The following is a 288,358-nucleotide window of genomic DNA, read 5'->3' on the forward strand; positions in this document are numbered from 1 at the left end:
GGCTCTGCGGGTGGCTACTCCAGACTTCGTCTCTCTTCGGCCACTGCGGTCATCAGGTGAGGTTGGGGTGGGCTCCCAGCTCACTTTCGCTCTTCCGCTTTTCCCGCGCCGATAGACTGCTAAACCTCACGCATCGGGCGTGAGGTTTTCCGATTCAGGACAGCGTCCTGATTGAAATCGGGGCGCACTTGGCAGCGCTTGAAAGCTGCACGTCGCGGACGACGTCCGCGGTCTTGGGGCACTTCTCTCTTGCTTTTTGGGCATGTAGCAGGGTCGGAGTGGGCTCCCGATCCCTGCGGGCAGGCAGCTCACCCAGGACTCACGCTTCTGGCGAGGTCGCGTGTCGGCGCGCTCCGCTTCTTCTTTCTTCGAGCCTTTCAGCGCTCGGGTGCGCAGCCCCTCACAGCTCACTCACGAGGGGGGGGGGGCGCAGATTGCCTGCTGCTGGCTTCTTCTCCGAGTGCATCAGCAGTTCGCAATTTTCGACAGCGTCTTCTTTTCTTTTGCACTGCCGGGGACAGGGTGTCTCTCTAGACTTCTACAGGCGGTGGGTTTAACTATATCCCACCCTCGTCGCCAGTTGTAGCATCCTGCTACAATAACCACAGACACAGATATGCATTATCACTGGAGCTTTATTATCATGCTCCCTGCCTGTCTCCTGTCCCTACTCTAACTGCCTCTTCCTCGTGGGTTCCCTCCTCTTCCTGTCCACCCCCTAAGCTCCACCCACAACCACTAGCCTGCTAACTTCACTACATCCGTCACCACACTTGCACTCATCAAACGGCTTTTTCTCTTTAAAAGATCTACGTGAAAGAGACCCTTCGGGGGCCCGTCAGGCATTGCAGCGCCGGCCTGACGAGGAGCAAAAAAAGCCCAATGATGAAGCATGACATCCTTCTGGGTGTGTGAGGGCGAATGAGAGGCAAGACTTGGCCCTCCCCTTTGGGATAGGAACCTTGAATCAGGATATACATCTGCCTCTTTTCCTTTCTTTCACCATTTTTTCCTACCTTTTCTCTACTTCAGTCTTTTTTTTCCCTTCCAATTTGGGTGACATACATGCACCCATTATCACGGAACGGTGTCCCTATTGATCTTGCTATATAGATTTATACACATACATATATATGTAAACATATACATTATTCATTGATGGACAATCAAACTATAATAAAGTTAATGTACACTTAGCACTCAGAGACATGATTATATAAAATGCAATGGGGCTACATAAGCAGAATATGTAAAGCTGAAGTCATCCTGATGAAGTTATTAGAAATGGTATTCCAAAAGGTATAAAGATAAAATATGCTGAGTTTTATTAAGTCAAAAAGTAGAAAGAGTTTCTTGCATCAGTTGGAAAATGGTACAAAAATGCCTGAATTTATTAAATAAAATAATTTGTTTAAAAAACTATTTTTGGAAGCAGGTTGGACCTCCTCTAAATATTGGTTGCAGATACTATTCAGCCATAAGTGGCGTATAATCTGTGAAGTCATTATTTCCTCTTCAGCCACAATGTGGCAGTGATGCGGCATGAGGGTAAAAAACCTTGCAAGAGTTGTAAGACAGCGCTAGTGGGCGTATGCCTTCGTTTTACCCAAGTGACACAGTTCTCTTAGTTAGAGTTTGTAGTGTATTTAAAACAGAAACATCTAGCTGGTGTAAAGCCACAGGGTAAGGTCACACAACCTACCTAAAGGAATCTTGGAAAAAGCAGGATGATTAGGACTAGGGAACTGGGCGTCACTTCACCTCAGGAACAGTTTCAAGATCCTTAATGAAACAACCTAAAGATATAAAGAGACTATCATAGAGTGAAATATCCACTGTGCCTTCTTTTGATAAGATACATCCAGTCCTAAAGCATCTCCACGCGAGAAACCACCATCGGACCTTCAACAAGGGATTTCACACCCGTTGTTGGAGAGTTCAGGACTAGGTGAACTTCTTGGCGCGTACACTGGAAGCAGCCATCTTGTCAGGAGCCATCTTGGTCACTGATTCTTTGCCATCTGGACATTGTGCTATAGAAATCAAAAAACGTCTGATAACTCTGTAAAACCCATGTGTGTTTTTCAAGTCATGCGTAGGCCATTATTTGTTTACGTCTTGCATTAAGCTAATTCTCTCGGCTTAGCAAGATAATTACACGTTTCTGAGATTCGGTGGTTGTATAGTTTGGAAAAGAAGAGTATAAAAAAACAGGGTCATTGGTCACGCTGGTCACAGGCTGTAGTGGCCACAGGCCAGGCTCATGCCTGGAGCTCAGATATCTTCTATAAACAAAGACGTAGTTAAATGTTTCAGTTGCGTCTCGCTCATTCATTCATTACTGCCCTCACTCATGATAGTGGTGTCTCACTCACCATCCACTATTGCACTCATACATATATATGGTCTTACTCATTGCTAATCACTGGCTCCATACACTAGACTGAAGCTCCCCTTCTGCCCTCGTCCCTGTCCTAGGCACTGCAGTAGGGTAACACTCGCTCCATGTCACTGCCCTCTTGCACATTAGTAGAGTCTCACTGGTTACCCATTGCTGCCTCTTACCTTAAAATGGAGTCTCTCCATCCTCTCATCACTGACTTCTTACATTACAATAGGGTCCCACTTATATCTGTATCTATGGCATCACACACTACAAGTGGGTTCCTTCACCGTTCTTCAGTGCCCGTGTACACTACAAAGGAGTCTCGCTTATATCCGTATGAGTGGCATCACACACTAAAAGTGAGTCTCTTTCACCCCTCTTCAGCAGGCCCGAACTGGCCGTTGCGGGCACCGGGCAATCCCCCGGTGCGCCGCAAGGGTGGGGGCCGGTTTTGGGCCCCTGGGGGCCGTTTTTGTTACAGGGCCGTTTTTGCAGCATAGCTGCAAAATCGGCCCTGTAACAAAATCAGCCGCAAACCGACCCCGGCAAAGAGCTCGGCGGCACCCCCAACCCCAGGGGGTGGCCGGCCGAGCATTTTGCCAGGGCCGGTTTTGCTTCCCAGTACGGCCCTGCTCTTCAGTACCCGCGTACCCTACAACTGACTCTCTCTTATATCTGTATGAGTGGCATCACACACTACAAGTGAGTCTCTTTCACCCCTCTTCGTGCCCGTGTACCCTACAAAGGAGTCTCGCTTATATCCGTATGAGTGGCATCACACACTACAAGGGAGTCTCTTTCACCCCTCTTCAGTGCCCGCGTACCCTACAAAGGAGTCTCGCTTATATCCGTATGAGTGGCATCACACACTACAAGGGAGTCTCTTTCACCCCTCTTCAGTGACCGCTTACCCTACAAAGGAGTCGCGCTTATATCCCTATGAGTGACATTGCACACTACATGGAGTCTCTCACTACTCTTCAGTGCCCGCGTACCCTACAAAGAGTCTCACTTATATCCGTATGAGTGCATTACACACTACAAGGGAGTATCTTTCACACCTCTTCAGTGCCCGCACACCCTACAATGAAGTCTCGCTTATATCTGTATGAGTGGCATCGCACACTACAAGTGGGTCTTTTCACCCCTCTTCAGTGCCCGAGTAAAGGAGACTCGCTTATATCCGTATGAGTGGCAACACACACCAAGGGAGTTTCTTTCACCCCTCTTCAGTGCCTGCGTACCCTACGAAGGAGTATCGCTTATATCCGTATGAGTGGCATCACACACTACAAGGGAGTCTCTTTCACCCCTCTTCAGTGCCCGCGTACCCTACAATGGAGTCTCGTTTATATCCGTATGAGTGGCATCACACACTACAAGCAGGTCTCTTTCACCCCTCTGCAGTGCCCCCTTACCCTACAAAGGATTCTCGCTTATATCCGTCTGAGTGGCATGACGCACTACAAGGGAGTCTATTTCACACCTCTTCAGTGCCCGCACACCCTACAATGAAGTCTCGCTTATATCCGTATGAGTGGCATCACACACTACAAGTGGGCCTATTCACCCCTCTTCAGTCCCCACGTACCCTACAAAGGAGTCTCACTTATATCCTTATGAGTGGCATCACACACTACAAGGGAGTCTCTTTCACCCCTCTTCAGTGCCAGCAGTCCCTACAATGCAGTCTCACTTATATCCATATGAGTGGCATCACACACTACAAGTGGGTCTCTTCACCCCTCTTCAGTGCCCGCGTACACTACAAAGGAGTCTCGCTTATATCTGTTTGAGTGGCATCACACACTACAAGTTAGTCTCTTACACCCCTCTTCAGTGCCCACGTACCCTAAAAAGGAGTCTCGCTTATATCCGTATCAGTGGCACTACACACTACAAGGGAGTCTCTCACCCCTCTTCAGTGCCTGCGTACCCTACAAAGGAGTCTTGCTTATATCCGTATGAGTGGCATCACACACTACAAGTGAGTCTCTTTCATCCCTCTTCAGTGCCTGCACACCCTCCAACGGAGTCTCACCTATATCCGTATAAGTGACATTCCATACTACATGGAGTCTCTTTCACTACTCTTCAGTGCCCGCACACCCTACAACGGAGTCTTGCTTATATCCGTATGAGTGGCATCACACACTACAAGCGGGTCTCTTTCACCCCTCTTCAGTGCCCGCGTACCTTACAAAGGAGTCTCGCTTATATCCGTATGAGTGGCATCACACACTACAAGGGAGTCTCTTTCACTCCTCTTCAGTGCCCACATACCCTACAAAGGAGTCTCGCTTATATCTGTATGAGTGGCATCACACCACAAGGGAGTCTCTTTCACCCCTCTTCAGTGCCCGCGTACCCTACAACGGAGTCTCGCTTATATCTGTATGAGTGGCATCACACACTACAAGTGAGTCTCTTCCACCCCTCTTCAGTGCCCGTATACCTTACAACGAAGTCTCACTTATATTGATGTGTGTGGCATCACACACTACAAGTGAGTCTCTTTCACCCCTCTTCAGTGCCCGCGTACCCATCAAAGGAATCTTGCTTATATCTGTATTAGTGCATCACACACTACAAGTGAGTCTCTTTCACACATCTTCAGTCCCCGCGCACCCTACAACGGAGTCTCTCCTATATCCGTATGAGTGGCATCACACACTACATGCGGGTCTCTTCACCCCTCCTCAGTGCACTCACACCCTACAATGGAGTCAGGCTTAAATCCGTATGAGTGTCATCACACACTACAAGTAAGTCTCTCACCCCTCTTCAGTGCCTGCACACCCTACAAGGGAGTCTCACTTATATCCATGTAAGTGGCATCACACACTACAAGGGAGTCTCTCACCCCTCTTCAGTGCCCGCATACCCTACAACAGAGTCTCACTTATATCCGTATGAGGGACATTGCATACTACATGGAGTCTCTTTCACTACTCTTCAGTGCCCGCACACCCTACAATGGAGTCTCGCTTATATCCATATGAGTGGCATCACACACTACAAGGGAGTCTCTTTCACACCTCCTCAGTGCCCGCACACCCTACAATGAAGTCTCGCTTATATCCGTATGAGTGGCCTCACACACTTCAAGTGGGTCTCTTCACCCTTCTTCAGTGCCCGCGTACCCTGCAAAGGAGTCTCGCTTATATCCGTATGAGTGGCATCACACACTACAAGGGAGTCTCTTTCACCCCTCTTCAGTGCCAATGTACCTTACAAAGGAGTCTCGCTTATATCCATATGAGTGGCATCACACACTACAAGGGAGTCTCTTTCACTCCTCTTCAGTGCCCGCGTACCCTACAAAGGAGTCTCGCTTATAATCATGAGTGGCATCACACACTACAAGGGAGTCTCTTTCACCCCTCTTCAGTGCCTGCATACCCTACAATGGAGTCTCGCTTATATCTGTATGAGTGGCATCACACACTACAAGTGATTCTCTTTCACACCTCTTCAGTGCCCGCACACCCTACTACGAGGACTCACTTATATTGATGTGTGTGGCATCACACACTAAAAGTGAGTCTCTCACCCCTCTTCAGTGGCCGCACACTCTATAACGAAGTCTCCCTTATATCTGTATAAGTTTCATCACACACTACAAGGGAGTCTCTTTCACTCATCTTCAGTGCCCACGTACCCTACAAAGGAGTCTCACTTATATCTGTATGAGTGGCATCACACACTACAAGTGGGTTTCTTCACCCCTCTTCAGTGCCTGCATACCCTACAATGGAGTCTCGCTTATATCCGTATGAGTGACATCGCACACTACATGGAGTCTCTTTCACTTCTCTTCAGTGCCCTCACACCCTACAACAGAGTCTCACTGATATCCGTATGAGTAGCATCACACACTACAAGTGGGTCTCTTCACCCCTCTTCAGTGCACGCACTCCTACAAAGGAATCTCGCTTATATCCGTATGAGTGGCATCACACACTACAAGTGAGTCTCTTTCACCCCTCTTCAGTACCCGCGTACCCTACAACGGAATCTCGTTTATATCCGTATGAGTGGCATCACACACTAAAACTGAGTCTCTCACCCCTCTTCAGTGCCCGCACACTCTACAACGAAGTCTCCCTTATATCTGTATAAGTTTCATCACACACTACAAGGGAGTCTCTTTCACCCGTCTTCAGTGCCCGCACACTCTACAACGAAGTTATGTTATGTTATGTTATTGCTTTTTATTGTGCGCACAGCTACTCCAGCTAAGGAGAGTCCTGGCGCATTTGACAAGGAAGTGCATAAAAGGAACATAACACAGCAAAAAGGGAGGCTAGGAGGGACCACTCTAATTGAAAGTAATTTAAACGGGCTGGGGCTAAGGAAGGGAACTAGAACAGAAATGTTTTCAAGGCTTTCCGAAAAGCCATGAGATCCTCCAGCAGGCGAATTTCCACCGGGAGAGAGTTCCAAGCTGAAGCCGCTTTTACACCAAAGGAACGTCCCCCCATACGGCAAAGCCTGTATCTAGGGACTACAGCCAAGGCCTGGCCCTGGGAGCGAAGAGTACGAGTAGGGACATATAAAGAGAGAGAGCAAGCCAAAATTTCAGGGCCCATGCCTCGCAGGATCTTAAAGGCCAGGCAAAGAACCTTGAAAAGAATACGCTTCCTCACTGGAAGCCAGTGTAGGGAGCGAAGGACATTTGCCACCGGGCAAAATCTAGGCAGGCCGACAATCGCCCTGGCTGCGGCATTTTGTACCCGCTGTAGTCGAGTAAGCTCAGCCTGATTCGCCCCAGCGAGAAGCGAGCTCGCGTAGTCCAGGCGAGAGATGACAGTGGCCTGGATTACTAACTGTCTGGTTGGGGCGTCGAAGTACCTGAGGACAGGTCTTAAGCCTCTCAACAGACCAAAGCAACATGCAGCTGTTCTTTTAGTGTGTCCTACAAAGGTAAGACCCGAGTCTAACCAGACTCCTAGATTTTTCAGCTCCAACTCCGGCGTCGGGGATGGTCCCAGCTCAGATGGCCACCATTGGTCACCCCAAAGTCTCCCTTATATCTGTATAAGTTTCATCACACACTACAAGGGAGTCTCTTTCACCCGTCTTCAGTGCCCGCGTACCCTACAAAGGAGTCTCACTTATATCTGTATGAGTGGCATCACACACTACAAGTGGGTCTCTTCACCCCTCTTCAGTGCCTGCATACCCTACAATGGAGTCTCGCTTATATCCGTATGAGTGACATCGCACACTACATGGAGTCTCTTTCACTACTCTTCAGGGCCCGCACACCCTACAACAGAGTCTCTCCGATATCCGTATGAGTGGCATCACACACTACAAGTGGGTCTCTTCACCCCTCTTCAGTGCCCGCGTACCCTACAAAGGAGTCTCACCTATCCCCCATCTCTCCCTTTATACAGTACAATGCAGACTCACTACTCCCCCATATCTGCCCCTATATTCTGCAACAGTCTCACTTCTTCCCATCCCTCCCCTTTTACACTACAGTGAAGCGTCACTTGCCCTGACACTCTAGAATGGAGCCTCTCTTATGAAGCCCTCTCAGACTAGGAGTCCAGAGGCTTCACAAGAACTCCTTACACCAGCCTGTGTGATGAGGTCACTGCTGAGGGAGTGATGTCATCACTAGTGACAGCCTGACAGTGTCACTTAAAGACTCTCCATTGAGTGAGAAACCCCAAGCCCAGGCCAGGCCCCACCACTTGGCAGAGCACTTCCTCTCTCGAAATCACAAACATAACCGAATCTACTCAATTTAGCGTGAGAAACACTTCACCCACAGGCCTCTGGCCCTTTTAGGGAAGCTGGAAAGAACAAGGGAGGGTTCCACAGTCTGTCGCAATAATGCAGACACTTAGGGGCGTATTTACAAGGGGATAACGCCATCGGAACATCACTGCTCTGCACCACATTTATAAAGTGGCAGTAAGCCACCTTTTGGGGCTAACACCACTTTGTAAATATGCTCCCCTTTCACGCTGGTATCTACATGAAAGGGACATGCCATGGGTGTCACTGTGGGCGTTCCCTGCAACACTTGCTGCTTTTGACAGTGCCCCAGATTTACAAGGAGGTGTAAAGTGGAGGCAGCGCCTAAAGCAAATGCCATGCAAGAGCAGGCGTTAGAATGGCGCACGGCAAGAAATGCTTTTATTTCTCCTCATTTTTGCTTTTTTCTAAGTGTGCTGCATTCTACAGCCAACATAGAAAGAGCAAAATGCCTTTAATGATTGTTTATATGCATGAAGGGGTCCCTTGCTGCATATAAACAATCATCAAATAATAATCATCTAAGAATGGTGATTTGCTACCTCAATGTGTGCTGCATAATGCAGCACACATAGAAGTAGCGAATCGCCATTATTTATTGTTCATGTGCAGGAATGTGTTTGTTCAAAACAATCATTCCCTACCAACACGGGCACCCTTGCACTATGGCACAAAGGTGCTTGCATTGGCACTAGGCAGCTAGTTTTAGCACCAGCACTAGGGGAAACACAGGAGGGTGCCTATTGTTGTAAATACATTGCATCCCCGTGTTTTGGAAACATCGGTGCGTGATCCTGCCAATTTTGGCGCAGCTCAGCGCTCCGACATTTTCTTGTACATAGACTCCTTACATTTGCCTCACTGACTCCACTCATCACTGGCCTCTTACACTCACTGCAGTCTCACTTATTCCTGTGTAACCTGCTTCATTGCATAATCACCTTTTCCAGTATCATACACTTCAATGGTGAGTCACTCATTCCTAATCATATTTATTTATTTACCATATTTCTAGAGGACAGACACTCATTGTAAGAAATGGGGTTACCAAATCTCCAGGGGGGTAGCACGGAACCAAGCGGGCAGGCCAAACTTCGGAGGACATGTGAAGCACTCACGCAGTACCCACAGACGACACACCAGGCACACCACAAAAGAGGCAGGACACCAGCTTGAGTTGGAAAATTAGTAAGTAGTTTAGTATATCTCCAACCTGCAAGGCAAAAATGCATCAACAGTGGTATCACAACACGGCGCCAACTGGCACCAGAGCCAAGTGTATCAGGGGGGATTATTTACATGAGAAGTAAGGGCTGAGTCTGTAAGTCCATGGCTGAAATAGAGAAGGTGATTACATTTGTCATTAAACCTGGGGCCAATATGGCGGGGCCAACTCAGGCTCTCATCCTTAGCAGTATAACTCCAACCCGACCCCTGTAAAGGAAAACTTCATGGCATCACAGCAAATCCCAACAGACAGGAACACCTGTAATAAATCAGCAATGGGATATAACCAGGGGCCTGGAATGACACGTCAGGCCAGCACAGGGGCAGGACACCTGCAGTAAAAGGGCACATCAACATTAGATATCGGTCTCATCACCTTAGGCCAGGGAGATGACCATCTCATCAGGGTAGTAGGCACCTTGTATGCAATAGAACCTTAGGCATACACATTACGCTGTGACATTAGGCATTTAACCATAAGCATATCAACACTGGCGCATTATTCCTGAGCAATACCCTGGGCATCCAACACATTGCGCACCTCACCAGTGCATACATTAGGCTCACTTAGGCAGGTAAATAACATCCGCAGGGGCCCACAACCTTATTTGTATAAGAGCCTGGAATCAGCGTAGGATCACCTAACAGGCGTGAAACATCAATATACATTAGTAACAGGTCACAACCATTCATGGGCAGGGATAATCAAGCATTTCCTCTAACCCGGTCACTTGTGCAGGAATAAACATTTCAGTATGGCAACCCTAAATACCTCTTCAGGCGACTAACACTTCCCTAGAGGGGCAGTCGGCCTCAGCAGCATAACGCATGGGGATGCCCACCACTAACAGGGGCATTAACACTAGGCCATCAACACACTGGGCGCGAAACCATCGGCCTGAACCTCAACCCAGCATTAGCATAAGTCCTGGCCCTAGCTCTTGGGGCTTTAATAATTCCTTGGGGGACCCAGGGGCACAGCATTGACCTCCAGCCTACCCCAGTTCACACTTCAGGCTGTCGTCCAGTTCAGGGTATGTTTACCATCCAAGGTCTCTAATATTCCAAGTCATGGGGGGGGGCGGACACCGACCCTGTGCCCCGTTGCCCTCTCCACCCCCTCACACAGTCTGAATAAGGCCCCACTCACCGGGCTACTCCGGGGCTCCTCCCTTTGCGGTAGGCCAGGCACCGACAATGTGCCTCGAGGCCCCTCCCTCCTTGTCTTCCAAGCTGGCCCGGGCTCCGCTGTTCCACACGGGGCTCCCTCGACTCCACGGGGGCCCCGCTACACAACCTCTCGACTCCGGCTCATGGGGGTCCTCTGGGACTCTCTGATAGGCCGCAGGACTCTTTTCCGTGGAGGGGGCAGGCACCGACTACGTGCCTCGATGCCCCCTCCTCTCTCACGACGACAGCCGGGCCCTTCCTTCCTCACGGGGGCCCGGGACTTAAAGGCAGCCTCCGCGAGGCTTCAGGCACAAACGGGGCTCTCTCCAGAGCACAGGGGGCCCCCGCACCGGTGCCTCCTCAGCTTCACCCGGGCCCCTCCCCTTCCACACGGGGACCCGGGGCTTCCGTCGGCCTCCTCCTGCGGGGGCACTCACCGGCGGGGTGGGCACCCGCTCCGGTTCACGGCCACAATCGGGGCTCCCCCTCGACCACGGGGGCCTCGCACCGGCGCTTCACCCGGGTCCCCCTCCCTCACCCAGGGCTTCGAGTCGGCTCCTCTTCTCTGGCTGCCGGCCGGCAGCCAATCCCTGCGCAGCCTTCCAGGGCACGGCCGCGCCGGCCAATCCGTGCGCGGCATTGGCGGGGGCGGGCCGATGACGTGGCCGGGCCCCCGTCACGTGATGCGGGAGACGGCGGCCTCAGGGCCTAACGCGGCCCTTTCTTCACTTCGGCGGCCCTCTCCTGGTACCGGGGGCCACCGCGACGATAACCACAGCAGTTGCGGGGGGTCCCTCAAACGCCGGGCCGCGGCGGTGAGATCGGCGGCAACGAGGCGCAATCTTCAAGCAGCGCCACAGTCTCCTCGGCAGCAGTAAGGGGTAGGCTCCCTTTTAATTAATTATTTATGTGGCACTATTCTCCTCAGAAAAAGGGCGCTTTTCACGGAGCACAGCTCCTCCCTCGGCCCACACAGTTTCGGCGCTTCCAACACACAGCGCTATGCAGGGCACAGTTCAAGTTTCTAGCGCTTCACAGGCAGTGCCTCACAGCGTCAGAGCTTCCACAGGGGGCCACAGCTTCCTTGGGGGCATCAACCTCCCCAAAACAGCGCTATTGCAGCACAGCACCTGGCAGAACACCTCACAGGGGGCGAACAGTTCCACAGCCAGCCTCAGGGGCACACTCCTCACCTCCTGGGCGCTTCTTCACGCAGTGCTGGCGTGGTACACGGTCCAAACAGCGTCAGTGACCTGGGTAGGGGCCCTCCCTTGTCAGGGGCGCGGGGGACATCCGAGTAGGGGGTTTTAGGGGTGCAGGGCCCAGCTCACAGGCCCATGTGGCGGTAGCACCTCGCAGCAGGTCCCCTCTCTTTCTTGTCCCAGCTCTGACTGACTCTCTGGTGGCACATCCCCCTTACTTATACCCTCCTCCCAGGCATTGCCAGAACCTTCTAGAATGTTGGCAAAGCTGGCCTAAACTGGCTCAAGGGGAGGGGTTGAGCACCCTGGGTGCCAGGCTTTCCCTCCAAAAGCTAGGGGTGGCTGGGTAATATTATCTAGACCGCTGACCTATGGCAGTCCGGAGGCAAAACGCATGGCCATGGCATCCATTTTAAACACAGAACATTTTAGTCAGGTGCATTTCTAAAATGGGGGAAATTTACAAGTGCTCACACTATTAGATGACATTACACTTTTAAAACAGGGCAACTCCTACCACACATGGCCTATACAGGTTTATTACCATGGGGGACACATCCTAGACAAGGGGGTCAAAAGCGAAAAATTTTGGGGGAAAGGCCAAGTCCAACACTCATCCTCAGAGGGATATCACGGTGCTGGATCGCTGCAGGCTCTAAGAAAATGCGGCACTTGTTTTAATCAAAGAAATGCAAAGTTCTTAGGTTCTTTCTATGCCTGGTGTGGTCTGAGGTCACACGGGGACCAGTGAGCCTTAGGTCCCAGTGAGCAGCTGCCAAGTGGGTGAATGGACGGCCACCCATCCTAGCTCTTTTCATGCTTTTAGCTTTAGCCAGTGCTAAATTTGATGAACACAGGTTTTGTGCATGTTTGTAAAATTCCTCTTCACTGCATAGAATGTTGGGGCCAGTGTTGTTGAGAGCCTAGTGGACATGGCATAAAAGTTTACATTTGGCTCTCTTGCCGATTGGCAGGCTATAGAGAGCATTTTGGATAATGTGTAGTCTCATGAAATCCACTTGGCAGTTCGGGCTGGACTGTTCCCACAAAGAACATGGTCAAGACTGATTTGCATATGACTGGGTCCAAACTGGGGAGGTGTGGTGAGCAAAAGAATGATGGATTTAACCCAGATCCTTGTGACTGTGGGTGAAGGTTTGCATTGTCCAGCATTCCATCCATCAATTGTTTCTTCTGAATACGTTGCCCTAAGTGGGAAGGGTATACCCAGATGTGGGTCCCGTGCTCACTACCACTGGATTCAAGCTAGCCTGGCTGATGAAGTGTGATGCCCTGAAACCGGTCCCAGGATGCTTGTTTCTGGTCCAAGGAGGACCTTGCTTGGCAGTTCGGGCTGGACTGTTCCCACAAGGAACAGGGTCAAGTCTGATTTGCATATGGCTGGATCCAAACTGGGATGGTGTGGTGAGAAAAAGAATGATATATTTAACCCAGATTCTTGTGACTAGGGGTGAAGGTTTGCATTGTCCAGCATTCTGTCCATCAAATGTTTCTTTTGCATAAATCCAATTAAAGGGCATTTCCATAGTCCAGTCTACTTGTAATCAATGCCTGGACTACAGTTCTATGCCTGTCCACAGGGACCCAAATGAAAGGTTTCCATAGGGTCCTAAGTAGGCCAAAACATTTGCAGCATGTCGCGTTAACCTGCTCCTGCTTAGAGAAAGAATCGTCTATCGTAAAGCTGAGGTTCTTTGCTACTTTCTTAGGTTCTGACACAGAACCCAGTGACGAAGGCCACCAGGAGGAGCCCCTGATGTGATGGGCACCTCCTTGAGTAGAATCTCTGTATTCAGCTTTAAGCAATGTGTTTTCATCCCGGTTGCCCCCTCTGATAGACAACAGGTGAGATTTTTCCAAGTCTTGTCGTCTCTCATTGATGGAGATAACCAACTGGGTGTTTGGATTAGACAGAAACATCTAACCCTATTTTCTTAGTCAAAGGAAGAATTAAGCCCTGTGAGGGTATTCAGCATTCGCCATTTCATTAGGGACTCCCTCATTCCTTTATCATACACTTCAATGGTGCCTCACTCATTCATGTATCATACACTTCAGTGGAGCCTCACTGATTTAACCAATCACAGGCCACTTACACTTCAATGGTGTCCCATTCATTCTGGTATCGTACACTTCTTTGGAGACTCAGCGAATCCTCTGTCGTCCATTCGAAGGATGATTCACTCATTCCTTTATCATATCCCTCAATGAAGTATCACTCATTGCACTGCACTTCAAAGGGGGCCCACATTGCACGTCACTGCCCTCACACACCTCAAGAGTATCACTCAGTCCTCCACCATACACTTTAAGTGAGAATCATTCAAACCTCTATTATACCCTTCAGTGGAGTGTTACTCATTCCTCAATCATACATTTCAATGGAGACTCACTCATTCCTACTCACTGACCACATGGACCTCAAATGATTCAATTTCTCACTCATTCCCCCTCATCACTGTACACTTCAGTGGAGCCTCACTCATTTCCCCTCACTGGCCTCATGAACTTCAGTGGAGTCTTACTCTTTTCTCATCACTAGTTACCATGGAGTCTCACACATTCCACATATCCTGTGCCCATTGGGTATCCTTCCCTATCTGGGGTGTCATTTATGAAGTTGTGATGTTCCAACCGCTTTCTACTGTTTAAAGTGTCCAACGTCAAATCCTTCCCTTTATGTACAGTCATATGATGCAAAAATGTACAAGCATCAAACACAGGTAATCCAACATCAGTATCTGCAACCTTATATTGTACAGTTATTTAATGTAAAAATGTATAAGCATCACACAAACAACACCATATTACTATCCGCATCCTTTTGTGTACCCGTACCTGATGCCAAGGCACACCCGCGAAACACAACCTAACCCTCATCACTGCCTGCACCCTTGTATGTACAGGTGCCTGATGCCAAGGCACATCCGTGAAACACGACTGATCCCTCATCGCTGCCCATATCCTCGTGCTCACAGGTGCCTGATGCCAAGGCACACCCGCGAAACACAACCGAACCCTCATCACTGCTCGCACCCTTGTGTGTACAGGTGCCTGAGGCCAAGGCACACCCGTGAAACACGACTGATCCCTCATAACTGCCCGCACCCTTGTATGTACAGGTGCCTGATGCCAAGGCACATCCGTGAAACACGACTGATCCCTCATCGCTGCCCATATCCTCGTGCTCACAGGTGCCTGATGCCAAGGCACACCCGCGAAACACAACCGAACCCTCATCACTGCTCGCACCCTTGTGTGTACAGGTGCCTGAGGCCAAGGCACACCCGTGAAACACGACTGATCCCTCATCACTGCCTGCATCCTCGAGTGCACAGGTGCCTGATTTCAAGGCACACCCGTGAAACACACCTGATCCCTCATCGCTGCCTGCATCCTTGTCTTTGCAGGAGCCTGATGCCAAGGCACACCCGTGAAACACGACTGATCCCTCATCACTGCCTGCATCCTCGTGTGCACAGGTGCCTGATGCCAAGGCACACCCGTGAAACACACCTGATCCCTCATCACTGCCTGCATCGTTCTATGTACAGGTGCCTGATGGCAAGGCTCACCCATGAAACACAAATGATCCCTCATCTCTGCCTGCATCCTCTTGTGTACAGATGCCTGAAGCCAGGGCACACCCATGAAACACACCTGATCCCTAATCGCTGCCTGCATCCTTGTGTACACAGGTGCCTGAGGCCAAGGCACACCCGTGAAACACACCTGATCCCTCATCGCTGCCTGCATCATTGTCTGTGCATGTGCTTGAAGCAAAGGCACACCCGTGAAACACGACTGATCCCTCATCGCTGCTCTCATCCTTGTGCGCACAGGAGCCTGATGCCAAGGCACACCCGTGAAATACGACTGATCCGTCATTGCTGCCTGCATCCTTGTGCGCACACGTGCCTGATGACAAGGCACACTCATGAAACACACCTGATCCCTCATCGCTGCCCGCATCCTTGTATGTACAGGTGCCTGAGGCCAAGGCACACCCGTGAAACACACCTGATCCCTCATTGCTGCCTGCATCATTGTCTGTGCAGGTGCTTGAAGCAATGGCACACCCGTGAAACACGACTGATCCCTCATCACTGCCTGCATCATTCTATGTACAGGTGCCTGGTGCCAAGGCACACCCGTGAAACACGACTGATCCCTCATCACTGCCTACATCCTTGTATGTACAGGTGCCTGGTGCCAAGGCACACCCGTGAAAGACGACTGATCCCTCATCACTGCCTGCATCGTTCTATGTACAGGTGCCTGGTGCCAAGGCACACCCGTGAAACACGACTGATCCCTCATCACTGCCTGCATCCTCGAGTGCACAGGTGCCTGATGCCAAGGCACACCCGTGAAACACACCTGATCCCTCATCGCTGCCTGCATCCTTGTCTTTGCAGGAGCCTGATGCCAAGGCACACCCGTGAAACACGACTGATCCCTCATCACTGCCTGCATCCTCGTGTGCACAGGTGCCTGAGGCCAAGGCACACCCGTGAAACACGACTGATCCCTCATCACTGCCTGCATCGTTCTATGTACAGGTGCCTGATGGCAAGGCTCACCCGTGAAACACAAATGATCCCTCATCTCTGCCTGCATCCTCGTGTGTACAGGTGCCTGAAGCCAGGGCACACCCATGAAACACACCTGATCCCGCATCGCTGCCTGCATCCTTGTGCACACAGGTGCCTGAGGCCAAGGCACACCCGTGAAACACAAATGATCCCTCATCTCTGCCTGCATCCTCGTGTGTACAGGTGCCTGAAGCCAGGGCACACCCATGAAACACGACTGATCCCTCATCGCTGCCTGCATTATTGTCTGTGCAGGTGCTTGAAGCAAAGGCACACCCGTGAAACACGACTGATCCCTCATCGCTGCTCTCATCCTTGTGCGCACAGGAGCCTAATGCCAAGGCACACCCGTGAAATACGACTGATCCGTCATTGCTGCCTGCATCCTTGTGCGCACACGTGCCTGATGACAAGGCACACTCATGAAACACACCTGATCCCTCATCGCTGCCCGCATCCTTGTATGTACAGGTGCCTGAGGCCAAGGCACACCCGTGAAACACACCTGATCCCTCATTGCTGCCTGCATCATTGTCTGTGCAGGTGCTTGAAGCAAAGGCACACCCGTGAAACACGACTGATCCCTCATCACTGCCTGCATCGTTCTATGTACAGGTGCCTGGTGCCAAGGCACACCCGTGAAACACGACGGATCCCTCATCACTGCCTGCATCCTTGTATGTACAGGTGCCTGGTGCCCAGGCACACCCGTGAAACACGACTGATCCCTCATCACTGCCTGCATCCTTGTATGTACAGGTGCCTGATGCCAAGGCTCACCCATGAAACACACCTGATCCCTCGTCGCTGCCTGCATCATTGTCTGTGCAGGTGCTTGAAGCAAAGGCACACCCGTGAAACACGACTGATCCCTCATCACTGCCTGCATCCTTGTATGTACAGGTGCCTGATGCCAAGGCACACCCGTGAAACACACATGATCCCTCATCGCTGCCTGCATCATTGTCTGTGCTGGTGCTTGAAGCAAAGGCACACCCGTGAAACACGACTGATCCCTCATCGCTGCTCTCATCCTTGTGCGCACAGATGCCAAGGCACACCTGTGAAAACCAACTGATCCCTCGTCGCTGCCTGCATCCTTGTGCACACACGTGCCTGATGCCAAGGCACACCCATGAAACACAACTGATTCCTCATCGCTGCCCACAATTTCGTGTGTACAGGAGCCTGATGCCAAGGCACACACGTGAAACACGACCGATCCCTCATCGCTGCCTGCATCCTCATGTGTATAGGTGCCTGAGGCCAAGGCACACACGTGAAACACGACCGATCCCTCATCGCTGCCTGCATCCTCATGTGTACAGGTGCCTGATGCCAAGGCACACCCGTGAAACACGACTGATCCCTCATCACTGCCTGCATCCTCGTGCGCACAGGTGCCTGAGGCCAAGGCACACCCGTGAAACACGACCGATCCCTCATCGCTGCCTGCATCCTCGTGCGCACAGGTGCCTGAGGCCAAGGCACACCCGTGAAACACGACCGATCCCTCATCGCTGCCTGCATCCTCGTGCGCACAGGTGCCTGAGGCCAAGGCACACCCGTGAAACACGACCGATCCCTCATCGCTGCCTGCATCCTCGTGCGCACAGGTGCCTGATGCCAAGGCACACCCATGAAGTACGACTGATCCCTCATTGCTGCCTGCATCCTCGTGTGCACAGGTGCCTGAGGCCAAAGCACACCCGTGAAACACGACCGATCCCTCATCCCTGCCCTCATCCTCGTGCGCACAGGTGCCTGAGGCCAAGGCACACCCGTGAACAACGACTGATCCTTCGTCACTGCCTCCATCCTTGTCTGTGCAGGTGTCTGATGCAGAGGTGTGCCCATGAAACACGACCAGTCCCACACCACAGTCTGCATCGTTGTGTGTGCAGGTGCTTGAAGCAAAGGCACACCCGTGAAACACGACCAGTCCCACATCACTGCCTGCATCGTTGTGTGTGCAGGTGTCTGCTACAGATGTACAACCATCAAACACAACGAATTCCACATCTCTGTGAGTTCAAGTGTCTGAAACACAACAGAAGCTTGCCAGTGTCCTGCATTCTTCTGTGCACGTGCCTGGTGCACAGGTGTGCCTAATCAACACAAAACAACCAACCCCACACCACAGGAGTCTGATGCAGCATTAATATCTAACAAATACGACCAGTCTATGGGTAAGTGATCAAAGTTTTGCACAACCATCTATTCTTGACACATATTGGCGGCTGCAGCCTGGGCATGGCTCTCCAAGGAGCGGCCATGGTCTTAGAACATAAAACCACTCACTGCCACCGCACTGACCCAAGGCTTCTGAGAAACTTCCACAAACAACAAATGCAAGAAGGCAGGAAATGCAGGCAATAAGGCTTGCCAGAGATGTCATTTGCATTCCTGTCTTCACCGCTGGCACAAGCTCTCTTGAGGGTTGAACCAGTGTGCACCGCAAGTGAAGTGTGGGTGCTGTGCTGGCAAGGAGTGCCATCCACCACCAGTAAATCTAAATGTTGGCCATGATGCCAAGGCAATACACAATAGTTGGAGACTGTGGGAAGGGTTGTACAGGACTTATTGTATTGCCAAAGCCTTATAAAAAAATTTGAGACAAATTGCAGGAGTCATACCTTTTCACAATGGCCGCTTTGTAAATAATGGTTCCTTCCTGATAGGCAGGACAGTTCCAGGAACAATGAGAACAGGATCCGTCATACACCCGGCGAGAGGCGGAACTGCCAGGACTGGGCAGGAGTTTATTAGTTTTGGCTCCTGCGGCCAAGGCAGCCACACCACTGGGCAGCCTTGTCTCCAGAGCGGACAGGCTAGCTGGGGCCGTGAGGCTGTGAAGCCAGTAGGATCATTAGCACCGGCAGGTCCAAAATGGCGACGTCAAAAAATCCAGTAAGCTCCCAGAGACAGGTTGGCCCATAGTGGCAAAAGTAGATGAGTAGGTCCAGGTAAGGAAAGAAAGGAAAACAAAAGTGTTGGAGGAGAGAAGCTTTGAGAGGAGGGTGGAAAGAGGACCTGGAAGGAAACAGGGTTGTTTGGAAGTTACATTCTAGAAGTTGGCCATGAAACGAAGAGTGGGAGACGCCTACAGGTGCGCAGGAAAGTGAATACCGTTTCTCATCCGATTGATCTTTAAGTTTACTGAGAGGTTAAGGGAGACAACATTAAAGAAATACTTTCATGTAGCCCATGTGGCCACACAAAGAGGACCAGGAATCAGTAAATGAACTTAAGTGGGTTTATTACAAGTTAACAATCAATCCACCAGGAATCAGTAAATGAACTTAAGTGGGTTTATTACAAGTTAACAATCAATCCACCAGGAATCAGTAAATGAACGTAAGTGGGTTTATTACAAGTTAACAATCAATCCACTAGGAATCAGTAAATGAACTTAAGTGGGTTTATTACACGTTAACAATCAATCCACCAGGAATCAGTAAATGAACTTAAGTGGGTTTATTACAAGTTAACAATCAATCCACCAGGAATCAGTAAATGAACTTAAGTGGGTTTATTACACGTTAACAGTCAATCCATCAGGAATCAGTAAATGAACTTAAGTGGGTTTATTACACGTTAACAGTCAATCCATCAGGAATCAGTACATGAACTTAAGTGGGTTTATTACAAGTTAACAATCAATCCACCAGGAATCAGTAAATGAACTTAAGTGGGTTTATTACAAGTTAACAATCAATCCACCAGGAATCAGTAAATGAACTTAAGTGGGTTTATTACAAGTTAACAATCAATCCAATATATGTGCAAATCAAAAACATATTATTAAGGTACAGAACTACAATGGGCAAGATGAAACATAGGAAGGGATTCAGATTCAATAGCATAAGGCATGCAATGAACGCAGTCACAGCAATACCGATACTGAGAAATGGAAATGGGTGTTCCTTAGAGAAACTCCGATCCTCCTTCCAAAACATGAACAGATTCTAAAATCATCAATCCCAAATTGTATATATAAGAAGCAAAGAGTCATTTGGCTAAAGGCCTCAGACAAATTCAGAAGTGCTGTAAGGTGTCAGCATAGTGAAAACACCAATATAAGTCTTCTTAAGAGAATAATGCCCACATGCATCAAACTGAATTGCATTCGCAAACGGTGCGAATCGCAAAATTCGGCCGTTTGCGAATGCAATTCATTGTTTTGGGATGCATTAACCTTTTTGGCTTTTTCGCAATTTAAGAAATCGCAATTTATTTGCGATTTCTTAAATTGCGATTGCATTTAAGAAATCGCAATTTTGCGATTTCTTAAATGCAATGCATGATTTTTTTTAAATTGCGAATTCGCAAATTGGAAGTGGTAAATTACCATGAAGTTAACCTTCATGGTAATTTTCGAAAACTTTCAAAAATGCACTAAAGTGCATTTTTGAAAGTTTCATTTTAAACACACACATGCCCTTTGGACATGTGTGTGTGAAAAAAGCACTTTAAGGTACATTTCAGGGGTGCAGGGGGGGGTCCATAGGACCCCCCCCACCCCCTTGAAATTGCATTCTCATTTTGCGATTCCTTATTTGCGAATCGCAAAATGAGAATGACTTCACATTCATTCCAATGAAAAGGGATTCCTTAATTGCGATTCGCACATTGTGAATCGCTATTAAGGAAAATTAAGGAATCGCAAAATAAATTGCGATTTTTTAATGCATAGCCGTTTGCGAATTCTTAATTGCGATTCCTTAATTTTCGCAATTAAGAATTCGCAAACGGGAACATTGATGCATGTGGCCGTAAGTGCTTAGCATAAAGCTATACACCAGCAAGGGAAATAGAGAGGCCTGTGCCCCTGAGAGTCGGAAAGAATCTGAACTGAACTCTAACGGTGAGACTAATCAAATCAAGAAGTTTTAGGAACAAACATCTCTTTCCCCAAGTCACCAGAAACCCAATTATTTCTCCTCCCCACAGTAGGTATCAGCAACATCCTTCAACTTTCCAAAACCAGGAAGTTAGAGAGTCTCTGCAACCGTAAGCATGTTCTTCCTGATGCGTGATGAATAGGAGGCCTCTTCTGCTCGTTATTTCTTCACCTCCTTGCCAAGATTTCTCTTCTCAGGCCTCTCTATCAATAATACAACAATACTCCTTTCTGTAATGATGAAATCATGAGAACACACCTGCTATAGAAAGAGCACGCAAAGCAAGCAAAACACATTTCAAAGTTAAGGTGTTTAGTCAAACTAACTTTAGCTAAGTATTTCAATGTGAATTTTGATTATATGAGTGTATGTGCACATATAACTTATGATTAAATGCAAACATGATTAAATGAGTTCATGGTTACATATGCAACACATGTATGCATTATAACTTGAAACAAGGTGTACATGCAAATGAGGCTTACATATCTTCACAAACGAAAACGTAACCTACACACATTTATGGGTCTCCATTTTCAGGAGAGAACCCATATCAATAATGCATTTAAAAGACACATTTTGTGTTAATAAAGTTAATGCATAGAAAGTATATAGTGTCAGGTATACATGAACATTGCGCTTCTGTGACGTGTAGGGGTGGAGCCTAAATTGCGTTGCTCCACCTCTTAGGTAGAAGCGGTTGGCTCTCCAGGAAAGGGGTGAAGTTGCGAATGTCCTTGTGTTAGTTTGCCTGCTGTGGCTGCTTTGTAATACGGTATGCCAAGGGTAACAATCATTGTGAGCTGGCACCCACTGCCTTTTACACACTCCCAATAACTGTCAGCCTAAAAAACATGTTTTCAGAAAGGAACTCCAAACTCCTTGTTCCGGAAACTGCATTTGCACGCGCTCCCTTTCCAATCAGGAAGCGCCTTGAGGCAGTTCCACTCCGGGAGCTTCAGTCTACAGGTGATGTCAGTCATTTTCCTACCAGCGGTGCACATACCCTGGCAGATGTGCTTGCACCTCATTCACACTAAGAGCCAGTGCTTCCTTTACTGGGAAACATCCTTTACAACGCAACTATAACAACGCACTACCATTACAACAAAACCATTACAACGCAGGATCCATTACAACGCATGCCATTACAACACATGCCATTACAACGCAGCTGCTATTACAACGCATGCCATTACAACGTAAGTATGGGTAAGTATTTAATTTAATTTTAACCCCTACACCATCCAACACTTACCCTACAATTACGCCCCCCTGGAGTTAGAATAGTAATTTTAACCCCTACACTATCCAACACTTACACTACTATTACATTCCCATTAATTAAAAAAATATATACTTACCCATACTTGCGTTGTAAAGGCATGCGTTGTAATAGCAGCTATGTTGTATGGCATGCGTTGTAATGGCATGCGTTGTAATGGATCCTGCGTTGTAAAAGTTTCGTTGTAATGGTATGCGTTGTGAAAGCATGCGTTGTAACGTCATACATCCTCCTTTACTTCTGTTCCAAGCCCACTCCTACAGCCACAGCCCCCTTGCTTGTGTGCTCCTCATCCTCCTAGGAACAGGGCACCTTTGATCCTGGTTAAGTGTTCCATGGAATATATGATGACTCAGCTGGGCTGAGTGCACATCACCCTGTGGGAAGGGCTGAATCATTGCACATCCGTGGTCCTGCCTGCATACCTACAACATCTGGCCACCAGTGTGACGCCTGCAGATGAATGTGCGGGGTTACACTCAGCGAGCCCTCCTTACAGGGTGGGTGCTGTGCACACACATGAGGTAGAGAGGAGAGCCATCCTAGGTCAGTGCCCCTCCCCCCCACAGATGCCCTGTGCGTGGTATACCACACACACGGCATGCACTCTTCTGCAGGGTCTGGCCAATGCGTTATTCACTATTAGTGCAATAGAAAATGGAGCACAATTAGTTGTAATGAGCCCTTTGGTGGCAGGTAAGGTAAGTAGAAATGCTTTTAAATGTATGTTGTATACATACTTGTTGGAGAGAGTGGGGCAGATTTACAAGAAAGTGACTCAGTGCATTCCGCAAGCCATTTGGCTGCGCCGCACTGAGTTACTTTCAGAGCACAGGAATGCGACATAGATATTTTCCATAATATGTTGCATTCCTGTGCTCTCCCCTGGGCTGGCGCACAAACAGCTGCCATGCTCCTGCGCAGGTCCCCCTGCATCATGGTGTGAGGATGCCTGCGGCATGGGGAGATTGTTTTCTTGCAGGAAGGGGCACCTTCCTGCACAAAGCACTAACTACAGGCATTTTCCTCTCTCAATGCGTGCTGTAAAAAGCAACATGCATTGAAAGAGGAAAAAACGAGGAGAAATGAAAACATTTCTCCTCGCTACGCTACCCCGGCGTAGCATACTGAGGCATTTCCAGATTTACGATTCCTTGTAAATCTGGAACTGTGTCTGGTTCCATGGGTGTCGCGTGGGAACACCCACAGTAACACCCATGGAACGCCCCTTTCACGCAAAGTGCTGTGTGTGAAGGGGCCATGTTTACAAGGACAGGAAAATCCACGCAGGGTGGCTTTTCCTGTCCTTGTAAATTTGGTGCAGTGAAATACACCACCAGTACATCACAAGAAGTGACGTACTGGTGGAGCAGGGGGTTGTAAATCTGCCCACTGTGTTTATGTGAGGTGGGTGAATCTATGCGCAATTGTGAATGCATGTGTAAGCACGTGTGTCTGAGAAAGATTCAGTGACTGAGTGAGATTGAGGGTAGGTAAGTATGAGGGAGTCATAATGAATGAAATTGAGTGACTGTAAGTGAGTGAGAATGCATGAGAATCAGTAATGGAGTGTTAGAGAGTGTGAGTACGAATGAATGACTGAGCGTGAGTTAGAGAATGTAAGTGAGTGTGAGTGAGAATGGGGTGTTATGCTTGCAAGTCTGTCGTTGGCCCTGGCATACTTACGGTCAGTCTTGTTTTACAGAGACACCAAAGGTAAAATGCTGGTGCTGGCCTTTTTGAGGCAATTATTAGCCTGACTGACACCAGTGACAAAATACTGGCACACCAGAGGTCATTATTAACATAATGGACACCCGTGGTGAGATACAGGTAATGGTGTGCTAGAGGTAATTCTTAGCAAATGGGGCAACCTGTGCACAAATACACTAACTAGGGGTGGGCGAAATGTTTTATTTCACCGGCAGGTTTGGAGGAATTTAGTCATTCTGTGTTACTCTTGTAAGGCGAAATCGCTAATAAATTCCACTGCTCCGCCGGCAGAATTAATCAGCACTGTTTGGTTTTTAAACAGGGCTGGAAGAGGGAGGGAGCAGTTCCTCTTTGTTTTTTTTTTGAGAGGCAGTGCCCCCAAAGGTTAGCCCCGTACATTACAACACCCCTTGTTTGCATTTTATAAATCTCCAGAACTGGACCTACGGGCTTATGAAAAGAGTTCCTAACCTCTTGGGTGCCCATGACGAGCTCAGCTCGTCATGCAGCACGGTAGCGCTGTGCTGATGACGAGCTGAGCTCGTCATGACCGTTACGGAACGCCCACGCGGGGATAATTCCGCCGCTGTGCTGGGCGTTCCATTGGAACGGGCGTGGTCATGACGAGCTCAGCTCGTCATCAGCACAGCGCCACCGTGCTGCATGACGAGCCGAGCTCGTCATGAGCACCACGGCACCGCGCGCGGCTCCCCTCCCCCGCGTCATGGGGAAATTAGCCCTCCGGCGATGGGGCTAAATAGCTTAGCCAGCCCTCCTGCTGTCTGCGATAACTTGAGGCTTGATTTAACTATTTGTGACCCCCAATCCATTTTTTCTGTTAAGATGAGACCTAAATATTCAAACACTGATACCCTCACTGGCAGGATGCCATACACAAGAGGATTGGGACGTGTTGTGCTAGTTGGGTTAAAGCCCATATATTTCATCTTCTGGATGCCGATTTCCAGACCCTGCTTCTACAAAAAGCACCAAAGCCATCAAGGATCCTCTGAATGTCTATCGGTGACTTGGAGAGCAAGAGAGTATCGTCGGCAAACATCATTGCCGACACTTTACTGTGCACTTACTTCGGGGCATCTGTGTCCTTCAACTCATTCATTATCTCAACCAATGCATTAATGTATAAGCAGAACATGGTAGGTGCTAGCACGCAACCTTGCCTGACTCCTCTGTTAACTGCAAGTGGTGCGGTGAATTCCCCATATTTCTCATACCTGATAAATAAAATAGCGCCAAATGACCACTCCGCTCTGCTGAAGGATCTCACAGAAGTTAATTTAATTTCACAGAATTCCCCAGAATCAAATTCCAGCCACCCCTAGTACTAACACATTGGAGGTAATTCTTGATATAAAGGAGGAAAATCTGACACATGGAAGAGGGACAAACACGAGAAGATGCCGGCCCTGAAATACTGAGGTCATTTTACACATAGGACTCATCCATGGTATATGGATGGCATCAAGGGAAAATATAAAAATCTGATACAGGAACATTAGGACACTCATGATAAAATGCTAGCCATGGCACAATGGAGGTCATGTTTTACAAATGGTGGAATCCATAGAACATTTCGAAAAAATGGAGTGTCAGGTTGGCACATCATGAAATGATTTGACCATTTAATCCCTTTCCTTTCAGAGCCCATGGCTTGCTAGCAAATTTATGTGAAAATTGTGTTTTAAAATGCACTATTTTACCACATTCTTTTTTATAAGAAATCTCTTGGGGGAGCAACCCCCCTCTAGTAGGGGCCTGGCTATCTCACTTCAGTCCCTCACTACATTTCAGAGCAAGTGCTACATCCCAGAACTTTCAAAGATCGTCAGCACCATAATGTAGACGGAATTTGAACGTTCAACGTGTCATTGTTGTGTTGTATTAATCATGCATGGAACTTTAGCAGTGTAATTATTGTGATGTCACCGGGAATAAGATCATGTGACATGACTTCCTGGAAAAATTCAGGGTCAAGGGTCATAGGAGATCACTTCCTGTGATGTCATTAAGATTAAACAGTATGTAATGTCACTTATGCCCCCCCCCCTGACATTTTGTTGAATCAACGCCCCCGCACGTGTCCTCCCCCGTTCAGTATAGAACGTATGCACGATTCACGTGTGTCTGTCTCTGCATTGTCATTTATCTTTGTTACAAATCTCACCTCTCTCATTTTCCCCTCCATGTTTTGGAATTATTTGATTTTCTCCACCTTTCCCTCCCCTCTGCCTAATAGCTGACCCTAGGAGTGGCTGAGGCCATAAGAGCCCTGTTAACTGTCCCAATCTGCCTGCATTAGACTCCTCTCCCCACAATCGCGATCTGCCCCACCTCTAGTGAGTATAAGGGCGGAGATGGTAATTTGCGAACACAGTAACCCGCTCCCCAGAGTGCGCTGCTGAGGCATAAATTGTGCATATATCTGAACTGTGTGCACTACGCCCCGCCCACCTGCTTACTTATGATTGGCAGTGACGTCTCCTGCTGAAACTCTCCCCCCCCCATGGCGATCAGCCTTATTGTCCATGTAAAGTGCAGGGCGGTGAAGGATGTCTTCCCTTGAGTCTGTTTGGGCGTAGAAAAGCCAAAACCCAGACACCTCTCACCACTAACTCCCCCCCCTTACTGCTTCATGGAGAACCTCCATCATTTTAAGCCTCATTTCTACCTCCATCATTCTAAGCCTCATTTCTACCTCCTTCATTTAAAGCCTCCTTTCTACCTCCATCAATTTAAGCATCATTTCTACCTCCATCATTTTAAGCCTCATTTCTACCTCCATCATTTTAAGCCTCATTTCTACCTCCATCATTTTAAGCCTCATTTCTACCTCCATCATTTAAAGCCTCATTTCTACCTCCTTCATTTAAAGCCTCATTTCTACCTCCATCATTCTAAGCCTCATTTCTACCTCCATCATTCTAAGCCTCATTTCTACCTCCTTCATTTAAAGCCTCATTTCTACCTCCATCATTCTAAGCCTCATTTCTACCACCATCATTCTAAGCCTCATTTCTACCTCCATCATTTTAAGCCTCATTTCTACCTCCATCATTCTAAGCCTCATTTCTACCTCCATCATTTAAAGCCTCATTTCTACCTCCATCATTCTAAGCCTCATTTCTACCTCCTTCATTTAAAGCCTCACTTCTACCTCCATCATTTAAAGCCTCATTTCTACCTCCATCATTTAAAGCCTAATTTCTACCTCCATCATTTAAAGCCTCATTTCTACCTCCTTCATTTAAAGCCTCATTTCTACCTCCATCATTCTAAGCCTCATTTCTACCTCCATCATTCTAAGCCTCATTTCTACCTCCTTCATTTAAAGCCTCATTTCTACCCCATCATTCTAAGCCTCATTTCTACCTCCTTCATTTAAAGCCTCATTTCTAGCTCCATCATTTAAACTCCATCATTTAAAGCCTCACTTCTACCTCCCATCATTTAAAGCCTCATTTCTACCTCCATCATTTAAAGCCTCATTTCTACCTCCTTCATTTAAAGCCTCATTTCTACCTCCTTCATTTAAAGCCTCATTTCTAGCTCCATCATTTAAACTCCATCATTTAAAGCCTCACTTCTACCTCCTTCATTTAAAGCCTCATTTCTACCTCCATCATTCTAAGCCTCATTTCTACCTCCATCATTCTAAGCCTCATTTCTACCTCCTTCATTTAAAGCCTCATTTCTACCTCCATAATTCTAAGCCTCATTTCTACCTCCAGCATGTAAAGCCTCATTTCTACCTCCATCATTTAAAGCCTCATTTCTACCTCCATCATTTAAAGCCTCATTTCTACCTCCATCATTTAAAGCCTCATTTCCATCTCCTTCATTTAAAGCCTCATTTCTACCTCCATCATTCTATGCCTCATTTCTACCTCCTTCATTCTAAGCCTCATTTCTACCTCCTTTCAGAATCACTATTTGTTACCAACTCTCCTGAGCTCCCTGGCAGCGCCCACTCTTGCATCTCTATGCTTCAAGGGTATGTATGGTATCCCTTGGTTCTCTCAATGCTTCTGCGTGGACACCGTACACCAGGGGTTCCCACTCAGGGGTGCCCGCACTCCCAGGGGGTGTGAGGTGGGAGTTCAGAGTGTGCAGCATTTTATGCACTGTGTTAGAAGCTTATTGTTTTTAGTTCAATTTGTTCACCTGCAGCAGTGTATGTGGTTCAATCTGTGGTTTAAAAAAAAATATTTGACTTTCAACTTCATATGTGATATTACTTTTGTAGGGGGTGCGAGCATTCAGCAAACATTTCTTAGGGGTATGTGGTATGGAAAAGGTTGGGAACCCTTCTCATACACCAACTAATCTTGGTGTATCTGGTAATCTTTGCTTCCTCGATTGCTGGAGGGTGGACCACACACATTATTTCTGAGGTGTACGTGGTATTCATTGGACGCCTCATCACTTCTAAGTGGACCCCAAACACCAGCTATTGAGGTGCACATGGTATTCATTGGACCCCTCATCACTTCTAGGACCCACAGTTTTATGGTATTTATTTTTTGGGCATTTCAGCCTGTATTTATCCATATTGTTTTCTGCAAATTTTATCGGTCTTTATTCACATTTATTTTGTGCTTTTTGGCTTTAAAAGCCAAAGAAGCGGAGATAAAAAATATCACCCTATCAACAACAGGGTGCTAACATGCAAAATCGCATGTTAGCACCCTTTTCCACTACCCTTTTCTCTAATGAGATGCAAAGTGGGTGTTCCAGAGCAAAATAATAGGAGAAATATCACTAAGCAACGTTTCTCCTATTATCAAGCTTCACACTAACCCTGCTAGAGACAAAAAAAGTGGCACTAACCACGGTAAATGCTGCTTTTGTACATCTGCTAATTTTCAGACCTAGCCATGTAATCCAATATTTCATGCATATTTTCTCTGTACCACATTTAGCTTATCTGTATTAAAAAATCCACTTGTTGCCTTGTTTTTGGCCTAGAACTCAATTCTTTATGGCTTGAATATTCGTTTCTGTTTAACTCCGCAAAATGGTGTTATTCTGATGAGGAGGGCATTCTCCAACTGCTAGTCTGGAGGCGCAGCAGACGATTTATTTAGGTAGAATTTCGGGGTGATCAAATATTGGGGATTGGATCTCACAATATATGTAAAAACAAGTAGAAAACAAAAACCTGGGACTCTTAGCTATAAGGTTCGTTCAGCAACCTCTGCTGTTGACAGAGCACCATGTGTGCGGTAGAAAAAGGGGTGGGTTTGTGGCCTGGACAGGCGAGGAGTGTCCCTGTGGCATGTCGGAGAATGCTTGGTTAGGGCTGTTGCAATAATCGAGGTTGCGCATAACAAGCCTATTTGTGAGTAATTTGTGGTTTGAGTGAAGGTGGGGCGGGTTTTCCTTCTGTGGAGCAGCTGTGGCTCTGTGGGTGTCGAGAGCCCAACCTCAGGCGGAATGCAAAGAGAACTCCAATGTTTCCGGCTGTGGAGGGGACGGGCGGTGTCTGGGCGCAAGATGTAAGAGAGATAGTTGGGAGAGGTTTCTGGCTGGTGGTTAACTTAAGTGGAGAAACTTGAGGGTCAGACGACCTGAGCAAGCGAGCGGGCAGCACTATCTAGTGGTCGGTAGTTGTATGGCAACAAGCTATCGGTTTATTTTTGGATGCTGTCAGCGTAGAGATTGTAAGAGAAGCAGACCTAATTTTCAAAAAGTGTGCATTGCGGCGTAGCTTGGAGGAGGGAGAAGGGGTGGACGGGGCTGGGGGGTGGTGGGGGGTGCATGGGTTAACACAACCTCCAATATTTTCTTAGCTCCATAGCCGGATCTGGTGGTGGGACTAAAGCTCCCACTGTAGGGGCCTGTGTTCGACGGCGGGTCCACTCAGCCTTTCATCCTTCTGAGGTCGATAAAAATGAGTACCATTGAGTTGGTTAACAATAACTATCTGTTATTCAGGGCCAAGAAACCCTTGAGGGAACGTGTGCTTTACAAATACTTATGTTACTGACCCTCAGTGCCAATAGGGTCCTAATGCCTGTTATAACCAGTGTCACTCACTCCACTTCGGTGTACTGCCTGACTATCCCAGGCATGCACAGTGTCTAAGCTTCATGCCCTTGTGAGGCCTTAGGTCGGATGCTCAGGCACAATGATCTAGCAGTTAAAATGGTGTCTTCAATTCTGTGTACTGTGCAGCCCCATGCTGTGAATCATAGTGGACACATGTACAGGTACTCACAGTTCCTAAGCATACAATGACTAGTTCATATCCTTTATTTTCAATGCTACACATGTTATACCTCATTCTGAGATGGATCATTCTTTGGAATGCTTCTGTCACTCCATTTGTTACCAGTGCTATCACATGTTTTACCAGATTCTGAGAGGGCTCGCTTCCTGGAATGTGCATGTAACCCCCTTTGTTTCCAGTGCTATGTTATACCTCATTCTGAGACGCCTTACTTCTTGGAAAGTGCATGTCACCACCTTGTTGGCAGTGCTACTGCATGTTATACCTCATTCTGAGATCTCTTCCTGGAATGCTCATGTCAACCCCTTTGTTACCAGTCCAACCAGTTGTTATACCTCATTCTCAGATGTCTCACTTCTTGGAATGTGCATGTCAGTCCCTTTGTTACCAGTGCTACTGCAGGTTATACCTCATTCTATAAGGCTGACTTCTTGGAATGTGTATGATTTCCCCTTTGGTACCAGTCCTACCACATGTTGCACCTCCGTCTGAGACAGATCACTTTTTGGAACGTTCAGGTCACCCTTTAATTCAATGCCACCACAGGTTAGTCCTCATTCTAGGATGGCTTCCTTCTTGGATTGTGCAACCAACACCTTTTACCAGTGCTGCCACATGCTAAACCTCCTTCTGAGAAAGCTCACTTCTTGCAACGTGTGTGTCACCTCCTTTGTTACCAGCGCTACCTCAAGTTGTACCTCGTTCTGAGATGGCTCATTTCTTGAAATGTGCACATCACCCCTTTATTTCAGTATTACCGCATGTTATACCTCATTCCAAGATGGCTTCCTTCTATTCTTTAAGTTATTAACTTTTCTGGAATGGCTCTGTCTTATTGCCAGAGTCACAGCTTCATATGAAAGACATCATGTTTGCTGCATTCTAACACTGGAGAATGACAAGTAAATGCACAAAAGCCAGCACCAAAGTCCTTTTTATCATCAGGATTCGCAAAGGGATTAGATGGAGGCGCCGTCCCATCACAGTGATCCACAGTGCTTGATGGCCCAGCTGGCAGATGGAAGTGCCCTGCAAGGTCACAAGCCATGGTTTACAGCTCACTGTGTGCCAAGCAGAGTAGATCTAAGCACAGCATCATGTAGGTACATGTGTCCAGCTGCACACATGATCTGGCCACACACCATAGACATACACATAAACCTAATACACAAAGTGGCAGTTAATCCACCCATAAACACACAAACTGACCATCACTCCCCTCTGCACAAATACCTATCAATCCACAGACATCTTTTAACATACATTCTTCACCCAAAGACATATACTTCTCCATCTCTCCATACACACAAATTCAACAAATAAAAATTCATGAACCATCACACCTCTAACTCCCTCGACTGCCCACCAACTCACTCCACCATCCTACCACCCACTCCTCCATCCTGTCACAGATCGACACAGCCAATCACTCCCCTTACCCGTCAATATTCAAGCGTTTACCCACTCAGCCATCCACACACTTACCAATCCACACATCAATACTACAGCACACACATCAAATAGGTAAGGTTGTTTGCACTGTTGAGGCAGTCTGTGCTGTACCTATTCTGTATAGGAAGCTTGTTTTGTCGATGTAGTGCTAGGACTTTTCTGACAGGGAGAAAATATTGGACTGCTGTTATCATGATGTACCTGTTCATGAGAGAGAGAGAAGCTTGCACTGCTGAGGGCTGCTTGCAGGCATGATAGTGTCCTGTACCTGTTCTGTGAGGATAAGGCTTGCACTTATGCTAAATTGCTATAGCTATTTGATGAGGATTGAATGCAAAATATGCGGATTGTGTGCTGTACCTTTTTTCTGAGAAGACCGAAGCTTGCACTCAAGCTGGTGTGTTGTACTTGTTCTGTGAAGCTAGGAAACGTGCACTGTTTTTGCCTGGCTGTAACCGTTACTGCGCAGATGGTGTGTTGTGTTCATGAAGTCCAATAGAGAAACTTTCACTTGCCCATCCACTGTCTCAGAATCATTAAGCACATATGCTACGGTGTACCCGTGTTGGACTTGGCCTTTTCTGCAGGGTCAGCCCCAAACCTTTTGCTTTTACTCCTCCTATTCTTGCTGAATTCATTTGTGTTGGCCTTAGGATGCTGTACTATACCACTACTAATGTGCTTGTGCTCTCTCCTTGAAAGATTATAAAACTGGCTTATACCCAATTGGCATATTTAATTAATTTGTAAGTCCTCCGTAAAGTGGCACAACCTGTGGCCCGGGTCTGTAAATTAATTCTACCAGTGGGCCTGCAGCACTAATTGTGCGTCCCACTTAAGTAACCCTTTAAACTGAGTGTGCCACCCACATAACTAGCCCCAGGTCGGCCATTGCAGCCACGGTGGGCAGTTTTAAACTGCCATTTAAACATGGCAAAAATAAACTTTCCACCTGGCCCAAACCTTTCTTTTAATACATATACCACGCCTAGGACAGGCCCTAGACAGCCCAATGTGTGGGCAGTGTATTTAAAATTAGGACATGTATGTTTAAGTTTTACCTGCCCTTGTACTGAAGGCCTACTAATCCCATAGGATACAATTGGAGTTAACTTAATAAACTGTAATTTCCAAATGGGACCAAGTAACAACGTTCATGTTTGGTGTCTTTAGAATAGTAATAAAAGGTTCTAATGTATGTTGAAGTCAGATTTTGAATTACAATTTTGAAAATGCAACTTTCAGAAAATTGGCATTTTCCTGCCTTAGCCATTTGAGGCCACAGCCTGTCTCTGGGTAACATGATTCAGTGCAGTTGACAGGCTTTGTATATTCCTCCCAGGCAGCCATACAGAATAGCGAGCTTCGGTGTGCCTGGATGGCCATCACTAAAGAACAAAACAATTGCCAATACTGATATATACTCAAATAATGCTTGCCACACAACCTTATGAATCAAACACTAAGGTCCACGTTCTTACACCACCAACACTTGGTTTATTTCACAAGTAATGAAGAAATTATTTTTTCATTGCAACACAATCTTTTTTGCATGTGTATCAAATATATACAAAAATTACACACTATGTACAAATAATTAGATCATATAAATCACAATGTCAAAAAACACCTACATCCAATGCACACCAGCAACCATACCCCGAACAATTTGGCCAAGAACTCTACCACTCACTCTCACCTCATTCATACTACACACCAGCACAAGTCAGAATTCAGTCTTCAATGACCTGCAACCTGGTAATGAAAAAATCTTAATCCCACCAGCAAAAAATGAACTAACTTCAAAACATTATGTAGAGTCATGAAACCAAATGTACATTATCTTAATATGACGAAGTGAGTCAATTCACTCTACAGAAGAAAAATTTTGTTTGCCGTGGGATAAGAAAGGTTAAGGACTAGTTAGCTGACCTCCTGATCAGAAGCCTCTGAAAACTACCTGCTACTGACAACCTTGAACTCAGCACCTCGACTGACACCCGTGAGTCCTTCCCTCCAAAGTAGTGCCACCCCAGGTCTAATCTCTTGGAAGTGGGCCCGAAGGTGCTTTGCTAAGCCCAGCTATGGTCCCCATCAGAACCAAAACGAAGCCCTGCAAAAACCCGCTTCACAGCTGCCAGCTTCATTACAATCGATGGATAGTGACAAAAGCCTCGCAAAGCCTTGCTGCACAGCTCCCCAGAACCAACACAAAGCCTTTCCACACAGCTTCACTGGAACCAACGCCGGATAATGTGCACTCTCGCTAAGCAACGCCACGCAGACCGCACACCAGGATTTAAGATACTGTTTTCAGCAGACCTAAAGGGGTCCCTTTAGCTGGCCCATGCTCCATTGCGGTCACCCTGAACTTGTGACTTTTTCCCGGAATTGCGGGACTGGATAACCAGAGTAGGCGCTTTGTGGTTTTTGCCACTATTTTTCACAAAAATTTCATATCTCCGATTTTACAGGTTGGAGTTTTGTGTCCTATGGTCCTGAATTGTTATTAAACTTTACTCTATTTTTCTAAATTAGTGTGGGATTATCCTTGTGTTGTGTTTTCCCTTTATTGCTGTTTGAAGTGGTGCACAAATACTTTACACATTGTCTCTGAATTAAGCATGACTGTTCCGTGCCAAGCTACCAGAGGGCGGAGCACAGGTTAATTTAGGCTTGGCTTATTTTTCACCCCGACAAAGATTGTGGTTGCTGCTTGACAAGGGCTCACAGCCCACTCAACCAACAGTCCAATTTCTTACAGCCCGCCTGTTGGTGCCCACGGTGTGTATCTGGGTTTGGGTTAGAAGAAGGTGACCTTGATTGTGAGCATCCAGTGTGTGTCCCCATCTTTGAAAATTTGTAGGACTGGACTCATTGGCTACCAGAAGGCCATCTCTCACTGCCTACCCAAACCTAGCCTGCTCATGTTAGGCTTGGGCTTCTTCCAGGCCTGGTCTCCTTGGCCTCCTTCCTCTACACAGCTGTCCCAAGGAACTGGACTGAAGCAAGCCAAGAATTGTAGACCATCTCACCATGGCCCTGTGGTGACTCTGGTTTCCTGTTCTTCTCCGCTCTAAACGAATGTTCCTAACCCCATCCATTAACCCAGCCAGAGGTCCCAGCCTGACCTACTTTAGTTGGGTACACCACATATCTTGTTGGAAAATCTCAGACTCTCTCCCCCTTAACATTATTGACTAAGCTACACCCCTGACTGTGCGGCAGTGACCATGAATGATCAATAAAATATAAATACACCATTGAAAGAGCAAAAGGAATTTTAAGCAGGATTTCAAAGGCCAGGTAACCCACAAAGGAACTTCACAAAACACTAGCAGAAGCCTGCAATCCAGATTACATCCCAGAGTCAACACCACAAACACAAGAGTTACGTGACCTCATTGCCGATCACTCTATCAACTGTGCACAAATCTTAGAACTCTCCCTGGTAAGCTACACAACCAGAGTACAAAGTTAGAACACAAAAACAAAGGCATCACTGCAAAGAGAAGAGGCCACACCTTTACCTCGTTTTAACACTAGACCCCAGTGGAATTCCATGATCTGGTGACATCCTGTGGACCAGCCGACTCACCATTGGATCAATGCCGCCCAGACATTTTCAGGAGCATACCATCAAGTTTGACTGTAGCACTTACAATGGCCATAATCAACAAGTCATTAGCCACAGGCACATTTCTAGTGGAATCAAACAAATGACCACTCAGTAAAAAGACCAACCATGACTTCACAGAGCCCAGCAGCTACAGATCAGCCTCTAATGGACCATTCACTGGAATGCTAATAGAGGAAGTGTGTCTCCCAATATCAAATCTCCTTGAAGGAAACTTGCTAATCTGTGTCCAAAAATGTCTGTCCTTCTGGGGGGAGGTACTGAATCGCCTGAACTTCGACATGGGATCGTCTGAAAATCACAGTCGATCAAAACAACGAAGCTGCATTACTGATGCTTAACCTAAATTAGCCATGACGACATCACAACATGAACTCTTAATTCTCAGACTAAAAGAAGGAATTTTCCTAGATGAGTTCTCCACCACTGAGGGACTATTCAAGCATTAACTCAGTACTTCCTTTCACCTCCACACCTCACAGCATCAAGGCAGGAGTGCCAGAAGGCTCACTGATCTCCTCATCTTGCTTTAAAGTACACTTTAGAGCACTCTTGGAACGTATCAAATCCATTAACTTCACGTTAGTACTATGCGGATACACCTAGATTATCCTAAAACTTTAAAAATCTAGGAGCATATTTACCATTATGTGATGCAGCGCAGCAAGCCACCTAGCTGCGTTGCGCTGTGTGAGAGGGAAAGGGCAGGAATGTGCCATATTTAACAATGTCTTTCCTCAGCGCTGGCGCACAATGTGTTGCTTAGTGCCAACACAGGCACTCTTGCACCATGGTGCACAGGTGCCTACCAGGCCTGGCTCCAGGAATTCTCATCTGGATGGGCCAAGAGTGCCCTTGGGTGGGCCATGGAGGGTCCAATTTTTAGTCCTTCCAGAGGTAGCCTACAAGCCCTAGATTATATCATATCTACTTCCAAGCAGGGACCAAAATACAAACTGTACATTCTGTGTATATACAGAGCACATAAAGGATAGAGTAGTGGTAAATAAAGTAGTGGTAAATTGTGCAAAGGGGAGAGGAGTTGGCCTAACTGCTAGGACGGTCGTCCTCGAATCTGGGGAACCGGGTTCGAGTCTCAGCAACTGCGCTGAACATCCTGTGATTCTGGGCTAATCACTTAATCTCCCCTGCCTAACAAAAAATGCATGTGTCCTCATGTAACGCAACTGGTGTTACATAAACACTCCGATACCCAACACCTTCGGGTCAAGTTTGCACTATATAAAAATCTGTAAAATAAAGGTTTATTTTAGGGTTCAGAGATTTAAGCATTTTGTGTGTTGTAGTCTTAGTTTGCCTCTATCAATTTAATTGAATAAAACACTGAATATCAATGCTCTGATAAAAGAGGGAAGATGACCTTTTGTCGGCCAAAGGGGTCTAGTAGGATTGATTACCTATTAGTGGATTTGTCCTTATGGTCATTGGTAGAGGACATGGCCATCAATCCTACCTGTGAAAGTGGTCATAATCCCCTGAGCCTGACCATTTTGCACCCTTGGGGGGAAGGGAGCGGGATACCTCGACACCATTGTTTACTAAGGAGGTAGTCCCCACAAATGATACACACCGGCTTAAATGGCCCACTATCCTGGCAGATGAATCAAAAAACAATTCTATCAGAAATGATCTGGGAAAGCATTTGGAGATTATTGCTGCAGACACTAGTATTACTACAAATCAGTTTAGCTGCAGTACCCGGCATAGTGATTTCTTTAAACATCTGGCCAGTTATTTCTATGTCCAACAGAATAAGATCAGGGAAAAAACGAGAAGACTATTAGGATCAAACTTGTGGTTTAACACAGAGTGCAGGGTGCTGAGAACGACGCTCTCGGCAGCCATAAGAAATAGGGATGTCCAAAGGACACGAGGAGTTAGGAAGGAATACAAACAGGCTCAAATCAAAGCTAAGAATGACTGGGAAGAAAAGAGATTGGAAGATCTTGGGGAGGCAATCTTGCATCCAGATGGAAGGCTATTCTGTGCCCTCTTGTAAAAGGTCATATTTGAGAGATCACCCCCTTTGGCCAATAATATCCCTGAGGTTGAATGGCATAAGCACTTTAGCAATCTATATACTGTAGCTAACCAACATGCTAGCCCCCAGCTGCCTTGTGATATTGGCCACCCTATACGCAACCTCTCCTTCACTAAAGAGGAAATGATATTCTCTATAAACACCACTATGCCTGCAAAAGCCCCAGGCCCGGATGGTGTCCCTGGTGATCTCTTCCACGAGGATAGGGATAACTGGGCACTATACTTTATGGCATTGGCTAATTACATTGCTGGTGGGGGGAGGATCCCTGATTCATGGAGAGAGGCCGAAGTAATACCAATCTTTAAGAAAGCGGATAGGTCAATGCCCTCCAACTACCGACCAATCAGCCTGATCGATTGTGCCCAAAAAGTATTCTGCCACTTGCTCCTGGTTAAAATCCAGGATGGATGAGAAGATTCTCTCTCCTCTCCAGGCAGGCTTTCGGAGGAGGACTGACACAATCTGTCAGCTGTTTTGGCTTCTCACACTATATTGGAAAGTTGTTGTGTTGGGCAAAGTTAGTTTATATCTTGCATTTATTGACCTAAAAACAGCCTTCGACCTCGTCCCCAGGGATTTGCTCTGGCGGGTACTCAGGGATATGGGAATGCCTCTAGCAATTGTGTAGATATTTTAACTATGTTGCACGAGGGAAACTTTGCCCGTGTAAGATGGGGGGACCAGGGACAGACTACTGAGCCTTTCATGATCCAGCGGGGGGTTCAACAGGGTTGTGTTTTAGCCCCCACACTCTATTCACTTTATGTCAACCAGGTAGCTGACCTTCTGTGCTCCACCCCTGCTGATGCCCCAACCTTGCGAATAGCAAGGTTACAACTTTGTTATTAGCCGATTACACTTTATTGATATCTAAAACGCCCATGAGTCTTCAGAGACTGTTAAACCAATTCAAGGCCTTCTGTGATGAGAGGGGCTTGGTTATCCACACCACCAAAACCAAGTTAATGATGCTGAACCCTCACAAATCCTTCAAGGGCATTTTAACGCTGGACAACGCCCAGCTTGAGAGGGTCAGCTCATTTGACTACTTGGGCACCAAGCTGTCCGAGGGCATGGCTTGGAAGAACCATTTAGGAAGGGTACTGTTGAAACTCACACAGCTTACGGTGGCACTGAAGCGAGAGCACAGTCAATCTTACACCAAACTAATGGCTCCTGTACTATACAGCAGCAAGGCCGTGAGCAGTGCCCTGTAAGGGGCTGGACTGTGGGGCACCGTATCAGGTCCGTCCCATAGACACTTCTCGAAAGTGCAAAATGAAAACATATGCCAATCGGTGACGAACAGCTCAGGAAACAGTTTTCGATGTACGCGACTGGGTCCTGGTCAGGCAGAAACAAAGGCGGAAAATAGACACTTTTTACATATTGAAGAAATAGGATTGTACTTTTTATTTAACAATGAGGGAGATGTAGTGTTGTGCGCTAGGACCCCAACAGAGGAATTACGCAACTTGCTGGGAGGTGTTAAGGTGTGGTTATTAACTGTTATGGCATGATGAGTGTGCAGTGTGTGATCGTATGCTGAGGAATATAGACGTCTGTTACAGAGCTCCGTGTGTGGTGTAATCATTTGCATGCTCCTGGGCTGGTGAGGACGCTACAGTTCTGATATGCTAGCAGAAGTCTGGTTGGTCCTGGCTCAGGGATGTTTCCAAACAAGAGGTCTGGGAATTTCTGGGAATTTCGTATTTGGTCACATGCCTTTTAATGCAAGCACATAAGCAATGAACTATAACACACACACAAAACAAAACGATCAGGCTGAATCCCTTCACTTAAACAGTACAGTATTTTTTTTTTGTTTGGTGCGGACTCGACCCGAAGGCATCAGAGAGCTTTGCATGAGCACCAGTTACATTACATAAAGGCTCGGGAAGATCACTTGATTTACCCAGAATCCCAAGATTTTGAGCCAACATCAAGGCTCCAAAATTGCCAGCTTTGGCCTTTCCCATCAACAATTCATGGTTAAAACCTGGTTTGCCGAACACCGAGTGGCCAGAAATGAAGCGTATTAAGAACTGTTAAGTATTGATACTATATGTCCATGGATTACCACATCATTACATGTTCAACTAACGAGTTTCACAATGTGACAGGAACTTGTGTACTGTTTTGTAACGCGACCTGTGGTTGGCTGACACCATACGGGCGGTTATTACGTAACTAGGGCAGGTCTCTGCAACATGGTGATGAGTATGGGTGGTATTTACATCTTGTCAATGAGCAGGACCACCTTACTAGCACTAAATGTGAAACTACTTCCAGAAGTAGGAATGTTGCTGCAGAAGGAAACTGAAAGAGGAAAGGGGAAAACATGAGTATGTGGTTGCAGGATAAAGAGGCTGCAGGAGGGGGTATGATCATGAGCACAAGCTCCTCCTACCAAGCGAGCTGTGCCACTCAGGTGTGGCACGTGAGCACAGATGTGGAGGTTTGGGCCGGACACTGCTTGGTAGGGATCTTGCAAATGCGTGTGTGAAGAGAGTCCTCTGCTTGTCTGGGGAGACCTTGGACAGAAGTAAAAGGTTGGGGCCTTGGCAGCGTCTGACCTAGGTGGTTGCAGCATCAGTTTGGCTGCCGCTTTCAATGACGATCTGGGCTCCGAGGAAGGATGATCAAGGCTTCAGGTTGGAGGTGCGCGGTCTGTGACGTGGCTCAGTGATTGGGGGCAGCCTGATGGGTGTCGACGCTTGGTTCAAAGATCAGCTGACACTGGGTGATGGGTGATGGTGCTGGACTCGAAAGACTTTGCCTTTTATGACTCGGCTCGATGCCCGACTCTACGGGGAGTGGTGCTGTGCCCCAGCCTGGGCACACTTTTTAGGATGACACCTCCTTACCTGCCCTTTGGGTGTTAGAGCTGCAGACCTTGGTGTGGTCTCGGGGTTTGGTGCCCTGCACTGTCAAAACACCAGCGAGGAGTCTCAGGCAAGCGTAGCGGCTTCAACTTGTGATGCTTCCAGTGTCCCTCCCTCCAGTACCCAAGGGTGCTCTTGCAGCAGAATGCAGCACAGAAGTTGCTGGAGGTGCTGTTGTGGTCAAGATAGAGGGAAAGGTTGCACACCGTGTGCTGATTCAACAACAGGTGTATGTTATTGCTCTAGGGCAGAATTGGAAGGGTGTAATCTCCATACCCTCCCCTAGGCATTCTCCAATGATACAACCTTTGTAAAATCGAAGGTTATTGGCCAGTAGTCACCAAAGAGCTTCAACAGGTGCCCGGTACGGGATTAGGAGTTGCAGTTCGCCAAAGGATTTTGCCTGCAAGTCGCCAAGGAAATGGTTGGGCAGAGACGTTTTAGTGGCAGCCTCTTCCTAATCACAGGTGTCGAAGTGTCAAACTCCTGGGCCTGGAAAGGCAGCACAAGAGTGTCAGTTTGGGTTTTTTTTTTCTTCTGCCGTCGGTTTCGGGTGTTTTGAGCACAATCTGAAGTGGAGCCAGGAGCCTGTCTCCTCGTGCATTGTGGACTATAGGAGGAGTCACAAGCGGTCTCGTGACTCTGCGTTCTTCTTAAAAAAATCTATCTGCAACACCAGAGCTCAACACTAGATGGCAGGAGTGTGCAGAGCCTATGTATCTACTGCCACAGCGAGCACACACATTTTCCTAGGGCTGCTTTTGGTTTATACCCCAGCTGTAGCAATAATTGATGGAAAAGTGGGCACTTATATATTAAACACAACACCTTTCTTTAAAAACAAAAACAAAAAACTATAGATTTAATACATTCTCTCTGTGAGTGCAGAGACGGAAAACTACACATACCCATAAACATTTAAATATAATAAATTACTTTATTTCTGTAACAAGTGTCCAAGTGTGCCAGTGTTTGCTGAAAGTGCCAGCTACAGAAAAAACAGCATAGCAGACGCTGCTTCGGAATGAAAACATTTCTTTAAAGTATCTTTCTCCAAGGCGCTTCAAACGATATCTGTGCAGGGCATTGACGAAGCGCCTGGAAAAAACTGATCTCTACATATACATATATATCACTGTACATACGTTAAGGCAAGCGTCCAGCTTGGTTGCAGAGTGTCAGTTTCCACCGAAGATAGCAGATGAGCATAAGATAAAAACAAGTAGGGCCATCATAAAGGGTCAGTACAACTTGGAGTAGTGACCAATCAGAATGCAATCATCTTTGAAATGGACCAATCAGAGATATTCAACAGTGTTTTTGTTACTGCCCATGACCGAATACCCAATTAATCCTTGGCCAACCATTGATAACTCTGGGGCACTTATCACCCTGGAAGAAAGCCAATTCGGATTAGAGGGAAACATTTAAACGTGGCTGTCGCTAGGACCACTCAGGAGAGAAGCAGATACCAAAAATGCATCTGCCATTAGAGTGGCTGTTCAAGAGTCCTTGAGTGCCAGTATGAGCTGAGCGATGTCCTCCAGAAAGGGGCAAATCATTTTATTCTTGGAGATGAGAGTATGCACCCAAAGTCCACCTCATGGTAATTGGTGGCTCTGTCAGAGCAGCCGGCACACAATCTCTTAACCGAGCTCCCACTTGCACCCCACCAACTCTGGCAGTGTATGTGGGTATGAAGGAAACTGACCATGACTATTCTTAGCAGCAAAAGTCCTGAATTAAGGCAAAGCTACGTGTTGGAGCGGTGCCGATACCTGCGAGATTGGCACCAGCCCTTGTGACTACAAGTCTTTGTCTTGCATTGCAGAAGCCACTGAGGCTCTGTCCTCATTAGCAGACTACTAAGAGCCACAGGGGCCCTTGTGGCTGGGTCCTTAGATGCCCATGGTCACTCGGCCGGTCACGAGTACCTCGGTCACGACAGAGGATCAACTGTGGTTTTGTCCTCCGTAGTCGACATTTTCCAAGCAGTTGTGGGTGACCGGGTCTTGATTGTCTAAGCAGCTGTAGCTATGTCAGTAGTACCACATGTCCTTCAAAGAATGAATTCCTGAATTTTCAGGCTCCCATGGCATGTATCTTGGTAATTGATATACTCTGGGGCCATAAAGTCCAGCTTATATTTGTGATGAAGGTCCAGCTCAATAGCGAGAGTTCTCCTCGGCCGCTGTGACTATCACATCCATCCAGATGCGCAGGGCTTCAGCAGTGGGAGCCACCATGCAGAAGAGACGCTCATAGGTTTTCACGCAGAAGGTCAGCTTCGGGTGGGGGCTCTAGAGAGACAAGAGGATAAGGAGAATTAGTTATGCATTCAGCGTGGAGCAGGCAGAAACATCTCACACACTTCTAAAAATGAAAAGCACACAAGTCTCTGAGCTACAAGCCTCCCTCTCCAGCCTTGCCCAGACCTGCATTATCTTTCTTCAGTCGACAAGGGCAGAGCGTGCAAATCCTCGAGTTGCCCACTTCCCTTTTTATTATTCAGTCCTAAAGGACAGTGCGGGTATCCTAAAGTTCAACTCTTGCTTTTTATTATCACACAGTCCTAAAGGACAACAGTGGTATCTCTAGATCCAGACCCCCATTATCTTTGTTCAGTTCAGAAGGACAGTGTGTGCGTGTGTGTGAATCTTGTGAATCCTCTAGTTACGCACTTCCATTTTTTTTCCTCAGTCTTAAGGGCGGCATGGGTATCCTCAAGTTCCACTCTTCCTTTCTCATCACAGTCCTAAAGACAACAATGGTATCTCCAGATCAGAGGTCTTCAAACTTTGGGATGCCGAGACCCCACTGTCAACATTTTGAGGTGTAAGGACCCCCCTTCTGACAAAACTTTCTAAACCTGTGGGGAGGGCTACTGAAATTATGAGGGAGGTGAGGATCAAATTATGCGACCGGCTTGACTAAATTGTGTGGGGAAAAAATGTAAATTATGTTATGTGATGCCGCATATTTTGGGATAGCATTGCTTCATTATTTTGAATACATTTTTCACACACAGTAACACTTAGGAAAGATTTCACCTCATCAGTACCTATTTATAACCAAAATACAGCAATTAACATCAGAAAGATTATTGGTCAACCTTCATGAAGGGCCTTCCACTCCGCAGGAATACGTGCTGCCACATTAGAAGCTCACGTGGCCATGGCCAGGAGAAGCAGGGGTCCCTTAAAACCCTGGCTGTTTTGTGCAGAGTTAAGCAGCTTACCCATGCAGCTTTCCTCTCACCCCCTCCCTTCCATCCCTCTCTCCTCTCCCAACCCCGGATCCCTCTCTAACTTTGCAGGCCATTTTCTTTCACCCCTTTTTACAACTTCTGAAGTCTCCCCATTCAACCTCTCACTTCACCTTTAATCACCTCTTGCCATTCTGTCTTTTCACTGCCCTGATCTCTAACAGTCTCTCGCATTTCTCTCAGGGCCTCTCTGGCCCCATCACCTCCCGTGCCCCTCAGCCCTTCTCATTCACCTCGTCTTTCCATTCAAATTTTTGCCTATTTGTATCTTACACCTCTCCACTCCCCCATTCTTCTTTCACATTTCCTCTTTGTTCATTTCCCCTTTGTTCTAACAGAAGCCCTCACCTTTGGCTCACACTCACTTCTTGCGTGTCCACACTTCTCTTTGGCAATTTACATTTATCCTCATCCCTGACCTCTTCAATCAAATTCTCTCACTCCCTTGCTGTCCTCTCATATCCTCTCATCTCTCCTCACCAAGCATGCGGGTTGGACCAGTATGCTCCTCTCAGCCTGTGCCACTCTGCTTATTGTAGACCCTAATTAAAGAAGCCATGAGTTGTCTGTCTCGCTGTTTTGGTGCAGGTCGTGAAGTTATGCGACTTGCACCCTCCTTTGCTCCACCAAGAATCTATTATCCTTTAGGAAGAAATAAAAACCTTTCTCTATGCTCTGTAGGTTACCCCATTTGGCTGGTTCTCCTTCTCCTTCTGTGTGTTTCTCATTTGCCTTCAGGCAGCAGATGGTTATTAGCCCTAGGACATCTTTTGGTAACAGTAGCGCACTACCAATGTAAATAATAATAATCGGCAGAAGCAGGGAAGCCACTAGACCAGAACTTCGGGGGGTGGGCTAACAATCCCAACTAGGGCTGGTCCTAACACTGGTCGCACACGGTGCCACAGTCTTTTTTGATGCCCCACCCCGTTTCCTTCTTCGCCATGAATTCCCTCGCTACCACTCACCAACAACGCACCTCATCTCTCTAAAGCACCTTTCTGACAAACATTTCAATTTTTTATAGCATTACTCATTGTTTACTCACACTCATTTCTGTGATCTGCATGGTACATATTCTTTGTAGCAGGCACATTAATCCTCTGCACTGTGTGGGTGACAAGAGTGCCCTTGTAAGTGCACGGTGAGCGATGCAACAGTGGGAGAGTAGGGTGAGCGGAGTGACTGCAGGGTGAGTGAGGTGGCCGTACGAATTTGGGTGCGGATGCAAGTTCAGAATAGGACCAATGAATGTATGATTACTGCTGGACTTGTTTGAGTGAGTTGCATATTCAGCAGTGAGGGGGACAGGTGAGTGATGTGTCACATGGGTGCAGGATGAGTAGGGTGCTTGTGTGACTGCAAGGTGAGGTATAGGGTGAACAGAGCAAGTGCATTGTGAGTGCAGAGTGATCACTGTGAAGGCAGGGTGAGCGGGTGGATGATGGGAGTGTATGGTGATCAGTGTGAGTCCCATTGTGATTGCTGTGAGTGCAGGGTGAGCATGAAAGTGAAGGGCGAGAATGAGGAGTGAATTGTCTGAATGCAGGGTGCATTCCCAGACACTTGAAGTAACTCCGCATGTTATTGACGGCGGCGTAGGGTTTACGATCCAAGTTAAACTATTGCTATTATGGCATTAATTGGGCTTTGAGGGTGGAGGAAATAAACAATGTGCTGATCCTGCAACAAACTGAAGAAACTATAACTCCTGCCATTAAGTAACTTAAGGCAGTGAGTCATAGTTTCTTACCATAAGTATAACTATAATTATAACTATAAATGCTGAATTTCTTTAGTTTTGTGTTAGTAAAAAGTCAGCGTAACTAGAATGACCCTGTAACCTTTGGCTTTATCAGTTAATTTCAATGTTTCTTTTCCCTGCTGGTACCAAAGTTCATGGAGATGCACGGACAATAAACTTCAGTGATTTAAAAAAAAAAGCAATTTTAAGGTCACAAGTGTCCCTCAGGGACCCCTCTATGCGACCTCTATGGTCAAGATACCTGTATCCTGCCCCTTTCTATCTGTTTTACAGTGTATTTTCACCGCACCAAACAGATAAGAGGAAATAAAATGGTGACGGCTACTTTTCTTTCAAGCTGCGGCCAGCCAATCAGGGCCATCCTTTCACCTCCAGAATTGCGCCGAATTAGCGGGTAGTTCCGTGTATTATCTGAACCCCCAGATATACAAATTTGTTGTCCACTTAATATCTCCAAAGCTACTGAACAGATGTACAACAAATCACAACAAGCATTTACAATGCAATGGTTTTGCCTTTGTTAAAGTTAGAGCTATTGGCATTGCTCTTGACATTATTTTTATTTATGTTTTTTAACATAAATAAATGGCATTGTCATTTACAATGCCAATAGCTTAATCTCTCGCAAATGCCACACACAAACACCCACACAGAGCCCTCCACACACACACCCACAGATCCCCCCACACACACAGCCACACAGAGCCCCCCCAGACACACTGCGAGCCCCCCCCACACACTGCGAGCCCCCCCGCACACACTGCGAGCCCCCCCGCACACTGCGAGCCCCCCCCCGCACACTGCGAGCCCCCCCCGCACACTGCGAGCCCCCCCCCCCCACACTGCGAGCCCCCCCCCCCCCCCCCACAGGAATGACTGGAGAAGGCCAGGCGGTGCGGCAAGTAAGGATGGTGGGGAGGGGCTTTTCTGCGTGGCCAGAGTCCAGTGGCAGTACATTTCTGGTCATGGGCCATTGAGCACAGCTCCCAGGGATCCAGCGACCGGACAGTCTCCACTGTGTAGGTAGGCAACAAGGCGCAGAGCAGGCACCAGGAAGGGCAGTCGGAAATAGCCAGTGCCCGCTTTGTCTGAGAAGGCCGCCTAGGAGCAAGATAGCAACGCAGCCCACGGCCAGCAGAGCAGGTAGGCCCCAGCAGAGCTGTAGGGGTCTCCCCCTAGACTACAGGGTTTCAATGATTTTTGCAGAAAGCACGTCCCAGAGTTCAGCAATTTTAACAGAAAGAAATACCACCTAAATATTTTTTTTCTGATGTGATCCTAGTGATTGTGAAACCAGTCTGTATCACTGTGGGATCTCCTGCTGCAGACATATGAGCTTTACTTGTAGGAGCCTGGGCTCATGATGATTGCCTTATGTGCAATACATACGACTTACACTACCTTATTATAATTGATTCCAGTGGATATGTGATTAATAAAAAGAAATGGTGTGTATTTCAGACTATTTAGTAAGGGCTTTTGACGTCAGTCGAACATGTTACATCTCCTTTGCCATTGGATCCTCAAGTGCAGCAGTCAAGAAGCAGCGCTTCTGCTACCCAGTATATCGATATTTCATGTGTAGCGCGGCCTTCACGTGTTGACGTTAATCGAATAATTGAGCTTTGTGATAACCGGGATGGATGCTGAAAGATGAAACGTGTTTATCTGCTAGCGTGACACCGAGCAAATGTTTAACATCGCCAACTATCAAAGGAAAATGTTCACTTTGAAGCTGTAGTGCTAAGCAAGCAGTTGGTTTCACGCTGCTGATCCACTCGAGGGGGGCGACATTGGGCGGGAACCCCCTGAAGCCCCATTTTGTGCATGTGTAAAGTGATCGACGCGGGCCGCGCTTCCAAAGCACGCCGTCCTTACCGAGAAGGGGACAAGCGCGTGTGCCGTCATGTCTAGCTCCCGGTGTGCCAGTCAAGTCATCAGTCGCACTCCGTTAAGGGCTGTGCGACGCTTATGCGCATCTCAGTCCGATTTTTCCGAGCAAGGGTGTCTACTTGGCCCCACAGTGAAAAGGCTGAAGTTTGGCATTTACAAGTTCTTACCCCTGCGCTGTGCAAATCTCTCAAGCTGCACGACTTCTGAAGAGCGGGGTCAGTGTGATTTACGTCAGCTTTACACCCGAGAATGTTGTCGAGCTTTACGTTAATAGGTGATCACAACTTTCAAGTATTTTTGATTTTTATTTCTGTTTACAAACATAATACCAGTGGGTGTGCCCAACATTATGATTTTCCCTGACAGCCCCTCATCGTACCCACGGTTTGATTTCCCCATCCTCCATTCACTTCGTATACAAACGGCGGCCTTCCTCCACCTCCCCTCTCTCTGCCCCTCCTCAGCCCCCTGCCTGCTGCACCCCGTCCCCAACTGAGGCCCCGGCTGGAGGGGCACAAAGGCCGGAACAGGCCGCAGCCGGGGCCTCGAGTAGGCCACTCTGCCGCTTCCCCGCCTCCCTCCCGGGGTGCCGTTCTTACCTGCTGGACGGGGGTGTTGTGCCCTGGAAACCTGCTGGAGCCGTTTCGGTAGGGTGAGGGGGCCAGGAGCCGGAGCCGGAGCCGGAGGCGGGTCCGGGTGGAGTGCGGCCGCCGCGCTGTGTCTGTGTCCGGGCTCCGGGGGCGGGGAAGGAGTGGGGAGGAGCCGTAGGAGGAGTGGAAGGCGGGCACCCCCGACAGAGCCAGGCAAAACCTAATGAGCAGCCTGGAGTTTTACGCTTATTGTGAGGGTGAAGTCTACCGACCAGAAGAACCGGTGTACGATGCGACATGGCAACGTGTAGATAGATGTTCATTGGAAATTGGATATTTGATGTATGCATTACGAAATTGTCAAGAAGGCTCTGACCCTCCCACGCCCAAAGGATTTAGACTGTGAATAGTAACGTGTAGCGTTTTCCATAGAGCTACAAAAAACAAAGCTGCACGTGAGGGCTTTAACTCGCACCTGGGAAAATACCCCGGTTTTGTGAGCCACGCCAAGACCGAAACGACTGTCCCAAGACAAGGAGAGATACCCCAAGCCGTTTAGCTTTGCGATCTTAGCAGGTGAGGCCAAGGATGGGCTTCAGAGAGAGCTAAGTGGCCACAAAGGGAAAGTGGGGGTGTGGGAGAGCCCCGCAACCCATTCTTTGGGAGTGAGGTGTTTTCTGAGCGTCAGGCGCCTCCTTGCCTTGTAAATACGATCAACCTCCCCCTCTTGCACAATGAGGTCATTTCCACCCGACGATCTAAATCATGAGCATATCATAAGCATGTCATGTGCATGTCATGAGCATGTCATGAGCATGTCAGAGCCCATAACCTGCACTGCCCCCCCCTTCCATGACCCCACCTCAAACGAATTGGGGATCTAGACAAGTCCGATGTTTCATGCCATAAGCACACCAGTGCCCTCAGCCTACCCTGTCCCTCACAATACTCCACTTCCATCCACCTGCGAGCTTGCCCCTCCCGCGCCTTCACCTTGCACGATGCAGCACCTCCACCCCTCCATACCCTGAACCTGACGACACTACGTAGACATCTGTGCCCGAATCTCACCTTCCTCAGCACATAACCTTGCACAACGTGCGCACGCCCCTTCCAGCGCCTCGGTCTTCCTAGGAGGTGTGCTCTAATCCCCTCACACTGCCAGGGTACACATGCTACCCTCCCACCTACAAGCACTTCCTCCCCCGAGACTGCGCGCATCCTCATCTCACTGCCGGAACGGGCACCATCCACCCCGCCTCTTGCGACAATGTGCACGCTATCCCAACCCCATTAGAAATACCCTTCTGTCGGATAGATGACGTGCCAGCAGAGCCCCGCCCGGGTGCCATCATCAGCTCCCCTCAAACACAGGCATATCAGCCCCACAGAACGCAAGCACGCCCATCTTTCCCTTCCACTGCCGTAGCCTTCCTTTTCACAAATCGCCGGAGCCGGAGGCGGGTCCGGGTGGAGTGCGGCCGCCGCGCTGTGTCTGTGTCCGGGCTCCGGGGGCGGGGAAGGAGTGGGGAAGAGCCATAGGAGGAGTGGAAGGCGGGCACCCCCGACAGAGCCACCCCCAGCCGCGCCACCCACCAGGGAGTACGTTTTCATACAGGGTGGAAGCAGGGGGCGGGAGGGGGCGGGAAGGGGTAGAATCGGCAGGGGCGGGAGGGGGCGGGAAGGGGTAGAATCGGCTGTGTGGAGGAGGGGGCGGCAGGGGAATTCGGAGGAGGGGAGTGAGTGGGTGTGAAGAGGAGTGGAGGGGAGGGATAATTATTCCCGTCCGAGCCTGAGGGAAGAAACTGAGAAGGTCAGAAAGGCGGGTGCCGGCTCAATGCCGGACCAGACTCGGGGGCGTTCCCGGCTTTCGGCTGACGTCGCGTGACGTCGGCAAAAGCCAAAGAATCGCGGGAACGCCCCCGAATCTGGTCCGGCATTGACGGACAGGCCCCTCGTCCAATGGCTAGGCTCCATTTATGGAGCCAGCCAATAAATGACGAGGGCCGACCCAAACCCCACTACAGTTCTCATCAGGTTTTCGCCTGCGCGAAAAAGATGCGCAGAGCGCATCTTTTCGCCAGGCAAAACCTAAAAAGCACGATCTATGTGCCAAGATCTAGCTACCTGCAAAATTTGCTGTAATTCCGTCCAGCGGTTCGGGCTGTAGGCTTCTTCAAAGGCCCTATGGGAATTGACATGGGGAAAATGCGCTTTGGGACCCCTCTTTTTCTCAGTCACCTCTTGATGAACCACACCAAAACTTTCCACAGAGCTGCTGAAGTACCAGGCAAATTTCATGAAGATGCATCAACCGGCGCCAAAGATAAAGGCAACTGAAAATCACCTTTTTGATAGAAACTAAATTGTAACTATAACTACCTACTGGCAACCACCAGTAGGACATATATATATATATATATATATATACACACACCTACATATAAAAGGTATGTATGTATGTATATAACACCGCTAGATGTGCCTTCTTCAACTTAAAACTATTAAACTAAATCAAACCCTTAATCCTTCCAAAAGACCTCAAGCAAGTCACGCAAACCCTTGTGCTATCCAGATTAGACTATGGGAACGCTACCCTCCCAGGCACGGCTAAGCTACATCTTGCTCCCCTTAGAGCTACCCTAAATGCAGCAGCCAGTATGGTGACGGGAGTGAAGAAACATGAACACATCTCCCCCGCTCTCAAAGAGCTCAACTGGCTCCCAATTGAATTGTGTGCTAACTTCAGAACTGCCTGTCTCGCCCACAAAGCTCTGCACACTGGCAAACCCACCTATCTAGCCGCCAAACTCAACAAAGCAGGACAGACAAGAAATCTTAAGTGCACCAACACTATGCTTCACATGCCCTCGAAAAACCGTAAACAGAAGACCTTATCTCTGTCTTTCTCTGGAAATGCACCCAGAATTTGGAATGCCATCCTCATTCATGTCAGGACGAACCCCTCCTTCAAAGAATTCAAAAGCCAGCTCAAAGTGCTCTTCCTCAATCGAGCTCTCACGAAATGAAAATGGTCATACAACGGCTGATCCGCCACCATCTGAGGATCTATTCACTACCATAAGACCAACTTCTTACAGCATCTTACTCTTGCCCGCACTATTACCACCTCCACAACTACTCTGCATTCATTTGCAACGAGACTTATACTGATCTACGACCCATCTTTGAACAATGTGTTTACTATCCCACTCTTTGCTTACTCAACTGTTATTCCACAAATGCTGTAAAGCGCTCCGATACCCTCGGGTCTGGCCAGCGCTATATAAAACTCCAAAATATTTTTTTTTTTAAATAGATATACACATACACAACTGGGGATAGATCTGTGTCCGATGCATAACTGTGCCCCTTAGGTATGACCTGTATGGCCCATGTAATCCGAGGTGCCTGGGGCCGGCGCATACAAAACCTGTGACTTCAGGAATAGCTCTGCTGCCTTTGGCATGAGCCTAAAATACTGGCTGAGTGCATAACCTTTTTCATAAACCCAATTAATTCCATCTTCCAATACTCATGACACCAAGGGATTTTGAACACCCATGACCCCAAGACTGTCACAACAAAAAAAAAATTATTCTGCCCACATTCAGCCTATGTAGGAAACGATCCGTGCGCGGCCAGTCAGTGAACTGGTGCAAAGACAGTAAGAAGCATCATCATCTCTGTCAAAGTCGTTAACCACAAAACAGAACCATGAGCATCCAATAACTTTTCCTGGTCCACTTATCTAATCCTGATGAAGGCCCATCCAATAACAGAAGAATCAGATCAGGATTCTCACACCAATAGGGCAAATCAATGAATACCTTTTAAAGAAATAAGAGCAGTGGGCCCGATTCACAGAACTAAATTATGACAAAATCCTAAACTTACTACTTTTGGTATTCACAGAAGGCATTTAGTTGTCCTAAATTGGGATGTTGTCCTAAATTGGGATGTTGTCCTAAATTGGGATGTTGCCTTAAGTTAAACTTAAGTTTAACTTAAGTTTGTCTTAAGTGAAACTTAGGACAACATCCTAACTTAGGACAACATCCTAACTTAGGACAAAATCCAAACTTAGGACAAAATCCAAACTTAGGACAAAATCCAAACTTAGGACAAAATCCAAACTTAGGACAAAATCCAAATTTAGGACAAAATCCAAACTTAGGACAAAATCCAAACTTAGGACAAAATCCAAACTTAGGACAAAATCCAAACTTAGGACAAAATCCAAACTTAGGACAAAATCCAAACTTAGGACAAAATCCAAACTTAGGACAAAATCCAAACTTAGGACAAAATCCAAACTTAGGACAAAATCCAAACTTAGGACAAAATCCAAACTTAGGACAAAATCCAAACTTAGGACAAAATCCAAACTTAGGACAAAATCCAAACTTAGGACAAAATCCAAATTTAGGACAAAATCCAAACTTAGGACAAAATCCAAACTTAGGACAAAATCCAAACTTAGGACAAAATCCAAACTTAGGACAAAATCCAAACTTAGGACAAAATCCAAACTTAGGACAAAATCCAAACTTAGGACAAAATCCAAACTTAGGACAAAATCCAAACTTAGGACAAAATCCAAACTTAGGACAAAATCCAAACTTAGGACAAAATCCAAACGTAGGACAAAATCCAAACGTAGGACAAAATCCAAACTAACTTAGGACAAAATACTAACTTAGGACAAAATACTAACTTAGGACAAAATACTAACTGAAGACTACTAAATGCCTTCTGTGAATACCAAAAGTAGTAAGTTTAGGATTTTGTCATACATTAGTTCTGTGAATCGGCCCCTCTGATTTTATGATCAAATTGGAGCAGACTAATTTTCAGCTGGAATTGTGCCGCCCTAGACAGGAATTGACAAACCAAATGAAAGACATAGGTGCTCCTTGTCACATTTTGACAGAATTATGATAAGGCCTGTTATTTCCTTTCCGGCCACATTTTGTCTCGCTGTATTCTGATGCTTTTTCTGTCTAGGCTTGAAACCATGAAGTTCACTTAGGTGTTTAAAGTTATCTTTTCTTTCATTTTTGTAAATTTACCAATGGCTGTTCAAATAAATTACTCATCTCCAAACCTCACACTTTTCCGAGCAGGCAGTAAAACTCCCTGGCGTACCTTGTAGGCGCTCCGCAGGTGGTCATAGTACACCTCTTCTATTGCCTGGAAGTAGATCACCCCCTTCAGCTTCTGTTCCTCCTTATCTGCAGAGAGAGCAGTGAGTCATCATTAGAAAGAGGACCAGGGGAGAAGGTTGATGCTCTATGGATGACTCTGGACACCCTGGTGGCTCTGAACTCTAGCAAAAGATAGGGGGACAATTACCTACAAAGTAGGCCAGTCGGCGCTTCTGGCGGTCGAAGACGAACCAGCGCTTCTTCCAGGTCTTGATCCTGCCTCCCATCTTCACCAGGAAACCCTTGCAAGAGGTGATTGAGATGGTCACATGGCTGCAGGTCTCCACACTGTGACCCGAAGCCTCTAGGTGGGTTTTAAGGTCCAGGAGTGGTCTGCGGCCAGTGGCTGGCTGCACAGGGGTCTTCGTCTGCTAGGAAGGGAAGAGGAGCACATGACAGGTGTTTTATGGCATACATAGGCTCGGAACAGTAGTGTGCTGGTGTGCAGTGGATCCTGGAATAAACAATTGTGCATTTTCAAGAATGTCCAAAGGTACAGGCTTAGATGGAAAAATTTGAAGTCTGGTACTTTTGAAAGGACATGGCTGAACAGAGTGAGATGCTTGTCAGATGCTAGCCATCTGACAATCAGGAAAGCTTCCAGTCACCCCCCAAATGCCAATTCAACGCAGCCACTGTATCTCAGGGTATTATTTCACTATCTCAGAATAAATAAAAAATGAGTGTGGAAAAATTAGTCTGAAATAGGGTAAATTTGGAAGAGATATCACACACATTCTGAAACGCTTAGAAATGCTAAACATTAGCTCATAGGTGAGGTATACAGAAAGTTTCAGTATCTGTGTTTGCTGATATATGTAGAACCCAACCCAGCAGAGGGGGCTGTGTGAATGTATTACTGGGAGGGGTCTATTACCGACTCTTTGGGGACACTATGCCTCCCGTACAGTACCTGAGAAGTGGTAAGCACTGGCAGCGGGGCCAACGCGGGCGCTGGGCCAGTAGACGGGAGCTCTGTGGTCTGGCGCGGCTCCATCGCCTCCTTCCGTTTGGCTTCCTCTACAGCTGCTCGTTTGGTTTCCTGAATGGAGTGAATCAATGAAAAAACACAGAAGGTGAGAACAGGGATGGAAAGTGTACTCTGATACACAGGAGAAGGACAAAGACAAGCAAGATGTCCTGTGTGCCACCCTCAACTCAGTGCCCATAAACAGGATCAGCCAAGAGCTTTGTACATGATCTCAACTTAAACTGTTTGTAGGCTTTCTAAAAATTGCAAAGAAGATCTGTTATCTAGACTAATGTAACAGCCTGTTTGTGGGTCTCCAAGGGTCCTTTCTTGGCATTCTGCGGCTTAGTCAAAACCAAGCTATTCGTATTGTGTGCATGTTGTGTTGATTTGACCGCGTCTCAGAAGCAGCAGGACCCCTTTATTGGCAAGTTGACTAAAGAGTTTAGTTTAAGGCTCTTTACATCTCACACACACGTACACTCATCTTCTACAGACTGCAAGGATCTGATTTTAAAAAGGGCCTCCAGCCCTATATGTTCAGTCTCCCCTAAGCTCAGCAGACCATGTCCTGTTCTAACTTCCAATCAAAAGGGAAGCCTGAAGCAGCAGGTGCTCCTTTCTGCATCTGGCACTTAAACTCTGGAATCCTCTCCACATCAGGATTAGGACCTTGGACATTTATTCTGCTTTAGACATACCATAAAAACCTTTTTGGTATGCTCCCTCTACCCCTTTCCCTGTCCTTCTGTCGAGTGCCTGTCTTATGCAGATGCAGGGTGTAAAGTGAATTCATTTAACCTGATAGTTCAGAGTTCATGATTTATGTTCAGATAATACAGCTCGATAGTAGTGAGTAAGGTTGGTCTCTTTTTGTTTCTGAGCTGTGCAGTCTGAAAATAAAGCATTAACCTACAGAAATATTTGATTAAAGGAATCTACTTCACGCCCTGAAGGAACATAATAAAGGCGCTTAGCTCAGCTCCAGAAAAGTCCATCATGAAACGACCCATGAAGTTTTATAAATAATAAAATTAATTAATGTGATAAGCATTGGCAATGTCAATAGGTCTGGCTTATACCAAAGTGCCTCTTTAGTCACTGATGACTTTAGTCATCATACATGCACTGTCATTCATTCTAGCACTCATACATCCATTCATCCACCCACTGACTCATTCTTGCAATCACCCAGTGACAAAATCAACAAGCATATGAAAGATAATGTAAAAGAACAAAAGTAGAAAAAAGAAAACACACCATCACCTAAACTTAGCCTTGGTGGGCATATGCTTGAAATATAAAATTGAATTGAAATTTAGCAGCTGGCAGCCATTTTGCAAAGGTACTGTATATAGTACATTGGTATTGCTTTCCAACGCAGCTGTCACATTTAGAAGCAACGTTTTGGCCATGGTGCAGAGGTAAAATCAATGATACTCTATGCACAATACCATTTCACGATGGACGCTCAGTAAACATTGTAGCAGGTAAGTGTATATCAGTGTTGTACTGAGTCAAGCTGGCCCACAATGTTTCTGGCGGCCATATTGGAACTGTTAAACAATGATAGACTATTGACAATATCAACACAAGATGTCTACCGAGTTTAGAAATAGCAGCCACACAGAAAGGAGCACCCAGTAGACAAACTAAGTGGCAAGTGAGAAGCCCATTAGGATTGTCTGGGCAGCTGCAGGAAGCTCTCAAAGGAGACGAGGGAAAGAAATGAAAGGGAAATTAAAAAATTAAAAACTGGAAATCTAAAAGACTGGAGATATGGAATTACGCTCATTTTCAAGCGGATGCGCATGTGTGATCAGGCCAAATGCCGTTAACCATGAGGCAAAAGAGGCAATGGCAGAAATAAGGCTAACACAGTGCCAGAAGCAGTAGGTTATAACGAGAAACAGAATGTGCAGTGCCGTAACAAAGGCCCTTGCAGCCCCCGCAGGGCAGGGGGGCCCGAGCTCCAGGGGCCCCCTCCAGCACTTGCAGGCCCATGGCCTGAGCGCTTTGGATTGGAGCCAGAGTCTGAGGGGGCCCGTGCGTGTACTTTGTCAGGGGGGGCCTTCAGGTTTTGTTACGCAACTGAGAATGTGAAGGAAATTCAGATAGAAAAAGAATGATCCATCGGTCTTCCATATTTGCATATAGAGTGTTTTTATTACAAGAGCCTGAATAATGAGTAGACCACCTAAGAGGGAGTTTCCAAGGATTACAAAAATGCAACTCTTACACCCACAGCTCCTGCCAGAGGGAATAACCAATTCCAAAATCCTTGATTGCTACAGTAATCTGTGAGATTCCATATACAATATACCTGTCCGCAGTCATTAACACAGATTAGAACATTGGAATTTTGGGAGCTCCATTGTAGACGGAGTGCTCCCTAGTTCTACGGGCCGGTAAAGGCCCGCAGAGCAACATTCCAATGTTTTACAAAGGCCTCTCGGAGCTCGAGGGGATTTAAATCCCCTCGAGCTTCGAGAGGCCTTTGTTTTATTTGTTATAACATTCTGCCCTCTAGTGGCAGAATGTTCTAATAGCCTTATAGCCCTTCGTACCAGGGCTATACCGGCTATTGAAGTCCCGCTCCCTTGTTAAAGTCCCTCACCTTCGGCTCAGGCCTTTAACGCAGGAGCGGGCCTTTAATAGCTGGTATAGCCGCTACGGCGGGCTGTAAGGCTATAGTAATATAAATCCATCCTTACAGGCCTGCTTCCAGTAACACATATTAAAAATAAATAAGGCTGATCTACTGCCGCTGTTGTAATCTGTCATAATAAGCAGATCGGACCTATAGCATTATTGCTTCATTAAAGTAACCAGCTAAAATCTACTATAACGATCATAAGCTTTCCTACAACAGTAACCATTAAGTATGCAGACATACATTTAGAAATATGTGCACAATTAAAGCCGCCAACACAATATACAACCTGCCTAAGAGGGCCAAACAAAGATTCTCACGGTGCAAATCTTCAACCCCAGACCCCTTTGTCTGTTACATCAATCTACGAGAATCCATGTAACGCAATATCACCTTACACAACTACACACAGTTTTACAGCAATCCACCGTTCGACGCCTATTGGCTTTAGAACATGATTTTCACCATTCGTATGTCAGGCTGATTGCTCTTGTCATAACCTTTCACAACCATAAACTTCCCCAATGAAACAATGAGGCCTACAGCCTTTATCACTGGGTTGCCCCATTATAGCAATCTGTGAGAACGCATGTACCGCAACACAGGTAATCAGAATTTCACCGTTTAATAAGAATCCAACCTTAAATACCTATTGACTTTATCATATGATGTTCACAATAAATGTGTCCGGCCTACTGCCTTTATTGCAAATTTTTCATAAAAAAAACAGATCAGGCATTGGTCATTGGCTTACTACCATAATCAACCAAGGCTTGCTGTAGTGAGCAGGAGCTTTTCCAGAAGTAAAAAAAATGTGAAGGAAGCACTCTTTTTCAGTGGAAGCACAAAATCTGTCCTAACACATGCTTTCATCAAGAATAGAGGGTGGCTCTAAGCCCTTATTTATTTCATTTATAAAGTTTTATACAGCGTGAACAAGATCCCGGAGGATATCAGAGCGCTTTACAATAAGTCAGTAGTACTTCTGAAAGCTCACTTTCTGTTGAGCACATAAGGTCATGCGATAGCACAGTCAAGCAAAACTTTAAAAAGCTGTACAGGAAGCGCTCTCAGGACTGATGTCCTCTCAACCAAGAAAATAATAGCACAAACAGTAAAGAAGGACAACAACTATGAAGTTGTTAAGACTAACACATCTGAACTTCTTCTCCCAGGACCACTGGAATTATATACCATTGATGAAGCAAAGCTTCGCATATTTTGCGACTTGCTGAAGTCATGAACCTCATGTATGTGTAACAAGGTAACAAGTGTACGTCTTACTAACGTTTATATTAAGTTTGAATAAGGATTTAGAAGCTTGCACATGTGTTTTACTAAAATAATTTACTCGAGTCACTTAAAATGGCCGCCGCTTGTATTTAGTTACTGCGCATGCGTCAGCCACACTCACGTGTCCTGACGTGTCTGCAGAAGTGGAGGGAAATTCATGCGCATGCGTAATACATAGCTTATACTGCTCGTGCGGTTCGCTCTTGTCAATCGTTTTATGTAGCTAACATTTAGACTGCATAAGTATATTTTTGGTGATAAGTTTAAAGTACAAACCATGTGATGTGTTTTCATAATGACATTATTATGTATTAATTTGTTTTCGCTTACTTTTCATGTACCGCGGGGAATGGGGGTCTGAGAGAAGAGAGAGCCATCTTGGAGGTTCTTTCTGCGCCTGCGCAACTTTCTGAGGCACAGTGGACCTTGACTGATGGAACACAGCCAGTTGGCAGTGATGGGCAAGATGTTCCTGAGAAAGTCACCTCTGCCCTGCAAGAACAGCGAATGTGGCTCCTTATATGTTACATTGTAATATTGCGCTACTGTTTGCCGTGTAGTTTCTCATGGGAACCCCAATCTAGCTAGGCGGTACCCAAGTATGCAAATACAGGCTTGAAATGTTGTATTATGATTGGTGTGTTACCCAAATCCTACCTTAGGACCAATCCAAATTTAGGGATTCTGACACTTTGCAACATTGGGGGGTGGTACACTGCCCCAAACAGTATATCTACCCTAGGGTTCACCTAGGGAAGTCGTCCGACTTGTCTGGTTTAGCTGACCTGTCACTGACCCATCGTACTCAATAGGTGACTGAAGATACAGAGAGCTGCGGAGCACTCTGTCCGAAATTGACCATAGACTAAGGTTTTACTGAACCTTAAAGTGCTGGCGAAGCACTTTGCTGGGAGTTCGCTGAACCAATCGGGGTCTTGATCGATAGCTGCAGAGAGGGTGGAGCGCAGGCGTTGCTTCCAAACTGCGGGTGCGGTCCTGTCCTGAGCGGTCCTGTCCTGAGGGTTTGCTGTCCTGTCCTGAGGGTCCTGTCCTGATTCCTATTCCGAGGGTATCCTGTCCTGTCTTGGGTGTCCATCCTGCACCTGCTGTCCTTTGAGGGGTATCCTTCCTTGAGGGTTTCCTGTCTTTAACTGACCCGTGGCCAGGGTTTGGTTTCCACACCAGTCTAGGTAAATATTGCTCTGAAATTCTTAAATCTTGCACCTCCTGAATTTCTGACTTTTGCTTCAATAAAGTTACCCTTTGCATATGTTATTTTTCCATGTCTTTCCGCAACTATTGAAAGTCATTTGCAAATCTTTCTCATAAACGTGTTCCCATGTCATCTCACCTGTTAGAAATTATATTTTGCATTGCAGTTTGTCATTTTCTGATATGGTCTAGAACCTCCTTACCTAGACTGTTTAAAGGTCCCTTCACCTTAAGCTTAGCGTGTTACTCTTTATAGGCCCTTCTATAGTTACACATGCATAGTTTGTCCATGCTTAAAACTTTACTGAATTGCATAGTATTTTCCCATTGCATTTCATGTCAGTATTTCAATGGTTACCCTGTCTTTATTTCTCTATAGTTATATCATTTACATTATTTTAGTTATTGAATGCCTTATTCTTGTATATCTCATGTATAACGAGAACGAACTTTAGATAAACATTTTAAAAACTTCCAGTTGTCCGTGGTCATTATATACAGTATTTGAATATTATTGGTAGGGTTCGTATTTTTGTTGCCTTTCCTTTACAGCTAGCTCCCTGATTCATTGTGGTCTTTAGGTACCTGTGTTGGTGGATGGTAAGTCGGGTACACTGAGAAACAAATAGTAGAGAACACACACAAATTGGTAGAGCTCGTGAAGTCACCTGGTCAATGTATATGGTGAATTGAAGTATATGGGCCCGAAGCCGGAAAACGGCGAAATTATTGGTCGGGTGACCTTGCGCGCTCTATCAGTTTTTCTGGTAAGCAGAGGATGGTTAGGGACTAGTTGAAATTAAGGCAGGGACTAGTTAGTCTAGTCAAGTCGGTAGCTGCTAGTACATTGATGCTGCTATAAGAGCGGCCATTCCAGGGGATCTGATCAGTCTCTTGAAGTGTGTTGCCTTTGAATTCATGAACTGTTTTTTCATTATTATTCTTGTTCTGATATTGTTATATGTATTAATCCATGCGTTTGTCAACCGTTTAGTTTCATGTTGTCCGAACTCCCCGGGGAATTGAAAGGGCAAGTGGTGAATAGAATCCATTGTCCTGAGGTCACAGGCTTGAGGAAAGTTAAGTGCAGGTTAGGATAACCGGGAAGCACTAACTAGGGTTTTTTCTGAATACATGTGTGAATAAATGTTAGTAACGAGGTTCATTGGCAAAATTCCCATAGTGGCGTACCCTAGTAAGGGTCACATCGGAAGAGTAGCAGGTTCCTTGGAGCTTGGGTGAAAGCAAAGGGGTCCGCTGAGAAACCTTAGACTCAGATATATCCCGGAGAAGTGGATGAGTTTAGGGGAATAACAGGTTCACCGATGCTAGAGTGAAGGGTAGGCGGAAGAGATCTACCCGCAGCGTGTGAAAAGTAAATGGAAGTAGTTTACTTGCAGTAAAATAAATCTTCCTATCTAGACACTTGAGCACTGTGGCGAATGTGTATTCGTTGTAAAATAACCAAGCACTGAGCACTTTTAAAGGAAAGAAAGTTTCCGTTACCTTGTGAAGGGAGGGAGTCAGTCGCGAAGCGCCTCTGACGTCACTCCGTGCCGCGCTGGGATTGGTAGAAACAGCGGGCGGGTAGCGGGACTGGAATTGTAAAGGAAGGGTGAAGCGCCGAGGAGTGAGAACTGTCTCACGAAGAGGCCGCGCACCCATTGGCGGAGATTATTTAGAGTCGCGCACCCATTGGTCGCACGGATTTCTGAAGCGCGTTCTGATTGGAGGTAGGTTGTAAACAAAGTCAAGCGTAGAAGTCGTATGTGGCACTCGCAGACTACAGGAACTAGACCTGATCCAAGGCACCTAGGGTTTGAAAGGGATCAGTGGAAGACTAATAGATACGATATTATGTACGGAACTAAGAGAAAATAGTCCCTTGTAAGTAAGGTGAAAAATTATTTCAAAGTGGACAAACCAATTAAGTCTAGAGAAGGTGTTCTTGTCCCACCACCCAATACTCCCGCCTCATTCATGATGTTTGACCGAGGGTACAACACCTGTGTGTGGTTGGAGAATTGGGTGAAGTACACAAAAGATGACGGAGTATTGGCTTTTCCGTTAGAAGGTACTTTCAATGGTAGGATCTTATTTAATTTAAGAACCCGAATGAATGAATTGCATCCCAGACCGAGACTAACGCAGTATGAGGCATTAGAGGAATGGGAGATTGAGGCTTTTGAAAGAGAAAGACCCCGAATGGACAAGGGTTTGACCAAGTGGTACCCAAGGCTGAAACAGGAGTCCAGGGACAAAAGGATGAAACAGTGGAGGCAGAGCATGATCGTTGAGGGTCTGTTTCCCATGATGCCAGCATGTCATAACCCTGCAGCGGGTGAGAAAAGTACCGAAAAGTGTAAGCATTGGGGGGCCCCTGGGGAATCAGATGATGAATTGATAGATGACATCTGTACCAGAAGTCCGCCACCTTATAATGAGGGAGCCCGACCTTCCAGTGTAGGAGATGCTCCCCGACGCCACTTCCTCAAGGAGGAGGACAGATCCCTAGGACTGGGAGGGGGTGGTCAAGTATTGCCCTATTTTGAGAAACCGGAACCGGTGGAGGTAAGGGAGCTATATCCCAGGGTGCCCACAAGCCAGGAAGAAAAATATTCACGTACAAAAATGTTCCTTCCCAGACCTATGTATGAGAAAGAAGAGAAACCATCAAGTTCAGGACTGCCCTTTGTACAGCCTCCATATGAGGAAGAGCGCAGGCCTCTTAACACCGGAACTTTATTCCCGAAACCAAATTATGGTGGGGGACCGAGTGAAACGCATCCTATTGCCCCGGGTTTTACTCCTCCATTGACCCCACAGATATTGCATGACACGACTTTAAGAAGGATACTAGTGGAAAAGGAGCAAGAGGCTCTAGCTAGACAAAGAACAGAAATAATTCAGAAAATCTCCCAGTTAAATACCAGTCCTGAGGCATTGACTATTCCAGTAACTATTGGACCAGTGGTTCCGTTATACGGAAATAGTCAGGGAAATCCGATTACTCCAGTTATTACCCCAGTCATGGCACCCCCGAGACAGGAACCGATAATCATAGATGATCAGTCCAGTGAGTGCGAGTCTGAAGTAGCGTTTTTGGACTTGCCAAACAAACCAACAGGGAAAGAAAGGCAGATAAGGCACAATCCTTTTAATACGAAAGAAATTAAATTAGAATCAGCAACAGGTACTAGGAGTGTCTCTCTGGTAACTCCGGATGAAATAGAGAGTTGGAGTCGCGAATTAGAGAAACAGACTCCGCAAACGAAACCTTTAGACCTCTACAAGCTGAGGGTAGAAATAGAAGAACTAATGGCAGGAAATGTGGGATTGGATCGATTAAATACCTACTCTGAAGAAGAGTTGTCGTTCATGTGTAAAAGCTTTACAAGAAACACCAGAGTGCTCCACGAAAAGCTGACAGACACCGCAGCTAGTATGGGGGTAGATATTTCAAAATCCAAGCCCTTGCAGAAACTGTACAGAGCAGACTTCTCAGACAAAGATATAGAGCACCTGAATGTGGCAGGGAAAAAGTTGCAGATTAAAGAATTATTGGGGGTACAGCAAAAATGGGGAGATGTGGAAAGATGGAGAAGCAGGTGGGCGAGAAAGAAAGAAGAGGCTCGCTCCCGACAAGCGACTCCTGAGTTTGCTTTAAGGGAGGTAGAAAGACCTGAGCAGTTATGCCCCATGCGCGAAGTTCCAGGAGGGAAATATGTGCATGTCCCCTGGTCCAGACAGGATATTGTGTCCTTTACGAACGATTTTCCAAAATTGCGCGAGAAACCAGTTGAATGGTACAGGCAAGTGGAAAGGTTCGTAAAGGTGCAGAAATGCCTGTGGAAAGACCTGGATGGGTTTTTCGACATTGTGGTCCCAGTCGATCTATGGACCGAGTGTAAAATAGCCATAGCCTGGCCTAGTGAGGAATACCCGAGAGATGAGAAAACCGGGGAACCATCGAAAGAAGTCATGAGAAAATATGAGCAGGTAATTCAGTACTTGAAAGAAAAGGTGCCAGCAAAGGAAACAGATTGGACCAAAATAGATAGAACAACGCAGGAAAGAGATGAGACAGTGCACTCCTATTATGAAAGGCTGTTGCAGGTGTTTAAAACATACAGTGGTATAGACAACATCGAGATGAAGGATATGACGCATTTTATTTACAGGTTTGTAAATGGTTTAAGACCCGAAATTTGTCAGTGGATAAAAGATAATAAAATTTGTTGGCACTCCAAAAAGGTAGATGAGGTCCTGCGGTACGCAAAGTACTGCGAGGACGAGATGGCAGAAAAGAAGAAGGCCCTCAAGGAGAAAGTGATGTGGGCTCAGGTGAAGCTCGCAGAACAGCAAGAAAAGCAGTTGAGTAATCTGGTTAAAAATACTGAGAACAAAGGTCCTGGAGGTGGGGGTGGAGGAAAACCCCGGCCCAAATTTAGCTGGGAAGAGGCTATGAAGAAATTTCCCTGCCATCAGTGCGGCGAAATTGGACACTGGCGTAACGAGTGTCCCTATTTGATAGATGATAACGCCAAAACACCTGATTTAACTCCACAGACGCAGAAAGAAAGACCAAGAAAGACTCAACCACAGGTAAAAACAGTTCAGGTGCCCTGAGCACCAAAGCAAGTATACAGGGGAAAACAGGCAGAGGGTGATGAGATAGAAGTTTGGGAAAGCGGTGAGAACAGAAATGCAGCAACTTCGCAGTATCTGCTGAATGATACCTTCCTTTGTGATGACCAGTACTGACGGGGCCTGAGAGGGGAGGACGAGGAGTGCGTGCTTGGCGCTTCCTTGCCGGTGGACCAGTCCGGACCATACATTGAAGGAAAGGTTGATGGAAATGATGTCACCTTTCTGTTGGACACTGGTGCTACCCGTTCTACTGTGAGAACAGTGGACGTTCCAAACCTACCCCTCTCGGGAGAAAATATCCAAGTAGTGGGTGTATCTAATCAATTGATTAGTACTCCTGTTACCGAGCCAATGGAGATTTCAATTGGAAATTTTAAACAAATGCATAGATTTGTCGTCTGTGACACCAGTCCAGTGAATCTACTGGGTCGTGATTTGTTGTGCAAAATGAACTGTACCATCTTTTGCACACCAAAGGGTGTTGAAATTCAGACACCGGATGAAGATGGCATTTATAAACTATTGTTGCTTAGACCTGACTCAGAAATTAAACGATTGACCCTGCAGGACTTGCCCAAAGAACTCCAAGAAGCAGTAAAGCCAGAAGTGTGGGACTTTACTGGTAAAGATGTAGGATTAATGAAGGATGTAGACCCCATACAGATAGCTATCAAGGACAATGCAGTATACCCTAACACCAAGCCCTACCGAATGAATGCTGAAGTGAGAGCCGGTGTTACACTGGAAATACAGAAATTGCTAGAAGGAAACATCATACAGGAAGTAATGAGTAGCCCATGCAACTCACCGATTATGGGCATCAAGAAGCCTAGTGGCAAGTACAGAGTAGTGCAGGACCTGAGAAAGGTAAACAAAATTGTAGTTCCCTGCTGCCCTATTGTCCCGAACCCTGCAGTGATACTGTACCAGATTCCATGGGATGCTGAGTGGTTCACTGTGATTGATTTGTGTCATGCATTCTTTTCGATACCCTTGCACCCCGACAGCAAATTTCTTTTCTCATTTGCCTTCAATGGTCACGTGTACTGCTGGAACCGGGTCCCTCAAGGGTATACAGAGAGCCCCTCTATCTTTAATCAGATCTTGAAAAAATGTCTAGAAACTTTGATCTTACCAGGGAACTCTGTCCTAGTGCAGTACATAGACGACCTTCTACTGGCGTCTAAAAGTCATAGGGACTGTGTAGTTGACACCATTGCCCTACTAAATCACCTGTGCGAGAAAGGACATAAAGTGGCCCCTGACAAACTACAGTTTTGTGCAAAATCAGTGAAATATCTAGGACACCAGATAGAAAAGGGCGTCAGAAAAGTAACATCAGAAAGAGTGAGAATAATTCAAAAGATGCAGTTGCCCCGTACTCAAAAAGAGATCAGAATGTTCCTGGGCGTACTAGGATACTGCAGGCAGTGGATTCTGGGATTTGCAGTCCTAGCCAGGCCTTTGATAAAAATGACCAAGAGAGGAATGCCAGATATTGTAGAATGGGATGATGAAAGCCTAATGGCCTTCACAAAACTGAAAAACTGTCTGTGTACAGCCCCTGCATTGGGAATGCCAGATTATTCCAAAGAGTTTGCCCTATTCTGTGACACTCGCGATAATTGCGCATTGTCAGTCCTGACTCAAGAACATGGCACGACCAGAAGGCCTGTGGCCTATTTCTCTGCCACCTTGGATCCAGTAGCTGCTGGGTTACCAGGTTGTCTGAAAGCAGTAGCTGCTACCTGTGCAAGTTTGGAACAAGGTGAGTCCATTGTCATGGGACATCCTGTGACTGTGTATGTTTCACATGGAGTGGTAATTTTATTGACCAGAACAAAAACTCAGTATCTCACCCCTAGTCGGCTGACTAAATACGAGAGGATTCTTGTGGGTGCTGCAAATGTAAGCATTGTTAGGTGCGGTATTTTGAATCCTGCCACTTTACTCCCCGACCCCATGGATATGGAAGGTGGGGATGATGATGAACATGACTGCATTGATCTGACAGAGTTCAGCACCAAGCCACGCCCAGACATTAAAGAAACTCCATTGCCCGTGCATGACATGGAATTATTTGTGGATGGTTCCTGTCTAAGACATGAACTAGGAGGCCTGAGTGCTGCCTATGCTGTAGTCTCCTTAACCAAAATTGAAGAAGCAGGTTATCTATATAACATAAAGTCTGCACAAGTAGCCGAATTGATCGCTATGATAAAAGCATGCCAAATTGGGAAAAACATACGCATAGCAGTGTATACTGACAGTCAGTACTGTTATGGGGTTGTGCATTACTTTGGCCAATTGTGGCTACAGAGGGAATTCCTGACTTCCTCAGGTACCCCCATTCGAAATGGAAAAGTTGTTCATGACCTTTTAGAGGCCATCCAGTTACCAAAGGAACTGGCAGTGGTAAAGTGCGTTGCTCATAAGAAGAGCATGGACAAAGTATCACTGGGAAATGATTTTGCTGATCGAGTGGCCCAATGGTGCGCCAGAGATCACTATATCATTAATCCTAAACGAGGGGGAATCGGAGCCAGCTGCCAACTTCAAGTGTTTGAAGAAGTGCCTACATGGGATGAAGTGAGAGAGTGGCAGGAGTCGGCCCCATGGCAAGAAAGAGAGAAATGGAAGGAGGATGGGTGTAGACCGAGACGTGTGGATGGTGTCATCTTGGGCCCAACTGGTATGCCTGTATTACCCAGACACTTGCTTGGCACAATGGCAAGATTAATACACGAGGGATCACACATTGGTAGGGATGCCATGATTCTGGTATTTCAACAGACTTGGTACAGTAAAAAGTTCAGGAAAGTAGCAGAGTCCCTCTGCCAGAGGTGCCTGTCATGTCAACAAATGAACCCAGGAAAGAGGACAATGGTAGAACTGAGCAAAATTGGGAGATCAGGGGGGTCCCTTTATAAGGATACAAATTGATTTCATCACCATGCCACGTTGTGAGGGGAAGCGATATGTCCTTGTCATTGTTTGCGTATTCTCAAAATGGGTAGAAGCTTACCCTACTTCCCAAAGTGACGCACTGACAGTAGCCAAGTGCTTACTAAAAGAACTGATACCTAGATTCGGGGTTCCATTCATTATTGAATCAGATAAGGGCGGACATTTTCAGAATGAAGTAATGGCTGAACTCTGTAAGGCCTTTGGAATAAGGCAGAAACTTCACTGTGCATATCATCCAGAGGCTTCTGGAGTAGTGGAGCAAATAAATGGAACTATCAAAAACAGACTAGCAAAGCTGTGCGATGCATCTGGCATGAATTGGGTGAAGGCCCTGCCTCTGGTCCTAATGGGACTGAGAAGTGTTCCTGACCGCAAGACAGGCCTAAGTCCCCATGAAATCATTATGGGAAGAGTGATGAGACAAGCATGGGTGCCAGGAAGCAAACTGTTGAGTATTACTGATGATTTGGTGCTTGAGTACTGCAGAAGATTGGGTGACCAAGTGCGTTCTATCTCTCGCCAGATCGGAGACGACGGCATCCTCAATCCAACGACTCCTCTCCACAACCTGGTTCCAGGAGACTGGGTCAAAATAAAGAAGCACACTCGGTCAAGCTGTCTGGCACCAAGGTGGGGAAAGAAACGCCAAGTAATCCTGGTAACAACCACTGCAGTGAAGTGTGCAGGTGTTCCCCAGTGGATCCACGCCGGACACACCCAGAAGGTATTACCAGACCAGGAACCTGAAGAAGAAGGGCGTCCAGCAGAGGACTCTGCAGGAGCCAGACCAGAAGTAGCTGACAACGTACAGCCCAGTACCAGTCAAGCTGCAGGAACAGCAGACGTTTGCCCAGGAGTAGTTGACTATGAACTGCCAAGAATCCAGCCTGCTGAAGGGGTCCAAGAAACTGAGCCAGAAGTAGCTGATGACGAGCTGCCAAGTATATGGCCAGAAGAGTGGATACCATTGATTGATCTGACCGAAGATCCCATCCGAACAAGAGAGCGACTTTGCGAAGGTAGAGAGTGGACTAGTCAGGAAAAGCAAGGCACAGGCGAAGAACCTCAGCCTCTTGAGATTCACATCAAAACTGAGGAAGGAGAAGGTCAGACAGGGACAGAACAGGTGTTCGATACGCCTCCGCTAACTCCTGATGTGGATAAGGGACAGACTAGACATAGAATAATAGTTCGAGCAGAAGAAAATCAAGAGATCGAAGTGCTTGAACAGGATCAGATAGAGTTAGAAGAACGGGTTCAAGAAACAGAAACAGAGACAATCGAAAGCCAAAAACAAAATATTCCTGAACAAGGCCAGATTAGTAACCAGGCAGAAGAACTAGATGCTAGCCCTGGAACTAGCCAGATAGGGGAAGAAGAAGAAAGTGAAGCGGAATTGCCACATGTTGAAGAGAAAAAGAGGATAAGGGAAGAAAGCGAAGTCCAAGTGCCAACTAAAAGACTTAAGAAAAGAAAACACATTGAGCCTAGGTTCGTAAAGAAATTGAGGCTAAGGATAAAGACTGTGGAAGAAAAGCGTGCAGAAGCAAGGAGAAGTGCGCGAATAGCAGAACAAGAGGAAAACACTTCCAAAAGAAGGAGTGATCGAATAAAAAGGCAAAACAAAAAGTACAAGTAACGCTTGCTGGAAGAGATAGAATTATATAAAGTGTGAAAGAAAGTTGGCATCTGGTTCCATTTATTTTGTGATGATAGTAAATATCATCAAAGAGGGGATTGATGAAGCAAAGCTTCGCATATTTTGCGACTTGCTGAAGTCATGAACCTCATGTATGTGTAACAAGGTAACAAGTGTACGTCTTACTAACGTTTATATTAAGTTTGAATAAGGATTTAGAAGCTTGCACATGTGTTTTACTAAAATAATTTACTCGAGTCACTTAAAATGGCCGCCGCTTGTATTTAGTTACTGCGCATGCGTCAGCCACACTCACGTGTCCTGACGTGTCTGCAGAAGTGGAGGGAAATTCATGCGCATGCGTAATACATAGCTTATACTGCTCGTGCGGTTCGCTCTTGTCAATCGTTTTATGTAGCTAACATTTAGACTGCATAAGTATATTTTTGGTGATAAGTTTAAAGTACAAACCATGTGATGTGTTTTCATAATGACATTATTATGTATTAATTTGTTTTCGCTTACTTTTCATGTACCGCGGGGAATGGGGGTCTGAGAGAAAAGAGAGCCATCTTGGAGGTTCTTTCTGCGCCTGCGCAACTTTCTGAGGCACAGTGGACCTTGACTGATGGAACACAGCCAGTTGGCAGTGATGGGCAAGATGTTCCTGAGAAAGTCACCTCTGCCCTGCAAGAACAGCGAATGTGGCTCCTTATATGTTACATTGTAATATTGCGCTACTGTTTGCCGTGTAGTTTCTCATGGGAACCCCAATCTAGCTAGGCGGTACCCAAGTATGCAAATACAGGCTTGAAATGTTGTATTATGATTGGTGTGTTACCCAAATCCTACCTTAGGACCAATCCAAATTTAGGGATTCTGACACTTTGCAACATTGGTGGGTGGTACACTGCCCCAAACAGTATATCTACCCTAGGGTTCACCTAGGGAAGTCGTCCGACTTGTCTGGTTTAGCTGACCTGTCACTGACCCATCGTACTCAATAGGTGACTGAAGATACAGAGAGCTGCGGAGCACTCTGTCCGAAATTGACCATAGACTAAGGTTTTACTGAACCTTAAAGTGCTGGCGAAGCACTTTGCTGGGAGTTCGCTGACCCAATCGGGGTCTTGATCGATAGCTGCAGAGAGGGTGGAGCGCAGGCGTTGCTTCCAAACTGCGGGTGCGGTTCTGTCCTGAGCGGTCCTGTCCTGAGGGTTTGCTGTCCTGTCCTGAGGGTCCTGTCCTGATTCCTATTCCGAGGGTATCCTGTCCTGTCTTGGGTGTCCATCCTGCACCTGCTGTCCTTTGAGGGGTATCCTTCCTTGAGGGTTTCCTGTCTTTAACTGACCCGTGGCCAGGGTTTGGTTTCCACACCAGTCTAGGTAAATATTGCTCTGAAATTCTTAAATCTTGCACCTCCTGAATTTCTGACTTTTGCTTCAATAAAGTTACCCTTTGCATATGTTATTTTTCCATGTCTTTCCGCAACTATTGAAAGTCATTTGCAAATCTTTCTCATAAACGTGTTCCCATGTCATCTCACCTGTTAGAAATTATATTTTGCATTGCAGTTTGTCATTTTCTGATATGGTCTAGAACCTCCTTACCTAGACTGTTTAAAGGTCCCTTCACCTTAAGCTTAGCGTGTTACTCTTTATAGGCCCTTCTATAGTTACACATGCATAGTTTGTCCATGCTTAAAACTTTACTGAATTGCATAGTATTTTCCCATTGCATTTCATGTCAGTATTTCAATGGTTACCCTGTCTTTATTTCTCTATAGTTATATCATTTACATTATTTTAGTTATTGAATGCCTTATTCTTGTATATCTCATGTATAACGAGAACGAACTTTAGATAAACATTTTAAAAACTTCCAGTTGTCCGTGGTCATTATATACAGTATTTGAATATTATTGGTTGGGTTCGTATTTTTGTTGCCTTTCCTTTACAGCTAGCTCCCTGATTCATTGTGGTCTTTAGGTACCTGTGTTGGTGGATGGTAAGTCGGGTACACTGAGAAACAAATAGTAGAGAACACACACAAATTGGTAGAGCTCGTGAAGTCACCTGGTCAATGTATATGGTGAATTGAAGTATATGGGCCCGAAGCCGGAAACGGCGAAATTATTGGTCGGGTGACCTCGCGCGCTCTATCACCAATACATGGCTGCTTTATGTGGAACAGGAGAGGTCTGTTGTATGGCATGCTATGAAAGAGAAGTACATTGAAGAGCTCAAAATGTTTGTGTTTCACAGCCTGATAAGAGCGCCATGGACCCTGATGAAAGAGGTACTTAGCCTTGGTAACGATGTATCTGGTAGAGACGTAGTCTAGCCACAAATTCCTTAACTTAGAATATCCCCAGGCGTCAGACTGGATCATCCGGAAAACGCTTCCGCAGAAGAACCTCTGCGCGCCGGGGGGGAGGGGGGGGGGGGGGAAGGGTTGCGCCGCCCGGCTCTGACCTGGCGTCATCCACGGACATGACGTCAGTGGAGCCATATATGCCTGACGTCAGTTTTCTTCAGCAGTTCCTTGGCATTGATGATTACAGCGGGAACGGATTGTTTGAAAGGCCTGCTCAATGTAATGCTGTTTGTATTCCATCAATGTACTGCCGTGTGTTCTCGGTCTGTGACAACCACGGCATCCTCCCAACTTCTGGTTGCCTGTGACAATTGCTGTTGTAGCCACTCCTGAAGTCGTCAGATATGAAGGGGCATTAAGGCTATGCAAGATGCCTTCATGCCCATTAGTTTCTCCACAGTCCTCACTGTCAAAATCTGATCCTTCTAATAGGGGCGAGCTTGTTCGGTCCCTTCCTGGGCTCCTTGTTACTGGGAAGGCTTTGGCCTCCAGCAAATTTAGTCTTGCTCCTAGGAAGGTCTTCTCCCTTTCTGGATTTCTAGGTGACTTTTCGAAGTAAAGGGAGAAGCATAGTTTGTGAACAGTCTTTAAGACTACCTGTATGTTGCCCTGACACTGTTTGAATGGTGTTGCCATTACCAGCCAATCGTCTAAGTACGGGTATACATTTATTACCTGCCTCCGCAGATCAGCGAGGCTCTTTCTGAAAATCCTTACAGCGGGTTTTATCCCAAGGGTTAGAGCCCGGAATTGCTTAATGTACCTGATCTACGACAAATCGTGTGAACTTCCGGTGTCTGCTGTTCATTGGTACTTACAGGTACACATCCTTGAGTTCTATAATTGCCATACAGTCCCCTCAGACATGGAATGACCTGCTGTACTGTTAGCATCTTTAAACTTTGTATCTTTACAAAGTTGTTCAAGACACGTAGCATGGGTCTGGGTATCTTTTTCAATTTCGCTACGAGAAAGTAAAGGGAGTAGAGTCCTTGGTTAGTTTCTTTTGTTGGTACGTTTTCTATTGCACTCCTGTTTAAGAGGTCCTTGACCACTTTGCGTAGATGCAGCTGTTAAATTGCTACTGGTTTTTGGTTGAGTGTAGGGGGTTTTCTAAAGAGTTCTATATAGTACCCATGTTGGATTTTCTTTATCTGTGGGAGGCGATGTTCTTCTGCTCTTGGGTGAAACCTCTGAGCCCGCCTCCTCCAGATGTTTTGTGGAGGAGGGCCCCTTTTGGTAAGTGACTTCTGGGCAGTGTGATTCCTCTTCCTCTGGTTCTCCCACAGTGGGTGTGTATTGGTAGCGAGGAGTACTCACATGCGATGGTGTGACTCACTGAGGTGTGAAGACACAGTGTGATCTGGTTGTCTATGAGAACTTCGCCATGAGGGCATTCTTTTCCTGGATGTAAGGAACATCTGAATTTGAGGCCCAATTGCCTTAGTGGCCTTGTTGTCCATCATGAGATGTTGTGCAGCATCTACTGTAGCACCCAAGAGGCTCTCCTCTGTAAATGGCACATTTATGGCAGATGCTAGAACCTCCAATTTAAAACAGACCCCTGTAGCAAGGCTTGCCTTTTTAGACTGGAGGCCGCACACCTCTCTCCGCCGGTCCAGTCCACAGCATCGCGTGCCGACGTTAGGCAAGTTTTGGTAATGGCTTGGGCTTTGAAAGTCATTGCTCTCTTCCTGAATTGCTGCAGTAGATCTTGAGTTTCGTCCCACAGTTGACGGCCACATCAGTTTAGCTCAAGCTAGAGTCGGCAGCGTGGCCCTCTATTGCCTCTGATCCTTCAATCTTGTGGCCCACCATGTCCCCACCTTCACTCTCTTTCACAGGAGTGGGCCCCATGGTGGTTGGTGCTCTTTACATGTGGTGGTGACTATGACTAACTCTGTCACATTTCACCTGATGTAAGGTGGTTCCTGTGTTGAGTGCCTCTATTCGTTTTCTACCCTTGGTGTTACCGCATTGGCTGCCGCTGAGTTTCTGATGGCCTCCCGTCCATGGTCCAGGACACTGAGCAGTATGGACAGGTGTGGATTCTTTTTCATCACATAGTCTTGTTTCAAGGAAGAAACACGAATCACTCTGTTCCGCTCTCCTCTGCACCCTATAAATCTCTGCTATCCTTTTTATTAGGACATTATTTAGAGATGTCATCGGAGGATGATGGTTTGGCTGGGTGGGAGTCATTACCTTCCTCGGGGGATCCGTACAGAGATATTGCCACTCTAGCTTCCACTCCCTAGAGATTTGTATAAGGCTGGGTCCAAACTGGGGTGGCGCAGTGGGCAAAAAAACGATGGATTTAACCCAGATCTCTTGACTGGGGAGAATGTTTGCATTTTTAACATTCTGTCCATCATTTGTGTGCTGTAAGACTTTTCGCCCTAAGTACGCCAGGTATGCCCAGACATGGGTCCCTTGCTCACTGTGCAATTGGATTCAAGGTAGCCTGGCTGAAGAAATGCTCATTTCTGGTCCAGGGAGGACCTGACCTGGCAGTTCGGTCTGGACTGTTCCCATGAGGAACAGGGTCAAGACTGATTTGCATATGGCTGGGTCCAAACTGGGGTGGCATGGTGAGCAAAAGAACGATGGATTTATCCCAGATCTTTTGCCTGGGAGAGAATGTTTGAATCATTTAGCATTCCGTCCATCATTTGTTGCAGTTACACAATTGTCCTTTTTATTAGGGCATTATTAAGTGTTGTCATCTGATGATGATGGTTTGGCTGGGTGGGAGTCATTACCTTCCTCAGGGGGGATCCATACAGAGGTCTTACCACTCTAGCTTCCACTCCCTAGAGAGATGCCTGCTCGAGGTGCCCCTCCTCTGGTTACCCTTCGCACTTTAAGAGCTCCTCCTTTGGAATCTCTGGTGCGGCTGGAGACTCCAGGTCGGTGGGTTCTTCTGCACTAGTTTTTACCCTCTTTGGTTTGTGAGGGATTCAGTCATTGAAGTCCTTCTTCCTTCTCAGTAGGGTCACCATGTTGGCCTTTCTGGTGCAATTTCTTTCATCAAGATCTCTTATTTGTTTGGGGGTGCCCATCACAGACTTTCTTTTTTGCATAGTAGTCTACTTGCCTCTCCAGGGATCTTGATTACTTTTTGGAGTAGAAGACACTTTTAGGAACTTGTCTCGACCCAAGGGGCTCTTTACGTCTTTGCCTTCCTTCAACTGCTGGTGTTTTCGTGTGGAGGATGACTTTAGGAGCTTACTGCTAGATTCATCAAAGACCCGTTTTGCGAGTCTTTAATAGCGATTCATAAGGAATCGCTATTAAGGACTTGCAAAACGGGATTCATGTAGGAATTGCAATAAATATTGCGATTCCCACATCTTCCTTATTTGCGATTAGCAAATTGCTAATCACAAATAAGGAATAACTCCCCATTCAGGCCCATAGGAATGAATGGGGAGTTATTCCTTATTTGCGATTAGCAATTTGCTAATCGCAAATAAGGATGCGATTTCAAGGGTGCCAGGGGTGTCCAAAGGACACCCTGTAGCACCCCTGAAATGCAACATTACACAGGTGTTGCGCACACACATGTCCACAGGACATGTGTGTGTGTGTGTAACATGCAACAGAGAATAATGCACTAAAGTGCTTTTTTCTATTTTTTTCCGCTATTTACTACGAAGTCTGACTTCGTGGTAAATAGCGGCCAAATATTGCGAATTCGCAATTTAAAATTGGTTGATGAATTGCATTTAAGGAATCTCAAATAGAGATTCCTTAAATGCAATTCCTCGCTAAAATGTGAATTCTGTAATAGCGATTTTTGCATTTGGGATGATGAATCCCAAATCCAAAAATTGCGCTCGCAAAGTGCCAGATTCTGAGAATCTGGCCCTTTGCGAGCCGATTTTCGTTTCATGAATCTGGCCGTTAGAGGTCTTAAGCTTTAGCTCGGCAGCAATGTACTCCTGTGGCATTACCTGGTTTTTCTTGGTATCGCCCTCTTTCAATGATCTCTTCAGTTTCTTTTCTCGCTTGCAAACTTCTTTGGTATTAGCCTTTGTGCCAGTTCCGTTTCATCAGTGTATTCTTTGTTACTTGCCAACCTCAGATCTTTAAGCACACCAGTTTTCATCTTAGACTGCACCATAGTGTAGTGTGCCCACCTCTGTTTCTCTCTTGCCTTTAGGGTCTTGGGCTGGATTTCAGCATACACATCACACCCATCTGACATGTTGGAGACAAAGGTTGCATTCGTCAAGGTTGTTCTATTGTGCCAACCTGTAGTGGTACTTAGGGCAAAACCTAAATGGGTGTGCTCCTTACCCCTTGCTCATTCTCCTACCATAGGGTCGAGCTACTGATGGGGTAGGACAGGGGGGGGGGGGGGGAGGTAGTGGGTGCAGGCCAACCCGGGTGACATCACTGATGGGGGGGAGACAAAATGGCAAAAAAAAGTTTACCCATTTTTGTCATTTTGTCACCCCCCCCCCCCCAACCCCCTCAACCCCCTCCTCTTTGATGACACTTGTCACCCCCGGCTTGCCAAAATGAGAAAAATGTGTGTTTTAAACATGTCTTTTTGCCATTTTGTCAAGCCGGGGGTGACAAGAAATGTTGTGCACCGGGTACCACCTGACCTTGCTACCCCACTGAAGCTGCTTCCTTCATAAAAAGGGGAATACATGTGGACTGCGGACAGTTGAGTTGCTCTCTTTGGTGACTCTTTGGATTTCTCTGTGAAAACAAAATGTCGTCTCTCAGAGCTCTTGGCCATGCATCCAGGCCGAACGGCAGAAAAAAGAATCTGAAGATTGCGACCACGACAAGGTGTTTCTGAGGGATACCCAGGGCACAAGTCTTAAAAAAAGAAGTGGGGGGACGCTGACGTCACGACAGGAAGTGACGTCACGAAAGGTGGCTTGCACCATCAGACTCATTGCCACCCCTCGCTCACCCCTTAGATGCGATTGCATCAGAGAAGCCAGCGCATGAGCAGCGTTCTGAAAGTGCTCCAATCTCGCCCCAGAGAGGCCAAAGAGTGAATGTGTGGCTCCATTTGCTCCAGTTATCGAGCTCCCGGTAAAATAAGTGGGGGCACGCCGTCCACCCGCGTGGTACCCCGACTCAAGCCCTGGGGATACCTATGACTTCATACAAGGCAGGACAGTGCACTAAATGTTTGGAGACACCAACAAGAAAAATAAATAAAAAGAGAGAAGGGACTACAAGTGACCATTCCAAACCCAACCACTAGAACGCGGAACAATGCACACCATTTGAAGCCAGAAAATATTCACAATTTCAAAACGTAAAGCTGCGGTTTCCACAGCGTGCCCAAGACAAGCTGGACACAAGTCCACAATGAATGCTGCCTTCTAGGAGCGCTTCATTCAACATGCTGCACACCAGTGTACAGTTTAATGTTCCTGCTTTTTTGTGAAGGCCCAGACAACATGCTGGGTAGGAGAGCACAGTTTAATGCAGCTGCTTTCTGGGAGTGCAACAGACAACAAGCTGGACACAAGTCCACAATGCAATGCGGCTGCTGCTTCTTGGAAGCACTAATAGACAAGCTGGACAAAAACAATGTGAGGCTGCGGTTTTGGGGAAAGCTCAGAGACAACCGGCTGAACGAGAGAGAGGCGCCACCATGCTGCTGCTTTCAAAGCAGGACTTGATTACACTGCACTGAAAAGGGAGCTGGAAGTACGGAAAGAGTGGGCTCTTTGCTACTGCAAATGTCCTTCCAGTGCCCCGAAGCATTTATGTACATTAATGTAAGCAAACTTGGAAAATGTAAAGCTCTGCCCACCAAAATATTCAAAAGAATGCCTTATGTACCCAGACTAATCCTCAAGCAGCAAGAAGCAGCTCCTTTGCGTCCATCAACTGTGCAGCACTCTGCTCTACTCGTGCACATTCGTTCTGAGGCACCCTCTGCTGAGATGATTAACAGTGAAGCAAATTTATGCAGATCTTTATTTAGGCTTTTGGGGAAGTGGATTCATGACTAATAGACTTTGTTTTGAATTTGAACGAGTGAGCAAGCGGCAAAGGGCTCCGTGATCTCTCTCCATGCCAGTGAGTCTTCGGGCCCTTAGCTCAGTGCGCATGCAGTGGGCGTCTTGGTTAAAGTGCGACAGCGTGCATTCATCTGTCCAGAAATAATTTTAAACTCTGATGACCTTCATAGTGCTGCATTTGTGTAACCAGGAGGCAAACACCTAACAGGCTGGGGAAACCGAGTCCGGGGATATTTTGGGAAAGGAAAATGAGAAACACTGGGCCAGATGTAGGTAGCTAAATACCGGTCGGTAACGGCCGAAGATCGGTGATTTCCCCGTTACCGACCGGTATTTAGCCCTTTCTAACGTAGGAGGCTGGAAATAAGGATTCAGTAATTTACCGATTCCTTATTTTAAGGATTTGGTAATTTACCAAATCCTTAAACCCTATGTAGGTAGCACTCAAGTGAGTGCATTTTTTCTTTGAAGATTCTTTATTTACCACCAACTTCAAGTTGGTGGTAAATACCGAATACCTTTAAAAAAGCAATAGTTTGCTTTTTTCAAGGTGCCATGTGGCAGACAAACATGCCCTTAGGGCATGTATGTGCGCCAGATGTGCACCCATGCACGATTCAGGGGTGCAACAGGGTGTCAATGTGAAACCCTGCCACCCTTTAATATGCTCCCGCTATTACCGAATCGGTAATAATGACTGGCTTCCCATTCATTCCTATGCGCCTCCAGGCCCATAGGAATGAATGGGAAGGTATTTCTTATTACCGAATCGGTATTACCGAATCAGTAATAAGAAATATTACCAAATCGGTAAATTTTTTCATATTTACCGATTCCTAAATACCGAATCTGTAAAATTCGGTATTTAAAAATCAGTAAAATGAGATTACCTACATCTAGCCCTCAGTATTGTAACAGTCAATGACGACATGCACCTGAGAAATAATTGGGGAGATCACATTTGTCCCAGTGATGGATGCAACATTGTACGATAGTCACTGAACGCATCCGCAGCAGGGTCAAGGGGGGCCAGCAGGGTCACACGCTCGAACCCTGGACACTGCACTCAGACTTTCAAAATCAAAGGGCTGATGGAAGGTGTGAGTACCAGCCCAGGCGAGCAATGGTGGTTCTGTAAACAGACCAGATGGGCGCAGCTGTATCGAGCCACAGAACAATTTCACTCAAAGAATGTTTACAACGAAAGAATCAACACCATCAGGAAAAGAGTCAAGGGGTCAGTAAAACACAGGGAAGGGTTCAGGTATGAGGTTGACTTTCAACTGTAATCCTTCGGTCCATCTTTTGTCAAAGTTTAGTGGCCGAGTACCAGTTGGTTGAAGCGGTGTCCCTCCCTTGGGGACCGCTCACCTGATCACACTGGCCAGTTGTGCGCGCACCCACAATCCACAGGTGTGGGGACACTTTTATCTGGTGTGGGTGTGAACCCGGTGAAACCAATGCTGAACAGAGGGGGGGGGGCTACAGGCACCAGCACAGGCCAGGCCTCAGCACATGCCTGGTCTGTGAAACGTCCTATCCAGCCTTCAAACACCCTACACCAGACCTGGATATCCTGACCGACCACCGCCTCCCGGCCCAAACCAATCCACTCACTCACATTCACTACTAACTATAGGCAGGTGGTGAACGGGGGGTAGGAAAGGAACCACTGCTCAGCCAGGAAAGGTATTTTGAGTCAGCATGTTATTCCCCATTCTAGCCAAATAAAGCCAGATTTAGTTGTGGGGACTGTACCAGAAAAGTCAGGTAGAGGTGTGGCGCAGCGGCCAGAGCGACTGACTCCGGAGTGAGGGGCTCCCTGTTCGATGCGAGGCAACAGTTCAGCTCCGCAACATGTGACTCTAGGCAATAGCTCACTTAATCTCCACGACGGCTCCCAGCGCCTCGAAACCCTGTTTGTGCTCTACAAATAGGAATTATTATTCTGGCTGAACCTAAATTTGTATTTGAAAAAGGAGAGAGGAACCCCTTGGAACTTTCAAGGGAAGTGAGGTTATCCAACCAGTGAAAAAGAGATAATTCCCTTGAAGATGATTATAACAAAACCACCGAAACGCGTCGACGCACCTGTATAGTACAATTAAAACCTGCACCATTAACGTTTATATCTAACAATTTCTAGTGATAAAACAGTGGTGTATACAACTGGGATTTCTTTTAATGTACAATCTGTATTTTACCATTTATGTGTTTTACAAAATTTTTGTCTGTCCTTTGTTTTGTGCAGGTCACAATACAAGTGTTATTGTTGTTCCATATTTTTTTAGGTACCACAATTTGTAATAAATGTGTTAATGAATTGTTTTTAATCATACTTTGAGTTTAATAAATCTGTTAATCCTTACACTTCTGTGCCTATATGAGTTCTTATAGATAGAATGTTCCTTAAGGCTAAGTTTTAGCTTGTGTTGTAATCATCTTCAAGGGAATTATCTCTTTTTCACTGGTTGAACCTAAATTTGGCCAACTCTTCGGCGTCAGGGTGCAGTGGGATGCGCTCACGTGAAGGACTCCATTTTAGGGCGAGGGAGGGTCCTGCCAGATGTGATCCATCCCTTAGCCAATGGTAGAACTGGACGCACATGGCTGAAGAGTGGCGCCCATCACCCCAGGGCTAGCCGCAGAGTAGTGCAAAGTGGCCAGTGCTCAAAATGGAGCCCGGAGCACTAAATTGTGGCCTCTCCACTCCCCAATCCAGAACAACTTACGTCATCGTCCTGTGCATCAGTGCACTGAATACACCCAGTATCCACCAGGGCTTGCTCCAGGAGCCAACACTGAAACCTTTACATTCCACACAAGCCACGCACAGCCTTGGTGGGGTTTTAACGCATATGGCACAACAAAGAAAGTCCACATTGGGTGGATGGAGAAATAAGGTGGAATAAAAATTTATTAGTGCTTAATGTGAGCCAGTGGCAACACCGATGCTTGTGACACTCTGCCACAAGTCGGTGCTGTCTAGCTAAATTAGAGATGACCACATAGTTAATTTTCTATTCAATATACTTTAAACATGACTATTACCAGCTGCCCAAGCCATTCTTACAGCTTTGGGGGCCTGAAATAGTCTGTATTGTCACATTTGCAGGAATTATGGTTAGTAGTTGTGTTGTTACTATCATTGGCAGCATGGCAGGGGTAATGTATGGTGCAAGCTGCAGTCCCCACCTAATGAGATCCTTGGCACTTAGTTTTTTTGTACAAATTAAGCACTGAACACACTACACTACACTCCCTCGTCAACCAAAATTAGAAGCACTTAGATGAGGAAAATTCACACCAGTGCTAAAAGCTGCATAAAAAGTGGAGTTATTTATATTTACCTTCAGTGGTCGTCGGGAGCACGGCAACCCACTGCGTCAGCACCCCAAGGCTGCAGTTGTTGAATGACACCAATGCTCTCCAATCAGGAAAGCTTTCGGTCACCAGCCTCCCTATGGCTTCTGGCTGCAGCAGTCCCACCTCTCTTGTGGTGCAAATCATCCGAAGTGGACTCTGGCGGGTCTTTTCTTCCTGTCGCCATTTGCCACGAAGGCGTATCCTACCCCACGGACACTTTTTTTCCCTTCAGGAGGGAGTAAATGTAGATGTTCCCGCATTTGATCACATGGCAGAAATGCTGAGATCTGAAAAAAAGCTTGGCAGCGAGAGGCATGGATTGCAAAAGAGGAAGCCGCCGCCGCCTGTGTGGCAAGAAGTTGCTGGAGACGACGCAGGGGAAGTCTGGCGAGGGAGTGCCGCGAGCGTTCCAACAGTTGCAGGGAGTGAGACTGCTCTGTAGTCTGCTTTCTGCTTCTGACTGCAAGATAGCAGAGGCTACATTTATTTCAAATTATACACAAGAAGCCGTGCAAAACTGCATTGAAAATGAGATGGATCGCCACTGCAGTAGTATACCTTCTCACTGAAGGTCCTTTGCATTGTGTCTCACTGTAGAATTTAAATCAATCAACTTGGATTTACAAAGTGTGGCTACTCACCCATGAGGGTATCCAGGTGCTGGGTTCTTGCTGGGATCAGTCGAAGAGCCATGTCTTGAGTCCCTCTCTGAATTCCCGGGAAAGAGGATGATGTTTGGAGGTGAAGGGGAAGGCCATTATATGATTTGGTGGCGAGGTAGGAGAAGGAACGTCCTCCACCATAGCTCCAGCGAATGAGGACCATGTGTACGAAGGAAGCAGAGTGCAAGTGTCAGCAAGATTTGTGAAGTTCAGGTGGTGATTGGTGTATGCTGCTCCTTGTGGGGGTGACCTTGTAGGCGTGTATCAGTATCTTGAATTGGCATCTTTTCTGGATGGGGAGCCAGTGGAGGTTCCAAAGGTGGGGGGTGATGTAGGTCCGTATGGGGAGGTCAAGGATGAGTCTGGCAGCTGAGCTATGAATCATCTGGAGTCTCTCCAGGTGTTGGGTGGTGATTCTTGCATAGAGTGTGTTGCCGTAGTCCGGCTGGCTAGGCACTGGTACTTTAGTTTTATCTACACACAATTGTCAGAGGGTCTAGACAAGGAACAGCTACGCTACAATGGTGAACACCCAAACAAACACTACATATAACCCATGTGTCAAAGTGTCAACCTAAATCTCCGGAATGGTCGATTCAGGGTACCCATCAAGTCACCACACGGAACCGCCCTTCATCATTTGGGCTTCCTTTAATTTGCTGAAACATGTCGACCTCGGATTATATCTAGACAGCTATTTGTGAAGGCTGTCTCTGACCATTTTTTAACGTTGGCGGAGGGAGTGACACCAGAATAAAACTCTTTAGCATTCCCTCATCCAATTTTAACACACCTCTTTTTTTCACTACAATTTTTTGCACTGCAACATCAGTCACTCTGTTCCACCTACATATTCTAGACACAGAATTACAAGACCTAACTAAGGGCTGTCTGAGCAGTTGAGAACTTTTACCATCTTTGTTCTCTCCTGCGTAAGGCAGAGCCTTTCCGTGTTTGGTCTTAAAGGAAGCCCAAATGATGAAGGGCGGTTCCGTGTGGTGACGGATGGGTATCCTGAATCGACCATTCCGGAGATTTAGGTTGACACTTTGACACATGGGTTATATGTAGTGTTTGTTTGGGTGTTCACCATTGTAGCGTAGTTGTTCCTTGTCTAGACCCTCTGACACTTGTGTGTAGATAAATGTAAGTAGGGAATGTGTCATAGTTTGGTCTTAAAATAATTCCCTTGAGCCCCAATTTGACCGTTGTTGTTATTACTGGTACTTTAGTGACAGTTTTCCTAGTGCTGACAGGGAGCCATCTGAAGATCTTCCGGAGCATGAGAAGGGTGTGGAAGCAGGTAGAAGAGTTTGTTGTCCAGGATGATGCCATGGTCATGGGCGTGGTCTGTCAGTGTGGGTCCGAGTTCGGACGGTCACTTGGTGGCAGGAGGATTTCCCAAAAATCAACACTTCAGTCTTGTCCGTGTTGAGCTTCAGGCAGTTTATCTAAATCCAGTTTGTGACACTCGTCATGAAGTTGGTCATAGAGGTGGACAGGTCTTTGGAGAGCAAGAGGATGAGCTAGGGGTCATCTGCATAGGATATGATGTTAAAGCTATGGGTTCGGCAAGGGTGTCGCAGAATTCCTGGGAAGGGAAGATCGTGTTCAGTGACTGACAGGCTTTGGAACTCGGATGATGCTAGAGAGATCCTTGCTGTGGTTTGCACTTGCTTTGATGCAGTCCAACAGGGCACTTTTTTGTTTCTTTTAGGCGTTGGTGGTATTTGTTGAGAGTTGACTTGAAGGTGGCTCAGTCTGTGGGTCTTTGCTGGTGCACCATCTTCTTTCTAGCTCTTTGCAGTTGCTTTTCATAGTCCTGAGTTCTGGTGTATACAAACTGGCTTGTTTGGTGGATCTGCTGGTCTTGGCTGGCTTAATGAGGGAGACTGTCAGCACTATCAGAGAACCAGGCGGAGAAAATCTGGATGTCCTGTTCAAGGTTGGCTGGGGGGTAGGGGGGGGGGTCGGGCTGGGTGGTGTTGAGGACACCTCTACATTGGGTCTCAGTCACTTTTTTCCAGCTGTGGTCGAAAAAGCTGGTGGCCCTGGTGATGGTGATTTTGTGCTGGTGAAGTGGACGATGCTGTGGTTGGTCCAAGTGAGTTCGATTATGACTGGACTTGGTTGCTGGCAGTGAAGATCGGGTCAAGCATATATCCTGCTCTGTAAGTGGGGTTAGTGACCAGCTGGGTGAGGCCAATGTTGCTCATGCTTTCCAGGAGGTTGGCTGAGTTTGCGTCTTTAGGGTCATCGAGATCTAAGTTGAGGTCACCGAGGAAGATTTAGTTCTTGGATTCAATGCGGAGTGCGGCGATGAATTCGGGGATGGCGTTGCAGAATCCGTGGCATGGTCAAGGTGCCTCTGATGACCAGGCCCTTCTACATCGGTGGGCATAAGGTCTATCCATTGGCTCCCTGTCCAGCAACGAGTGGAATTCAAGACCCTTTGTCTGATGCACAAAGCCCTTTATGGTGGAGGGGTGGTGGAGATCCAGAAGATGTTCTCACGGTACTCTCCATCCAGAATCCTCAGATCCACAAATATAGGCCCCATCCACACCCCTAGAATCCGTAGAGCAAGATGGGGTGTCGGAGTCTATCAATCTGTGCAGCCAAGCTATGGAATCAAATGCCTCATGCCATGCGACTCCAAACGAATCGGTTGCGGTTCAGGAAAATGCTGAAGACCTGGCTATTCCCTCGAGATTAAAACTAAATTCTCCAGTTCCATAACCTAAACTCCATCTGGTCAAACTCAGCGCCAAGACGCAGCAGCATTCGAGCGCTCTATAAATAACTATCCTATCCTATGATAGTTTTGAAGTTGGTCTCAAGTTGGAAGTTGAGGTGTTCCATGATCGATGTGGTGTCGTTTTCGGTGGTGGTGCACTGGATGGTTTCTTTGTGGATAATGGCAACGCTTCCTCTGCATTTGTTGGAGTGGTCCCGGTGTATCATCGTGTAACTTTTCAGCATCACAGTGGCAATGTTAGGGGTGGAAGGGGTGTTGAGGCAGGTCTCGGTGATGTTTGGGGTGAGGGGGGTGAGGGTGTCCCAGATTTTGGTGACATGTTTACAGAGTGATTGGGCATTGAGCAGGAGGCAGTGGAGTAATTCTGGAGTGGTTGTGGCGGGTGAGGTGGGTATGGTGAGGGTTTACAGGAGGGCAGGAAGTCCTGAGTTTTAGGAGAAGCAGCAATGACGGCAGGTAAAAGGTCCTACCATAGGTCGAGGAGAAGTGATAGAGCAGTTGCTGTTGCAACTTCTGGGGACCAGGGCTCGGAGCTCTGCGGTGGAAAGGCCAGGGTTCCTGACAGATGAGCGCCGTCCAGGCACAGATAGGCTTGCATTTGGCGCGGCCACTCTGTGGCTTTCGTTAAGTAGGTCCTGAGAAGTGCGAGGGTCAATGGAAGATGGTGGGCGGGGCCAGCTCGAGGGAGAGAAAACAGCAGGAATCGAGTGGGCGGCAGGGTAAACAAAGCAATACAGAACAATTATGGAAAGTAAGCACAAAAACAGATTACAAGTAGAGCGCTGTGAGGGCAAAACGATTAACATAACACCAGGGAACAATCGACGCAAAGCAATAGAGGCAGCAAAGGGGAGCAGAATAGGGCGGGGGGTCTGCTCGGGGAAATAGTGCTTTATTTCCATAATGTGGTCTCAAAGAGCACCAATTTGCATCATGTTCCTGGCACCCTTTTGATGTGCAGGGTGGATAGTGTGTTTGTTGCTGTTCGGCCTGCATTGAGGTGATGAGAGAATTTCAGACATTCCTCAAAACATGGCGCAGTGAGCCGGAGCTTTGCATGGCACGCAGAGTTAATGAAAAACCTGAGAGATAACCCTCTTTTTTATAAGCGGTCTACCATGCAATTATAATGACACGGAGAGCCAAGCTTTTAACATTTAAATTCTAAATGATTGTAAATTCCTATTCTTGCAGGAAGCAAGTTCTAGAGCTCAGCTAGCAGAACAGGGAAACAGCATCTACTACAGGTCAAAAGTAAGGGGCAGAGAGAGACGCTCTTGTTTTGGACTAGTTGGAGGCATTGGAGGTCAGAGCTGAGCTGTATCAGCAGGGCTGTGGGTGGGTCCTCTGTTGGGTCAGGGATACCCGTGTCCTTCCATGATGCATTTGATATCTTTGACCTTGAACTGCAGGGAATTGGCCCAATGCATCTTGCCTTATCAAGTCACTGCAGAATGTAACCTTCGCTCGTGCTCCTGCATGATCATTCGGGCAAACCATGAGCAGGATTTGAGATGTGCATTGTCTAATACAAGGATACCTGTGCGTGGACCTTTCTGAAGCTCTTGATAAGTTGCTTCTCTAGAGGAGGGGTTATCGCATGTCTATCTAATGCTGCACGCCGACAAGCAGGTGACACTGGACAAATCAAAGTTCGGACTCCAGCATCAACAAGATTGACTAACTCCTCCATAAGCGATCAACGACTAAAAAAGACAGAAGCACTACTCTTCCGGAGTCAAAGGGCAAGTCTTGACGGTCCCCATGAGTCAAACATTCCTAAGAGTAGCCCAACAGGAGTCACATTGACTCAGACCTCATTTAAAAACAGGCGCTCATTGACTGCAATTGTAACTCCAGGGATCGTTGAATTCAATGTGGCCCATGGAGGTTTGTCTGTAGTCCAGATCGCAGGACATACAAGGGCGAGACTGGGAATGGTGCTCTTTATGGCCCATGGAGGGATGGTGCTTGAAAAGGGTCTCTTTACTGCAGAGCTGCAAAAGTTATTCAGTCACTCTATGGTGGACTAGCAACAAATTGTATTCAATTCTTTATTTTATCTACAGCATAATTTCTTTAGACATTAAATACTTTTTTTATATAAATTGTATCATTTTTATCTTTTTTATCCACATTTCAAAAACATGTTACAAAAATACATATATACATACAGTACTGTTGTAGTCATTTTCAAAACAGTAACGCCAAAATGAATGCCTTACCCAAGACTCTTTACTTTGAATACACATATACATAAACCCCCAGCAACCTACACCTATTCATTCTCACCAAACATTCACACTCATTCAATCTGCAATTATACTTGTACACACAAACCAAAAGAGATTCGACCCTATGAGGCATCCCAGGTTGTACTACAGAGGGCAGTATTAGTTGTTGCCAACAGATACAGCTTCCAATGGATTTATCTCTCAGGGACCACTCCTCAGGGGTGATATTGGTCTACGCGCGTTTCAGTGGCCAATCCACCTTCCTTAGGACCAAGATCTAATAGATGAATCTAAAAAATAACAGGGGTTGTCTGCTACTTTTCCTTAGGGCCTACTTTTTATTTCCCTAAAAAGCCGGTTGACAATTCTACCAGCGGACACCAAATTCGTTCAAAAAGTCCCTGTGTGGAGCGTATAGCTCAGCTATAGTTAAGTCCTTATTATTTTACATCACTCCAATCACGCCCATTATTCAAGAGATGTATCGCGTGCGGCACTTCATATATTGGTCTTGTTATTTTCTTTGCAGGCAATCCTTCTCCGCTTCAATTAGTTATCTCCTTCTGGCAAGTGCTCTGTACCGGACATCTAACCAAGGAGCAGTATAAACCAATGCCTGCCTCAATCGAAGCTCTTGTAAACACCCACAAAGACACAGCATGTGTGGTAGAAGCAGTATAGACCCACGGCAGACTCAACCAAAGGTCTCGTATCCACAGAGAGAGAGAGAGAGAGAGAGAGAGAGAGAGAGAGAGAGAGAGAGAGAGAGAGAGAGAGAGAGAGAGAGAGAGAGAGCGAGCATGTGTGGTAGGAGCTTTATAGACCAATAGAAGCCTCAATCCAAGCTCTCCTATCCACCCACAAAGAGAGAGCATGAATGCTAGCAGCAGAAATGACAAAGTGATAGGCTGGAGTCTAGCATATGACCTCTTTTAGAAGTAAAACAACATTTAGAAAAGCTCCAAACTTCCCATTAAAATTACATTTTCGATTTTTGCATACTTTGTGCTTTAGATTAAAATGAAATATTTCTGGGTGCATATATCTGCTTGATTTAGATTAGGTTCTGTGTTATCGTAAAATTTCTTTTGGCTCTACTCTCTGCTGCTTTTGGTACTTCTTTGACACTTTTTTTTTTAAAGAAAGAGGAAGCAGGGTTACATGTCTTACCCGGGCCTTCAGGAGCCGTTCTTTCTCTGCCAGAGCCTCCCTTAGTCGACGTTCCATCTCCGCAATATTAGGAAGAGGGTTTTCTTGGCTGGAAACGAGAAACACAAGGGCGCTGTGAATGCAGCACTAGCGGTGGCAGCACAAGCAGCAAAGAAACCATAGCCTGTATGAAATAAGAGTGCAGCGTGGCTGCAAGCAGTGGTGACTACAACAATAAAACATGGTGAGGCACGACTGCACCAAATTCACCATATTTTCTGCTCCCCCGGTGCGGCACTTCTCTCCCCATAACAGCGTCCTCAAGCAGGAAAGGGAAGGACTTCCTTCCTGCTCAAGGGAACACCAACATCCAATCCTGGAGCCGCTCTCAGCAAGACAGCAGTTCCAGGATTGGTGGGAGAAGGCTAACTCAGTGCTCATTTTGTGGCTGGGGACCTTTGCTAGCAATCCCCTGGATGGTTCATAGCCAGGGAAATGCTGGGTGTGCACTGCGCATGCTAGGCTGGCCATAGCAAACCAGCCGGCTAACCCGATATGCGCACTGCAGGTGCAGCTGTAATACTGCAATCGCAGGATTCAGTGCTGCCCCCGCACTCACACTGTGCTTCTAAGTAAAATAGCATTGACATGCCATTTTACTTATTTGTGCGTACCTACTGCACTCACAGCAGGCAGGGCGACCCGGGCGGCTCCTCCACATTGGCGGAGGAGCGTCACCACACTGCTTTCTCGCAGTGCGAGAAGCAGAAACATAAAATGGTATTGTAAATACCATTTTATGTTTCTACGTCTCGCACTGCGAGAAAGCAAAGGGCCGACCAAACCAGTCATATGCACTCTCCTTTTCCTCCATGTAGGCTGCATGCAGCCTACATGGGGAAAATGGCGTCTCAGGCAATCACAACGCTGACATTGCAGCATTGTTATTGGCTTAGAGGAGAGGAGGGAGGCTACCTGCTTCCTGTGAAAAGCAGAGACACGCAGGACGACGTAACGTGGGACCGAACCAACGACGGTGAGTTCGCTTTTTTTTTTGTAAATTTAAAATTACACCTCACCCGCCCCTCCATTAGTGAATCATGCCAGCCGCAACTGAGGGCGACGCTCCACCCCTCTTAAGGAGCCGCCGCCCCTGGCTGCAAGAACAGCAGAAAGAAGCCACTTCCAGCATACAACAATAGTTTAATACAGCCCCAGCGGTGGCTGCAAGGGTCGCAAAGAAAGCATGACCTGCACACAACAGTTCTTGAATGCAGCTCCAGAGGTGGATGCAACAGTAGAGTGCAGCGTGGCTGCAAGGACAGGAGAAGGAAATCAGGACCTGCATGCAACAATGCTACAATGCAGCCTCAGCTAGGTCTGCAAGGGTAGGAGAAGAATCCATGGCCTGCCTGCAACAATATTAAAGTTTTAGCAAGGCTGCAAGGACGGCAGAAAGAAACCACAACTAACAAGCAAAATGGTTTAATGCAGCCGCAGGGGAGACTGGAATGGTAGCAAATAAACCATAACCTGCACGCACAGTAGTTGAATGCAACAACAGCATGACTGCAAAGGTAGGAGAAAGAATCCATGGCCTGCATGAAATAACATTTGAATGCAGCGTGACTGCAAGAGTAGGAGAAAGGAACCTTGATCTGTAGACAACAATAGTTCAATGCACCCCAAGCGGTGGCTGCAAGGGTAGCAAAGAAACCATGACCTGCATGCATCAGTAGTTGAATGCAGTGACATCATGGAGCCAAGCGTAGCGGAAAGAAACCATGGCCTGTATGTAACAAAATTTGAATGCAGAGTGGCTGCAAGGGTAGGAAAGGGAAACCAGGATCTGCATGCAACAATAGTTCAATGCACCCCCGGTGGTGGCTGCAAAGGCAAAAGAAACCACAACCTGAATCAAACAGTAGTTGAATGCAGTGACAGCATGACTGAAGAAACCAAGGCCTGCATGCAACAGATGGATGCAGCATGGCAGCAAGAGGAGGAGAAAGGAACCATTAACTGGGGGCAACAATAGTTCATACAGTGCCAGCTGTGCCTACAAGGGTAGGAAAAACAAATCCCGGTCTGCATGCAACAAATGAATGCAGCATGGCAACATCAATAGGAGAAAGGTGCCATTACCTGCATGCAACAATAGTTCAATGCAACCCAAGAAGTGGCTGCAAAGGTAGGAAAGAAACTATGACCTGCACCAAAACGGAATTGAATATAGCAACAGTGTTGGGGAAGGAAACCATGGCCTTCATGTAACATTTGATGCAGCGACAGCAGTGGCTGCAAGGGTAGGAAAAAGCACCAATAGCCGGCATGCAACAACGGATGAATGTACTGTGGATTCAAGGGTAGGAGAAAGAAACCACGGCCTGCATGCAACAGTGGTTGAATGCAGCAGCAACGTGACTGCAAGGGTAGGAGAACGAAACCACGGCCTGCATGCAACAACAGATGAATACAGTGTGGATATCAGGGTAGGAGAAAGAAACCATGGCCTGCATGCAACAGTGGTTGAATGCAGCAGCAACGTGACAGCAAGGGTAGGAGAAAGAAACCACGGCCTGCATGCAACAACAGATGAATACAGCGTGGATACAAGGGTAGGAGAAAGATACCATGGCCTGCATGCAACAACTGATGAATGCAGTGTGGATACAAGGGTAGGAGAAAGAAACCACGGCCTGCATGCAACAACTGATGAATGCAGTGTGGATGCAAGGGTAGGAGAAAGAAACCACAGCCTGCATGCAACAACTGATGAATGCAGTGTGGATACAAGCGTAGGAGAAAGAAACCATGGCCTGCATGCAACAGTGGTTGAATGCAGCAGCAACGTGACTGCAAGGGTAGGAGAAAGAAACCACGGCCTGCATGCAACAACTGATGAATGCAGTGTGGATGCAAGGGTAGGAGAAAGAAAACACGGCCTGCATGCAACAACTGATGAATGCAGTGTGGATACAAGGGTAGGAGAAGGAAATCACAGCCTGCCTGCAACAATAGAAGAATACAGTGTGGATGCAAGGGTAGGAGACAGAAACCACTGCCTGCATGCAACAATAGAAGAATACAGTGTGGATGCAAGGGTAGGAGAAAGAAAACACGGCCTGCATGCAACAACTGATGAATGCAGTGTGGATACAAGGGTAGGAGAAAGAAACCACGGCCTGCATGCAACAACTGATGAATGCAGTGTGGATACAAGGGTAGGAGAAAGAAACCATGGCATGCATGCAACAGTGGTTGAATGCAGCAGCAAAGTGACTGCAAGGGTAGGAGAAAGAAACCATGTCCTGCATGCAACAACTGATGAATGCAGTGTGGATACAAGGGTAGGAGAAAGAAACCATGGCCTGCATGCAACAGTGGTTGAATGCAGCAGCAAAGTGACTGCAAGGGTAGGAGAAAGAAACCACGGCCTGCATGCAACAACTGATGAATGCAGTGTGGATACAAGGGTAGGAGAAAGAAACCATGGCCTGCATGCAACAGTGGTTGAATGCAGCAGCAACGTGACAGCAAGGGTAGGAGAAAGAAACCACGGCCTACATGCAACAACTGATGAATGCAGTGTGGATACAAGGGTAGGAGAAAGAAACCATGGCCTGCATGCAACAGTGGTTGAATGCAGCAGCAAAGTGACTGCAAGGGTAGGAGAAAGAAACCACGGCCTGCATGCAACAACTGATGAATGCAGTGTGGATACAAGGGTAGGAGAAAGAAACCACGGCCTGCATGCAGCAACAGATGAATACAGCGACGATGCAAGGGTAAGAGATAGAAACCACGGCCTGCATGCAACAGTTGTTAAATGCCGTCACAGCGCGACTTCAAGGGTAGGAGAAAGAAACCAGGACCGGCCTGCAACAACAGAAGTATGCAGGATGGCTGCATGAATAGGAGAAAGGAACCATAACCTGCAGCTAACAATAGTTCAATGCATGAACCTTCAGATTCGCATGCTGTCTATTGCGTGCTTAGGCGGTTTCACAGCACATTTTTGAGTGTTAGCCAACACTCTTTGCCTGTGATGCAAAGCATTATGTCCTCTTCTATATCACACAGGTGACTGCATGGGTTCACCTTTGAGCTAGAACCAGTCAAGCAGTAACACTACTGGGGCAGGCAGCGAACCTTTTATTTACTGCTCAAACCACCCTCACATGCTGTGCATGCATCAATAGCTAGTATTATACGCTACTGTGGCTCTCTTCTTGTGTCTGTGTCAACTGAGTAATGGTCCGTGATCACGTGACTAGAGGTCAAAGCTGCTACTTAATGCACACATCTTTTAGATGTTCGTTTTCTATTAATCTGGCACTTGCTTCTTGAACTTTAAACAAATGGTTCTAGTTTTTTTCCTACAACTCCTTCCCCTCTGATGTATAAAAAGAGTTTCATATGTAATAGAATCCATCTTTCCAACCCATTTTTGGTTAGGGCCTCACCAAACTTCCCAAATGGAGACCAGTGATTTGTCCTCAGTCTTCTCAATTCAATCTAAATAACACATTCACACTTGAACCCAAAGCTCTCCTTGACCTAGCAGTTGAGTCTTCTTGAGTGGCTCTTTGGTGCCGCCATCTTCTTTACTAATGAGCGACATCCCATCTATAGGCATATTCTGCATATGCGCCTTTACTTCAAGTTTGACCCCCGGCCAGGAGTCACCATCCACCAATGGATGAGCCTCCATCCCTTCTTGACCACGGACAGAGCACTTGTGTTCACACCGTGGTTCTTGAACTACAATTTGTTTTCTTACAGTACTGATCTGGGATCAGAGCGTGTTTATCACATCTCACCGCCTTGTAATGTGTCGAACGTGGTTCGAGTGCAGTCGAATTGACAACAGACAGGCAAAAACCTGTTTGAATTTTGGAAACCCAAAAGATGCATGCTCATAAGCTATGCTCAGAGACAAAGTGCCACTTTTTCCTTTCCAGTCATTTCATAGTGGGATAGCCACAGCACGCGAATCTACAGCGGATTCATGCTTTAAAAAAAAAAACAGAATCACAAGACAGAAAAATCAAAAACAATATTATAATTTCAGCAGGGGTGTTAGCCAAACTTCTATGTCAGCATTGTTTACCCTACTGGGTCACTCAGTCATATGAGCCTCTGCGAGTCTCCTCCTCACCTGAATGGCAGTCGAGGGATGCTCAAACTTGGATTCTTGCAGATGGACCCGAGGGACCCATTGGACAAGCGGCCATTGGAGACACCATTCACCAGCTGGTACAGTGGGTTCTGGAGCCGGGACGCCTGCATGGATGGGCTGCCCATGAACCCCTGGGCTCCCGCGATACTTCCCAGGTTGGCCAAATGGAAGGCGATGATTCCGTTCTGGGCTGAAACACAAAGTTATAAGAACAGTTAATGGGCATTTCAGGGGATATCTACGTGGATCGCCGCTGAGGAGCCTACAGGACACGCTGGCATCACAGGTGAACAGAGACTCTGTTGAAATCTCAAAAGACAGATCTGCCATTTGGGCTTCTAAGAAAAGATACATGGTTGCCATGTGGGTACCAAAAAAAAGAAGTAGAGTTGTTACGTGAGCATTACAGAAGGAGAACAGCTGCCGTACGAGCATCACAGAAAGGCAGAGATGCCACAAGGGCACCGCAGAAGCGAAGCGGAGCGTCAGTGAGATTACAGGGCAGTAAAGAGTCCTCAAGCGGTCATCACTGGTGTCTGGCCGAGCAGCTTAGTAGGCATTTCAGGGAACTAGGACTGCAACTGTGCCTGCATTGCAATTGATGATCTGAGAGGCTGTATCATGTGGGCACCTCGGAAAGTAAGAGTCCCTTTATGTGGGCATGACCGATGCCAAGCAAGTTGGTCATGTGGGCACTGTAAGTGATATCACTGATGGTCATTTGGGCATAGCAGAGGGCAGGAAGCACCGCCAGGGGGTCATTTGCAGAAGAGGTGCAGACTAGCCACGTTGGCACTGAAGCGAGAAGGAAGAATGACCATGTGGGTGTGGCAGTGTCCAGGATGGATGGCATCACAGGGGAGGGGCTGTCGCTGGACATGTCCTGTATGGACATCACAAGGCCAGAAAACAAATCGCTTGAAGTGTCAAGAGCCGCCATACACGCACTGTAGAGGGGTGGGGAAAGGGCGGGCAGAGTAGCTATTCTGAAAATGTATACCTGAACCACCTGGGCATCGCTTTAGACGTGCAAAGACAACATGTGCATCGTAACCAAGTTTACATCACCATGGATACACCTGGTGGCAGGTCAGCGTTGCACTGGATTCAGAATGGGGCCAGTCCTAGGGGGCGCATCACAGAAGAAGGGACATGTGGCCTGGGTCAGGTGGGCACTGTAGAGGATACAGTTTGGCCATGGCTGGGGCATGCAGCAGCAGTCATACGGGCATCAAATAAAATATGAATCAAGGGCACCTGGGCATCTATGGGGGCACGCACTGCCAGGACGTTAGAATGAGTCCGCTGAATAAGACAATCCTTCTGTATTCAGAAATGGCCATATGTTCATAGCAGGATGTAGAGTATGCGTGCTGTGTCTTCTAAGCGCCATGTATGCACATCTGTGAACGTCTGCGTACACAAAACAAGGAATGGAATAGAGGGATCAGTAGGGGGGGGCATTTTACACGGAGTCCTTTCGGTCGCGCAAAAAATGACACCGAAGCTGGGGTTTCCCACCAGGTCACTTACACTCATTTCCACACAATCTTAGGAGGAGTCTGGGGGTACGGTTACCGTCTTCCATTATGTAGCAACACGAGAATGAGGCGGTCCGGGACCTCTCTTTGCGGCTGCTGGGGGAGGGGGGGTTTGCCGGGCCCGAGACCTCCCCTCACCAGAGGCAGAGTCTGTAACTCCGTCCCAGATGTGAGACTCTGGCTGGTGAGATGTACCCGCTCTCTGGTGTAAAGGGTTATGGCCCTAGGTTCACATGCAGCAGGAATAATGAGAAGGCCACAGCCATACTGTCTGGAACTGGCCCAGGGTATGTGTCCCCCGCCGCTATTATCGGGGTCACCTGACCACTGACGCCTCTGATGGATGGGTGTGGGTGAGTATGGAACCAAGCCCTCAAGGAGTGACTGGTGGAAACACATTATAGTAGTGACCAGCCGGTCACTACATCTGGGACTCCGGCTGGTCAGCTCGAAATCACCAATGTTAGAGGGTGGGCAGCTGTCGAAGTGTCTGTCAATCCAGGGCCTCCATGCTTTCGGATACAGAATATGACAGCACTGATATCTCAATGCAGCAGTGCCACCTACTGGCCACGTGGGGAATAGCGGCCAACTGGAAAAACCACTGTTCTGTGACTGTTCCAAGCACACAGCGCACCAGAGAATCCATTACAGGTAAAAACACTGAAAGGAATCCATTACAGGGATCTATGCAAGTTTGGGGACTGCCGGCCAAGGCTGAAGCCTTTAAACTCTGTGCAAGCCAAGTCACTGGCCGGGTGTTTAGCCTGTAAGACATAGGTTGCCCAAGTTATAGACTTACTTTTGAAGGCAGGGTCCAAACTATATAATTGATCTAGCCTATAGTCTTGACCATATCTCCAATCCTGGAGCCTGTAGGATTTATGCAACCCGAGAGATTGACCTGTTTTCTAAGTCTCTGGCGTATGAAACATATCTAACTTGAGAGCTTGATCTGCTGTCCCAGATTGGAGCCTACAGGAGCTGTGCCACCCAAGGTACAGTCCTGCTGTCTGAGGTGCAAGGCACAGTCCTGCTGTCTGAGGTGCAAGGCACAGTCCTGCTGTCTGAGGTGCAAGGCACAGTCCTGCTGTCTGAGGTGCAAGGCACAGTCCTGCTGTCTGAGGTGCAAGGCACAGTCCTGCTGTCTGAGGTGCAAGGCACAGTCCTGCTGTCTGAGGTGCAAGGCACAGTCCTGCTGTCTGAGGTGCAAGGCACAGTCCTGCTGTCTGAGGTGCAAGGCACAGTCCTGCTGTCTGAGGTGCAAGGCACAGTCCTGCTGTCTGAGGTGCAAGGCACAGTCCTGCTGTCTGAGGTGCAAGGTACAGTCCTGCTGTCTGAGGTGCAAGGTACAGTCCTGCTGTCTGAGGTGCAAGGTACAGTCCTGCTGTCTGAGGTGCAAGGTACAGTTCTGCCTCCTGAGGCTCGAGGTGCAGTCCTGCTATCTGAGGTCCAGGGCACAGGCCTGCTGTCTAAAGTGCAAGGTACAGTTCTGATGTCTGAGTTGCGAGGTACAATCCTGCTGCCTAAGACGCGAGGTGCAGTCCCGCTGACTGAGGCGCGAGGTGCAGTCCCGCTGACTGAGGCGCGAGGTGCAGTCCCGCTGACTGAGGCGCGAGGTGCAGTCCCGCTGACTGAGGCGCGAGGTGCAGTCCCGCTGGTGCAGTCCCGCTGACTGAGGCGCGAGGTGCAGTCCCGCTGACTGAGGCGCGAGGTGCAGTCCCGCTGACTGAGGCGCGAGGTGCACTCCCGCTGACTGAGGCGCGAGGTGCACTCCCGCTGACTGAGGCGCGAGGTGCACTCCCGCTGACTGAGGCGCGAGGTGCACTCCCGCTGACTGAGGCGCGAGGTGCACTCCCGCTGACTGAGGCGCGAGGTGCACTCCCGCTGACTGAGGCGCGAGGTGCACTCCCGCTGACTGAGGCGCGAGGTGCACTCCCGCTGACTGAGGCGCGAGGTGCACTCCCGCTGACTGAGGCGCGAGGTGCACTCCCGCTGACTGAGGCGCGAGGTGCACTCCCGCTGACTGAGGCGCGAGGTGCACTCCCGCTGACTGAGGTGCGAGGTGCACTCCCGCTGACTGAGGCGCGAGGTGCACTCCCGCTGACTGGGGCGCGAGGTGCAGTCCTGCTGACTGAGGCGCGAGGCGCGAGGTGCAGTCCTGCTGACTGAGGCGCGAGGTGAAGTCCTGCTGACTGAGGCGCGAGGTGCAGTCCTGCTGACTGAGGCATGAGGTGCCGTCCTGCTGACTGAGGCGCGAGGTGCCGTCCTGCTGACTGAGGCGCGAGGTGCAGTCCTGCTGACTGAGGCATGAGGTGCCGTCCTGCTGACTGAGGCGCGAGGTGCAGTCCTACTGATTGAGGTGCCGTCCTGCTGACTGAGGCGCGAGGTGCCGTCCTGCTGACTGAGGCACGAGGTGCAGTCCTGCTGACTGAGGCACGAGGTGCAGTCCTACTGACTGAGGCACGAGGTGCAGTCCTACTGATTGAGGCGCAGTCCTACTGACTGAGGCGCGAGGTGCAGTCCTACTGAGGCACGAGGTGCAGTCCTGCTGACTGAGGCGCGAGGTGCAGTCCTGCTGACTGAGGCGCGAGGTGCAGTCCTGGTGACTGAGGCGCGAGGTGCAGTCCTGGTGACTGAGGCGCGAGGTGCAGTCCTGGTGACTGAGGCGCGAGGTGCAGTCCTGGTGACTGAGGCGCGAGGTGCAGTCCTGGTGACTGAGGCGCGAGGTGCAGTCCTGGTGACTGAGGCGCGAGGTGCAGTCCTGGTGACTGAGGCGCGAGGTGCAGTCCTGGTGACTGAGGCGCGAGGTGCAGTCCTGGTGACTGAGGCGCGAGGTGCAGTCCTGGTGACTGAGGCGCGAGGTGCAGTCCTGCTGGCTGAGGCTTGAGGTACAGTCCTGCTGACTGAGGCTTGAGGTACAGTCCTGCTGCCTGAGGCTTGAGGTACAGTCCTGCTGCCTGAGGCGCAGGACAAAGTCCTGTTGCCTGAGACTGGAAGAACAGTCTGGCTAAAGGAGGCGCGAGGTAAACTCCTTTTGCCTGAGGCACGGGGTACAGTCCTGCTGCCTAAGATTGGAGGTACAGTCGGGCTCCTGAGGCGCGAGGTACAGTCTTGGTGTAAGGTTCAAGGTACAGGCCTGCTGTCGAAGGTGAGAGGCTGTATAATGCACCTAAGCCGCGAGCCTGACCTGCTATTCACGACTGGGGCCAGCCCTACAGACGCTGCCTGAGGCTGAACCCCATAACATCTGTCACAATCGGAGGCCCTGCTCGGACTCCAGGGTCTGGGCCTGTAAGGGGTGCATGGCTAGGAGAGGGCTCAGCTGTCTGATCCTGGAACATAGAAGATGTATCTAAATGGATGTCTATCCGGACAGACCCTGCCAGCTTCAGAAACCACAAATGGAGGGATAGCTGTGCTGTCAGACGAACGAGCCTGTGTGAGCTGTGAAGCCTGAAGGATAACAAAACTGAGGTCTGTGGAACATAAAATATATCTCTTCTGTCCAAGCTTGTGAGGTCGGTGGCACCGAGACAGCTCTTCTGTCCAAGCTTGAGAGGTCTGTGGAACAGAGACAGCTCTTCTGTCTAAGCTTGAGAGGTCTGTGGAACAGAGACAGATCTTCTGTCCAAACTTGTGAGGTCTGAGGAACAGAGACAGATCTTCTGTCCAAGCTTGTGGGGTCTGTGGAACAAACAGACAGCTCTCCTGTCCAAACTTGAGAGGTCTGTGGAACAAAGAGGAAGCTCTTCTGTCCAAGCTTGAGAGGTCTGTGGAACAGAGACAGCTCTCCTGTCCAAGCTTGTGAGGTCTGTGGAACACAGAGACAGCTCTCCTGTCCAAGCTTGAGAGGTCTGTGGAACAAAGAGGCAGCTCTACTGGCCAAGCTTGAGAGGTCTGTGGAACAGAGAGACAGCTCTCCTGTCCAAGCTTGTAAGGTCTGTGGAACCGAGACCGCTCTTCTGTCCAAGCTTGAGAGGTCTGTAGAACAGAGACAGCTCTTCTGTCCAAGCTGGAGAGGTCTGTGGAACAAACAGACAGCTCTCCTGTCCAAACTTGAGAGGTCTGTGGAACAAAGAGGCAGCTCTTCTGTCCAGGCTTGAGAGGTCTGTGGAACAGAGACAGCTCTCCTGTCCAAGCTTGTGAGGTCTGTGGAACACAGAGACAGCTCTTCTGTCCAAGCTGGAGAGGTCTGTGGAACAGAGACAGCTCCTCTGTCCAAGCTTGTGAGGTCTGTGGAACCGAGACAGCTCTCCTGTCCAAGCTTGAGAGGTCTGTAGAACAGAGACAGCTCTTCTGCCGAGTTTGAGAGGTCGGTGGAACAGAGACAGCTCTTCTGTCCGAGCTTGTGAGGTCTGTGGAACAAAGAGACAGCTCTTCTGTCCAAGCTTGAGAGGTCTGTGGAACACAGAGACAGCTCTACTGTCCGAGCTTGTGAGGTCTGTGGAACAAAGAGACAGCTCTTCTGTCCGAGCTTGAGAGGTCTGTGAAGCACAGAGACATCTCTCCTGTCGAAGCTTGTGAGGTGTGTGTACCTGAAAAGAACGCCCTGCAGTTAGGAGCTTCTGAGGGCCATTTGGACTGAGAGCCTAGCGCTTGGAAGTCAGCTGGACTGAATCAGAAGGAATTTTTCAGAGGACACCATGTTTATAACTCCCTTTCCCCTGTATTTCTAGAACATAGCGTTAACATGAAGGGAGAAGGACTGCATCACATGCAGAATCAGCAACCAAGATAACGCTTCAAGAGTAATAGCGAGCGGCGGAGCGCAGTCCGTCCATGGGCAGGAGAGAGCGCTTGGAGACACAAACCGAGGAGCTGAGCAGATCTGCGTTTGCGAACAAGAAGGGACACTACGCCTCACAAAACCGTCTGTTGCCACACTTTTCCTACTTTTCCACATGATACTCATCAGGTTTGAAATCCTCTACTACAGTTGTGTCATGTCGCTGTAGCATCATTGGCTGGATAAAATGTCACTTTTTCTTTTGCAGAGTTTTATATAGCGCAAACTAGACCCAAACCGAATCGGGTATCAGAGCGCTTTACATAGCACCAGTTACGTTACATGAGAACAGACATTCATTTTTGTTAGGCACGGGGAGATTAAGTGATTTGCCCAGAATCACAGGATGTTTGGCGTCGTTACCGAGACTCGAACCCAGTTCCTCCAGGTCCGAGGTCGAGCGCCTTAGCCGTTAGGCCAACTCCTCTTGCAGGATCTCTTGTTAATAAAGTCAACTGAATATAATTTCCTGATATGGAGCAAAGTTACAGCTTTTGTCCATTTGGCTTTATTAACAAGAGATACTGCAAGATCATCTGATCAAGAGTTGCATTTTATCCAACCAATGGATATAGCACAGCATTGGATGCAACTGTTGCGCAATGCAATGACTATAGCACAGCACCGAGTGCAACTGATGCAGAATACAATGGATATATTAAAGCATTGGGTGCAACTGATGCATAATGCAATGAAGAAAACAAGTTACTTACCTGTAACTTTGGTTCCCCAGTATTGGTAACTTTCATAGATTCCCATGCTTTGTATCATTCCCCGTCGTCGGAATGGGAGCCTCGGTAGTATCACAACCATAGGAACAAAAGAGAAAAAATAGACCTAGGCCTCATCTCATTTGTACCCTATCATCTTCTTTGTGTAAAAGAGCCCAAACTTTTGTCAGGACCAATCAGAGCAGCCTCACCCCATAGAACCTTCCTGAGAGAGCTCAGAGCCTCAGATTTTCGGAGCCGTTGTGCAAACCGCCTCTATCTCTGTAAAGAGACTGAGCTTTCCCAGGGGAGGAGGGCGGGCGCATGGGAATCTATGAAAGTTACCAATACTGGGGAACCAAAGTTACAGATAAGTAACTTTTTTTCACGCCCCAGTATTGGAACTTTCATAGATTCCCATGCTTTGTATCAGAGTAGCTAGCAGTAAATTACCAAGACACATTTTGTAGATACATGGCACCACATAATCATATAGCAATACTTATAGCATAGCCAAACAAGAAACAAAATGTGCTCACCAGGATGGAGGGATCGGAGGGAAAGCTCACCTCTCAATGAAAAAGATTCCGCAGTACTGCTTGACCAACTGCCGCGTCCTCTCTTCCTGCAGATTCCAGGCAGTAGTGTTTCGTGAAGGTATGAGTACTGCTCCACGTTGCTGCCCTGCAAATGTCTTTAATGGCGACTCCAGAAAAGAGAGCCACGGACGATGCCACAGACCTTGTGGAATGTGCACGGACCTTCCTGTCCAGTGGCTTGCCCCCCTTCTGATGACAGAATTGAATCGCACTGGAGATCCAGCGGGAAATGCCACTCTTTGCCAAAGGAAACCCCTTCCGTGGTGCGCTGTAGGACACAAACAATTGGGATGATTTCCGAAAGGGTTGTGTGCGTTCTAGGTAGAATTTCAAGCATCTTTGAACGTCCAAATAATGTAATGTGCGTTCCGCAGGTGTATAAGGGCGTGGAAAGAAAGACTTTAAAATCAAAGGTTCATTCAAGTGGAACTCAGACGGCACCTTCGGAATAAATTTCGGATTGGTGCGAAGAATAAGCACATCTTTTTTTAATTGAAGGAATGGATGCACTATGGAGAGGGCTTGAAGCTCACTAACTCTTCTAGCTGATGTTAGAGCTAAGAGGAGGGCAAGTTTCCAAGACAGGAATTTCAAGTCCGCCTTGTGCACCGGCTCAAAAGGAGCTTTCATGAGTTGAGCCAGGACAAGATTGAGCTGCCAAACTGGTGGAGGAGGACGAACTGGAGGGTACATCCGAAACAAACCTTTTAAGAATTGTTTAACAATCCTCGAGGATCATAAGGAAGGCCCTGAAGAACTACGCCGAAACCTTGATATGGCTGCAAGATGTACCTTTACAGACGAATGCGCCAACCCAGACTTAGCCAATGAAAGTATATATGGCAATAGTTGATGAGGCAGAGATTTGTAAGGATGGAGACCTTGTCCTTGACACCACAGGCAGAACGTCTTTCATTTAGCCTTGTATGTTTTATTAGTGCTCGGTGCCCGAGCCTGGGACAAAACTTCTCTACATTCCTGGGAGAGATTCAGATGACGGAACTCTCTGTGTTCAGGAGCCACGCTGTCAAGTGTAGCGATTTCGGATCTGGATGGTAAACTTGTCCCTGATTCCTTGACAATAGGGCCGGAATTGGTTGCAAGCGAATTGGATGAGCCTGGGAGAGCCGAAGGAGCTCTGTGTACCAAAATTGCCGGGGCCACGCTGGTGCAAAGATTATCATCTTGCATGGTTCCGCCTTCATTTTCCTGAGTACTCGAGGAATGAGGGGAATTGGCGTAAAAGCGTAAAAGAATGCGCTGTACCAGGTCATCGAAAGGGCGTTCCCCAGAGATCCCTGATGGTGAACTTTGCTTGTGTAAAACCGGCATTTAGCGTTCACCGGAGAGGCAAAAAGGTCGATGGTTGGTGTCCCCCAGACCGAGAACACACTCTCTAGAATGGACTGATTCAACTCCCATTCGTGATTCACCACTGTCTGGCGACTCAGGGCATCCGCCTTGACATTGAGAGAGCCTGCCAGGTGTTCGGCCTTCAAATTGATGTTGTGAAGAATCGCGTAATCCCAGATACTCTGAGCTTCTTTGGACAGAGTTTGTGACCTCGTTCCTCCTTGCTTGTTGACGTAGTGCATGGCCGTCGTATTGTCCGTCCGGACCAGCACTGTATGATTTCGAACTCTGGGAAGGAAAGCCTGCAAAGCCAACCGAATGGCCGTCAGCTCCAAAAAATTGATATGGCACTGGCGCTGCTCTGGACTCCAGTGCCCGCTGACTTGAAGCTCTTGGAGCACTGCTCCCCAGCCTTCCAAAGACTCATCCGTGGTCATGATCAGGGGGATGGTGAAATTCTGAATGTCAGACCTTGTGCGATATTGTCTTGTACTAGCCACCATTCGCATGCCTTTCTCATTTCTGGTGTCACCAACACTTTGTCGTTGAATGGTCCCACTGCTTGGCACCATTGTTTGTCTAGTTCTTCCTGCAGAGGACGCATTCGCAGCCTGCAATGTGGTATTAATGGTATGCAGGATGACATCGACCCGAGTAGGGACTTGTATTGTCGGACTGAAAGGCATTTCTTGTGGAACAGCTGGCGAGCCGATCTGATCAACTTTTGTTGATGTTCTTCCGAAGGACTAGCTGTGCATTGCATCGTGTCCAAAATGGCCCCAAGGAACCTCGTGGATCTGGAGGGCTGTAGAACTGACTTGTGTTTGTTTAGCTGAAGGCCCAGGTGACTGAACGACTGAATGCAAGTCGAAACAACTTGAGAGGTTTCCTTGAAAGACGGAGCCTTGACGAACCAGTCGTCCAAGTAAGGGAAAACCTCCAGGGATTGTTTTCGTAGAAAAGCTGCTACTGGAGCCAACACTTTGGTGAATACTCGAGGTGCAGACCAAAGGCCAAACGGAAGCACCTTGAATTGGAAATGGCTCATGCCCATTGTGAATCGCAGATATTGTCTGTGAGCTGGGTGTATCGGTATGTGGAAATATGCATCTTCTAAATCCAGAGACGCCAAATAGTCGCCTAGGTTCAAAAGAGGAAGAATTTCTTGGAGAGTGACCATCCTGAAGGAGAGCTTGATGAGATAAGTGTTGAGCTCCCGTAGGTCTAGTATGGGGCGCCAAGTCTCTGCCATCTTCCGAACCAGGAAGAACCTGGAATAAAAATCTCTGCCCCTTTGAGAGAGAGGTACCGGCTCTATTGCCCCCTTGAGGAACAATTGGTGGGCTTCGAGGTGGAGTAGTCCCAGATGTTTTGTGCGGGTGGCGCCCAGAGCTCTTGTTGGAGGAAGATCTTGGAATTCCAACGTATGACCACTCTGAACAATATTCAGGACCCACTGGTCTGATGTTATACACTTCCAGCTGTTCAGACAAAATGAAGTCCTGCCCCCCACTGATGTGACTGGGAGGGGAGGAACAGTAGGTAGAGCCAGGAGGCCGCTATTGCCTCTTGGCGTTGTCACGTCCCTGACGGTTCTGTCGCCCTTGCGGAGGTTGGCGAGAGTAAGACGCCGATTGTCCCTGTCGTTGATTTGAATACTGAGTCTTATAAGACTGCGAAGACTGCGAGGAATATCTCTGTTGGGTGTTGCCTCTATACGAAGAGAAACCTCTGCCACGAGCGCCTCTAAATGGGACCTTACGGTAGTTGAGAGATCCCAAAGACTTCGCCGTGTCCGTATCCTTTTTTATATTTTGCAGGGCATCATCAACATGCTTACCAAAAAGCATCTCTCCATCAAATGGGAGGTCCAGGATCTTATTTTGGAGCTCCTGACGAAACCAGGTGGCTCTCAACCAGCCCTGGCGACGTAGCACTGCTGACCCTGCTAAGGCACGAAAAGCCGAGGAAGCTACATCCATAGCACAGCCGATAACTTCGGAGGATGATTTTTCTCCCTCCATCAGCACTCTCTTGGCCTCTTCCCTCGCGGAGTCAGGCAGTTGTTCCACAAACGGCTCCATGTCACACCACATCTGGCGATCGTATCTGCCTAGAATGGCGAGAGCACTTGCTGCTCGAACAAGCAAGCTGGCCATGGAAGAAAACCTCTTCCCCACGTTATCTAGGCGCCTACCCTCCTTGTCCGGAGGCGTAGTCAACGGTGTCGATGGGCTCTTGGATTTGCTTTGAGCGGCCTGTGAGATCACCGAATCAGGCTTCGGCTGCCCAAGAAGACAAGCTGGACTGCCCTCTGGAGCCTTATACTTCTTTTCCAGCCTGGGGAGAACCGGAATCACAGTGGCTGGGTTTTGCATGATCTTCATACCTTCCTCCCACACATGCTCAATTATGGGAATGGATTTGACAGATCTTCTGTATTGTTCCTTGAAGTCATACAGGAAACATTCAGACTCTTCCCTCGTAATTGGTAGTCCAAACCTCTTTGATGCTCCTTCCATGAGGTTATGGAACCCCCCTATATCAACTGGAGGGGAAATAGAAGTATCCCGACCAGTGGCGTCTGGATCTTGTAGCCCACTGTCCCCTTGATCCAAGTCTGGGTCCTGCAATGGATCAGGCAAGGGATCCACCTGCACCTCATCATCCGAAGAGGTATCCTGCTGAACAGTATTGGCGGATCCGGTGTCCGGGAAAGGACCACAGGTATGACCGCTGGTGGTGTGAGAGGCACCACTTGCGGAGTAGGCAGTACGACAACTGGTTGCGCTTGTGGCAATACCTGAGGTGGCGGTTGCGCAGACTGCATTGAAGGTTCCGAAGGAAACCTGGTTCTATAGACCTGCAGCATCATCTGTAGAACAGAGATTAAAGAGGCGGGCATGGCCACCATTTCCTGTCCTAAACCAGGTGGACGTCGCTCCTGTGGTACATAGTGATGCATCTGTTGGTCACATGCATGCTCGTAATATTCCTCCGTGACAGTCTCTTGCAATTTTACATTTAAGTCTGAGGGACTGTAGGCATCCCCATATTGGCCCCATCTTCCTCATCCTCCTCCGACTCATCATCCAGAAGCATTGTCTGTGGATGCGACGAAACTCATCGAGGAGACGTCATTTCCGGCATAATTTTCATCTTCTGCAGTTGAAATTAAATTTTTGGACCCGTCGACGGCCTCATCTATGGAGCCGTCGTTGACGGTACGGCAGTCGTCGACGGTATCGTCGACGGCACAATGGACCTTGTCGACGGAGTCTTAGTCGTCGTCGACGGAACGATCATCGACGGTTTCGTAGACGAACTCGCCGTCATCACCATCAGCGTCGTCGTCAAAGTCGTTGTCGTCGTCGACGTAGTTTTTGTCGTCGACAAAGCCGTCGACAGCACCTTGCCGGAGACCATCATCGTCGACGTGGAAGTAGTTATCGTCGACGAACCGGGAACCTTGAACGACGACGAAGTCGTCGACGTTGAAACCGCTACCGACGACGAGCCCGTCGACGGAGCCAAGGATAAAGCGGGAATTTTCATAGAAGCAATTGTCGTCGACGTACCTGATGTTTTTGTCGTCGACGGACGCTGTTTTTTCTCAGGCACGGTCCCTGGAGTGACTGCAGAGCATTTGTCACCAGTTTTTTCCTTTTTGGACAGAGGAGAAGAGATAGAAACCTCCTTTTTGTCCTTAGAGGCTGTAACCAATCCAGCAGCCTGTCCCTGCCTCTCCTTTTCACTTCCGTGAGGAGATTTAAGGGAACCAGACCTCTCAGACCTGTCAGAGATCTTATGAGGGGCCTTGAGAGGGGGCTCAGCTGAAGAAGAACCAGGAGGAGACCTACCCCTCTTCTTGGATCTGTGAGAGGAAGCCACAGATGTTGAATCCTCTTCATCTGATGAGAGCACCTCCTTCCGAGTCTTCATTTTCTGAAGCCAGGTCAAAAGCCGACCCTCTCTGTCACAAAGTGTTTTTGTAGAGAAGGTTCTACAAATCTTGCAGTCTGTGGCCTTGTGGTCTGGGTATAAGCAATAGATACAGCTCTCATGCTTATCTTCCACAAAAAGTCCCTTTTCTCACAAGAGGCACAGGACCTGAATAAGGCCTTCTTTTCCTTGTCAGACATATCTTGATAGTAGTAGAAAAATTGAAGAAATAACCAGTAAGAATGAGAAAACTGAGCAGAGCTCAGTGGAGACTCCCTAGCACAACGTGCGGTAGAAAAATCTGAGGCTCTGAGCTCTCTCAGGAAGGTTCTATGGGGCGAGGCTGCTCTGATTGGTCCTGACAAAAGTTTGGGCTCTTTTACACAAAGAAGATGATAGGGTACAAATGAGATGAGGCCTAGGCCTTTTTTTCTCTTTTGTTCCTATGGTTGTGATACTACAGAGGCTCCCATTCTGACGACGGGGAATGATACAAAGCATGGGAATCTATGAAAGTTCCAATACTGGGGCAACATAGCAAACCACTGAGTGCAACTGATGCATAATGCAACGGATATAGTGCAGCACTGAATGGAACTGATGCATATTGCAATGGATATAGTACAGCACAGAATGGAACTGATGCATAATGCAATGGACATAGCAAACCACCGAGTGCAACTGATGCATAATGCAACGGATATAGTACAGCACTGAATGGAACTGATGCATAATGCAATTGATATAGCACAGCACTGAATGGAACTGATGCATAATGCAATGGATATAGTACAGCACTGAATGGAACTGATGCATAATGCAATGGATATAGTACAGCACAGAGTGCAACTGATGCATAATGCAATGACTATAGCATAGCACTAGGTGAAACTGATGCACACTAAATACTGGACATAGGGTTGCAATGGGTGAGAGGGTTTGACAACATTTTGCATTTTTCTGCAGCTGGTTCACTTTTCACTTCCTCCCAAGAATGCATGATAATTCCATATGGTACAGGATAGAGCACCAAGAAGGCGGCACCAGTGGAGCGGAGTCACAACATACCGTTTCCATGTAGTGAGATGGGCCGGTCGGCCGGTCGCAGGTGCGCAGAGTCCCCTCGCCTCCTTGGCAGGCTGTTCGTCCTCTGCACAGCTGTGGATCCCTGTGGTGGAAGAGAGGTCAGAGGTCAAAGGACAGTACTAGTCACAGGTCCATGTGTGCATTGCTGTGGTAACTGCACCAGGCACAGACAAGACTCATTCAGAGGCAAGAGCTTGACGAATTTAAGGAAAAAACTGATTTTATGGAGAACAGTGGAGAATCCAATGGAATTGTTACAGAAATTAATCAGTGTATTATGGATATCAGCAGGGTACAGCAATTCTGGAACACCTGCACCCCAAATATAGCCCTTTGTATTCTAAGCCGAGTTGGAGGCACAATGGGAACTGGGTGCAGAGGTTGCTACTGCTCTATGCACAGAAATGTTTTATGTCCTGCTCTGGAACAGCCTCCCCGCTGGGGACAGCAAGGCTAGAGACACCAGGAGCATCCCAGAAAGAGCGGGAAAGGAACCACGCAAATCAGCCAAGACTAGAAACTGACATGTTCCAAATCTACTCAAAGTACTGAAAAGACACATTTTTGATTTTTGAATTCTGATAAAGGTAGAACTACGGGCAGCCATCATCAGCAGGCAGCGGCCCTGGGCCTCTGGGCCTCCAAGCAGATGTTTTCAGTTCCAAGTATGGTACTGCTTGTCCTAGAAAGGATTATTAACAAGGGGTAACCCAATAGGAGTCAAAAGGACCTGGGTATCAAGTGTTATAGCCAAAATGGTCCTAGACGTTGATTCAACATATGCAATATCAACATAAATTAAATATTAATTTCACCATCTGATTCAATCCATTATGGTTCATAACAAAGCAAACATGTTCACCCGAGATATTTGTTGAAGCAAGAAAACCACACCTGAAACAAAAGAAATTTTTCTCCAAATACTGGGAGATTCTCTTATTTACTATACATTTACAGAAAACACAATAGATTTTGTACAACGTAGAAAATCACAATTATTTATAAAAGGGGGTTCATTTGTCACAGAGGACGTGCACAGATGAGAGTAAGAGTACGTGCTCGTGTGTGAAAAAGCGACCAAAGAGGTCAGTGAAAAAATGTAGGTTAAAATACAATAGAGTTCTTTAACACCTTCCATGCTCATGACGAGCTCAGCTCGTCATGCAGTACACTGGTCGTGTGCTAATGACGAGCTGACCTTGTCATGAACAATGGGAATAAATAATATCCAGCACAGGAGAAAAATCTCCATAGCATTGAGGGTGTTAAACAACGACTAAGGCTTGAATCCTTAGTGTAGAACATGAGCCTGCCCTGGATGCTAAGTTAGCCCGGTTATTTATTTGGTGTTGCAGGTGCCCACCCTTGTTGGGGTCACTTTGTCTCCGTGCATATTGAGCTCCCCCCCCTTTTCCCCGTCCTGATGAAGACCCGCCCTTGATGAAATCAGCCACCCTGCTTGTTTTAGGGTCGAAACGTCGACATAATTCCCCGGAGCCTGTACCTGTAATGTTTCTCCCACGCCCCTCTCCCTTGTATTGATGAGAATACGGAGGATCTTTCAATTACTTACCAGCAAGAAAGAATTACATTTTTTGCTAACTTAACATCTAGGGCAGGCTCATGTTCCACACTAAGGATTCAAGCCTTAGTCGTTGTTTAAAGAACTCTATTGTATTTTAACCTACATCTTTTCACTGACCTCTTTGGTCGCTTTTTCACACACAAGCACGTACTCTTACTCTCATCTGTGCACGTCCTCTGTTACAAATGAACCCCCTTTTATAAATAATTGTGATTTTCTACGTTGTACAAAATCTATTGTGTTTTCTGTAAATGTATAGTAAATAAGAGAATCTCCCAGTATCTGGAGAAAAATTTCTTTTGTTTCACGTGTGGTTTTCTTGCTTCAACAAATATCTCGGGTGAACATGTTTGCTTTGTTATGAACCATAATGGATTGAATCAGATGGTGAAATGAATATTTAATTTATGTTGACATTGCATATGTTGTCCTAGAAAGGGGCACCTGGGAGAGAACAGAACTTTATTCGAAGAACCGCTGGATGTCAGGGGGAACTTGGCGGCTGATAAGGTCTCTGGATGGTACCTCAGGCCCATCTTCAGTGAACAAGTCCCACAACTTGCCCTTCGCACCCCGTCCCTCTCCCCTTTACCTCGCACTTCTCTAACTCTTGTTGCTCTTAGTCTTGCCTCCTCCCACCTCTCTCTTGCATGCCACGTCCCTGCTCCATCTGTCATCTATGCATTACTTATGAAGCCTTTAACCGTGAGCTTTCTCTTGTTAAACAAAGTAAACTGTAAATCAGCCGGCTCACTGCCTATTATTCCCGTTAGCCAATTGTAACCGTAAGTCATAACACTTTAACAAACTTCAAGTGACTTATGTTACACACCTGCTCACCAAGCGACAACTCACAACAAAAACTGATTATTATTAATCACATAGGCGAAACCGAACGCATTTACCTATGCTCGTTTGAAATAGCGTTCAACTGTCCAGGGGTGCTGGAACACGGGGTGTGGCAGACGCCATAGCCTGCCCCCCCACCCCCAATATGGAGGAAGTTCAGAAAGAGAAAGGAAAATATTGAGACTCCTCAATCGGTTTTCTTTTCGACCAGTATCAGCTGTTTGCACAAAATCAGTCAGGCTTTCAAATATTAAAAAATAGGCTCATTTGGGCCTGTTAACTGTGGGATGTGCTGGCGGGCACATTTGAAAGAAGGAAGGGAAAATAAACCAGCACTCACTTGTTTTACCTTTGTGAGTATATATGGTTAAAATCAAGATTATTTAGGTAAATAGTACACATTGGGTAGTAGATGGTTTTACAACTGTAACTACATATAAAATTAATTACAAGGAAAATCTGTCCACCTTCTGTTGATTTTTAAGAAACTTGTGGGGAGCAGAAGAGAAGGACATTCCACGTACAGGTTTAGCTGCTACGCCTGGAATGAGTTATAGTCACTAACAAAGTCATCTGCTATGACTGACCTCCAATTTTATAACGCAATACCAAATGGTTCTATACTGCCTCATTCCGAGAGTGTTAGGCAAGCAATAGCTGAAACCCAAGAACATTTTTAGATTTAATGTTAATGTAAAATTATGTTGGTGCGGATTCCCCGTAATAGGTCATCTGGATTTCTGTCTGAAAAAAACAAAATACGGCTGTCATACATGGAGTATAAATGATATCTTCTCTAGGCATTACATATGAAACAACCATTGACCAAGCCTTTAGGTTTGGTTATGGCTACCAAACCATTGTGTTTGCCAGTGCTTGTTTTAGCATGGTTTTGTAAATCTTTATTACACAAACATTTTTTTTAAATGCCAACCCATGCACATGAGTGTGCCTGCACAAGTGGGCGTCTGTAGTATGACTTTACAAAAGTCAACAACAACAAAATCAAAATGGCCGTACATGCATGCACAGGTGGCCATATTTAAACGGGATAAAAACCTGCTAAAAAATGTACAATACCTACAGTGCTTGCATGGGTAGAGGCCTACAAGCAGGTTCTTGAGAAATCCTGAGCCCTCGGAGCATGAAAAATTAAATTCAATGTATCCAACAGACACATCTGCTCCTCCCAACTGGTCCTGGCCCCTGTACCTCGGATCCCCAAGACCAGAACCGGAGAAAGATCCTTCTCCTACCTTGCAGCCAAAACCTCAGGCAATCGCGGTCGCTGACCCAATTCCTGAAGGATTTCAGGACCTGGCTTTTTGACTGAACCTCAGTGCCCATACGGACCAGCTGCCGCCCTCCGCGCCTTGAGATCCTCACGGGCGAGCAGTCATGCTTAACAAGTACAGATTAATTGGAAAATAAATTAAAGTAAAAAATCTAACGAACATCCTAAGACCGCAAGGAAATTGCTTTTTGTGCACATGGAGAATACTGTCACTTCCAGTGAAGAGAGCTCATGGTTCAGGTGGGCTAAACCACTGCACCAGGCCCTATGCTGTAGCGGGAGGGAGCAAGATGTGAATGACACAACAACAGACCAATGGATGAAGAGGACTGGCCGAAGGCCCCATACAGTACAGAGGAGTGCTTTGGTCACCCTCCTCCAGCCATTGAATGATGACATGTATTAATGCTGCCACTAGCAGTTTGTTGCATTTCTGTTAAAACATAAAAACAATTAAAAGAAATTGATTCTTTTTGATAAAATCTTGACCTGCAAGGACGCTTATGTATAACTAGTGAATCTGTAATAGCACCACAGCCCATTTCTTTTCTGTTCTCCGTGTTCCAAAAGTTTTTCTGAGATGTACATTTGAGAAAATTGCTTTTTGCTCCATTATTTATCACAAGCACCAAGAGGTTTCAAAATGGAATTACTCAGTTTCTGCACCAATGCAACATGGTTTGCAATAAGGCAGTTAGTATTTGAGGACTTTATAAGTTAATTGGTGTGCTAACAGGTGTTTCGGTGGTAAGCACTTTAATGCAGAGAGTAATTGATTGGCAAGTCTAATGTTTATGTACAATGCTACTAGAACAACTGATCCATCAGCTATGTCACTAGAAAAAAATGTTTGACATGTTTCAACATAGTGATATTCATCTGGACCCAAATATTTGCAAACAACATAATAGTAGATGAATCTGATCATGAAACAATTGTTGAATTAAAGGTGTTCATATGCCGATTGATGATCAAAATCTATGGACCATGGTCACCTGATCGTTCCAGTTGCATCATAGAGATGTAGCGCTCAACACTGTTCCTCAACAGATTATGTCCTAATGAAGACTCCAGGAAGCTTTAGTAAAGGCCGAAACGTTGAAACGGTGATGCTTGATGAATGACCGTCAGGAGCTTGTAACAAACCTCACCTGAGATCTAACTCTGGCAAAATGTGATGGACACCTTGGGGAAACCTTCGAGTATTTTCAGAAACTTTTGGTTTGACTATTACTTTGGATCTAAACTTGGACAATACCCCTCAGCAATGAGCACTGGACCACTCATACCCTTCTTTAGGGTTTAATGTTGCACTACATTGCTGTGTTGAGTACAACACACTCTGAATTGAGACTGAATACAATATGAGGCTGCTTGACATGCCATTTGTTTTGTGAGTTGGTTCATTCTTCGTATGTTGTTTACTACAATTGGGACTGGATGCGTATCACTAGGATGTCAAACAAAACGACTCCGACAGAACAAATGTACTATTACTATACGTACACATTGGTTCCTAGGAGTGCAGGGCCACCGCATACGTCTGTCTCTAGTAGGAATGGAAGTAAATCATCCACCGACTGATTCTCAGCAGTCCACTGGAGTAGGTTCAGCCAATCCAGCGCTGGCCTAATCTTCCCGCTCTTTTTTGAACAGGGATGCACCGGTGCAGTTTCCAGTTACTTTCGGATTTATGAGAGTCAACCACCGGCACGAAGCTAGAGCACGCTCAATGGGACTGCAGCATAAATGAGTCTAGCCACTTAAAAATGTTTATTGTTATTTAAAAAGCAACTTAGTTGTCTACCTTCTAGTCCCCCAGCCTGATCCGGAATGGGAGCTGGCCAATAACAGTGTAGCTCACAGAGGCGGATGAGCAGCAACTATGGCCTCTAACATATAGATTTGCAAAGACAGACACAAATGTACACACAGATATAATACACAAACACAAATACAGAGCACAGACTTTTTGAAGACAGCGAGCGAGAACATCACGAGGGACAACAGGAACGCTCCCTACCTTCAGGGAGTTGCAAGTGGACAGATTATTGGTAGACAGCAAACAGGAAGAGGTGTGGCCTTTACACTTATCAGAACCAATCAAGTGGACTCGATGGTCTTTCTTGAGGACGAACATAAACTGGAAAAGACAAAACAGCAGAACATCATGAATGTACGAAGAGTTAGAAGACAGGAGATAGGGGCACAGGAATGGAGAAAATAGGAAGAAGCAAGTCAAACTGAAGGAACTCAGCAGTAGGAACTGATAGGAATGTGAGGGTGAGAGGCGCAGGGAAAGAGGAGAATGAGCAGGGACTGAAGGAACTCAGCAGTAAGAACTGAGAGGAATAGGACGGGGAGAGGTGCAGGGAAAGAGGAGAATGAGCAGGAACTGAAGGAACTCAGCAGAATGAACTGAGAGGAATGTGAGGGTGCGAGGTGCAGGGAAAGAGGAGAATGAGCAGGAACTGAAGGAACTCAGTAGTATGAACTGATAGGAATGTGAGGGCGAGATGTGCAGGGAAAGAGGAGAATGAGATGAGCAGGAACTGAAGGAACTCAGTAGTATGAACTGATAGGAATGTGAGGGTGAGAGGTGCAGGGGATGGAAGAGAATGAGCAGGAACTGAAGGAACTCAGTAGTATGAACTGATAGGAATGTGAGGGCGAGATGTGCAGGGAAAGAAGAGAATGAGCAGGAACTGAAGGAACTCAGCAGAATGAACTGATAGGAATGTGAGGGCGAGAGGCGCAGGGAAAGAGGAGAATGAGCAGGAACTTAAGGAACTCAGCAGTAAGAACTGAGAGGAATGTGAGGGCGAGAGGCGCAGGGAAAGAGGGGAAAGAGGAGAATGAGCAGGAACTGAAGGAACTCAGCAGTAAGAACTGATAGGAATGTGAGGGCGAGAGGCGCAGGGAAAGAGGAGAATGAGCAGGAACTGAAGGAACTCAGCAGTAAGAACTGATAGGAATGTGAGGGCGAGAGGCGCAGGGAAAGAGGAGAATGAGCAGGAACTGAAGGAACTCAGCAGTAAGAACTGAGAGGAATGTGAGGGCGAGAGGCGCAGGGAAAGAGGAGAATGAGCAGGAACTGAAGGAACTCAGCAGTAAGAACTGATAGGAATGTGAGGGCGAGAGGCGCAGGGAAAGAGGAGAATGAGCAGGAACTGAAGGAACTCAGCAGTAAGAACTGATAGGAATGTGAGGGCGAGAGGCGCAGGGAAAGAGGAGAATGAGCAGGAACTGAAGGAACTCAGCAGTAAGAACTGAGAGGAATGTGAGGGCGAGAGGCGCAGGGAAAGAGGAGAATGAGCAGGAACTTAAGGAACTCAGCAGTAAGAACTGAGAGGAATGTGAGGGCGAGAGGCGCAGGGAAAGAAGAGAATGAGCAGGAACTGAAGGAACTCAGCAGTATGAACTGAGAGGAATGTGAGGGTGCGAGGTGCAGGGAAAGAAGAGAATGAACAGGAACTGAAGGAACTCAGCAGTAAGAACTGATAGGAATGTGAGGGCGAGAGGCGCAGGGAAAGAAGAGAATGAACAGGAACTGAAGGAACTCAGCAGCACGAACTGACATGAATGTGAGGGTGAGAGGCGCAGGGAAAGAAGAGAATGAGCAGGAACTGAAGGGGCTCCACGTGGGAAAGAGCAGGAAGCGAACGGTCAGAGCAGGGGTTGAGAGAGGTGAGGGGATAACACTGAAGGAGCTCAGAGGGGAAAGAGGAAGCGGGAACTGCTAGAACCTTCATGGGAAGAGGCAGCAGAGAAGACGGGGAAATAAGACCATGGGAAATGTGCATAGAAGGGGGAAAAAGAACAGAAAGGACAGTATGAGCCGGATGTAGAAACAAAGTGACATCAGAAGAGAAAACACAAGCGCGAAGGAGTGCTAGAAACGAAAATGCATTCATGGGGAACTAGAAAAGACAGGCAGGCTCAAAGGGCAGAGCGGAGATAAGCTGGGTATACATTTAAGGTTGAGAGGGGACATCAAGGAGAAGTAAAAAGTGTAAAATCATCTTAGTACGAAAACGACAAAATGAGAGAAGTATTAGGACACAGGAGCTCAACAGAGTGCAATAGAGGAGATAAACGAGGCAGCCAAGAACTTACACAGCAGAAATATTGAGGATACAATAAAAACAAGACATAAAAGGAAGACGACATCAGGGTGTAAGGGCAAGAGAATGGCAAACAAATACAGAGGTAGAGCAAACTACACACGAAAAGGCAGAGGGGGAAAGGCCTTCCCTGGAGTGAGGCTGCAAAGGCCCAGGGGTAATGATCCCTGGGGTTAAGAGCCCCGGGGTGAGGCTGCAGCTGCCCTACTGCCTCGAAGCGCCACCAGGCCCTGCCACACTATCACGCTCAAGCGCTGCAGGGGATGCAAGGCTTCATCTTACGCTGTAGATATTGAGGGATTAAAAAAAATTCTTAGTATGTACCTTTTTCTAATATCAGACCTTGAATCGGCCACAAACTGCTGGCAGTGGACCATCCAAGGGCCTAAGAGTCGGGCACTCTCCCCTCATATTGTTCTAGCTGGCTCCTTCCATGTACTTCACAAAACTAACACAAGGTGGCAGCATTGGACCGAGATAGCTACGGCCACTGTTTTAATTGTAAAACTAAGTAAAGCAAAATAGTGGCTCTTTTTCTTATAAAAAATGATCTTGGCAAGCAGGCAGAGACTGGTGCTCCAGGGGTAGGTGGTGTTGGATGTCCCCTCACCCAGCTGGGAGTCTGGCAGGCGTTAGCCCCCAGTCCTGGTCACAGACAGAAGTCTTGCAAAGCTTCTCCTTGGCATACAGCCCAACTGACTGCTTGATAGCTTTGGGAGCCTGTAGGCCTCACTCCAGTGACACAGGTAAAGCATCCTTCCTGTTCGCTTCTACTGATCGTTGTACTGTATGCTGCTGCCACCACACTTGTGCTGCTTAACTCCTGGCAAAGGCAGCAGCCTTTCACCAGTGGGATGATAGCACTTGTGCACTCTCCCAGCCCAACAAGGCCGCAACGCAGGAGACAGGCTTATGTCATGGTGCACACGCATGATCGGAGTTTGTCCAGGACAACAAAAACAGGCACTAGAGATTCAGACATCATTGCAGCTGGGGCAGGAATACACATCTGTCACCATGCGAGGGGCCGTTCTGTCCCAGCAGTGTTCATGTTTAGGCCTTCCATTGGATTTTTAACCCTCCATTTGATTTGTTTTTGAACCTTTGATTTTCATACACTCGGCTGGGAGGAGGACGGTACAGGCCGTCGAATGCCTCGCTTCCTGTTTCCACTTTCCTTGTGTTGAGCCTGGTCAGTTTTGTCAGGTGTGTGAGCCACCAGAGAGAGTCTTTCATCAGTGTAGTCCAGTTTGTTGGAGCTGGAGAGCTTTGTAGATGCTGGGGATTGATTTGAATGTGATGGTTACTGGAAAGAGCAGTTTAAAGTCTTATTTGCAAAACAAGTGCAGGCCCAAAGTTCTTTTTTTTCCAGCAATATTCTGCAAACGCGTGCCAAATACCAGGGTTGGTGGATACCAGGCCCGCCTTATCTTGATTCCACCTCATTCCCATTCCTTCCACTCTCCCCATCTCACTCTGGCAGGTTCTGTTTCCTCCCTAGATTCTCCCCTTGTCTCTGATTTCCTATCTTCCTCTTGCCATTTTTCTCTCTCTTTTTGAATCACAGTCTGATGCAGAAAAGTAAATCCGGGTCCACAAGAACAAGTGCTGGTGTCCACCACTTCCAACAGAACACAAATTAAGCACTGGGGAAGCCAATGGAGGCACCTACAGGTGTGATCTTTATTCATAGAATCTGTAAAGTGTGCAATGGCATAAAAGATCTCCTGGCAATCTTCCCTCTAATTTTTTTCTGGATTTGCGACAATGTAGAGGTCACGTAAACACTTTCCTGAGCTGTGTGCGCAACAGGAGTCACTAGGAGTGGGCGTGCTGCCTCTAGGAAGGGTGAAATCGTTTCAGAGAAAGTTCTGAACCGGAGAGCCAGGGTTCATAAAATGATCCTGTACTTCAAGAGCTGCCACCTTCCCCACCCAGAAAACGTTTTTTTGAACTCCTTCTGGATTTCAGCAGCTGCACCGAGTCACTCCCTGGCTCATCAGGGTTTGGAGGCATCTCATCATTCCTGGGGACTCAGCCTTCCATAAATCACCTGTTTGAGATTCCCCATCGACAGTCATGGGATACACCATCAGGACAGAAACAAGAGCAGGGGTCCTAGATGGGGAGAGACGTTTGGTCAGTAAGTGACGTCTTAAGTGGCCTTTATACCAACATCCAATCTGCGCTGCTCAAAAAATTGCAAACAGTGCAAAATGCTATTAATCGGTTATACTAGGGATTCAGGACCTTCATTGGCTGCCAGTTGCCCAGAGGGTAAAATTTAGCACCTTCGAATCTCACGACGAGCTCAGCTCGTCATGAGCCACGGTGTTCGTGCGCCTTTAGAACGCTCGCACGCTGGGCTAATTCCCCTGCTGTGCGAACACTCTAAAAGGTACGGGTGTGGTCATGACGAGGTCAGCTCGTCATGAGCACACGACCACCGTGGCTCATGACGAGCTGACCTCGTCATGAGCACAGGGGCGCTGTGCTCGCCCCCTCCCCCCCCCCCCCACCACAGCATGGGAATTTGGCCAGCTTGATGCCCACGGCTAGAATTAGAAAAATGAACTGGGGAGGGAGGAGTTTCAGCTATAATACTTCACATCTGAGGAAAATTCCAACGCTCCTTGAGTTTAGAAAGCAACTGAAGACATGGCTCTGCTAGTACTATTGGTCTGAAACACAGTATTGAGTTCCGGAAGAGCTAAGACACCTACCGGTAGACGTGCACTATATACATTAATCATAACATAACAAAGAGTGCTGCAGCTTGCACTGAAAACAGAGCCCTCGTCCCGGATACCCCCCCTTTGAACGCTTTCCGGATGTTCAGGTGATGGGTCGCCCACCCGGTGCACACTCGGAACTTTGGTACCAATAGGCAGAGTGCAGGGGTCACACTCGAATGAGCCAATGAAATGCCGTCATATTTAAGAAAAGCCTTTGTTCTGCAGCGCCTCGAAGTGAATGCAGAGAGTGTTGAGCACTGAGAGCTGGCGGACAATGCGGACTGCTGAGGTGCGCTAAAATCAGAGCGCTTTGGGGAGGTTCAAGCAGAAGACAAGCTGAAGCTGCCTCGGTTTGAACCGACTGAAGAGCGGAAGCGGCAGATGGAAGACCCCGATCAAAGGCATGAGCCTGGTCCAGGTGAGAACCTGTACGTGCACTCAGGCAGAAGATGCGGATTCCCTTCAGAGCTCTCAATGAAGGCGGGATGCGGAGACCTCCGCCAGCGGTGGTGTGAACCACAGTGTCTCAACAGAGTGCACTCCTGGGTTTGCACTGTCTGTGTGAGAACAGAACCCCAGCCAGAGGCACTTGGCTACCAGGAAGATGCCACACTGAGGGCTGGCCTCAGGTGAGACAGGCTCAGTCTCGTCTGTGTTTGTTCTCAGGCAGCTGGACGTCATCCAGGCCGCAGCTGCAGGAGAGCAGCTCAGGAGGTTCGTGTGCGCCAGATCAGTGCAGCCACCTAGCATCACAGTGCACTGGATGTGACGCATACATGAGACAGCGAAGGATCCTAGGAGTATAGCAGGCTGAGGCAGATAAATGTTGAACAGAGTGGGGCTGCGTTAGGAGCCCGGAGGCGCATGCAGAGTGGGGCTGCGTTAGGAGCCCGGAGGCGCATGCAGAGTGGGGCTGCGTTAGGAGCCCGGAGGCGCATGCAGAGTGGGGCTGCGTTAGGAGCCCGGAGGCGCATGCAGAGTGGGGCTGCGTTAGGAGCCCGGAGGCGCATACAGAGTGGGGCTGCGTTAGGAGCCCGGAGGCGCATACAGAGTGGGGCTGCCTTAGGAGCCCGGAGGCGCATGCAGAGTGGGGCTGCGTTAGGAGCCCGGAGTTAGGAGCCCGGAGGCGCATGCAGAGTGGGGCTGCGTTAGGAGCCCGGAGGCGCATGCAGAGTGGGGCTGCGTTAGGAGCCCGGAGGCGCATGCAGAGTGGGGCTGCGTTAGGAGCCCGGAGGCGCATGCAGAGTGGGGCTGCGTTAGGAGCCCGGAGGCGCCTGCAGAGTGGGGCTGCGTTAGGAGCCCGGAGGCGCATGCAGAGTGGGGCTGCGTTAGGAGCCCGGAGGCGCCTGCAGAGTGGGGCTGCGTTAGGAGCCCGGAGGCGCATGCAGAGTGGGGCTGCGTTAGGAGCCCGGAGGCGCATGCAGAGTGGGGCTGCGTTAGGAGCCCGGAGGCGCATGCAGAGTGGGGCTGCGTTAGGAGCCCGGAGGCGCATGCAGAGTGGGGCTGCGTTAGGAGCCCGGAGGCGCATGCAGAGTGGGGCTGCGTTAGGAGCCCGGAGGCGCCTGCAGAGTGGGGCTGCGTTAGGAGCCCGGAGGCGCCTGCAGAGTGGGGCTGCGTTAGGAGCCCGGAGGCGCCTGCAGAGTGGGGCTGCGTTAGGAGCCCGGAGGCGCCTGCAGAGTGGGGCTGCGTTAGGAGCCCGGAGGCGCATACAGAGTGGGGCTGCGTTAGGAGCCCGGAGGCGCATGCAGAGTGGGGCTGCGTTAGGAGCCCGGAGGCGCATGCAGAGTGGGGCTGCGTTAGGAGCCCGGAGGCGCATGCAGAGTGGGGCTGCGTTAGGAGCCCGGAGGCGCCTGCAGAGTGGGGCTGCGTTAGGAGCCCGGAGGCGCCTGCAGAGTGGGGCTGCGTTAGGAGCCCGGAGGCGCCTGCAGAGTGGGGCTGCGTTAGGAGCCCGGAGGCGCCTGCAGAGTGGGGCTGCGTTAGGAGCCCGGAGGCGCATACAGAGTGGGGCTGCGTTAGGAGCCCGGAGGCGCCTGCAGAGTGGGGCTGCGTTAGGAGCCCGGAGGCGCCTGCAGAGTGGGGCTGCGTTAGGAGCCCGGAGGCGCATACAGAGTGGGGCTGCGTTAGGAGCCCGGAGGCGCCTGCAGAGTGGGGCTGCGTTAGGAGCCCGGAGGCGCATACAGAGTGGGGCTGCGTTAGGAGCCCGGAGGCGCCTGCAGAGTGGGGCTGCGTTAGGAGCCCGGAGGCGCATACAGAGTGGGGCTGCGTTAGGAGCCCGGAGGCGCCTGCAGAGTGGGGCTGCGTTAGGAGCCCGGAGGCGCATACAGAGTGGGGCTGCGTTAGGAGCCCGGAGGCGCCTGCAGAGTGGGGCTGCGTTAGGAGCCCGGAGGCGCCTGCAGAGTGGGGCTGCGTTAGGAGCCCGGAGGCGCATACAGAGTGGGGCTGCGTTAGGAGCCCGGAGGCGCATACAGAGTGGGGCTGCGTTAGGAGCCCGGAGGCGCATACAGAGTGGGGCTGCGTTAGGAGCCTGGAGGCGCTCCACAACTTAGGAGGAGAAGCATAGGAGGGCACTAGGACCACCGGGCTCCCACCTGATGAAAAGGAACTAATGCCAATAGTTGGTTTAGCCTGTGATCAGGTGCGAGGTGGTGCAAAGACAGCCTTCTGGTGAGCGACTTGTTAACAAAGTATCGATAACTGAGAACACAAAGAGCACAGGACGCCTCAGTGCAAATTACACACAAACACACATCCCACCAGGTACTGGACAGGTAACAATACTACAGGACTGCCTACGTACATGCATGACAAACTTTGCATTCTCTTACTTCTAGCGCTGGTGATCATAAAATCAGGACTACACATGCCTGGAGCAGATCCTAATAAATGGATCATGATATCTGAGGTCCATGCTTTTCGCACGTGCACAGTACAGGGTAGGATAGGAGGCACATTTCCCTCCATCATAGAGGTACAGCACCGAAGCAGCAATGAAAACTGCACTAACAGGTGGAGTAGGTGCTGAAAGAGTGCAAACCTTTTTCCACATGTGCACAGAGACCAAACATGAACACTTCCCTGAAAATGCACACAGGCATGGATGTCATTTAGGGGTTGCCAAAGGTCGCAGTTGCGACCCGTGAGCACTCCTTTGCAACCCCTGGCATTGTTCTTGCAACCCCCGGCCTCTGTAGTGACCAAGCAGAACTAGGGAAATAGACATTTGTGGCTGAGATTGTAAACAGTTGGTGCACAGAAACGGTTACAAACTATCCAGTTACAGAGCAACCCACCTTTCAAGTCCAGGGTCCACTGAAGCTTCCCTGCTGTGCAGACATATGGTACAACCCTAGCCACATGGTGCCAAATTCACTGAAATCAACCAGGAACGAAACAGCTTAATAGAACCGGAAACACTTCATAAACACTACACAAATGTCAAATCTTTGCCGGCCTTAACTGTATTCTTTGTGACAAAATTTGGGTGAGCATGTGCGTGAGTGATTATGAAAATGACAATTTTGTCCCTTGTATCTAATTCTCTGCATACGTCTGGTCCTGTCATTCTTCGCATAAGGGGGTACAGGCATTTCTTAGAGGGTTTGCTCATCGTCATCGGGTGCAATCACTGCACATTTTGAAAAAACAGGGTCAGGTTCATGGGAAGCATAAGGCTACACTGGTGTGGCACGCTGAGCTGATTAGTTTACTTTGAAATTTGATACCATTATCAGGGCCGGCTTTAGGGCGGTGCAACTGGTGCAGCTGATCCTTCCGCAGAAGTTCAGGAACAACGAACTTAGTGAGTGTGAGTGGCTGCTATTTTCTGAGTGCAAAATGCTTCCTGGGGTCCATTTTGAGCTCCAGTGAGCATTTTGTTCTAAGAAAATAGCACCAAATGCTGGGTTATGCTCCTCACGTAATTCAGAGTAATCTTGCATAATTTCCCTGTAATTTTGCATAATTACACTACAGTAAATTACGCCCGTTACGCTCACCCCGATCTATGATATCAACAGGATCAAAGGTCACGTAACATCACTTCCTGTAATGCTACCAGGGGTGAGGTTACGTGATGTCACTTCTTATGACGTCATCACAGGTCAAAGGGCATGCGATGTTAATTCGGCCACTCCTGGCATTTTGGTAAATTGACATCCATGCACACAGGTAGAAGTCTTTCATTTCACAGGTTTCCTTAACTGAGAGTAGATCATACTCCAGCGCATTCAATCCTCCGTCACCTGGCGGAGGATGCTCTTGTTATTTTTAATCGTGTGGGCTCCATGGGACAGTGCCAGAGCCAAGATGGCTGCACAGGTCTGCGGAATCTGAACAGACCTAGATGTAGAACCGATTGTGGGATTTTCCAAATTTGTCCTGTTATTAGCCAGCCGGCCAGGTGCTCCCGGGTCTCCCTACATTTGCAGTTCATTTCACTAACTTCAGTGGCCTCAGAAAAGACATTCATTTTCAGGCATTTTTAACATTCTGACTGCAGGCTTCTGTCTGGCAGCTGCAGTTTGTGCTGTGGAAGAGGGGTTGTATGGAAGAGCCTTGGGAATGAGATGCAGCCCTTGGTCCATGGCTTTCAACGCTCAAGGTTCCCTCTCAGCAGCTCTCCAATCACCCTCTTCCCCCAGTTCAACGTGCAGGCCCTCGATGGACACCCATAGCCCCTCCACTGCCCGCTTTCCAAGTACCTTTGCCACCATCTCCGGGCTCCCTGGAAAGCTCTTCCCTCCGTTGCTCTTCTGCTCCATCAGCTCCGTCAGGCGGTCCTTCTCCTAAGGAAGAGAGGTCAGTGGTCAGCCAGGGTCATTGCGCATGGTCACATACAAGGGTGTTGTACTGGGGACCTCAAGCAGCAGGGGGGTACAGAGCCCTGTTGCCTCACCTAGCTGTCTCACTTTCCTTTCAATGAACCTTACCTCCCTCCATCCCATCCCCTTCATCAGTCTCCGATTCCTGTCCCTTTGCATAGTCTTTCATCTATGTCTCACACTTCTTCCGACTTTCTTTTCACTCCCTCCATTTCCTTTCCTCTTCCCTTCTCTCTTCTCTTCCTATAGCTGGTTACTTCGGTCCTTTTTTCTGCAATTCTAAACATTGCTCCCAATCACCCTCCTTCCTTCACTGCCCTCTGTAGTACTTCACACCACTCCCTCAGCTAGTTCTCTTCAATGCACAAGGAAGATGTCTAGAGTATGGCTTGCATTCAAGTTAAACAAGAAGTGGCATAGCCAATAGCTCACAACAATGAAACACAATGGCTTTACCAATGGTTTTTTGTACACACACTGCAGCCACTTTGGAATGGGTATGTAAAAATATTACAAACACATTGACCATCGTCAATGCATGGTAATCCACGGTGGCCATCTTTGAATCTATTTGTAATACAGAGAAGACAAATGCATTCGCAGCAGCCTTCTTTGAATGGGTTTCTTCAAATAGTACAAACCCATTTCTTGGGGAACGCCACACGAGTGTGCCACCCATCCATCTCTTGGGGACCGCCACACGAGTGTGCATTCATGTGCATACCTCTTAAAATGGGTAAAATCCCATTTTAAGATGGACGCCCACTGACAGCTCAGCGGGCACAAAACAAAAAAAATATAAAGTAGTAGAACAGGGCTGTGGGAAGGGCACAACAAGGGGAAAGGGTCATGGAGCAAATGACCGGTGAGCCACATAAAAAAAAAAGGCAAGAGGGTTGGAAAATGCAACAGATGAGCTGGGTTGGGGAGGGAAAGCAAATGGGAGAGCAGGGGGTTGAGGCAAAGATGAATATGAAAGCAATAGAGGATGAAAACAGAAGAAGAGAATAAAAGCAAGATACAAATCAACCAATCGGAGCACTAATATCAAAGAATATGGAGGAAAAGCAAGCGCGCCTGCTTAGAGCAGGCCCTTGTTCAGGCGGATCAGGAGGGCCCTCCGGGAGCCCCTCGCTCTGATGGAAGCAGTTTCATCCTTTTCTTGTCTAAAGTGAGATTGCACGGTTGGGGACAGACTTTTGTACAACTTTTTTACTCTACTGTAGTGTAAATGAGGGTCCCCAATTTTTCCTATTGTACATTTTAGGTGACCCCCCTTACAGAGAAAGTTTACCACACCATTGGGGCTAAAGGAATCATGTGAAAATAAATGGCCGGGAGACCCCTCCCAGAGATGCTCAAGAGCAGTGTCTTGGTTCTCCACAGAGAGCTAGTGTTTCAAATGGCGTTCATCCTCCTAGTCTGCCCCATGCCATCTCTCTGAGGGACCATCTGAGGAGTTGTTACAGATTGGTCTGCTTGGACCTGAACTACACACCCTGGCAGCTCAAACTAGTATTCCACAGGTTTGTCAGCAAGTGACTGGTGGAAAAATCCCCTCCTGTGAGTGATTAGCTGCCTAATATTTCAAATGAAGCTCCTTACCAATTTAGTAGCTGGGCACCTGAAAAAGGCCTTTACAAAAGCTGCTCTGAAGGCGCGCTAAATCTGCCATCTGTCCATTTCCAATGGGTAGGATGAGCAGGAGGTTCTGCCTGGACACTCACCCGACATGCTGCCCTGAAGAGTGCGCCAACTGACCAGAAATGCTCCAGCAGAGGGTGGACATTAGCGTCAGCCCAAGACGAACCTATCAGCCCTCCTGAGAACAGAACCAGGATCATTTGCTTGGTCGTAGACGAGCCAGACAAACGTACCAACAGACGGTGAGAAATAGCACCTAAACACATCCTCTAGTTCCTGCATCCCAGTTCTTACTCCCCTGCATCCTCAAAACCACAGCACGCATGTTTACCAGGCGTGGTGCTGAGCTGGTGTTGCAAAACTGTCAGGAGACACTGGAGTCCACCGTCCTCCATCAACCACCACCTAAAATTCAGATCCCGCAGCCAACAGACTATGTTCACCATCGAAGCATCATGCTGGCAGCTAGCAGCCAGAGAGAGTACGCTGGATCCAAGGAGCACACCTTTGCAGGGTCCTCATTACAAATGAAAGTCCCCACGCCCCCCCACCTAATAAAATGCAGCCCACACTGATGGGAGAGCATGCCATCGGCCACTTCTGGAGGGCACACTCAACCTCTGCTGCATGTGTCAAGGTCCCCCAGCAAAGCCTGTTTGCACCCAGGACCAAATGCATGGTTTAGTTTCTGGTGCACATGTGAAGAGATATTCCATCCTGTCTGACACCCGGGCAGCCAGCTACATCCTGGGTGAAGACTCACCACTGGTGGCTTTGTAACGGGGTGGTGGTAAAAAAAAACTAAATCAGCAGTAGGTGCTGGCCTGGTTCTCAATTCAAACTTATAATGGACCCAAACTCTTTCTGTACCGATAAGCCATGTCACAAGTCCTCTACCAGGTGCTCCACGTGTTGGTGGGGCTCCTCAGCACCAATAACAGTAGGTGAAATCTACCCGATACCTACAGGTTCGCCGCGGTAAATCTATGTAGAGGGTGATGTTTGGGCCCCAGATTCCCCCTGACAATAGGAAGCTCTATAACTAGCGAATAGAGTATTCCGTTCTACCAATTTAAGGGCACAACAATACAAAGTCCTTTTTAATCTGTATTATACCCCGGATAAGCTTTTTCAATGGGGCAGAAGGGAGAACGATAAATGTCCAAGATGTCAGGAGGGACCAGCCGACCTAATCCATATGTTTTCGCAATGTGAAAAGATTAGGGGAATCTGTATAGAGATTGAGAGATTCTTGGGGTTTCTTGGTATTCATGGTAACCCATCCCCTACACTCATGATATCTGATTTTGACAATAATCTTAATCTTGAATATGATAAGGAGGCCTTTGTGTTTATATGTCTAGCAGTCCTTCGGATCCTGGTGGCAGCAGGATGGAAGGATAATACTGCGCCTACTTTTCAGATGTGGCTAGCCAGGCTACTAGGCATTCACAATATTGAAGCTGCTCTTTATAAAAGAAGGGGAAGACAGATAAGGGAATGGGGCCTTTTTGTTTGGGCTCCCCTTGCTATATGGAGAGAACCCCCTGAATGGCTATTAATATATTGGTATATATATATATACGAATGTATCCACCAAAGAGTATTTTACTCTTTTTTCTTTTCTTCACACTAAGTAACTAGGAAATGTATTTATTTAATTAATTTCACTCTTGATTTTCTTTTTCTATGGCTGAAATGCTTCTTTATAAATCAATGTATTTAATGTAATGTACTAAGTATAAGAATCAATAAAAAAAAAATTTAAAAAAGGAAAACTATGTCATTGAGTGAAATGAAATAATTGGAGCAGCTGGCAAGTCCTCGACAATTACCACCTGGTGGAGGCTATGACACCTTTATTGGTACCTGGAATTATTGAGGTCAATTTTTTACAGAATAAACGATTTATGTGAAAAAAAAGAGAATGGGAGGAGTTTTAGACAAGGGGTGCGCTAGCCCCAGGGATGTAGGTGGCCAGGGGAATAGCTGTAGATAACTGGAGCAGACAGGAAGTCAGCTGTTGTCTTTCTGGTTCAGATGTCACTCCCTCGACAAAGTAAAGGGTAATATTTATATCCACCTTCAAAAGATCACGCAGGTAGCAAGTCAGACAGAGAAAGAACTGCCAAGGACTGAGGTCAACGGAACTACCACAATCAGATATTTTGACTAAGCCAGGGGGCACTTGGACCCAAACTCACATCCCCTTTCCAGTTCTGGCCTGGAGACCGGAGTCCATAAGGGTCCACGGCTGAGTAAAGCACAGTCATTGAGAGCTGCACAAACATACTGGGCTTCAGGGGATGTCTGCATCTCCATATAACCAAGGTGGCTGTTAATATTATAGGATAGTAAGGGGTTGTGCAGTGCACACCTACTTTGAACTCTTTTGACCTAGTTCCTTGTTTTATCAATTATTATAGGGGCGTGCAGGGTGGGAAGGAGGATGCTACCCTCCAAATTCAACAATGGATCATAACCATCAAGTGACAATAGTCACTTGACCCTACCCGCACAGCTGTTGGCAAACCTCCGTCCAAGAAGGGGGGCGTGATAGTCTTCAACAACGATGTTGAAGACGAGCACGACCCCTTTCTTGGATTGACCAATGAAAGAAATTAGTTTGTCGTATATCGGCTAAAGTGAAAGAAGAGGGATAGCAATCGTCCTCACTGGAGTGATCTTTTAGATCTTTAAGCAGCAGTGAATCGTCGATTATTTATAGAATGGAGCAAGGTGATAGGTAGCGCATTAGGAAAAGGAGGAGACGGCGTTTACCACATCACAGTGATATTCATGAAGTTAAAGTTCAAGGCTTGTTTAAAAAATATTTGTTGTCGCCATTCGAACTCGTAAAGTTATTTCTATAGCAAGAAGGTTGGTCCCCTGAAGAAGGGAGTCATTCCCGAAATGCATTGGGATTGGAAAACAAGGATTCCCAAGCAACTGCAACATTGTTTCTAAATTTGTTGTTTTGATTATTATTTACCTAGAAAGGAGTTTTTATGTTTAGTTCAGGGCATTGGAAAAATTGATGATGTCCATTGTAAGAAAATGAGTTAACATTGTTGAAAATGTGTGTCTTACTGACACTCAGAGAATTAAAAGTGATATTACAGAATATAAGCTTCGTTAATTAATTTGGGCAGTGGGAGGTTTGCCAACGGCTGTGCAGGTAGGGTCAAGTGACCATTGTCACTTGATGGTTATGATCCATTGTTAATATTTTGGGACAGTGGTTTCCATAGAACTAAACGGAACCTACAGAAATATGCACCCAGCGTAGATTGGATCTTTACAAAAATGTGAAGGTAGCTTTAACTCTCAGAGCTCAGTTAGCCAGACTCCAGTGGTCACGGTTTATGGATCGTCAGGCCCTTTGAGTTGGGTACACAAGTACATTTTTTGCTTCAAGGAGTTGTGTACATCAGCAAGGGCAAGAGGAAAGGACGCAGGAGGGGTGAATTTGGGCAAAGAGGGAATGAAGTGCGGTGTGAAGGAGAAGGTGGCACTTTGTCTTGTGTGCTCATCCCCATCCCTTCAGCTGCTTTGAGGACATTGAACCAACAACAGTAGTGATACTGTTCTCTCCCCATCACCCATAGCAACCAGATGTCTGCATTGTAAAGAGGGAGAGGTCAAGAAGCCGTTCTGCATTGATCACCACCTTTGTTGTGTCTCTGAGGCCCTCTGCACCCTTGGGACAGTACTGCTGTGCCAGCACAACCCGTGGCACTCTGGACCTCCAGCCACGTCCCCACCTGCCCGACAACAAAGAACCTGCTGTCCTAGCAGCTCCTTAACACGCTGCTGCCCTGATCCAATTTGCCAACCAAGGTTGGTTTTTATCACCGCAGTCGAGGAACTAGCTTGTGTCGATCACGTCATCCTGTGAGAGACGACTGACCCCGTCCCATGCCAGACCTCCACCACTGGACCGTGCCTTCAGAAGGTCTGCCCTTGGCCATCGGGCCCAGACGGTGTTGCCTACTAAATTGCTTTATGAACACACAAACACAAGCCAGCAGTTTCAGGCCTACTGATCTGGATAAAACTGAACCAGAGATGTACTGTCTTTAAAACAGGTTCTTTCGAATACTTGTGCTGCAGAGGAAAGACACTAATGATAGTGAAAGGTGCAGCCCCTGATTTAAAGTGAATTGTATCCAACACTGCTCTGCTGCTGGGTTATTAAACTTGAACGACAAAAGTGATCAAACCTACTGGGCAATGTATGTTGTGCGTCGCTGAAGCATGTGTCTCCAAGATTTAGTCTTGGCCATTCGCCCTCACAAACTTGTGAACGTCAAAGCCTTAAATATTTTGGGACCTCGCCATAGTATACGGTTCCTCTGTATTCAGGGGTAAAGTACAGTATTACATGGTTCCTCTGTATTCAGGGGTAAAGTGCAGTAGTATATGGTTCCTCTGTATTTAGGGGTAAAGTGCAGTCGTATATGGTTCCTCTGTATTCAGGGGTAAAGTGCAGTACTATATGGTTCCTCTATACCAAAGTTGGCTGATGAAGGTTGTTACCCAGGAACCGGTCCTAGGATGCTTGCTTCCGGTTCAGGGAAGACCTGGCTTAGCAGTTTGGGCTGGACTGTTCCCATGAGACACAGTGTCAAGACTGATTTGCATATAGCTGGGTCTGAACTGAGGTGGTGAGGTGAGCTAAAGAATGATGATGGATTCAACCCAGATCTGTGACTGGGGGTGAGTGTCTGAAAAGTTTCAGCGCTCTGTCCATCATCTCCTTTTGTTTGCAATGGTTCCTCTTTACTCTGGGGTAAAGTGCAGTGGTATATGGTTCTTCTGTATACAGGGGCAATAGCCAATATCGGTCAGCAGGATTGCTCATTTGCCCCATGGCTTCCCAAAGGCACCAGGGGATTGGCCTGGAAAGTAGCTCCTGCAAAACTGCACGTCATTATTCCAGGTTGTAGGTTCCACTGTGAAGCATGGGTAATTAGACCCAACGAGTCTGTAACACTCCCACGGTGGATGCACCACCTCTGTTGTAAGTGTAAAGACCCCACACACCTGTATTCGGCTTCTCCCAGGAGAAGGTTCACCCTCCAGCACATGGATGACATTGTTGCAGCAATTTCTGGAGTGCTGGGAGCCCCCAGGCCATTACTGCGATATGAGTAGTGCCTATCAGCATTACAAGAGTAGTCTCAACAGGTATTACAGTCCTGGCATGACTGTCAGATGCACCAAACATATTTGTTTTTATACATATCCTGAGCCGCCAACATTAAAATCGGAGGCAAGGATTCTCAGAGATATTTTTAATTGTAAAAATTCCCCTCACTTCACATTTACGCACCAACACCAGCTCCGCTGTAATCAGGCGTCGTAGCACAACCAGGGGGCACTCGGCCGCCCGGTTGGGACCCCAATGATGAAGCATGACACCAACCAGGTTGGCGTGTGAGGGGTCTTTTAAGAACACCTAATGGGTCCAAGTTCATATTACACACAGTGATTAAACTGCATTCACATAGTGGGTCCGTCCACATTGTTTAAGTTTAGTACGCATCTGGGGAACGGGAAGCACCCCTAGCCCTATCCCTTACTCTCCCATTGATTTTTTCTAATGACTGTCAGATGCCCTGTATGACCTTTGCCCTGCCCCTGCATTATGACTGACCTTTGCCCTGCCCCTGCATCATGACTTGGGATGACGCTACTCACCAGGTGCAAGTCCTTGATGGCTTCCATCTTCTGCTCGCTGATCCTCCGCCCCTCGGCCTCTGTCTGCTCCTTGATCTGCCGCAGCTGCTCCTCGAGCTTCAGGATCTTGCGCTGAAAGATGGAAGAGAGTAAGTTGGATACGTAGGAGGTCAGGGAAGAAGGTGGAAGACACGGGGCACCTTGATGGCAAGGCTTCCCTCAATAGAGCATGTGGCATCTATCCCAGGAGCACTGGAGCAACTTCCCTCCCAGGAGGATGGGCCACTGCTCTCTGTTCATAGAGGCGATGGTGGTGGGGTGGGGGAGAAGGTTTGTTGAAGGGACAACTGGCTGCCCCTCTCTCGCCTGTGGCATCGGTGAAGCCTCCTGCTCAGGGGCCTAGTGGCATAAGTCTCCGGGGAGACCAGAGAAGCCTCCCCCTGGGGGGATGGTCCCTCTACTGATGGCCGGCCTTCAAGCTGCTTCACCTCCAAATCTCCAGGTGGGCAGGTCTGGATTGAAAGGCCACCACTTTAGTGGCCAAGCATGGGCTTTCTTGGTTCGAACCAAACCGAGAGCGGGGACTTCGCCGTAATGACTGAATGGGCCATCAGAAGACACATTGCACTGCACCACCTTGGAGAACTCTCCATTATATGTAAACAGGTGTCATTTTCGATATTACTGCTAAACAGAGAACCAAAAAAAACTCCCCAGTAAGTTTACAAGTTCCACAGACTTCGGTAGTAGTGTGTTAATTTCACAGACAACACAGCTCAAGAAAGTTTAAACATTAACTCATTTATGCACACACATTAACAGAAAAACTGGGCAATGGGTATTTGTAATCCCAGCACAGCACTTTTACAGATAAGTAAACAGAATTACTCATTTATTAACGTTCCAAGGACTATGTTTGTTGATTTCCAGAAGGTTTACGGTTAACTTTAGCAGTTATATTTACATTGTTCCATCACCAGTTAGTTCTAGGTGCTGTATGTATTTTAAGTCGCTTTGTAGACACCTGCATCTACAGTTGCATGTACACCAGTGCGTGCTACGTTCATTGGTCTCTTTAGATTTCTGCCAGAGGCAGCCATCTTGAATTGGGATGGGTGCTGAGGGGAGGCGTCAGGGTCCAAAGCACAACGGAGTGCCACGTCAGCTTGGTGTGGTCAGGTGCTGGCAACATCTGCTGACACGCAGCCTTTAAAGGGTAGAAAAGTAGGTAGGATTAAAGACCATGACTTGAGAATGTGTCCGCGTGTACACTGTGGCGAGGAGCACCTTCAGATGACAGTGGACGTCTGTTGGTGTATACATGATGGAGTCTGGTTTAACGCATCACAGGGGGAGCATTCACTCTTCTAAGGCATGGGGGAGAGGGGCTAGACGAGCTTGAACCCATCATACCATCCCCACAGAAGAACATGCTGGGGCTCAAGACCTCCCCCCAAGCCCGCTAACTCTGTGGACACGGTATCAAAGACATGATGTGTGGGATTTCCTGCGTCCTCTGCAAGTGACCGGTCCTTTTGATCGTTGACATCACCGGAGTACGGTCATAGCTGGAAAAAGACTCTAATTCTAGAGAATAAAACAGGTAACTAAGACAGGAGCCTGTTAATCCTAAATATCCCAAGAGCAAAACCTGGAGCATCAGGAGGAGGAGGCAGACCCACCACACCAGTGGGGTCCGCTCCGTCAATACAAGACTTTTCAAATTAAAGAGGTAACGGAGAAGACCACAAGGATGAGAACTCTGAGCTTCACAGGGAAAAAGGGTGCAACGTGAGATTTGTTTTACAGTGCTAAAACAGGTTTGGGGGTTCAGATGCTTCCTGTCTCATATTATTGCACCCACAAATAGGTTTAAGAGACTACTGAATGGTAATGTGAAGTACTTGTGATAAGAAATTCTGTCGTAACAATGGCCTTGAATTTGCAAAAACAACTGGGCCATAGCAAATGTACTTTTACACGAATGGCTAGACTTGGAAAAGGCCTCCATTGTCACTGGACCAAGTCCTTTGTCTGCGTCTAGGGCCTTACAAGAGGTAGAAGGAGGAGGATTGCACTGTTGGGGTGCATTGCACGGCCTGCCTATTTTCTAGCTAACACTTCCCTTCATTGGCTGAAGCTTCCCTGCCAAATGCTTGGACAGAGGCTTGAGAGGACAGCATGCTAAGGAGCTGTCCCCAACACCTTCCGTTTCATAGTAGAAAAATGTTACCTACACCAGGATGACTTGCTCCCTTATTTAGTGGTTGGGGGATGAGAAACTCCGTCACAAATGTGACAGAAATCCTGTCTGACATATTAAAAGAGAATGTTAACTTATGGCACTTGTAATATAGCAGATTGGATACCCGCCACATACTGATGGAATATGCAGGCCCCAAAAATCTAAATAACACAGTCTATTGAGCACCCTAAAACAGAAAATAGGACCAGTGAGGTCGCAGTCTGCCAGTGCCCCCGCGAGGCCGCAGTCTGCCAGTGCCCCCCGTGAGGCCGCAGTCTGCCAGTGCCCCCAGTGAGGCCGCAGTCTGCCAGTGCCCCCAGTGAGGCCGCAGTCTGCCAGTGAGGCCGCAGTCTGCCAGTGCCCCCCGTGAGGCCGCAGTCTGCCAGTGCCCCCCCGTGATGCCGCAGTCTGCCAGTGCCCCCCGTGAGACCACAGTCTGCCAGTGCCCCCCCGTGAGACCACAGTCTGCCAGTGCCCCCCCATGATGCCGCAGTCTGCCAGTGCCCCCAGTGAGGCCGCAGTCTGCCAGTGCCCCCGTGAGGCCACAGTCTGCCAGTGCCCCCCCGTGAGACCACAGTCTGCCAGTGCCCCCCCCGTGAGACCACAGTCTGCCAGTGCCCCCCCCGTGAGACCACAGTCTGCCAGTGCCCCCCCGTGAGACCACAGTCTGCCAGTGCCCCCTCGTGAGGCCGCAGTCTGCCAGTGCCCCCCCGTGAGGCCGCAGTCTGGCAGTGGCCCCCCCGTGAGGCCTCAGCCTGCCAGTGCTCCTAGTGAGGCCACAGTAAACCAGTGCTCCCAGTGAGGCCACAGTCTACCAGTGCTCCCAGTGAGGCCACAGTCTACCAGTGCTCCCAGTGAGGCCACAGTCTACCAGTGCTCCCCGTGATCTCCTTACCTTGCTCTTGTTCAGACAGTTCTGGTGCTCCGAGATCTCCTGTGTGATTTGCCGGTAGGTTGTCTCCCTCTCTTCCTCAAGACTGCTTTCCTTCTCCAGCTGCTGGAATTCCAGGTCTTCGAAGGCCTTTGCTGCTGCTTCGAGGACATCAGACATCTGTGGACAGGAGTCAGGATTGTGAGCAGAACCGCAGAAACATACCTGTCAAAGAGTGTGCACCCCCATCACCAAAAGGGCCACCGGACATAGACCTTGAAGATGCCCCAACAGCATGACATGAAGCAGACCTCACATACTTTTTTTTAAGAAAGCGTTAATGGGGCTAACCCATATCTCTAGGAATCTCTAGTCCAAGGACTATAGAGGTGTGCGCATGAACCTCCCTCCTGGGAAGTACAGAATTATGGAAAACAAATGTGTCAATGAAGGAAACTCTTGCAAAATCCAGTGCAAGACTTTTCTGGAGCCTTGGATCATTTACCACTTATACGAACAAGTTACTTACCTTTGGTAACGATATATCTGTAAGAGACATATATTAGTTATAGATTCCATACCTTAGAATTACCCCCAGGCGTCACACTGGATCCGTAGAATTTTTTTCGTAGCAGTACCCCTGCGCGTCAATAGGTGGCATTGGTCGACTCCGCGTTCGTCATTGGCATCATGGTCGCTGGGATGACGTTGCACTATCTGTTCAGACAAAGCCCCCCGTAATGACGTCAGTTTTTTACACGACATTCCACGCCAGAAGCGCAGAACCATGCAAGACACTGACCACTGGTGCACAAAACTAGGGCCCTGAAAGAAGTCCTTAACCCTAGAAGTCAGTTCGCAGAGTGGGGAGGATGGGTGCGGCGGTAAGGAAACTATAACTAATATAGGTCTCTTACAGATATATCGTTACCGAAGGTAAGTAACTTGTTCATCTGAAAGAGACCATTGGTCATAGATTCCTTACCTTAGATTAGATACCCCAGCAATACCACCCCCGGAGGTGGGTCTGTGAACCAAGTTCAAACCAGGAAGTCCTGGAGAACAGAACGGCCAAAGAAGCAGTCTCTCCGGACTTCAGAATCCAAGCAGTAATGTTTGGTAAACGTGTGCAGTGATGCCCACATGGCTACCTGGCAGATGTCATAAAGGGGGACTCCAAGTCCAAAAGCAGAAGTGGCTGCCGCCGCCCTGGTAAAATGGGCACGCAGGCCTACTGGAAGCTCCTTCTTTGCCAAATAGTAGCAAATTTTAATGCAAAGCATGACCCACTGAGAGATTGTCCATTTTTGCACGCCCGACTTTTCTTGGTGCCCACACAGCTAACAAAGAGTTGATCATCCACCTGGAATTGTCTTGTGCAATCCAGATAGAAATATAGCGCGCATTTAGGATCCAGACGGTGGAGCCTCTCTTCTCCTTTTGAAGGATGTGGAGGTGAAAAGAAGGTGGGAAAAGTGATGGTTCGACCAATTTGAAAAGAATTAACCACTTTGTGAAGAAAGGAAGGTCTGGTGCATAGGACAACCTTGTCCGGATAAACAGCAAGAAAAGGAGGCGTAGAAGACAAAGCCTGAAGCTCACTCACCCTGCGTGCAGAGGTGATGGCTACTAGAAGAGCAGTCTAGAAAGTAAAAAGTCTAAAAACACAGTTATGAAGTGGCTCGAAGGGAGCGCACATAAGGTATGTCAGAACTAAGTTCAAGTCCCGATGAGGCATTACGAAAAGAATGAGGAGAGAGATAAGTAATGCCTTTAGGAAATCTATTTACAATAGGGGACTTGAAAAGAGAAGGCGGATCAGGCAGCCGAAGAAAGGCTGAGATGGCTGAAAGACAGCCCTCAAGGGGGCCTAGAGCAGAAACCTGCTGGTCCAAAGAAAGGAGGAACAAAAGAACCTCAGAAAGAGGGGCAGAGAGCGGATCCACAGCCGTTGCTGTGCACAATGCCACAAATTTGTTCCATCTACAGGCTTATACCATCTTAGTGGAGGGACGCCTGGCTACCAAGATAACATTACAGACTTCGGAGGAAGGTCAAAAGCTGTCAACTGTTGCCGCTCAATCTCCACGCAAGGAGGTGGAGGCTGGATAGGTTCAGGTGCAGGACCGTCCCCAGCTGCTGCAACAGAAGATTCTCCTGAAGAGGCAGTCGGATTGGAGGATCGATGGCCATATGTAGCAGCTGGGGATACCAGACTCTTCTCGCCCAATCCGGAGCCACAAAATAACTTTGGCCCGGTCGCGCTTGAGCTTCTTCAGCACTCTAGGCAGAAGTGGTATAGGTGGAAAGGTGTATGAAAGACTGCAACTCTAGTTGTGATGAAAAGCGTTGCTGAGCGATTGCCGCCTTGGAAATTCCAATGCGCAGAACTGCTGACATTGTGTGCTCTCTTCGGTGGCAAATAGAGCTAACCAAGGCTCTCCCCACTGCTGAAAGAGACCTTGAACCACCTCCAAGTGAAGACGCTATTTGTGATCTATCAGGCACCAGCGGCTGAGTTTGTCCACCCTGGCGTTCAGTGAACCTGACAGGTGTTGAACCACCAGAGATATGCCCTGATGTTCCAGCCTTGTCCAGAGCCAAAGAGCCTCTTGACATAGGGTCCACGACCTCACCCGCCCTGTTTGCTGAAGTACCACGTGGAGGTGGTGTTGTCTGTGAACACCGGCACTACTCTTCCATGGACAGAGGGAAGGAATGCTTTGAGTGCAAGACGAATCGCCCGTAGCTCCAGATGGTTGATGTGGAGCTCGGACTCCGCCTGAGACCAGAGGCCTCTGATCTCCCCCTCTTCTATGTGGCCACCCCATCCCAGAAGGGATGCATCGGTCACCACTGAGAACTCTGGTTGGGGAAGGGAGAGGGATCTGCAGTTGACACAATCCTGGTTAATTAGCCACCACTGCAATTGGTGTGCAGTGCCCTCCAAGATCTGGACACAATCGGAAAGATTGCCCTGATGCTGTGCCCACTGGAACTTCATTTCCCACTGCAGAGCCTGCATATGCCACCTGGCATGACCCACCAGCAGCATGCAGGAGGCCATGAGGCCCAGTAGCCTCAGGGTCATTCTGACCGAAACCCACGATAGAGGCTGAAAGATCAGAACCATAACCAAATATCCCAGACTCGCTGCTCGGGAGGCTAGACATGAAACTGCGTTGTGTCCAGAACCGCTCCGAGAAGAAAAGCTTCTGAGAAGGAGTCAGGTGTGACTTCGGCATGTTGATAGAGAGCCCCAGCGAATGCTAGAGGTCTGCCATAGTCTGGAGGTGGGAGATGAAAGCCTCTGGCGAGCCCGCCTTCAACAGCTAGTCTTCGAGATACGGGAAGACTGAAACTCCTGATCTCTGCAGATGAGCTGCAACCACTGCCATCACTTTCCTAAACACCCTAGGGGCACTGGTAGGGCCATAGGGGAGTACGGTAAACTGAAAATGCTTGTGGTCCACCGTGAACCGTAGGTAACGCCTGTGTGCTGGCAGGACGGGAATGTGGAAATTGGCATCCTGCAAGTCTAACGCTACCATCCAGTCTCCAGGGATGCGGGCAGACAGAACCTGAGCCAATATCAACATCTTGAACTTCTCCTTTCGGAGGAAGCGGTTAACGTCCCTGAGGTCTAAGATAGGATGCAGGGCTTTGTCCTTCTTGGGTACCAAAAAGTAGTAGGAATAGCAACCACAACCTACTTCTGGCACAGAGACGCACTCGTGGCTCCCTTGGCCAAGAGAGCCACAACTTCCAATTGGAGAAGGGCGGGCCAAGTGAGCCTCCGAAATGTGATGGAATTGAAGGGGCATGGATGGAAGGGTAGTCTCGAAGAGCTGGTAGTAGCTCCTTTGGACTATCTGCAAAACCCACCTGTCCGGCGTGATGTTTTGCCAGTGGGGGGAGGTGATGGCAAATCCTACCGCCCACTGGCAACTGGTGGTCCTGGAGGGTCGGACTAGGAGGGTTTGGAGGCTGCTGCAGAGGGGGCACTGGTGGACTGGCCTGCCCGCTGGCTCCTTAACCCACAACACTGGGTCCCACGTCCCCGGCCATGCAGAGGCTGAACAGTTTGCGCAGGCCTGGTACGGCACCCCTTCCATAACCACGTAATGGGCGAAAAGCAGAATAAGCTGGTAGCAAGGCCTAAGGATCTGGCCGAAGCCCTAGAGTCCTTAAAACACTTGTGTGCGGTCTGCTTTGTCCCCAAACAGGAAACAGCCATCAAAGGCCATGTCCAAAAGAGTGGAGTGGACATCGCTCGAAACGCCAGCGGATCTCAGTCAGGTGTAGCGTCTCAGGGCTACCGACATGGACATCATCCTGCCTAGCGAGTCAGCGGTGTCCAGCCCACACCGAATGGCGAACTTATCTGCATCTCTACCCTCAGGAACAGCATGGGAGAGTGGATCAGGCCTCCTCTGGGCACTATGTCAGCAACTGCGCAACCGAGAACCACACAGAGCGGGTGTATCGGCCCAACAGACATGCGGTGTTCACCGACCGCAGTCCCAAGCTGGCGAAAGATAATGTCCCAAGATGGTCCAGCATTTTGGAATCCCTATCTGGGGGAGAAGTAGAGAATGTGCCCTTGGATGTAGAGGCTTAGACCACCAAGCTCTCAGGGGTAGGGTGTTAGAAGAGGAGAATGGGGGTGCCCGGGGACGGGCGGCGGCAGCGTCGGGCATTCAACCTATCCACAGGTGCCCCTGTGTTGAACCTGGACCAGTGGCCCAGAAGGATGTCCGTGGGGGCCTCATTGAACAGCAGCAGGGGCCCTGAAGAGGCCGCTGCCGGTTGAAGCACCTCAGTCAGGGGATTAGTCCTGACTGCCACCATTGGAAGCTCGAGCTTTAAGGCCTCAGCCACCCTACCCAACACCACTGCATAAGAAGCACCCTCCTCCGTAGCCACGGTATGGGGAGAAAGCATACCAAGGTCTGATGAGGTGTCCAGACCACTGGCATCACTTAACTCCTCTCTCCAGTCCAGTTCTTCTAACTGGTCTGCAAGAGGGTCCACAGACCCCTCCCAGTCCTCCTCATCCTCACCTGGTTGCCACTCAGGGCGATAATGAACCCCAGGAGAGACTAGGGGCACAAAATTACCCATCGGCGTCGGGCGACGTCGGTCAGGCTCCATGTCGAGGTGGAGGCCGGGGTAGGCGCTGGCTGAGGACACAACCGGTGTCAGAGGTGTCGAGATCATAAGTGGCAATGTAGCAGGTTTCGTAAGGTCGACCAGCACCCAAGCCACCGGGTTCGAAGGCCTATAGGCCCCAGCCAAGTCCATGGGGCCTAAAGGCACACTGGTGGAGTCGGACTGCCCAAAGATGGAGTGAAGGGCTTTGTAAAAGCTACGAAGTTAGGCAGGGGTAGCCCCAGCTCCCGGAAAGGGTGGGAAGCTCAGAGCCGACCCAGCTGGCTCTGCAGACAGAGCCGCAGGCCGAGCACCATCTGCCTCCTGTTGGCCGGAGGGACGGAAAGAACGCGAAGAGCGACAATGCTTCTTTGCCTTCTTTTTGTGCTTCGACTTACCCGAAGATGAAGACTTCGATGACGATTGGTGGTGATGACTCCACAACCGGTCCCGGTGACCGCACTCTCGAGAGGCGCAGTGTGGAGCGGACTGCCAGGCCTTCAAGAAGCTTTCGGGACTGCTCCTGCAAAGACTTTGGGTTCTTGGCCCGGCAAGGTCTTCAGGTCGCGGATGCGCTACAGGCACCAAAGGAACACCAGGTGCAGGTCCGTGACCGACATCAGTTGGCGACAGGAGTCGCAAGCTTTGAAGCCGGTCTGACGTGACATCCCTAGTGCACCAGGAGTCAACACAACTCAAATAAGAAGTCTACAAAAGTCGAAAAATATCAGTCAAAAAGTGACCGGAAGTACCGCTCTCTCCGGATCTGCAATGGCTGGTGCAGAAAAAAGGAAAGAACTGACATCAGCGCACGAGTGCAGCCTCTAAGTAGATACTGTGACATCATCCTGGCGACCACGACGCCAACGATGAATGTGGAGTCGACCGATGCCACCTATTGACGCACAGGGGTACTGCTACGAAAAAAATTCTCCGGATCCAGTCTGACGCCTGGGGGTAATTCTAAGGTAAGGAATCTATAACTAATAGTCTCTTTCAGATAGACTTTTACTATCCCTTCCCTAGTTGTACTGAACTTGTACCTAGGCTGCAGGCTTGACCATGCTGGGTGAAGAACCTGGCTCTTTCTTTAAACTGTACTTGTGGTGAAGATAGGATAGGAGCCTGGATGGGAATTAGGGTGAGAGGACATTTGCGATCTTTGCCATAAGGTAGTATGAGCAGGGTGAGTAAGAGACTGAGCAGTCTCAGATACCGCCTCACCACCAGTGATGCTCTGGTGAGGACACCAGCACCAGGTCTATCCCTGGGTGACGAGCCTGCAAGCTAATGTGGTGTAGACCTCGCGTAGTTGTTTATTTGTGCTGTGTGTGTTACGCACACTGTTAACTTACTCACCTGACTGAGGTCTGTTGCCTTTGAAGGACTGTGCCAGGACCTGGAAGACAAGCAGGCCTGTGCTCGAGGCGAAAGTCACAAGTCTTGTGAACACATGAATAAGAAGGGATTAAAAGCTTCATGAAGGAGTTTGGAGGGAACTGGTGTGAGGTGGGGTCTTTGCAGAATCTGGAAGCCTGCACTTTGGGGTTTGTCTACTCTGAACAGTTATTCAGAGTGGATGCTGCCAGGTTTGGACTGACAACCCCAGCAGACTTATTTCAGATGCATCGACATGATGTCTATAAGACTAGCTTTTCCAGATGCCTCTCTTCCCAAAAAACACTAAATAGTATCAGAAAAGGACAGCACTTAAATACTTATTTAAAAAAAATAGTATGCAGGTGTCAGGGGTAGGACAAGCCTCTTACACTTAGAGGGAAAATGTCTTCCGGCATGGAGTTTTCAACACCGCCAATGATGGGACAATCACTGGTGCCCAGCATATGTCAGTGACTGTCTTCATGAAAACTTCTAGAACCATTTCCAACAATGTCCAACAAGTGCCCGTCACAAACGTCTGAAGCAAAGCCTTCGCTCACTGAAATATCTTAATACTTTAGAAGTCTGAGTGGCGCCTCTGAGCTCAGAGAGACATACCCAGGGTCAGAACAGGGGGTGATCTGATTATCTGAGGATGCGACAGGATCACGCAATGGAGACCTTTAGGAGTGTAAGGGAGTAGACTTTTGTAAAGACTGTTGACAGAAAAACTATAAGAGAGAAGGGAGCCCAGCTCTGAAACTTGATCCATCTTTAGTGATAGATGACCATCTTTACTTTTTTCAAAAACCTTTAAAAGAATACAGGCCACAAGTCCCACAAGCCGCCTGTTACCACCTGGATCTGCACTCCCAGCTGTTCCCGCAAGCACTCTCGCCTTCACCACCCCTTGTTGTACTTCCTGGATCTACACTCCCAGTTGGTCCCGCAAGCACTCTCGCCTTCACCACCCCATCCGTTGTTGTACTTCCCGGATCTGCACTCACAGCTCCTTCCACCTGCACTCTCACCTTCTCCACCCCACCCCTTGTTGTACTTCCTGGATCTGCATTCTTAGTGGAGCCACAGGCCACCTGTCCCACAAAGCCCCTGTTATCTCCTGGATCTGCACTCCCAGCTGCTCCCACAAGCACTCTCGCCTTACCACCCCATCCCTTGTTGTACTTCCAAGATCTGCACTCCCAGCTGCTACCACATGCATTCTCGCCTCCCCCACCCCTTGTTGTACCTCCTGCATCTGCATCCTTAGTGGCTCCACAGGCCACCTGTCCCACAAGCCTCCTGTTACCTCCTGAATCTGCACTCCCAGCTGCTCCCGCAAGCACTCTGGCTGGTTGTCCAAGAGCTTCTGTGATTCCTTAAACCTCAGTTCCAGCTCCTCCACTTTCCGCTTCTCTTCCTGAAGCCGAGTCTTCTCCTGCAGAGAGATACAATTAGATTATGGAAGCAAAAGAGAACCCCAGCTTTTCATCACACCCCAAGAAACTGTAGAAGATTGAGGAGCCACTTCATTTAGTCAAGAACCCCTATGGGGCATTCCTGGGAGAAAAATAGCGCATGCTAGCCTGTGCTTTCTTATTCTACGTCATCCACCTGCGATGATGGATCATTCATGCTAGCCTGTGCTTTCTTATTCTACGTCATCCACCTGCGATGATGGGTGATCTCATGCTAGCCTGAGCATTATTATCCTATGTCGTCCACCTGCGTTGATGGGTCATCTGATGCTAGCCTATGCTTTCTTATTCTATTTCTTCCACCTGCGATGGTGGTTCATCTCATGTTAGCCTCTGCTTTTTTATTCTACGTCATCCACCTGCAATGAGGGGTCATCTCATGCTAGCCTGTGCTTTCTTATTCTACGTCATCCACCTGCAATGAGGGGTCATCTCATGCTAGCCTGTGCTTTCTTATTCTACGTCATCCACCTGCGATGATGGGTCATCTCATGCTAGCCTGTGCTTTCTTATTCTACGTCATCCACCTGCGATGATGGGTCATCTCATGCTAGCCTCTGCTTTCCTATTCTACGTCATCCACCTGCGATGATGGGTCATCTCATGCTAGCCTGAGCATTCTTATCCTACATCGTCCACCTGCGTTGATGGGTCATCTGATGCTAGCCTATGCTTTCTTATTCTATTTCTTCCACCTGCGTTGATGGTTCATCTCATGCTAGCCTCTGCTTTTTTATTCTACGTCGTCCACCTGGAATGATGCGTCATCTCAAGCTAGCCTCTGCTTTCTTATTCTATGTCGTCCACCTGCGATGATTCGTCATCTCATGCTAGCCTCTGCTTTCCTATTCTACGTCATCCACCTGCGATGATGGGTCATCTCATGCTAGCCTGAGCATTCTTATCCTACGTCGTCCACCTGCGATGATGGGTCCTCTCATGCTAGCTTGAGCATTCTTATCCCACCTCACCCATCTGTGATGATGGGTCATCTCATGCTAGCCTGTGCTTTCTCATTCTACGTCATCCACCTGCGAAGATGGGTCATCTCATGCCAACCTTGGTCATCTCATGCTATACTGGTTCATCCCACGCTAGCCTGTTCTTCCCCACCCTTCTGCTATGCTGGGCCATCTCACCTGTTCCCGTTCCGCCTGGCACCTCCTCTCGCTGTACTGGAGCCGGCACTGCAGGGCTCGGACCGCCTCCTCCTCCCGGTGCATTTCCATCTTCTCCGTCCTCAGCTCCCCCTCCAGCAGGGCCCCTTCCATCTCCATCTGAGGGCAGAGCAGAGACAAGTGTGAGCAGGGTACCAGGGTCCGTCGGCCAATCAGAGAAGAGATGCCTCTGTGCTGCCCTGCATGGGTGCTCACGGACAACATGGAGGTGGTCACGGAGTGATGTGTCAAAAAGGGGTCTGCTGCTCTTTCCAGGGCCTAGCGAAAATGAACCAGTGGATTCTGGGACTTGTAGTATTGTTATTACTGATTACATAAACTGAGTTCTTGTTTCTAATAGCTTAGAAACAGGAAACCCAGACCGATCGTTTTGTGCGCCATTAAATCATATATGGTCATTCTATCTTTATTTATTTGTTTTTTTAGAAGCATGCTCCATAACTGTACTGATTATTAAGGTCAATGTGACCAGTCGTTTCATTAGCTCCTTCGATGGAGCAAACTGCCTTCTAGCAGAGTCTGCACACGTTAGAACTAGTTCCAGCAGTTCCAGAAGGTATTATCTCATTCTGCCATCTTGTGTTTATCACGCCATGTTTAAATCGAACAGTCGCGTGCCTCGATAAAAAAACGCTAAAGGAAACGGACATGGCCAGAACACGCTGATTTGCATAGAAAGCATTATTTGCATGGAAAGCATTATTTGCATTTTCAGTCACAAACTTGAGATCCGGCTACGAGTCGTGCAGGTTTCTGGAACTTTCCTTCGCACATTATCCGGGGAGCTCAGGGCCAATATGGTTCTTAAAGAGGCCTTTTTTTCGCTCAACCCTCATTCCACAGATATTGTCCCACGGCTCAACCCCATCTTTCACCGGACTTTGAACCCTCTAAGGCACTGGCCTGTCTGGAGACTTCCAAACTCACCTGTGTCCCAGGGCCCAGCCTTCCTGCTCTCCTGGCGCCAGACTTACTACTTACTGTAAGTCAGCCCTCTGACGTGAAAGGTGTGTTTTATGAGCACTCTGGGTTTTGTTGTTCCAGGTCTGCAAGAACAACATATTACAGCCCTGATTCACGCCTGTTTCCGCCTCGTGCAGTTTCGACACTTCAGGTAGCCGGCCAGGTGGAGACGCCAGAAATACCTGTTCGGCTGTAGTGAATTGTGGCTCTGAGTGTGTCAGGAAGCAGCTCTTACTCAGGTGAGACAGGGAGGCTGCCAAACTGGAAAAACCAGGCCTGGGTACCGGGAAAGAACATGACCTGTGAGTCCACGCACGAGGGTGGGTGGAAGTTGGTAAACCTGTGCCCTTGATGACTTTACTGTAGGATAATGGAGGCTGCAGACGGTGACCCACCCGAGAGTAAATATTAGGGAAACATGAGGGGGTTCAAACCAACGACCACAGTAAGTCCAGTCCATAATGACAAGCATATTGCAGCTATCCTGGCTGAAGACTGCTGATAGCCAGAAACAAGTCCTAGGATGCTGGATTCCGGTCCAGGAAAGACATGGCTTGGGAGTTCGGGCTGGACTGTTCCCATGAGGCACAGGGTCAAGGCTGATTTGCATATGGCCATGTCTGAACTGGGGTAGTGTGGAGTGCAAAAAAACAATGGATTTAGGCCAAAATCTCTGTACTGGGGTGAATGTATGACATGGTTCTGCATTCTGTCCATCAACTGTTGGTTTTGCATAGGTTTTATACTAACAGCAAAAAGACATGAGACAAAAAAGCTGCATTACCATGGGCCACAACCAAACGCCACTTAATACATCAACTATTTACAACTCATTTCACGTTAATAATAGCCCCTACACTATGTAATAAACCATTAGAACCGAACTGAGATGAGAAAATGCTGATTAGAAAATGATCTGAAGAAGATTTATGTAAATAAACAGCCGAAACATGTCGACATACTGTAAAGTTAATTTCAGGCCCAGCGTGAAGGCACCTCATAGGATGAAGTCAATTTCTCGGTCTTGTCGCGGTTTCTCAAGTGTTGTCTTTGCACAGTTCTATTTGTTTGTCATTCTTTTGATGAATCCTACATTTAGGAGCAGATTTCTATACTGCACAGATGCTGAATATGTTTTATGAAACAATGACAAGAGGTCGATTAAAAAGGGCCTCATTAACACGGGTTTCTTGTTGTCCCTTGTGCATATAGGAATCACCGAGAATTGTAGGATTAGGAACGGTTTACCCCATTCCAACAGGAATCCCCCATAATACATGGGTTTCTTTCCTTTCATGCGCCACTGTAATCACAAACATTTGTCTCATCAGCTACAGTGACGGGACTGGGACTGCAACACCCAGAATGCATTCGTTTATGAAATACAAACCCAGATCCAGGAATTACTGAGGCTCAATGGCATGGAGCATTAGGACCACAACACCATGGAGATGCTTCCCAAAGTATCCTGGCTCCACCCAGTCTGGACCGCTTGTCACCACAAGGACAAGGAAGAGACCGGTTATTCTATACAGAAATCTTTGTTTTCTGAAAGTATCCGCAGACATGTGTCAATCCGCCATCAGACACTACAATCATACCGCAGGGCTTTCGCAATGCACTGGTGCGTGTAAGACACAAAGGACGGACAACTGGGCGCGAGACAGCACCGGCGGGCCTGGGGATGTCTCGGGGCCGAGTCACCTGTCTGAGGCGTCACCGCTGGAGTGTCTCACGATACAGTAAAATATTGGCACGGATTATAGTAAAGTTCAAGTTTATACTTGGGGAAGTTAAAGTAACAGGAATAATGGTATGTAAAGTTTTTTCACCACCACGGCAGTTTTGTAAGGTTTTATATGCTTTGCTTTGTGAAAAGATTATCCGATTATCTTTACCCCAAGGATCCTCGCTGAGCCCAACCCTCTTCAACGTCTACATGAGCCCCCTCGCGGCCATCGCACGCCAACACAACCTGAACATCATCTCCTACGCCGACGACACCCAGCTGATCCTCTCCCTGACCAACGACCCCGCCACCGCCAGAGCCAACCTGCACGAAGGGATGAGAGACGTAGCCGAATGGATGACGACCAGCCGCCTGAAACTGAACTCAGACAAGACGGAGGTCCTCATCCTGGGCTCCACGCCCTCCGCCTGGGACGACTCCTGGTGGCCCCCCGCCCTGGGCACCGCACCCAAACCGACGGACCACGCACGCAACCTGGGCTTCATCCTGGACTCCTCCCTCTCCATGACCAGACAAGTCAACGCCGTCTCTTCGTCATGCTTCAACATCCTGCGCATGCTACGTAAGATCTTCCGGTGGATCCCCACCGAGACGAGGAAGACGGTCACCCAAGCCCTCGTCACCAGCCGACTGGACTACGGCAACGCCCTCTACGCCGGAACCACTGCCAAACTCCAGAAGAGACTCCAGCGGATCCAGAACGCCTCGGCGAGACTCATCCTCGACATCCCCCGACGCAGCCACATCTCCGGACACCTGAGAGATCTGCACTGGCTCCCGGTCAACAAGAGAATCACCTTCCGGCTCCTCACCCACGCGCACAAAGCCCTACACGACCAAGGCCCGAGCTACCTCAACAACCGGATCAACTTCTACACTCCCAAGCGCCTCCTCAGATCAACCAACCACGCCCTCGCCGCCGTCCCCCGCATCCGAAGAGCGACAACAGGAGGAAGATCCTTCTCCTACCTGGCCGCCAAGACCTGGAACTCACTTCCGACCAATCTGCGCCTGACCCAAGACCACCTCTCCTTCAGGAAGAAGCTCAAGACCTGGCTGTTCGAGCAGTAGCGGCACCCCCCCCCTCCCAGCGCCTTGAGACCCTACGGGTGAGTAGTGCGCTATACAAATGACCTGATTGATTGATTGATTGATTGTCTATAATTTTTTTCCGTTTTGCAAGATAATTTTTATTGCCTATGTAGATTACCCAATTAATTTCAGAATATCAAGTTGCAAGTTAACTCTTGGCAAAGCTTTTCCCTACACAATGGAAAGTGTCTGCAGATTTATTTTTCAGTCAACTTTTTTTCAAAATGGCCCTGCATTGGAATCGGAATGTGTTATTCCCTTTTTTATATTCATCTAATAACGATGAAGTGCGACGGTCGCAAAAGTCAGGATTTTCAAACGCCTGCAGCAAAGCAGAAAACTGTACAACAGTTACACTGTCAACGTTTTCCACAGTGCGGTGAGAATTAGAAAAATAAAATATACCTGCATTGGCAAAGCCAATAGTCGGAGTCTACATTGCTAATACATGCAGCGTTAGCATATTAAAGCGAGAACCTCAGGAGGGAGTGAGCAGAAGCATGCTACGGGATACAGCTGGAAAATAGTACCTCATGCCAGCACTGGAGTAGAGGAGGAAGGATACACTCAAGAAGCCAATAGCATTAGGTGAAAGGCATTTTACTTCTCAGGGGTGGGTCAAACAATGATTGACAAAGTCTCAAGCCAATGACTGAACGATGACGGTGGAAGAGTTTCAATGCTGGAAAGAAGCCGACTCAAAGCCCGCTCTGGACCTACTGTTAGCAAAAGGTCCATTCACAAATGCAGTGTCAAAATCCAGACCTAAAAATCAAAACCCACACGCACTTGAGCAGCACTCCCTACAAGTTTCGTGAGAGATGCTGCCTTGTCAGCTTTTCCGGTGACACGCAGATATACTTGGCTGTCCCAAGTCATCATGTGACGCACAGGACATAAGGATATGAGGACCCCAATGTTTGTCCTCGCTGGCGGATGTGATCAAGGGACCCTTCAGGCTCATTTCCTGTTTACCAGCTAGGCTGATAGGGAGAGCATTCTGTCTCATAACTTTGTTATTATCTGATTAACTACTTTGTGACCATTTCTGTAAAATGAAAACTGTTTTCATGGGTGCTTTTCCTTACAGTTGGCAGGTTGCCCCACACATGGCATGAATTACACCTTCTGCCAGTCCTGGCTTTGTATCCATTTTTGATTTTGGGACTTTCCTTTCAGGCTCCAAAACCAGAGCCTGGAAGCTTCTGTTGGGTGAGCAGCCAGGACTGGCAGGTGCTGTGGCACAGGACAGAGGCCAGTTGGTAGCCATTGAAGGCGAGAAGGGACAAACAGACAAAACAGGCTGGAGGTTCAGGAGGTATAACAGTGTTGAGGAGGGACACACCGAGAAGAACCAGCAGGGACCAGGCACAGAGAGTGAAAACCAAAACAAGGGAAACTCACAGATGAAAGCCCACTGCACTGTGCAGTGTGTGTGCCACAGGCAACAGCAGAATGAGACCCAGCCATGCAATACACCCTACCTCATACACAGCGACAGCCATACCCACCTGCGACCACCCGACAACAGCAGAATGAGACCCAGTCATGCAACACATCCTCTCTGACTGACTGAATTATTTTTAAAGCGCTCTTATGCCGAGGTGTCTTGGCGCTGTGAGACAGAAGCAGGTAGAGAGGAAGGTTTAGGGCATCGTAAAGAGCCAGGTCCTCAGCGCCCTTCTACAACTCGCTCTGTTGTTTTCCGAGCGCAGTGTGACGGGCATACTGTTCCATAGCTTGAGGGCTAGGAAGGAAAAGGATCTTCCTCCCCACCGGGCTCTCTTTATTCTAGGTGTTTGGAGTAGATGTTGGCTGCAGGATCTTAAGGCGCGTGAGGGCCCATAGTGGGGGAGGAGGTTGGTAAGCTCCTCAGATGTGTTCCCATACAGTGATTTATGGACCTTAAATTGGATCCTGCGCCTTACGGGGAGCCAGTGCAATTCCCGTATGGCTTTGGAGGTGGGATGTCTTTTTGGGAGGTTGAGTAACACTCTTGCCGCAGTGTTTTGAATGGACTGGAGCCTTGCAAGCTGTTTTGTACCTGCTCCCAGGTAAAGAGCGTTGTAAAAATCTACCCTAGACATAATTAGAGCTCCCACCACAGTTTTCCTAAGAGGGAGCGGAATGTAGGGTAGGATTTTCCTAAGTACCTTCATTGAGTAAAAACATGCCGAAGTGACCTGACTGATGTGTGCTGAGCAGGTGAGATCTTTATCTATTATAAAGCCTAGATTTCTGACCTTATTTGTTGGAACAGGGCAGCTGCCCACTTCTGGAGGCCACCATTGGTGACTCCATATGGAAGGTTTTTGGCCAAATTCGATCACTTCAGTCTTTTCGGTCTTAAGCTTTAAGAAGTGATCATTCATCAAATTCTTTACGTCCGACAGACAACTCCTGAAACTGGCAGTCGTGGCTTCTACCAACTGGGATAATGACACCACTAGTTGAGTGTCATCGGCGTATGACACTAAACGCAAGCCATGTGATTTTATTAGTGAAGCCAGGGGAGTGACATATAGATCGGTGATAGAGACGAACCCTGCGGAACGCCACATGGAAGATGGAATTCTGCTGACTGGAGGCCTCTCCAGTGGATCAGATGTACACGGGACTCTAGGAAGGACTCAAAAAGCGCTAAGGCGGTGTCCCTAATGCCCAGCGCCCTGAGTCTATTAAGTAGGACCCCGTGGTTAACGGTGTCAAATGCCGCTGTTAGATCAAGTAAGATCAAGGCGGCTCTACCCCCGTCATCCATGGGTCTGCGAATGTCCTCTGTGGCTATGTTCAGAGCGGATTCAGTAGAGAGGCAAGCCCTAAAGCCATGTTGAGTAGCGTCTAAGAGGTGATTGTTTTCTAGGTGTTTAGTTAGCTCCTGATTCATTGCTCTCTCCAGCATTTTGGCCGGAAAGGGGAGACAGGATATTGGCCGATAGTGCTTGGATTCTGTTGGATCCAATGTCTCCTTTTTAAGAATGGGCCTGATGCATGCTTTTTTCCAACTTCCGGGGAAACACCCGGAACTTAGGACGGTGTTCAGGAGCGGGGTAAGAACAGGACTGATGGTTTCTAGGACCTGATGCAATATAAAGGGGGGACAGGGGTCCAATGGTGATCCAGAATTGGTCTGCAAAAGCAGAGTGGCCACCTGAGAATCGCTTAATGGTGCAAATTGCGTAAAGTTGGAAATATGAGGTGCCAAATCAGTTGTATGTGAGTTAGCCACTCTAGCTTGTGAAGAGCGTAGACCGTCATAAACCGCCTGAACCTTTTGCTGGAAAAAGTGTGCTATATTTTCCACAAAATCCTGATCGGGTACGAAGACAGTATCCCTGGGACTTTTGGCTAGGTGCGCGACTATCTTAAACAGTTCTTTGGAGGAACTTGATGATTCTAGGATTTTTTTAGAATAAAAGGCCGTCTTAGCTTGAACTATCGCTATCTTGTATTCCTGTAGTACAGCTGTGTACTCTTTCCTGGTATGAGGACTGTAGTCGGCACGCCATACTCTTTCCTGGCGCCGGCATTTCAATTTGATTAATTTCACCTCCGGGGTGTACCATTGTGAGGTGGCCGAGCGTTTCCTGGGCTCCTTGGTTTCCTCCGGGACTAGCTCGTTCACCGAATGGCTAATCCATAGGTTGAATATGTCAGCTCCTTTGTTACTATCACAGTTCTCAACTGAAGGAAGATCTCTTAGTAGAGTGTTCGAGAGTTGGGTGGCTATGAGCCACAGCCGTGGCACAACACACCCTACATCCGACTCAGCATAGGCCATCACCGATCACTCTAGACGTCTGTCTCTCATACACAGCGACTGCTAAACCCCACCACCGGACAACAGCCATGGCGCAACGCATCCTACCGCAAACACAGCGAAGGACATACCGTCAACTCCCACCACAAGACAGCAGCAGAGGAAGAGACAGCCGTGGCAGAACACATCCTACCGCAAACACAGCGAAGGACATACCGCCAACTCCCACCACAAGACAGCAGCAGAGGAAGAGACAGCCGTGGCACAACACATCCTACCGCAAACACAGCGAAGGACATACCGCCAACTCCCACCACCGCCATAGCACAACACACCCTACCTCCTACACAGCAACGGCTATACCCCACCTCCGACCACAGGACAAAGGCAGAGTAAGACACCGCCATGGCATGGCACACCCTACCTCATTCACAGCGACGGCCAGACCCCACCTTCAACCACCGGACAACAGCAGAGGAAGACGCAGCCGTGGCACAACACACCCTACATCCGACAGCATAGGCCATCACGATCACTCTAGACGTCTGTCTATACCCTAGACTTCGGTCTATACCCTAGTCCGAGTACCCTCCAACATCCTGCGAGCACAAACTCATATTACCCTCAATGCACCGTCCTCTTGCCCACATAATTGCAGTCCCCCCCCCCACCCACCCAAGTTGCATCCCTAACCCTTCTCAGGTCTTCCCCATCTGCCCCACACCCCCTCCGTTTCCCGTCACCACGCCCCCCCCCTACCTCAATGGTCAGCTCTTTCTTCTGCTGGTTCAGCTCCTTGATCCGCTGTTCCAGGCTGGAGATCCTCGTCACAGCCTTCAGCTGCTCCTCCTGGAGCGGGGAGACCACCAGAGGGCCCCCCTTCTCAGACCCATCTTCCTGATGAATGAGAAAAGAGTATTAACAGATCATCTTTATCCATAGACCCCCAAAGCCTATGTAGACAGAGTGACCGGCTGAATCCAAGTCGACAGGGCGTGGCATTGTGGGAGTTGTAGTCTTAGTTCCCTTCAGTTGAGCTAACCCGGCTAACACACCTGAAAACAATACTTTCAAAGAAAGCCCGGGGCATAAAAAGAGGCGCCTAGGTGGCGTGGAGTCATCACCAGCCCTATGCAGACAGTAACCCATCAGATTCATGCTTCTTCCGCAAACACTTCATAAACCAAGTGTCTGACCCTGCCCCAGCCCTATCAGCTCTCCTAAGGAGCTCCTAGAATAGAGAAGCGTTCCTCTATACAAAATGCTGTGAGATTCGTGCCAGAAGCAGCCAGCAGTTTTCGAAAACAAGTGGCCATCATGAGATTTTACAGCATTTTCCCAATAAAAACAAACATTCTAGAGAAAAGGGGTTGTTTTTTTAAGTAAGATGTCACTTTGCCTACCAGATAGAATTTATATCATTTTACAGACAAAATGTTACATTTTTAAACTATAAACGGACATTATAATTTAAATTAACAGATGTTTTCTATCGCCCATTTAAATAGTATTATATTACTTTAATTGCAAATTGTAACTTTCTCACGTATCTTTTAATTATAATTGCAGTCTTGCTGAAACTACTAAATCATTCTAAGAACATCTTAGGACTGTTTATTAAAACCCCTTAAATTAACTTTTATGCATTTGTAGAAAGTTGGGATTTTGGCCACCGCTCTCTGCTTGTTGAATGTTAGCTCCACCACAAAAGTGGCAGTCCAGCACGGAGTGCTGCATACAGGCCCTCTTCTCTGAACAGGAAGACAAACCATGCCGACATGTTTCGGCCTTGTTACGCCTCTTCTCTGAACTGCAGCTGGAGTTCTCTCTGGCATAGAACAAAATGTCCTCCCGTTCTATCGAGAGTTTGACTTCGAGAATTAGACATTTTTACCAGTAGAGGAAGAGTCAAAGAGGAAGGGTCAAAGACACAGAATTTTTGTTCTGGTAGAAACTTGCCCACAAACCTTTGGTTTACAGAATAGCTCCAGGCAGAACACTCACCCACAGCTCCAACATTCTGAACAAAGCGCTATATACCTCCTGTGCAGTTACACATGTGCAATAAACAGAAATGAGAGGTGGACATTACCCCATTGCGCGCGCTCTCCGTGCTGCTGGCCTCTTCGTCGTCGGCGCTATCTGTCGCCGCCCCGGGGCTGGAGCAGGCCTCGGAGGACAGGGAGTCGCCCTCCTGGTCTTCGGGTGGGCTCTCGCTGCCCACCTGTGTGGCCCTAGTCTCTCCAAGGTCCACTGCCGATGAGGGCCCCTCCAGCTCTGGGTCACTTCTACCAGAGGCCACGCTATCCACCGCAGAGGGGCCCACCGGCTCCCCTTCGCTTCTGCCAGAGACCATGACGTCAGCTGCCGAGGGTCCAACCTGTCCAACACCATCCTGGTCGGGGGCCACATCCTTTAGGGAAGAGGTCCCTTCAAGCACAGCCACACTCCTACAAAGGGGCCCCTCTTCCACCTCCAAAGAGCCCATCCGCACTTCTCCAGTCCTTCCAGGAGACATGCCCATGAGTGAAGCAGGCCCATTGAGCCCAGCCAGAGTCCTGCCAGGGGCCACCTCCTCGAGACCTACTTGTACTGTGCCAGGGGCCACGGTCTCCACCTCCAGCAGGCCCACATGTACCATGCCATGGGCCACGTCCTTCACGTCCAGCAGGCCTGCATGTACCGTGCCAGGGGGCAAGTCTTCTGGCTCAATGGGCCCTAGCTGCACTGCACCAGTTGTCCCACAGGCCACACCCTTCACCTCCAAGGGTGTCACCTGTAGGGTGTCAATCCTGCCAGGGGCCACATCCTTCACCTCCAAGGGTCTCACCTGTAGGGTGCCAGTCCTGCCAGGGGTCACGTCTTTCACCTCCAAGGGTCTCACCTGTACGGTGCCAGTCCTGCCAGGGGTCACGTCTTCCACCTCCAAGGGTCTCACCTGTACGGTGCCAGGCCTGCCAGGGGTCACGTCTTCCACCTCCAAGGGTCTCACCTGTACGGTGCCAGGCCTGCCCCGGGTCACGTCATCCACCTCCAGGGCTCCCACCTGTACAGTGCCAGGCCTACCAGGCGACATGTCCTCCTGAACCAATGGCCTCTCGTAGGCAGAGGCCAGGTAGGGGGCGAGGGTCTGTTCTCCAAGGACGCTGCCTGGGTTTTGCACCATCATGGCTCAGCCGGTCATGGCGCAGGGGCTGGAAGCCCAACGACGGGGCGAACAGCAAAAGAGAGGTCAGCGAAGAAAGATGGCGCCTCTTCTGGCAGGAACCTGAAACACAGAAAGAGAAGACAGACATGAAGTCACCCTGCTGCTCTGTATGACATACAACTGACACCAATCCTGACCTGATGGCCTATTATAGGATTTCCTGACACGCAACTCGCCCTACCCATGTGGCATGGCTCTGTCCGGGTGAGTTTCATAAGCAACAAGAATATTTTGGTCCGCACACTTGCATTTTATGACTGAGGTATACCTACTTTGAACGGCATCTTATAGGGGGCCCAAGACAAGTGCGTCCACAAATATAGGATTATACTCACATAGTGATACAGAAGAGGGATCTGATCTTTATTGCCGGACGTGAAGAGGAAAGGACACTCAGTGGGAGAAATATACGGATTGAGGAGCCCACTCAGTGGGAGAAATATACGGATTGAGGAGCCCTGAAGAAGTCCTCCAACAGGACGAAACGTGTTGGCTATTGAGAAGAGTTATGAGAAAATAAAGATTGAAGGAACAAAGACCGGTGTGAATAATTTTTGAATGAACAGATTATTTGACATGTGTGCGGACCAAAATATTCTTGTATTTGTCTGTTGTGGAAGGCTTTTCACAACAAAGGGAACCAAAAGGATCTGGTTTTCTTTGGCCCACGCACCAAATGTGACTACATTTCCCTCTAATCAAATCAAAATCAAATCAAAAAATACTTTTATTTGATTTCATTAAAATCATAATACATTTCCCTCTAGCTAAGTAAGTGCAGTTCTATATCCTAGATCCTTTTTGTGTAAATCACTTGAGTTTCATATTTGACTGACCCTACCCCAGCTCTAAAACGTCATCGATGGAATACACAAGAAGTGACTGACACCAAGCCAGCTCTGCTGGCAGGCCACAGGAGGGCATGACATGTGACAGACTGGGCCAGTATAGCTCACGTGAGCTGGACATGCGAGTGACTCTTCCCCAGCCCTACCGACATTCAGGCACTCGGCATGAGCGGAATTCTCCATGACTGAGCCCCGCCCGCCTCCTGCTCTCGCATTCTCACAGGGACGGGACCCGGAACACTTTCTCTCCCTAAATAAAGCTGGCACCGAGTCAGTTTTTTTCTCCCTGAGAGGTTTGATATCTGAGAGCAGTGTTTGAACTGGTGCAGGCCTGCCCACGCCCACGTCAGGCCGCGATAGGCGTCGGAGACGGTGCACCATGGCCTGGCAGGCGCAGTCACACTGGGATACCGGGTGTGGGGAGAGCCGTGGGCCCCGACAGGCCCAGCCAGGCACCGGTGACCTGCTGACTGTGGGGCAACACCGGGGGGCAGTTTCCCCTCTGGGTCTCTTCCACTCTGTGCCTGCTGAAGCCCCTAAGCCTGATGCTTTTTAAACAACATATAAACACAGGTGCCAGAACCAGGCCTGTTTCAATCTGTAATTATGCCCTTGGGGTTTCCAAGTTTCCAATTAGAATTCTGTCAATTGCACAGGTGCAACACTGCCCAGTTTGCCCTGGGAGGGACTGGTTCTAGCAGAAAAGTTCTCACAGGAGACATTTTCTATTCAAACTCATCAGCTGGCTGGGGTCCTACATAACTAACCAACAATAGTGACTATTCAACCAACAAGTGAAGTAGCTTACATTAAATTTTATGTCACTTTGCAAGATTTTTGGGAAATAAAGTTTCACAATTTTCCACAGGCCTGAGACCCCCATTGGCCAGTAATATGAAGATGTTTCCAGCCATGTTTAAACAGTGGTCCCCCCACCACCGTAGTACCGCACAACCACATGAACCCCGAACACAGAAACCCTGAAGGCAAGTTTAAGAAAGATGCACGCAACCCGACTGGCCATGTTGCTAGTGCCGAGGCCAGGATTCAAGCCTGGGTATCCAGGGTCCCAGGGCAGCAGCTCGAACTGCTCAGCTTGACTTTGATAGTCTTTATAATTCCAAAAAGGCCCTCACATTGCATGTAGATGCAACACGATACATGAGCATACATACTTTACACAGGTGTACACAAGCATCACATACCTACCTGCACACATCTCCTGTCACTAGGCTATGGGCTGGTCTATTTACCAAGAAGATACCCAAGTAACTGGGAATACTCTCAAACCTAAAACCTTACACATCAAAATCAAACTGCACAGCCAGATGAGCAAGCCTTAGCCACGTAGCCAAGGACAAGGGCAGAGCACAAGCCCCGTTACACCTCCCAGGTTGGCAGACTTCCATGGCTTCCAAGAAGTTGTGCGCAGGTCATCAGCGCACTGATGAGATGCTTGGAGGCTGGCCTGGCAAGCCCAATTCACCAATCTGCTTTGCAACAAACCAATAGACTATTTTAATAAAATGCACATATCACTTACCTATTCTGCAATACACTGGCTGCTCGTTGGGTCGAGCCTCAGCAGCACGTGCGCTGCCCTGCGAGGCATGCTGTATTCAGGAATGGATTTTAAGCTCTGCCCACTCTCCACCAATATTTCTCATTGGCTTGTGCCATAGTCCTTTGGATACTGTGGCTTTTCATTGGTCAGTAGGCTTAGTAGTCCCTCCTTAGTACCGTCTGGTCTCATTTTTTAACCTCCCATGGCAACACCCCCTGTTACATGTGTTGCTGCTTGGTAGGCTTTAATTACAGCCTCCGAGCCCTATTTTATGTAATAGCTTTGTCCTGCTTGCAACAGCAGGCAGGCCACGCTCTTCCTCTATGCTTACTTTTTTGGTTTTTCCAGCGCTGCACGCCTCCACAAGCTTACTGGGTGTCGCACTTTTATTTTCGTATTTGTTGGCTCAATGCGGTCGCATGACGTACTTTTTTATTTTTATTTTTACATGGCAGCATACGCACTTTAGATTTTAACATTTTAAGCTAAAGCGCAGGTTCCGCAATTGCTTTAAAAGTAAGCAGGTAGGAAAAAAATTGTTTTGACATCACGGGTGATTGCAGGTTTTGTAAACATTAAAAAAAAGACATTGTCATTTACAATGATGATAGGTTAACCTCTCACAAATGCGAGACTAATTGCATTGCAGATGCTTGTTTTTTTAATTGCACATAACAGTTGATTTTATCGGATTTTGAAGGTTTTTATTAGCCAAACAATAAAGTTTACAATACCAGTGTGCACGTCACCAGCCTGTTGAAAGCACAATGAATCATTACCAGTGGCGGAATGTATGCTATGCAAGTGCAGATACCACAACAACATGCACAACAACATGTACAGAGGCCTCGTCCAGCCCCAAGGGAGCAGTCCAACCCAAGAGGCTAGGACCACCCATCCTTACATGGGACCGCAAACACCTACTGTCCGGTGACAGAGATCCACCTCCCTCCACCCTGTGTGCCCTACACGCAGTGGGATGACCCACCCTCGTATCTTGTGATGGTGGCACTTCACATTAGGGGTGGCCGGAATTTGCGTAATCGCGTTACGCAAATCTCCGCAAAACGGTAAAAAATCTCTGCGAACACGCACAAATGAATTACTTGTTCGCGATGCTTTTTTACTGTTTGCAATAGCGGCTTGCGTGCTCGGGGAAAATATCTCGCGAACACGCATTTGAGAACGCGAACGAGCAAAAAATTTTGCGAAGTTGCGGAATGCAGAATTTTTGGCAATTTCGCGTTCTCCGCGGAACGGAACGAAACTTACCGCCCAGGCCTACTTCACATGCATCGTGACTGCACTGCTAGGCCACATGCCCAGAACTTTTCAAAATACATGCCATTTCGTCCCAACATTCCCTTTGCCTGAAATGTTAAAGCACAGGAAATGAAAAATGCACACTTTCATACATCGTTATCAGGATCATGCACTGTTTTCCGCCTTAAGGTACTCTACGAGAGAGGAGAGAGAGTGTGTGTGTGTTTGTTTTCCCAGTTCAACTGCTGCTAACGTTACTCTTTCACAAGGAGCATATCTGCTTTGGAAACTAAAACAAATGCTTTTAGTCAAAGCTTTCCTATCCTATTGACAAGGGCCTGGCAGGCCTCTCAGCAACAAGGTTTTACAAATACCATGATAAAGCAAAACAAATACTGACAAAGCCAAAAAGTTAGCAGCTAACACTAGATCTATTGGCTTTCCAAAGGCTTGTTTTTTGGCATTTATTTTCCCTAATCCCGACGTATCAGTTTTTGCCTTAATTTTGCTTATTGTTGTCTATTCAATTCCTTTTTAACCTAAACACACGGGGGACCTTGGTGGATCCCGCTCCATATGCACAGCCATATCCATTAACAATGAATCGAATAAATCAACTCCATGCTTCTACTCTTAAGTTTCATCCATTTGCGCCATTTTGGAGCGTCCCAGGTCAGCAGGGACGCGGAGAGCACGCTATTTAGGGCGAGCATCACGAGGGGACTACCTGGTAAGGTATCCGGAGGCTGAGAATTACATCAGCACCTCGCTGTTGGTCGCGCTGGTCGCGTTTTCCTGAGCTCCGCTCTTTACATTTTTAAACGACCCGTTTTGGATTTATTTTATTTTATTATTTGCTATTATCCCTTGTTCTTAGCTCCCCGCTTGCCCCCTACCTTGCACCATAATTTGGAAAAACCCACCGCTGTTTGGCGGACCCGGTTCTGGGGAGGTTGTGGTTGCCGGCGGACATCTTGCCTTGGGCAGAGGAGGGTGAGCGCCATTTTGGAGCGTCCCAGGTCAGCAGGGACGCGGAGAGCACGCTATTTAAAGCTCGCCTGTTTCGCGCAGCGGAGACGCGCAGCGGTGGCGCCTTCCCTGCGCCTGAGTCGTGCCAGAGTCCTGCCCGTCTGCGCCCGTCCGCGTCTCGGTCGCGGCGAGGTAGGACTCTGTCACACTCTTTTACTGTTATTGTGTATAGTATTTTTCCCTATCGTTTTTGGGATGATTGTTTATGGCTCTGCTGAGCTTCATACCCTGCGCCGTCCCTCTCCGCTGTGCCAATGTTTACCACCGGGTAAGCGGATTTTGAGGAAGGGTTGTTTGACCTGTGGCTGGCGGCCAGTTGTCTCCTCGGAACTATCGGCTCCACCCCCTTCCCAATACTGCCAATGCGCTCTTTTGAACACCAGGTCGCTTGGCAGACATTCTACGGATATTTGGGATCTACTTTCCAACTCTAAACTCTCATGTCTGTTTCTAACGGAGACATGGCTCGGGGAAGGCTCAGACCCGGATGTGGCAAAAGCATTGCCCCCGAATTACACCATTCTTAGAAGTGATAGAGTTGGGGGGAGAGGAGGAGGGGTGGCTCTCATTGTGAAAAAGGATCTAATATGTTCCTCTTTCCTGATAGATAATATATCTGGTTGTGAAGCCATTGGCTTCAAGTTGTCTCTTTCATCCCGCCAGACATGCACTGGACTTCTTGTCTATAGACCACCTGGTCCTATTGGTACTTTTTTTGAAGATGTACAGGTCGCTCTTTCCATTCCCTGTATGCGCTCGGCTCATTGTCTCTTGTTGGGGGATTTTAATTTCCATATGGACCATGCAGCAGATCCAAATACTGTTAAAATCCAAGATGTCGCGGCGTTGCTGGGCCTTGTTCCTTATATTAATAGCCCTACCCATAATAAAGGGCATACGTTAGATCAAATCTTTTCCACCAAACAGATTGAAGTATCACCCCCACTCCCAGTGTTATGGTCTGATCATTTTATGTTAAATTTTGATATCCCTTTTCATATTAGCGTAGGGCAGAGAAGACAGAGTAGTGTGTCCCGACGATCAAGAGCCTTCCACCGTATTTCGGTGGAAGCGATGATGGACGCTATTCGTCTTCATCCTTGTGAGTTCACTGACGATTTGGAGGTAGACCTCGAGGCGGTGCAGAAGTGGCTAACTGACAGATTTGATGAACTGGCCCCTGTGAAGACAGTCAATTCATTCGGACACCTAGCCTCGGCTCCATGGTTTACCCCCTCACTAAGAGAAATGCGCCAAGAGTGTAAGAAAATTGAAAGGCTCTGGCGACGAAAATACGATTGTGAGGATAAACAAAGATATAAGGATATGATCAAAACTTATCACAAACAGATTGCTGAGAGTAAGCAAAGCTATTTGGAACACAGAATAGATGAAGCCAGCAATACAAGCAAAGAGCTTTTTAAAATAGTTAAAGAGTTTACTTCACCTGCCGCCTGCTCCCCTGCCCACTCATTCTGAAGAGTGGATAAAGCAGCTTGCTGCTTTTTTCGCTCAAAAAATTAAGGCAATTCAGGAGTCCTTTCCTGTTCCGGACCCTTCACTGTCAGCTTATAGTCCCACACCTTCTTCTTTGAGTGAATATACCATGCCCTTTCTTTCGGCTTTTCCTCAAATGACCTGCTCAACTTCATTTGACCTTCTATCTCGACTTCAGTCAGGTTCTCCTATGGACCCTTGCCCGGCTAAATTCTTGGGCAGAGTAGCTGCAGCTGTTAACAGCCTGCTGAACCCTCTGTTGAACCGGTCTTTGTCTACGGGAGTGGTTCCCCCGGCTTGGAAACATGCACTGATTTTGCCTCTAATCAAAAAGCCAAATTTAGATCCCATGACGCATGCTAATTACAGACCGATATCCCTTCTCCCTGCTCTAGCGAAGGTTGTTGAAAAACACGTGCAGCTCTCGATTACCAACTACATCGAGAGAAACAACATCCTTCACGACACACAGTCGGGGTTTCGTGCTAACTATAGCACGGAAACAGCCCTTCTGGAGGTCACTGAAGCTATCAGGGAGACGCTTGATCTAGGGGGTAAGGCTGTATTAGTCATGCTGGATCTGTCGGCGGCTTTCGACACCGTCCCACATGACGGTCTCCTTTTAAGACTCCAGGAGATCGGGTTTCGTGGGACGGTGTTGGACTGGTTTAGATCTTTTTTGTCGGACCGCCGACAGGTGATCTGGGCACCACCGTTCTCCGCTGAAATGCCGCCGCTAGGGGTGGGGGTTCCTCAAGGATCCATTCTGAGCCCCATCCTTTTTAATATCTATATGGCCCCTCAGGCGGCGGTGGCGGAGGCTTTTGGTGCCCAGGTCATATCCTACGCTGACGACACCCAGCTCCTGTTCACGTGCAGGAAGGGAGAGGCGTTTGATGGGGCAAAGATCAGGGACTGCCTTGGTTCCGTTTTTGCGTGGTTCCAACGGCATAGCCTAAAATGCAACTCAGACAAGTCTGAGTTGCTTTTTTTTGGCTGTGCTCCGGACCCATGCTGGAAATCCTGGTGGCCTCAGGACATGTTTCCTCCCGGCTCAGTATCAATGCAGGCCAAAAATCTTGGTGTGGTCTGCGATGTAGATCTGTCCTTTAGATCTCAGATCAATGCATTATCAGGGAAATGCTTCAGCATCCTGAGAATGCTCAGAAAATTTGTACCGATGTTATCACTGCAATATAAGAGAATTGTAGTGCAGGCGTTAGTTGGATCACGTTTTGATTATGCTAATGTCCTGTATGTAGGTCTGCCGAAATACCTGCTGGCAAGATTGCAGATAGTCCAGAACTCTGCTGCAAGGGCAATCTTTGGCCTCCCACGCAGAGCCAGAGCTTCTAGTTTGCTTAAGGAGTTACATTGGCTCCCTATCTCTAAAAGAGTTATTTTTAAAACTCTGACTTTGGCCTTCAAGGCCCTGCATTCTGTAGGCCCTGCATACATCAAAAAGAGATTGGCTTTTTATGCTCCAAGGAGGATGCTGCGATCGGCTTCATCAGCCACGATTGTGGTCCCGTCCATTAAACGTGTCCGGATGGGTGGTCGGTCCTTCCGCTATTTAGCGGCCCTCCATTGGAATGGGCTTCCAATCTCTTTGCGGAAAGCCAATAGTCTCTTTACCTTTAGAAAGGAGTTAAAGACGTGGCTCTTTTCTGCGTGATCGTCCCGACTACCTGAGTTGCTGAATGGATACACCGGTCTCTGATCTCTTTGCAAAAGCGCCGGGACACCCGTTGGGTAGCCGTGCGCTATAAAAGAGTATGCACATAACATAACATAACATTTGTTTAACCACTTTTCTCTATTTTCCTGTTTTTTCCATTTTCATCGATTTATTATACTCATTTTCATGTCATATTCAAAAATGTCCACAAACGGGAGCAGTTTCCTCATTTCATGAATTTATTAGTGATTCACCCAATGCATTTTGGGACCTTTCCCTTCGTCAGGGGTATCGTGACATACTCTCTCAATAACTACGTTCCTACACATTCATCGTTCTTCTGAAATTCTGGTACATCTTCACTTTAAATCTAGCATTAGCCAATACCTCTCAACTTCCCTAATAGATATCGAATATACTTACTTGAAAGGTCTTTCAGCCACCTCTTTTCATTCATTGAGCTGTCGAGTCATTCACATTTTACTCCAACCACCATAGCATACAGCTTGGGAAAAAGGGCTTTGTGTCTTTAGCTACTGGATTTTTTCACTCCGTGGGACGGCATTCTGCCCATTCACAAGGAGCACATCTGCATACAAGGTAGTTTCCTGCAGAGCCATATACTACTGTGACAAAGTGTGCTTCTTGAGGCTTTTATCCAATGCTCTGGCTTTACACTGGTAGGGCTCCAGCTCCTCCTACGATAACATTTTAAAAGTCACCACAACTATGCACCCTCAATATATGTTCTCCCCTAACATTTTTATTAAATTTGTTTTTCAAAAAAAATTCCTTCCGGTCTATATGTTGATGCCTTTTCCAAGGTTTCAAGCTATGCAGATTTAGAATGAGAGACAAGTTTTCATATCATCTCTTCACCTCCTCTTGTCTTAAAGACCAACTATAAAGTGACCCACAAAAAAGTGAAATAAGTTACATTTTTTACAGTTGTATTAAGATCATCAAAAATGATGACATTACAGAGCAGGAGACTGTGTGATTTGAGGTGAGAAGCGTTTCAGGGAAACCGTAAATGAAAAATACAGATGGAAGTGAAAATTCTGAATGTTATATTAACGGCATTTATATTGTGTGCGGCTACTGCGAGGAGCGTGCCGGCGGGTGCCCAGGAGGTTGACTGGCAACTTCGGACAAGCTTATCTTTCGATGCTGGATTCTTCGATGTCGGCTCTTCCTATTATTGTGAAGCAGAATTCACCAAGCGTTGAATTGTTCACCCACTAATAGGGAACGTGAGCTGGCTTTAGACCGTTGTGAGACAGGTTAGTTTTACCCTACTGATGATGTGATGTTGCAATAGTTATCCGAAGAGGAATGTCTTCAGCTTCTACCTGAAAATACTCAGGGACCGGATAGCGCGAAGCTTCACCGGAAGGCGATTCCAAGCCATAGCACCGAGATGGGACCGGGAGATACCACCAGATCTCAGGTTGCGGGCCCTACGGGCAATCGCCAGTAGTTTGTTAGAAGAGCGAAGCTGCCAAGCAGGAGAATAGAAACCAAATCTGGATTGAAGGTAGGCCGGGCCATGGCCATATAATGCAGAGTGCACCGGCACAAGGGCCCTGTACTTCACCCTCGCACCCACTGGTAGCCAGTGCATATTGTGAAGATGAGATCTGACATTTGCCCGCTTGGGAAGGTTGAGCAGAAGTCTGGCCGGGGCATTCCAGATCACCTGCAGGTTCCTAAGCAGGTGGGTGGGCAGACCGACATAAAGGGCGTTGGCATAATCTATGCAGGAGATTATGAAAAGTGTTTGCTATTTATCGTCACTGGAAAATGCAATTTTCAGATGTTTCAGTGCTAATTCTGTTGTTGTTTGGACTGCTTCAGGGCACGCAGAACGGTCTTGTTTGAACAGTAAATGGGGCATGCTGGCTGTCAGATTAAAAAAACAGAAACCAAACCAAGCTCCACAGTAAGTATTATGAAAACAAATACAATACGCAATCTTCTAAACTAGAACGGAATTCAAAACATTCCAACTTAATTGCCACCTTTAAACACCTTCCTAAAGAAACAACCTTATGGGAGCATGATGTGCCCTACAAATACTCAAATAAAGAGATGCAATACTGCAATACTCCCACACCTTGTTACACCAACTTCAGACAGGTTCCGCTCTCTATATGATTTTGCATTTGTGTACCAGCTGTGCCCTACACTATATGCTCCACCAAAAAGATGGACATTTAATACATTAATAAGCACTTTACGATTTGTTGCAGCAGGGAGTTTCACCAAGCTCATTTAAAGATGGCAAAGGGTTTGTGAATAAAAGGAGCATGAGCCACCGCCACTCTTCATTGGCCAAGTAAAAGGTCGAAGGGTTCGTGAGTGAAAGGCGCGCGTCCCCACTGCTGCTCTTCATTGGCCCAGTAAAAAGCTGTAGGGTTCGTGAGTGAAAGGCATGTAAGACCACCGCCGCTCTTCATTGGCCCAGTAGAAGGGTTTGTGAGTGCAAGGCGCGCGAACCCACTGCCGCCCTCTATTGGCCCAGTAAAAGGTTGCAGGGTTTGTGAGTGAAAGGCGCGCGAGCCCACTGCCGCTCTCCATTGGCCCAGTAAAAGGCTTTAGGGTTCATGAGTGAAAGGCGCGCAAGCCCACTGCCACTCTCCATTGGCCCAGTAAAAAGCTGTAGGGTTCGTGAGTGAAAGGCGTGCGAGCCCACCGCTGCTCTTCATTGGCCCAGTAAAAGGGTTTGTGAGTGAAAGGCGTGCGAGCCCACCGCTGCTCTTCATTGTCCCAGTAAAAGGGTACGTGAGTGAAAGGCGCGCGAGCCCACTGCCGCTCTCCATTGGCCCAGTAAAAGGGTACGTGAGTGAAAGGCGCGCGAGCCCACTGCCGCTCTCCATTGGCCCAGTAAAAGGGTACGTGAGTGAAAGGCGTGCGAGCCCACCGCTGCTCTTCATTGGCCCAGTAAAAGGGTACGTGAGTGAAAGGCGTGCGAGCCCACCGCTGCTCTTCATTGGCCCAGTAAAAGGCTGTAGGGTTTGTGAGTGAAAGTCACTTGAGCCAACCTAGCTCATCATTGGCCCACTAAAAGGGTTCGTGATTGAAAGGCGCGCAAGCTCACCACAGCTCTTTAATGGCCCAGTAATTGCTAAAGGGTTCATCATTGAAAAACAAGTCTAGTGTGTTTACCTCTTAGTGCACTGCGCGTGCAAGCGACACATCCAGGCACGTGCGCTCGGGGAGCTGGCAGCACAGCGGCTCCACACACCCAGATTGTGTGTCCAACATTTTTCCCACGAATCCTCCTACCAGCGGCGTGGCAAGGGGGCCCTAGGCCTTAACGCAGCTAAGGAAGATCCCCTCTTCAGAAGGGTAGTAAACGGCAGTCCTAACTGGAGTGCAGGAGCGAGGGGGGGGGAGGGGTAGCATCACACCCCCTGCGGTGTACCCGGGAGACCAAGACACCACCAAGGTGTCTGCACCGTTAGAATGAATCAACTTATTACCTCAGACACCTCCCTTCAAATCTGCCTGCATGAACACAACAGTCTTTGACTAAGCCAAAGGCCTGGCTTTTGCACAGTGAATACAGCTGGTGCAACAGTATTGGCAGCAGGACAAGCTCCTTCGACACTTACACAAGTACATAGTGGCACGTGCGCCCTCACACCGAACAGACAGCACCGCAGCATCAGTGCAAGCGAGCACCACACGCAGCAGAGTGTGTAGGTTCAAAGCCTGGCACACAGCGGCGGCACACTATGGGCTGCAGCATTACAAAGGGCTTCAGATTACTCAAGGAGATTACACAGATTACTTTACTCTGAATTACATTACAGAAGATTACTCCGATGGCTTCATCATGTACCAATTGAAGAAACACCAAAATAGGAGGCAAGAGAGAGGAATTGGGTCGGTCCGCCACGCTTCCTCCCTACAGATATATGTAAAAGCAAAATACTGTGGGGGTGTTGCAGACAGGAATATGTTGAAAGTTCTGCAGTGCAGTAATACTACCTGCGAGCCCTGTAGGGTCAAAAGGGAGATCCCTTTCAGAATGCACAGACCCTCCCCATCACAGTGGCATGCTTCATCACCGGGCGCGCTCCACGTTGGGTGGGTGCTGAACGCCCAACTGGCTCCTTAACTCAGCCCTTTGATGGAGATGATGTATCTGTGTCCTTTAGTCCCAGTGGGTGACAAGGGCTCCTGACCCTTTACAGGAGTGGGAAAGGTGTAGATTGGGAACTTACCTTTGGATAATCAAGCGGAGAAGGTGATCTCATAGGAACATAGTCATCCCCAAGTCCATTATTTGGTCAATATGCTTCTTGCCCATCAAACCAGAAGGGGTCAGCGCCTAGACACCTACGGGTAGTAGTGAGCTTTAGAAATCCTAATTTCATTTCAGTGGCAATCTTTCAGGACCCAAAGGACCCCAATCTCCATTTGGTGGACATGTACTGTGAAAAAATTGTGTTTTAAATGTGACCTATGATGAAGGGGAGAGTGTCCAGGTCTAGATTGTAAATGTGAGCAGTCATAGGTGTGAGAACCCAGAATGTCTTCTTTCTCTCTATTGTGAGTAACTGCAAGGCAAACATGGCGATAGTCGTAGTGCCCGGTTTCATCGAATTTCATAGTGTACAAACTTCGTAGTTTCATTATCGCTCCCATCTACCTGAGGTGGTAAAGTATTTAGGCGTCTTGTCTACCTGCTTCCGCTCACACCCTAATATTAGCCCGTGTAGAAATTCGTGCATTTTAAGGATTTGAAAGATCGCGCCAACTGACGTCGTACATCATCTCGCGTCTGTGTATGTCAGATGGCCCAAAAGGTGGCTGGGCATGGTCTTAAAGGGTATTTTATTTAACTTGAGAGTGCTGCCACCCGATGCCTTACCTCATTGCGTGCCCGTAGATGGTGAATGGCCAGGGCACCTACTTGGGCTGTGTGTTTACAATTTGAAAATATTCACATATATATGCTGGACTGGAAAGGAAAGCCAGCAACCTGCATGCTGGGTGAGCCACCCCCATATGGCTAAAAGGGCTTAAACCCCCCCCCCTCCCCCCCCCCCCCCCTTGTGTGTGTCTGCACGGGCTGAGACAGCTTCCCGGGCAAACACACAGACCGTTTTTGAGCTACCAGCCGCACCAGAGTACTTCACAGGTTGTTAAAAGACCATTCACTTGTTAACATGGCTTTATTGAATGTTCACCCCTTCTTAGAGCCCTGCATCTCATGAACTACAATTGCGGTCCCGCGGAATGAACAACAGGCAGAACAATGGCTACTTACTGCGTCTGCTGTTGTTTTCCACACGTTGGCCGCAACTCAAAGGTTTGCCGGGCCGCAAGTGGCCCGCGGGCCGTACTTTGAGTACCTAGGGTCTATAGCCTTTTTAATGAAATAGGTGATCAGTTTTGTTGTGGCGTGTTTGCTGCGAATCTTGCCTCTATGTTCATTCATCTGCCCTTTGATCTCCCTTGTGTTCATTCCAATGTAATGTAATTGGCAGAGGCAAGTGATCATATATATATATATATATATATATATATATATATATATATATATATATATATATTTCACACTTCTTCGCTGTCACGAAAAACTTGGGTGCACTGCCCATGCAGTGAGAAACAGGATGTGATGTAACATGATGTAATGTTATTTCCTTTAAATATGCTCAACAAAACAGGGGAAAGTGATCGTGAGCAAGGTGCCTGGAGCACTGAAACGCGTAGATCGTTTTTTGTTTTCATGCTGAACAAATTATAATAAAAACAATTGTGGAAATTCAGAGGGAGTGCGCCCAAGTTTTTCGTGACAGCGAAGAAGTGTGAAATATAAAACGGCAAGGTTCTGCCGTAGGGACACGCACCCACAGAGAGCGCTCAATGGCCGGGTATCCTGGAACCAGCGTGTGAAGATATATATATATATATATATATATATATATACACACATACACACACATACCCACACACGCATACATACATATAGTGCTGTTTGCGCGGTGCGCTGAGAGAGCGCTAGTATATATATATATATATATATTCAACGTACTACAGTTATGCTTCTGCAGTTCCTACTTGTGGGGAAGGCCAAGATCAAGTGCTTCCACTTCAAGCATGATAACAAGATCCTTTCTGCAGTCGGAATTAATCCTACTGAGGAGGTTGGGCACATGCTTCGTAGCTTTTGGAAATGGGTCATCTTTTCCACCATTGGTTGAAGGAAAAATTCACAGAATATTGACAGCAGTTCAAGTTTAGAATTGATGCCAGACACAATGTGATATCCAGAGGGTGGATATTTATCCTTATAAATCTTGGGCGAAGTATAGATGTCTGGCGTCTGTAGGTTAAATGTTATCAGGAAGTTACCATCAGTTTTTAGGATCCATCCTGTGGACTTCGCTTCCTATACCACTGTTTTTACCGGTTCTGCCATCTGTCTGGTAGGTTGCATTGTTATGAATTTATATCTTCATTGGTCAATGAGAAGCTTAAGGCATTCTTTCCTGTAATCTTCCGTAGACATAACAACAGCTGCTCCTTTATCTGCCGGCTTGATAGGCATTGGTTTAAGGTTCAATAGAACATTCAAGGGCGTTAGTTCTTCCTATGCAACGGTATGGAAGATGACTCTTGTTTTCAAGCGATTGACCTCCGTTAGTTTAGTTTGTTTAAACGTCTGGATCTCAATTGGAGTCAATGCCATTGGGGGATTGAAGCTGGGTGGATTATGGAGATCTGTTATTGCAATCTCTTGACTAGCCGTTTGTCGGTAAAGAATGCCTTAAGATCCTGATAAAAAAGAGCCAATTTAGAGTGAAGTTTGAACAGGACAATCCAAGGTGTGGGGACAGAACAGGGGCCATTATTCCGAATACTACTTTACATGTCTGTTGGATGTCGCTTAGATAAATTCACAATTAGATCGTTTTGCTGGTGCTGGGGGCTACTACCATCCCCTTGCCCCTGGTTACCATTTGTGGTTTTTTCAGGAACAGTGTGTGTGAAGTTCCTCTCGTTCTGTGCCGTCCTCTTGTTTTGGCCTGACCCCTTCCTAAAAAAGATTGGCAAAAATTAGGAAATTGATGCCTCAGAGGAGGGCTGCCAAAGACTGTCGCCAAAAGGGAGGTGGTAGGAAGACACCTGGCCCTAATGGGCAGGACCATGGATTTGTCACTGCAACTCAACTTGCCCAAGCTCGAGGTCCATTTTGGTGACTGTTTTTTCTTCTGCGTATTTAATCAGTTCATTGCTTGGTGGTTGGCACAACTAGTAGTTCTCGAAGTGCAAGTACAGACTTTCTCAAGGCTAAACTTCTTGATATATTTTTGTAGTTTAGTTAACTTCTGGTGCATAGCAAATTCTTTGTTCCCATTTATCTCGCTGTTAATCTCTTCCAATGTTTTCTTAAAGATGGTGAGTTGAACTGTAGACTTCAGACTATTTTCTGATGTTAATCTTGTACGTAGGGAATGTTGCTGAGATTTTTCAGGAAGTATTTATAATGAGGATTAACCAGTCACGGGTACATTTCCATGATGCGCCCTTTCTTTTCTGATTAGGAGGTCTTCCAAAAATATACAGGGTTTGTTGGTCCCAATTAGGACATTTGTGGCTACAGTGGACGTTAAGTATTCTGTCATAATAGCCCCATGTAGGACTGTCAATCTCAATTTACTCTATAAGAGATAGGAGACAATCTACGAAGTGGTTGATGTTAGGAGAACCGATATTGTCACCCAAGCGTGATGGGCCGGCCAGGATGAAGGCCACCATCTCCTTGTCAAAACTAAGACCCTTTTAGCTCAGGCATCTTATCGGATGGTTTTGAAGTTACTTTTTAGTGGCATTGTTGAGGTAAGTTCCGAATTTGGTATCTATAAGTTAACAATGGAGTGAAGTATTATCACAGTTCTGTTGCTGAACAGCTGTACTGACAATACAAAATATATATGGAGAAAGAGAACACTTGGTCCACCACACGTCCTACCGACACACACACATAAAGCAAAAAAATGTGACATGTTCCAGACAGGAACAGGTTGAAAGATTTGGTATTGAAGTAATATCACTCCGAGCCATATCATTATTATTTAGATGATAGAAGGCAATCACAATATGTCTTATTTTATGGGATTACAAGAAAATGGATCAGTTGTGTGCGTGTTGATGTTTGGGAATGTATACGCCTCAATACTGTACATTGGATTACAGAAGTGGTTCCTGTGGTCACTTAACCACACATCAGATTAGGAGACATTACTATGATTACGTCATCCTGCTTTCTATTACACTGAGAGATTACTCCAAGCACAGTACGCCTGGCCGATGCCAACAATATAATACCACTAAACCCTGTCAGGCTGCCATAAAAAAACAGGTACAACAACCAACATCCTATCAATCTCTCTGCTTATCGATGCAGCAATATCCAAGAAAATGCCGCTGCCCCTTTGTTTTATTGACTTCAGTGGCGCTTTTGATGTTGGTAGGGCAAGACTGTGGGGGGCGCTCGCCCGCTGGGGCATTCCACAAGTCCTCTTAAAAATGTTAACACTCTTCCATATAGACACCTGGGTACTGGTGAAACTGGGAACAAGGACCCACCTTTCGAGAAGGGTAACAACAACGAAAGGCCTGAAACAGGGCTGAGTGCTGGTGCCTACCTTACTCAGTCTACTTATGGCAGATCTTCCACAAACACTCAGCTCAAATAATGTAAATGTAAATGTAAATGTGTTGGACTTGTAAAGCGCACAGCTGCCCGTAAGCGTCCCGGCGCTGAAGACCGCTGTGGAACCCGTCCTGGCTTTCCCTGCGAGATGGTCCCTTCTGGGTATCTCCAAGGTGAAACCAGGCATCCCCGGCGTCTGTGGGGGGCCGTTGTAGAGAGATGAGGCAAGCTTAATGCCCAGAGTTGCCGAGTGTGATCCCTGGTTAGAGTAGGCACCGAGGCGAGAATTGTCGAGTCCGCTGACCCTGGTCCACGACCCTGCCGCGTCGGGAATTGAACCCTGGTCCCAGGCCGTTCTCTGCTTCCGGGTCTGCCGCCTCTAACCAGTGAGCCACACCACTCCACTAATAATAATAATGACCACGCGCCCAGGCTGGGAGGAACAACTTTGTTCAATCTCCTGTACGCTGACGACCTAATTCTGCTTAGCCATATTGCAGTCAGCATGTAACACCGTCTTAACGAAATGCAGGACTACGCCAGAGGAAACAACTTGACAATTAATCTAAAAAACAACAAGGACAATGACCATTAATAACAAGAGGAAACAACCAAGGTCCTGGCACACAAATAGAACCAGTGGTGGTTCACAAGTGCCTATGCGTTTACATAGATAAAGAAGGATCCTTCGCACAACATTAAGAAGAGAGTAAAGGAAAAGGGCTTGTGCTAGCATTAACTTAAACAAATCTAACATCAAAACTAACCGGTCCAACTCTAAGCCCCCTCCTAAGAGTATCATAGGCAAAAATGTTATCCACTATAACCTTTGGCAGCGAAATAATGTGAGGCAAAGATGCCAAGTTACTGGACAAAACATACAGACCATGTTCAGCCTCCCAAACTACACCTTCCCGGCACAACTAAGGCTCAAGTTTGGCCTATTGAAGCAATCATGGGCCAGGTACAGCACATACATCATCTGCTGGAATAAAATCAGATTATCGGCCCGAAACACTCTAAATCAGCTCTTATGGCAAGACCTCCAACAGAGGACGAATTCCCCTGCAAGAAGCTACCTTCAGGAGGCTCTGGCAAGCACTGGGCTCTCCATCCTCTAGAACACGCGGATCCATCACCCATGCTTTAAAAAGCTGGTCTGGAAATCCCTAAAACAACGGTCATTGGTGGAGGGTAAAGCCGCCTTTTCGGACAGATCTCATGCATGGATGACTTTGAATAACTAGAAGATCTTAGGCCCTCAAAAACACTTTAACCTGGGATATACAAAATCACGGAAAATACAATTCTTTTAATTTCGCCTTGGAGTGCTCATATGCACTTAGAACCTTCCACCGTGGTTGCGGGTATCATCCCCAACTTCTTGCAGCCTGTGCAAAAAATGGCCAGGGAGATATCATCCATCTACTATGCTCCTGTACAGAGATGATGGGGCAGGAAAGGAGGCAGATGCTAAACATCCCCTTCAACCAGATGGGTATTTTGCTCAAGGAGGCAAGCAGCTCTCGCATGCTTTGATCCAGGAACACCGCAGCGAAATTGCAGACTAGTAAGATTTCTTGCATCAGTCGAGTAAAAAATGCCATCAAAAGATCCCGCCTTACCTGGGATTCAGAGCAAACCTACGAGAAAGCACTGTACGCAGGCCTGGTCATTAAGAATTGCTGGCAGCCTTATACACTGACAATCCTAGCGTAATCCACACAACTGAAGAACAGAGGCCGCTCCAACTAAAGGAAGAACTGGGAAGCCCCCATTGTGGTTAGCAGCTTAGAAACACCGTAAAGCGCCTTTCTGTGCTGAGTGCAGCAGGTGATTCGGCCACAAACGCTGCACTGACGGCATTCCTTACAACAATCTGCACTGGCACCAAAGTGCCTTTTAACCGTTAGTAATCCAACGAATTTAAAGTTTTTTAATGCTTATGGAAACTAGAATTGCGCACCTTATATTTTATCATGCCCCTACAATTTTAATTGAAGCTTCTGTATTGTAAAGGTTTTTAGTATCTATGCAAACGAAAGAAATTCTTAAAAATTCTAAGCGCTATGCGCTTTATGGGCTGACAGAGGATCGCCTTTCTTGCCTCCCTTGGCAGTAGATCCTTATGCTCGTTTTTGGGGGTTTTTAGGTCCGGCCATAGGAGAACAGTACATTTCCGGCGCATTCGCTGTGCTGCCCTGTGGGGAATACTTTGTTTAAATTATAACAATTCAAGTAATTTGCCCTGTATTGGATTACAAAAAAATGGCTTAACTGATTGGGATTACAGAGATACTGATTACATTGAGCACTTTACCCAGAATTAGACTACAGAAAGAATTACAGGGATTAGTTCAGCCACCACTGGACAAGAAGGGTTCAGGCACAACAAAGATAGCATCGGTGCCGGCTTGACTGGCACACAACCGGTTAGGCGTGGAGAGCAGCGGTGCAGTCCATCACAGACAGGAGGCAGAGCAGAAACCTCCCCCACACAGGACCAGCAGCAGCAGGGTCAGATCCGCGCCCTCCAACCCCCCCCCCCCCCCCTCCCCCCCACACACACGCACACACACACACACACAGCAGCTCCTCGCCACCACACACAAAGCATCAGTGACAGCTCAGGTCGCCGCGGCAGCCGAGACACACAAACACACAGACACACACGCGGCAGCAGAAGTGACAGCTAAGGTCACCACAGGTAGCAGCAGGCAGCCGAGACACACAAACACACAGACACACACACAGGAGCAGCAGTGACAGCTCAGGTCACCACAGGCAGCCGAGACACACAAACACACACAGGAGCAGCAGTGACAGCTCAGGTCACCACAGGCAGCCGAGACACACAAACACACACAGGAGCAGCAGTGACAGCTCAGGTCACCACAGGCAGCCGAGACACACAAACACACAGACACACACAGGAGCAGCAGTGACAGCTCAGGTCACCACAGGCATCCGACACAGACACACACAGGAGCAGCAGTGACAGCTCAGTTCACCACAGGCAGCCGACACAGACACACACAGGAGCAGCAGAAGTGACAGCTCCGGTCACCACAGGTAGCAGCAGGCAGCCGAGACACACAAACACACACACACACACACACACACACAGACACACACAGACACACACAGACACACACAGACACACACAGGAGCAGCAGTGACAGCTCAGGTCACCACAGGTAGCAGGAGGCAGCCGAGACACACACACACACACACACAGGAGCAGCAGTGACACAGACACACACAGGAGCAGCAGAAGTGACAGCTCCGGTCACCACCGGTAGCAGCAGGCAGCCGAGACACGCAAACACACACACACACAGACACACACAGGAGCAGCAGAAGTGACCGCTAGGGTCATCACAGGCAGCCGAGACACACAAACACACAGACACACACACACAGGAGCAGCAGTGACAGCTCAGGTCACCACAGGTAGCAGGAGGCAGCCGAGACACACACACACACACACACAAACACACACACACACACAGACACACACAGGAGCAGCAGAAGTGACCGCTAGGGTCATCACAGGCAGCCGAGACACACAAACACACAGACACACACACACAGGAGCAGCAGTGACAGCTCAGGTCACCACAGGCAGCCGAAACACACTTCTTAGTGGCCCTGCAGCCGACACCCCTCGTCTGCTTTCATCGGACACACCCACCCCTCGGTTTCTGTTCCGACCCACTCAGAGCTTTCAGTTTGTTGGTTTTGACCTTTGAGCAACGCGTGGCCACGAGGCGTGTCCACAAAGTGTCCACAATATAAGTGACTCACAAGAAGGTGTTTCTTTCAGCCCAGCGGGTGTCCGCCACTGTGTGCTGCTTTCTAAACTCCAGGCGCTCGACATACAGAGTTTACAGGTCTGTGCAGTTTAATCTGCATTCACGGGGATCACCGCGCCCCATTTGCACCCACTGGCACCGCGCCCTGTGTGCACCCACTGGCAGTGCACTGCGACCCGTTGCACACCTTGAGTGCGAGTCCGCGCCGTAAAGGACTCCCAGTGTCCCCATCCACTCACCTCCAAAACAAACAAATCAATGCAGAGGTGACAGGGGTTAGCGAGGGTGGGAGGGGCCCCGCTCCCCCCGCCTCGACACCTGCAACCAGAGCTGAAGGGGCTTTGTTTCAAAATCAAAGCAGTGTTTGGGGTGGGGTAAAATACACTTCTCAGCCTAGCAGCTGCTGTAGTGTCACCCTACACCGCTGAAACAGAATCCCTGGGCCGCCCCCGTCGCCTGCAGGCGACGGGGGCGGCCCCCCAGCAGGGGGCTGGAGTCCACCCTGAGCAGGCAGGGCCGGCTCTAGCGCCGGTGGCACCCCACCACCCCCATAGGATTCCCTCGCTGCCACTCTCCAACCGCGCACCCCATCCCTCCCTAGCGCCTCTCCGCCCCCCAGATGACCGGATGTCCGGTCTGGTGACCTGTCCCCAGCTACTCGACCCATGGGGTCCTAGTGCCCCACACTTAGGTCACGACACTTCCCATTTTTTTTATAGCGCTATTCATAGTTCACTCACCCAGTTAAGCGATCTGTAAGGCACCATTTCTTTGCAGCAGGCACATTAACCCTCTGCACTACCTTATGATGAGCTAAAACTGCCACTAGACACAATTCCATTCTCTCGTAGGAACATCAATCTCCAGAGTTATCTTGACATTTTTATTGTTGCCTGAAGACTGATGGATGCACAAAGTTGTTCATGGCTTTTAATCCAATAGTTATTTTTGAACACAGCGCGCTGTAGGAACCGGCAGTGTCTGGTTGGCTGAAGGGATGCCCCAGCCAGGCAGAACCTACTGCTAGCATCGTGCGTGCTGTATATACCCCACTAGCATCGAGGGCAGGTGGCTGCACGTGCGTGCTGTATACCCCGCTAGCATCGAGGGCAGGTGGCTGCACGTGCGTGCTGTATACCCCACTAGCATCGAGGGCAGGTGGCTGCACGTGCGTGCTGTATATACCCCACTAGCATCGAGGGCAGGTGGCTGCACGTGCGTGCTGTATACCCCGCTAGCACCGAGGGCAGGTGGCTGCACGTGCGTGCTGTATACCCCGCTAGCATCGAGGGCAGGTGGCTGCACGTGCGTGCTGTATACCCCGCTGGCACCGAGGGCAGGTGGCTGCACGTGCGTGCTGTATACCCCGCTAGCACCGAGGGCAGGTGGCTGCACGTGCGTGCCGTATACCCCGCTAGAATCGAGGGCAGGTGGCTGCACGTGCGTGCTGTATACCCCGCTAGCACCGAGGGCAGGTGGCTGCACGTGCGTGCTGTATACCCCGCTAGCATCGAGGGCAGGTGGCTGCACGTGCGTGCCGTATACCCCGCTAGAATCGAGGGCAGGTGGCTGCACGTGCGTGCTGTATACCCCGCTAGCACCGAGGGCAGGTGGCTGCACGTGCGTGCTGTATACCCCGCTAGCATCGAGGGCAGGTGGCTGCACGTGCGTACTGTATACCCCGCTAGCACCGAGGGCAGGTGGCTGCACGTGCGTGCTGTATACCCCGCTAGCACCGAGGGCAGGTGGCTGCACGTGCGTGCTGTATACCCCGCTAGCACCGAGGGCAGGTGGCTGCACGTGCGTGCTATATACCCCGCTAGCACCGAGGGCAGGTGGCTGCACGTGCGTGCTGTATACCCCCCTAGAACCGAGGGCAGGTGGCTGCACGTGCGTGCTGTATACCCCGCTAGCATCGAGGGCAGGTGGCTGCACGTGCGTGCTGTATACCCCGCTAGCACCGAGGGCAGGTGGCTGCACGTGCGTGCTGTATACCCCCCTAGAACCGAGGGCAGGTGGCTGCACGTGCGTGCTGTATACCCCGCTAGCATCGAGGGCAGGTGGCTGCACGTGCGTGCTGTATACTCCGCTAGCACTGAGGGCAGGTGGCTGCACGTGCGTGCTGTATACCCCGCTAGCACCGAGGGCAGGTGGCTGCACGTGCGTGCTGTATACCCCGCTAGCACCGAGGGCAGGTGGCTGCACGTGCGTGCTGTATACCCAGCTAGCACCGAGGGCAGGTGGCTGCACGTGCGTGCTGTATACCCCGCTAGAATCGAGGGCAGGTGGCTGCACGTGCGTGCTGTATACCCCGCTAGCACCGAGGGCAGGTGGCTGCACGTGCGTGCTGTATACCCCGCTAGCACCGAGGGCAGGTGGCTGCACGTGCGTGCTGTATACCCCGCTAGAATCGAGGGCAGGTGGCTGCACGTGCGTGCTGTATACCCCGCTAGCACCGAGGGCAGGTGGCTGCACGTGCGTGCTGTATACCACGCTAGAATCGAGGGCAGGTGGCTGCACGTGCGTGCTGTATACCCCGCTAGCACCGAGGGCAGGTGGCTGCACGTGCGTGCTGTATACCCCGCTAGAATCGAGGGCAGGTGGCTGCACGTGCGTGCTGTATACCCCGCTAGCACCGAGGGCAAGTGGCTGCACGTGCGTGCTCTATACCCCGCTAGCACCGAGGGCAGGTGGCTGCACGTGCGTGCTGTATACCCCGCTAGAATCGAGGGCAGGTGGCTGCACGTGCGTGCTGTATACCCCGCTAGCACCGAGGGCAAGTGGCTGCACGTGCGTGCTCTATACCCCGCTAGCACCGAGGGCAGGTGGCTGCACGTGCGTGCTGTATACCCCGCTAGAATCGAGGGCAGGTGGCTGCACGTGCGTGCTGTATACCCCGCTAGCACCGAGGGCAAGTGGCTGCACGTGCGTGCTCTATACCCCCTGCTCATCGTTGGGGAGCTTGACATGAAGCAGTCAGGCTTATCTCAGAGGCAATGTGTAACGCAAAGGCCCAGCAGCCTCTCGCGATAAATACACGGAGCGTCACAAGCGAGACTTCGAACAAGATGAATCTAGATATCACTTATGTTCAATCATTAGAGCACCAACATCTTATACTTTAGGGCATAAAACACATTCAGAAATATTACCTGCAGTACTAGGCCCACTCGCTTGGTTATGAAATCAATAGTATGCACACAGTGGACAATTCAGAAACAGCCCCGCCCCCCACCATTGAGAGGGAGCATCCTAATGTGGTGCATGACTTAAAAAATATGTACATACACGAAAACAGAACATTTTTTTGCAGCACAGTGAAACCAAAAACCAAATGTCAATATGTATTGTACTTTTGGCAACAATCAATGTATGAAGCGGCATCACCTGCCAGTGTTGTGAATCACAGGCCATCCGCACACGATCACTTCCACTCACACACTCCACACCACTAAGCGATGCAACAGGTATCAGCCAGTCCATACAGCACACTCTTTCGCACACATACATACTCAGCATCCTAATGTGGTGCCACTGGTACCCAGAAGGTCAATCGTTCACCCTCTGCAGACTCTGCGGCTCTAGCCTCCCTCCACCCTCTAGTTCACTCAGATTGTCCTATACCTCCAGGTGGAAGACAACCACCCTTGCCTCCCGGACACTGGGCCACACGCGGCCGAAGCCACACTTAGTCTGGGTCTTCGGGAAGCAGGTGGGAATATGTAACAGTTTTAACTAGGAGGTAGACGTAAACATGGGGGAGTTTAGCAGCCACTAGTGAAGTTCACCCAAAGGTCTCATAACACAAAGGAGTCACGCGGTCACTTGATCTGTTGTTGAATTGTCTCAGAAGCGTTTCTTCACCAAGCCAATATCTCTCGCTATCACCTGGCGCCAACACGTCTTCGGGAGGGGCCAGGTGCGGGGAGGGCAGTTAGTCCGCCAAGATAAGTGTCTACAAGGGAACAATGGACGAAAGGTTGAGTAGCACAGGTGAGCCTCTCAATGGGATGAGGTGCCTGATCAGTACACGTTGATCCGGGACACGCCCAGGCACTCTGGGCACAGGACTTAGTGTGCGCCGGTATGAGTCGCACCAAGAACTTCAGATTTCAAACAGGATGAGTTGCAAATTCTGTGTGTTAGAATTGGGGGGTCTCTGGTTGGCACAGGTGTGCACTTGTGGCAAGCAGGGACCCTCTCCTCTAGTCAGGGCAAAGGAATACTCCTAGAAATAACCCCTGCTCACCCTCTAGGCGGCGTGGCGCGAGCAGACAAGGCTAATCTCCAGAGCACATGTGGTTAAGCATTTGTCATAATACACTCAGTAACTTATCAACCCACCACACAGAGACACAAGACTGTTGTTTGTAAAAATGTACTCTTTATATAAAAAATCTCAAGCCGGTTTTGATTACAGGTTCATCATTTACAACGGTTCCAGTTACTTTCAACATGAGGCCACAGTTTTTAAAGGCAATGTTCAATACTTTGGGAGGTCTTCATCGCTCTAAAAACGGCTCTACAGTGATTCAGGTAGTGTCTCAATCGAGGTTGCGCTGTTCGTTTACAGCCTGTGCGCTTCGTAGCGCTCTCGTACGTCCCGTATGGCTAACACAAGCAGGGCCTTGCTAAACCTCACACATCTCGCGTACCAAGCGTACAGCGCGGTCGAGGCCACAAGAAGTACGAGGCGTAAAGGCTGCTGTGCGACTCGCATAGCGATGGTGAGACAGGTTGGGGGGAGTATCACTCGTACGGTGCGCACAGCGTAAAGGGGCGAAGCTATCACAAGAGGTGCGCGCCTCACGGACACCACAGTCCGGAGCGCGGCGCACAGCACAATCACTTGACACAGTACCTTTAACTTTGTAGAGGGGGTCCGGGGCGGACACGCTGAGGGAGATCCGACATCCCACGTCGCGGTGCCTTCCTCCTTCGGTGTGAGCTACGGCTCGATGGCTTGGCAGGCTCTTCAGGCAGAGGGCAGCAAAGCGTTGTGGGGCAGGTTCTTGATCTCGGTGACGCTCCGGTCCTGAAGAGGGGGCAGCGGCTTGAGGGATTCCAGCAGCGAGGCGCTTTCAGCAGGGCGTATTCACGGAGGGCGAGCCCAGGCGCAGTCAGTCTTTACGGGGTGATCTACGGCTCGGGGGCCACAGGCTCACGTTGCTTGGACCGGACAGTCTGTTGTTGCGGTGCGAGCTCAGGCTCGATGTAGGCAGCAGTCACGATGCTCGGGCCAGGCGGGGCTGGCCTTTACTGTGCGAGCTGCAGCGCAATCGTTCGGGCGTCGCGTTGCTCGGCGGGACGGGGTTGCACTGGCTCTTAGAGTGTGGGACAACTTCTCAGCGCACTCAGGTCTCCGGGGTCAGCGCTGCAAAGGGAGACACACCAGCAACAGCTTCCTTCTTCAGGGGTAGCCCCCAATGTTCCTGGGGGGCAGTTCAGGGGGCAAGTTCACCAGCAAGCCCTTGGAGACCTGTGTTCCGAGGTAGCACAAGTTGAATAAATAAAGTCTTTCTCAGTCTTTGTCTTCTCTCCTTCTTGCAGCAAGGCATCCACCACAGGCCAGTCTCTCTGGCTAGAGACAGTAGTCCTCCATGCAGCTTTCCCAGGTCCTTCTCTTCGGGCAGAGTTTCTTCTTGGCACAAACAGGATCTAATTTCTTAGGAGCATGGCTCCTACATTTATACTGAAATCCTTTGTTCTTGCAGGCCAGGGGGCCTGAGCCAGGTTCAGCCCAGTTTTGGAGCACTTTGTTTTGGTGACTCTGGCTTCTTCTTTCAGGGAGCAGGGCAGAGACATCAGACGCTCCGCAGGAGGTGGAGCCAGCATTGTGGTGGCAGAGCACAGCCCTATTCAGAGTCAAGGGGCATGCCTCCCACCCATTCTGGTGTAATCTCTCTATTCACCACCTGGCAGCCCAGACTGTCTCCTGGAATCCCCCAGCCCTGTCACTCCAGACAGCAGATACACATCTTAGCAGAGGCGGGCTCAAATGGTCAGGCAAGTAAATGCTAACTTTCTAAAAGTAGCATTTGCAAACACAGGATATTAAAATAAACTTTACTAAAAGAAGTGTTTTATTATTCTGAGTTCAGGCATACTATACTTGACTTTCTACCATGTTCCCTGAGCTTGCTGGGATTATAGGGTGTAATAGTTCCAGCAGCCCATTCTGGCCTATGAGAACAGGTAGCCTTACAATAGTGAAAACGAAAATGTTAGGTTATGTTATGTTAATTGGAGTTTTATTGAGCGCTCAGCTACTCATGCAGAGTGTCCCGGCGCTATCAGACTCAACACAACACAGCCCCCATGGTAAAGGAAGATTATTTGCTGAACAGCCACGTTTTAAGATCTTTCCTGAAAGACAGTAAATTCTCACTCTTTCTTAGTGACAGCGTCCGTGCATTCCAGCTCGGGGTGCGAGATATTTGAAAGAGCGACCCCCGATCCGAGCACGCCTAATTGCCGGGACCGTGGCCAGGGATAGAGACGCCGAACGTAAGGCTCTGGACGGGTGGGGAAATCCCATCCCCTTCCTCAAATAACAAGCGCCAGTGCCATGGAGTGCCTTGAAAGCAGTGTTGAAGGCCTTAAACTCTATACGTTTCCGAATCGGTAACCAATGGAGGGATTTCAGCAGTCCCGCAGCATGGGCCAAGACCAAAGATGGCTGTAATTCACTATTAGGACATGCCACACACATCAGGGCTTATACTTACAATGCACCCTGCCCTTTGGCCTACCATAGGGGTGACTAATATGAAGTTAAGGGAAGATTTAGGGACTGGCAAGTGGGTGCACTTGCCCAGCCAGCATGACAGTACCAGACTGCATACAGGTTCTGCAATGGCAGCCTTCAGACACATTTTACTAGGCCGCTTCTGTGGGTGGCACAACCAGTGCTGCAGGCCCACCAGCAGCATTTGTATTTACAAGCCCTGGCACTCCTGGTGCACTTTACTGGGGACTGACAGTAAATCAAATAAGCCAATCAAGGAAGTCAATTACATGTACACTTTTCAGTAGGGAGAGCATATGCACTTTAGCACTGGTCAGCAGTGGTAAAGTGCCTAGAGTCATTAAACCAACAAAAACAGGTCAGAGAGAATATTGGAGGAAGGCAAAAAGTTCAGGGATGACCCTGCAAAAAGGACCAAGTCCAACACTGTGCCTCCCCAACCAAAGTCAGCACCAGGTGCAGTTGCACGGTTTGCATCACCCTAAAGCCAGCTCTGTGAGCAAGAGTGGTGGAGGCCTAGTGTTCCAGTACTGGGCCCAGACCTGGGCTGCACCCGTCACTGGGTCCTGTTACCACTCTGCCAATGCACCTCAAAACCAGGGTGCTGCATCTGTCACTAGGCCCTGTCACCACTCTGCCGATGCACCTCATTCGTGCACCCATTACCGGGCCTGGTCACCACTCTGCTGATGCACCTCATTCCCGGGATGCAACCATCACTACGCTCTGTCACCACTTCGTCGATGCACCTCAATCCTAGGATGAACCCGCCACTGTGCCCCGTCACGATTCCGCTGAAGCAGCTAAATCCAGAGGTGCTGTGCCTGTCACCGAGTCCTCTCACCACTCCGCCAACTTAATTTGAAATGCAGGGCCACATGCACCGCTCTTCCAGTGCACCTCAATGTTTTAATCATCGTTTTGCAATAACCCCTAATGTCCTATCGGGGAGACCCAGACACAGCTCCGTCAGTGCATCTCATCCCAGGCCTATGCGCAGACTGCTTGTCTAGAGCTGGCAGCCACACACATCCGCTTATGTATCCCTGCCTGCTCCATCGGTGCATCTCAGCGCTGCCTATATCACCCCTTACCAGTCACCACTTACTGGCAACTAACAGCATGGCCAGTGCATCTCCAGTGCATCGCAACGCGGACTACAGCACCCCTTACGGGCCACCCATTACCAGTCACCCTTTACCAGACAGATGCAGATTCTTTGGTGCATTTCAACGCTGGCACACATCACCCCTTACTAGCCACTAACAGCTCTGTCAGTGCATGTCAATGCTGGCCTACATCATTCCTTATCGGCCACTAACAGCTTTGCTGGTGATCTCAACTCAGGCCTACATCACCCCTTACTGGCCACTAACCGCTCCATCGGTGCATCTCAATGCTGGCCTACATCACCCCTTACTGGCCACTAACATCTCCATCGGTGCATCTCAATGCTGGCCTACATCACCCCTTACCGGCCACTAGTTGCTCATCGGTGCATCTCACCCCTGAGTACGGATGTCTCCATACACCTGTGCTGGCGCACCTCAGTCACAACCTGTAGGCCGCCCTCACCCACATTACACACTGCTCCGCCAGTGCACCTCAACCCTGACCCCTGTCACAGTGTAAAGCTCAGTACAGGCACAGCAAGGGCTCTGCTGGGACATCTCCCCCCTCACCCCCCGAGCTGCCTCCCACCGGAGCAACCCACACTGCTCCGTATGGGCACCTCAACCATGAGATGAATAACCCCCTGTGGCTCCAGTTCCAATACCCTCCCACGGGTGCTTGTGCACTGCGATCACAAGCAGAAGCACGCAGGAGCACGCAGGAGCACGGCAGTCAGCTCAGTGAGTGAATCTCCACCATGAACAGCATCATCCCTACTATGACCAGTGGCGGCTGGCAAGGAATGGCAGTGTTGGGTCAGGGGCAAAATATAACCACCTCCATCTCTCCTGCGTTGCTTCGCTGACGAGTCCCGGAAGCACCCAGGCTCACCTAAGCCAATCACAATACTGCAATGCAGCGATGTCATTGGTCTGAGCGCTGTATTTCTGCACTCAGATGGGGAGCGGGAGCCTGGGCATGTTCTCCACCCAGGCGGTGTATTACAGAGCGTTGGAGAACATGCTAAGTGTGCATGATTGTTTGGACGGCCAAAGACGACCGGCCAAACCGTCATGTTGAAAATTAGTACGTTTTGGTGAACATTATCTGCGCCATCTTGCCTCTCCCCCTGATGCCACACTTTTGTCGTGCGCGCCCGCCATTTTGTTAGATGCCCCGATCAGAACGAACCCTTTTGCATGCCGCTGGCCCCTGACATAGCCTTTCGCCTTCACTAAGCCTGCACGCTGACCACCCCCTGCTTGCACCTGCCTTGAGTCATAAAACCCCTCTTCGGCGCTGCTCTGCCCCAGGCCCTCATCCTGTTCCCAGCGCGACACCTCCCTGCTTCCCTTTCATGATCTCCGGCCCTTAGATGCAAACCCCCTCTTTCCCCGTGTGCCCGTTTTGTCTTCCCCGTTCCCAGGCCGACACCCAGCTCTGCCGATACCATCCCTTGCCCCTCCCCGTACAATAGAAAGCTTCCCCCATCAAAGGATCCCCGGGTTGATCAAAGCCCCCACTCCATGAGATCCGATCAAACCCCCACATTCCGTGAATCGGCGGAATATCCAGCTGCGTGATACTCATCACCTGTTGTGACTAGGGTGGGGACTTCGACTGTAAATGTGTGTGGGAACGGGCTCAAAGGGAGTTCCGGGAATGTCTTTTTCATACATCAAAGCTTTAACATGAATGTGTAATGTACAATAAAGTCATAAACTTGTGTATAAGAGGCCAGGCCTCAGGGATGCAGTTAGAGCACCTCAGAACGATACCTTCTGTCCGTTTCGTTGTGTTCTCCTCCGGAGAGAATAAAAAAACCTTGTTTCCTGCTTTCCAGTCTCCAGCGCCTGCCTCTTCATTGATTAAATAACTAGAGGGTCACAGAGGCAATACCGCCGGGCAAATATCGATTGTCCCCGACCCGCCTCAGGTTTTTACAATTGGCGTCCCAAGCGTGGGGCCCATCAGCGACTCGTGGATCCAGTGGGAGAGGTCCCGACGACAGAGTGAACGACTGCAACGATCGGGAGAGCTCTTGCCCAATAGACCCTCGTCTGGCAGCCGATCATCCGAACTTCACTAGTTCCGAACAGACCTCTCTCGAGTGATCTACGGTCCTGACTGGGGACCATCAGGAGTGCCGTGAGAAATACGAGAAAAAGAGGACGATCGGGCGCTGGATTCGGAAGACAAGAAACTGTCCATATGGTCCGGGTAAGGTCGTAATAATTGCTTGATTGCTTGATTGTTTAAAAAATACTAGTATTGCTCTTTTTATTTATTTGGAGATTCACTGTCTACAAACGGAGAAACAACGGGCTCTCTCTTTGCAAGCAGTGGAGGATAGGTAGGGCAGCAGCCGTGCTTATTTTTTCTCCCCCACTCAATAATCACTTGAAACTGAACTGTTGTTCGCAAACTATTGTTTCCTGGAGATTCCCTGTCTGCAAACAGGGAAGAGACCACCCTTTTTGCAGATAGTGAAAAGGGTAGGTAACGCAGATCTTTGCGGACCTACTCATTCTCCCCATTGTTATTTATTGGTCTTTTGTTATTTTGATCCATGAGGTATTCACTGCCTGCAAACAACGTTGAATAGAAATATTCTGTCCGGTCTTTGCACCTAGTGATAAGATAGGCAGTGCTGACTTTTTAGTCCCTCGTTACGAGCCGTCATGTCTGTCTTCTCCCCACTGATTAATAGCCTGTTTAGCCCGGACCGTGTATTAGAGGTGGACCATATAGCTCCACTAGAAGGCACCCCTAATAAGGACATGTTCATAAACTATGGATTAGTCACCATAGCCTATAATAAATTGTGGCACAGGTATACCGAAAATAGTCAAGACAAACAGTGGCCACTGGCAGGATCCTTTGACCTTGATAAAATAGAAACGTTAGAAATAGCCCTTCGAAATAATAAGACAACGCCAATTATGCTCGACAGTCTCGGTATGTGGCGCAGAGAGGCTATGCAACGACAGAGAAAAGACGAGGACAAACCAAATAGAGAAATATACCGACAGGACAACCCCAGGACATCGCTACCCACAACTTATCCCCCGACACTATGCAAAAGACGACCAGACTTAGGGCCAGCCCAATGCGCTTTTTGTAGGTATGTCGGACACTGGAAAGCCCAATGCCCGACTCTACTGAGCGTGAGTAAAGGCAAAGGGCCGACAGGAACGACAGACCGGCAGTACAAGAAAAAGCGCGAGACAAAGAAGAACCCGACTTACATAGACAGACCAGACAGAACCACCACGTTTGATTATGCCCGATGGCACAGATTTCGCCAGGACAATTTCAGCGGCATGCTCAAGTTTTCCTAGGTCGGTCAACGTCAAGACGGGAACCCAGCCTTGTTTCAAATTCACTGACGGAAAGAGATAATTATGACCAATAACTGTTTTATATTCGTCTTGGGTCTTTGTATGTCGTACTTGTACTGTCCCCCCGTCTGAGTTTGTGTGTATGTAATGTACAAATCTGCGTCATCCCTCTACACGTGTTTCCGTGTTACTCAACCTCTGTTAGCAGAAACTTAGCATAAAAACAACCTGAAAAGAAAGAAATGGTAAAACAAAATCCGTAGACCATTAATGAACTTGAACTTTTAATTTAACACAACAAACAAGGAATAATAACGGTAAACTGTAGAAAATGAAAGTCAAACAGAACATCCCCCCCCCTCATTCTGGAACCTTCCAAAGTAGGGCAGGGTTACGGCTACGCCCAACCAACGGCAACCCATATAAGGCGGGCCCGGCCGCCAACTCTTGGTCAGGAAATCTTAACGTATGGGGGAGCCGGAGGAGAGGCAGGAGCCAGCAGCCGGGGCAGTTGTAGGTAGTCCCGCCACATGTCTCTTCAGCCAGCCGCAACCGGCCTGGATAGACTTAAGTAGTCCCGCCACATGTCCAGAGGAGAACGAGGCACCTTTTTTTCCTTTTCTCTTCCGTAACAGCCGCAGCAGCTCTGGACGGCGGGATGTCCTGCACGTACCTCCACAACAATTTGTCCAAGTTGGGCTGGGAGGGAGAGGCGACGCGGACGAGCCTCTCCCACCTCCACCGATAGGAGGTTTCCCAGCCCCCGGCCCGACGCCGAACACCCCCAGTCAGGCGATGGTGCCAATACTTCCACAGCACCGAACACACCATGGTGGCACCCCAGTACTTGCGCAGCACCGAACGTGCAATGGTGGCCATACCCCCACAGCACCGAGCACAGGTCTTGGGGAACACCGGATGTGGAGAAACCTTCATGCGGGGCGATGAAAAGGAGCGGCCTGGAGTGCACCGGGAGAAGGAGACGATGCGAACCAGTCTCCCTCGCCCCCCAGGTGGGGGCATCACAGCTGCACCCCAGCCGAACGTCCCGCTTTCACAAAACAGAGACCTCTTCCTTTCACTCCGAAGGATCTCTCCCACTCTTGCAAACTCGACGAGAGTGGCCCCTGTAGGGCCTCAAAATGGCGTCTGGGTCCGCTGGAAGGCGGGCCCCGGCCACTAGAGTAACTTTGACCAGCAATATAACTCGAACATTTGCCCCCTGGAGCACGAGCCCCCATCTCCGACGGCATCTCCGCAGCCTTGAAGATCCTACAAAGGTCCCCGGCGGAACCTTCGGCCTTTGCAGGCTTCCGGTAAGGGACGGCTGCCTTGATCGCCAACGAAACAAACATGACATTGCCACTCCTTCTGTTAGCATGAATTCTAGAACTGCCGAAAAGGACTCTGGTCCAAACTGCCAGTAATGGAAACATTTCCCCCTGATGCTGCTTCCGGACTGAGCCGGCCCCGCCCAAAATGGCGCTGGTATCAATCGGAACTTACGAACACCTCGTGGTGTTCCTTCGCACTAATATAAACTTGATGTTCTGAGATTTTATATGATCCTTTGTACACTTGGCTAGAAAAGACAAGGAGAACTCACTCGACGAACAGTATGAAAGGATCCCCGTTACAAATGTTGATTCCAAATGTACAGTGTATTATATTTTTATAACTGATGTAAACCTCATTTACGACGCACACGTACGGTATGCAAATAGGAAATCTGATTACCACTATTATGATTATGCTTCTAAATTATGAAAATAAATGCCCCCCGAACCCCCAGCCAATTAATAGACGTTTTAGTCTCTTACAAATGAATGAGTAAAACTTTCCGATGTTTTTATTGCTGCAAACGACACCCCCCACTGTACGCACTTTAGCCATTGCCACGACCGGCCAAATACGACCGCACCCTCATAATCCACATGCTGAAAGGATTTTGCAAAATAAAGTTTTTGAAACTATGGACGGGTATTGCATGCTTTATTTTAAAAATGTGGGATCGGGGGGAAAGTTCTTTTCTGTGCACCCTACTCTGCTCTCTCTTTAAGGTTAAAAGAAGATGGTTGCCCAGCCCTGGAGGACGGATCGGATCGACGACACGACACTCCGCCTTCAAAGTACGCGACTGACTCATGAACTCTCGCGTAGAGGAAGACCTTGACTTCCAAGGATGGGTAAAACGAACGGTGTAAATGAGGGAATGTAAAAGGAGGGTGAAATGAAATAATGTAAATGTGATAAAGTACAACGTTCCAAAGTATCAGGGAACGGAGCTGACCCAAGAACCGAAGAACCTTAGAACGCCACAGCGTTGAAAGAGGTTTAAGGATCCCGATAGTGAGATACATCCTTTGACTAGATACCTCGCACTAAGCACCTCCGGTTTCCTTTTTACGTTTCCCCGCACACGACCTATATGGACACACTACCCCCCTCGACTCCAGAAACCACATCCCCGGGGACCCTGCCCCGAGGAGGAAAGACGAGTAAGAGGTAAGTAAAGGACTTATGAATCCATGTATTTGAATGTGCGCGAACGCTGTCTCCCCCACCCCCTTTTTCCTCCCTCTGCAGGTTACATCAGAAATTACAGCCGAGGTGTGGCGAAGATCCGAAGCCTTGCCATGTCTAATACACGAAGCGGACTAGCGCCGCAAGGTGGTGTCTAAGCACGCCTGCAAACTACTCACGTATCGAACAAACCCGAAAAATTAGCACAACCTGATAAAAAGTGATCACCCTTAAACCAGACTGGACGAATGAACCCATGTCACGTATGATGCGAAACTATGAGGGAATGTGTGTGTGTGACTGAGGCGTCGACCCAACTGGTCGAAGGACCGAGAATGCGAGAAGTGCGACAACATGGTACCTCCTTTCTTCTTTCCTTTTTCTCAAAGCACGTCCCCTCTACCCTGTCTAATGCTCAAACTGCATGATTACAAGATCCTAACGCAGACCCGTGAATGCCCTTTACTGCGTAATGCACTAAATAGCCTTTCTTGAATACACTGCCACCCTCTCTGTTGCACGTGTACTATTTAGCCTGCCGTTGCGCTCTCTCTCTCTCTCTCTCTCTCTCTCTCTCTCTCTCTCTCTCTCTCTCTCTCTCTCTCTCTCTCTCTCCCTCTATTTTTGCACTCCCACTCTTCCGAGTGATTAGCCCCGAAATTGGCAGACTGCCACCCCTAGCACACCACCTAATTGGCTTCAAATACCGTCAGTATTTGCACAAAAACTTGTCTTTAATACAATCACCCTGAGACCGCGTCATTACCTCTCCTTTTCCGCTAGAAGCCAATGAACCGAGGTTGGGCCGTAAGGGAAAGGACAGGTAAGGCGACAGAGGTTCCCTAATCTGGCCCGAAATAAGGGAACTACAGGTCAACGGCTCCTATGGTATAAAACAAGGACCTCAGAATACGCGACCCTCCCCTCCCCGAAATGTCGCAATACCCAAAACCGGAAAAATGATCACCCCTGTTACCTCCCCTGTATCAGCCGCCCAAAAACTGGAATTATGAAACTACCCCTCATTTCCGGTTGTGAGAGATGGGTCGATTTATGCCCTTACCACAAGTTTCCTATGTCCCTGGTTGTTTCCCATAAAACCCCTGTCCTTCCTAATTAAGTAATCGGGCTGTAAAAGGTTACGTAGGATCCAGAATGACGTTTTACAAGGTTAACAGACTAGTCCAAGGTAAAGAAATCATCGAAATGAACCCCGTAGTAGTTAAAAGGCAGGATGCATCGATAGAAAGGAAATGTTTAGCCATGTTCGTCTCTCAGCAAAATACCTGTGTAGTACCATGTTAACGTCTCACGAAGGTGGGTCACCATCAGATGAACTGTCGTGACTGTGATAAATAATTTTAAAGGAAAGTCATAGTAAATCCAACAGGCCCGTCACCGGTCATTCATATGCCAGTTGTGAACACTAATAGAACGGGCATTTTTTTCATTCTTTGCCTGGAGCTGGGAGAGAAATAGACTTTTTGATTATCTTCATCTGCAAATTCTCTAAAGACTGTCTTTTCAAACTTGTTTAAGGGTACTGCTGTTGGAGGAGAGAAGGACCGGATGTGGGAGCACGAGGCCTGACTGCAGACTAAGGAACACCTGCGACATTAGCCAAGGCGAGACCACGACAGAAAAGAGCTGCAGGACGAGGCACTGTTTTCGACAACATGAGAAGAAAGGGTCGACCTGATGCCCCTGCTCGATGTCCAGTGTCTGTCGACAAGTCCCCGCTCTCTGAATTCGGTCACACGCTCGCCTATTGGAAGTCTCTCGTTCCCCTAGTTTGTTCCTAATTTGGCCTTGCTCCATCCCCCTTTTCCTCTGACCTACCCTATGGACTGTTTTGAACGCTCTTCTTCCATCTGAACTTTCTGACAAACACCTCAAAGGACACAGGGCGAAAGGGACCTTTCCGACCAGGAACGCGAGGAAAGGGTCGTGCCCTGCAACGCAGAACTTAGAACCGAGCTGGACTCGTAGCTCCACCGCCGGTGCTCAACAGCGCCAACGAAAGGCAGCAAAGAACATTTGACATCCCCAATCGCCGTTTCCGCTAGACCTCATTTCTCTCCCAGCCGCCCTTGTATTGATCATGCTCCAATCCGAACCTGATATATATGTAATAACCTGCCAGTATGAAATATGCTTGCTGCTCTCGCTACAGAATCGTTTTTGTATTGCATTTCTATGACTTTCCTGCTAGACAAATTGATCAAAGTTTATCAAATAGGCCCACCTCCTAAAAACTAGAAATGTTAAAATGTATTGTTTACGACTCTTTTCATCTAGGGTTCCTACCGTTTTCTTTCTCATGCCCACCACAATAGAACCGAGTAGAAAATGAACCAGCAAGATGTCTTGAATATGTTAAAGGGAGGACTGTTGAAAATTAGTACGTTTTGGTGAACATTATCTGCGCCATCTTGCCTCTCCCCCTGATGCCACACTTTTGTCGTGCGCGCCCGCCATTTTGTTAGATGCCCCGATCAGAACGAACCCTTTTGCATGCCGCTGGCCCCTGACATAGCCTTTCGCCTTCACTAAGCCTGCACGCTGACCACCCCCTGCTTGCACCTGCCTTGAGTCATAAAACCCCTCTTCGGCGCTGCTCTGCCCCAGGCCCTCATCCTGTTCCCAGCGCGACACCTCCCTGCTTCCCTTTCATGATCTCCGGCCCTTAGATGCAAACCCCCTCTTTCCCCGTGTGCCCGTTTTGTCTTCCCCGTTCCCAGGCCGACACCCAGCTCTGCCGATACCATCCCTTGCCCCTCCCCGTACAATAGAAAGCTTCCCCCATCAAAGGATCCCCGGGTTGATCAAAGCCCCCACTCCATGAGATCCGATCAAACCCCCACATTCCGTGAATCGGCGGAATATCCAGCTGCGTGATACTCATCACCTGTTGTGACTAGGGTGGGGACTTCGACTGTAAATGTGTGTGGGAACGGGCTCAAAGGGAGTTCCGGGAATGTCTTTTTCATACATCAAAGCTTTAACATGAATGTGTAATGTACAATAAAGTCATAAACTTGTGTATAAGAGGCCAGGCCTCAGGGATGCAGTTAGAGCACCTCAGAACGATACCTTCTGTCCGTTTCGTTGTGTTCTCCTCCGGAGAGAATAAAAAAACCTTGTTTCCTGCTTTCCAGTCTCCAGCGCCTGCCTCTACATTGATTAAATAACTAGAGGGTCACAGAGGCAATACCGCCGGCCAAATATCGATTGTCCCCGACCCGCCTCAGGTTTTTACAGTCATGCGCACTTAAGTGCCCTTCACTCCTCCCCCAGTGGCACCAGCCCGGCCCGCCCTAACCCAGCCACATAGCTCCGAAAACTAAAATGATAGCAACCATGTTTTTAACCTTTTTTTTCCTGCTCCTAGAGCAGTGGAGTGAGCTTCTCTGCTTTAGCGAAGGAGCTGCCTTACTGTGACCCTACGGAGAAACACGCTGCTCCGCCAGTGCACCTCAACCACGACCTGATTGTAGCACAGCGCCTTGAGACCCTCCCGGGTGGCAGCCAGTGCTTTATAAATCCTTTACTGATTGATAGATAGTGCAGTGCTGATACCCAGACACAGGGCACAAGTCCTAAAAAAAGAAGTGGGGGGACGCTGACGTCAAGATAGGAAGTGACATCATGATAGGTGGCTTGCACCATCAGACTCATTGCCTCCCCTCGCTCACCCCTTAGATGCGATTCCATCAGACAAGCCAGCGCGTGAGCAGCATTCCGAATGAGCTCCGATCTCGCCCCAGAGAGGCCAAAGAGTGAATGTGTGGCTCCATTTGCTCCAGTAATCGAGCTCCTGGTACAATAAGTGGGTGTACGCCGTCCAACCGCGTGGTACCCCGACTCGAGCCATGCACAGACACCTGTAGGCATGGAGATATTTGAAGGTTCTAAAGATAACGAGCCTTGGCATGGATTTCCTGGCCTTCGAGGAACGCTGTCTACGCTGTAGGTAATGTCCGGGCCCTGAACTCTACTGGTTTCACACCTCCCCTCACTCCGCGAGATCCCCTGAAAAACTCACTAGAACCCAGCAGATTCCCCTAAGGGTTCACCATCAGCTGAACCCATAGTTTCAGGAGGAACCCTAAGGCAGTTTAAGTTTATTTTATTAAGCGCTCAGTCAATTAAAACCTTAGCACCAAGTGCCTTCACCAACCTTGAAATGGAAAAGAGCAGGGTTAAGCATTCCAGTGCGGTGATGCGGAACACCGCACTGAAATGCGTGAGCGTCACACATGATGCGTGATACTTGGCAGGACTGCAGACTGGGTAGCGCTCAAGTTAATGGTGGTGATAAAAGCATGGTGCACAATGTTTCAGTGTCTAATGTGTCCTATTTGTCCATAAAACAGAAAACAGCTTCAGCCCCAGGCTACCCCGAGTTAGATGATAACGGCACCCCCACCCCACACACAGACCTCCAGAAGTACCCCAGGTTTATTCACCCCTTGATCCCCAGCTACCCGCCCTTGGCCACGCCCCCAACCAATCCAGTCTCCCCAACGACTTTACTACGAGCCCCTACTGTCAATCACCTGCCCATACGCCGGCTGCTTGGCCTCTTTCCGGGATCAGGTCAGAAGCAGTTGCTAGTGTTTGTGGGGGAGGGGGCTTTTAATGGCGAACCAATGAGAAGGAAAAAACAGGAGCCTGGTGGTGAGGCACGTGACTTCAAGGACTAGGAGTGCAACAACTGACAACAATTCGGAACCTGCTGTTGAAATCCGGAGAGCTCGCTGGGCTGAGTTTATGATGTGGGAGCGGTCGCACCTGCCCTGCTCAGGTGTCGGCTGTTACCCCTGGGGGGTAGAGGGGGCGATATCTAATCTGCCCGAGAGTCGGTGGTGGAGAGGGAGGGGGGGTGCCTCCAAGAACAAAAGAACTGTCTTTTTGTTTTTTACGAAAGATAGAAAACTAGGCACAGATTTACCAAAGACACCCCCAAAAGTAATTCACGTCCTCTCTATTATCTGAAAGAAGACCTCCCATTACTAAAAATTCTATGCTCCATGACTATGGAAGTGCCTTCCCAGTGTGTTCTTGTGGTTGGAGTGTTTGCCATTTATGGCAGTATTATCCTTGTACCTGTGTTTGGTACTCTTTTGTAACATGCACTCACCACTTTTCTCTTGCAACACACTGTTTGCTACCTCTCAAATTTTGTTTGCCTTTGATACTTGCACAAGTTCCACCATTGCCTATGTAACGTTTGTTCTTGTGCCCGAGTGTCTAGCATATATTGCAGTATTATACCTCTAATTGTACTTTGCTTTCTCTTGTAACCTGCACACTTGTCACTTTCTCCTCCTGTGCACTGTTTGCTACCTCATGTATTTTGTTTGCTCACAATTGTCACTTTTACCTCATGTAACTTAACGTCTGCTTTTGTAATCTGTTCACGTGTAATTTTCTCCCTATGTATCATTACTGTTTCTACTGTGAAGCGCTCTGACGCCTTCGGGTAAAGTCCGCGCTATATAAAAACGCATAAATAAATACATAAAATAATAAATAAATAAATAAACAAGCCACCCAACCGAAGGAAGCACGAGGACTTGCTGTGCTGCGTGACGGGGGGGAAGCGGGGGGAGGGAGCAACATAAATGCGCCTTATTTACCAATATATGGTGCATTCCTGCTCTCTGCCTGTGTCTGCGCACTAACTGCTGCCTAGCACACCGCAGGCTGGCACCATGGTGCAAGGGTGCATGCGTTGCAGGCAGGATTCCCTCCGTGCAGGGAGGGGCAACTCCATGCACAAAAACAATCCTCAAGGGCTTTCCTGTTTCCAAGTGTGCTGCAGAATGCAGCACGCATAGAAAAGGGACAAAAGGCGTAGCATTCTGACGCATTTCCATGTCTACCACGATATGTAAATCTAGGAAGGCTTCAGAAACCATGGGGGGATGCATAGGAACACACACGCTCCACCCATGGAACGCCTCCTAGGGGCAGAGAAACGCAAGGCAGCGACTTCCGCTGGATTGCATTACTAAATGTACCAAGCCACGCACGGCCATAAAAGTGGCCGTGCATGTCTTGGTAAATCGAATTATAGGTTTTGTGTCACCCTGCACCCCTTACGTGTTGCAAAAACCTTGAGAAATATGCCCCCGATTTTTAGATTATACTTTTAAAGTTTATTTACAGTTGTTTCTGGTCATTAGTGATTTTTGTATTTGCTGCAGGTGGAAAGTTATCCTCGCCACGTGGTTCGGTGGCATGCAATGATGACATAAGGCCAGGCTGAATCTTGGGAAAGTACTAAAATATTTTGTAATTCATACTTCTTGTGGGGGAACTTGAAATGGAGGTAATTTATGGCTAATACAAGTAGGTTTGTGCACATTCCTCTCCCTGGCCTGGCACCCTGAGCGCAGCCTGGCACCGACGTAGGCACCCCTGCACAGCAAGGGTCCCTGCATCACAGGCAAGATTGTTTTTGTGCAAGGGGCACCTCCCTGCACAAAAACAGTCTTTGGAGTCTATTTCCCTTTTCCACACGTGCTGCAGAATGAGGAAAGAGGAAACAAGTTGAAATATTTCTCCCCATTACGCCACACCTGGGAAGGCATTTTGATGCATTCCCAGGTTTACTAGTCTTAGCAATTTTGGGAATGTGCCAAATCCCTGGGTGGATGAGTGGGAACACCCACGCTCCACCCATGGAGCGCCTTCCCAGGGTAGAGGAACCCAAGGAAACGATTTGCGCTGCCTTACATCACTCCAGATTCACTACGCCACGCAGAGCCGCACAAAGGGACTCCACATGGCTTAGTAAACCTCACTGAAGCCGCTGCGTTGCCGTGCGCCCCTTGCATGACACCGAGGCAACGCACGGGCTCTGTGAATCTGGGCTCAGGTATGTTATCCTAAGCAAATCGCCGTCCACCGACCAGGGTATCCAGGCCCAGATTCATCAGATGTTCATGCAACGCAGCAAGACATCTTACTGCGCTGCACGAAAGGGCAGGAATGCACCTTCTTTAACAATATATGGCACATTCATGTCCTCTCCTTGTGCTGCTGCATAATGTGCTGCCTTGCACCAAGTCAGGCACCCTCACGCCGTGGTGAAAGGGTGCCTCCGTGGTAGGCAGGGTTGCTTTTGTGTAGGAAGCCGCACCTTCCTGCACAAAAGCAATCCTCTGGCGTGGTTTCCTCTTTCTATCTGTGCTGCACGTAGAAAGTGGAAATAAAACAAGGAGAAATAAAACATATTTCTTCTCATTGCGCCTCCTCTGGGAAGGTGTAGCATTCTGATGCAGTCCAGGTCTACCACTCATGGTAAATCTCGGAATGTACCGAAATCTGTGGGTAAATGTGTTGGAACACCCACGCTCCACCCATGGAACGCCTTCTTGGAGCAGAGTAACGCAAGGCAGCGATGTGTGCTGCGTTGAATTACTCCAAGCCATGCAGGGCCACGCAAGCCGGCCTTGCGTTGCGTGGTAAATCTGATTTAGTGTTGTGATAAGTTGCCCGTGCACCCCCCTTCGGGCGCAAGGGTAAGGCCACACCATGATGAATATGCCCCTTGGGCTACAGAAGATAACCCGGAAGTGAATGGGTCGGGGTATCAGGTGGGCTGTTTGTTGCGTTGCAACAGAGCGAGAACAAAGTGGGTTTGTCGGCATCACCACATGCCCAAGATCACACCTTGCATGTGTGTGGCTGGGGTCCTAAGCACTCAGTCTGGTGTATTTGCCTTGTTTACGGTAGGGGGGCCAGGGGTAGTGGGGGTGTAGTGCTTGGCATTGTGTCTACATAGTGCTTCTTGTTTCCGAAGAGGTGCCAAAGCGCTTTCTGTGGATGATAAACACGTTATTCCACAAACCAGCACTTACTGGGATGAACACAGTCTTCTTTCCTTCACCTTCGTTGTATAAAATGACCCTACTGGGACACCAGAGACTTGTGCACACTCACCCCAGAGTCACGTGCGCGACTGTGGACAGAGCACAGAGTTTCTAATCTTAAGTGTGTGCACGGACAGCCTGTCCAAATGTAAGTGGGCACCTATGGAAATGTTTCTTCAGAGGATTCCCTGAAGATGGACCATGGATCCGGCCCTCCTGGGCCTGTGCTGGCTCCCCTGACCAAGGTACAGGCAGCATGTCCCAACGAGAAACAGGTTAAAAAAAGCATAGTGCATAATTACCCTTATTTTTTTTTGTACTGGAACATGTGCTCCTAGCGCCAGGAAAAACACGAGGGCACCTGGGGTTTTTAGCTGGAGTGGGCGCCGGAGGGTTTTCCTGAAGCATGCACGACTTTAGTAGAACCTGCAAGTTATACCTCTGTAGCGGCCGAGGGGGTCGGAGGCAGGCTGGGAACTCCCTATTTTAAGTGGAGGGCATTGCAAATGCAATATACTTATCCCAGGTCAGCACTTAATGTGGGGTGCATTAAATGGCCTGGAACTGACAGGTACTGAGTACCCACACTTATTCATTTTGAGAGTGGGAGGGGGGTTTCTGCACTTCTGATTGCCGAGTACTGGCACTTCACCGAATCAAGCAGGTCCCACGGAATAAGGCACCTGCACTTGATGAACCAGAGGGCTTTAGAAGTGGCCCGCATTTGCAAATCTACCCAGTTTTGAACTTGTGAAGACACGCTGTGTGTGTATTTTGCAAGGCATGGGAAACTGCATGGATTTGTGTTTGCTGCAGGCAATGTTTGTTTTAACATTAGAGAAATCAGCAGTAAAAACCTGCCCACTTGGTCACAGAACAGGCCCACAAACTGATCTGTGAGACCAGCCCACCAGACACCCCGGCACTGGAATTATTACGATTGTTCAGTCAAGACTATGCGAAAAACGCCACATCTTTGCCGCATAATCCATCACAGCTTCATAGTCTGCAGATTTTAACAAAAAAAAATTTCTAGCACAAGTGGTTCAAAAATGTATGAAAATGCAGCACCACCTGTGGCTGCGCAGTGGGCTGTCCTTTGCACAGGTTTATTGGTAACCTTTCTGTTGTTTATTACTATATTTTGGAGATGTGCTTGTATTAACGAGGTGCAACCTATGCTCAGACATTGTTAACAAGTGTAAAAACTACAAAATAATAAAGTAATACTACTATAACGTGCCACATGATGCCACACAATTTCCATGTTCTTGCCACATGATTTAGAGAAGCCTGACGCCTACAATGTCCCTTTCCTACCCCCTTATTCCAGTGGCCCTGCCAATCATAGGCCACTGCGACCCTGGAGACCTGTCTCTCCAAAGGTGGCGTGTAGGTCTCCTAATGGTAAAACACCTCAGCTAGTTTTAGCAGGGGTAGCACCGTCTCCAGCGCTTCCGATGGAGTGAGCAAGGAGGCGGACTTACTATCTGAATAATACCAATAAAAATGATTATTTAAAAAAAAAAAGAAGGTTAAAAAAAAAAAAAGGTTAAATCTGGGGATTCAGGAAAATACCGAATTTTACTGATTCGGTATTTTAGAATCTGTAAATGATATGTAGCTAATGATTCGGTAAATTTTACCTGGAGGCCCATAGGAATGAATGAGAATTACCGATTTGGTAAATAGCGAATCGGTAAAAGGGGGTAGGCTTACAAGGGAGGCAGAGTGTCACATTGACACCCTGTTGCACCCCTGTATAGTGCATGGGTGCACATGTGGCACACATACATGCCCTTAGGCATGTATGTCTGCCACATGACAGCTAAAAAAAAAAAAGCACAAAATTGCTTTTTTTTTTTAGGGTTTTCGATATTTACCACCAACTTGTAATTAGTGGTAAATAACGAATCCTTACAAGTGAAAAGCACTCACTTGAGTGCTTCCTACATTAAGGATTCGGTAATTTACCGAATCAGTATTTAAGAATTTGGTAAATTACCGAATCCTTAAATTAGGCCCCTACATCTGAAAAGCCTAATACTGGTGGGTAACGGCCGAAATTCGGTCATTTCGGCCGTTACCGACTGGTAGCAAGCTTCCTACATCTGGCCCCAGGTGAGGACCCCAGATGGAGTCAGGGGCCCACATACACGACCCCTTCCCCTCTCTCGTACCTTAATACTCTCGGCCGGCCCCCCTGCCTTACGACACCCCCCCACCCCCCTTGCACGGCGGGGACTCGTGTGAAACTCGCCCACGGGCACACAGGGTATAAATAGCCGTGTGGCTGCAGCCGTGCTGTTTACTTCTTTCCTTTGGGAAATGTCTGCGGTCAGGGTTAGATTAGAGTGAGGGTTGGAAACTCAACGAGCCTGAATTGGGAAATAATGCTAAATACAATTTAATAGCAGGCAGGGAAATGACGTTCCCACGGTCACACAGCGCATCAGTCGACTAAAAACAAGCCATCTAAAACGCTAAAGGAGGAAATCCAGTCTGAAAAACAAAGGGAATAGAGAAACGAGAAGAGTGAGGGTAAAAGGAAACAACGATAAAGTGAAAAAACAGACGAAAAGGTAAAAAATAAATAGCAATCAGAAAAATAGAAGAGAAAGTAAAAACGAAACAAAGGAAAATGTGAAAACGAAGGGAAAACATAGGAAAGAAAAACTGAGAAAAAACGGGAAACCGCGAAAAGTGCATGAAGGAGCTATGCGAATGGAGGTGCCCGAAGGCCACTTCAGGTGGGCCCCAGGGCGCATCACTGCTGCCTGCGAGACCCCGTAGCTTCCCCTGGGGGCAGGGCACCCCTGCTAGGCACCCAGCGAGGCTATCCTACAGGTCTGCGAGGGGCTGCTGGCAAAGAATCTTTGTCAGTAGCTTTACCCTTTGGTCTGTTAAATTGGATTTCACATTTTGCCTCCACCTGCCACAGCATACAAGGGTCCGCCCACTTCACCTATTGGCTCCCTTCCTTTTGAGTGAGTGCTCGAAGCCTCTGCACAATGTTCACATCCACCTAAAATATTTCCTCTCTCTTCCCTTGCAAGGATGGTTCAAACTGTGCACTTGTGGTATTTCACCATTTGTGGTATTTCACCAGAGTGTTTGGGTGACTTTGTAACACTGCGGCTGCCTGTGATCTGGCCGCCTGGTTAGGTGGGGGCTTATTCTGGTCTCATTCACAAATAATAATAAAAACACACAGAACAGAAAATACTTATGTTTCTAAAACATCACTAGTAAAGAAGGCTCAACGGGGATTTGTTGTTATAGCACGCAGAGGGCGCGCGCGTTCATGTGATGACATATTTTCTTGTTTCTCATTTATGAGCCCTATGCTTGCATAAGAAAATGTAACCATCGTCCAACTGCTTAGTGCAGACCTATTGGCTACGCCAATGTTTGTTTTCAATTGGGGAAGAGAGGGTAGTGAAGGCTATGATGGTAAATACTGGAGGAACAGCGCATAGAAGCCCCTGGGGGAGAGGAGAGTCAGGACTCAGTTCTCTGGCAGGAAGGATTGTGGGGAGCGAAGGGTCCCTCAATATGGCGCTTCCATACCCCAGAGGGCGGGTGGGGGTGGAGTGCTGACGAGAAGCCGCGCGCACTCAGGAGGAAGAGGAGGCCGGGCCTGGTACCCAGAGGCCGAGGATGCCCTGTGAGGCCCAAGGGGTCAAGACGCAAAGGAGGACGGCCAAGGCCAGGGCCCTACGCCCAGGTGGAGCCCAGCGCGCGGGGCCTCCAGCAGGCCAAGACCCCCGTCCTGTTCTGCATTAGTGTTAGGGGGAGGGGGCCTCCGTTATCGCAGGGGGGTCCCATCGCACAGGAAGTAAGACTGTAGACATTTTTGGACGCACCGCGACCCACAGGTCAACAGTGGGGTGTAGTGGCCGCAGCGGTGCGTGCAGACCCCGCAGCGGGGCGTGCAGCCCCGCACATACTCGGGTCTGACGGTGGGCTTCACAAGCACCCCTCAGGCTCCGTCACACCCCGGGGTCAAAGCCACCTGGCCTCCTAGCACCTGCGGCACAAAAGGGGGTGGTAATGGACGGAGCATCTGAACCAATCAAACACTCACACCCAGTCAAAAGATCTGGGTTTAATCCATCACCGTTCTTTAGCCCACTCTGCCACCCCAGTTCAGACATGGCTATATGCAAATCAGTCTGACCCTGTGCCTCATGGGAACAGTCCAGCCCGAACTGCCAAGCCATGTCTTCCCTGGACCGGAAACAAGCTTCCGAGGACCGGTTTCTGGCATTGCAGCTGTCTTCAGCCCGGCTTGCTTGAATACAGTGGCAAAGTGAGCAAGGGACTCACGTCTGAGCATACCCCGCACCGCAACCCACAGGTCAACAGTGGGGTGTAGTGGCCGAAGCAGTGAGTGCAGCTCCGCAGGGGGTCGTGCAGACCCCGCACATACCCGGGTCTGACGGTGGGCTTCACAAGCACCCCTCGGGCTCCACCACACCCCGGGGTCAAAGCCACCTGGCCTCCTAGCATCTGCGGCACGGCCGGACCTGGGGGCGGGCTCATTTCAAGCACTTTGGGGGCCACAAGTGAAACCTATTTTGGGGGCCCCCCATCTGTAAACATTTTGGATTTTACTCCCCAATTTCCTGCACAATCAAGAACACGTGATGCCAAACAATACTAAATTAGATGTTAAACTTTTAGAACAGACAAAAATAGTTGTACTAAAGATGACACAGGAAAGAGAGGTCGAAGACAGGCAGAGGAGACCGGTTTAGATAGATAAATAGAATAGACAGGAGATAACGAGGGAATGTTCACTTTCCGGCGGAGAAGGGGGTTCGAAGAGGGGGGCGGGGGGTTGGACAATTGCCCCCATCTTAAGTTGACTCACTCTGGGCGCTATTGACGAGTGTTCAGCCCCAATCCTGAAACAAGATCCCTTGCGGCCATTTTAGTTGTTGTTGTTGGGCCTCCCTGACCTGAGCTCCACCCCGCTCCCGCCTCTCAGCTGACCCCCCCCCTCGACCCTCCCCTTCCACTGTCCACATATGACAGATGTCCCAGCGTGCAGCAGTAACGCGCAGCCGTCGCGCCCCATTCGCGCCGAAGGTGCACCAAAGGTAAGCCCGTCTACGCCCGTCCGCGCCCGGACCGCGCCCAGCGCCTGTCCCCCTGGCACCCGCCGCTCCCAACCCTCCAGAATCACATATGATACCGCTACACTCCTCGCCCTCAATCCCGGACGTACACCACTTTGCTGCGAAGCTACCCCAGGACGTACTCACGGCCCTTTCGCCTGCCTCTCCTGCAAATTTAACTGCTTTAGGACCCTCACCAATTCCACGTCCTCCAATCACAACTCCGACTCTAACCACCTAAAGTGCATCCTGCTGAACACCCGCTCGGTCCACAGACACGCAACAGAACTCTGGGACCTAATCAACACTGCGTCACCTGACATCGCCTTCCTTACTGAAACATGGATGAACACATCATCAGCTCGAGACATTGCCATAGCCATACCGGACACTTACAAGATTATCCGCAAAGACCGCACCAATCAAACAGGAGGAGGCATCGCCATCATCCACAGGAACACCATCAAAATCACAACCAGATCCGACGACAATCTTGCAACCGCCGAACATCTCCACATCCAGATCCACACCGACCCCAGGACCACACTGAGAGGCACCCTCATCTACAGGCCTCCAGGTACCCGCACCCAATTCTGCGACGACATCACGGACTTCGTCAGCCCACACGCCCTAGCCTCCGAGAACTACATTCTTCTAGGAGACCTCAACTTCCACCTGGAAAAGAACAACGACAACACCACCACCACCATTCTGGACAACCTGGCCAATCTCGGACTCAAACAACTTGTGGACACCCCCACCCATATAGCCGGACACACGCTCGACCCTATCTTCACATCCAGCAAGCACATCTCCTTCGATCGCACCACAGCTCTCCACTGGACGGACCACAGCTGCGTTCACTTCAGCTACAAGACCTCCCTAACCCACATTCGCCCTCAACCTATTCCTTGGAGAAACTGAAACAAAATCACCTCCGACCAACTCCTCACATCACTCAACCAAAACCCTCCCACCCTCTCATTGGACCCAAACCAAGCGGCCACCAAATTCAAGCAATGGATCTCCCACAGTGCTGACGAATTAGCACCCCTGAAAAAACACCAGATCAATTCAACCAGCAAAAAGGCTCCCTGGTTCAATGATGACCTTAAAAAATCCAAGAAACTATGCCGCACTCTGGAGAAGATATGGAGAAAAAACCCAACCTCAGACAACATGGCCTTCCTCAAGTCAGCCACCCGCAAACACCACCAAGTGATTCGCTCCGCTAAGAAATCAGCATTCAAGGATCGTCTCGACAACAACACTCATAACAGCAAGGAACTCTTCAATATCGTCAAAGAATTCACCAACCCCACCGCAGCGTCTAATGACATCACGCCCTCCCAAGACCTTTGCAACGCATTATCCTCCTTCTTCTACAACAAAATTGCTGACATCCACAACAGCTTCGAGATTTCTCCCAGCGTTCAATCCTCCCCACCCCCCCTGCTCCTACTCCGCCAACTAACTTCCTCAGCGCCTGGAACCCAATCACCACTGAAGACACCATTCGCCTCATGAACTCAATCCACTCTGGCTCACCCACTGACCCCTGGCCCCACCACATCTTCAACAAAGCTAACTCCATCATCGCCCCCCATCTCCGTGATGTCATCAACTGCTCGTTCAACTCTGCCACCTTTCCAGAAAGCTGGAAACACGCCGAACTCAGCGCCCTTCTGAAGAAACCCACAGCAGACCCATCTGAACTTAAAATCTACCGACCCATATCCCTCCTCCCATTCCCGGCCAAAGTCATCGAGAAAGCCGTCAACAGCCAGCTCGCAGCCTTCCTCGAATCCAACAAGTCCCTTGATCCATCTCAATCTGGATTTCGAGCCAAACACAGCACCGAAACCCCCTCATTGCAGCGACCGATGACATCCGAGTACTCCTGGACAACGGAGAAACAGTGGCCCTCATCCTACTCTACCTTTCCGCCGCTTTCGACACTGTCTGCCACAGCACCCTTATACAACGCCTCAGCAACATCGGCATACAAGGAAAAGCCTTGGACTGGATCATCTCATTCCTCGCTGGGAGAACTCAAAGAGTCCGACTTCCCCCATTCTACTCAGAGGCCACCGAAGTCATCTGCGGCGTACCCCAAGGATCCTCACTCAGCCCCACCCTCTTCAACGTCTACATGACTCCTCTCGCCTCCATCGCGCGTCAACACAACCTCAACATCATCTCTTACGCCGACGACACCCAGTTAATCCTCTCCCTCACCAAAGACCCCAAAACCGCCAAAACCAATCTTCACGAAGGCATGAAAGATGTAGCCGAAGGGATGACACATAGCCGCCTAAAACTCAACTCAGACAAAACGGAGGTACTCATCCTAGGTTCTTCCCCCTCAGCTTGGGACGATTCCTGGTGGCCTTCCGCGCTTGGGCAGCACCCACAGACCACGCACGTAACCTTGGCTTCATCCTAGACTCCTCCCTCTCGATGTCCAGACAAGTCAACGCCGTCTCGTCCTCCTGCTTCAACGTACTTCGCATTCTCAAAAAGATCTTCCGCTGGATCCCTCTCGAAACAAGAAAGACTGTCACCCACGCACTGGTCACGAGTCGACTGGATTATGGCAACACACTTTACGCCGGAATCACAGAAAAATTACAGAAAAAACTCCAGCGCATCCAAAACGCGTCAGCGAGACTCATATTAGACATTCCGCGCCAAGATCACATCACCAGACATCTAAAAGATCTCCACTGGCTTCCCGTTAACAAAAGAATTACTTTCCGCCTTCTCACCCACGCACACAAAGCCCTCCACAATCTAGGACCCGAATGCCTCAACACTCGACTGTCCTTCTACAAACCCACCCGTCAACTTAGATCGTCCAATCAGGCCCTCGCCGCAGTCCCGCGCATCCGGAAATGCACCATGGGTGGCAGATCCTTCGCCTTCCTGGCGGCCAAGACGTGGAACTCACTCCCCACTCACCTCCGCCTTACTCAGAACCACATCTCCTTCAGAAAAGAACTTAAAACCTGGCTTTTCGACAAACAATGAACCCCTTCCCCTAGCGCCTTGAGACCCGATGGGTGAGTAGTGCGCTTTATAAATGCCAGAACTTGAACTTGAGCACCAACAGTAAGGACACAGAAAGAGACCCCCAAAATAGGTCTTGCTCGGGGCCCCCAAATCGGATCGCCCATGCCTGAATGGCGACACAGGCACAATCCATTTTATTTAGCAGACACACTGCGCATGCGTCGGTCAGCACAAGATATGTGAGTTCTGTGTGTCACCTGGGAACAGTGCCCGGTACGTGTCAGTGCCCGGTGTGTGTCAGTGCCCGGTGCGTGTCAGTGCCCGGTGCGTGTCAGTGCGTGTCAGTGCCCGGTGCGTGTCAGTGCCCGGTGCGTGTCAGTGCCCGGTCCGTGTCAGTGCGTCAGTGCCCGGTCCTGTCAGTGCGTCAGTGCCCGGTCCTGTCAGTGCGTCAGTGCCCGGTCAGCAGGGCACAGAGTTCTGTTGTGTCAGCTGGGGGGTCCCCTGGGCACAGTCTTTTGGCCTCATGGTGGGTCTTTTGGGCAGGATGCCCCTGTGTCTTCGAGGGCGGTACACTAGTACAAATCTCTGAACCTTAAGGGCGCTGTACAGGCCCCTTGGCACATGCTGGTGGACACGGAGTCCTGCGGTCTCCTGGAAGTGGGAGCCCTGGGCACGGAGCCTCGTGCTGTCGGGCCCTGGCACATAGTGTGCAGTCTCAGGAGGCGAGTCCCCCTGAGAGAATGGGCTTCTCTGTCTATGGGGTCCTTTGATCTGAGGGGTGGGTGCCTCGGTCACTGAGCCCGGTGGGAACCCTGGCTATAGTATGCAGTCTCAGCAAGCGAGTCCCGGGGGGGAATGGGCATCTCTGGTGTCTGTGGGGGAGGGAATCCCTGCCCATGAGGTCCTTTGATCTCAAGGGGGTGGGAGGGTTCGGGGGGGGGGCTGGACTCGTAGGCCCTCTTTGGGGTTGGGGGCTTGATATAGGGCTAGCACTTGGTGTAAAAGAGCGCAGCCGTTATTTTTCTCTCGAGCACCCCCCACCCCTGCCCGAAGGACGCAGCTCATGGCTGTGAGCCCATTCTTTCAGTGGCCTCGGTGCTGAGATAGTGTAGTTCAGTTGCCTGTGGCCTTGGTTCCGGGCTGTGACTGTGAGCACAGGAAGCCAGCAGGAGAGTTTGCCGAGTACATGAATGTTGCTAACAAGGTTGCAGCCTGGTGGGTTCCAGCAGCTGCGCAGGGGCGGCAGCCAGCGTGCACTGATGCCTCAAGCGCTTTACCAGTCCCCCGTGTCGATCTCCGCACTAACGGGGCCGATCTGCGCCCCTTGAGATTACAAACAAAAGGAAGAGGAGCCGAGATGTGCGGGGAGCACGGGCGTCGCGCGAGAGGGACATTCGCCTCCTCCACCTGTCCTCAGGGCGCTCATGTCCACCATAGCGCCTAGAATCCAGGGGAGCGATCCCGGCGCATCCCTCTACAGAACCGGTTTCTCCTCCGCTGCAGGATTGTGACGGCGCCTCAGACGTGTAAAAGAAGTGCTGCAGCACCGTAGAATAATCATGATAGTACCTTAAGTGACGTGCACACTACAGATGCCTTTCTGAAACAAGAGAACGCCTCCAATACCCCTCCACCCACCCCAAAACAGAGATTACAATAACACACTGGGCTGGTAAGGCTCCGCTAAATGGAACTTTGGGCTACTAGCGCTTGGAAGCCCTAAAAAACACAAGCCCCGCAGTCGTCACTCACCCGACGCGCTGTTGTTGCCAAGTTTCCGACATTTCGACACACCGCGCACCTGCCGCCCTCCCTGTGTGTTTGTGTTACGTGTTTTGTTGACATGTGCAAAGTCCACAGTGCGGGGTAAACTTCCAGAGCTCTCCGGATGCCCCATGACTGGCACGAGCACCTCGGCGACGTGTACCTTTGTGTTCCCAGAAAACAGCAAGCACTGGCTAAGCCAACGTACTCGGTTTAATGTGCCCACGTATGCATTACCTTAATTCTTTAAAATGAGACATTCAGGAGAGAGCCATCATGAAGTGGATAGACAGGTATAGTTCTAAAGTAGTCCTTCATGTAGTTAAAAGCAGGCATTCCAGGGGTGGTGGAGGGATACACCTAAAGAGCCAATAGGGCTGAGCCAAACAAATCAATCAATCAATCAATCAATCAATCATGACATTTGTATAGCGCGCTACTCACCCAGAAGGGTCTGAAGGCCCGGTGGGGGGGAGGGGGGGGGGGGTTCGCTACTGCTCGAAGAGACAGGTCTTGAGATGCTTCCTGAAGGAGAGGTGGTCCTGGGTTAGCCGGAGGTGGATGGGGAGGGAGTTCCATTTCTTGGCTGCCAGGTAAGAGAGGGATCTTCCTCCGGTGGTGGCTCTGCGGATGCGTGGAACGGCGGCGAGGGCGTGGCTGGTCGACCGTAGCTGGCGGGCGGGCATGTAGAAGGTCAGGCGGATGTTGAGGTACTTGGGGCCCAGGTCGTGGAGAGCCTTGTGTGTGTGGGTGAGGAGTCTGAACATGATTCTCTTGCTGATGGGGAGCCAATGTAGGTCTCTCAGGTGGTCGGAGATGTGGCTGTGTCGGGGGATGTCCAGGACGAGTCGTGCGGAGGCGTTCTGGATGCGTTGGAGTCTTTTCTGAAGTTTGGCTTTGGTTCCGGCATAGAGGGTGTTTCCGTAGTCCAGGCGGCTGGTGAAGAGTGCCTGAGTGACTGTCTTCCTGGTTTCGGTGGGGATCCATCAGAAGATCTTTCGGAGCATGCGCAGGGTGTTGAAGCACAATGATGAGACGGCGTTGACTTGTCTGGTCATCGAGATAGAGGAGTCCAGGATGAAGCCCAGGTTACGAGCGTGGTCCATTGGCTTGGGAGTGGTGCCCAGGGCAGGGGGCCCACCAGGAGTCGTCCCAGGCGGAGGGCGATGACCCCAGGATGAGGACTTCCGTTTTGTCCGAGTTCAGTTTCAGGAGGCTGTTCTTCATCCACTCTGCAACGTTTTTCTTTCCTTCGTGTAGGCTGGTTCTGGCGGTGGCAGGGTCGTTGGTGAGGGAGAGGATCAGCTGGGTGTCGTCGGCGTAGGAGAGGATGTTGAGGTTGTATTGTCGTGCGATGGCTGCGAGGGGGCTCATGTAGACGAAGAGGGTGGGGCTGAGCGATGATCCCTGTGGTACGCCGCAGATGACTTCGGTGGCCTCGGATCTGAACGGGGGGAGGCGGACTCTCTGGGTTCTTCCGGCGAGGAACGAGATGATCCACTCCAGTGCCACTCCAATCACATTTGATTGACAAAGGCTCGAGCCAGTGGTTGAAAGAGGATGGAGAAAGACAGCTAATGTGAAAAGAGGGACCTAAAACCCCTAGCTATTATATATTGTTAGCTGTATGTCAGTTCGATAGTTGCAATGGAAACTAAAAGTAAAAAAAAAAGAAAAAAGCGGAACCTAAACAAGCATTTGTAAGCATTGAGACCCCCTCTGGGTTATATGAGTGCTCTATAAAACCTTATGACTTAATGCAATAGGTCTTGCATTTGCAAGACTTGGAGCTTTTGGGATGGTAAACATAAAAGCGGTACTTTGCTGAAAAATAAAGCGCGGCGCCCATGTTGCAAACATGAAAGTGGGCGCTGTGCTGATACAAAGCATGGCGCCCGTCTCTATAAAAGTTATACGCACAGTGGCCCACATGAAAGCGGACGCCATGCTAGAACATGAAGCGTGGTGTCCTTGCAAAAAAAAAAAGTTATGCGCGCTGCGGCGCGTGAAGTGGGCGCTGTGGTGAATGACTAGCAGGAAATAAAACAAGTAGTCCCTAAATGAAAACATAACCACCTACAGCGTAAGTAAACTGTAGTTGGCCGGTGTTCCTGGACATAAAACGGAAATTATGTTTCAGGAGCACCAACCAATAAGGAGCCAGGAAAAAAGAGCAACACAGGAGCGAACCAAAGGCAAGGAGCAGAAAGGATTACACTCCGTACCGTGATTAAAGCAGGTCTCCCAGACAGCGCATGCGCGCTGCCTAGGCTGGACCTAAAAACAGTGACAAACTGCCAACACCTGCACAACTGGGGAGCTACTAGAATACAAATAGAGAACTACATGTACCAGAATACAAAGCACAGCATGGATCAGACGATCTCCCCGAGAATCAGTTGGCATAACTGGATATCTGTAGTTAAAAGAACCCCCTGGCATAACCAAAGACTCCACCGTGGTGGATGTGGGGTATGGTCGAGGGGATTGGGAGGATAAAGGCAAAAAAAAGTCACACCTAGCATCCAAAGCCGGGAACGACCTTCCTCTTCAACTTAGGGATGCCGCATCCCCCGGGGATTCAGGAAAGGACTCAAAACATGGTTGATTGAATGAACAAAGCACCATGAAGCAGCTAGCAACTCCAGCGCCTTGAGACCCCCCATGGGTGATTTGCTGCGCTTTATAAAAGAATGATTGATTGAGTTCTGGCTCTTTCTTTTCCAACTCATTGGGATATGCCATGAGGCGACACGGAAGTGATCACTACAACTCCCAGAAGGCACTTGGAGATTAAATGAATGGCCATCGAAGAGTGTGTCATCTGTGACATGTGGCCAGCAGGCATTGCTAGCATCATTTCTTTAGAGCGAGTACAGTTTTATTACCTGAGAAACGAGACCACCGAAGACTCGCAGAGCAACAAGCACAGGTTGAAACAAGTCAACGTGAGCACAGGTAGGAGGAGTCAAAGTTGATACATTCACTCAGTACAGCCAGTGTACCAGGGATAGTTTGGGTTCTGAATGCATATATTAGTGACCACTGGTACAAGTGTACATGAAATAGGTACAATCTCCCTCCAAAGTATCAGTGTCAAACAGAGACTTCATCTCACCCCAACCTACCAGGTTGAAGAAAGCCCCGCAGCACAAACCTGAACCGCAACACCCAAAGCCTACCTACTGCAGAAACACAATAAAACCACCTGCGGGGCCAAGACCACCAACCTACCAGCGCCTGTTACCACAAAACATACCGACTGCAGACACACCATAAGAACCACATCTTAGCCCAATGCCCTAACCTACCAGCCCTACCTGTTACCAATAAACCCACAACTTATCGACTGCAGAAACACCATAAGACCCACCTGTTACCTCAAGACCTCCAACCTGTCAGCCTGGAAGTACTGTAGGCACCTGCCTGTTGCCCCGAACCATACTGACTGCAAAAACACCATCAGGCCCACCTCTTACAAGACCCCCAACCTGTCAACCTACCAGCCTGAAGAAAACACTGCAGCGTGTGTGAACCACACTCACACCCTACTGACCTGCAGGAAATACAGCCAGACCCACCTGCCACCCCAACACCCCCAGCCTACAGGCATGAAGAAAACACCGCAGGCGGCAGGAAGAAAGTACTACAGCAACTGTTGCCCCAACACCCCCAGCCTACAGGCATGAAGAAAACACCGCAGCACCTGTAACCCTCATACCCACAGCCTAGCTGCACGAAGAAAGTACTGCAGCAACTGTTGCCCCAACACCCCCAAACTATTGAACCACCAGTATTGATATAACACCCCCAACCAACTGGTATGGATAAAACACTGCCTCACCCATGACCCAACACCCTCAAACTACGAGTCCGAAGAACACCACAGCAAGCATTACCCCATCGCCCAAAACCTGGACAAAAACACTGTAGCATTTGTTACCTCCAACCAATCAGCACAAAGCTGAAGTCCCAGCTACCCCCATCTTCCCTTTGAGTATTTCACCTTGACATTTGAGGGGGGCGGGGGTCTTTGAATTGGGATACTTTCAGTTTTGTTTTTAGGTCTGGCATTAGTCAAGAACTTTCGATTTTAATAAAATGATACATACATTAAATTTACTAACATGGGCTTTGAGGCAGTTCTACTCATCCATTGGCCAGCTGCTGTGACAGTCACATTTTCTTCTGACCCCTACAGCATGGGACAGTGGGTCGGGCCACTTCACCCATTGGCTAACTTCACTGTGACGAAGGCATTCTGTCCATTCACAGGGAGTACATTCCTTTCAGGACTACTGTGGCATGAGGGGGTTGTGACACAAAAATAAAGCTTGCTGCTTGCTTGGCTGGCTTTACCAGTGGTTGTTATCTTTAGAATCTGTACCTACATTTCCTATCATTAAAAGCAGTAACCTGGACTAGGTGAGTGGAGTACACTCATGACCAACGACAACTAACCTAGTCTTCTTTATCCGAGTTGTCTCCTCCCTCTATGGACATTCAAGGATAGTGGGTGACCGGACTATGTCATTCTCGCCTTTTCTTTTATTGCTCTCCCCCCCTCCGCTCCGCCGCATATTTATTTTCCCATGCTGTATCTTTTTCTGTGGTTTGCTTTCTTACTGCCGGTCTACTTTGTAATGTGATGTCCTTCTGTTGTTTACTGTGTGTATGTAAAGCGCTCTGATACTTACGGGTCAAGCTAGCGCTATATAAAACTTGTATTATAAATAAACAAATAAATAAAACAGCGCATCTTCGGGTCTTCGAGATAACGTAAAATACCGCTGGCACCTGGCGCAAATTGAACCTGAACTGGGTACAATTCCCCCAAATAATATCCGTGACAAATCGATATCTCCTCTCACCCAACACAGACCCTACGAGCCCCCCCCAAACCGACCAGTTGGAGAAGCACCGCCCCCTCCCAAAGAAAAGTCAGCACCTGCCAACTAACCTGAAAACACACAAAGTATCAATTAAAGCAAGGACACAACCCTCAGGTGGCCCAAGAACCCCAAACTTACCGGTCTGCAGAAGCAGGAATAACCTATGAACCCCACAGGAACAACTAGGGGCTCCTTGGGCCCCCCCAATAGCCAGGACACCTGAGGGGCGCCCGGAAGTGCCCCCTCTGGGCCCAGTGGGGTTTTACTTTACAAGCGAGCAGAGCCTGGCAAGGTGCGCGGTGGCACGGAAGTGGGCACAGCGGGCAGGGGCGCATGCCAGGGGAGGGGGGCTCCTCCAAACTCCAGATCCGTCGCACTTCCGGATGACCTCGGCGAAGGATAAACTTACTTGGAGCGCCCCCTGGAGTCTGGTGCCGGCGGCGGTGCTGGTGCGGTCCAGAGGCCTCACTCCGGTGAGACTCTACCCTCCCAGGCGACCCGGGACCCCCGAGTGGGGGCCGGGGGGTGTGATGGTCCAGATGGAGGGGGCGGGTCGGTCACTCTCGCCCCCGCCTGGGGTTCCGGCTCCAGTCCCTGCTGGATCTGCCCCCCGCTCTTCCAGCGGTTCCGACCTCTCGTTGACTTTGGTCCGGGGTCCGACTCCTGAGGCTGCAGCAGGTGGATGATGGGCCGAGCTCTGCCCGGCCTCCTGCTCGCCCTGCCTCCCCCTCCTCCTCACCCTCCCCAGAGGGAGGAGCTTCTATTCACAGGAGCAGCGTGTGTTCAAACAAGTTAGCTGTCCTGAGAAAAGGGAGCAGCGCTCCTCCCCCAGCAGCGTGTGCTCCTCGTCACCGGCACGGTGTGGCCTGCCTGCCGCCCGAGGCGAGGAAGAGCAGCTACCAGGGTACCCCAGTGCGCCCCGCCACCTGCCCCCACCTACAGGCACACACCAGAGAGGCCCATGACCTGCCACACGTGAGGATCAAAACAGAAACACACCCCACACACCTGCAAGTATACCCCTGTGCGCCCCGACACCTGCCCCCACCTACAGACACACACCAGAGAGGCCCCCACCCCCACACACACACCTGCAAGTATACCCCTGTGCGCCCCGCCGCCTGCCCCCCGCCGCCTGCCCCCACCCACAGACACACCTGAGAGCCCCAACCCCCTCTGTGTGCAGGGAGGTACAGACCACGGCCTGCCACATGTGAGGAGCAAAACAGAAATACACCCCCCACACACACACACACCTACAGGTATAACTCAGTGCACCCCTCCTCCTACAGACACAGACCAGACAGCCCACATCAACTATGTATGGTGTAGGCAGGTACCCATTGCCTGCCACAAGCAAGAAAAACTGAAATACACCCACACACATCTACTTATATATGTACCTCAGTGCGCCCCATCACCTCCCCTCCGACAAAAAACACACACCATAGAGCCCACGTCACCTCTGTGTGCAGGGAGGTCTAGCCCTTGGCCTGCCACAGCAAGGAAAACAAAAATACACCCACTCCCACCTAAAGCCACACCTCAGTGCGCCCCTTCACCTACCGACACACACCAGAGAGCACCACACCACCTCTGTGTGCAGGGAGGCACAGCCCCTGGCCTGCCATAGCAAGGAAAACAAAAATACCCCCACTCCCACCTAAAGCCACACCTCAGTGCCCTCCCATGATCACCGCCGTGTGCAGGAAGGAACAGCACACACATGGCAAGGACAACACAGATGGCATTACATAATCTGCCATCACCTCTGTGTGCTGGGAGGTACAACCCACACATGGCATACCTGCCCAAGGGAAAAACAGCTATCACCCCACAACCCCTTCCATCACTCAGCGTACCACAACCTCAGTGTGTTGGGACAACCCACACATGTCCTGCCTGCCACAAGGGAAACACAGAGATGGCCACCTCTTTAAATGACAGAGTGGACCTCAATCAATCAATCAATCAGAACATTTATATAGCGCACTACTCAACCGGGGGGTCTCAAGGCGCTGGGGAGGGGGGTCCGCTACTGCTCGAACAGCCAGGTCTTGAGCTGCTTCCTGAAGGCGAGGTGGTCCAGGGTCAGGCGGAGGTGAGTCGGGAGGGAATTCCAGGTCTTGGCAGCCAGGTAGGAGAAGGACCTTCCTCCTGTTGTGGCTCTTCGGATGCGGGGGACGGCGGCGAGGGCGTGGCTGGACGATCGCAGCTGGCGAGTGGGAGTGTAGAAGTTGAGGCGGCTGTTGAGGTATCTAGGGCCTTGGTTGTGTAGGGCTTTGTGAGCGAGGGTGAGGAGACGGAAGGTGATTATCTTGTTGACCGGGAGCCAGTGCAGGTCTCTGAGGTGTCCAGAGATGTGGCTGTGTCGGGGGATGTCGAGGATGAGTCTTGCCGAGGCGTTCTGGATCCGCTGGAGTCTCTTCTGGAGCTTGGCGGTGGTTCCAGCATAGAGGGCGTTGCCGTAGTCCAATCGGCTGGTGACGAGGGCCTGGGTGACCGTCTTCCTGGTCTCGGTGGGGATCCACCGGAAGATCTTACGTAGCATGCGGAGGATATTGAAGCACGACGAGGAGACGGCGTTGACTTGTCTGGTCATGGAGAGGGAGGAGTCCAGGATGAAGCCCAGGTTGCGTGCGTGGTCTGTTGGTTTGGGTGCGCTGCCCAGGGCGGGGGGCCACCAAGAGTCGTCCCAGGTGGAGGGTGAGGGGCCCAGGATGAGGACTTCCGTCTTGTCTGAGTTCAGTTTCAGGCGGCTGGTCGTCATCCACTCGGCTACGTCTGTCATCCCTTCGTGTTGGTTGGCTCTGGCGGTGGTGGGGTCGTTGGTGAGGGAGAGGATCAGCTGAGTGTCGTCGGCATAGGAGATGATGTTGAGGTTGTGTTTGCGTGCGATGGCCGCAAGGGGGCTCATGTAGACATTGAAGAGGGCGGGGCTGAGCGAGGAGCCCTGAGGGACGCCGCAGATGACTTTGGTGGCTTCTGATCTGAACGGGGGTAGGCGGACTCTCTGTGTCCTTCCGACGAGGAAGGAGATGATCCACTCCAGTGCCTTCTCCTGGATTCCGACGTTGCTGAGGCGCTGCACTAGGGTGCGGTGGCAGACAGTGTTGAATGCCGCGGAGAGGTCCAAGAGGATGAGGGCTGCTGTCTCCCCGTTGTCGAGCAGGGCTCGGATGTCATCGGTGGCTGCGATGAGGGCGGTCTCGGTGCTGTGGTTGGCCCGGAAGCCAGACTGTGAGGGGTCGAGGGATCCATTCGTCTCGAGGAAGGCGGCCAGTTGCTTGTTGACGGTCTTCTCGATGACTTTGGCTGGAAACGGGAGGAGCGAGATGGGGCGGTAGTTTTTGAGTTCGGTGGGGTCCGCTGATGGTTTCTTCAGTAGAGCGCTGAGTTCGGCGTGTTTCCAGCTCTCCGGGAAGGTTGCGGTGTCGAAGGAGGTGTTGATGATGTCCCGCAGGTGGGGTGCGATGACAGCGTCGGCCTTGTTGAAGACGTGGTGAGGGCAGGGGTCGGTTGGAGATCCGGAGTGGATGGTGTTCATCGTGCGGATGGTGTCTTCGGTGTTGATCGGGGTCCAGACGCGGAGGGTGGTGATGGGGGGCGTAGGTGTGGTCGTGGGGAGTGTTGGTTGTGTGCTGAAGCTGTTGTGAATGTCCGCGATCTTGTTGTGGAAGTAGGAGGCGAGGGAGTTGCAGAGGTCTTGCGATGGGGTGATGTCGTTGTTTCCGGCGTTGGGGTTGGAGAGCTCTTTAACGATGTTGAAGAGTTCCTTACTGTTGTGTGCGTTGTTGTCCAGTCGTTCCTTGAATGCAATTTTCTTGGTGGCGTGGATCAGTTGATGGTGTTTTCGGGTGGCGAGCTTGAGGGTGGTCATGTTGTCTGGTGTTGGGTCTCTGTGCCAGGCTCTTTCGAGGGCTCGGCAGTTCTTCTTGGAGCTCTTGAGTTCGTCGGTGAACCAGGGTGCTTTCTTACTGCCGGGTCTGCTGGGCGGGGTCTTCAGTGGGGCGAGGTTGTCTGCGCAGTTGCTGATCCATTTCGTGAGGTTGTCAGCGGCCTGGCTGGGGTCCTCTGAGCTGGTGGGGGGTACTGGCTCAGGGATGCGGCGAGCTGGTCGGCTGTGATCTTGTTCCAGCTTCTGCGTGCGACTTGTTGCTGGTGGTGGTGGACCGTTGTTCTTCTGAAGCTGAAATGTATGCAGCTGTGGTCCGTCCAGTGGAGTCCGGTGGCGTGGCTGAAGACGATGTGCTTGCTGGATGAGAAGACGGGGTCGAGTGTGTGTCCGGCGTAGTGGGTGGGGGTGGTCACCAGCTGCTTGAGACCGAGGTTGGCGAGGTTGTCCAGCAGGGTGGTGGTGTTGCGGTCGTTGTTGTTCTCCAGGTGGAAGTTGAGGTCCCCGAGGAGGATGTAGTCAGCGGAGGGGAGGGCGTGTGGGCTGATGAGGTCGGCGATGTCTTCGCTGAATTGTGTGCGTGGTCCCGGGGGTCTGTAGATGAGGGTGCCTCTGAGGGTGGTCTTGGGGTCGGGGTGGATCTGGAAGTGCAGGTGTTCGGCGGCTCTGAGGGTGTCGTCGGAGTTGGTCTTGATGCGGATGGTGTTCCTGTGGATGATGGCGATGCCTCCTCCGGTCTGGTTGCCGCGGTCCCTCCGGGTGATCTTGTATCCGTCCGGGATGGCGATGGCGATGTCGGGTGCTGAGGAGGCGTTCATCCAGGTTTCCGTGAGGAAGGCGATGTCTGGGGATGTGGTGTCGAGGAGGTTCCAGAGTTCGACGGCGTGTCTGTGGACGGAGCGTGTGTTGAGCAGGAGGCACTCCAGGTGGTTGTTGCTGGGGCTCGGCTTGGCGGGTGCGGTGCAGGTCCGGATGCAGGTGAACTTGCAGGAGTGGCAGCTGAAGGGTCCGTGGGTGCGTCTCGGGGTGGCTCGGTAGCATCCTGGGGTCCGGCCGGTGTTGAGTGCGTTGAGATCGGTGGAATTTAGGTCCGGCGCGGGGGCTGGTGTCTGCGTCATTTAAAGAGGTGGCCATCTCTGTGCTTCCCTTGTGGCAGGCAGGACATGTGTGGGACCTGTGACAGTGCCCACACATGGCCTGCACAAGCAATGTAACCACAAATACCCCCTTAGAATGAGACTGTGAACCGGGGGGTTGGGGGTGCGGCCCTCGTGGCCAACCACATACAATATAAACACAACCACTGCTCTCCCTACTATTAGATACTGCCGCCACCGCACTGGTTTCGAGGTACAGCCCACGTGCCCTGCCACAAGCAATGCGACACAAACGTGCCTCTCCACCACAAACACACCCAGTGTGGCCCCTCAAGACGCCCACCGTGCGCTGGGTGGCAGCGCCGAGACCCCCAGCTGGTGCCCACTGCCCAGCCCCAGAGGCCGCACGCGCAGTCAGTGACGCCCTCCCGTCTGTCTGTCCCCCCGCCGGCAAAGGGTTAACAGACAAGACATGGGCTGCGCTTATCAGCGCCTTCCTCCAACCGACTGGACTGAAGTGCGTGAGTGCGTGGGGGTGTCCTCCACCCTCCCTGGGCTGAGGGCACAAGCCACACACAATGCAAACACAGGCGCCCCTCCCCCACGCCGCGCCCCCTGCTCTGCCCCTCACGCCCCGCGTCCTGCCCCCTCCCCGCGCTATTGTCAGGCTGTCCTGTCCATTCATCCTCTCCCCGCATCCCCCCCCCCCCCCCACCCCCAGTGGGGCCGCATTCTTGCACGCGCTCTGCCCTCTGGGTCTCCCCACTTGGCTGCTCGCTCTCAACCCCCCTTTCTTCTTCCCACTCACTCACTGTTCCCTCACTCTTGGGCGACCCCTCTCTCGCCCCCTCTGTCTCCGTCTTTACCCCCCCCCCCCTTCCCCCTCTCACTCTTTCACTTTCTCCCAGTTTAACTCACGCGCCATAAATCTGGAAAACGGCCTTTGGAGTAAAACTTGCAAGAAAAGGGTCTGTTTCCTCATTTGCATAGTCTATTCATCCCTGTGTGCGCTTCAGACGGTAAAGTAACGCTTATATAGCGCTTAGCATCCATTCTGGGGCTCTGAAGCGCTTGGCTACATTAGTAGCAGCATGCACCGGGTGGATGGATGTTGTCTTTCTTTTGATCCTATGTGGGAAGAGTTTCCATGTCATGTGTGATGAGTACGTAGTTCCTGCGTCATGCGGTGCAGCGCTTAGTGGGGTGATGGATGAAGAGTGTATGCAGGCGCTTGGTTAGAGGCACCCTGGCGGCCTTGATCGGATCTGTAGGTCTGTTTATGGTGTTCTTGTATGTTACAGTCCACCTTGATGGGGTCGTCACAGGGGCGTTCATTCTAAGCTCTAATGGATCAGGGCAGGAATGGGGGTGGGGGGGGGAGTCAGCGATACACCGGGATGGACCACTGTACACCTGTGAATGGTGTTAGCTGATGTCAAGCAGCGGTCATAGTATGGGGCTTGCTGGGTACGGTAGGTAGGTACGTAAAGTTTATTTATATTGCAGTCAATACAATATATATATATATATATATATATATATATATATATATATATATTTTTTTTTTTTTTTTTATATATATAGCGCAAACTAGACCCGCAGATATCGGGTATCAGAGGCTTTACATAGAGCCAGTTTCGTTACATGTTTTGTCAGGCACGGGGAGATTAAGGGATTTGCCCAGAATCACAAGATGTTGAACGTGGTTGCCGAGACTCGAACCCGGTTTCCCAGCTTTGACGTCGACCGTTTTAGCCTTAAGGCTACATCCTAAAACAACATTGCAATTCCACTGAAATATAAAAAGATGTTCGCAACATTCATCAAACTTTCCGTAAACCCTGTGCTTGATGTTCTCTACGGACACCTGATGTTGCTTTTTTACATTCTACACTCATACGTAGCTGTACGAGTGAAATAATCAATCTATCTACCAGTCGATTTGTATAGCGCAGCTTATCACCCAAGAGGGTATCCAGGCGCTTGCAGGGTCTGAGGGACTTAGCCAGGACTTTTGGAATTCCAGTAGAGAAGGGGAGGTCCGGAGCTGCAACGAGAGGTCATTCCATGTTTTCGCAGCGAGGTAGGAGAAGGAGCGTCCTCCACTCATGCTTCTGTTAGTACGGGGTATGGGTGAGCGAGAGGGATGGAGAGCGTAGTTGTTTGGCTGGTTGGTCAAAGTCAGGCAGTGTTTAATGCAGGCGGGTCCTTTGTTGTGTAGAGCCGTGTAGGGGCGTCAGCAGTATGAATTGGCATCTCTTCTGTACTGGGAGCCAGTGGAGTTCTTTGAGGTTTGGGGTGAGGTGGGTCCATCGAGGGAGGTCAAGGACGAATTAAACTGCAGCATTCTGAATGGTCTATAGTCTCTGGAGGAGGTGTGCAGCTTTCCCCGATTAGAGTGTTGCCGTAGTCCAGTCTGCTAGTGATGAGTCTTGTGTGACACTGCATCTTGTGTTCAGGGGGAGCCATTTGAAGATTTTTTGTAACATGTGTAAAGTGAAGAAGTAGGCGGAGGCCGCTGTATTGATCTGGGACTTCGTGGTCGCCTTGCTGTCCAGGATGATGCAGCGGTTTCTGGCGTGGTCTGACTGGGTGGGTGGCCCTAGTTCTGAGAGCCTCCAGGAAGTGCTCCAGGGAGTGGTGTTACCAAAGATCAGTCCTTCCGTTTTGTCAGTGTTAAGCTTCAGGCAGTTGTCTCTCATCTAGTTGGTGACGCTTGTCATGCACGTGTGGATGCTTCCTCTGGTGGTGGTGGGGTCCTTGGAGAGGGAGAGGATGAGTTGAGTGTCGTCAGTGTATGATATGATGTTGAGTCCAAGGGATTTGATAGTGTTGGCCGTGTGTCATGTAGGTGTTGAAGAAGCTGGGGCTGAAGGATGAGTCCCCGGGGACACCGCAGATGATTTCCTTGGGTTCGGAGGTAAAAGGAGGTAGGCAGACTTTCTGTGTTCTTCCGGTGAGGAAGGAGGTGATACACCTGAGAGCGTTCCCTTGAATGCCAATGTCATGCAGCCTTGTGATCAGCATGCGGTGGGATGCGGTGTTGAATGCCACTGAGAGGTCAACGAGGATCAAAGCTGCTGTCTCTCCTCAATGTGAAAATTAACTATGCAACCAATTGATTTATTAGAGGTAGTAGAGAAGCAAAACTGCACAGCGTCTATAAGTGTCCTTGTACCTGCTTGTTGGAAGACTCTTGAAGACGCTATGCAGTACAAGGATCTGTTAGGATTTGCTTCAGTCCTCCAGTGGCCAGCAACGAGCGGTGGATCTCTTCAGAAACTCATTCCATGCCTCTCCAGATGGTGGGTTAGATTACATGGACTGATGAGGGTGCTGGGTTATAGCTGAGACCTGTAGCCCACCTGGCCATATTTGGCATCAGAGAGAGTCATGTTGCAAAGTCTATTATACAGCTTGTATTGGTTTACAATCGGCCATAGGATCGCTGTGCGTTGGAGTATTAATCAAGGACAGGACGGCAGGAATATGGGGGCATTGATCTCACACCTGGAGGGGGTAGGAGACATATTTTTAGGGCACTGAGAGGGGGATACCTTTGGTGCTGTTCTAGGTGGCTAGTAGGCATTTTCTAGGGCATTCATCTGTGTTGTGGGGCTGGCAGTGGGATACATTTCGCACGGATCGCATCTGGTGCCTTTGAAGGAGTCACAGTATTATAGTTTTCGCGTCCGGCCGGGAAGACTAAAGCTTGGGTTCTCGTGTTCTTCCTGTGGAGCTAAGTTGAGTAGAACCAGGAGGTGGCTGCTTTCTCCCACCCTGTCAAGTGTTTGAATAAGAAGCCCAGATGTGCAACTGTCCCCCATCTTCAGAGTCACTGTGGGCTACATCAGCACCAAAGCTATGTAGGATTGTAAAATCCTGGTTAATGTCTCCCGGTATCCCTAGATAATGGAAAGGGACACTTTTCCCACTTTATTGTGTCATGCTTCATCATAGGAGTCTCTTCCCCGCAAGGTAAGTAAATACTAGGGGTGGGCGGAATTGGAGGAATTTGGTAATTCCTACATACTCTTATAACACAGAATTAAGGAATTGATCTGCAGTGGTTTTTAATTTAACAGAGCTGGAAGAGGTATCAGTCCCTCTGTGTTTACAAACCACTGCAGATAAAATTTAATTGAATTAAAATTAAAATTAAATTATATAAAAAGTCAGCGAGATTCCGCGAAATTCAGCGAAAGGGGAGAGTGGGCACTACAATGTGCAGTGCTTACCCCTCAGTGCCCTTACATAAGTATGTAAGTGCTCCTCGGGTATGCACTGCAGTGGAGCTCAACAAACTAAAACTCAATCTAAAAATCAAAACAAATGGAAACTATTATCTAACTTAAACAGATACAAATAGATAACTATCATATTAGTTAGCCAACTAATTTCTTAGTTTATTGCTTTAATTATAAACCTCCCAATCACATTACTGGTCAAGGCTGACAGTAATAAAAGGGTGGAGTCAAATAATTCTGCAGGTGTTTTTCTACGAGACTGTTTAACATTAGGGCGCTGTTTGATGACGTTCTATCTCCAGGAGAGTTTGGAAACTTTGAAAACTGTAAATTGCTGAATTGTGCAAGCCCCAAAAAATATTCTTTGGTGGAAATCCTTTATATGTGTTGTTTGGCTTAGACAATACATGAAAATCTTACATTAACTGTCTTTTGCATGAAACTGTTAATTTCACATAATTTGTGAATGACAAAGAGCCTTATGCCGCCCAGATTCAGAAAGATTCAGAAAGCTCAGAACATTATGTGCTAATTTCACAAAATACGGCACAAGCTTGCCCTAGAGAAACGTACCCATGATCTGGCCCAGACGGATACGTACTTTGGTAAGATTTAAAATGTTAAGGTTCAATACCCCTCTGAGTCTGAGCTCTTTAAGTATTAGTTCATGCTTTTGTTTGCAACTTTTTACTGGACGTGAGTGTGACCGGGGGCATTTTGAGTGTCAGTTGACTAATGGCAGAGCAATCGACCTCGAAGCTGGGGAACGGGGTTCAAATCTCGGCAGGGACGCTCAACATCCTGTGATTCTGGGCAAATCACCTAATCTCCCCGTGCCTAACAAAAAATGAACGTATCTTTTTGTAATGCAACTGGTGCTCATGTAAAGGCCTCTGATACCTTCGTATCGAGTTTGCACTATATAAAACAAAAAACGTTTTATTCCAATCTAATACAAAGTTGATTTGGAAAAAGGTCTCATGTCTCTTGTAAGGCCCTCACATAGGGGGTGGCTGACTTTCTTACACCTCCTGCTTGACATTTATTAGTGTTCACTGGGTTTATGGCGCCCACTGACACTCCTGGATGCAGCACTGGGGGCTAATTTCAGAAGCACATTAAAGGGAAATGCTGAAATGGTTGTGCAAAATTAATGTAATTTGCTTTTGTATAGTTACGTGAAATTTTGGGGAAAACTATGAAATGGCGTGTAATTGACATTTGCATTGTATTTTAGAGCAAAATGGGTACTCGTGTGCCTGTAGCCCAAATCAAGGGTGGCTTACCCACCTGCCTGGACGGTGACTGGTTATCCTTTGGTATGACTGCTTCTGCCCGGAGTGAGGCTGGTTTCATCCTTGGTTTCTCCCCAGGAGGTACAAGTCTCCTCCTTGTACACAGGTAACTGGTCTGTCTATTTTTGGGCTGTTCGAGTCATTTGGGTCGTTCGTGGGTGTTAGGACTGCCTCAGAGATCAGTGGAAATTTAAGTCAGATTAAAATACAAGACATGATTGTGCATCTTAACTATAACATTTCATGCCTGGCCATCACTCCAATCTTGAAACAGACTCTCTGCCCCTTTTGAAAAAAATGAGCTCCCACGTGTTTCCCCCTCTTTGCAGCAAGGGTGCCCTTGACCCTAACGCTAGCATGGTAAATGAGCACCCATGCCCCCTAAAACAGTCATAAATGCGATATAATGAACCTCTCACAACCCTAGACATGGTGCCACTGCACCTACTTTACTAATAGGGCAGCCAATCCCTAGAGAGGTTCTATCCTAGGGCATCCCATTCCTAGACAAGCTCTAGCCTAGGGCAGCTAATCCCTAGAGACAATCTATTCTAGGACAACTAATCCCTAGAGAAGTTCTATCCTAGGGCAACTATCCCTAGAGAGGTTCTATCCTAGATTAGCTAAACCCTAGACAGGTACTAAACTAGGGCAGCTAATCCACAGAGAGGTTACATCGTAGGGCAGCTAATCCCTAGAGAGGTTCTGTCCAAGGGCATTAAATCCTGAGAAAGGTTCTACCCTAGGGCACCTAGGGCCAGATGTAGGTAGCCAAATACCGGTCGGTAACGGCCGATTTCGGCCGTTACCGACCAGTATTTGTCTTTTGACATGTAGGTGGCTCGGAATTTACAGAATCGGTATATTTACCGATTCGGTAAATTTACCACTTCGGTATTTTTCCGAATCGGTAAATATACCGATTCTGTTAATCCATATGTAGGTGGCACAGTTTGAAGTGCCACAGGCCCTTAGGATTTCTTAATTTACCACCCAATCCTATTGGGTGGTAAAATACCGAATTCCAGTGTACATGCACATCTGTGCATGTACACCTATGCCATGTGACACACAGACATGCCCTTAGGGCATGTATGTGTGCCACATGGCACACCAGCCTGCAGTTGGGGTGCTACAGGGTGTCAAAGTGGCACCCTGTTCCCCCTGCCAGGATTCGGTATTTACCAATTCTGTAAATACCGAATCAGTATTTCCCATTGATTCCTATGGGCTTCAAGGCCCATAGGAAATCCTAAGGGCCTGTGGCACTGCAAACTGTGCCACCTACATATGGATTAACAGAATCGGTATATTTACCGATTCGGAAAAATACCGAAGTGGTAAATTTACCGAATCGGTAAATATACCGATTCTGTAAATTCCGAGCCACCTACATGTCAAAAGACAAATACTGGTCGGTAATGGCCGGAATCGGCCGTTACCGACCGGTATTTGGATACCTACATCTGTAAATACCGAATCGGTATTTCCCATTGATTCCTATGGGCTTCAAGGCCCATAGGAATCAATGGGAAATACCGATTCGGTATTTACAGAATCGCTAAATACCGAATCTTACAGATTCGGTAATTGAAAAATAAAAATTACCTACATCTGCCTACTTCCAATTTACCTACTCTTAAATACCGAATCGGTATGATTCGGTATTTAAGAGTAGGTAAATCGGAATTACCTACATCTGGCCCCTAATCCCTAGACAGGTTCTATCCTTTGACAGCACATACCTAGACAGGTTCTATTTTAGGGCAGATAATCCCTGGACAGGTTCTCTCCTAGGACAGCTAATCCCTAGACAAATTCTCTTCTAGGGCAGCTAATCCCTAGACAGGTTCTATCATACGGCAGCTAATCCCTACACAAAGTCTATTCTGGGGCAGCTAATCCCTACACAGGCTATATTCTAGGGCAGCTAATTCCTAGAGAGGTTCTGTCCTAGGGCAGTTAATCCTGAAACAGGTTCTATCCTAGGCCAGTCCATCCCTAGGCAGGTTCTATTTTAGGGCGGCTAGTCCCTGGATAGGTTCTATCATAGGGAAGCTAATCCCTAGACAGGTTCTCTCCTAGGACAGCTAATCACTAGACAGGCTCTATTCTAGGGCAGCTAATCCCTACAGAGTTTCTATTCTAGGACAACTAATACCTAGAGAGATTTTATCATAGGCCAGCTCTCTCTAGAGAGGTTCTATTCTAGGGCAGCTAATCCCTAGAGAGGTTCTGTCCTAGGGCAGTTAATCCTGAGAGAGGTTCTAACCTAGGGCAGCCCATCCCTAGACAGGTTCAATTTTAGGACGGCTAATCCCTAAACAGGTTCTCTCCTAGGGCACCTAATCCCTAGACAGGTTCTGTCCTAGGACAGCCCATCCCTAGACAAATTCTATTTTAGGGCGGCTAATCCCTGGACAGGTTCTATCCTAGGGCAGCTAATCCCTAGAGAATTTCTGTCCTAGGGCATTTAATCCCGAGAAAGGTTCTATCCTTTGGCACCTAATCCCTAGACAGGTTCTATCCTAGGACAGACCATCCCTAGACCGGTTCTATTTTAGGGCAGATAATCCCTGGACAGGATCTATCATGGGGCAACTAATCCCTAGACAGGTTCTCTCCTAGGACAGCTAATTCCTAGATAAATTCTCTTCTAGGGCAGCTAATCCCTAGACCGGTTTTATCCTACGGCAGCTAATCCCTAGACAAATTGTATTTTAGGACAGCTATTGTCTAGACAGGGTCTATTCTAGGGCAGCTAATCCCTGGACAGGCTCTATTCTAGGGTCCCTAATCCCTAGAGAGGTTCTATTTAGGACAGCTAATCCCCAGGGAGGTTCTGTCCTAGGGCAGTTAATCCTGAGAGAGGTTCTATCCTAGGGCAGCCCATCACTAAACAGGTTGTATTTTAGGGTGGCTAATCCCAGGACAGGTTCTATCATAGGGCAGCTAATCCCTAGACAGGTTCTCTCCTAGGACAGCTAATCCCTAGAGAAATTCTATTCAAGGGCAGCTAATCCTAAAACAGGTTCTATCCTACGGCAGCTAATCCCTAGGCAAATTCTATTTTAGGACAGATAATCCCTAGACTGGTTCTATTCTAGGGCCGCTAATCCCTAGATAGGCACTATTCTAGGGCAGATAATCCCTAGAGAGGTTCTATTGTAGAACAACGAATCCCTGGAGAGGTTGTATCATGGGGCAGCTATCCCTAGAAAGGTTCTACCCTGGGGCAGCTAATCCCTAGACAGGTACTATCCTAGGGCAGCTCATCCATAGAGAGGTTCCATCGTAGGGCAGCTAATCCCTAGACAAGTTCTGTCCTAGGGCAGTTAATCCAGAGAGAGGTTCTAGCCCTGGGCACCTAATCCCTAGACAGGTTCTATCCTAGGGCAGCCCATCCCTAGACAGGTTCTATTTTAGGGCAGCTAATCCCTAGACAGGCTCTATTCTAAGGCAGCTAATCCCTAGACAGGCTCTATTCTAGGGCAGCTAACCCCTAGAGGGGTTCTATTCTAGAACAACTATTCCATAGAGAGGTTCTATTTTAGGGCAGCTGATCCCTAAACAGGTACTATCCTAGGGCTGCTCATCCATAGAGAGGTTCCATTGTAGGGCAGCTAATCCCTATAGAGGTTCTGTCCTAGAGAAGGTAATCTCGAGAGAGGTTCTATCCTAGGGTACCTAATCCCTAGAAAAGTTCTATCCTAGGTAAGTTTATCCCTAGACAGGGTCTATTTTAGGGCGGCTAGTCCCGGGACAGGCTCTAACATAGTGCATCTAATCCCTAGAGAGGTTATCTCCTAGGACAGCTAATCCCTAGACAAATTCTCTTCTGGGGCAGCTAATCCCTAGACAGGCTCTATCCTACAGCAGCTAATCCCTAGACAGGTTCTATCCTACTGCAGCTAATCCCTAGACAAATTTGATTATTTGACACCTAATCCCTAGACAGGGTCTATTGTAGGGCAGCTAATTCCTAGACAGGCTCTATTCTACGGCAGCTAATCCCTAGAGCGGTTCTATTCTAGGACAACTAATCCTTAGAGAGGTTCTAGCCTAGGGCAGCTATCCCAAGAAATGTTCTATCCTAAGGCAGCGAATCCCTAGACCGGTACTATCCTAGGGCAGTTAATCCATAGAGAGGTTCCATTTTAGGGCAGCTAATCCCTAGAGAGGTTCTATTCTAGGGCAGATAATCCCTCGAAAGGTTCTAATCTAGGGCAGCTAATCCATAGACAGGTTTTATGCTGGAGCAGCTAATCTCTAGACAGGTTCTATCCTAGGGCAGCTAATCCCTAGACAGGTTCTAACTAGGGAAACTAATCCCTAGGCAGGTTCTATCCTAGGGCAGCTAATCCCTCGAGAGGTTCTAGCCTAGGGCACCCCATCCATAGACAAGTTCTATCGTAGGACAGCCCATTCCTAGACAGGTTCTGTTCTAGGGTAGCCCTTCCCTACACAGGTTCTGTTCTAGGGCAACTAATTCCCAGACTGGTTCTATTCTAGGGCAACTAACCCCTAGATAGGTTCTATCCTAGGGCAGCTAATACCTTGAGAGGAACTGTCCTTGGGCAGCTAATCCCTGGAAAGGTTCTATCCTAGTGCAGCTAATCCCTATACAGGTTCTATCCTAGGACAGATAATCCTCAGAGAGGTTCTATCCTAGGGCAGCTAATCCCTAGCGGGTTCTATCCTAGGGCAGCTAATCCCTAGACAGTTTCTATTCTAGGGGAGCTAATCCCTAGGGCAGCAATCCCTAGACAAATTCTATCCTAGGGCAGCCAATCCCTAGACAGGTTCTATACTAGAGCAGCTAATCACTAGACATGTTCTATCCTAGGGCAGCTAATCCATAGACAGGTTCTACCGTAGGACAGCTATTCCTTAGACAGATTCAGTCCCAGGGCATCTAATCCCTAGACAGGTTACATTCTAGGACAGCTAATCCCTAGACAGGTCCTGTCCCAGGGCAGCTAATCACTGAAAAGGTTCTGTCCTAAGGCAGCTAATTCCTAGACAGGTTCTGTCCTAAAGCAGCTAATTCCTAGACAGGTTCTGTTCTAGGGCAACTAATCCCTAGACAGGTTCTATCCTAAGGCAGTTAATCTCTAGAAAGGTTCTATCCTGGGGCAGCTAATTCCCAGACAGTTTCAATTCTAGGGCAACTAACCCCTAGATAGGTTGTATCCTAGGGCAGCTAATACCCTGAGAGGATCTGTTCGTGGGCAGCTAATCCCTGGACAGGTTATATTTTAGGGCAGCTAATCCCTATAAAGGTGCTACCCTAGATCAGCTAATCCAAGGAGAGATTCTATGCTAGGGCAGTTAATCCCTAGACAGGTTATATCCTAGGGCAGCTAATCCCTAGACAGGTTCTATTCTAGGGGAGCTAATCCCTAGACAGGTTCTATCCTAGGACCGATAATCCATAGAAAGGTTCTATCCCAGGGCAGATAATCCCTAGAAAGGTTCTATCCTAGGGCAGCATTCCCTAGACAGGTTCTATCCTTAGGCAGCCAATCCCTAGAGAGGTTCTCTCCTAGGGCAGCTAATCCCTAGACAGGTTATATTCTAGGGCAGCTAATCCTTAAACAGGTTTTATCCTAGAGCTGCTAATCACTACACATGTTCTATCCTAGGGCAGCTAATCCCAGGCCTTGACAGGTTATATTCCAAAGCAGTTTATCCCTAGACATATCTATCCTAGGGCAGCTAATCCCTAGACAGGTTCTATCCTAGGGCAGCTAATCCCTAGACAGGTTCTATCCTACAGCAGCTAATCCCTAGACAGGTTTAGTTCTAGGGCAGTGAACCTGTAGACAGGTTCTATCCTAGGGCTTCTAATCTCTAGACCGGTTCTATCCTAGGGCACCTCATCCCTATAGAGGTTCTACATGCTAAGGATATTCGCTTAGCCGGGTTTTGCACCTAAATGCAGGTCATCCCTAGACAGGTTCTGCATTTTATGTATACTTATCATTAGCCAGGTTTTGCATTTTAGTGCAGCTAAACCCTAGACAGGTTCTATTCAAGTGTAGCTCATCAATAGAGAGGTTCTATCGTAGGGCAGCTAATTCCTAGAGAGGTTCTATCCTAGGGCAGATAATCCCTAGACAGGTTCTATGTAAGGTCAATTAATTCTTAGACAGGTTCTACTCTAGTCCCGCTAATCCTTAGAGAGGTTCCGCATGCTATCAATCAGGATTTGCATAGCCCACCATAACCCCGGGGGTATCATGGTGCTACGTACGATGAGGCTAATTGAACAGCCAGGTCTTGAGGCCGTTCCTGAATTCTGCAATCGAGGTGGGGGTTCGGAGATGGATGGGGAGGTCGTTCCAGGCCTTGGCAGGAAGGTGGAAGAAGTCACGTCCTCCGGCTCGGGAAGGATGGATGAGGGGGACAGTAGCATGGGTCAGGAAGGGAGACTGCAGGTGTCGGGTGTAATGTCAGGTAATTGTTCAGTTATTTTGGTCCCGTGTTGTGGAGGGCCTTGTTGGTGTGCGTGAGCAGCTTGAAGTAGCATCTCCTCTTGACGGGGAGCCAGTGCATTCTGCGGAGGTGGGGAGGTGATGTGGGATCATCTGGGCAGGTTCAGGATGACTCCTGCTGCTGCACTCTGGATAATTTGGAGGCGCTGGAAGAGGAGGTTGGTGGTTCCGGCTTAGAGGGTGTTACCGTAGTCACGATGACTGGTAAAGAAGGCTTGTATTACCATTCTTCTGGTGTCTGTTGAGATCTGTTTGGGCTGGACTGTTCCCATTTGGCGCAGGGTCAAGACTGATTTGATTATGGCTGGGTCCAAACATGAATGGCAAGGTGAGCAAAAAAACGATGGATTTAGGCCCAGATCTCTGTACTGGGGTGAATGTATGACATTCTTCTTCATTCTGTCCATCAATTATTTATTTTGCGTTTGTCACTCCGAGTGGGACGGGGATGCCTAGACATGGGTCCAGTGCTCTCCATTCCACTGAAGTTAAACTATCCTGGCTGATGAGGGCTGAAAGCCCGAAACTGGTCTTAGGATAATTGTTTCCAGTCCAGGGAGGACCTGGCCTGGCAGTTCGGGCTTGGGTGGTCGGTGTGGGGGTGGTTGCTGGTCTGAGGGCCACCAGGAGTTGTCCCCGGTGAGGGGTTCTTCCAAAGAAGAGAAATTTGGTTTTGTCAGAGTTGAGTTTGAGACTTTCATCCAGACGGCGACATCCATCATGGAGTTCCGGAAGTACGCTCAGTGGTGTCTGTTTAATCGTGAGGGAGAGATTGAGCTGGGTATCATCGGCATAGAAGATGATGTTGAGACCGTGGCTGCGTGTGAAGGGTGGCAGAGGCGTAATGTACACACTGAACAGTATGGGGCTGAGTGAGGAGACCTGGGGCACTCCGTTGATAATGCTCTTGGGGGCAGAAATGTACGGCGCTAAGTACACATTCACTTAGCCCGGTTCTGCAACTTAGGACAGGTCATCCCAAGACAGGTTCTGAATCTTAAGGATTCCTAACCTTAGCCAGGTTCTGTATTTTAGGGCAGCTAATCCCTAGACAGGTTCTATCCTAGGCAGCTAATCCAAAAACAGATTCTGTCCTAGGGCAGTTTATCAGTAGACCGGCTCTGCATCCTAAGGAAATATGGGCCATATGTATCAAACTCTGACTTTGCGATTCTCAAATTTCGATTTTTTGCAAATCACTATTTGAGAATCGCAAAACAAGATGTATGTAGGATTTGCAAATAATTTTGAGAATCCTACATATTCCTTAATTGCGAATTGCAAATTGTGATTCGCAATTAAGGAATACCTCCCCATTCTTTCCTAAGGGCCTAGAGGGCCATAGGAATGAATGGAAAGACATTCTCAATTTGCGATTCTCAATTAGCACCCCTGAAATGTGCATGTGTGCACATGTGGCACACATGTATGTGTGCCACATGGCACTTTGAAAAAAGCGAAAAAGTGCTTTTTTCAGAGAAATCGCAAATTACCACCAACTTGAAGTTGGTGGTAATTTGCGATTCCTTAAGGCCAAATTGCACTTTTTCTGTGCTTCTTACATTTCATTTAAGGAATAGCAATTTGCAATTCCTTAAATGCAATCGCAAAACAGGGAATCACAAATTTTGCAAGGCAGTTTTCCTTTCATACATACCACAGAGCCCAAATGCGATCGCAAACGCTGAAATTCTGGCTTTGCGATCGCAATTTGGAATGATACATATGGCCCTATATCCTTATCCAGGTTCTCCATCTTATGGCAACTCATCTCTAGACAGGTTCTATCCTAGGGCAGATACTACCTAACCAGGTTCTATCTCAGGGCAGCTAATTTCTAGACAGGTTCTTTATACTAAGGATGCCTATCCCTAGCCAGGTTCTGCATCATAGGGCAGCTCATCCCTTGACAGGTTCTACATCCCAGGACAACTCATCCCTAGACAGGTTCTGTATCCTAGGACGGCCAATCCCTTGACAGGTTCTGCATCCCTGGACAGATCATCCCTAGGCAGGTTCTGTATCCTAGGACAGCTCATCCCCTGACAGGTTCTGCATCATTGGACAGCTCATCCCTTGACAGATTCTGGATCCTAGGACAGCTCATCCCTAGACAGGTTCTGCTTCCTAGGACAGCTCATCCCTAGACAGGTTCTGCTTCCTAGGACAGCTCATCCCTAGACAGGTTCTACATCCCAGGACAGCTCATCCCCTGACAGGTTCTGCATCATTGGACAGCTCATCCCTTGACAGATTCTGGATCCTAGGACAGCTCATCCCTAGACAGGTTCTGCTTCCTAGGACAGCTCATCCCTAGACAGGTTCTGCTTCCTAGGACAGCTCATCCCTAGACAGGTTCTACATCCCAGGACAGCTCATCCCCTGACAGGTTCTGCATCATTGGACAGCTCATCCCTTGACAGATTCTGGATCCTAGGACAGCTCGTCCCTAGACAGGTTCTGCTTCCTAGGACAGCTCATCCCTAGGCAGGTTCTGTATCCTAGGACAGCTCATCCCCTGACAGGTTCTGCATCATTGGACAGCTCATCCCTTGACAGATTCTGGATCCTAGGACAGCTCGTCCCTAGACAGGTTCTGCTTCCTAGGACAGCTCATCCCTAGACAGGTTCTACATCCCAGGACAGCTCATCCCTTAAAATGTTCTATCCTATGGCAGCTCATCTCTAGAGAGGTTTTATCGTACGGCATCTCATCTCTTGCCAGATTCTGCGTCCTAGGACAGCTCATCCCTAGACAGGTTCTGCATCCTAGGACAGCTCATCCCTAGACAGGTTCTGCATCCTAGGACAATTCATCCCTTAAAATGTTCTATCCTATGGCAGCTCATCCCTAGAGAGGTTTTATCGTACGGCAGCTCATCCCTTGACAGATTCTGTATCCTAGGAAAGCTTATCCCTAGACAGATTCTGCATCCTAGTACAGCTCATCCCTAGACAGGTTCTGCATCCTAGGACAATTCATCCCTTAAAATGTTCTATCCTATGGCAGCTCATCCCTAGAGAGGTTTTATCGTACGGCAGCTCATCCCTTGACAGATTCTGTATCCTAGGACATCTAATTCCTTGACAGATTCTGCATCCCAGGAAAGCTTATCCCTAGACAGATTCTGCATCCTAGTACAGATCATCCCCAGACAGGTTCTGCATTCTAAGGATGCCTAACCTTAGCCAGATTCTGCATCCTAGAACAGCTTGTACCAAGATAGATTCTGCATTGTTGGGCAGCTAATCCCTAGACAGATTCTGCATCCTATAAAAGCTAATCCCTATACAGGTTCTGCATCGTGGTACAGCTCATTCTAGACAGGTTCTGCATTCCAGAAATGCCTAACATTATCCAGGTTCTTCTGCATCCTAGGACAGCTCATCCATAGACAGTTCTGCATCTTAGGACAGCTCAATCATAGGCAGTTCTGCATCCTAGGACGGCTCATCCATAGACAGGTTCTGCATCTTAGGACAGGTCATCAGGGGCGGCTAGTGACATTTTAAAGTGGTGGGCACAAACTGATTTGCGAGTGCGGGCCCCAGGCCACTCAGGCCGGCGGCGACCCCCCCCCCACACACAACACTCAAAGAAATGTATTCACACACGCATACACACAAACACATCCATTTGCAACACTCTCCACCAAACATTCATGCATACACCGCACCAAACACTTAAAATAAAAGAAAAACACACACTCTTACCTTGCTGCTGGTCCCGGTCCGCGCCACCTCTGGGCTCTGCTCCCCACACGTCACAGGCTCACAGCGCCCCCGGCCAATCCTGGGGCCAGGGGCACAGGTACCTTCTCGCCCGCAGCACGGACATTAGGGCTCCTAATGGGCATGCGCAACGTCGCAAAAACACAAGTGCGCATGCGTGGGCACGGGTAAAAATTCACCCTCCGTCCCCACGCATGCGCACTTGTGTTGCCGCCTGTACAATCATGTCAATAAAGTAAAGTAAAGTCCACATTTGTATAGCGCACAATCACCCGTAAGGGTCTCTAGGCGCTGGGGGCCGTCGGGAAGATTAAGCAAGCTATTGCCCAGAGTCACATGGTGCTGAGCTGAGCTGCCGCCGGCGCCGGGGATCGAACCCTGGTCCCCAGATTCCGGCGTCAGCCGCCCTGGCCGCGGCGCCACACCTCTTCCTAATTCAATCAACCAACATGACGCCAGACCGCCCACCCCTTCAGACTCTGAAGGGGATGGGCGGTCTGACGTCATGTTGAGTCATTGACATGATTGTCGCCGAGGGAGCTGCGGGCGGCTTCGGGCAGGGGAGGCTACGCCCCACGCCCCAATGGACGAAGCGCGCCTGCAGGTCATCCATAGACAGGTTCTGCATCCCAGGACAGCTCATCCCTAGACAGGTTCTGCATCCTAGGACGGCTCATCCCTAGACAGGTTCTGCATCCTAGGACGGCTCATCCTAAAGAGGTTATATCCCAGGCCAGCTAATCCCTAGACAGGTTCTGCATCCCAGGGCATCTCATCCCTTGACAGCTTCAGCAACCTAGGACAGCTCATCCCTAGGCAGGTTCTGCATCCTAGGACAGCTCAACCCTTGACATATTCTGCATCCTAGGACAGCTCATCACCCAACAGGTTCTGTATCCTAGGACGGCTCATCCCTAGACAACTTCTGCATCCTAGGACAGCTCATCCATAGACAGGTTCTGCATCCTAGGACAGCTCATCCCTAGAAAAACTTCTGCATCCTAGCACAGCTACTCCCTAGACAGGTCCTGAATCCTACGACAGCTCGTCCCTTGACAGATTCTGCATCTTGGTACAGCTCATCATAGACAGGTTCTGCATTCTAGTAATACCTAACCTTAGCCAGGTGCTGCATCCTAAAACGACTCATCCCTAGACAGGTTCTGCATCCTAGGACAGCTCATCCCTAGACAGGTTCTGCATCCTAGGACAGCTCATCCATAGACAGGTTCTGCATCCTAAGACGACTCATCCCTAGACAGGTTCTGAATCCTAGGACAGCTCATCCATAGACAGGTTCTGCATCCTAAAACGACTCATCCCTAGACAGGTTCTGCATCCTAGGACGGCTCATCCATAGACAGGTTCTGCATCCTATGACAGCTCATCCCTAGACAGGTTCTGCATCCTAGGACAGCTCATCCATAGACAGTTCTGCATCCTAGGACAGCTCATCCCTAGACAGTTCTGCATCCTAGGACAGCTCATCCATAGACAGTTCTGCATCCTAGGACTGCTCATCTCTAGACAAGTTTTGTACCTAGGACAGCTCATCCATAGACAGGTTCTGCATCCTAGGACTGCTCATCTCTAGACAAGTTCTGTACCTAGGACAGCTAATCCCTAGGCAGGTTATGCATTCTAAGGATGCTTACCCTTATCCAGGTCCTGCATCCTAGTACAGCTCATCCTAGACAGGTTCTGCATTCTAGGAATGCCTAACCTTAGCCAGGTTCTGCATCCTAGGACAGCTCATCCCTGCACAGGTTAAATCCTAGGGCATCCCATCCGTAGACAGTTCTGCATCCTAGGACAGCTCTTCCATAGACAGGTTCTGCATCTTAAGGACACCTATCTCCAGAGCAGCCCTTTCCGAGAAAGGGCCAGCATCCTTGGGTGTCCTGTGCCTTACCAAGTTCTGCAGACTATGACAGTCTATCTGTAGCTACATTCTACAGCCTAGAGCAGCCTTCCTCCAGGCAGGGCCTGCATCCTAGCTCTCCCTCTTTGCTATCCTCTGACACAGTAAGAGAGGCATCTGTTATCTAGATACTTTGGCATAAGAGCTGTATATAGTTACAGCGTGCACGAGCCTCTCTCCCTCGTGAAGGAGCAAGATGGAGGCTGCTAAGGTTGTCTCTCAGCTGGAACTTCCCCCTAACCCGGAAGTGGCACCTGCTGGCCTGACACCTAAATGAGTGCTTCGCCATCATCCAACGGCGTCCCTAAATTCCTCCTACCACGCCTCCGATATTGACATTTGTGCTCTATAATTACAGCAGCCCTGGCTGTGAGCATTACAATTCAACAGTATTTGAGTTCTGAGAACCTCTGATGCGGCTGTTCCTGCCACGAGTTCCCGCTCTCTGCTCCCGGAAGCGGTCTGTGGCTGCCGCAGAGAACACCATGTGTGTGAGGTTTGGAGGAGGTCCCGGGACCGCTCCACCCGCTGCTTCTCACAGGGTCACCCCTGAGTGCAACTAAACAAGACCAGTCATGACTGGGCGTATGGGACACGGGAAGCTCAACGCCCCACTCCCTCCCCCCTCGCCAGTTGCAATGTATTAGTTAATTGTTACATCGGTTTGTATCAGGTTTAAGACCACCAAGATTTGAGTATTTCAGTACGTTTATACGTATTTTAGTGTACTGCAAACAAATAATTTTATGTTGCACAATTGTGCATTCGCTGCACTGTGTTAGTAAATTGTAGCTTGATTCTTTATCTACAAGCTCTTTCTTGATTTCTTGAAAGAAAATGCTTAAATAAGTGTAAACCTCGTATGGAGTTGCAGGGGCGTCACCTGTAACACACCTGTAGAGGCATCACCTGTGATACACTTAGAGTCAGCATCATCTCTAACACACCTGCCAATGGCGTCACCTTTAACACATCAGTGGAGAGTATCACCTGTATCACACCTGCCGGGCTTCACCTGTAACACATCTGTGGAGGGCATTGCCTGTATCACACCTGCAAGGCCATCACCTGTGACACACCTGTAGAGGCATCACCTGTGATACACTTCCAGCGAGCCTCGCCTGTAACACACCTGCCAATGGCCTCACCTGTAACACATCTGTGAGGGCATTGCCTGTATCACACTTGCAGGGGCGTCACCTGTAACACATCTGTGAGGGCATTGCCTGTATCACACTTGCAGGGGCGTCACCTGTAACACACCTGTAGAGGCATCAGCTGTGATACACTTACAGCAGCCCTCACCTTTAACACACCGGCCAATGGCGTCACCTTTAACACATCTGTTGAGGGTATCACCTGTATCACACCTGCAGGGCCTCCCCTGTAACACATCTGTGGAGGGTATCGCCTGTATCACACCTGCAGGGGCGTCACCTGTAAAATAGGCGCGAATGCACAGGACGGAAGTAAGAGCGACAGGCTTCTTTGGCAGGATCTCAGTTCCCCTCAAGGGTTTTGCACACAATGGAGGGTGTGTCTGGGAGTGTCTCTTTCAGCAAATAGCAGGCCTTAGAAAGAAGGATGCTGACAGGTCCCCGTTTGAAAACATGATGCAGGTATTATTCAAAGTGATTGATGTGTTAGCAGGGCACTAGACGCCTGACACTGACTCCGCGAACCAGATCCCTCAATACCCCCGCACCCACTCCCCCGCTCCTTACTCCCCAGATGTTCTACTCACATGGGGCCACATGTATCAATACTGGAAATAGCGATTACCTAATTGCGATTTTGTGCTAAACGCAATTGGTAAACGATGTTCCTACTATATGATTTTCATTTAGCGATACCGTATGGGTCGCAAATAGACGTTTCTCATGAATATTCATGAGGTAGGTCGCAATTTGCGACCCGTTGGGAATCGCTAAAGTCACGAGAATGGTGGCCTGCTGGGGTCATCAGATCACCATGTTAGGGATTGCTTTTAACAAAAGCAATAATTGTTTTTAATGCAAACCATTTTCCTTAAAGGAAAACAGGTTGCGTTTAAAAAAAGAAAAATGGCAAGTTTTCTTTTCATTTTTTAAGACCAGGCAGAGGTACGCGGGTCTACTGCCTGCTCTTGAATAATGTTTGTACTACCATTCACAAAGGGGAAGGGGTCCCCTTGGGACACCTTCCCATTTGCGGCGAGTTATCACCAACTTGAAGCGAAAATGCGAATGTTTTGTGACCGCAATTTGGTCGCAAAACATTCTTACATACAGCTGTGATACAATATTAGGAAGGAACTCCCTAAACAACATACTTCCTAACACCGAATTGGAGAAGTGTGGCTCAATGGTTAGAGCGGCAGACCCTGATGCAGAGGTCTAGCCCGGGACCAGGGTTCAATACCCCGCCTCGGCGGGTCTTGGGCTCAAAATTCCACGGATTCTCGCCTCGGTGCCTATTCCAATCATGGAGTCCCACTCTGCAACTCTGGGCAATAGCTTACTTAATCTCCACAACGGCCCCCACAACGCTAAGGATGCCTGGCCTCCACCTTGGGGGTGCCCAGGTGTGGACACCTCACAGGGAAAGCCAGGATGGGTTCCACAGTGGTATTCATACAAGCGCCTTGAGACCCTCGCGGTTGAGTAGTGCGCTATACAAGTATCAATTTACATTTTTTTTACATTTACAACCCTATTTAAAATCAAAAATAAAATTTGTTTGTTACATTTTAAGGTAACTAGTTTTTAACTTTGACTTTTCTATCCCAAATCATTTTCTATGTGATACTGTTTACTGCAACCCACCCTGTGTAGGAGTGTCACATGTGATGCCCTGCACGGATGTGCATTACGTGTGCTGACTACTGCTGACGTATGTACATGTCTGCGTTACATGAATCACCCTAGTACACATTAACAGCAGGTGTTGCCTTGTGCACTTGTGTTAGAGGTGCAGACCGCTGCCAGGTGGCAATCAATCAATCAGTAATTTGTAAAGCACAGATTATCACCCGTGAGGGTATCCAGGTGCTAGGTTTCTGGGCTCAGTCAAAAAGCCAGGTCTTGAGTCTCTTCCTGAAGTCTACCAGTGAGGGTGATGTTCAGAGGTGGAGGGGAAGCCCGTTCCAGGACTTGGCGGCGAGGTAGCAGAACGGCCTCAGCTGTAGCTTCCGCGGATGCACGGCCTCTGTGAAAGGGATGCAGAGCAAAGGTCTCTGGGTGGTCGGTGAAAATTCAGGCAGTAGTTCATGCATGCTGTTAGGGGTGGGCGTAGTTTGCGAAGTAGCGCTACGTATAGCTACATGAAGTGCACTTCGCACTACGCGAGCTGCGCGTAGCACTACGTAAACTGCGTAGTAGCATGTTTGCACTGTGCAAGATGTCTTTTTCAATGATTGCACAGTACGGACAAGCATCCGGCACTGTGCAATCATTGAAAACGGCATCTTGCACAGTGCGAGCTTTACTTTTCTGCCGTTCTAGTAGATTTTTACTCGAGCTGAAGCTGTCTCAACGCGGACTGGTAGTTTCTCATCACGAGCGGTCGCGAGCATGCGCGACCACTCGCAATGAGAAACCTGACCTCCCGGCGTTGAGATTCTCGTCGGGAGGTTTATTTTCCATGCTCGCGATCAGCAACATCAGGACCGTGAGCAAGCAAAAAATGACCGCTGGACTATGCTACCTTACACTACGCATGTTTGCACTGTGCTACGTGCAGTTCGCGTAGTGCGAAGTTGCGCAAAACTTCGCAAACTATGTGAGCGTAGCGTAGTGCTTTGCCCAGGGTTAATGCTGATCCTTGGCCATGCAGAGCTTTGTAGGTGTGTGTCAATATCTTGAATTGGCATCTCTTCAGGACAGGGAGCCAGTAGAGGTTTCTAAGGTGTGGGTTGATGTGGTTCCATTTGGACAAGTTGAGGATAAGTCTGGCCATTCAGTGCTGTATTGTCTGGAGTGGTGGCTCCTGCGTACAGTGTGTTGCTGTAGTCCAGCCTGCTTGTGATTAGGGCGGGAAATAGCATTTACAACACTGTCATTACATCGCATGCTATTACAACGCAGTCTTTACAACGACCGCGTTGTTAGTGCGCGATGTAATGACTCGCAAGTCATTACAGTAGGGGGCACTCAGGTATTGGAAATAAATTCCAACACCTTCCCTACTGTTTGTTGCGCAAACTGCAGTAGGATTAGTAAATAATACTATTCCTAAGTCCAGCGCGCCCCCTACTGGAAGTCGTTGTAAAGACTTGCGATGTAATACCTTGGGTACTAACAACGTGATCGTTGAAACAACCAACTTGTAATGGCATACAATGTATCACATCACGTTGTAGTGTGCCATATTCGATTAGGGCTTGCATGACAGTTTTTCTCATGCAGGTGTGTGCAGGTGTGTATAGTAAGACCCACTCTAGAGGTGGTTTACAGGTAGTCCTTTACAAGCTTGTGCATTGAGGGTCCTTCTGCAGGTGTGTTATAGAACGACCCTTTCTGGAGGTGGTTTATAGGTAGCCTTCTACAAACTCATACATAGAGGCTCCTTCTGCAGGTGTGTTACAGGATCTGCTACACTAGAGGTGTTTTACCTGTAGTCGTTTATAAGTATGTGCATAAAGGGTTCTTCTGCAGATGTGTTATAGGCAGAATGACTCTAGAGGTGGTTTACAGGCAGTCCTCTACAAGCTCATACATAGAGGATCTTTCTGCAGGTGTGTTATAGGATGACCCATTCTAGAGGTGGTCTACAGGCAGTCCTCTGCAAGCTTATATATAGAGGTTCCTTCTGCAGGTGTGTTCTAGGAAGTCCCACTCTACAGGTGTTTTACAGGTAGTTCTCTACTGGTGTATGCATAGGGGGTCCTCCTTCTGCAGGTGTGTTACAGGATCTACTACGCCATAGGTAGTTCACAGGTAGTCCTCTAAAAACTTGTACATCAAGGGGCCTCCTCCAGGTGTGTTATAGGATGACAGACTCTCGAGGTATTTTACAGGTAGTCCTCGACAGGCGTGTGCATAGAGGTTCCTTCTGTAGGTGTGTTACAGGATCTGCCACTCTAGAAGTATTTTACAGGTAATGCTCTACAATCTTGTACATAGAGGGTCCTTCTGCATGCCTGTTATAGGATGTCCCACTCTAGAGCTCTTTTACCGGTAGTCCTCTACAGGCTTGCAGATAGAAGGTCCTTCTGCAGGTGTGTTATAGGATGGCCTACTCTAGAGGTGGTTTACAGGTAGGCCTGCACAAGCTCATACATAGAGGTTCCTTCTGCAGGTGTGTTACCGGATCTGCCACTCTAGAAGTATTTTACAGGTAATCCTCTACAATCTTGTACATAGAGAGTCCCTCTGCAGGTGTGTTATAGGATGCACCCTCTAGAGTTATTTTACTGGTAGTCCTGTACAAGCTTGTACATGGAGGGTCCTTCTGCGGGAGAGTTATAGAATGACCCATTCTAGAGGTGGTCTACAGGTGGTCCTCTACAACCCTGTACATAAAGAGGCCTTCTGCTGGTGTGTGCAGGCGTGTTATAGTAAGACCCACTATAAAGGTGGTTTACAGGTAGTTCTTTAGAAGCTTGTGCTTTGAGGGTCCTTCTGCAGGTGTGTTACAGGATCCGATACACTACAGGTGTTTTACATGTTGTCCTTTTATAAGCATGTGAATAAAGGGTCCTTCTGCAGATGTGTTATAGGCAGAATCACTCTAGAGGTGGTTTACAGGTAGTCCTCTACAAGCTCATACATAGAGGGTCCTTCTGCGTGTGTGTTAAAGGATGACTAATTCTAGAGGTGGTCTACAGGCAGTCCTCTGCAAGCTTCTATATAGAGGGTCCTTCTGCAGGTGTGTTATAGGATGGCCTACTCTTGAGGTGGGTTACAGGTAGTCCTCTAAAGGCTTGTACATAAAGGGGCCTTCTGCAGGTGTGTTATAGGATGACCCATTCTAGAGGTGGTTGATATGTAGCCCTCCACAAGCTCATACATAGAGTGTCCTTCTGTCGGTGTGTTACAGGATCCGATACACTAGATGTGTTTTACAGTTAGTCCTTTACATGCATGTGCATACAGGTTCCTTCTGCAGATGTGTTCTCGGATGACTCACTCTAGAGGTGGTTTACAGGTAAGCCCTTTACAAGCTCATTCATAGAGGGTCATTGTGCAGGTGTGTTATAGGATGACCCACTGTAGAGGTGGTTTATAGGTAGCCCTCTACAAGCTCATATATAGAGGGTCTTTCTGCAGGTGTATTATAGAAAGACCCAATCTAGAGGTGTTTTACAGGTAGTCCTTTTCAAGCTTGTACATAGAGAGGCCTTCTTCATGTGTGTTTTAGGATGACCCTTTCTAGAGGTGGTCTACAGGCAGTCCTCTGCAAGCTTCTATATAGAGGGTCCTTCTGCAGGTGTGTTATAGGATGACCCATTCTAGAGGTGGTCTGCAGGCAGTCCTCTGCAAGCTTCTATATAGAGGGTCCTTCTGCAGGTGTGTTATAGGATGACCCATTCTAGAGGTGGTCTGCAGGCAGTCCTCTGTAAGCTTGTATATAGAGGTTCCTTCTGCAGGTGTGTTCTAGAAAGACTCACTCTAGAGGTGTTTTACAGGTAGTTCTCTACAGGTGTATGCATAGAGGGTCCTTCTGCAGGTGTGTTACAGGATCTGCTACACCAGAGGTATTTTACAGGTAGTCCTCTACAATCTTGTACATAAAGGGTCCTTCTGGATGTCTAATATAGGATGACCTACTCTAGAGATGTTTTGCAGGTAGTCCTCTACAATCTTGTACATAGAGTGTCCTTCTGGAGGTCTGTTATAGGATGACCTACTCTAGAGGTATTTTGCAGATAGTCCTCTAAAAGCTTGCACATAAAGAGGCCTTCTACAGGTGTGTTTTAGGATGACACACTCTCTAGGTGGTGTACAGGTAGTCCTCTACAAGCCTGTACATAGATACCTCTAGGATACGCCACTCTAGAGGTGTTTTACAGGTAGTGCTCTTCAATCTTGTACATAAAGGGGCCGTCTACAGGCGTGTTAAAGGAAGACCCACTCTAGACGTGGTTTACAGGTAGTCCTGTACGATCCTGTACATAAAGGGTCCTTCTGCATGTCTGTTATAGGATGTCCCACTCTAGAGCTCTTTTACCAGTAGTCCTCGACAGGCTTGCAGATAGAAGGACCTTCTGCAGGTGTGTTATAGTGATAGAGCAAGTTCTCGGAGAAAAGAGACTTGCTCGGAGGCAATACGCTCGGTTAACTCACTACCAAGTTATTAACAAGGTTTGTGGAAATTAATACGCAACCACATGAACATTTTTGGGTTTGGAAGCTTGCGTATACATGTATTAATCCGGATAACATTGAAGAAGGACTAATACCTCTTTAAACAGGAAATCTCTTTTGCCCATTGGTCAATTACATCTACATAGGATGGCAAATTAATGCTTGGAGGAAAATTCTTGTGCATGAGCAGAAGCTATTAAAATGGCAACATGAAAACTCGTGTGCATGGCACCTGCTTATCTGAAACAAAAGCAAGCTATTTTACTAATGCTAATGCGGGGAAAAGTTTAATAAATAAAATGCGATAGAGTAGAGGTGGGTGGTACACAGTGCAAACACTTTATTTGAGAAATTAACATTTGTCTTTTGACTTTTATCATTAGTGGGTATTTAGGCCTTTCTCGCATAACTGAATTGAGCTGAGTGACGCGAAGTCTGTGCATGCCCACTGAGGGAAGCCATGAGGCCCATGACTAGGTGTTTGAAAGGGAGCCAAAGATAACAGGATGGTGCAGAGTTCAACCATGCATAATAAAGTCAAAATTGTTGCAGTATCGTTACATTTAGTACATGGGAATAACGTTTATGAATAAAAAGTAAGGGAATGGGTTTAGGAACAATGGGCTTAACTGAATCTAGTGACAAGTAAGCATTGTGTGATGTAGACCCCCCTCTTCCCTGTCCAATCAAATTTCGTATTTTTCCGATATTGAAACTTTATTGGGTTGAACATGCAGAACGAAAGGTATAATTAAGATAGCTTCAGTTAGTTAGTGGGAGATGGCGAAGCCTTGCTGCTGGGAGAGATGCTGATGCTGGGAGATGTGGGAGTTGCTGATAAAGAACTGATTGCAGGACCTGAAGCAGAACTTTCTATCCTAATTTAATTTGGGTTAGATCAGAAGATTGCGGACGAATCTCGAGTAGGAAGAGAGTGTCAGAGAGGGGTGCGACGCAACCGTCGGTTTTCTAGAGAGGTCAACTATCCTGTCATGATTCTTGTCCTAAAGTCTTGGTCTCCTGAATCCATCTCAGCGGACCCCCACCAGCCCTTTGGCCAAAGGGTTGGTCTTCCACACCATCCTTGGTAACTATACATTTCCATAATTTGCGAATGTCTTTTATCTGTTCTCTCTATTCTCTCTCTTTGAGCATTGTTTTTGCGTAAGTCCAAGATAACTGTATTGTGTTTATTAATTGAAATTTCTCTCCTATAAATAATGGTGACTGCACTGTATCGAGATTGTTCACATGCATCAGAAACTTTCTTGAGTCTGTAGTTATTTACTTTAAAGTATAAAAAGGTTAGCGTATGTTAAATATCACCATCAACTAGTTCTACTAATTGTCCATTGACCAGAGGAAAGAACTTGTTGATCTGTGAAGGGTTAGTTATAAATGAATAGAGGTATTGAATAAACTAATCCTAACAATTTTGTGAAAATTATAAAGCTTGACCAACCAGCGGTTTTAACCACTGTGTTCTTGGGCCCAGGTTAGCATATGGTAGTGGAGGTGTGTTACAGGATCTGTAACTCTAGAGGTGTTATATTGGTATTCCTCGACAGGCTTGTGCATAGAGTGTCCTTCAGCCGGTGTGTTACAGCAGCTGCTACACCAGAGGTGTTTAACATGTAGTCCCTGACAAGCTTGTGCATACAGGGTCCTTCTGTGGGTGTGTTATAGGATGACCCACTCTAGAGGTTTTTTACAGGTAGTCCTCTGCAAGCTCATACATAAAGGTTCCTTCTGCAGGTGTGTTAAAGGATCTGCTACACCAGAGGTATTTTACATGTAGTCCCTGACAAGCTTGTGCATACAGGGTCCTTCTGTGGGTGTGTTATAGGATGACCCACTCTAGAGGTTTGTTACAGGTACTCCTCTGCAAGCTTGTAAATAGAGGGTGCTTCTGCAGGTGGGTAACAGGATCTGCCATGCTAGTGGTGTTTTACAGGTAGTCCTTTACAAGCTTGTACATAGAAGGTCCTTCTGTTGGTGTGTTATAGGATGACCCACTCTAGAGGTGTTTTACAGGTAGTCCTCTGCAAGCTTGTACATAAAGGGTCTTTCTGCAGGTGAGGTACAGAATGACCCATTCTAGAGGTGGTTTACATGTAGTCCTTAACATGTTTGTGCACAGAGGGTCCTTCTGAAGGTGAGTTGTAGGATGACCTTGTTACAAATGGGGGTCGCTGGTTGGCAGGTTGTTAACCAAGTAGGGACCCATCTTCCTAGTCAGCATAATGGAGTTACACTTTTAAAATAACCCCTGCTCACCCACTTGGTAGCTTGGCATGAGCAGTCAGGCTTATCTCAGAGGCAGCGCTTAAAGCATTTGCACATAACCAACATTAATACAGTGAAAACACTACAAAAGGACACCACACCAGTTTAGAAAAAAAAACAATATTTATCTGTGAAAAACAAGACCAAAACGAAAAGAATCCGACATACAGTTATTTAAAAATATCAATAAGCAGGGACAGACACAGTCTATCCTGGACAGCACAACAGCAGTGACCACTGGCATATGATGTTGTCAAGAAAGGGGAAAATTCAGTGAAGAAACAACAAATCACAGAAGCAAGTGGTAGCTACAACCTTCACCAGTGGGTCAGACGTCAGTTTCTCATTAACCAAAATGCCCATATTATGGACTGTTTATCACAACCTTAAATAGGACTAGGATTCAAGCAGATAGGCCCAAGCCTTGGTATTTATTTTAGAAACAGAAGCACTGGAACCAGGCCCTGGGAAATCAGGGCAGAAGGGATGGGAAAGAGAAACACTGGAGTACGAGATGTGCTGCACCCTGATCACCATCTGTAATTAAACCGTATTACGCAATCAGACTCGAAATAGGTTTTACAGGTACGATCACTCTAGATAATCCGCAAAATTACACATGCAACATTTATAATTCAACTCAACACCCAGAGGCTATGGGACAACTCTGCCAACCAGGTTAATCCGGGGAGTCCAGGATGAAAGGAGAATGAATGATGAGGAAGAGTGAAAGGTAAAAAGCAACAGTTTTAGCAATTCCTGCTAAGGTGAACTACATGTAGGAACACAAGAAAACAACAAAGATACAAATGTAAGGGAAGCCAGGTGTGAACTAAAGCAAGGAGGTAGGAAACCCACCAGCACACACAGGCTCCAGTTGAAGTTCCTCTGAAAGTGCTGCCCTTATGTTATACCTACCGTAGGCCAGAAGAGGAATCAGGTCGCCATCTTGGTTTGGGATGGCCCTTATTGAATACAGAGTGAGCCTCTGTACCTTACAGAGGGTAAGATCCCAATACTTGCTGCAAAATTCCTCAAACTCCATCTCCCCAGAAGTTTTAGATGCCATGCTCCTGTTTCTTACTGTAGCCTTGATTCACCAGTGCACCCACAACCCTGTGGAGTATGAAGCACAAACTTTAAAGCCGGTTATCAGGTGAATCCTGACACTGATTTACTACGGCTTTCAGTTGGACACTGAGGGGCTTATTTATGGACCCTTGCATCAATTTTGTGCAGCCGGTGCGTCAGGACGCACCAGTGGCGTAAAGAAATGCACCACGTTGCGTCATATTTACAAAGTGACGCATCCAGGTAGATGCGTCACTTTGTAAACGCCTGCGTCACATTATACCTGCACCAGGTATATTGTATTCATGGTGGGTGTTTTGACGCAAGTAAGCCTCGTAGAAGTGACGCAGTGAATTCTATGAGATTTCACTGCGTCAACTTCTAGGACGCAAATAAGCCAATATCTTCGGCCTGCCTCACAGCAGGTGTAAGACTGACGCAGGCACATTTGAAATGGGACTTGCCTATGTTAAATGACTCATTGATGGAGTTGCGTCACTTTTGTGACACACTCCAGCAATGCGTCATTTTTGCGCCTACAGATACGTCAGAAACACTGACGTATCCTACAAATACGTCAGAAATACTGACGTATCTGTAACTCTTTGCGAGATGATGCGTTATATTGTAAATATGACGCATCCAGCATGTTGCAAGGGGGCGCAATGAAAAGTGACACATCTGTGTTTTCATGCAGCGATGCGTCACTTTTTATAAATGAGGCCCTGACGCTCCATCGCGACCATGGTAATTTTGCATCACTCCGATAGTGGAGGATCCCTGGGCTCATTAATAACATCCTTTGTTATTTCTCACAGGTAACATCCCATGAGTATACTATCCAATTCTGTGTTGTCCTGGATGCTTTCACTTGGTGGTCCTTATCACTACACTCAGAGGAATGTAGTTCTGCCTTTATTTTTTAATTCAAGTCAAGGCATGAGTTCCCCCAGGCCATCCTCAGTCCTGATGAGACCCATGTATGGCTTATGGGATCGAAACCCGTCGACAGTACTCGCAAACAAACCTTTTGATAACTCACAACATTGTGTGAATAGACAACAGTGTTATTTGTCCAACAGATTGGCTCATATGGATGTTTTTACTCATTGTCTCACCTTCTTGCTTGGTTATGCTTGGTGCTCACTTGGGGGTCCCTTTGTAATTGTAGTGTTCCAATATTCATTTTAAGGTGTGATTTAAAAGGTGAATATATTAACTTTTTGACTGATAATCCGTGATTATGTTTGTCATGTTATCAGTCATTTTGCTGCCTCATTCACATTTCCACAAAATGGGTTCATGGGAACAGTTGTGGGGATGTGGCTTTGTAATGTCCACGTTCACATAGACATTTGGGTGGCTCTTGTTCGATTTATTTGCACTGATTTGACAGGTGCATGTCAGGGGCCAATAGAAAAGGCCCAATCTGTGACGTCCCAAGCTGTTTGAGAGAGCATTAATGAACAGGACTTTCGTATTACCCAGATTATCCTCAGATTCATCATGCTCCTCTTTTGCGAGTCCTTAATAGCGATAGCGCTATTAAAGACTCGCAAAACGGGATGAATGTAGAAATCGCAAAACTTATAGCGATTTCTACATCTTCCTTATTTGCGATTCGCTAATTGCTAATCGCAAATAAGGAATGACTCCCCATTCATTCCTATGGGCCAAAGGCCCATAGGAATGAATGGGGAGTCAATCCTTATTTGCGATTAGCAATTAGCGAATCGCAAATAAGGATGCGATTTCAAGGGTGCCAGGGTGTCCAAAGGACACCCTGTAGCACCCCTGAAATGGTGGTTTACACTGGTGTTGCGCACACACATGTCCAAAGGACATGTGTGTGTGTAACATCCAACTTAGAAAAATGCACTAAAGTGCCTTTCTAAGTTTTCGCTATTTACCACGAAGTCAGACTTTGAGGTAAATAGCGGCCAAAAATTGCGAATTCGCAATTCGAAAATGTTTTATGAATTGCATTTAAGGAATCTCAAATAGAGATTCCTTAAATGCAATTCTTTGCAATTTAGCGATTTCGGAATTTGCGAATTTTGCATTTGGGATGATGAATCCCAAATGCAAAAAAAGCGCTCGCAAAGGGCCAGATTCGCAGAATCTGGCCCTTTGCAAGCCGAGTTTTCCTTCATGAATCTGGCTGTATGTTTTTTAATGCTTCTTGACATCCACCAGCAGAGAGCAGATAAACAAGTTGCTAAATGAACAAAGGGATCAGGAGACCTTTTTGGAACACTTTGAGCCAACCTGCAAAATAGTTGTGTGTCATCAGTGTACATAAAAAAATGCACCTCAAAGGAAGACATATTGATATTGAAGAGTAATGGGGACAAGCTTGCTCCTTGAGAGGCTCTCTAAGTTCTGACGAGCAAGAACTGAACTGGCATAATGTTATGTTCTGTGTATTTGTAAAGTATCCTGGCGCAGAGCAGGTGAGTGTCCCTAGCCGGGCCTAGGGTAGGTGGCTTAATCACCCGCAAGGGGATCCTGGCGCTGAGCAGGTGTGTGTGCCTGGCCCTGCCTAGGGTAGGTGGGTTAATTGAAAATTCAGGTCTTAAGCTTCTTGCAGACTTCAAGAAGAGGGGAGGATACTCTGATGCGCAGTGATACTTTAGAATTCAAGACTTCCAAAATAGGTGCACTATGTTTGAAATTCTTCTAAACGCCGAGTGTCCTTTTGCAAAAACTGCGGCTCTGAGTCTACACATGCAGTTGTACGAATAGTCAAAGAGTCACTTTTTCATGTTACATAAGGAGTCCCTCTTCGTACCCTCTTTCTGTTGCATTTGGTACTTCATTATTTATTTCCTGCTGCAGACAAAAGACTTTCCACCTGTCCATAAATTGGGGATGTTAACCCTATTGGGGCAGAATGACAACAAAGCTTGAATAGGGTCAACAGCAACCGCTTACATTTTGCAACATGCAGCAATTTTAATAACTTTTGATCCTTTTGAACTAAAAACAACAACTATTTTTGTCAAAGTCTGGAGCAGTATTCCTGTTTTCCCATTGGCCCTGCCTGTGACCCACATGCACACAGGCTGTGGCAGTGCATGTCTCTATAAGAGCTCAGATTGATGTCAGGTGAAGGAACCCTAGGCAGTGGGAGGATGAACGGTCTGCAGAGCCCAGCTATGGACACCAGCCCATGCGTCCCAGCCTTCCTTGGCACATACTGAGCCGGAAGAGCCCTGGTGCCAGACCAGTGGGCGCCACGGGTGGGGCGCGCAGACCGGTTCCGCTGCTGGTAATGTTAGCTGAGGCTGATCACGCCCAGACATGCACTCTTACACAACCTGGCTTACACCCAGCACCCTCTCATGGAAAGCAGGCCTTTCTAGTGTCCTGGTTGGGCCTACCCAGCCCTGCTCACTGCTCCACACCCACCATACCTGCACAGCCCTACACAGGGGCGGTGCTACCAATGGTGCATCAGGTGCAGTTGCACCGGGTACCAGATGCTCGAGTGGGGCACTGAACCCAGAGTATGCCTATATTCTAATATCCACACAACAGTTTGGGGGGGGCATTTTCCTCGCTAGCACTATGACCCCTGCCTATGCTACTACACAATTGGCCTTGCACCAGTCACTAACAAGCAATCACTGGACCTACAAACCCCTACACTGCATCAGCCACCACCAGCCCATCATAGGACTTGCTATGTTCGCCCTAAATTGGCAGGGTATGCCCATATGTGGGTCCCTTGCTAACTTTGCCACTGCATTCAAGCTAGCCTGGCTGATGAGGGGTGCTACCCCGAAACTGGCCCCAGGATGCTTGTTTCCGGTCCAGGGAAGACTTGGCTTGGCAGTTCGGGCTGGACTGTTCCCATAGGCCACAGGGTCAAGACGGATTTGCATATGGCCATGTCTGAACTGGGGTGGCGAAGTGAGCTAAAGAATGATGATGGATTCAACCCAGATCTGTGACTGGGGGTTTGTGTCTGAAAAGTTTAAGGGCTCCATCCATCATCTCCTTGTGTTTGCATCACTGGACCTACACATCCCTGCCCTGCACAGCCACCACCGGGCCATCACTGGACATGCACAGCCCGTACTGCACAAGCCACCACCGGGCCATCACTGGACCTGCTCAGCCCTGCACTGCACCAGCCACCACCAGGCCATCACTGGACCTGCTCAGCCCTGCACTGCACTAGTCACCACCAGGCCATCACTGGACCTACACATCCCTGCCCTACACCAGCCACCACTGGGCGATCACTAGACCTACTCAGCCCTGCACTGCACCAGCCACCACCAGGTCACCACTGGATCTATACAGCCACCACCAGGCCACCACTGGATCTATACAGCCACGCACTGCACCAGCCACCACCAGGCCACCACTGGATCTATACAGCCACGCACTGCACCAGTCACCACCAGGCCATCACTGGACCTACTCAGCCCTACACTGCACCAGCCACCACCAGGCCATCACTGGATCTATACAGCCACGCACTGCACCAGCCACCACCAGAACATCACTGGACCTACACACCCCTACTCTGCAACAGCCACCACCAGACCATTGCTGGAACTACACAGCCCAGAAACAATCAGGCCATTGCTAGACATGCACAGCCCTGCACTGCACCAGCCGCAACCTCATCATCACTTAACCATCTTTCAACTTATGTGCAGTTCTGGTTCTTTTCATTCTGTCTGGGAAAAGGCCTCAGTTTTGCCTCTCATCAAAAAACTTTCCCTTGATCCACTAGATCCTAATAGTTATTGGCCTATCTAATGCTTACCCCTGCCGGCTAATAATCTCTTTGATGATACCAGTTTCTCTTCCTTACTGGTCGCAGTACTCAGACCACACTCATTAAAGCCACCGAGGAGATTAGATCTTCTCTTGATCAGGGTGTAAGAGCTGCACGAGTCCTGCTTGACCTATCAGGAGCCTTTGATACCATGAATCATGGGCTGCTGATGGAATGGCTCGGTAGGATTGGAGTAACAGGCAATGCATAGAAGCTGCTGAACTCTTTCATTAGTGGTCAGTAGCAGTCTGTCCGATTGGGCAAGTTTATCTTGGACACTCAATGTTTGCCTTGTGGGATCCCTGAAGTGGTCCTCGCTTAGCCAACCATTGCTCAACATCGATGTTACGTCTTCTGCAGAGCTGATGAGATCGTTTGGCTTCTCACTAACATCTTATGCAGACAGTACTCAGATTGTAGCCACTGTTGCCTCGGAGGAGAGTGGGGATGTCGTGCCGTGGACACTGGCACTAGGACTCTGGGCACAGGGTGGGGGACAGGGGACACCGGACACCACATCCGGTCAGGGGAGGGAACAAGCACACACACTGGGACAGGACCTCGAGGTATGAAGTCGCGGGGTCGCCGCACTGCGAGGCTGTAAAGGAACAAAGAATAAAGGTACCTGATATATCCGCACTGTGTCCCGAGTGTTTGTATGCAGAAGAACACGACAACTGGCGACGAAGGGAAACGAAGATCCATCTGTGTGCTGGTCGTTGTAATAGCGATTTTAAACCAGGAGCCCACCCTGGATCGCGTCGTGACCAAGAAGAAGATCGAGGTGCCATCGGGAGGTGCAGAGAATCGCAGCGACGCGGGAGCCCACCCCGACCGCTAGGGAAGGAAGATCAAGTGACCCGGTAAGCGCTGCAGCACAAAGAAAGCGCGAAGTTTGAAGAATCAGAAATTGGCGCGAGCTCTCGCGAGAGTCTCGGCGGCCATTTTGGAACCAGGCGCAAGAGCCAATGAGATCGAATATTAGACGTGCGGCCATTTTTAAGTCAGGCAGCGTCCCGATTGGCTACAAAACAATGAGAGATTACGGTGGCCATCTTGAAGTCAGGCGAATTGACCAATGAGGAGCAAGGAACAGCGCGGCGGCCATTTTAGGGCCAGGCAAAGCGCGAGTAACACAAAAGAGGGCCAAATACAAGAAATTGAAAGGAAATAAAGACAGAAAAGAGAACAACACGGAAAAGAACGTGAAAATAGAATAAAAAGTAAAGAAAGAAGAAAAAAAAGAGGCAAATAAAGATAAAGACAAAAAGAAAAACAAGCCTAGAAAAGTGAAAGGCCCCAAAGGGTAAAGGCTCAAACAAGAACAGATAAAGACAGACAAAGCAGTATAAGAAACCCAGAAAAGAAAATATAAAGAAAGGAGGAATGGCAGAACCGAAACCACGTGCGCAATACAGAAGTCCACTACCATTCAGTCTATCTGAACCACAAACAGGAATCAGATGGGAGAAGTGGGTCTGAAGGTTTGAAAACTATGTGGAGGCGACTGACGTAACAACAGCCAAGACACTAGGTCTATTTCTGAACTTAGTAGGAGATGAGGTGGAGGACCTACTAGTGACACTGCCAAAAGAAGAGATCAACACCTATGAGAAGTTAAAGAAATGCCTAACGGACAAATTTGACCCCCAGAGAAATGTTGATTTCGAACGGTACAGCTTCATGATCGCATTCCAACAAGCAGACGAATCGCTGGATGACTTCGCAACAAGGTTGCGGAAACTAGTAACGCATTGTGAGTTTGACAAATTCGACAACGAACAGGCAATAAGATTGCGCATCATCGAAGGCTGTCGTGACATTGATTTCCGAACAAGGATCCTAAAGGAACCAATCTCACTGGAGAACATACTAGCGCTGGGAAGGGCTGAAGAAAGAGCGACAGCACATGCCAAAGAAATGGAACGAGGTCAACCAAGAGGCATAGAACAGATTCAGAGAATGACAAACAACAACCGCCCAGGAGGCTGGAAAAAGGAAAAGAGTGAACAGACGGCGAAGAGACAGCCAGAAGGAACATGCTACAGGTGCAGACTTGAGTTCCCACACAGAGGCCCATGCCCGGCCTTCGGCCAGACCTGCAGAAAGTGCAATGGAAGAGACCACTATACCAGTGTGTGCCAAGGGAGGCAGTTCCGAAACGACCGAGGAAGGCCAGGGAGAGCGCGAATGCCAATAAGCAGACACATCAGGCATGTCGAGACAGGGGCAAGAGGCTCATCAATAGAGTCAGAAGGAGAGGAAGAAGAAGAAAAAACAGAACGATTATATCTCATGACAAATGCTACCACAGAGTCAGAAACGGAAGATGAAGAAGAAGATGAAGAGAGAATATGTCTGATAGACAAAAAGAAAATAAAGAAAACCGAGTCGGTGAACATAAAGGTGGGGCCGCATGAGGCAGAATTTGTCCTGGACAGTGGTGCAACATACAATATCATGTGCGTCTATGAATATGAAAAGATGAAAGTAAAGCCAATTCTAAAACCATCTCAAGTGAGAGTATTCACGTGGGGGGCCAAGAGACCAGTGATGAACCTGGGAAAATTCAAAGAAGAACTGACGTACAAAGATCAGAGGACAATCGAAGAAATACACGTACTGAAAGGAGACATCCCGGCGCCATGCCTACTAAGCAATGTCACGGCTCAAGTAATGGGTCTCATGGCAATGACATACAACATGTCAGAAAAGAAAAACATTCTGAGAGAATACCCCAAGCTACTAGAAGGGCTAGGAAAGCTGAAAGGCAGACAAATTACGCTGCACATTGACGAAACGGTGAGGCCAGTCGCTCAACACCACAGAAGAGTGCCAATACATCTGCAGCCACAGGTAGAGGAAGAGCTTGAAGCACTACTAAAACAGGATATAATAGAGCCAGCGGAAGGACCGACACCCTGGGTGTCGCCCATTGTGGCTGTCCCAAAGAAAGACACATCCAAAATAAGAATATGTGTGGACATGAGAATACCGAACAAGGCCATTGAACGTGAACAACATCCTGGGCCACATTTGGATGACATGATTAGCTGTCTCACAGGCACAAGGCGTTTTTCCAAACTGGACCTGTGTAAAGGGAATCACCAATTAGAACTGGATCCTCAATCTCGGTATATCACAACATTCTCCACCCACCTAGGTCTGTTTAGATACAAACGTCTGAGCTTTGGGATCTCATCGGCCACAGAAATATTTCAAGAACAATAAGACAAATAATAAGGCCAATAAAGAACATCTTAAACTATAGCGATGACATTCTAGTATTTGGCATGTCAGACGAAGAGCATGACAAAGCTCTAAGAGAAGTGTGCTCACACCTGGAGCAGTCCGGCTTGACACTGAATGAAGATAAGTGCGAGCTAGGGCGAAATGAACTAGTTTTCTTGGGTCACATCTTCTCCAGAAAAGGAATGCGGCCAGATCATAGCAAGGTGGAAACATTGAAAAAAGCAAAGAAGCCAACAGACGTAGCTGAAATAAGGTCATTCCTTGGTCTAGCAAGTTACTGCGCAAGGTACATCAAAGACTTTGCCACTGTAAGCGCACCACTAAGAGAGCTGACAAAGCAAGGACAAAGTTTCTTGTGGACCGACGAATGCAGCATGGCTTTCGAAGAAATAAGAGAGGCCGTCACAGCAGTGGATCACCTGGCCTACTTCGACCCAAGACTATGCCCCGAACTGACAGTAGATGCAAGCCCAGTGGGACTAGGAGCTATACTGGCACAGCATCAACCAGGGAGGGACTCCCCAAGACATATAGTGGCATATGGAAGCAAGAGCTTGTCGGAAGTTGAAAAGGGATACTCTCAACCAGAAAAAGAGAGCTTGGCAGTGGTGTGGGCCTGTGAACATTAACACATGTTCATCTATGAGAAACCATTTACAATCATAACAGACCACCAGGCACTCACAACAATTTATGGTAATCCGAACGCGAAGATACTGCCCAGAATAGAGAGATGGGGAATAAGATTAATGGACTACAACTTCAAGATCATTCACAAGCCAGGAAAAGAGCACAACCCAGCTGATTACGTATCGCGGCACCCTCTGCCACAAACATCACAAGCAACGACAATGGCAGAGGAATATCTCAATTTTGCATTGAAGCTCAGTACACCGACAACAATAGCACTGGAAGAGCTGGAGTACGAGACAAAACGAGATCACACCATGCAGGAATCAATGAATATCACCAAACAACAAAGATGGAGGCACGTGAACAGCAACAGTAATGTGGAAAGAGGGGTAGAGAAAGAGGAACTGCTCGCCTTCAAAAAGATAAGTGAAGAACTATCGGAGTGCGGAAATGGAATAATAATGAGAGGCACTCGGATAGTAATGCCCCGGACACTGAGAAAAAGAACAGTGGAACTAGCGCATGAATCACACAGAGGAATTGTAGCAACAACAAAAAATGCTCCGGGAAAAAGTGTGGTTTCCGGGACTAGACAATATGGTGGAAGAAATGGTGAAGCGTTGTCACATTTGTCAAATAACAGGACCGTCATCAAAACCAGAACCGCTGCAAATATCCCCACTACCGAAGGCGTTGTGGACAGAGCTGGCAGCAGATTTCTATGGACCCCTGGAGACAGGAAGTTACCTGCTGGTAATCATCGATGAATACTCAAGGTTCCCAATAGTGAGTCCTGTCGCATCAACGTCAGCAAATGCAACACTGCCAGTGCTCGATGACGTGTTCGCAGCATGGGGCTCACCACAGACACTAAAAACGGACAATGGCCCGCCATTCTCAGGCGAAGAATTAAAGAGGTTCATGGCGTATCTGGGAGTACATCACAGAAGAATAACACCGCTGTGGCCACAGGCGAATGGCATGGCAGAACGGTTCATGGGGACAATCAAGAAGGCAATACAGAGGGCAAAACTGACACAAATATCCACTGGGCAGGCCCTATGTCAAGTACTAAGAGACTATCGCAACACCTCCCACAGCTCCACTAGGAGATGCCCTGCAGAATTGCTACTAGGGCGCGCAAGCAAAACGAGATTGCCACAGATAAAAGAAGTGGAGAACACAGAACAAAAGGACATCGCTGCAAGAGACAAGGCACAGAAAGCGAAAATTAAAACATACGCAGACTAGAGAAGACATGCGGCCAGTACAACAATAAAAGAAGGGGACACCGTGCTAGTGAAACAGAGACGAGTAAAAAAATTGGACCGCGCATTCTCAAAAGATCCTTTGAAGGTGACAGAAGTCAAGGGGCCAATGATCACGGCATCCGCCGGTCAATATCACATCACGCGGAACAGCTCCCATTTCAGGGAACTGAAAACTGAAGACAACGAGACACCGAAGCAGGAATGGAAAGAAGAAAATTCACAAACAGAATCACCAACTGACGTCAGAGACCCACGACCAAGAAGGGAGTGCAAGAAGACGAAAAGACTGATTGAGGAGATGTAAAGAGACAGAAGCAATGGACACACATAAGCTTGAGGGGTAGAGATCTCTCTCTCTCTCTCTCTCTCTCTCTCTCTTTCTCTGTTTTGTTCACAACAAAGGGGAGATGTCGTGCCGTGGACACTGGCACTAGGACCCTGGGGACAGGGTGGGGGACAGGGGACACCGGACACCACATCCGGTCAGGGGAGGGAACGAGCACACTCACTGGGACAGGACCTCGAGGTATGAGGTCGCGGGGTCGCCGCACTGCGAGGCTGTAAAGGAACAAAGAATAAAGGTACCTGATATATCCACACTGTGTCCCGAGTGTTTGTATGCAGAAGAACACGACAGGGGTTTGGGCACATTTCTGTAAATGTATGCAGGCTATTGTTCCTGGATGTCCTGGAACTGCCTGAAACTTAATTCTGGAAAGACGGAAGTCCTGATTTTTGTTCCTCAGCCATCCTTCTGGTCTACTGCTTGGTCGCCGTCTGAGTTGGGTCCGCTCCCCACACTGGTGAGAGCTGCCAAGAATCTTGGAGTTATAATTAATGATAAATTCTCATATCATGACTAAGTGATTGCAGTTACCTCCTCTGTCTACCATACACTGAGATTGATCAAGAAGCTCTGCACTGCACTGTGGTTCTGAAAAATCTGGATTCATATAATAGTACTGGACTCGAGAATAAAAACTTCGTCGAAATAGGACGAATTTGGTATCAAAAGACCGATAATGACGAGTACATCAAGTACATGTACTTTCGGCGTATTCGAGTGACGATTTCACCTCGAAATCGTCATTTACATTCTAAAACCCTTAGCTGCATGTTGCCCTTTACATAGGCCTTAATCCAGTTGAATTTGATTCCACAAGGACACATACTCCTTAATCGACTTCTCCCTGACGCCAGTACAAGTTAGAACCATTGCCCCAGGCCGAACTCGTTAGGTCAGTTCCCTCCCAGTGGCCGAGCAAGATAGCATCTAGGCTCAACCAGCCATAAAACCATTTGAGCGCGCACACCTGCCATATCTCGCTCACATCTTTCTCCACTCCTTTTCTTCACTCACTTTATGATGGGGAGGTGACCGTTTTTATTAGGGGTCTAGCGATATCTGATGAAATGTTGGGCCTTGCCGGATGATTTGTTATGGGCAGCACGACGTGAAATATGTACATGTCATCATGACTCTGCTTTTCTTTTGTAATCAGTAACTATAAATGAAATACCACGAATCCAAGGAATGTTTTGCCCAAGGCTGAAAATTATGTATAAGAAGAGAAGCCTGACTTCGTGAAAGTGTGCAGTTTCCTGAGAATATACCCGTGTTGTACTTCTAGGACCCTGTTACCTTGGTTGCAGCCAATAAACTAATCTTTGACTTCACCTAGAAGACTCTGAAGTTTCTGTAGGTCTGACTCAGGAGAACCCGAGGTCTCTGGGTGTTGATCCCCTGGCACCGCTGGGTTACCGGTTCTGTGCCGGTTCTTAAAAACCCAGTACCTCAATTGGCGCCCAATGTGGGGCGATTCCAGTGGTACCAATCAGCCTGAAGATCGTGAGGAGCTTCGTGTGGAAATTCCGGAGGAGGGCCCACCACCTCATCGACCCCTGCATGTCGACGTGGTCCGAAGGTCTTTACTGCGAGGTTCCCCGCTTCCCGACGGCTACAAGGACTGCTGCCCTGGCTATCGCCCTGATGTTGGACCCTTGAAGTTTTCGGTAGAGCGAAACGCTGAGACGAGTCTTCTGGTGACGCCATCGATATTTTCAGTTAAGTATAAGTGGAGCGTCTCCCAGTCCTTAGTTGGACTTACTTTGTGGTATCTTGGAGATACAAAAGGTTTTTATTGGTTCTTGCAAGCACCATAACCGAAGGACTCGTGTATTCACGAGAAATATCGTAATCGATAAATCCTTTGAAGTTTGGAACTAGACTAGAGAGCGAGGATGCCTAGTCTTAGACTTGGGAATTGGTTTTGTCTTGGTAGTAATAATAGGGACTCCCGATTGGAGGACTCATGTCCGGTTCCTCCAGTTGGAACTCCGACTTACGAGCTATACGTTAAACATGGGGTAGGCCCCATCGTTTACAACGAGGTATGGATTAAATACACTAGGAAAGATGGTGTTTTAAAATGGCCCCAATATGGTAGCTTTGATTCTGAAATCTTAGACAACCTTGAAGTTAAACTCTTCAAAAAGAAAGCCCGGCCGGCGATGTTTGACTCTTTCCGCTTATGGCGCAAAGAAGCCAAACAAAAAGAAATTAAATTAGCTAAGAAAAATAAGAGAGAAGGGGGACTTTCAGTTATGCAAGCTGCCGTGCAGTTTAAAGATAATGAGAAAGAGCAGATAAATGAGCAGTTGCACAGGCAACGTAAAATGGCAATAGATAAGTGTTATCCAGTTTTGCCGTCTCTTCAGCAAGGGACAGCAAAAGAGCGTGAAAAAGACCCATTAATGTCGCAATTATTAACTTCACCACCCCCCTATGCGCAGAATGCCACAGCACCCCCGCAACCTTTAGTTGCACAAGCTGCGCCTCCGGCTCTTCCACAGCACCCACCAGCTGTTCTTCAGCTGGCTCCTACTTCTTCGGTGCAGCTTCCTCCAGGCCCACCGACCACTTCTGTTTCACCTGTGTTTTCTACGATTGTGCCTACTGTACTTTCTACATCTCCTAATGCCCCCTCTATGATTTTGCCTGGTACCACATCTATTATTCCTGATACCTCTTTTGCCATCTCTACACCCGCCTTATCTCACCCCGTTTTTTCATCTGTTTGTCCTTCAGTTTCACCTTCCATTCGGCAGAAAATGGCCAGCACTGTTACTAATCTTCTTTTACCTCTTTTCGGGTCGCCTGCTACGACCCCTAACATAGGAAGAAGACAGTTGCGAAGTCAACTGCCTGATTATCAAGAGAGAGATTCCCTGAATAGTTTAGCCCGGAAATGGGTCATGGACACTGCAAAATATGATGTACAGTCTGTCATGGAAGTCTTCCATCAATGGGAAGCAGCGACACAGAGATATGTGTTCGAACAGATGTGTGTCTTTCTTGGCGAGGATTTAGAAGACAACGATCAAGAATGCATCCCGCGAGAGATGTGTCGTGTACGATTTAAGTTTGGAGAGGGTATGATTGTAGGTCCCGATGTGGAAAAGGCAGTTGAAATGCTATTATCATATCGAAGTAAGGGAAGCAGTTCTGGGTCACCATCGGAATCTAGTGCATCTAGTAGGAAAAAGGCACGACAATACCCTATGAGAGAAGTTCCCCCACAGTGGAGAGAGGGTGACGCGACAGCTGTCCCACCTGTCCTGCCCCACTTTCACCGCGTATGGGTACATGTCCCATGGAAGCGAGCTGAAGTTTTAGCACTCAAACAAACACTACCAGATCCGCGTAAAAATCCTGCAGGGTACTATAAAGAATTGTCGCAAACTGCTGGGTCATGTATAATGAATTTGGCCGATATCGATATGTTATTCGGGAACGTTGTTCCACAGCCTTTATGGGGAAAAATTTGTCATGTAGATCATGACCAGGAATTAGGTGACACGTGGGCTAATATTACTGCTGCGGATGCACGACAAGTTGGTGGTGCCAAGCCTGAGCCTCTGATAGCGGAACTACCTGGTAGAATAGTAGATTACATGAAAACGATAATGCCTGCAATACGCGTAAATTGGGATAAGTTATCTGCATGCAAGCAAAAGAAAGAAGAAACTGTTTCAGATTTCTTCACCAGATTTGAAGAAACATTCATTGACCACAGCGGTCAAGATATGACCACAGAAGGTGGTCAGAGATTGTTTGTCAATAAATTTGTGCACAATCTGCTTCCAGATTTGTGTAGGAAATTAAAAGATTCGGAAAGTTCTTGGGCAGTCTCATCTTCAGCCCAGATATTAGCTACCGCACATTACTACGAGAATAGAGACAAAGATGAGAAAGATAAAGTAGAAAAGAAAACTAGAGAACTCAAAACGAAGGTTTTGCTACAGCAAGCCTATCCGCCACGTGGTGGTGGTAATCAAAATAATAATGGTCAGAATCACTACCAGAACACTTTTCAGCAGCCTCAACAATATCAGAGAAACTTGCAAAGATTCGATTACAATCAAAACCGCGTAGGTCCCAACCAGTGTTTATATTGCAAACAAGAGGGTCATTACAAATATAATTGTCCTGCCCTACCACAACGTGCAAATGGAATTTCTGGCGTAAGAGGTCGTGGTAGTCAGCAAGCGCCTAGAGGTAGAGGGCGTGGAAACGCCCCTCAGGACGCACGTCCCCTTCCACCACAAAACTCTATGAACAGGTTTGACCAGCAAAATAACGTATCTGACAGGACAGCTCAATACTACGTTGATGAGTATTACACAGAAAATGAGCAGTGGGAGAATAATGATTGCTAGGACAGCCTTAGACAAGGAGAGGGAGTTGTTTCAGTTCCAGTAGATCAGAGTGGACCTTACGTTGAGGTGATTACATCGGGTGTGTCAGAACCTTTTCTGTTGGATACTGGTGCTACAAAGAGTTCTATTATGCACTCCAAACTCCCTGGCGCACCTTTGTCTGGCGAAATGAACGTTTCCGTAGGTTTTTCTGGCGCCCCGGTTAGAAATCCGATTTCTGACCCTTTATCTCTTTCTGTTGGTCCTTGTGAATTCGAAGCACCCCTTATTTTGACAACAGGTTGTGGTGAAAATTTGCTAGGATTAGATTTGCTAAAAAGATTGTATGCGACTTTGTACTGTTCTCCCTCAGGAGTACAACTTACTTTAGGTAAGAAAGTGGTTTCTCCCATGTATTTGTCGAGAAATGCACTTCCAGCAGAATTGGCACTTCTCCCAGATATTCTTTGGGCTACTGGTCCGAATGATGTAGGTCTCTTAGAAATCCCACCATATGTTGTAACATTGAAGTCGAATGTCAAAATGCCACGAATTCCCCAATACAGAATATCCAATGAGGGCGAAAAAGCTTTGCTAGCGATTGTTTACGAGTTGATTGAAAAAGACGTGATTGAAGAAACACGAGGCAATGTTTGCAATAGTCCTGTTCTGCCTGTTTTAAAACGAACTGACCCTTCTCAGCCACCTGTGTATAGATTCGTGATTGATCTTAGAGAAGTAAATAAGATAGTGGTGCCACAATTCCCAGTTGTCCCCGACATTACAACATTATTGACTATGATTCCAGCCTCTGCCTCCTGGTTTTCGGTGATTGATCTGAAGAATGCTTTCTTCAGTATCCCGATTGCTGAGGAAAGCAGGGATATTTTTTCCTTTAGTTTAGGAGGTCGCAGCTTCCGCTTTAAACGCGCTCCTCAAGGCTACTGTGAAAGCCCCTCAATATACAGTCAAGCTCTGAAAAGTCAGCTTGACACAATGGTTTTGCCCAAAGGTGCCACTCTCGCACAGTACGTGGACGATTTGCTCATCGCTGCGGACACTGAGAAAATCTGTAAAATGGCCACGTTGACATTACTGCGTCATCTATGTGATCTACATCACAAGGTGTCACTTTCCAAGCTTCAATATTGCCGACAAGAAGTGACCTACTTAGGTCATCTCTTATCGAAGGAGGGAAGGAAACTGACCCCAGAAAGAATTCAGGCAATAGCAAAATTGAATGTGCCAAGAACGCAGAGAGAAGTATGCGCTTTCTTGGGCATTACATCGTACTGTAGACAGTGGATTCCAAATTTTTCGTTATTTGCCAAACCTTTATTGGCACTAATGTGCAAAAATACACCCAATCCCATTCCTTGGTCTGATGAGTGTCAGAAAAGTTTTCTCGAATTACGCACAGCATTATGTTCGGCCCCTGTGTTAGGCAACCCCAACTACAGTAAGCCTTTCACATTATATGTCCACGAGAAGGAGGGCTGTGCATTGTCTGTGCTGACTCAGTTATACGCCTATTTTTCGTCAACTTTGGATCCGGTAGCAAGAGCATTGCAAAGTTGTTTAAGGGCCACAGCAGCAGCAGCTGTTTCTATTCGACAGTCTGCAGGTCTAGTAATGAATAATACACTAATCGTGATGGTCCCGCATTCAGTAGAGACATTGTTAAATAGGACCAAGACACAGCACTTAACTAGTGCTCGACTGTCCAGTTATGAATTGACGCTACTAGCGAGCCACGTGCACATAAAAAGGTGCAGTACCTTGAACATAGCCACATTGTTACCAATTGCAGAGGAATCGGATGCTTCAGAACAGCACGATTGTTTCCTCAGAACAGAGGAAGAGACGAAAGGGAGAGTTGATTTGTTCGACACTCCTCTTGCTGAATGTGATGGTACATTATGGGTGGATGGTTCATGCTTTAAACTCCCAAATGGTAACGTGACTACAGCATATGCTGTCACAACTTTGCACACAATCATTGAAACTGCGCGAATACCGCATGGTTCAGCTCAAGCCGCTGAACTCGTGGCACTGACGAGAGCATGTGTGTTATCTAAAGGAATGAAAGTGACTGTCTATACCGACAGCCAGTATGCTTTTGGAGTGGCTCACAGTTTTGGACAATTATGGAGGGAACGTGGGTTCCTGACTTCGCATGGAGCCAAGATTCAGCATGGTCAGTTGGTGAATGAGCTTCTTGAATCACTGACGTTGCCCCTGAAAGTAGCGATCGTGAAATGTAGTGCACACAAGAAAGTGATTGATGATGTTGGTCGTGGAAATGCATTTGCTGATGAAACTGCAAAGAATATGATGAGCCGAATGTATGTTGTGAGCCCAGAAAGATGGACTGGTGATGTTGGAATATGTGAAGACACGATAGAAAGTGTGAAGTCCATCCAAGCTGAGGCCACGGAGAAAGAGTTAAGCATGTGGAGAGAAAGTACAGGGAGAATGGATGCAAATGGTTGTTGGATTGAATCGACAAAGCAACAGAGATGGTTGTTACCCGATGCATATGTGCCTGCAGTGGTTACAACGGCTCATGGGATGGCCCATATCAGCGCGAAAGGGATTTGCGAGTTGTTGGCCCCAGTGTGGAAGAATTCAGGGATTGCAAAATGTTCAGAGAATGTTGTTAAGACTTGCATGGTATGTCTGAAGCACAATCCTGGTAGGGGAACCCCAACTCCAGCTGGTCATTTTGCACCTCCTACGTATCCGTTCGAGGTTTTGCAGCTAGATTTCATACACATGGAGAGGTGCAACAACTTAAAATACGTGCTCGTGGTTGTTTGTGCCTTCTCAAGATGGGTAGAAGCCTATCCCCTAAGGGACAATACTGCCTTGTCCACAGCAAAAGCCCTTGTAAAAGAGTTCTTCCCCAGGTTCGGAATGCCTAGAATGGTCTGGTCTGACAACGGAAGTGAATTTGTGGGTTGTGTGATGAAAAGAGTGTGTGAAGGGCTAGGCATTAGGCAGAAGTTCCACGCTGCAAATCACCCCCAATCAGCTGGATTAGTGGAATGTTACAATGGCACGCTTAAAACTTAAATTGGCCAAAATCCAAGCGAGCACAGGTCTTAAATGGCCTGACGCTCTACCCTTAGCACTCCTATCCACCAGAATGACTGTGCATTCGCGAGTGAAACTCAGCCCCTATGAAATAATCTTTGGTCGGCCAGCCAACATATGGGGAGTGCCTAGGCCCATGAAGTTTAGCGAGCTGCAACACCCCATTTTGCTTGACTATTTGTATGAATTGACGGCTAAATTGCGTGTTTTATATCAACAGGTCCACAACACCTTGCCTCCGGTCTCTGAGACACCGGGTCACTCCATTGACCCCGGTTCCTGGGTGCTTGTCAGAAACTTCCAAAGAACAAGAAACGACCAGCCCAGATGGACCGGGCCTCACCTCGTCCTCCTGTCTACAAGGTCGGCTGTTAGGGTGGAGGGGAAGGCCAATTGGGTCCACGGGATCCATTGTAAGAAAATACCCTTCCCTCTGCCACATGACCAATGGGTCCGGAAAGGAGGCACTGACTCAGAGCGCACAACTGATGAACGTGTAAAAGAAGCTAATCCTGATTGTGAAAGTGGGAACATTTTTCAAGAAACTGCGCCACCACCAGAACAATTGAACTCTGTGGAACCTGAGCTACTATTTCTGGACCAGACAGTACCCGGGAAAAGACGCTACAATTTGCGACCAAGAAAAACAGACTAAAGTAAAAGTGATTTATTTTATGATCCGAGAGAAAAACCTGTGGACTAATAAAAAATGTGTGTTTTTTCCAAAATCCTATTTTTGAAAGTGCAGATTCTCCCATCTAGGTAACTTGCTTATTTTTGTTTTTTCTCGAACCGCCATCCGGGTTCCGCTGCTAGGGTCGCGGTTGATTAAAGACTTTTGGGTGCAGCTGACGACGTTAGGTCGCTGGTTCCGGTTGGTCCAAGGGAGCTGCCCTAGACTGACGGAAGCATCCTTTAGCAGAAACAACCTACCACCGCGGGCAGCACCTTAGAGAGGATGGAGTGTCCTGATGTGGAGAGGCCTGCCAAACAAATGAACTTTAAGCAGAGACTTTTGAACACGATGACGAAGAAATTTTTTATAATAGTGTGTATTTTTATGCTATTCAGCGTAATGGTCTTTTTGATAAGCTATCTTTTATTCTCTCTTCATGTGACATTTGCGCCCACTACATCACCCATACCTCCTCCTACTGTTTCCTCTCATTCTTTCCACCCTCTGCCTGACCACGAATCAAATAGGAGATTAGAGTTCATTAATAACTCCTTCGTTCAGTTATTACACCAACACCAACTTGTAATGAACACAACTAACTGTTGGGTGTGTGGTCTCATGCCCCACACCACGGATAGAGGTATCCCCTATTTGGTCCTGCCATTTAGTCACAATGGGTCAGTATGGGCATATAGGACAATGTTCATATATGCACGAGAAATCCAACCCCTACGTTCTGTAAAAGACAACCTCAAGACTAGCGCCCTAGTCAAAGGTATAGTTGATATGATCAAGGAAGTAACTTCTTACGAAGATACCCCGGATGATGAGATACTTGCATATGTAGGTTGGAATGTGACCGGATATGGCACTTAAGCATGGGCGGATTTTGCGGATCCACGATTCGCGGATTTGCGTATTCACGGATCGTGGATCCGCAAAATCCGCGGATTTTGCGGATTTGCGTACCCGCGGATTTGGGGCGGGGCTTCCATGCGAGTGCACATGCCTCTTGTGTGTATAAAAGGTCAGAGACCGATCAGAGCAGCAGATGAAAGATGCAAAGGCCTCTGGGTAGATGTATAGTGCTTTTACTACACTACAGCTGCCTAAAGTGCCAGAGAGTTGTCTACAGCGGCCAGGTGTGTGTTACTATGCAATTGCGCCGAAGGGCGCAGGGGTCCCTTGAGTGAGCTGCCCATCATAGTGGGTAAATGGCGGGAAGACGGTGCACACCGCGAGTGTGTGGGCGGGGCCAAACGGACGGCGCTTCCATGCGAGTGCACATGCCTCTTGTGTGTATAAAAGGTCAGAGACCGATCAGAGCAGCAGATGAAAGATGCAAAGGCCTCTGGGTAGATGTATAGTGCTTTTACTACACTACAGCTGCCTAAAGTGCCAGAGAGTTGTCTACAGCGACCAGGTGTGTGTTACTATGCAATTGCGCCGAAGGGCGCAGGGGTCCCTTGAGTGAGCTGCCCATCATAGTGGGTAAATGGCGGGAAGACGGGGCCCACCGCGAGTGTGTGGGCGGGGCCAAACGGACGGCGCTTCCATGCGAGTGCACATGCCTCTTGTGTGTATAAAAGGTCAGAGACCGATCAGAGCAGCAGATGAAAGATGCAAAGGCCTCTGGGTAGATGTATAGTGCTTTTACTACACTACAGCTGCCTAAAGTGCCAGAGAGTTGTCTACAGCGACCAGGTGTGTGTTACTATGCAATTGCGCCGAAGGGCGCAGGGGTCCCTTGAGTGAGCTGCCCATCATAGTGGGTAAATGGCGGGAAGACGGTGCACACCGCGAGTGTGTGGGCGGGGCCAAACGGACGGCGCTTCCATGCGAGTGCACATGCCTCTTGTGTGTATAAAAGGTTAGGGACCGATCAGAGCAGCAGATAAAGATACAGAAGCTCCTGGCCACAGGAACAGCACGAGGATTGCGCTCGTGAAAGTCAAGAATGCAAAGGCCTCTGCCCAGCATCACACCTAATTTTCGATGGTATATTTAGGAAGAAGGCACATCTGCCCAGCCTTGACAACGCTCACGATTGGTTTTGGGCAGATGAATGAGTCACTGAATTTAAGCTTCAACTAGGGCACATGCTTAATCGGTATTATTCCATTCCTGGCCTGTTGTAACTAATTTACGATGGCGCCGGCAAGCTGCCAGCGCCATCCTAAAATAGTTACTAAATTAGCTTCAACAGGAAGCTCTAATAGATTTAATAAAGCAGGCGCTCGATGACCTGCTTTATCTTATCTATTAGAGCTTCCTGTTGAAGCTAATTTAGTAACTATCTTAGGATGGCGCTGGCAGCTTGCCGGCGCCATCGTAAATTAGTTACAACAGGCCAGGAATGGTTGAACTTTTGCCCCCGGAATCCGCCGCTCGCGGATTGCGAATTTTCGGTAAATTCGCGAGAGTTCGCGGATCGCGGATTTGCCGAAAATTCGCAAAATCCGCGAGCGCAGCGGATTTTGCGCTCATGCTTAATGGCACTACATTAAGTGAGACACAGCAAGCCAAAAGATCGTCCCCTATCTGGATCGTACTTCGTACCCCATCAAGGTCACCTGTGTCTGCAAGGTATTGGCAGGAATCCCAGAGCTCAGCTAGGGAAGAGTGTCTGTACAGAAATGTATGTTTTTGGATCTCAGACTTCCCCTGCCTTTTTAGCCGCTAAGGGTACTTATTTCATCTGCCATGATAGAGCCTATGCATGGTTGCCCCCTGACTTCTCGGGCTCATGTTTTGTTTCATTCCTGTTACCTCCCACCTACACAGCAGCGGCGGATTACCATCGGACAAGGGTAGTTAGAGGTGTTTTGAGTAAAGAAGACACTGCAGGTCAAGAATTTGGTGACTTTGCAATGGGTTTTCTGCCGTTCTGGGGAGCCATGGCTAACAGCAGAAACATAAGGCAATTGACAAGGGTAGTTGAATCCACCGTGATTGAAACTGCTGGTGCCCTTAGTAACCTGACTGCTGAGCTCCAGTCGGATCGACTTATGACCCTTCAGAACCGGGTCGCTTTGGATGTAATACTTGCGGACCGAGGTGGAGTATGCAAATTGATCCAGTCCAGTTGTTGCATTTTTATTCCAGATAATGCTCCAACAGTGTACGGGGCCATCTCCAACTACATAAGATTTCCGAATCTATTCATGTGGATAAAGGAGACTGGTCGTTAATGGGATGGTTCTGGGAACTGATATCTGCCTGGGGATGGAAAATTCTGATGGTCATTGGGATGGTCTTAGCCATTCTTTTCCTGTTCTGTCTATGCATACAGTGTGCTCCTGCAATATGTGGCCTCTGTGCTACATTATGTGTAAGGAAGCCTGTGTCAAGACATGAGCTCAGCACTAGAATGATGTTGCAGCAACATCTCAATGACTTTAGGAATATAGATCTGGACTCAGATTAACATGAGGATAGATTAATTGCCTATGTAAGGGCAAAAGGAGGGTCTGTGGTTCTGAAAAATCTGGATTCATATAATAGTACTGGACTCGAGAATAAAAACTTCGTCGAAATAGGACGAATTTGGTATCAAAAGACCGAGAATGACGAGTACATCAAGTACATGTATTTTCGGCGTATTCGAGTGACGATTTCACCTCGAAATCGTCATTTACATTCTAAAACCCTTAGCTGCATGTTGCCCTTTACATAGGCCTTAATCCAGTTGAATTTGATTCCACAAGGACACATACTCCTTAATCGACTTCTCCCTGACCCCAGTACAAGTTAGAACCATTGCCCCAGGCCGAACTCGTTAGGTCAGTTCCCTCCCAGTGGCCGAGCAAGATAGCATCTAGGCTCAACCAGCCATAAAACCATTTGAGCGCGCACACCTGCCATATCTCGCTCACATCTTTCTCCACTCCTTTTCTTCACTCACTTTATGATGGGGAGGTGACCGTTTTTATTAGGGGTCTAGCGATATCTGATGAAATGTTGGGCCTTGCCGGATGATTTGTTATGGGCAGCACGACGTGAAATATGTACATGTCATCATGACTCTGCTTTTCTTTTGTAATCAGTAACTATAAATGAAATACCACGAATCCAAGGAATGTTTTGCCCAAGGCTGAAAATTATGTATAAGAAGAGAAGCCTGACTTCGTGAAAGTGTGCAGTCTCCTGAGAATATACCAGTGTTGTACTTCTAGGACCCTGTTACCTTGGTTGCAGCCAATAAACTAATCTTTGACTTCACCTAGAAGACTCTGAAGTTTCTGTAGGTCTGACTCAGGAGAACCCGAGGTCTCTGGGTGTTGATCCCCTGGCACCGCTGGGTTACCGGTTCTGTGCCGGTTCTTAAAAACCCAGTACCTCAGCACCAGCACCACCAGGCCATCACTGGACCTACACAGTGACAGCCCTGATATGTACCAGTCGCCACCAGGCTATCTCTAGACCTACTCAGCCGTGCACTGCACCAGCCACCACCAGGCCATCACTGGACCTACTCAGCTGTGCACTGCACCAGCCACCACCTGGACATCACTGGACCTACTCAGCATTGCACAACGCATCAGTCACCACCAGGCCATCACTGGACCTACTCAGCTGTGCACAGTACCAGCCGCCACCAGGCTATCCCTAGACCTACTCAGCATTGTACAAAGCACCAGCCACCACCAGTCCATCACTGAGCCTACACAGCAGCACACTGCACCAGCCACCACCGGGCCGTCACTGGACCTACACACCCCTACACTGCACCAGGCACCACCAGGCCATCACTGGACCTGCACAGCCCTGCACTGCACCAGCCACCACCAGGCCCTCACTGGACCTACACAGCCCACACTGCACCAGCCACCACCAGGCCATCACTGGACCTACACAGTAGCACACTGCACCAGCCACCACCAGGCCATCACTGGACCTACACAGCCACGGACTGCACCAGCCACCACCAGGCCACCACTGGACCTATTCAGCCCTGCACTTCACCAGCCACCACCAGGCCATCACTGCATCTATACAGCCACGCACTGCACCAGCCACCACCAGGCCACCACTGGACCTACTCAGCCCTGCACTGCACCAGCCACCACCGGGCCATCACTGGACCTACACACCCCTGAACTGCACCAGCCACCACCAGGACATCACTGGACCTACACATCCACGCACTGCACCAGCCACCATCTGGCCACCACTGGACCTACACAGCTGTGCACTGCACCAGCCACCAACAGGCCACCACTGGACCTACACAGCCCTGCACTGCACCAGCCTCCACCAGTCCACCACTGGACCTACACAGCCTGCACTGCACCAGCCACCACCAGCCCATCACTGGACTTACTCAGCCCTGCACTGCACCAGCCACCACCAGGCCATCACTGGACCTACTCAGCCACGCACTGCACCAGCCACCACCAGGCCATCACTGGACCTACTCACCTCTGCACTGCACCAGCCACCACCAGTCCACCACTGGACCTACTCAGACCAGCACTGCACCAAACACCACCAGGCCATCACTGAACCTACTCACCTCTGCACTGCACCAGCCACCACCAGTCCACCACTGGACCTACTCAGCACTGCACTGCACCAGCCACCACCGGGCCATCACTGGACCTACACAGCCGTGCACTGCACCAGCCACCACCAGGCCACTACTGGACCTACTCAGCCACGCACTGCACCAGCCACCAGCAGGCCATCACTGGACCTACACACCTCTACAATGCAACAGCCACCACCAGTCCACCACTGGACCTACTCAAACCTGCACTGCACCAGCCACCACCGGGCCATCACTGTACCTACACATCCCTGCACTGCACCAGCCACCACCAGGACATCACTAGACCTACATAGCCCGCACTGCACCAGCCTCCACTGGGCCATCACTGGACCGACACAGCAGCACACTGCACCAGCCACCACCGGGTCATCACTGGACCTACACAGCCCTGCACTGCACCAGCCACCACCAGGCCATCACTGGACCTACACATCCCTGCACTGCACCAGCCACCACCAGGACATCACTGGACCTACATAGCCCGCACTGCACCAGCCTCCACCAGGCCACTACTGGACCTACTCAGCCATGCACTGCACCAGCCACCACCAGTTCACCACTGGACCTACTCAGACCTGCACCAGCCAGCCACCACCGGGCCATCACTGGACCTACACAGCCCTGCACTGCACCAGCCACCACCAGGCCATCACTGGACCTACACATCCCTGCACTGCACCAGCCACCACCGGGCCATCACTGGACCTACATAGCCCGCACTGCACCAGCCACCACCAGACCACCACTGGACCTACATAGCCCGCACTGCACCAGCCTCCACTGGGCCATCACTGGACCGACACAGCAGCACACTGCACCAGCCACCACCAGGCCACCACTGGACCTACGCATCCCTGCCCTGCACCAGCCACCACCAGGCCATCACTGGACCTACACATCCCTGCACTGCACCAGCCACCATCAGGACATCACTGGACCTACATAGCCCGCACTGCACCAGCCTCCACTGGGCCATCACTGGACCGACACAGCAGCATACTGCAGCAGCCACCACCGGGCCATCACTGGACCGTCACAGCCCTGCACTGCACCAGCCACCACCAGGCCATCACTGGACCTACACATCCCTGCACTGCACCAGCCACCACCAGGACATCACTGGACCTACATAGCCCGCACTGCACCAGCCTCCACCAGGCCACTACTGGACCTACTCAGCCATGCACTGCACCAGCCACCACCAGTTCACCACTGGACCTACTCAGACCTGCGCCAGCCAGCCACCACCGGGCCATCACTGGACCTACACAGCCCTGCACTGCACCAGCCACCACCAGGCCATCACTGGACCTACACATCCCAGCACTGCACCAGCCACCACCGGGCTATCACTGGACCTACATAGCCCGCACTGCACCAGCCACCACCAGACCACCACTGGACCTACATAGCCCGCACTGCACCAGCCTCCACTGGGCCATCACTGGACCGACACAGCAGCACACAGCACCAGCCACCACCAGGCCACCACTGGACCTACGCATCCCTGCCCTGCACCAGCCACCGCCAGACCATTGCTGGAACTACACAGCACTGCACTGCACCAGACTATTGCTGGACCTACACAGCCATGCATTGCACCAGAATCAACCAGGCCATTGCTAGACCTGCACAGCCCTGCACTGCACCAGCCACCACCTGGCCATCCCTGGACCTACACACCCTGCTCTGCAACAGCCACCAACAGACCATTGCTGGAACTATACAGCCCTGCACTGCACCAGCCGCAACCTGGGCATCACTTAACCATCTTTCAACTTATGTGCAGTTCTGGTTCTTTTCATTCCGTCTGGAAAAAAGGCCTCAGTTTTGCCTCTCATCAAAAAAATTTCCCTTGATCCACTAGATCCTAATAGTTATTGGTCTATCTAATGCTTACCCCTGCCGGCCAAATTAATCGCGAAAGCTGTAAACAAATAACTTGTGTCTCATGTTCAGGCTAATAATCTCTTGGATGATACCAGTTTCTCTTCCTTACTGGTCGCAGTACTCAGACCACACTCATTAAAGCCACCGAGGAGATTAGATCTTCTCTTGATCAGGGTGTAAGAGCTGCACGAATCCTGCTTGACCTATCAGGAGCCTTTGATACCATGAATCATGGGCTGCTGATGGAATGGCTCGGTAGGATTGGAGTAACAGGCAATGTATAGAAGCTGATGAACTCTTTTATTAGTGGTCAGTAACAGTCTGTCCGATTGGGCAAGTTTATCAAAGTACGTTTGAATGAACACAAGTCAAATATTCGTACTAAAAACTTGAAATCATCTGTAGCCAACCATTTCAGTGAAATGAACTATAATATTTCCCAACTAAAGTTTATGATATTGGAAACCATCAAAAAAGTTGAGGGAAGAGACAATAATAAATATCTCCTCCAAAGAGAGAACCACTGGATTTACAAACTCAATTCTATGAAACCGTTTGGATTAAATGAACGAATTGAATATTCGTGCTATTTATAAACATTATTCTTTAACCCACATTGATGGGACTTACAGTTCTGAATGGTCTCCTTACTGTATCTGTATCTTTATGCTGTATCTTTACGTTGTGGTTTTATGTTTATTTTCTAGCATATAGCTGGTTTATATTCACATTATGTTTCATGCATCATCAGACTTTTAGTGTACTTTATCTCACTTCCTGACTTCCGGGTTCGTCAGGTTTCCAACAGTCCCATTTCTATCACTACCTTCACATAATCACGTGATCGGCACTACTTTGCACTTTAACTGAAACAAACCCGCCGTACGAACATTCACAGAAGTTAACTGAGCCGTTTAAACCAGAAGCGCATAACACGCGACGTGCTCTCACGTAAGTCCAACCTATTTTTCACTTCTTTAATCGGACACTACGGCACCGAATAACTAAACCGCATTTATTAAGTAAAAGCCTACTCAGGCGTTCTGTGACAAACCCGCGATGTGGGATAACGCCGCATTTAATGGCCCAACTCGCTCCAAAAACTCTGTTCGCTTCAACTACCCACGTTACTCTGATTTCCTAAACACTATATACCGCTGATTTCTCAAACACTTAACATTGCTGTTTTTTTACTTGCATGTTTAACTAATCCGTTCACTAAATGCTCCATTAGCAGGAGTTCACCGTCAGTTGTTCACAAATGCGCTCACTCGTTTGCTCAATAACATTCAACAACACGTTTATTAACTTTCACGTTGTCCATGATTGCTGTAAATGTATGGATATGATTTTGTTACACCAATATGTTATACATGTGGTATATGTTGTTTTTTGTAGATGCTCCCAGACGAAGGGTATTATACCCGAAATGCATTGGAGCTGGAGAATGTAAAAGTTGAAAATTCAAAAACTTTATTGATTATGTGAAGAAACATACATCAATGGAAATAAATAAACAAAACTTTATATAAGTCTATCAGGAGTAAAAGACTTTTTTTCATGGACATATGGAGGATAATTACCCCAATATGAGTGTGCCCTAAGGGATGCAATCAATTTCCAATTGACAGCACTACTAGACTTTAACTTACTCGTCTTAAGGGTAGAAGACGATACCTTAGGAGCACCTGTTTAAACCAAGCAACTTTATTAAATCAACTTCACAACAAGCTGTGCACTTGTTGACAATTTGAGAACCATTTGCAAGTTTATCTCGGACACTCAATGTCTGCCTTGTGGGATCCCTGAAGTGGTCCTCCCTTAGCCAACCATTGCTCAACATCGATGTTACGCCTTCGGCAGAGCTGAGGAGATCGTTTGGCTTCTCACTAACATCATATGCAGACAGTACTCGGATTGTAGCCGCTGTTGCCTCGGAGGAGAGTGGGACTTGGGCACATTTCTGTAAATGTATGCAGGCTATTGTTCCTGGATGTCCAGGAACTGCCTCAAACTTAATTCTGGAAAGACGGAAGTCCTGATTTTTGTTCCTCAGCCATCCTTCAGGTCTACTGCTTGGTCGCCATCTGAGTTGAGTCCGCTTCCCACACTGGTGAGAGCTGCCAAGAATCTTGGAGTTATAATTAATGATAAATTCTCATATCATGACCAGGCGATTGCAGTTACCTCCTCTTCCTACCATACATTGAGATTGATCAAGAAGCTCTGCACTGCACCAGCACCACCAGGCCATCACTGGGCCTACACAGTGACAGCGCTGAACTGTACCAGCCGCCACCAGGCTATCCCTAGACCTACTCAGCATTATACAAAGCACCAGCCACCACCAGGCCATCACTGGACCTGCACAGCCCTGCACTGCACCAGCCACCACCGGGCCATCACTGGACCTACACACCCCTACACTGCACCAGCCACCACCAGGCCATCACTAGACCTACTCAGCATTGTACAAAGTACCAGCCACCACCAGGCCATCACTGGCCCTACACAACACTGCACTGCACCAGCCACCACCAGGCCATCCCCGGACCTACACAGCCGCACACTGCACAAGCCACCACCATGCCACCACTGGACCTACTCAGACCTGCACTGCACAAGCCACCACCGGGCCATCACTGAATCTACTCAGCATTGCACAAAGCACCAGCCAACACCAGGCCATCACTGGACCTACACAGCAGCGCACTGCACCAGCCACCACCAGGCTATCACTAGACCTACTCAGCTTTGTACAAAGCACCAGCCACCACCAGGCCATCACTGGACCTACACACCCCTGCACTGCACCAGCCACCACCTGGCCACCACCTGACCTACATAGCAGAACACTGCACCAACCACCAGCAGGCCACCACTGGACCTACTCAGCCGCACACTGCACCAGCCACCACCAGGCATTCACTGGACCTACACAGCCCTGCACTGCACCAGCCACCACCGGGCCATCACTGGACCTATTCAGCATTGCACAAAGCACCAGTCACCACCAGGCCATCACGGGGCCTAGACAGCCGTGCACTGCACCAGCCACCACCGGGCCATCACTGAATCTACTCAGCATTGCACAAAGCACCATACAGCAACAATCTAACTTTGACCATTCACAGCTCGGCTAATGCTCCGACCCTCCTCATTTGCACCTTTTCTGCCTCCACAACACTGTGCAAACTTTGCGGAGAAAGGGCCTGCAGGCCCACATCTCAGAACCGCGCGCCGTCATCTTCCAAACAGGAGGAAGCCCCACAGTGGCCAGTCCAACTTCACCAGGTAGAATCTGAAACAAAGAATCTTGAAAACCTGTGATTCTGTAGCTTTTCTGCATAATCATGGATTTGATGAATTTACAGCATAATCCATCATCTGCTGCATAATTTATAGATGTCACCCGAAACATTGTTTCTACTTCAACTGGATCAAAATGCACTGAACAAAGAATGCCGCATGTTGATCGGTGATGTGGCAGAAAGCCTTTAAAGGTTTACAGACCATCTTTGCTCTTCTGATGGCTGGATTTAGGGGTTACACTGGTACTAAGGAGGTGGAACTTTGCGTAGTTGGTATTACTAGTTTTTAAAATGACAAAATAAATAAATATTACTTCTGCGGCTTATGCTTCACCATTAACCACTATTTTCATTTTTAATGAATCATTTTATCAACTCTGCTGCATTATTTGCATAGTCCAGTGGCCCTGTTTATAGTCACAGTACTCTGCCCCATATACAGAGCCCCTGTGAAAACCGAACACAGTATCTGTGGAAGCTGGTCCCCATCACAGCGTGGCTAGCCGATCAGGACTGGACTGACCATGCAGGAGACAGGGAGGGCCCAGACAGGCTGGAGAGGAAAGATGCTTCCAGGGATAGCTGGGCGAGGGATATTCAACTCACCCATCCCTTAAAGTAGCCGAGAAGAAGCAGCGTCGCTTTTTATACGTAGTGCTTAATTTTAGCCAGTGGTTTCTGGTGCTAGGCATCGGCGCCTAATTGTCAACACCAGCACTTGTGACAGTCTCTCACAAGGTGGCGCTGTCTGGCTAATTTAGAGGTGACCACAACAACAGTTAGTTATTAATTCAATATACATTAAAAATTACTATTACCTGCCGCCCAAGCCATTCTTATAGCTTTGGGGGCCTGAAATAGTCCGAATTGTCACACTTTTAGGAGCGTGATGGTTAGTTTATTTATTTATTATTTATTTAAAGAGTTTTGTATAGCGTGAACAAGACCCATGGGTATCAGAGCGCTTTACATATCATGAGGTAGTAAGGAGATACATCTTGTACAGAAGAGTTAAATAAAGAGTTAAATAAAGAGATATGACATATAAAAAACATTAAACACAATATCTACAGATTTTTTAAGTGTTCTCTCAGTGGCCTGAGGTAGATAAGGTTTTCGGTATTTAAGTTCATTTGTCCTGTATCTTGACTTGTGATTTCCATCTTCTCCATCCATGGGGTAGAACCCTGTCGCAATGTTAAAGAGGATCCAACTAGAGCTATGGTAGGAATTTGCTCATTAAAAATATTTTCGTTTCCCTCTTAAATTTTATTGTATTTGTTATCTTTCTGATGTTTGGTGGAAGAGAGTTCCAGATTCTAAGGGCTGCTCCCGAGAACGCTCTATCATAAGTTCTTTTCTTCTGGAACATGGGTGGTCTCAGTACCAACTCCTTGGCACTCCTAGCAGGTCTATTTCCTCCAGACAATACTATTTTCGGGGCAAGATATCTTGGGGTGTTGTAGTGAAGTGCTTTGTGGGTAATACATGCCATTTTTAGCTGAATTCTGGCTTTGTACGGTAGCCAGTTTAAAGCTTTGAGGTGTGGAGAGATATGGTTGAACTTCCTTGAGCCGGTTATAAGTCTCGCTGCTGCTTTGAGGCATGCTTTTAGTGGTGCTGTAGAGATTTGTGGTATGCCTGCTAACGTTGTGCACCCTTATTCAATCCTTGAGATGACCAATGATTGGACTGCTAGCTTGAGATTGTGTTGTGTTGTTACCATCACTGACAGCGCATGGCTGGGGCCGTGTGTGGTGCAAGCTGCAGTGGCCTCCTAAGGAGAGCCCGGGCACTTATATTTATTACAAATTAAGCACCGTTTACAGGCCCAGGTGCAATTTGCTGCTAGAGATGAATAATGCTCAGGCACCTCTGCCGGACCCTGCGGTGTTGTGATGCCACTGAGCACCTCTTCAGGACTGCCTGAGCAGCAGTCGCGTTTTGGCCACTACAACTGGAAAGCAATGCTGTAAAATTAAAGGGCCCGATTCACAGAACAACTTACTTAAGACAAAAACCTAAACTTACTACCATTTTGGTATTCACAGAAGACACTCATTTTGGTATTCACAGAGGGCACTTACTCATTTCGGTATTCACAGAAGTTAGGAGTCCTAACTTTAGTAATCCTAAACTGAGAAAAATCCTAACTTTAAGACTTTCGGTATTCACAGAAGGCATTTAGGAGTCCTAAAGTTAGGACTCCTAACTTTGTGAATACCGAAATGAGTAAGTGCCTTCTGTGAATACCAAAATGGTAGTAAGTTTAGGATTTTGTCTTAAGTTAGTTCTATGAATCGGGCCCATAGAGTGTGCCTTATTCGGAATGGAGCGAGCCCCTTCCTGAGTCCTTCGGGGAAGATTCGAGTCCCTGGGTGCGTTGGCACAGTATAGGGGCTGGTCTTACGCATGTTCTAGGTATAAGTCCGGTGAAATGTAAGCGATGGAGGACCTTCATTGGCTACCCATCAAAAGAAGAGTGGCTTTTAAGGCTCTCCGTCTTGTTCATAGATCTCTTTATCATCAAGGTACTGACTTTTTTTAAAGTTACAATTCTAGGTACTTTCCTAAGAGATCTTTTTGATCCGCTTCAGCTAGACATGTTTCGGTTCCCTTCACCAACAAGGCCTCTTGGGGTGGCAGAGGGTTCTTCTGTACCACTTCCCATCTTTGGAACCAAATGCCTTGGAGTCTGAGCAATCAACCTAATCTCTCGGCCCTCCGGAAATCCCTAAAATCGTGGTTATTTACCCTTCCTTTACCTATAGGCAGCGCCAAGACGCCCTTGGGCATAAGAGCTTTACACATGTATTCACATCAAATCAAATGCAGCCATATTCAATCATACCTGCCAGGGTCATGGGGTAAGGGCCAACAACATTCTGGGCCCAGAACTCTGGAACAACCCTGAATTCACACATGCAAAATACTTTGTTTTAATGTAGAGCTTCAAACAGACCTTGTCTGAACACTTCAAACTGAATTCAAACTTGTGACCTCCAACACACTGAATTTGACAATAGTGAACTTTCAGCTCACTGAGCCATCTGCTAGCCTGGAAGGAAGGCACGAGGTGAAGCAGAAGGGGGCCTACGCTGGCCACAAGAAGGACTCATCACCTTCAAATATGAACCCAATACAATACAAGGGTTCTAAGTGGCGTGGTCATGCCAGTGCCCGGCATTATCGGAAATGCCAGTAGGCCTGGCTTAACGCCTCCGGTGCTCATGACAAGGTCAGCTCGTCATGAGCCACGACGCTCCAGTGCGCATGACGAGCTGAGCTCGTCATGACCGCGCCCGTTACATGGAACGCTCGCATGCTGGGCTGATTCCCCTGCTGTGCTGAGCGTTCCATTGGAACGAGCACCGGAGCGCCATGGGTCATGACGAGCTGACCTCGTTATGAGCACCGGAGCGCTGTGTGCACCCCCCCCCCCCGACCCCTAGCACAGCGGGGGGGAACAGACCTGCAGTGAAGGGGTTAAGAATGCATTGTCAAGCAAGACCCAAAAATCCATGTACATTAATGACTGCCCCCCTCTCATCTGTGCTGCTGTCAAAGAAAAACACCTTAAATTATCTATTATCTACAACACTTTGAAAGCATTACAGTATTGGGTGCTTGCCCCTGGAAGTTCAACTTCAGACAGCTGGATAAATAAACAAAATGATCAGAGCTGGGTGGAGGGCAAGCACTTTTCATGTGGAAGCACACAACCTCTGCCCGATCAAATCGTGTATTCCTGGCTCTCAACATGGGGGTGGAGCAAAAGCCCCTCTCAAGGTGATTCTCACATAATGGTCTGGTGCCAGCTGAGCTGGGCACTAATTGGCACTATGTTGATGTTATTAACTTTACCAGCAAAATGCTAATGTCTTTCTCTACACGTGCAAGAAACATCCAAGTCTGTGATGCAGTGTTTGTTATATAACAAAGAACTTAGGGGCATATGTATGTAATTTCCATTTTGCGATTCCCAAATAGCGATCTTTAAGGAATCGCTATTTGAGAATAGCAAAATGGGATGTAGGTAAAAATTCACAATTTTTTTGCGAATCTCATTCCTTAATTGCGATTAGCAAATTGCGAATCGCAATTAAGGAATGAGTGTCCCATTCATTCCTATGGGCTAAGAGGCCCTTAGGAATGAATGGGGATACATTCTCAAATTGCGATTTTCTATGAGAAAATCGCAATTTGAGAATCGCAATTCCAAGGGTGCCAGGTTGTCCAAAGGACACCTGTTGCACCCCTGGAATGTGCCTCTAAGTACATGCGGCGCACAGACATGCCCTAAGGGCATGTCTGTGCGCCAAATGGCACTTTGAATTTTAAAAAAAATGCATTTAGAAAGGGGATTGCAAAATACCATCTACTTGGAGTGGGTGGTATTTTGCGATTCCTTAAGCCAAAATCGCATTTTAAAATTCACTCCTACATAGCATTTAAGGAATCGCAAAATTGCGATTCCTTAAATGCTTGAGCAATATAAGGAATCGCAATTTTTGCGATTCCTTATTTTGCTAATGTGCACCTACATACCAAAGCACTGTTTGCAATTCGCAAACGCTGAAATTCGCCGAATTTTGGCGTTTGCGACTCGCAAATGCCTACCTACATATGCCCCTTAGTTGAAAGATGTATGACTCTATGTGGTAGGAGTACTTCCTGTTCCCAAATCTATTTTCACAATTTTGTTATCCATGTTTTTTCATGTTTTCATATAGCATATGTGCCTTGAATAGTGCATAGTGTAAACTGAGCAAACTCTAGGAGCGTTCAGCAAGTAGATGAGTGTTTATGATAAGGTACATAGGTCTGGAGCAAAGCCGGAGGTGGTCCAGCCTTCTGACAGTGCCTATGATAAAGATTGTCTGAGTACATAGTCAATCAGTCTTTGGCCTCATATAGGGATGGCCCTATCGGCCACATGCATCATCCCGGCCGTTTGCGAATTCCAAATTGCGAAAAATAGGGAATCGCAATTTGGACTTCGCAAAACGGGATGCATGAATTTTTTCTAATAATATTAGCGATTCGGTAAAATTCGCATTTTTTACCGATTCGCTAATATTATGCGAATTCTAATTTGCTAATTCGCATTTCCCATTGATTCCTATGGGCCAAAAGGCCCATAGGAATCAATGGGAATTGCGAATTTGCAAATTAGGATTCGCATAATGTTGATGCATTCCATGGGTGCAGGGGGGGGGGTCCAAAGGACCCCCCCCTGCACCCCTGAAATGTATTTTTAAGTGGATGTTTCACACACACATGTCCTAAGGACATGTGTGTCTGTAACATGCAAGTTACAAAAATTCATTTTTTTGTTTTTTTAAAATTTTTCGCAAATTAACACGAGGGTCAACCTCGTGTTAATTTGCACTTCCAATTTCCATTTTCGCAATTTTTAAAAAAATGATGCATTCCATTTAAGGATTCGCACAAATGCGATTCCTTAAATGCATTCGCATTTTTTAGAAATGCTAAAAAATTCGAATTGTGCAAACAAGTTTGATGCATCCCACACATGGTTTTTGCATTCGCAAACGGCCGATTTTACCGATTCGCACCGTTTGCGAATGCAAAAACAAATGATGCATGTGCCCGATATGCTCCAACTGTAACCACAATTCTGTGTAATGGTGTGTGAAGAGGGCAAGGCTATTGGAAGATGGGCAGCGCCACAGGAAACCTAGGACCTGCTTTCTAGTTTGGCAGACGGGTTACTCCATCACAAAGTGGCGGATAATTACAAGTGCTTTGTATATTATGACACATTCGTAATAAGGCGGACAGGACATGCTGGATAATTACAGGTGCATTATATTCTATGACACTTGAAATAAGGCAGGCAGGACACCTGTTATGCCGGAAATGGAGGCTGAACTCCACAGGTTACACACCCAGAGGACTTCAGCAGGTGAACTAACACTGTCGTCTATCATTTTGTGATTTCTTACTTGCTGAGTTACTTATTGGGACTGAAACCTGTGAAGCGCAGCAGGCGCATTGACCCACGCTGCTATTTTACTGTGGCTAGAACTTGACATCTGCAGATTGCACACACTTATTTGGAGTGTTTGCACTAACTTTAAATATGTGACATGAAGATAATTTGACGCTGTAGCCTGCAGGTTATCAACAGATCTCTGAAGCACGTGCATTGACCCACATAGATATTTAACTGAGGTTAAGCCTTGTTACCTGCAGATTGCGCATAGATATTTGGAGAGTTTGCATTAAATAGACTGAGTCTAAACATGTGACATGCATATCTATAGAACTCATTGAAGAAAGTGTACTAGCTATGAACAATATTATCGGAATGTAAACAGGATGCTGAGGTGTGCCTAAGGCAAGCCCGTCTGCGCCCGCCCGCGCCCCACCCGTGCCACGCTCACAGCCAGCGCTAGCTACTATGCCGGTTTTAGCCTATAGGACCATGCACATGTGGGTTATACAGCAATAGGGCTTTATGAACTCAATGTAAGTTTTTGTAAGTTAGTCTTACATAACTGCCTGGGCCCTGTTAATTTCATTAGTTGAAAGTTTTCTTTACAACTCAGGAATACTGGTGTAAAGAGGTGTAACGGTGCGGCTGGAGGCCAGCCTATATTGAAAGCAGCTTTAATATATCAATCTAGGAGTACTTGTAAAGGGCAGCTTATCACCCGCGAGGGTATCCAGGCACTGGGTTGCTGGGATTAGTCGAAGAGCCATGTCTTTAGACTCTTCCTGAAGTCCAGGTAGTGGGCGAGGGACTGTGCCTTCTTAAATTTGTATTTTGTAGGGGGAATCATTTCCCAAGTCCATTAGCAGGTTTTCAGAACGTTGTGTTTGTTCATAGTCTCTTGCATAAAACAGAAACTGCCGACACGTGTTTCGCCCATGTGGCCCCTCGGCCAAGGGCTTTTTCAAGGCAGGTTGTGACTGTTGATCGTATTCCTTCTTAATGAAGCAAAGCGGTCTTTGCAGTCCCAGGAACAAGAAGTCCGTCAGTGAGGGTAATGTTCAGAGGGGAGGGCGATCCAGGATTTGGTGGCAAGTTTGGAAACGGAGCGTCCTCCTCCATGGTTATGGCGAATGTGTGGTGTCTGTGCCAGGGCGAGTGTGGTGTGAAGGTTTCTCAATGGCTGGTGGACGTTCAGGTGGTGGTTGATGTATGCTGCTCCTTGGTCATGGAGGGATTTGTAGGAGTGTGTCAGTAGTTTGAACTGGCATCTTTTCTGGACGGGGAGCTAGTGGAGGTTCCTCAGGTGCTGGGTGATGTGGGTCCGTTCGGGCACACTGAGGATACGTTTGGCCCCTGAATTTTGAATCGTCTGGAGCCTTCTCATGAAATCGATGGTGGTTCCTCTGTACAGTGCATTGTGGTAGTCCAGACGGCTGGTGATTAGGGCTTGCTTGACTATTTTCTGGTGCTTGTGGGGAGCCATTGGAAGATTCGTCTGGACTCCTTTCATAGACACACCTTAGATACCTTTAATGTTTTAGTCAAGTCACAGTTTAACATCCTTTTTATGACTGAAACACGGATGAGGGAGGATTCTTGCCCAGATTTACAACTGGCATTTCCTGGGCTTATGTGTGTGTACTTGGATAGAGCGGGCAAACAAGGTGAGGGACTGGCCATTGCTTATAAAAACAATCTTGAATGATCACCATTTAAGTTGAAAGATCTGATGGGTGTGGAAGTTCTGGGCATCTGCAGATCTTCCTCTGCACAATCTTCATTTTCGGAGTTTTACTTTCCCGGCCCCTGGCTACACAGTGGATTTTGTTAATTCCTTAGATCAGGCCCTAGTGCCCAAAATAATAAACTATGCCAATTTTACAGTTTTAGGAGACCTACATCTTAATCTTGATGATGCTGATTATTTTCTGGCCAAGGCCTACGAGGACATTTGAGCCTCTTTTAATCTTTTCTGACACCCACCGGACCCATTCACGGGGGAAAATACCATTGATCTGATTCTGTCAAATATCCCCATTCTTCTGGAGGCTCCTGTGCAGATTGTTTGGTCTGATCGTTGTCAAAGGCCTTTTTCCTTCTTTCGCACGAAGGGGACAAATCTGCTGCAGTTGATCTTCCAGTTAGATCATGGAAAAAAGCAGTGATCTTTGAATTGCATGAGACCCTAGAATCTTCTAGACCCATACTATCTGGAGAGGTCAATAAGGATCCCATGGCTGCGAGCCAATGGTTCTCTGCTGCTGTGGAGTTTGTCGACCCTTGGTTCTCCCTTGAGCTCTCCTTGGAAAGAAAACACTGTAAAAGGCTGGAAAGAATCTGAAGAAGACGTTACGTGGATAAGGAGAACTTGTCTTATAAACAGCTTAAAAAAAATAAAATAAGAACCTAAAATTGTCTCGGAGTAATTTCTATACTGAGAAGATCAGAGAGGCAAATAATAGGCCGAGGGAGATTTTTAAAAATGTGTCTCAATCTATGCTAAAGGCACACAATTGATGGACGGAATGCAGAACAAATCAAAACATTCACCCCCAGTCAAGAGATCTGGGTTAAATCCATGATTCTTTTGCTCACCATGCCACCCCAGTTCAGACCTGGCCATATGCAAATCAGTCTTGACCCTGTGCCTCATGGGAACAGTCCAGCCCGAACTGCCAAGCCAGGTCTCCCCTGGACCAGAAACAAGCATACTAGGACCCGTTTCAGGGTTTCACCCCTCTTCAGCCAGGATAGTTTGATTCCAGTGGCACAGTGAGCCCAGGACCCACGACTGGGCATACACAGCGCACTTAGGTCTGCCTCCAATGTGAGCTCCCTTGTTCAGAGAACTCAGTCTCCAACAGGTATTGGCATAGATCTGGAAAACAGGGACTTGCAATAGGCTCTCCCACAATTGGATCATACAGCCCCCTACAACAGCTAACCAAACTATCTTTCACCTCACCATCCAGTGCCTCGCTCACGTACTTCACACCACTCTCCTGAGATTGGCAAGACAGTATCTGACTGTCTCTGTCACTCAACCCACACTCTTCTGGCCAGTCTTCACACTCACATACCAGGACTTCAACCTTGGGGGAACCCCTCTCCTTGCACCTCTCATCTAGAGTCAGTAGAATATATCTACCACCACTAGGACCATGAACCCCTGCGTCAGTTTTCTCATTCTCCTCAGGGACACTGCACACTACTGGAGCTACCTCATGTCCTTGAACCTCCTGGTGTATGTTAACCCCCTCCTGCAAGTCAGGTGCCACATCTCTGGGTGTATGTACTGCTTCCTCAGCACTAGATAACTCAATGTTTCTACCACCATCTGAGCTGGATTCCACCTCCAACTCAGCAGAGCTCACTTCCTGAGCTACACACATTTCTATTTTCTGTGCTGAGACACTCATGGCCGCAAGGCTCTCAAGCTCCAAATCAAGCTCCCTCATTCTCAACTCATGCTCCACCTGCATGCTCTTTTCCTCTAAGGCCCATTTCCTAGTTTGCAACTCCAATTCTAACTGCCCACTCAATTTGAGCTTGGTCAGCTCCATCTCATGCATCCTACTCTTCTCCCTGTCCTTTAGCTCTTCTGGGGACAGGCCCTTGGCAGAACCACTGCTACCTGCTGGGGAAGGTCCTCTCCTCCCCCCTGGAACAAATGGCCCTTCCAGCTGCTCCTCTGCATTTTCAGCCCCCTCCTCATTCTCAGGGGTATTCCTTGCTTCGGCCCAGGCCCTCTGCGCCTTTTGGAAGTCCTCCTTCTTGGAGAGACCGGTCATAGAAACTTTAAATCTCCTGCAGAAGTGCTTCAGCTGTTTCACATTGTAGCATTCTAGTTTCTCCTCTTCCCAATCAAAATCAACAGATACTATGGATGCTGCTTTATCCATGGTGAATAAACTTGGCAGTTCTTGACAAAAATAGAAAATACCAGAAAAAAACAATCTACCAAAAATTATGTGGTCGCGTTTGGTCGGCACTCACCAGTAGTGTTCACCAATCACTGTATATGAGTCACAGTTGCAAGTCCAGAATCCTTACCGCTGACCACCAATGTTAGATTTGGGGGTCTCTAGTTGGCAGAGGTAGGTACCTTTGACCAAATAGGGACCCTTGCATCTAGTTAGGGTAAGGGGGTACACTCCTAAAATAACCCCTGCTCACCCCCTTGGTAGCAGGCAGGCTTATCTCAGAGGCAGTGTGTAAAGCATTTGTGAACACATACAGTACCCCAGTGACAACAATACAGATGGACACCACACAAGTTGTAGTATAAATATAAGTATCTTTATATAGACTTAACACAAGACCACAAATGACAAAAATCCACAATACTGTACTTTAAAATGGTAGGAATAGCTTAGTTCTCTTTAGATGTAAAATGCAACACTTTAAGTTCAATGTACCTTTGGATGCGTAACGCTACACAACAAAAGTGTTGCAGGGAAGGTGATGCGACGGTTCCTTACACGCAAGAACTGTGATGCGTCAGTTCCCTAATGCTGCGTAGGGGACGGTGATGCTTTGGTTCTTCTCAGCGTGGGGAGGTGATGTGTCGGTTTCTTACTGCGCTTCCGTGGGGAGGCGACCAGCAGCGCTGTGATGCGATGAAGATCCGGTGCAATGAAACAAAATGGCGTCTTCTCTTGATGCGACAACAATGCGTGCATGCCCGATGGCCATGCGGTGACTCAATGAATCTTCTGAGCTGTGACAGGCCCTGCGACACTCTTCTCTGCTGATGCGACGGTGTCTGCTGCGACGGCAAACTCTTCTCCAGGGATGCGGGGCTCCTCAGTGATGTGATGCGACAGCAATAGCGGCAGCAGCGGCACGCTTTCTCAGCAATACGACGACAGCGGCTGCAGCAGCGACACTCTTCTCTGGTGATGTGACATGTCTGCTGTGACGGCGACACTCTTCTCCGGTGATGCAAGGTGCTTCGGGTGATGCGGTGGCCACAGCGGCAGCAGCAGTATGCTTCTCCGGTGATGCGACGCTATCTGCTGCGACGGCAACACTCTTTTCCGGTGATGTGATGACAACGGCTACGGTGGCGACATGCTTCTTCGTCTTGAGCTGCGCTTCCAGCTCCCAGTGACGCGCAGTCTCTCAGAAGGCCCAGCTCAACAGCAGGCATTTCAATTCCCAGCAAGGGAAGGCAGGGGAGCTGGTTGGTAATCTCTGTTGTCCCTGAGACTTCAGCAGGAGGCAAGCTCTATCTCAGGCCCTTGGAGATCCTTTACAAGTTGATTTGAAAGTAGCACAAAGTTCCTGTCTCCTTTCTTTGCCAGTCAGGCAACCACTGCAGACCAATTCCCCAAACAGCACTCAGTTTAGGGATAGTCTCTTCCTAAGTTTATCTGGTTCCTCTCCTCAGCAAAGGTTCTTCTTGTTTCCCAAAGTGATCTAAAGTTCTTGGACCTGCGTTCCAATATTTATACTAGCAAATCCTTTGTCCTCTGAAGGCAGAGGGTCCTGTACCCAGTTCAAACCAGTTCTGTGCAGTCCTGGAGCACTTTGTTGACAAAACTCCTTCTTTTCTTTGACAGTGTTGGCCAGGGACATCAGATGCACCACAGGAGGTGGAACCAGCATTGTTGAAGGCAGGCACAGCCCTATTCAGGTCCCAGGTGCACTCCTCCCACCCATCTACATGCAGATCGCTCTATTCAACCCTGTGCTGACTCACCCTGTCTCCTGAAATCCCCCCACCCCTGTCACTCAAACTCCAGACAAGGAATACACAACCTAGCAGAGGCAGGCTTGAATAGTTAGGCAAGAAAATACCCACTTTCTAAAAGTGGTATTTTCAAACACAGAATGATAAACCCAACTTCACTAAAATATGTATTTTATCATTCTGAGTTCAGGCATACTAAACTCGAATTTCTACTTAGTTCCCTGAGTCAGTTAGGATTATAAGGTGTTATAATCAAACTGCCCATTCTGGCCTATGGGGAAAAGGTAGCATTACAATAGTGAAAAACAAAAATGGTTGTAATTCCCTATCAGGACATGCCACACACATCAGGGCATGTCCTACCTTTTACCTAAAATGCACTCTGCCCTTGGGCCTACCATAGGGGTGACTAATAAACAGAAAAGGGAAGTTTTAAGGACTGGCTAGTGGGTGCTATTGCCCAGTCAACATGGCAGTACCAGACTGCACACAGGCTCTGCAATGGCAGACCTGAGACACACTTTACAGGCGGCTTCTGTAGGTGGCACAACCAGTGTTTCAAGCCCACCTGCAGCATTTGGTTTACAAGCCCTGGGCACTCCTGGTGCACAGTACTAGGATCTGACAGGTAAACCAAACCAGACAATCATGGAATCACTAATCCATACATCAATGTACCATAGGGTGAGCATATGCACGTTATATCTGATCAGTAGTGGCAAAGTGCCCAGAGTCATAAAACAGCCAACAACTGGTCAGAAAAAATACAGGAGGAAGGCAAAAAGTTCAGGGATGACCCTCCAAAAAGGGCCAAGTCCAACAGTGACGCATCTAGGCAGATGATTCACTTTGTAAAATCCTGCGTCACATTAAACCTGTGCCAGGTATAATGTATGCAGGGTGGGCCTTACCCCCCAAAAAGCCTCGTAGTAGTGGCACATTGAAATCTGTAAGATTTCAGTACGCCACTTCTTGGACGGTAGTGTATCAATATCTTACGCCTGCCATGAGGTGACGCATGTGCCCCATGTGAAAGGCCATATTGCTGGAGTTGCATCTGTTTTCAGACACACCCCAGCAACACTTTTGCCCCTACAGATACATCACAAATACTGACGTATCTGTAACTTCTTGCGACATGGACCGCTGTACAATAAATACGGTGCATCCATCCTGTCGCAAGGAGGGTGGAGTTAAAACTGTTGCATCGTTGTTTTCACGCAGCAATGCAACTCTTTTCATAAATGAGGAGTAATTGTTTTAAAGATAAGATTATTAAGATCCAGACAAACCTACTGTCACTAAACTCTGTTTAAACTGTCAAACCATCCTCTAAGATTCTGATGCGTTCCTCTGAAGGTAACCTTTGACAACTCAAACCGCCGGATGGGGAAGAGGAAAACGTCTGTCTCATCAACTGTAAATCTGTCACCCGAGCAGATCCATGATCCCGATATATTACGAGACAGATTGCCGACACTTTTTGTCCTCTATATCCTAGCCTGTTTAGTTATTCCTTGCAGTCAGGCATTGTCCCTAAGATCTGGAAGAGGGCAAGAGCTATCCCTCTCCTGAAAAACCTGTTGCAGACAGTTCGGTATTTTCTAACTTTAGACCAATTTCTCTACTGCCAGCTGACTCCAAAATATTCTAAACAAATGTCAGTAAACAAGTCTTAGAGTTCTTGGAAACATACAATCTCTCACATCCCTCTCAATCTGGTTTTCGAGCTCGTCATAGTACAGAACCTGCCTTGCTAGACATTACAGAATCGATTGAGATAACATTGGACTGGGTCGCAATGCTGCCTTGATCCTATTGGGTCTTTCGACAGCCTTCGACATTGTAACCCATGATATTTTATTCCAACCCTTGGAAGAGTTTGGACTGTGAGGTTACAGACTGGTGTGGTTCCGTTCTTTTCTGACCTTTAGAGAGCAGGCAGTGTGGACGAAGCCCTACTTCTCCCAAGTGTGGAGTGCTGCAGCGGTTCGGCTTTGAGACCCACTTTAACATTTATATGTCCCTGCTTGCCTTTCTAGTGGAATCTTATGGCATCAAGCTCATCTCTTATGCAGCTGATACTCAGTTACTGCCATGGTATGAGGGCGATTCAGCCTCCGATAAGGAGACCTCTGCATGTATGAGGGCGCTCATGAGATGAGTGAAGGCAAACAATCTGAAATGCAATCCAGACAAGACGGAAACTCTGCTTTTTGGACCTAAGCCATGCCCATCACATGCATAGACTGGATGTTGGCCGAGTGATTGCTCCCCTCCCCCACCCCCTTCCCCTAAGGAGGCGGTGACAAACATAGGGCTGTTGTTTGATGACCATCTCTCATTTAAAGCCCAAGTTTCCTCTGTAATGAACCTGTGTTTCTGGATAGCGAAAGCACTGAAAATGCTTCTGGCTTCCTTCCTCCTTGGGAAGCTCGGAAATCAGTTGTCCGGGCTCTAATTTTATCCCGATTGGCCAATACAAGCGTTCTGTGCTTGGGTTTACCGGACTGTCTAACTCTGTGCCTGCAAGTAGTGCCGAATGCGTTAGCGCCTCTTTTATTCGAGCTCCATTGGCGGACCTCGACCCATTCAATCTCAAACAGCTTCACTGCCCCCGGTTGGCAAAACAATTGTTTTCAAAGCCTTAGCGCTAGCTCCCCGCGTCCTTCATGGAACGGGAACCCACTATCTCGACCCTGGGGTTCGGCAGCCCTGCCCTCGGAGGGCTCTGCGCCGGGGGATGCACGGCTGACCGAGGTGACTCGTTTCAAAAGATCACGACGAGGAGGGTCTATCTTTCCGGTCCGTGTTGCCGTGATCTGGAATCCCCTCCAGTGCTTAATTTGTAAAATAATAAGTGCCAGGGCCCTGACCAGGAGGTCACTGCAACTTGCAACACCCATTGCCCCTGTCATCCCTGCCAATGGCGGTACCAAAACAACTACTGCAGTGCTGTCAATTAAGTGCCGGTGCCACGCACCGGAAAGCACTGGCTCAAATTAAGCACTGAATTCCCCTCCTTTTCCAAATCATAAATATGACCAATGAGACTGCTTTTCGCAAACCGTTAAAAACCCCGATGTTATGTCTAAATATCTCGAGATGCGCCTGCCTGTATTTTCCCCAGCACCGGGACACTCGCTGTGTAGGGGCGCGCTTTACAAGTACGGTCATTCATTCATTCATTCACGTTACACAGAGATCTCCGCAACAGGTGCATGGACTCACATACCTAACTTATAGGACTCGATCTTCTAACCTGACCTTTCCATACGTCACCACAGTGTTGGACCCGGCCTCGTGGCGTGGTCCTTCCTGACCCGTGCAGCTCCCCATGACCCTGATTCACCCGACCATTCCCTCCATGACCCACATCCCCGACACTGGGCTTCCCCATCCTCGCCCTTCATTTCCCTGGTACCCGAGGCCGAGGCCCATGTCCCTACACCTAAGGTGGCCGCCCCGGCCCCCAGCCTGACCTCGGCCTTCGGCGCCATACCCGGCCAGGGGGTAGAGCGTTCCCTGTGAGTGAGAGAGGGAGGAGTAGCTCGATCACACCTCCCACCTCCCCTCGAGAGATGGTTTCGATCACCCATCCGGCTTCCCTGAGGGCTGGCTCCAGGCCCGCTGAGTGTCTGGGATCCCTCCAGACCCAACTTGAAAGGATGAAAGGAGCCGCCGAGGCGGAACCCCCAACAACCGGCCCCCAGGTGCTAAGACCTCCGCCGGCGAGGACTCCAGACATCAAAGGGGAGCAGTCCTATATCAAGAGTGGCTCGAGGGACGTTCCCCAGTTGTATCCTGGACTACTTGAGCCCTGCTGACGCTGTCGCGGCTCCTACCGAGCGGACAAGGACTTCTGCCCGAGACCACCTGAGCCCTGCTGCTGCTGTCGCGGCTCCCTTGCAACCGAACGATCACTGAGCCCTGCTGACGCTGTTGCGGCTCCCCTGCAACCTGAAGACTACTTGAGCCCTGCTGACACTGTGCGCGGCTCCTACCGAGCGGAGAAGGACTTCTGCCCGAGACCACCTGAGCCCTCTGATGCTGTCGCGGCTCCCTTGCAACCGAACGATCACTGAGCCCTGCTGACGCTGTCGCGGCTCCCTTACAACCTTGAGAACTCCTGAGCCCTGCTGATTCGATCGCGGCTCCCCAAGACCTTAAGAACTACAACTTCCTTGCTCGAGCCCTGCTGATTCGATCGCGGCTCAGAGACTACCCTGGTCCGGCTGGACCCCAGATCACCCCGTATCCCCCGGCTCGAGGATTGAGAGCTGTGCACAGGATACGCACCCGCAAGTAACTTTGAACATTGAGACTGTCCCTCTACCCTACCCCTACCGAGACATTTTTGAGCCCTTGCTCGCCTGTACATAAGAATCTGCGGATCATAAAGATCCATTTCTTTCTTGAATATAAAGAATACGTTCTCTTAATCCTACGGTGTGGTGTCCCTTTGTCGAGTGGTGCTAGCGCAGGGTGTACGATCCTAGATTGGAGGTCCCCTCTCGGAGGGGTCTCTCGCCAGTGCTCGGCTGTGTTCCTAGGAGAGGCGGGTCACAGGGTGGTCAGGTGTCGAGTCTGCCCTCCCCTGGGATCGGCCTTCTAACATTGGTGGCAAGCGACGGGATCCAAGCCCATAATCTAAAGATCGTACAGTAAGCGGCTGACGCACTACCAAACAAAGATGACGGAAACAAACACCAAGAGTTCCACTGAAGCCGACGCGAGTACCACGTTTCGTGCAGAACGGCTGGAAGAGTACACACACAGAGAACTGAAAGAATTTTGCAAAGCACGAGGAATCGCTACCACAGGCCTAAATACAAAGGAGGATATGCAGAAAGCCCTACAAGCTTGGGTAGAGTCCGAGGAAAATCCGCCCCCGACAGGAGGAGGAGAAGAGCAGCCGACCGAACCCAAACACAACCCAAGAGTGGGCAGCAACACCCCGGTACGGAGCAGCGCACCAGATGGGGGCCTCTCCCCGGAAGAACTAGCAGACAGAGAAAGAAACCGCAATCATAAACTCGAATTGGCAAAACTCAAAATTGAGTGCGAATTAAAGCTAGCAGAAGAGAAGCTAGCAGTAGAGCAGCTGTGAGTACAAGGAGAGTTGGAAGAGAAGAAACTCCAAAGGGAACACAAAGGCAAGAGACTGCAGCTGGAGCACGAGCGCGGCCTGAAGGAGATCAAACTAAA

General features: G+C 48.5%; 1 protein-coding gene across 6 annotated transcripts; it reads right to left on the bottom strand.

Annotated features, from left to right (window-relative positions):
• Positions 1 to 41,481: 41,481 nt before the first annotated feature.
• On the bottom strand, positions 41,482 to 209,704 carry PHLDB3 (pleckstrin homology like domain family B member 3). 6 transcript variants are annotated; one of them, XM_078655565.1, is made up of 16 exons: positions 209,403 to 209,704; positions 151,111 to 152,286; positions 149,778 to 149,915; positions 141,415 to 141,552; positions 140,107 to 140,235; positions 132,291 to 132,446; positions 129,172 to 129,282; positions 121,705 to 121,788; positions 112,169 to 112,288; positions 106,400 to 106,499; positions 92,377 to 92,587; positions 87,237 to 87,324; positions 54,198 to 54,326; positions 53,433 to 53,652; positions 53,226 to 53,311; positions 41,482 to 42,864 (listed from the first exon to the last, which is right to left on the bottom strand). In XM_078655565.1, exons 2-16 carry the CDS (start codon positions 152,185 to 152,187, stop codon positions 42,730 to 42,732), a joined length of 2,922 nt encoding a protein of 973 aa, XP_078511691.1. In that variant the 5' UTR covers positions 152,188 to 152,286; positions 209,403 to 209,704; the 3' UTR covers positions 41,482 to 42,729. The 6 variants fall into 6 exon arrangements, with proteins under 6 accessions (XP_078511691.1, XP_078511690.1, XP_078511689.1 ...); XM_078655564.1 differs by having other exon boundaries at positions 53,433 to 53,655; XM_078655563.1 differs by lacking the exon at positions 209,403 to 209,704 and adding an exon at positions 209,132 to 209,251 and having other exon boundaries at positions 53,433 to 53,655.
• Between the last annotated feature and the right edge of the window lie 78,654 nt (positions 209,705 to 288,358).

This window comes from Lissotriton helveticus, chromosome 7, assembly GCF_964261635.1.
Source record: "Lissotriton helveticus chromosome 7, aLisHel1.1, whole genome shotgun sequence".
Lineage (NCBI taxonomy): Eukaryota > Metazoa > Chordata > Amphibia > Caudata > Salamandridae > Lissotriton > Lissotriton helveticus.

What these genes read in the sequence shown, in the direction of transcription:
- PHLDB3 (XM_078655564.1), bottom strand. Translation starts at nt 152,187, where the DNA reads ATGATGGTGCAAAACCCAGGCAGCGTCCTTGGAGAACAGACCCTCGCC. An exon ending in GCCCGGAGATGGTGGCAAAG is followed by an intron (nt 112,289 to 121,704) that starts GTACTTGGAAAG and finishes TGTCTTTTCCAG; the next exon opens with TTTATGTTCGTCCTCAAGAA. An exon ending in CAGTGCTTACCACTTCTCAG is followed by an intron (nt 53,656 to 54,197) that starts GTACTGTACGGG and finishes TTCCCTTCCTAG; the next exon opens with CAGACGAAGACCCCTGTGCA.